The sequence below is a fragment of the Panthera onca genome, chromosome B1, assembly GCF_046562875.1.
Source record: "Panthera onca isolate mPanOnc1 chromosome B1, mPanOnc1 haplotype 2, whole genome shotgun sequence".
In the NCBI taxonomy this organism is placed as follows: domain Eukaryota; kingdom Metazoa; phylum Chordata; class Mammalia; order Carnivora; family Felidae; genus Panthera; species Panthera onca.
Window position 1 is genome coordinate 27,472,323 of NC_138342.1, and position 288,358 is coordinate 27,760,680.

Genomic DNA, 288,358 nt, shown 5'->3' on the forward strand with positions numbered 1-288,358 from the left:
TGAAATGATTACCACAATCAAGTTAATTAATACATCTGTTGCCTCACATAATTAACTCTTTTGCGTGTGTAATGAGAATTCTTATGCTCTAATCTCAGCAAATTTCAAGTATATTAAATCAGTATTATTAATTATAGTCACCACACTATACATTAGATCCTTGGTATTTATTTATCCAAAACCAAATTCAGTAAAGTTGCAAGATACAAAACCAACATACAAAAATATTGTAACAACAGACTAGCTGAAAGACAAATTAAGAAAACAGTCCCATCAACAATAACATTAAAAAGAATAAAATACTTAGGAATAAATTGAACCAAGAAAATGCATGAAGTGTGCAGTGGAAAATATAAGACACTGATGAAACAAACTGAAGACACAAATACAGGAAAGATATCCCATATTCTTGGATTGGAAAAATCAATGTTGACCTATAGTTAGTGCAATCCCTATGAAAATTCCAGTTCGAGTTTTCACAGAAATAGAAAAAATAAATAAATCCTAAAATTTGTATGGAATATGTTCTTTAGTGATACAATGCAGGTGCTCAATTTATTCTTGTTGATCACTGAAATCATAGGAGAGCCCCTACCGTACATTATGATATAAGCAAACTGCATTTTCTTTAAGTTTATTCATTTATTTTGAGAGAAAGAAAGAGAGAGCATGAGCAGGGGAGGGGCAGCGAGAGAGGGAGAAAGAGAGAATCCCAATCAGACTCTGCACTAATTCAGGGCTCCAACCCACAAACTGCAAGCTTATGACCAGAGAGCAAACCGAGTCAGATGTTTAAGCAACTGAGCTACCCAGGTGCCCCTAAGCAAGCTGAATTTAATTTACTTGGTCAAGTAAGAAAGACAACAGAGATAATTCTGTTGACGCCATTTTAGACAAAGTGAGTATATAAGTTTCATTGCTATGTTTACTGCCAGAAGTTTATTGTCAGAAGTTCTTAGCATGGACTATCGGAGGCACAGACGGGTTTTGGATTGGTTGATATTCTAAGGATTGATGGAAAATTTTCAATGGTGAAATCTCATTTTTCCTGGGACAATAAATAAACAATTAATGGCTGCAATTCACTGAAACCAGAACAATGATTGGATTCGGTTGAATGCTACAAAGCTATGATACTAAATTGGTGAGCCCAGGCCAAGTAAACATTTTCCAGAGTCCATATGTTCTACCTCGGAAAGCCAGTTTAGAGATGGAGTTTTCTACTTGCTCACTTTGTTAACCAAGTACAATACAAAATGTTAGTGATGGCAAAGAAACCATCCAGGTTAGCAAATAGTGTCAACACTATTGACCAAATTGTTTTTCTCTTTTCTTTTCTTTTCTTTTCTTTTCTTTTCTTTTCTTTTCTTTTCTCTTTTCTTTTCTTCTTTTCTTTTCTTTTCCTTTTTTTTTTTTTTCTTTTTGATCTTGGCTAATGCCCAAACTGGCTCTGTTGAGTTGAACATCAGTTTCCTGGGAAGGCAAACAGGACAAAGTTAGAGAACCCCTATGGGGCACTATGTGAACTTGGGTGTGTTAGAGGAAGTTCATGGTCCATAAAAAGGAGAAGGGATGGGGTGCTTGCAAGCTCAGCCAGTGAAGCATGTGACTCAATATCCACATCTTGAGTTCCAGCCCCAGGTTGTCCATGGAGCCTACTTAAAATAAAAATTTTCAAAAAAGGTGGGGCGTGGGGAGGGAGGTTCTAGCTTGGGACGAGCTAAACATCAGTAGCAGCTCAGAGAATAGCTGACTGAAGCCTCATGTGATACAGATGATGCAGGTGGGTACACTTCCCCCAGAAGATCTCTAGAGTTCTACCTAAGGTCGCCTGTGCACCGGAGAGTCTCTGTGATGAGAAGTACCCAGATGACCTGGATGTCGGAGGCTCACAGCTCCTGTTTTGTCTGTAAGTCGTATGGCTAATGCCACCTATCAACTGTATCTGGGAGGATATCCATATCCAGTCGGTTATGCTTCCAACTCTTGATTTCAGCTCAGGTGATGATCTCACAGTTTGTGGGTTCAAGCCACACATCAGTGCAGCGTCTGCTTGCAATTCTCTCTCTCCCTCTCTCTCCCTCTCTCCCTGCCCCTTCCTTTCTTGTTTGTGTGCTTTCTCTCTCTCTCAAAATAAATAAATAAACATTAAAAACCACAAAAACATATCCAAATCATCCTCCACACCTCATGGACCCCTACCTTCCTCCACTCAGGGTTACAGTAAGGCAGCTCCCGGCCCCAGAGGCCTGGGCAAATGGTTGGGGGTGGAGGACGGTGTCCCGTTTTTGCCCAGAAGACTCGGCAGGTGAGATAACTAACTCTGTCCCGAAGATAACCAACTCTGTGGTTTACAGCGTCAGTCTGCCTTGAATCTTAGAACATGGGATCATTTGTGATATCAGCTCAGTTACTGATAAATTTCTGACCACTTTGTACAAATTTGAATATTCTGATTGCAAGAATTATCATGCCAAATGATTTAAGAGTGTAAAGAGTTAGAAATTTAGTACTCTGAGTAATTACCCAGAGAGACATTTTTGTGTGTGTGGTTCTAAGACACAATCTAACAATATAAAATTGGGCAGCAAGAGCAGGCGTTGGAGGTTAGGGAGTAGAGGGGTGGTGTTAAGGATTCTTGATTGTCTGAAAAACTTTAATAATTTACTCCCTAGGTACAAGTCAGGGTTGTGTGTGGTAAACAAGCAAAGTTTTGATGTGTGTATAAGACATAGTAGACTAATGGGATAAAACTGTTAAATATAGATGTTATTTATTGTGACAGGTGTATTCATTCCACCTACTTATTTCTTGGGAAGGGAAAATTCCCTGAGTAGAGATGGAGAATATCTAAGAAAAATAAATATACTGATACAAAAAGCAGAGCCCAGTATATGTTCTCAACACTGCTGTCTCTTTGGCCCCCATAAACAGCTCTCTAATTATTTCTTGTAGATACATTTTGCTATTTCTTGTCCAGTTTTAACATGACTAAATGTTGGAATTAATAAAGCGGGACTGTTTCATTTACCAGAAGTGTCCAGTGGAAAGTAAATGATTCTCTGAAGTGTTTAGAGGAACGGAGACTAGATTTAGAGGAACGGAGACTAGATTTTTATCCAGAGAAATCTGGTAGTAGGTATTAACAAGAACAGCCACAAGATATAAAGTTGTAGCTACAATGTGTGATAATCTCTTGGTGTACATTTTGGGAAGAATGAAGAATAATATTACAATATTTTAAGGTCCTCTCCCTCAATAAGTTTAAGGAATTAGAATTAAGTTATCAGAAACCTAATATCATAAAATCTATTCTAATCTAAATCAGCAAGTAATACTGTAATTTCACTTTCAGCTAAATGGAAAGAAATAGGTTAAAAGGTTAAAGTGCCAGAAGAAAGAGAATATGCTAATTTATAACTCTTGGCATATAGATAGCCTTGCTGCAAAGATCTAGGGGGGAAGCTGTTTAATTTGTGCTGTCATTAGCTTCATGCAAAGGTCTTAGTTTAGCAGTCTTCTGACAGTGATTCCAAAATATTTTGTGTAAGCATCTCCAATTTGAGGTATTTAGTTCAGATGCTCTTCTAAACATTTTAAATTTATTTGTGTCTCTGTAATTTAGAAACATGAATCTTAGGATTCACTTCTTGGAATTTTATGGCTGAGATAGTTGTTCACAATACCTTATGAAATTATTTCCATTGAGTTTCAGTGGCTGACATTCTATAATTTCTCTTCCAGAGGTCTAAGACTTCAGGTTTTAGGTCATTAAAAGTCTCTTGAAAGAATGTTGAGAACAGGTTGAGAATGCTCATACTTTTTCATTTTAGTCAAGACTAAGTATACCTCATGATTCTCTCGTCCATACTCATTTGTAACCCAATAGGTTCTAAGGCCAGAAATGATATTCTAAAATGTGTAGGTTGACCAGTTACTAAGTGATGCAGCAAAATATGATAGATTTCCTTGGTTTATTGTTCACTGACTTTTTCTAAAATATGAACTTAAGGTCTTTTTTCTGTGTCATCTCTCTACATAGCAAAGATTTGATCTTTATGTCTTTAAACTTATGGCCTTAATTCTTTAAGGAAACAAAGATTCCTTACTTATGAACGAACTAATGTCTCTACAATAATATTTTCTTTGGCGCTTATTTTTAAATGTTTTATAGACATTACACTAAATAGTTAACAAAGTATTATTAGGCATTCATAATCCTATATTAATAAATATTCCACTATCTTCTGACAACTTGTTGATTTCTGCTGCTCCAAACTGGATTCTAATTATTTAACTCAGTTCAATTTCATTAAAATTTAAGGGATGTCTTTTGCACTTAGTGCTATCTTTGAGATATTTCAGATGACTTCTGCAAATTTATATCGATTTATTCTTTAACCTTAAAAAAGAGCTACTAAATACAGTTAGGTTTATTTGATATGTGTTTACTGATGAGTTGCATAGAAAGAGCTGACAACTCAGGAGAAATGCTCAGACTTTTTTAGGTTAAATTATTTATTTATTTATTTATTTATTTATTTATTTATTCATTCATTCATTTATTTTAAATTATATAGATAATATATCATTAAAATAAGTATTTCAGAAATTATATTGTTTTGTTAAGTTCTCAACAATTTGTCAAGTTACTCAGTTCTTACGATGTATACCAAACTCATGAAAAATGGTGAAATACTATTTTGTAGTTTTTCTATATTTATCAGATTCCTGGTGACGTTTGGTATGATGATTTTAGACATCAGTATAGTGTTATCGGCCATGAATATTATAGGAGATGAAAAACTTTCCTTAACCTTCTTCGGGTCCCTGGCTGGTCTAGAAAGTAAACTGGCAAGGGCAGATTAGCAGGACAAACATACACAAATTTTGTTAAATTTTTTCTGTACATGAGAGATCACAAGAGAATGAAAACTGAAGGAAGTGTCCAGGTCAGGAATATTTTATACCTTTTAGACAAAGAAACTATGAATTTGTAAAGAATTTGCGAGACAGAAAAGTCTGGGCTTGCCTTGGAAATGGTGAAGAAGGTAGCTAGGAAGATTCGGGTTAGATTAACTAGGTCAGTTTTTACAGATGTCTCACCTCCAGATTTCCTGTCTCTGTGATAGGAATGTCTTTCTTCCTCCCAGTGGGACATGGTGGGTACTTTTTATGTGGGAGATTTAGCTCCTGCTTCTTCAGTTTACTCAAATTCCTGATGTTCAAGATATTCAGGATGCCAAAGAGCCATATTTTGAGGCAGCATGTCCTAAACCTCTTCAGAATGTTAATAAATATTAACTTGGCTTTAACTTTACTTATAATTTGAAACCAGTATCTTCTTGGCAAGTGGTTCGCAACTCATCAGACTTACCTAAAGAAGTTTTAGACAATAAAGATAATTCTGGTATTTGATAATCTTGATGTATTTTAAAACATATGATTGCTATATTCATGGCATAGAATGACTTTTGATTGATTTTTATATGTCTAATTCCATTATTGTTTCATCTAAAAATTATGCTTGCCCAGTTTAAAAATCAGATGTAGCACTCACTATTTTATTTGGTAATAGTCTCAATCATTATGCTCATACACATTTTGTCTAAAACTTGTTGTGTGTGTGTGAGTATTTAGAATAATTTTATCATCTTGTTAGCATGACACAGAAATTACAACTATTTTTGTTACTGATCTTTCATCATTCTTATTATGATTTTGAAGAGTGCCAGAATATGCCATCCCAAAGTAAGCTGCTTTGGCATGTGGATGATTTTTAGCTAAAGGCCATTGAGAACCAGCCGACAGAGGAAAAGCTCCAAAAACAGGGTATTAGTTGTGTGCTTGTAAAGGAAATTTCCTTTTGTAAAAGGTGTCTCCAGATCCCACACCAGGGAGAAGAGGAATTTTATCAATGGAGAAGTCATTGACTTAAATCTGTATTACAAACCTAACTAACATAACTAAACAAGCTTTGTTTATCATATTATTCCTGGTCTTCTTCTCATAACCTACTTCCTCCTGCCCAGAAGCCCCAAACTCCTTTTCCGTTGTGTTAGCCTGAAATGTTACATAAACCAAGTTCTAACCACCCCTTTGAGTTATTAATCTGGGTACTCCAATGGGTAAGTGTGATACATATGCTAATAAACTTCTGTTTGTTTTTCTCTTGTTATTCTGACTTTGATCATGCCAGTTTAGACAGTCCCAGCCAGAAATCTAGATGGGCAGTAGCAAAAATAATTCTTCCCCCTATAATCTCTTGTCAGAATTTCAAATTTAGTAATAACTACTAGTAAATTCACCAGTCATTTTAAGTCTCATTTACAAGTATTTCATTCTGATTTCTGTCTGAAGTTTCTTACATCAGCTACCTGCCAGAGATTGTGCATTGCCCAGAGAAGCATTGTCCCAGAGCCCCGTGGAAAAAGACTTCTCTGGGTTCTTCAAAATATTTATACTTCAAAAAGTAGACTCTTCATTTTAGGCTTTTGATGATGTACCAGTGGATTGAGTCAGAGTTCTTTCTAGTCTTCCAGGTGGCCGTATGAGACTATTGACCCAAGATCTAGCATGTTAAGAACGAATTATATGTACTGGGGATGTAACGTACAAACGATTATTATATTTAACACTGCTGTATACTACATTTCTAAATGGCCAAGATAGTAAATAGTAAGAGTTTTCATCACAAGGAAAAACATTTTGTAACTATATAAGGAGATGGATGTTAACTAACAATACATTTTAAATATAAGAAAATAGGGGCATCTGGTGGCTCAGTCAGTTAAGTGCCCAAGTCTTGATTTTGTCTCAGGTCACGATCTCATTGTTAGTGAGATAGAGTCCCGGGTTGGGTCTGTGCTGACAGTGCGGAGCCTGCTTTGGATTCTCTCTCCCTCTCTTTCTGCCTCTCCCCTGCTCTCTCATTCTCTCTCTCACTCTCTCTCAAAATAAATAAATCAACTTTCAACAAATAAAAACAAGAAAATGAATGATTTAGGACTGGTTGAACTGGCAAGGGAAATGTTATTTATTTGAAATATCATTGATGCTGTTTTAATAGCCTACTTTCTGTGTATTAGGAAGCCCTTTCTTCTTAAGGTAACCATTGCTTACATAGAATAGCAGAATATGGGACTGTAGGGGAGGAAAATCATCCTCTATCATTCTAGGTTCTTTTGGGTGGTCTATTAATCAAACTGACACAGGACAAATAACTGGAAAAAAAATAATTTTGTATGCACAAGAGCCCCTCAAAAAAATGTGAGACCCAAGAACAAGTTGTCAGTTGATGCGTATATATCATCCTGAGCTAAGGAATGGGATAGGGGCCTAAGGCTTCAGAGGGGAATGAGTAATTCACAAGACCATAGGAAGAGCATGTGTTTGGTAATTAGATGTTTACCCTCCCATACAGATAGAGCTTTCAGATAAAAATTAATCTCTAGTAAGAGCTCTTTTGGGGGGCTAGGCCCCTTATCCAAATTCTTTAAGGTAGTTAAGGGAGAGGTAAAAGTTTCTGGAGTCTGCTGGGTCTTAATCACCCCTTGGCTCAAAGTAATCAACATGCCAAATGGCATATTTTGGGTCATGTATCTTGTTCCCCCTCACCACCCCAAAATATGTTGCTTTGATATGTTAATTATTTTGAGCTGTAGGCACTTGAAAAACAAAAGCATGGAGAGACATTCTCTGAACTCTTCTTATCTGCCTAAAAACGGATCCTTCAAGAAGAACTCAATTGTCATAAATTCCCTGGACTTCCATCAACCAGGGAAGATCGATGCTTATTCCAAGAGAGGAGATTAGAAGACACCCAGAGAAACTCTGTGTCAGACTACTGTTAAAAAATAAACTGAGGCACATAAAAATTCTTTCTTTTTTTTATTTTTTACATTTATTTATTTTTTAAGAGACATAGCACAAGTTGGGGAGGGGCAGAGAGAAGGAGACCCAGAATCTGAAGCAGGCTCCAGGCTCCGAGCTGTCAGCACAGAGCCCAACGCAGGGCTCGAACTCACGAGCCATAAGATCATGACCTGAGCCGAAGTCAGACGCTTAACCAACTGAGCCACCCAGGCGCCCCAAGGCACGTTAAAATTCTTAAGAGTTTATATGAGCAAACATCAGTTTGAATCAAGCAACACCAAACTGAAAGTGGTTAGGAATGCTCCAGCAACAAGAATTAAGGGAAAGGCTTTTATAGGCCAAATGTAGAGCAAAGCAAGGAAAATATTTGGCTAGAGTTAAGCAGTTGCCTTATTCGGAAAAGTCTAGTTGGCTATTTGTGACTGGTCATTCTTAGATTTTGATTTTTTAATCTTGGGACATTTACAGCAATTTACTCTGGCTTAAGTTTTGGTCTTCTTATGGAGACTGCCGAGGCATTAGAGCCACCTCCGTCTAATAGTATCCTTGCTTAATTACTTTACTATCATACCTCTCATCTATTCTTCTAAGGAACCATTCATTTTTTCTAAAAATCATTTATTATGCTCTGAGTAGACCACATGCTCCCTCCCCTTTCCATATAAGATGGTATTTAAATCTGAATTATAAACCACCTCAAGGTTTATAGTCATTTTCCCCTGGGTGTCACCCATGTATACATGAGAGATACATGTTAAAACATTTCTGCTTGTTTTTCTCTTGTTAATTGTTTTTTTTAAAAGGGGTCTCAACTGAGAGTTCAGAAAGGTAGAAGGAAAACTATTTTCTTCTCCTACACCCAGTAGAGTCTGCTTTGAAAACAGAAGTGAAATATTTGAAAAATAATATCTGATTCCTTGACAACCTCCATCCTCTCCCAAGAATTCAAAAAATTGTATTGAATTTTCTTCCTTTATATGGCAGTTAAGTTATTTTCATAAATCCATTTAGACTCTGTCCTTCTGTTTACTAAGGTATAATTGTTCGCTGTGGAATAACTGGGAACATGGTTATATAACTAGGCCTTTCCTGGAATGTTGAATTTGAAAATGAGGCACATTCAATCATTTCTGTTCAGCCACTTTAAAGGAACTAAGTGTGATTTTATGGAGTCGATATTTAAAAAAATATACCCAGGAAAATTGACCTGGTACATGGGTTGCAGGGTCATTGTAAGGGAGGTCATCTCTGGAAGGTGAGGCACATTAGAATCTTTTGGGGAACTTAGAGCAAGGAAATCATTCAAAGTTATAGGCACTATAGGTCAAATCTCATGGAGAGAATTTTTCAGGATTGGCTTTCTGGGCTGAGGATAGCAAACAATTGGGACTCTTAAAAATCTAATCTGTGGGGCGCCTGGGTGGCTCAGTCGGTTGAGCGTCCGACTTCGCTCAGGTCATGATCTCACGGTCCGTGGGTTCAAGCCCCACATCGGGCTCTGGGCTGACAGCTCAGAGCCTGGAGCCTGTTTCGGATTCTGTGTCTCCCTCTTTCTCTGACCCTCCCCTATTCATGCTCTCTCTCTCTCTCTCTGTCTCAAAAATAAATAAATGTTAAAAAAAAAATTAAAAAAAAAAATAAAATAAAAATCTAATCTGAGGTTCCTTTAAAACCATCCCACAAAGCAAATTTAAGACAGCCTAAGTGGTAAACTAAGACTTAGGTGGCACTTATATGGTCTATAATAATCTTTCTTTGAGATTGTTTTTGAATTAAGTAGGAGGATCTATAGGAACAATTTGTGCTTCAATAAATTTATGCATTATCTAGAACATTCCATTCATGTTTCTTTGATTGAGTCTTTCATTGACCCTGAGTTGTTTTACAACCCCTATATGGCAGATAAAATATAGAAATGTAAATTATAGTCTGTAGACATGCAAATGAATTCTGTCTGATAGAGGCTCTAGTGATTTCTCTTAACGCTGTGGGAAAAGCCAGTTTTGCTTCTATTTGCACATTCATTTCAATATTCCTGATCTGTAAACTTGGCAATATTTAGATTCTCCTTTGAACTGGATATAACATCTTACCAGTTTCCTTATTAATGAGTTAAAAAACATATTTAACTTCTGTTCATTTTATATCTGTATGAGTGTTACGGTTTTGCTTTTTTTTTTTTTTTAATTTAATGCTTAACATACTATAAATATTTCTTCTGATTTCAGACCTCTGCAGTCTGAAAATGTATTTTCTTTCATACACTTCTCGGTGTTCCATAATTATTTCGGGGGTTTTATCAACTCTACCTGCTCATCCACTCTCCTTCTGTGTGTATATGGGATAAGAAGTTTCATGGGGGTACAAATTGATGAACGGCAGAGTAAAAGCCACTATTTCATCTTAATATGTCTTCTTCCTTTTTGATTCTTTCTATTTTTCTCCTTTTTACGTATTCTTCCCAGATTTGCCACCTTTTGGATGGATTTTACTTTTTAAATAGTAAAAACAAAAAATGATTCTGCTTTACCTTTATGAGTGTTGTTATTTCATAGTTTTCTTTCACAAAAATGAAAAAAGGAATGAGGAGGGGGTGTGAATACAAGTTAAGCACTTTGTTCTTATTTTAAAAAGAAATTCAAACATGACAAGGCCTTTCTATGTGTAAAGCACAGGCTTAATTTAATCAATAATCCTGTGAGCCAGGAATGTTGTTATTTTCATTTTACATGTAATGCGAATGATGTGTAAAGGCTGAGTGACATTCCTAAATTTGCACAACTATTAATTAGATAGTAAATAGAATTGAAATGGTAGTGGGAGGGCCAGATGAAATGCTTTTATTGGTTCAGACTATTAATTATTTTCTATTTTCACAACTCTCCCCTTATATCATAATAGTTTTAGAGAAAGAATATGATAATCTCTTTCACAGTATGGCTAAATGACTGAGAAGTCCTGAAATTTGTCTTTCTAAATACTGTTTCTGTGTACATGGCATTATGGCTAAGTTGAGATGGAAGTTATAAAACATTCCATGTGAGTTCTTAAACTTAACTTATTTTTTTCCAACAGTGCTAGTGCGCACCGTCAAATAGTCAGAGGCTGGCCTCCCAAATATCATCAACACAACCTGTTGATAAAACACAGCTAAGTTATTATGGTAAGGCTGACTGCCGCCTTGCAAATCTCTGGCAGTACCTTAAGGTAAGGTAAGCTAAGTTAAGGTCGGGATTCGTTGGGAATTGGAAGTTTGGTTATGGCAGAACTTTCAATGCGAGAACTTGAGTGGGATTGGGTGATCATCACAATGCAGTAGTTTAGGATTTGCGGAAACAGCAAGGCAAAGATTTTGAGCTGAGGGATTTAAAGAATCTTAGGACAGAAACTATTGATATTTGCCAATAACAAATTGATGGATCTTTCAGGTAGTTCCTATAATGAGCAATCAAATATTTTTCTGGACAGCAGAGCCCTAGAAAAATGAAGTCATGTTGCTGACGACAGAAGAATAGCCAAGTCGTGTGAATGTAGAAAGAAAGGTGTGGTTTCAGTTTTCAATGTGCAGTCTGAGTATGGGGGTAAATGGGAGAAAATGGGTTTTGGTTCAGAAAACTAACATTCACATGCAAAAAAAAAAATCAAGTTATTCTGAAACTTTATAATTTTTTTTAAGCACAGTTGCCTTTCAATCTCTGTGCGAGACTGCCATACGAAGCGGAGTACGTATCATCTTCAGATTACAGTGGTTAAGGAGGGAACAGGCAAGGAAAGCAAGGATGGGAAATCATTTCCTTAGTCGAATGAAAGGCTCATCAGAATATTAGAAAAACAGTTGAGATAAGAAGCACAGAACACTTGACAACAAAACAAAAAAAACCCCAAAAATTCTCATCACCAAGGGCGTCCTGAAAACACTTGTATTTTATGCAAATAGATCTCTTGAAAATGTTCTGTCGTTGACACAACTTGTACCATATTATCAACACAGCTGCCACTGCAACATTTCTACCTCTTCAGTTTTCTCTAGAGCTCTCATAAAAGAAGTATGTTCATAAAAGTTGTCATAGTAAAACAACAAAAGGATAAGATTAAAGAGTAGGGAAAAATCAGATTATCTTTCGTTGTTAAAATGTTCAATGTTAACGAGGTTATGTGTTAGAGCTCTGGGTGTCTCCGTGTCTGTATGCAGTGTTGAATTTAGCTAAGTATCCTATGTTCTAGGAAACGTTTGTTTGTTTTTTTGTGTGTTTTTTTTGTGTTTTTTTTTTTTTTTGTTCCCCAGTATTTCCCTATTGTCTTCCAAGGAAAAAAGCAAACAGGAAAGGACTACCCTGTTCTCATCGTTAGTCCTCTCCATTACCTTTCCTTTTCTTAACTCCCATGACCATTGCCAATGCTTTCCTTGTTTATCTGCCTGTAAAGAATCCAAGGCCCTCTTCCTTTTCTTTGAGATATTCCTCATTAATAAACGTCCTCTATATTGTGATAAATGATTATTGAAAAAAAAATAATGTATGTAATTGTCTGGTACTAAGTATGTGTATCTGTAAATATATTTGTAGTTATAAATAGCTGCATCATATTGGACTTGAAAGAATGATAAATTAGGTAAAGTTTCCGTATGATATCCACAGTGCCTGTTTTGGCCTTTGTGTTGCCAACTCCTTCATTCACAAATAGTCTGTAAATCAACATGAAAGGACACATTAAGAAAAAAAAAAATGAAGATTCTATTGTGTATAGACTTTGGGCTCATTTTATTCATATACATAGAACAGTTATACACAAGTATGGGCTTTGGCATTTGAGACCTTAAATCTCTGAAACCTCAATTTTTTATTATGACTTTGAACAAATCACTAAGTCTTACTCATCTGTAAAAATGGGAATAAAATAGATTTCACAGAAATATTTTTTTAAATTATCGAAGTTGTATATAAAGTTCCTAGTAGAAAGTAGATGTTAGTATTCTTCCCTTCTCATTGTCAGCGGTGTTTTACCCTATCAATTTATGAAGAAATAAATCTAATAAGTTCATTTATATTGAGATATAAATAAATGGTAAAGCCTAAAGTTTTATCTCTGTTATAGCTATTTGATTTTAGACATTACCAGAACTATAATCCAGGGAAAACACACATAGGGATTATCGGATGCAGATAATATATTTCTCAATGGGGATTCTCAGAAGTTAAAAGTTAAAATTCTTAAAGTCACTCCTGAAATCAAAACATCAGGCAGTCATTTTTTCTGCCTCTCTACAGGATAACCTAGAGTGTAATTTGAATGTGTGGATACAGTTATCTAAACTTACTATATATTTCTGTCTTTATTATAGGTTAGTTAATTTGGTTTTTGGTTCACTAGGTCAAATACATGACTTAATATTTGTTTGGAAATGATAATATATAAACATCTCATATGTGGGCACATATGTGGGAAAATAGAAACCTGATCTTAGGATTTTGAAGTCCTATATGCAAATATCCATATCACACCTTCAGATTTTACTACTTGCTTTCCCTAGGATTATTGTTAAAGGACACGGGCTTTTGATAATCATTGTCATGAATGTAATTTTTTTATATATTCCAAACATGCTTTGTTTTCATAATAACCAAGCATATAAGATTAACCTATTCTATGCTAAATAAAGTACTCTGGGATTACTTGAGAAATGATGTTTAAATTTCTGCAGAAGTTGAAAATGTTGAGATTTTGAGATGTATGCCTTTAAAAAAAAAAGTAAAGGGAAACATTAGAACACCCAGTAGTATATTAGGGTGAGCATACTAAAAGCATTTCAGAAATTCAAAAAGGGAAAACAAACAAAAAAACAAGGTAAGTTAATGTAATTGCATTATTGGCTCTGAGACCAGAATATTTGGCACTATATTGAATTCCTATTAGTCAATTAATAAATGTCAACTAATAAATATTTTAATGAATAAATGAATGAATGAGTGTATGAATGAATGGTTACACATACACACACACACACACACACACACACACACACACACACTTGGTAAAACACTGGTGTTGGGACATTAATTTGATTTTGACCACTATGTAGTTTCAGTTAAAGTACAAAAATCAGAAAATAATTATACGTAGAAGGGGACTGATTAGCAATACACCAGAAACCACAATTACAATGGACTGTAGGGCTGAGGGAAAAAACATCCACAACAGAGCTATTGAGTGAGAAAATGAATGGGTGCAAAAAAACATCATTTTAAAATTATATGTATACATATATTTTAAGAAGTCAATATTTCCATAAAAATCTTTATTAAAACTGGTGATATTCTTTCATCTACCTTCTCCACCTTAAAACCTGTTTTTATTTCTCATTGGTAACCACTTTCAAATTGTGACAAAATTTATTTTGGTAATCACCTCCGTGTTTATAAATAAAAAAGCTAATCATGCTATTTTTAAATATTTTAGATATTATCAAATGACTTCTCAAAATAAATGATTAATATTTTGATCACTTATAACCATACCTCCTCTTTTCTTTTTCTTTCCCTCACATACACTTACCGATACACTCAGATACATGCTTTTCTCCCAACTGCTAATATATTTTAAATTTTATATGTCTCAATATTGCTGTTTATGTTTCCAGAATTATATAAATATTATTTGGAATGGAACCATGTAACATGTTATACTTATCCTTTCTTAATATAAATATTTTCTCTGAAGTTGATAATTGTTTAATGTTGCCAATTGTTTATTTTTTAATGTTTATTTACTTTTGAGAGAGAGAGAGAGAGAGAGAAGGAGAGAGCATGAGTGGGGGAGGGACAGGGCGACAGGGAGACCCAGAATCCAAAGCAGGCTCCAGACTCTGAGCTATCAGCACAGATCCCAATGCCGGGCTAAAACTCATAAACCAGGAGATCATGACCTGAGCTGAAGTTGCACCCTCAACCGACTTAGCCACCCAGGAGCCCCACCACTTGTTTAATTTTTATAAGCCTATCAACATCTACATCCAAACTTTTTTTAAGAGTTAAAATCTCAGCATAGTCTAACAGACCAAGTAGACCATCAATATTCTATTCTTCTTAAAGACAACAGGGGGCGCCTGGGTGGCTCAGTCAGTAAGCGTCCTTACTTCAGCTCAGGTCGTGATCCAAGGGTTTGCAGTTCGAGCCCCACATAGGGTCTGTGATGACAGCTCAGAGCCGGGAGCTTGCTTGGGATTCTCTGTCTCCCTCTCGCTCTGCCGCTCCCGCTCTCACGCTCTCGCTCTCTCTCTGTCTTTCAAAAATAAATAAATGTTAAAAAAAACAAAAACAGAAACACTTTAAAGACAACAGAACTCTTTCTTCTGTTTCCTGCTTATTTTTGAAAAGGTAGCCTCGGACCTGATGAAACATCATCTTCCTGGAATCTCACTTCTCTCTGTCATGGTGATTCCCTTTGTTTCTCTCCTTTTCCTAGATTCTAATATTTAGATTTCTTGGCTTTGCTAACTCTTTTTGATGGAAAAACTATTCCAGTAGTTTCTTGAAGAACACCACATGGAAAATAAATTATTTTGCATGTGTGAAAGTGATACCTTTATCCTCATTTTGTTTTTGTATAGAATTCTTGATTGGACTTGGTTTTTCTCAGAATATCAAAAGCCTTGCTAATTTTTTTCTAGGTTTCAGGTTACCATTTGACAGTCCAATGCCATTCAGGACTAAATACGACTTTTTAAAAATCCATGGATACTTTTAACTCATATTAGTCTTGACATTTATGACATCTCTAAATAAAATGACTTCCTGGATCTTTTCCTTACATTGTGGTAGGCACACTGCCCATCGGTCCTTTGTGTGTATGTGTGTGTCTGAGTGTGTCTTTATTATATTTCTTGCCATTTTTACTGCCACCAATTTTTAGAATTCCTCTTATTTACATGTTACAGTGCCTAGACTATGACTATAGTTCATTATCATTTCCTTGTCATGGCATCTGTCTGATTTTTAATGTTTGCCCTTTGGATAACCACTTCAACTCTAACTTCCAATGCTTCTGTTGAGTCGTTAATTTATGTAAAGAGTTGTAAGTTGTACGAATGACTATTTTTATTGTATTTTGCTCTTATTTCATGATTACAGTATCTTTTTCTAGATTTCATGTGCATTAATTCTTGCTTTTATTTGAGTGCCTTCATCACTCTCTACCCTGTTTCTTTTAAGTTCTTTTTTCTTTGTATTGATCTTCATTTCATATACTAGTGACTTTTTCTGGTGACCTTTGTATACTTGGGAAGCTTTGTATTAATTTTTTTTTTACTCCTGTGGGTATTTTCTCCATAAATAAATCTTCTAAACTCATGTCTAGGCTCTTAAAAACTGAGAACAAGCTGGGGGTTGATGAAGGGTGGGAGGGCAGGGAGGGTGGGTGATGGGTATTGAGAAGGGCACCTTTTGGGATGAGCACTGGGTGTTGTATGGAAACCAATTTGACAATAAATTTCATATACTGAAAAAAAATAAACTCATGTTTAGGATCACAAGTCAGTCTGCTGTATTTATGGAAGGTATGTTGTCAGCTTGTAGTTAATTTGTGTTTTCTCTATGGTCTTGACCTCAACTGTGTCTGAAAATCTCAGTCCAAGGTTTATTTGAAACTATAATTAGACCTTTCCAAGGAGTAAAGCTTTAGTCATAGGTCTGGGTGGATGAGGGAGTATGAGATTTCATCACTTCAATTTTCAATCTTAACTCTTATTTTTATATTAATTTTTAAATGTTTATTTATGTTTGAGAGAGAGACAGAGACAGAGTGTAAGTGGGGGATGGGCAGAGAGAGAGAGGGAGACACAGAATCTGAAGCGGGCTGCAGGCTCCCGGCTCTGAGATTTCAGCGCCGAGCCCATTGTAGGGATTGAACTCAATAACTGCAAGATCATGACCTGAGCCAAAGTCAGTGCTTAACCAGCTGAGCCACCCATGTACCCCCTTAACTCTTGTTTTTAGCAACACATGTATCCATTCTTATTGTCATAAGTTTTTTAGCTTTAACTGTGTTTTTCGGTCCTAATTGCAAACAGTTTTCTCTTACTGCCAGCTTAAAGTTTGTATTTTCTGTCTTAGTTTCTGTGGTCTACTAAGCCAGTTTAAATTTATCTGCTTTTTTATGTTTTTAAATAGTTTAAAGTATACTTTCATGTTCTCTGTGTTCATGAAGGATTTATTAGTTTAGTACAATTGTAGTTGGATTTCTGGTGGACATCACAGTAAATTGTTGTTTGATTAACCACAATTAATTGATACTGAAGCAGTACTTAGAAAAATTGTATGGTGCCATCAAGCAAACCACACTGAATCTTTCATTTTGTGTATGAGTAGATTTCCTGTAATATGATGAATAATGGCCACACCATGATATCAGGTCCTCATCCATGGAACCAGTATACATTATTACTTTATAAGGCAAAAGGATTTTTGCAGCTATAATTAAGTATCTTGAAATGGGGGAGATTATACTGGATACTTGACTTTTTCTTGAATGCCACACAGCGACATTTTAAGAGAGGCAAAGGGAGATTTTATATAGGTAAAAAGGAGAAGATAAAAGCACAGAGAATAAAAATAATGGGAAATCAGAAGCAGGAATTGAAGCGACGTGACCAAGGAATACCGACAGCCACTAGCGGCTAAAAAAGGCAAAGAACATCATCTCCCTTAGAGCCTTTGGTGGTGGTGTGGTCCCACCAACACCTTGATTTTAGCCTGGTGAAATTGATTTTGGACTTCTAGTCTCAAGAACTGTGGAGAGAATATATTTCTATAGTTTACCAACAAATTTGTGGTTTTTGTAACAGCAGCTACAGAAAACTAGTAAATACCCATGTATGTAGACTTTGTCCCTCCTCAAAGTTATGTTTAAATAGATATAGGGAAAAAATAGGGACAACTTCCTATTGTACCCTATTATTCATTTTACAGTAGTAAAACAAAACCATATTTCTGTGTGACAAGAACTGCAAGCCATAAACTTTCTCTAAATGAATAGATTTGATTGAAATGAAAATGAACATTTCATCAAGAACTTACAGAGAGCTTTAAGATTCATTTGGGAGTAAAAATGGAAAGACTAGCTCAAAACATCTTGAATAAGATTAGTCTATAAAATAGCTCTAAGGATAGGGATTATGTTTTACCACAATATCTTCCCTGTAACATTCTATAAATACATATTTTAGAGTGAATAAAAAATAAGAAATGGGATTGGCAAAATTCTAAGATGACACCCACAACTCTAGCCCCTGATATACACATCCTGTGTATTTCCTTCTACTTGAGTGTAGATGGGTCATGAATATGATATGATTTCACTCCCATGATTTGGTTATTTATCAGTTGACTTTGAGTTACCCAAAAGGGAGATTACCTTGGATAGGCCTGAACTAATTAGGTGTGCCCTTAAAAAGGGAGCTTCTGAGCCCTTCTTCAAGACAGAGTTCTGAAGCCAGAGATTCTCCTGCTAATTCGAAAAAAATAAATAAATAAACTGTCGCATTGTAGACTGGGCCATGTGGTTAGGACCTGAGAGTAACCTCTAAGACTTGAGAGCCACCTGACCTTCAGCAATCAAAAAAATGGTGACTTGAGTCCCATAAGTTCGCATAACTAAGTTCTTGTGAATAATATAAACAAGCTTTGAAATGAATTCTTCCCTACTCCAGTCCCCAGATGGGAATGCAGCCTAGACACGAGTTGGTTTCAGCCTTATGGAACCCTCAGCTGAAGACTCATGTAAGCCATGCTAAATCACATACCCACAGAACCATTAGATAATAAGTTACGCTGCTAAGTTTGTGGTAATTTGGGACATAGAAATAGAAAACTAATATTAGAAGGAATTTGCCCTAATTGGTGTTAAATATGCCATCACAGTTCAAGAATTAAAATAGTTGGTTTTTTTTTTTCCTGTTGCACGTGAGTCAATTGATAGATTGATGGCTGTGATTAGATATCCTAGACACAGGCACAATTTTTAATTTCCAAATTTTATTTATAAGCAATGTACATATTAGCTAGATCAGAAAGAACATTTAGTGAATAAATGGCATTAGAACTTCTAAGTACTTTTTGATATGTAAAAAAGTAGCTAATTACATCATATATTCTAAAATACATTATAGACTGATTAATAATTTAAGTGAAAGAGACGAACTGATGAAATTGGTGGGAAACAAAGTTGAAGATTTTTTTTCTGATTTCAGAAAAGGGAAACATTTCTCATGCGTAATAGCCAATGTAGAACTCTCAAGGGGCATATATGTAATGGTGACACCATATCTGTTTGGGATCAAAGCTTTGGCAAACTGACATGCTTAAATTAGTTTAATTCAAAGGTTGTAAACTTAAAGACTGAAAGACAAAGGGGAAATTATGAAAATACACTTAAGATATATATTGAGAACAGTACAAACTGTGCATGCCTAATGAAGGCACGCGACAGTAGCCCTTTGTGTGCATGTATCGTTATTGGCCTCAGCTCTAGCCCTATCTAAGCTGACTGCTGCACCATTGCATTATATCATCATTAATATATGCATAATGGTGCTCCATTCCAAGGCCATTGAATAGTAGGCCAGAGATTGATCTCTAACTTAGTGGTTTGACAATTATGTGGTTTGCCTGGCTCAGGTATAAAAGTTGCAACAGTTAAATTATTATTATTTTTTAAATTGACCTGAGGGCCACAGAGACTTTGGTCTCTTATACAAGCATTGAACTGAAGGGCATAGGTCTGCCTTTGCTTGGCCTCCTGCCTCATGAGTAAAGTAGTAGGGAAGAAAAGAGAAGGAAGGTCATAAAGAAAAGAGAAGAGAAAGAAGAACAGAAAAGGGAAAGAAGAGAGAATAGTTACAAGAGAAAAGAGGGAGGAAGAGAATATAGATCAGAGATTGAACATGCAGGATCTGAGAGCTGCAGAGCACTGGAGCCATGAGGAGATGCAGAGAAGAAAGGAAGCCATTCCAGGATACGGAGATGAAAATGTCCAGACTGTATTTGGGGAATAAGGAAAGAAACGTGTGAAGCACAGAAGGGAAACCATAGATTGTTACACAACAAAACAGTTGAGAATGCCCCTACCTGTAGGCATCTGTACTGGGAAGTTCTATTCAATAGTTATTTTTCTAGGCAACAAAATAAGAAAGAACGTAAAATAGGAGGAATGCTGCTTGCCTCTATTTGATAACCTGTGTGCATAAGCCAGTTCCAAAGACTTCCCAGGAAACCAATATGAGGCTGTTCTTTTTTTTCTTTTCTTTTTTAATTTTAGTGCTCTCCTGTGCCTAAGGAAGAGACAAAGAGACTATAATGGCCATTTGCTCTCATCAGAGTTTTCCATCAAATCCCTGGAATCTTTTAGGTCCTGTAGAACATTTTTATTCATTCATTCACTCATTCATTCATTCATTCATTCATTCAACTTCTGTGTTGTCAGGTTTATTTGAACACTAACTCACAGAATTTGATGCATTTTTCACAGTTTTTAGATTTTAAGCCAATGCTATTGGGATAAGACTCCAGTAGTAGGTATGTCAGGGATATTAATTATAATTTTAAGATGCTTTTTTAATGTATACATGATATCTAACCTTGTAAATGTCTTGATCCTTACTTGGCATCAGTCTAAGCGGCCCTGATTACTTTTAGACTGAAAGACTTTTAAGAATCCCAATCTGGTCACTAGGGTTACTCATTAGTATTGAGGGGGAAATAGATGAATATAGAAGTAGATAGAAAACTATTTAGGTTTCTAAACTCCAGAATATTATTAACATGGAACAGTTCCATACCTAGATTACCTCTTCCTAGCTAAGCAGTATGAAAGACTAGAAAGTAAAGAGATGAGGTAGAACTGGCTTCATATTTTTGAGACTATGAATCAAGTTTTTTCTGTCTCAGATTCTGCTTCCTATAATAAAGATCCTTTTATTTGTCTCCTTCCCTGCATTATGGTACCTATATTTTCCAAATGTACCTGAAAGACTGATTATTTTCTTTTTCTCCTTTTTTTTTGCCTGAGAAATGCTCTGCTATTTTTTTAAGGATAAGCTACTCTCATGGCCATTGGCAATCAATGTAAAAGTAGTAAAATTCTATCAAATGCCAGCACTCAATTAACAATGAAGTTTCCGCAAACTCTATTTGCACCCACATTCTCTTTTATATACAAGCCTCAAGTTGTGATTCATTCCTTAACCCCACATATACAATTGAAAACCAGTAAAAGGCAAGGATAGAAGACAGAAATGATCAGTTTGAATGTAAAAATAAATATTTTTACCTATAGGAAGCCCTCCTATTTCTTGCTTGAGGGAATTGAATACACCATAACATAATGTAATCTTTAAAAGCATAATGGCACAGAGACAACTGTGAATACAGTGCACAAATTCTGACATTGACAAATTGTCCAAGAGTCGATGGAATATAAATGGGACTGACAAACTTTCCAATCTCATTGACGTTTAGGTACTTTAAAAATCAAACTGCTCAAGTCTTTTTAATGCTAGTACTTGTACAAGACTTTTAAAGCCCATTAAAAAAAAAAAAAGAAGCCTAAAAACACAATATTGCATTGTGTAGTTCTATAAAGTTACCAGGATAGAGTCCTAATATAAATCCAACCTTATAAAACTCACTATTCTCAGAGAGAACAGAAATGTTGATTTAGTAAGAAAAATAACGACTACATCTCCTCCTGCATGAAGAAAAAAGCAGCCATCAGTCAAAACCTTTTTCATATTTCTGCAACAACCCCTACAAATTTATTTGTAAACATTGCTACTTTTTTTTTTTTTTTTTTTGCTTCTATTTCTTTCCCTGTTTCTTCTGGAATGCTGTAATCTCTTCCTCTGCCTGATTCTGTCTGCCTTCTCTAGTACCTTGCCTGATTATCCATTATCTGATTAATTATCAAATCTTGCTCTTCTTCCTTCTACAATGGCTCCTTTTAATGAAAAATTAAACTTTTTAAATTATTCTTTCCGATGTGTCCTCCTCAAAAAGTATTTTGTCTTCACTCCAGTTTTATTTTTTTTCTAAATTTTGCTCATTCTATTATAACTTCCATACTTTTTCCAGCACCCCATTTCTAACATCACAGGAAATGTCATTTTTTTTTTTTTTTTGCAAAATATGCCTTTAGAATACAGCAATGTCTAAGGATTTTGCTAAGGGCTATGAGTACTGAGTATTTATGAGACTAGGAAGGATTTTGCTAAGGACTATGAGTATTGAGTATTTATGAGACTATGAAGTACTTAGAAAATAATATATGTAATATTATATATACATATATAATATTAAGTTATCTATCATATCTTAAGAAAATATAGTGTACAATTTTTCAAGTTTCCCCAATAGAAAAAAATGTGTGTATGTAGCAATAAATTAATAGTGCCTGCCTCGTAAAAATGTATTTTTTTTTTTTTAGTGAGAAGAAATTTTAAGTTTAAATAAATAAAAAAGATATGTTTCTGGAAAAGAAAGCTAAAAGTTCTCCATAATAAAATGTGTAGCTCTAATACATATAAAATCAATATTCTAACAGATCTGTTTCTGAACTTATCAAAAACTTTTGAAATTTTATTTTTAAAAGAAAAAAAGCATAGTATAAAAGGAAGTTCAGGAATGTAATTAGAGGAGAAGAGCCCTACTTCATATTACAAAATTTAGGCCATATTTTAGAGTTAAAAGAATACAAACAATATGATAATCAGTAAAAGATAAGTCGATCAAAAGACTGGAATTGTAAAACCAGAAATATATTTTATTTAAGAAAAAAATGAGGCTTATATTAATTAAAAATTATCTATCCTGGAAAAGTGATGGACTAATACATTCCTAATGATTCAGTTGTCTTTTGTTGGTGTGCATGGGAGGTCTAATAAAACATGTATACACCCACAGCAAAGTTCTCAATAACTTCTCCTAGACATTTATTTTGATGCTTATAAGGGACCTCAGAATCAACATGTCAAAATTCATCATCTCTCTCCATAAAGTAACTTTTTCTCTGATATTTCCTGTCTAGGTATTATCACTGTAATCATTCAAGTCACCCAAACCAGAAACTATTTTTATGATTGACCAGTAGTTTTTCTGTGCAGATATGTTTTACTCTTAAAATTACTTATATATCTACCAATGAAATTCTGCACATGTAATATAATTAAAATGATCAAATGACCAACGTTTTGTTGAGTGACAGCAAAGGAAATCTTTTCTGGTTTTACTTACAGATGCTTACGACATTCCCTGTCAGCTGTATACTACTTAGTCGATTCAAAACTGTCCACAGAAATTCATGAAGATGCTGAGATGTTTCTCTGGTCCATTCCACCTGATAATATTAGAGTTAATGGTATAGCTCTGCTTTATTCCCTATCGAAGGATTTTCTCTAATCTGCTTACATTCAATATATTTTAAAAAGTGTTTCAAAAACTTCAGTGCATACGAAAAGAGACATTAACATCATTTGTGAACAGTTTTTGTATATGTATACTTTATTTCTTTCAGCAAGGCTAGCACATGAGATATTTCAGTATTATCACTACATCTCACATAGGTCACATACCTGGAGTTTCAGAAATTCTTTATTGAAAGTAAAAAGGACTATTAAATGCCTAACTGTATGTTAGACTAACATATTTCATGTCATTTAAATTTCTCAACAATGCTACAAAGTAAAAGTTATTTTTTTTCATTATTTAAAAAAATAATGTATTTGGTGTAATTTAGCTAGAATTTGAATTAGGCTTCAAATTAAATTTTTTATTTTATTATAACTTGGTTTCCATTTTATAAAATTATAAAAGTAAATGAAAGAGATCACTTTGCTATGTCATTCATAATGATACTAAAAATATAACTGAGATTAAACATGTCATGTCATTCATCAAACACACATGTTAAAATATATGTAAGTTACCATCCAAACGTTAAGAAATAAGAATAAGTTACTTAGTGTAAAGAATATAAGTCAGATTATAGTAACTACGACTTCTCAAACTGACAGTTCAGTATTTGAAATGAAATCATGCTAGAAGCTTCAGCAGTTCATATTTTAGGTGATTAGTTTATATGAATATAATTAAACAGAGCAGTGCATTAATGATGAAAGCAATAAAACAGCATTATGGAGTCATCATTTTGGTATAGTAGAATTTAGTAAGCTTGAATTTGATCAGAGACATACCTTGAGAAAATGAAAGTAACACTAAGATTTGAAAGTGGGTGATGGGCATTGAGTAGGGCACCTATTGAGATGAGCACTGGGTGTTGTATCGAAACCAATTTTACAATAAATTTCATATTAAGGAAAAAAGATTTTGTAATTAGATTGTAACTGTTTGGTTACAATACTGAGACTATAATTTTGGGAAGAGAGATAGTTATATCATTAAAGTTTTATGAGTTTTTCTTTCCCCGAGAGGATGAATTGGAAAGAGAAGAAATGTAGAATTAAATAAATAATAAAGAGATAAGTTGGTAGTAGAAAAGGAAATTTTGTCTTAGGCAGTACTTGCATTTTTCTATCTTTTAATTTCACACAGTGAACAATGTTAGATGAGGATTTACAGACATAAAACATAAAGAGAATCCAAATCATAAACTTCACTGGATATCATTCACTGTCCTGTGGTTCTTCTTGCTGTAAATACAACCAGGGTCTTAGTTATCTCTGCAGCGTTTGTAAACGGAAGCCATTCTCTTTTCCACATCTTATATACCTCTAGCATGTGTAAATGAGTAAGGATCTTCTCGGTTCCCTACTGCCCTTTCCATTCAATGTCTTCTTTCCCCTCTTTTAAAATCTCCAGGATTTTTGAGATGTGTGTAGTCAGGTTTCATACTCTTTTAGCTTTGTCTTAATATCATCTAAGGATCCAATAGTGCTCCTTCATTATTTGATCATTTTAAAAATTAGATCACTGTCATCTTCACTCTTCCTGTTATCATTCTTGTCAAAGTCAAGGCACAGTAGATGCTCCTTCCAACACTCCGTCTTCTTACATTCTTGACCATGCCACATTTGGAGATAATTTTTTTTCTCCACTCTACCCACTTACACACAGAGCTATCGTCATTCTGTCATCACCAATACAGGCTCTACTCCCTCATTTATGTATAATGCTTCCACTTTCTGATCTTGATCTACTGTAAATTGAGATCATTTTATGTCATACTTTGCTGCACCCACTCACACAGTATATGTCTCTCCTTATTTTGGTCTTAATTTCTCAGCAATATTTTCTGGTTTTCAGTATATGATGCTTCTTTCCTATTTTATCAGCTTTATCTCCAAGTGTTTAATAATTTTGATGCTACTTTAAATGGTATTGTTATGTTAATTTCTATTTTAGTTTGTTTGTTGCTAGTATATAGAAATGCAGTTGATTTGGTATATGGATTTTACATTCTACTGTTCTGTTAAACTCATTTTTAGTTATAGTAATATTTTACTTATTTTTTTTTTATTTTTCATTTCTTCCAAGTTTTTATTTAAATTCCAGTTAGTGATCACACAGTATAATATTAGTTCCAGGTGTAGAATTTAGTGATTCAACATTTACATACAACACCTGGTGCTCATCACAAGTGCACTCCATAATCCCCATCACCTATTTAACCCACTCCTCCACTCGTCTCCCCTCTGGTAACCCTCAGTTTGTTCTCTGTACTTAAGAGTTTGTTTCTTGGTTTGTTTCTCTTTTTCTCCCTCCATGTTCATTTCTTTTGTTTCTTAAATTCCATATATGAATGATATCATATAGTATTTGTCCTTCTGTGACTGACTTATTTCACTTAGCATAATACTCTCTAGCTCCATCCACATTGTTGCAAATAGCAAAATTTCATTCTTTATTATGGCTGAGTAATATCCCATTGTATATATATACACCGCTTCTTTACTCGTCATTTGATGGGCCTTTGGGCTCTTTCTATAACTTAGCTACTGTTGCTAATACTGCTATAAACGTCAGGGTGCATATATCCCCTCAAATTAGTATTTTTGTATCCTTTGGGTAAATACTTAATACTGCAATTTCTGGGTTGTAGGATAGTTCTAATTTTAACTTTTTGAGGAATTGCCATACTGTTTTCCAGAGTGGCTATACCAGTTTGCATTCCTTCCATCATTGTAAGATAGCTCCCCTTTCTCCACATTCTTGCCAACACCTATTGTTTCCTATGTTGTTATTTGTAACCATTCTGATAGATGTGAGGTGATATCTCATTGTAGTTTTGACTTGTATTTCCCTGATGTTGAGTGATGTTGAGCATCTTTTCATGTGTCTGTTGGCCATACGTGTGTCTTCTTTGGAAAAATGTCTATTAATGTCTTCTGCCCATTTTTTAACTGGGTTATTTTTTGGGGGTGTTGAATTTGGTAAGTTCTTTATATATTTTGGATTCTAACCCTTTATCAGATATGTCATTTTCAAATATATTTTCCTATTCCATAGGTTGCCATTTAGTTTGTTGATTGTTTCTGTTGCTATGCAGAAGCTTTTTATTTTGATATAGTTCTAATAGTTTATTTTTCCTTTTGTTTCCCATGCCTCACAGGGGACATAACTAGTAAGAAGTTGCTAGGCTGAGGTCAAAAAGGTTGATGCCTGTGTTCTCCTCTAGAAATTAAGTGGTTTCCTATCTCACATTTAGGTCTTTCACCCATTTTGAGTTTATTTTTGTGAATGGTGTAAGAAAGTGGTCCAGTTTCATTCTTTTGCATGTCAATGTCCAATTTTCCCAGCACTATTTGTTGAACTGACAATCTTTGTTCTCACTGGAAGTTCTTACCTACTTTGTTGAAGATTAATTGACCATATAGTGGGTTCATCTCTCGGTTTTCTATTCTGTTCCACTGATTTATGTGTCTATTATTGTTCCAGTACTATATTGTCTTGATGACTACAGCTTTGTAATATAACTTGAAGTCTTGAATTGTGATGCCTCCAGGTTTACTTTTCTTTTTCAAGAATGCTTTGGCTATTTGGGGTCGTTTGTGGTTCCATACAAATTTTAGGATTGTGTGTTCTAGCTCTGTGAAAAGTGTTGTTGGTATTCTGATAAGGATTGCAATAAATGTATAGATTGCTTCGGGTAATATAGACATTTTAACAATATTTCATCTCCCAACCCATGAGCATGGAATGTTTTTCCATTTCTTTGTGTTTATCTTCAGTTTCTTACATCAGTGTTTTATAGTTTTCAGAGTCCAGTTCTTGTAATTTTAAATACATTGTATCATATTTTCTACATAGAAAATCATGCTGTTTTTAAATAAAGACATATTTACTTCTTTCTATTCAATTCTGTAAAGCTTTTTTTCATTTTCTTGCCTTACTTAACTGCTTAGACATCTAGGACATTGTTAAATAGAAGTATAGAAAATGGACAAACTTGTCTTTTTCTAACATGAGTTAAACATTCATTATTTTAAAATTATCTGTGAGGATAATGATAGATTTTTCACAGAAGTATTATGTTGCGGATATTTGCGTTGATATTCTCTGAGAATATTTTATTTTTTAATATGTAATGGATATTGGATTTTATCAAATTTTTTCTCTATCTACTAGAATTATCTCATATTTTTTATTATTTATTTTGCTACTATAACAAATTATGCTTTTTTTTTCAAATTTTAAGACATCTTACAAAGTATTTGGTCACTATTTCTTCACTATTTTTTTCCCAACACTGTCTTCTATCCTTTGGGGACTCTAATTATACAGGTTAGGCTGCTTGAAGTTGTTTCAGGGTTCACTAAAGCTCTGCATTTTTTACAATGGTTTTTGTCTGTGATTTTCTTCTGTGATTTTGTACTGGATGATTTCTTCATGTTCTGTAATATCTAATCTGCTAATCCTATACCAGTGGATTTTTTTGTTTTCTTCCTTTAATCTCAATCATTGTGGTCTTCATCTCTAGGAGGCTTGCTTATTTATTTATTTATTTATTTATTTATTTATTTATTTATTTTTTTTAATATGAAATTTATTGTCAAATTAGTTTTCATACAACACCCAGTGTTCATCCCAACAGGTTCCCTCCTCAATGCCCATCACTCACCCTCCCCACCCTCCCACCCCCCATCAACTCTCAGTTTATTCTCAGTTTTTAAGAGTCTCTTATGGTTTGGTTCTCTCCCTCTCTCCCTTTTTTTTTTCCTTGACCTCCCCCATGGTCTTCTTTTAAGTTTCTCAGGATCCACATAAGAGGGAAAACATATGGTATCTGTCTTTCTCTGTATGGCTTATTTCACTTAGCATAATACTCTCCAGTTCCATCCACGTTACTACAAAAGGCCATATTTCATTCTTTCTTATTGCCACGTAGTTTTCCATTGTGTATATAAATCACAACTTCTTTATCCATTCATCAGTTGATGGACATTTAGGCTCTTTTCCATAATTTGGCTGTTGTTGAAAGTGCTCCTATAAACATTGGGGTACAAGTACCCCTATGCATCAGTACTCCTGTCTCCCTTGGGTCAATTCCTACCAGCGCTATTGCTGGGTCATAGGGTAGTTCTATTTTTAATTTTTTTAGGAACCTCCACACGATTTTCCAGAGTGGCTGCACCAGTTTGCATTCACACCAAAAGTGCAAGAGGGTTCACATTTCTCTAGGAGGCTAATGTAAATGATTCTTTTTGTCTTTCTCTCCGGAATGCAGTTGTAAGTGGTTTTGTTTGTTTTTATGTCCCTGCATGCTAATTCCAACATCTATATCAGTTCTATTGTTTCTGATTGATTCATCTCTTCATTATGTATCCTCTTTTCTTGTTTCTTTGCTGGTTTGATGATTTGCTATTGGATACTAGACTTGTAAATTTTATTTTCTTGAGTGATGAATACTTTTACACTCATACAAACATTTTGAACTTTGTTTAGGATATAGTTAAGTTATTTGGAAACAGTTTGACCCTTTCAGGTCTTGTTTTATGAATCATTTCCAGTCTGACTGGTAGGAACAGCCATGATTTTCACTTCTGTCTGAGTACTGAGCATCAGTACCTCAATTTCTTTTGATAATTCTTTTCTCTGTCTTGAGTAGTTTGTTCACATGTATACATCGGTCATTATTCACCTGCCACTTGAAATACACTCATTAAAGTTCTCCAGAGTTTACTCTTTGTGCATCTCTTTTCTTTGTAGTACTCTGTCCTGCGAATTCTTGGTCTTCCCAGACTCTTGGGTTCATATCCTCTGGGCTCTACCAGGGTTTCCCCTTCCTAAGCAGGCCCTGCAGCCTCTCTCAAAGGAGACATTTGTAGCAATGGCAAGGCTCACTTAATTTGTTTTTCATCTCAGAAGGATCACTATCCTTTGTTGTCTGATATTTAGAGCTCACTATCTTGCAAACCTTTTTCTTTTGTTGTTGGCCTGTTTTTTTTGGTTGTTTCTGGCAGAAGGGTCAATGTAATCCTTGCCGTTGCATCTTGGCCAGAAGTGAAGGTCTCCAGGTTGGCCTATTTTGTCCGTATACCACCAAATACACCATACTTTCTCAATCTACACCTACGCACTTAGTTTCTTTACATGGCAGTGGAAAAAAATATATGAGTAGAAAATATATGAATAAGCCATTTTATTTAATCCAATTTTTTTTTAATTTTTTAATGTTTATTTTTGATAGAGAAAGAGAGACAGAGCGGAGCGAGGGAAGGGCAGAGAGAGGGAGAAACAGAACTTCAAGCAGGCTCCCAGCTGTTCAGCACAGAGCCTGACGCGGGGCTCGAACTCACGGACCACGAGATCATGACCTGAGCCCAAGTCCACCGCTCAACCGCCTGAGCCACCCAGGCACCCCTTAATTCAATTCTTTTTAGCACACTTTCTTCAACTATTCTCTTTCTCCTTTATATGATGAATTTTGTCCTCTACTGAAAAGGTGAGTAAACTTTTTTCCTGTAAAGGGCCAGATATTAAATATTTTAGTCTTTGCAGTCTTACGGTCTCTGTTATGACTATTTAGTTTTGCTATTCAGCACAAAAGCAGGTATATATGGTATGTGAATGAATGGACATAATGATAATACATTTTATTTACAAAATACCAATGGTAGTCTTGATTTGGCCCATGGGTCACAGTTTTCTTTTTTTTTTTTAATTTTTAATTTTTTTTAACTTTTTTTTTTTTTATTTATTTTTGAGACAGAGAGAGACAGAGCATGAACGGGGGAGGGGCAGAGAGAGAGGGAGACACAGAATCGGAAGCAGGCTCCAGGCTCTGAGCCATCAGCCCAGAGCCTGACGCGGGGCTCGAACTCACGGACTGCGAGATCGTGACCTGAGCTGAAGTCGGCCGCTTAACCGACTGAGCCAAGGGTCACAGTTTTCTAATACCTGCTCTGCCAGATCATTTCCATCTTAAGGGAATTAATCATCTTCATCTTAAAGTGGCAGCATCCATAATTCTTCTTGTTTTGTTTTCATCTTCTGGTTTTCCTATAATACATTGCATATAATCTTTGGTCTTTAAAATTTGTATGAAGTAGCTTTAATCAAAATCACCAGCAACGTACAGTTAACTTCATTTTATGCTATTCGTATACCACAACCTTTTTCTTGAACCATTTTATGTTCCTGGTTTTCACCACATTATCCTCATTTTCTTCCTATCCAGTTGCCTTTTTGTTACCAATTTCATTTTGTGGACACTTTCTTTCTCACAGATCTCTTAGTACCAGGACAGTCCCGGGGTAACTTTTTCTTCTATATTATCTCTGACTTACCAGGCTTTATTTGATTTTCTAACTTTAAAAACTATGTGATCAGTCGTCCTAAATTTAAAGCTTTAATTATTAGCATATCCTAGAGTTCAATGTTATATTATCTTTCCTATTTGACCTTTTGTATTTAAAAGACATTTTGGGGCGCCTGGGTGGCTCAGTCGGTTAAGCGGCCGACTTCGGCTCAGGTCATGATCTCGCGGTCCGTGCGTCGGGCTCTGTGCTGACAGCTCAGAGCCTGGAACCTGTTTCAGATTCTGTGTCTCCCTCTCTCTGACCTTCCCCTGTTCATGCTCTGTCTCTCTCTGTCTGAAAAATAAATAAACGTTAAAAAAAAAGACATTTCATAACTAAACTTATCATAACCAAAACATATGTTTTGGTATATCCCCCTAAATATATCAATCCTAAATATTTTCCCATATCTGAAAATTGTACCAATGTTAGCAGAATTGTCCAAACCTACTGTAGGAGTCATTAAAGATTACATTTTCTTCCACATCTAGCAACCAATCTACTTGTAAATCTTACTGACTCCACCCTTAACTATATTCTGTATTTGACTAACTTTTAAAACTCCTCTTTTACTGCTGAAACTCTTGTCCAAGTAATTAACATATCTCATATGGAGTACAACAATACAATCCTCTCTCACCTCCCCACTACCCATTGCCACAACAATCAACCAGATTTTTTTAAAACATAAATTATATTATGTGCTTCCCGCACTCTAAACACACCAATTTCAATCTTTCAACCACACTTAAATGAACACCTAACCTTCTTCCCGAGGCCCAAAGAACGGTATGATTCAGTTTCTGACAATGTCTTCAACCTCATTTATTACCACTATCCACTTGTTCACTATTGTGCAAACATTTGCACTAGTTTTCAAATTCCAGGAACATTCTAGCTTTGGAGGTTTATACTTGCTGGTTCCAGTGTCTGTCACTTCCACCAGGTTCAAGTCTTCATTCAGGCAAATTGGGGCCCCTTCCTGAGAAAGGTTAAATAATGATTAAATTTGCCATACACTTACCATGTTCTTAGGAAACCTAGGAATTTATTTTTTTTTCTTACCAATTATTTTCCCACCAATTTAGTCAAAACTCGACTAACTTTACATAATGTGCATCAGTTTTTCTTGTCCCCGTTCTTTGAAGAGGCCATAGTTTCTTCCGTAGTCACGGTCTATGCTATTACGATTCTCTATGTTCTTCATAAACTTTGCCAGAAATATCTATGCACTTGATTTTGAGCTTGTTTAACTTTTCCACCACTGGTGACCCACCTCTAGAATCTCAGCTCCTTAAAAGTAAGAATTGAGTCAATCTTGCTCCCTGACTAGAGTCTGCAAATTATCTATTACATTAGACATTCAATAAATATTTGCTTAATAATTGACAAATGCCAATCAAGTTTTTAACAGCATAAGCATTTTAGTACAATGTTAAAAATAAAATTGTACGTAATACCCAATAGGGAAAATATAATCAAGTGCTAGAAAATATATATAATATTTATTATATACAGAGGAACCTCTATAAAGACGGCATAATTTTGTAAAAAGATATGAGAAAATAAGACAATAGATGGCTTCTAACTATGTGTTTAAAAGAAAATCTAGGGAAAATGAGATATGGATAGTGATGGTGTCATTTTAAATGATTTTCAGAAGTGCCTGGGTGGCTCAGTAGGTTAAGCATATGACTTTGGCTTAGGCCATGATCTCAGCTTAGGCTGAGCATGAGCCCGTCTTCAGACTCTGGGCTGACAATGTGGAGTCGCATGTGATTCTCTCATTCTCCCTCTCTCTCTGTGCCTCGCTCACTCATGCCCTCTCTCAAAGAAAAAAAGAATCCATAAATCAGCTAATAAGCACTTATTGTGCTGTATATGGATGAAGAGGCAGAGTTTAAAAGGATTAAAGATGAGGAGGCAAAGAAAAACACAAAGGGTACGTTATGGCAAGAGAAAATTGAGTAGTAGGAAAACAGATGCCACAGTTGTTGTGTAGGAAAGCACACTTAAAAAAACAAACAAACACAAATCACTCTAAAATAGTTTACACACATTCCTGCAACATTGATGAATGTTAGTGTTTGTACTAATATGACAGTGTCTATGGGATTTTAAATGGTTATGTTTGTTCTTCTCCTAAAAGATGGTTCTTATTATGGAAATGAATATTAATCTAAATTTTCTTCTCCCTCTATGTCAAGGAATAAAGAAGAAAAACAACTGTCACACAATCTTCAAAAAAAAAAAATCAGAAACAAATGATAGATATGGTACCTTTCCAGTAGGACTCTGTCAATAATTCATTTTCCACACACCTCTGGGTGCTACAGTAGCTTTTAATAGACTCTCTAGTGCATACTCTGTAGTGTGTTTTGCACTAAAACACTGACACGGAGGAATAATGCTGAGGGCAAAAATAGGACAACTGAGCCCTTGGTGAATGATTCAAAGAATGATGGAATCATTTTTCTTTCTAGGATGGAAACGAGTTTTGTTTGTACTGTTCCACATTTTTATTATAAGTAAGCCTTGTGTTTTCTGTGGGAAAGTTTGTCTTATTCTGACAAATACCCATTAAAGTATAGAGGGAAATAGAGGAGATGATGTAGTAATATTGTAGAGGAAAAAATGCAATGAAAATGACTTATGTTCCGTCAGTAGGTGTCTGATCCCTGAAAGTGTCATTCAAACCATTTGGTCCTGCTGAAAACCCATGATCTTCATAAATCTTTCCTGGTATAAAGTACTATTTAACTTCTTTTGCCATGCTTAACAGAGTTATTAAATTACTTCACATCACTTCTTAGTCCTTAGAGATGAGAATTATGTGGTGGTAGTGGATTTTATACAAATGCTTTTATTGTTTTCTAGGTCAGGTCAGGATAATTTTTGTTTCTGTTTCCTGTTCCAATGCCCCTGCTTTTCTTCCTTTTTTTTTTCTGGGGCCGGGGGGGTGTGGTATGCATTGTTCTCTTTCACATATTGGTATTTTACTCTTTATAATCTCATGTTCTGAATGACTGTCAAATACCACAAAGTATCAGTAACTATTAAAGTTTTATAAGCCAATTCTGGGATGGAGAAAATGACAATGTGAGTTGCAAAAGGGAAGAAAGTAAATATAGAAAAGAGAGGTAGACAAAACATGGCAGGATTGCATGATGGAAATTTATACGGAGGCAATGGGAAATAGGACATTCACAGATATTGACAAGGGGAAAAAAAGAGACAAATAAAATAATGAAAATCTTAAAAAGGAGGGTCCAGAATCAGGAAAAATAAGACTTATGTAAAGTAACTTGAGTTCTGAAATGAAGTGGGAATTTTAAAAATTCCCAGGTAAGTGGTGTAAGATGATGAAGAGTTCATGAGAAACTGAGAAATTATTTTCCCTTTCACAAGAAGGATGCAAAGGCTGCTCTTTGGTTTATTTGAGGGGGAAAAAAAGCAATGGCAAGATGAAAACAATGGCAAGAAAACAGTTGTCCATTTTCTGGAGAAAGTTGGATATATTAGGTTGAAGAATTTTCAGAATATGTTTCTGTCAAACAATAAAATGTTACGGAGTCTTTTCAGTCAAATGGTCAAGAATAACTCTATAATCACTTTTTTATTCATTTGTTTATTCATTCAGTGATCCTGTACTATTTATATTAGGTGCTGTACAAAGCATGAAGATAAAAAGATGACTATATCCCTCAGCAATTAAGTGACGAGGGCACATGAGATCTGGGAGGAATCAGCGTCAGTGGCGAAAAGAAGGATGCGTAGGAATACGTATTGAAGATAGAGAAGACATACTTCCCTGATGGATTGGATATGTGACATAAATTAAAGGAACCATGGACGGCATCAAGGATTTTGATATAGTAGACGTCAAAAGATATAGTAGTCTTCAACTAAAGTCAGGAATTTAGTCTTTGACATGTTAATTTTGAGATATGTTTTAGATTCGTATACATTATGTTGAGTAGACAGTGGAAAATAAAAGTCTAGACTTGGAAAGAAATAAGTAGTTTTCAGACAGAAAGTTGTGAGAGTTTGACCTATACAGAGTATTTAAATATTTGAAAATAGATGAGATCAACAAGGAGGTGAAAATATAGAGAAGAGAACCAAAGACTAACCTCTGTGGCATTCCAAAATTGAGAAGGGGCGATGCACGTAAAATAGACCGAGGAGAGGAAGAACCAGAACAGTAGAAAGAAAAATGAAATGCCATAAGATTGTATTGATTTGGAAGCCCAGTAAAGGACTTTTACAAAGTGAGGGAGTGAGTGGTCAACTGATGTCAGATCCTGACTAGTTAAATGAGATAAAGACTAATAATTGACACATCAAGGAGACATACATTGAGGGGTAGAGAGCAGTGAAATAATGGTGACCAAAATAAATTGAAGATCCCAACAGGTTGTTGAGTTTGGAGGACCGAAAGGACTGAAGTAGACAGGTAGGGATAAGTGATTAGGAAGTAGGATAGATGAACATTAAAGATGACTATAGTAATGTGTTATATGATCTAAGACTTGCTTGTAATAGCCAAATGTTACATTTTCTGGGGTTTTGTAAGCTGGATACAAAAACCTCCAGAACCTTAAAATCATCCATGGTTGGATAGTTCACGTGGTAAAAATAAAAGCTCTATGGGGTACCTGGGTAGCTCAGTCGGTTAAGTGTCCGACTTCAGCTCAGATCATGATCTCGTGGTCTGTGAGTTCGAACCCTGCATCAGGCCCTGTGCTGACAGGTTGGAGCGTGGAGCCTGCTTCGGATTCTATGTCTCCCTCTCTCTCTGCCCCTCCGTCGCTCATGCTCTGTCTCTCTCACTCTCAAAAATGAATAAATGTTAAAAAAAATTTAAAAAAAAGGCTCTACAAACTCAGCCTTTTTTTTTTCTCCCCCAGAGTCAATTTACTGACATATCATGTATATTACATATATTTATCACTGTGGTGCCTAGGGTATAACTTTTAGAATGAGTGCTAAAGTAGGTTGAAAATGAACTAATAAGAGGAAATTAGTTCAAATAATTGAGAATGCAAAGTATTAGAAGAATCATCTATGTTTTTTTCTGCATATGTAAATTGAAATAATAAAAACTTGAGACTGACATAGTGCTAGAGAAAGTAGCCATAAGTCACAAGCTAAAAACAACTAGAAATGATAGGGTGTGACTAGTCAGTTGCCAGATAATAGCACTGAGGAACAGATGATATTTGATACAAAGCCAGGAGTGTTGGGGATAATAAAAGGAGAATGGTCTAAAAGTGGCAACAGGGGGCGCCTGGGTAGCTCAGTCGGTTGAGCGGCCGACTTCGGCTCAGGTCATGATCTCACGGTCCGTGAGTTCAAGCCCTGCGTTGGGCTCTGTGCTAACAGCTCGGAGCCTGGAGCCTGTTTCGGATTCTGTGTCTCCCTCTCTCTGACCCTCCCCCGTTCATGCTCTGTCTCTCTCTCAAAAATAAATAAACCTTAAAAAAAATTTTAAAAAAAATAATAAAAAATAAAATAAAAGTGGCAACAGTAGAAAGGCATCCACATGTCCCATCTACAGGCCCCATGGTAGAACTGTGGGACAAGAAAAAAGAAAGAATTACCCTCATTGAGAAGATTCTGTGGGAAGTAGAGCTTGTGGAAGGAAGCCAGATTTTTATTAGAACATAAATGTGAAGGGAAAGGTCAGAGGAAAGGAAGCAAGATATTAGAGATGGCTCTGATAATGTCTTATAAATTTCAAGAGTTTCATGAAAGATTTTAAAGAATTAGAAAGGGGGAATTATAGGGACAGGCATTAAAAACATGAGGGATGTGTCAATTGATCTGGAGGATTCTTCTGCGGATCAGTTTCAAGAGGAATAAAAGACTTCATCAGATTAATTGTAGCGAATTCAAGACAAGCAGGGATGTGAAGTTGTGTTGAATGGCAAGGAGTGGCAGGCTTTGATTCTTTCTTTTCATCCTTGATGAGCAGATTGCAAAGTTTAGGAGGCATATTTTTAGGCCTGGTGTGCTGGTCCTCTCTGACTTTTGGGAGAGTTGAGACTTCTGGAGACCAGTGTTTTATACTGCACATCCCTCCCTTCATCACTGATGATGAGGGAAGAAAGGCCTAAGGGAGAGGTATGACCTCTAGTCCCAGAGCCCAAACTCACATCTTGACTAAATATTTCCTGTAATAGGGAAATAAGAATTGGTTTTTTAACTTCTGAAGATTTCATTTTACTCTTCATAAGTGTATAGCTGTCCAGTTAGAGACCACAGATAGCCACTGATCATGAACGTAACATTAGTGCATAATTTAAACTATCTACTTATTCTCCTTCGTGCATGAAATCTTTTTTTTTTCCAAGAGAGTAAGTGCATTGCCTCTCTTTATTCTTTCTTTCTTTGCATCTTTCTTTTTCTTTCTTTCTTTCTTTCTTTCTTTCTTTCTTTCATCCTTTCTTTCCATCCCATTTTCTGCCTTGCCTTGCCTTTTTTTCCCTTTCCTTTCCTTTCCTTTCCTTTCCTTTCCTTTCCTTTCCTTCCTTTTCCTTTCCCTTCCTTTCCCTTCCTTTCCCTTCCTTTCCTTTCTTCCCCTCCCATCCCTCTCCTTTCCTTCCTTTCTTCTCTGTGAAGGTAAAGTAAGGAAACATATATTGGACCTGGAATTATGATTTCATTACTCACCTCAATGCAAATGTCCAATATCCTTAGGGTACAAAGCCATTGAGAACCATGTGTAAAGAGCTTAAGATTCTTCTAGAAAGAAAAGGACCTGATACCCCAAGTGCTATCTGAGTTTCAAGTCAAGGAGACCGGATGGCATGGCTGGATGTTGCTCTATTCTAAATATCATGGTGGGGAGAGAAAATGAAATGACTCCAAGAGGAGGAGCGTTGTGTGTTGATGATGTGGTTCCATAAGTAGGGCATGAAGGTTCTTGGTAAGGGCTGATAGCATCAGAGTTTACTGCTAATCTGTGGAATGTCTGTAGGGCCCAGACATCATTTTACACTGCAATATGGTGCACATATTACACTGTGATATGGTGCGTGATCATTTTACACTGTGATATAGTCTAATAACTTTGGAGCCTGTGTCACAGTACTTGGAGGTAGCAGTACATTGAACTGAACTTGGTATGGTTGCTGAGCACCCCTAAGACTGTGCAAGAGAAGAACACGTGCACAGTCCATGGAAGAGAAGTCCTATCCCTCTTGCTGGGACATATTCCTCCTCTAGATGACAGACTTTCCCTGTGAGTCTGGGTTTCCTGGAAAACTGAAGAATGATTTTGACAACAGGACAACAGTAAGAGGGTATTTTTTGGACCCTCGTGACCAACTAAAAACGAGTTATTAAAAGAGATGTTCTATGCTAAGTTCTATGCTGATTTCATGGGCCAGTTCAAATTTGAGTGAAGTTCTTAAAAATTCATGAATTTATTATTTTAAAATCTTTGCTTAATTGCTTGTGCTTTTTATTACTTTGCTTGGAGAGTGCCCATTGTTTATTCAACTTTGGGTCTTTAGTATATAATCCAATGGCGAACACCTACAAGGTCATTGATTAACATTTGTTTAATGTGTTCAAAGGTTATAACTGTCTTGATTGTCATTCTCACACTCAGCCTCTGGTCCAGAATATGGCAGTATTATCTAGAACTGGCCCTAAGTTATTTAAAGAAGCAACTACATGCTGAGTCAGAATTAACTTTCCCAAGGAATTAGTTCATAATTGAACTCACAAATTAATAAATGAGTATTTTTAAGTGTATTCAAATACAAATAAACACTTTAATTTTGTTATAACCTGCACCTTGGTGCTCTTAACTTGAAAGCAATGAGTAAGTAGGAAGATTTATGCCCAGCAGGTTGGCTAAGATACATGTTTTGAGAAACTGCATGAATATGTTGCTTCTGAAGATCAACTTCTAGTATTAGTTTAATTGTTAAGTGGATGATATAAGCTTGTGATAAAGTAATAGGATTTATGAACATCCAAAATGAATGAAGTATCTCTTAAAACTTAACAAACAAACAAACAAAAACCCAGTTAAATAATGAGCAAAAATTAAAGTCACCAAGGAAGATATACAGATGGCAAATAAACATATGAAGAGATGTTCTACATCATATGTCCTCGGGGAACTGCATAGTAAAAAAAAAAAACAATGAGATTCCATTTTGCACCTATTAGAATGCATAAAATCCCAAACCCTGGCAATACTAAATACTAGCAAGAATGTGAATGAATAAGAAGTCTCATTCATTGCTGGCGTCAACACCAAAACCTTCACACAAATGTTTACTGCAGCTTTATTTATAGTTGCCAAAAATCAGAAGCAAAAGATGCCCTTAAAAAGGTGAATGCTTAAACTGTGGTACCTACATCCAGTGGAGTGCTATTCAGAACAAAAGAAAAAAAGAAACAAACCGTCAAGTTACCAGAAGGAAACTTCAATTCATGTTGCTAATTGTTAAGAAGCCAATCTGAAAAGATAACATACTGTATGATTTCAACTGTACAATATTTTTAAAAAGGAAAAACTGAAGACAGTAGAATATCTGTGGTTTCCAGGGGCTCAGCGATGTTGGGAAGGCAGAAGGCTAGCTGGGGCACAGGGAATTTTTAGGCTGGTGAAACTATTCTGTATAATACTGTAATGGCAGACACATGCCATTGCACATTGGTAAAAACCTGTTGAATGCATAACACAAAGTGAACTCTAATTAAACTGTAGACTTTAGTTAATAATAATGTATCAGTATTGCTTCTTTAATTGTTGTAATTGTACCACATGTATGTAAAATGTTACCAATAGTGGTAACTGTCTGGGAGTTCTCATACTATTTAACAAAACTGAATGAAGTCACTTTTTGATGTTTAGAAATTAGTGTTTTAGGGGCGCCTGAGTGGTTCAGTCTGTTGGGCGTCTGACTTCAGCTCAGGTCATGATCTGACAGCTGGTGGGTTCAAGCCCCATGTCGGGCTCTGTGCTGACAGCTCAAAGCCTGGAGCCCGCTTCAGATTCTGTGTCTCCTTCTCTGTCCCTTACCTGCTCATGCTCTGTCTCTCTCTCTCAAAAATAAATAAAGATTTTAAAAAATTAAATATAAAAAAAAGAAATTAGTGTTTTAATTATTTTAGGGAATGGATAATTACTATTCTTATTACAACATGCGCACACACACACACACACACACACACACACACACACAGAAGCCTATGTTGGTTTCATTGAGCTCGTTGCGTAAGTTCTAAAACGGATGAGTTTTAGAGTTTACAAAACATAATGGAGAATGAATGTGCTCTGGATAACAGTGAAGATTCTGGCATACAAGAATTATGGAAAGCATATTTTTCTGTCCAGAGGTTTACTGTATCCCAAAAAACTCAAGAATGATTCTCTCACTTAGTATGATTAAAATATTTACCCTGGAGCTGCTGTTGAGTGTGCTGTTCTGGGACTACATAGTAGGACTGACCTAATTACTTCTTTATAAGAAGCAGAAACCATATCTACCCGAATTGTTTCATAACTGTGAAACACAAAGGTAACTCTTTTCCTTAAATTACCCAGATAATTTTCATATGTTATTAGTTCAGGCTTGTTTTGCACACTTAAGATTGTATGGATGTATGGGTAAATGTGTGTATGTTAAGGACCAAGGTATTATGCTTTAATCCAGAAGACCCTCCTTGAATAATACTGATAATGGAAATGAACAGAATTTTAGAAATATAGTCCTATAAATGGAGATAACTGAGAAAAGAGGAAGAAAGACATAGATAATCTGTAATATATAGAATGTAGAATATGTATAATGTGTAACATAATATGTAGTACATAGTATTCTATAGATTATAGATATAACAAATATAAGATATAAATTACATAGAATAATATACTTTATTTTATTTTTTATATAATATATAAGTGTGTATATATGATATGGTATATATCATATGCTTCATGTCCATAATCTCTTTCTGACATCACAGAGACATTCTTTCTAGGGCAAAGTCTAGATTTGGAATAATTGTTATTGGCCTCAGCCATCCTTCAGCCAAAGCTATGAACAGCTCATATGCAAATATTATACATAGTTCACAATTATTAGGCTTTATTTTCAACATTTTACAATTTGATGCTTTACTAAGGGATTCTGCTTTCCTTTTTTAATAGTTACAGACCTTACTATTCATTTGGTTTAAAAGAATCCATTCCCTGTGGCCAGAGAAGGACATCTTGTAGAGATCCCAACAATTCTGAGTCATTGATTTGAATATTACTAAATTTCCCAGACCTTTTTCATGTGAACTGTAAACCAGCTCTTCTCCATATTTCATTTTTGCAATTAGCTACCTCAAATGGTTTTTAAGGTATGTGAGGTCTATATTACAAATTCATGAAGCCATAAGTAAATCTTAATGCAACATTTTATTGAGCTTAATTGCCAGAATATAAAAATGTCTAACCATTATTTTTTTCTGGTAACTGACAAAAATTCCTTTCAACTTCTACTCTTATGGTGAAGAGTATAAGATCCCTTTCTTAATAGACTAAACCCTACATGCTTTGTGTATGATGATAACACATTATCAGCTTTATATGCTGTTCTCTCTGGGTCCCCTACTATTTTATACATTGTAGCACTCCAGGAAAACTTTGTTAATTTTTTAGAACTTTACTAAAATTAAAGTGCATACGTTTTACTTTAAAAATATGCTGGCATTCAAATTTTAACTTTAAACAGTGAGGAAAACTGTAGATGTAGTTATATAAACTTGTAATTGCAATTATATATGCAAGGAGAACCATCTATTTATGTAGTCAGAACCCTACTATAAAAAAATCATTAATGTTTAACAAATATTTTTACTATCTAAAGCCTAACTGCTAGAGAAATGCTATTAATCATATTAATACTATTTATGGTAAAACATTACTCATCTTGTTTGATGAAAGTGTAGAGTTTTCGACAGTCCGCAGACTGTCATCTGATTAGGACCATCATCATTCAAATCCCACAGACATAGGCATCCATGTTTCAAGAACATACAGCTCCCACTGACTGACACGTTCTTTATAACTTTAACAGAAATGTAAGAGAAAAGACAGTATCTTGGGTGTCTTTGACAAAAAGGCAATCATTTTAGAGATAGATCAGCAACATTTCCTCCAAAACAATGCATTCTTGTCTAAGTTAAGAAAAAAAAGTCATTTGGGCTTGTCCTACTTTATAAATTGTTCCCCTGGGAAAAAGGAATAGCAAAGATGTTCCCCGAATTCACTGGAGTAGAAGTCATGGAGAAATTAAAAAGAGCACATGAATTGCTTTCTAAATATTATCTGGAGAAATAACCATGTTAATTTAAGGGGAAAGTTTGAGATATTAGAAGTGAGCTTAAATTCAGTTCAACCTATAAGCTTGCTTTTGTTGACAAGCCAAAATAAAAAGTTCAATTTTTTTTCTAAAATACTTCAATATGGAGAAAGATTTTTTTTTCCGGTTTATTGAGGTATAATTGATAAAATTATAGGATATTTAAAGTGTATATAGCGGGGTTCCTGGGTGGCTCAGTTGGTTGAGTATCCAACTCTTAATTTCAGCTCAGGTCATGATCCCATTCTAGGGTCACGGGATCAAGACCCACATCAGGTTGTGCACTGAGCATGGGGCCTGCTTAAGATGCTCTCTCTCTCTCTCTCTCTCTCCCTCTCCCTCTGCCCCCACCCCCACTTGTGGGCATGCTTTCTCCCTCCCTCTCTCTCTGTCTCTAAAAAAATTAAAATAATCAAAAAATAAAGTGTACATAGTGATGATCTGGTATATGCCTACATTGTGAAAGGATTTCTTCCATCTAGTTAATTAATATATCCATCATCTCACATATTTATCTTTTTTTTTTTTTGGTAAGAACATTCAAGTTTTACTTTTCTAACAAATTTTAAATATACAACACAGTGTTATCAACTATAGTCATCATGTTATACATTAGACCCTCAGACTATTCATCTTAGAGGTGAAAATGTGTACAGTGACATTTAATATTTATACTTTCTACAGAATTGAAGCAGAGACTTAGTAGGCCCAGAACAATTTCTGTAAGTCAGTGTTTAAAATTCACCGATTCTAGACTGCCTTGATTTGCTTTAATTTGGTGCATACCTTGTAAGGACCAGTGTGTCCCTGACAATGTCTTACGCGCTATATGTTTGAACATAAAAAAGGAAGGCATAGACTCCATTACTAGATGGAGACACAAGTAACTGGTTACTAATGCTATAGGCCATGAGTCTACTTTTAGCTTATGCTGATTGATATAATGCTCATTTTAATAGCTTATCACTAAATATGAATAAAATATTTCTAATGTACAAATATATTCCTTCCAAAAAATCTGACTTGAATATTCATGTTAAATATGTATATGTCATTCATACAAATTTTTATAGAAGATTCTCTATCATCTTCACCATGATTTGATCTCATCAAACTTTTATCTGTTTTTGCCTCTAAAATTATATATATATAATTTATATATAAAAATATATATATTTATATTTATATTATATATATTTATTATATATTATTAAATATATATATATTTAAATCAAACATGCAAATAAACAGCATGAGAGTAGTACCTCTTAGGTGTAATTTTAGGATGAACATTCCCCACTTGGCACTCGCTTCAGAGATTATACTTCTATTATAACTTCTAAAATAAGAACATGACAATGTAGTGAATAGCAATTCCTCCTTGAATATCACACATCCTGCATAAAAGCCGTCTTTAACTCTCCAAGCAATTGTTTTGAAAGAAAAACTCGGCGGTTGTGTGGCACTGATAAAATTAATCAGCCAATTAAGAGAAGTCCTACCTCTTCACAAACTGTGCATCATGTGAGCAAATCAAATCGTGAGCTCCTCAAGATGCTGGCGTTTAAATTTTTATATTCCAAGTTGTCATGATGAAAGATCTTAATTCTCAAAGGCCAAGTTTCTTGGGTGCAGGATGTGGAAAATATTTTCTCAGAACCTAATAGGAACACACTAGCTTTAATGTTATAAAAAATGGTTTGGGAGTATCATACTTGAACAAATGTTTCCAGGCCAGTATATTTATTGAAAGTCAAGGATAGCAAATTATTTGTGTCTTGAACAGCATCACTAAAAAGATACAATCCCTGCTTTCAAAAAACATTGCAGCTAAGTCAAGTCAGTGTACAAACTATAAAATTGTTATGCCAGGTTTCAAACCCACACAGCTTAATCCAGGAGTCCACACTCTTTACCGCCGTTGATAGTAATCACTACTCCAGAAGTGAGTTATGCCAAATAATTCACCCACTGTACATTGTCCTTCTGAAATACTCACATCGCAGACATTCCGGGAATTTGCTGCAAACAGTACTGAATCTAATTAACTCCTGCTTAATTTGCATTTCGAATTCTATTTGCCTGGACATAGGAGTATTTTGAAGTTGAAATAATACAGTAAGAGTGTAGAGGTTGAAGAAACAAATGGTCTTGGCGAAGAGAGCAAATAATAATATGTTGAGAAACGAAAGCCATAATCTTGTCAGAACATTTTGCAATCATTCAATAATTTCACTGGAGCGTAAGAGGCATTCAAAATTCCACGATGACACAGATATGTTGGTGAGGTTTTCTAATACTGGGATTCTGAGTCTCAGGGACACTGAAATGTTCTCCACTCAAAGTACCTATGAAACTACCACTAGCTGGTGGCCAGGCAGGTCAACTGTCAGCAGCCTTAGCAACATAAAAATAAGCCCAGCTTGAGGCAAAGAATACAGAAATTTTTAGATTTTGTTTGCTACTAATAAAGTTGTCAATGTACTATCTTGAACTGGTTTTCTTTTTTAGCTTCTTATAACAATAGGTTGTTTTCTCGAGAAAATTATCAATACTCAACACTAATTTTACTTTGACCACGGGATTCACACGTAGTAAGTACTCATTTATTTGTGCATGTGTTAATGATTTATTCCCTTAAAAATAGATGCTTCTTAGTGATGTCCATGGGTGTGTTTGGCTGATATATCTGAATGAATTTAAATTATAGAAAAAGACCCCAAATAGTTATGGTCAACCATCCCAAACCATTCTGGGGTTATTTCTCAAGTGTTCTAGATTTCTGGGTAGGACTTTAGGGAGGTGCCTGCATTGTGATAAGTCCTATATTGTTCCATATTCAATGCTGCATACTCTTTTATAAAATTTATTTTTATTGAGATATAATTGGCATATAACATTGTGTAGTTGTAAGGTATATAAGGTATTGACTTGATACATTTACATACTGCAATATGATTATCACCATAGCATTACCTAACCGTTCTATCACCTCCCATAATTATTGTTTTCTTTTTTTGGTAGGAAAAATTAAGATGTAGTTTCTCAGCACCTTGATGATCATAATACCGTATTGTTGTCTGTAATCACTGTTGTGCATTAGATCTTCTAAACATCTCTCTAATTCTCCTAGCCTCCAGTCTTTGGTAACCACTATTCTATTCTGCTTTAATGAGTTCACCTTTTTTAGATTCCATATATAAATGATACCATACAGTATTTTTCTTTCTGTCTGACTTAAATCAGTTTCTAATGTTTTCAATCTTTACTTTTTCCAGTATATTAGCCACTATACAAAGAGGGATATAATTATTATATTATATATTATGTTACATAATTCTGTTTTATATATTTTTTATAAAAATATATTATATAGTTACATATATAATATAAAAATTAGTTCACCCTGAAGTACTAAATTGTTCATTTACAGTTCCACTTTATGTACATTTCGGAAAGTTTTTTAACAGTCAAGCCTCTTCTGAGAACGCTCTAAATATAGAGTTTTCATTGAGTACTCTGAGGAAAACTCTCTGATGTATCTAATTGAGTGCCAAGTGGGCATGAACTGGGTCTAATTGTTCTTTATAGCATTTTATGCATTGTTGATGGTCAAAGCATCTTTCAATGATGACAGCGGTAACAATGTCCCCTGGTCTCCTGATAGAATGTTCCCTCTCTTGTTATGTTCTCTCTGCTGGGTGCATTACAAGACCCAGTGTCACAGTCCAAATTGCTGGAATGATGGCTCTTTGTTTTCATGCTTTGGCATTGTCCTTCCACTTTGTTTATTGGTATGTTGGCATTTCTTCCACACAGAAGACATGGGAATTGGCTTGTCTCTATGTTGTCCTTAACGTCTGAAAAATACCTCACAGCAAATTCATCCAAAAGTTCTTAATTTCTGCTATGCTGATCAGGAAATTCATACTTTGAAGTAAAAAACAAAACAAAACAAAACAAACAAACAAACAGTAAGTTTTCCTGTTCTCAAAGGAGGAAAAGAAAAGTCACCAAATGAAACCTGGAGGTTTTATTCAGCTCCAATGTCTTGAGATGTTATTCAATTTCTATGTCTAGTGTTATAAATCATAGAGACATTTATCTTTCCATTCCAACAGATCAGCAGAAAGCTGAAGGGAGGCTTTTACATTATTGCAAATTCCCAATAGTTTCACCATAATAAACCTTTGTCCGCTGAAAATCTCTATTGCTTTCTTCCACAATTTAACACGGTTGCATTATCTAATTCATGCAGTGGCTCTTCAGATGGGGCATTGGCACTGATTATTTTCTTTTATTACTTAAGAGTGATATAATAGCTAGATTTCCTAGAAAGTACATTCTTAGTTCAAAATTAAAATATTTTATTTTTCATTTTAGGTATTACAAATATATATCTTTGGAAAAATCATAATAAAATTATAACATATATGTCACAAGTAACACATGTCCACCCTCTGGCAATGTTCTAGTATTAAGCTATAAGTCGTTTAATACTTACATACTGGTGTCATGCAATTCAGACTTCTATTCACATTAGAACAAAAACTTGGACTCCATTAACCTAACGTGCACTGTCACAAGCCTTATCTGTGCATTAAGAAAAGGGAGACCTTGTGTCATTCTGTGTAGATGGTTGACTAATGCATTTCATAACACAGAGAGCATTGTTGGAGTTACTGGTATTTAGCTCATTCCCAAGGCTCACAAACACAAATCTTATTCTCATTCAGTCTTCTTTTTTTTTTTTTTTTTAATTTTTTTTTTCAACGTTTTTAATTTATTTTTGGGACAGAGAGAGACAGAGCATGAACGGGGGAGGGGCAGAGAGAGAGGGAGACACAGAATCAGAAACAGGCTCCAGGCTCCGAGCCATCAGCCCAGAGCCTGACGCGGGGCTCGAACTCACGGACCGCGAGATCGTGACCTGGCTGAAGTCGGACGCTTAACCGACTGCGCCACCCAGGCGCCCCTCTCATTCAGTCTTCTAACATCTCTTTAGGTAGTGGGAAAAATTAATATGTAAAGGATCCATTTAATGAAGTGAAAATGTTTTTGCTAGCAGGTACTTAAACTCCCAACTCCGTTGCAATCCTCTGGTGGCATAACACGAAGAAAGTAGAAGAGCAATTCAATTAATTGCAATGAGAATAACTAATATTTATGGAGAATGTTGTGTTCCAGACACTGTGCTCAGGCATTTTGCATCTCATTTAATCTTTACAGCCACTGCGTGAACTGTGGCTGCCACCATTTTACAGATATGGAAACTGAGCATAGAGAGATTGGTTGACTTGGACAAGGTCATTTTGCCAATAGATAATAAATGCACAATTCTAATCAGGTAGTCATACTCAATGGCCCAAGCAGAGAATACATAGAAATGGTTTAAGTGATTTCCAATACCTCAAAAATCATTTCCTATGATTTTCTGCAATGGGTCCATACCAGTAATGGAGTCCTTTGTATCTTACCTCTCTGATGTCAGATTAAGTTCCAGGTAACCCCCTCAGGGTTATAGCAAGCCACAAGGCATTTACTCCATTAGAGCATAATCCATTCTCATTCTACTGCTATAGGCAAGCCTCCTTTAATTACACTCCACAGACCCTGTGATTGTTACAAATTGTAGGTTTGTGGCAACCTTGCATCCAACACATCTATCAGGGCCATTTTTTCAACAGCACTTGCTCACTTCATGTCTCTGTGTCACATTTTGATAATTCTCACAATATTTCAAGCTTTTCCATTATATTATATTTGCTATGGTAATCTATGATCAGTGGTTATGACATGATGAAAGCTCCTATGATGGTTAGCATTTTTTAGCTATAAGGTATTTTTTATTAAGGTAGGTATATATACATTTTTAGATATAATTCTTTTGTACACTTAATAAGCTACAGTATAGTGTAACCATAACTTTTTTTATGCACTAGGAAACTAAAAAATTCATTTGACTTATTTCATGGTGATATTTGGTTTATTGTAGGAGTCTGGAAGGAAAGTTGCAATATCTCTGAGGTATGCCTATACAGAAACATGATAAGATTGTTTCTTTTTGTTATTATTCCGGTTAAAAACATCAGTATTAAAACTGCATAGCAAAATATCTATACATTTATTTTAAATTTCAAGGTTGTTTGTTTGTTTATTGATTTATTGAGAGACAGCAGGGGAGAGGCAGAGAGGAAGAGAGCGAGAGTCCCAAGCAGGCTGCATGTTGTCCTAGCAGAGCCCGGCACGGGGCTCGAACCCACGAACTATGAGATGGTGACCTGAGCCGAAATCAGGAGTTGGATGCTTAACTGACTGAGCCGCCCAGGTGCCCCTATATATTTTTAAGAATATTTGTCTAATGTAGAATTTCAGAAATTGGATGGCAGGTAAAAAGTGTAAACAAAATATTGCTAAATAATTTCACATTTCTCTGCATAAAGTTTGTTAACTATGCTTTCACGAATAGCCGTTGAGTATGCCTGATTCCCTCATTCATCATTAACATTTCTTTAAGATATTCACATTTTCTAGGCGAAAAATTGCATGATATTTTAAATTGTCATTGCCTTTATTTATTGGTTAAATTGAATATTTTCCCACTCATCTGTTATTCGTTTTTTTTCAGTAATTAGTAATAATTTAGTGGGCTCTATAGTCTACTAACACCCACCGATCCCTTCAATTTCATGTACAATTCAGATAATTTTCACAAACCTTTTAGTTTTACTTCAGCCTCCATCTTCATTGTAACATCTTGGTCTGAATGTTTTTGCTTTTTTTTTTTTGTCTGCATCACCTAAATTGACATAATCACATAATTATATACCCATTTTTATTGGTATTTAACTTGCTATTCAAATAGACTGCTTTTGCATATTACTTTTTTTTTTCTTTTCATGATGACTGATGGACACCTAATAAGCACTTTTTTAATGAATTAAATGTATTTGATACATATATTTAAATTGATGTGTGCTGTTGGGTAGAATATTGAAAGAAATATTTACCCTCTTGAGAATAAACTAGCATTTTGTGCTTATTATTGTGGTTGTGGTTTTAGTGTCAGTTCACCTCATTCTATCTTCCTAAAATGTAGTTCTCTATTACACACCTATGACATATCTTTGCCTAGTTTCTTCTTTGATTTAGAATCCAAGTAGTCAGTTTCCAGAGTTCTCAGTCTTCATAAGTGAGCTTTCTGCCTTCCTAAACTGTATCGATATATGATAACAGTATATGAAACCTAGTCTTAAGAACCTGAAGCAACCAACCTACCAAGTGCATGTAAGATAGAACAGGAATTCAAAGCCAAGTCTACCGAACTCCATGCTATGCTGAACTTTATTGCGTACTTTTAAAAGTATTTTGTCAACTTCAATTGAGGGTGATTCCATTGAAAACTGAGGTTAACTAAAATCAGAGCTTAATGGGTTCAGTTGTAACAAATTATAACCGTAACTGAGAGGGTAAATCATTTAGTTTTTTTTTTTTTTTTTTATGGACACACTCACCTCTGTAATGATCATCACCCTCAAAGCCCATGGTGTTCATTGACCAGTGGAGCACAAGGGACAGTTGTTCATGATCTGTGCAGAGAACTTCAAGCACGTGAGAAATGACACTGAATCTAGCTTTTCTTTTTATTGTTTTTTTTTAATTTTTTTTTAACGTTTATTTATTTTTGAGACAGAGAGAGACAGAGCATAAACGGGGGAGGGTCAGAGAGAAGGAGACACAGAATCTGAAACAGGCTCCAGGCTCCAAGCTGTCAGCACAAAGCCCGACACGGGGCTCGAACTCACAGACCGCGAGATCATGACCTGAGCCGAAGTTGGCCGCTCAACCGACTGAGCCACCCAGGCGCCCCTCTTTTTATTGTTTTTAACAGCTGCACAACTAATAAATAATGATTCTTCTTTGTAAAACTTGCAAAAAAAGAGAATTACACTGAGTAAGAAATCATAGCCATTGTTGTATTAGTCACATTCTGAGGTACTAGAGTTTAGGATTTCAACATATAAGTTTTGGAGGGACACGGTTCAGGTGATAACAGTCCTCTATCTCTGTTAAACCCATTCCTTTCCATAAGAAAACCACTCCCAACAGTTTGATTTCAAATTCAGGCAGTCCTATTCCAAAGCCAGAGTACATGGCCACTATAAAGCCTATCCTCTAAGTCAAATATACACAGACACATACAACATACATATACATTGAGAAAGTTCGTCATGTTTGTTAAACAATTCATACTAGTTTAAAAAATAAGAACATAAGAACTCTATGATCTGGTATATATAGATTTATTTTTTGTAGTCAAAATTCATGGAAGATTATTATATACTCATATTATGGCATATTGTTAATATATTAATATTATATATTAAAATACACAAAGCAAATTTGTTCATTGTTGGCCATGTAGTTTCTATCTTCAATTGTATTTTGCAATTGTTCCTTTGACTGAGTTCGAAAAAAATGTGTCCATGTCTTCTAGTACTTTGTATTTTGAAATTCATATTCCTACAATTTTCTTTCTCATATACTAAGATTCCAGATTATCTAGGATGAAGATTCTTGCCAACTATAAATTATTGTCAATAATTATACAAGGTAATAAAAAATATAAAATACATACTTAATTGAATGATATTTGTTGTATTATGTTTTGTCTGATTGGACTATATCTATATTTAATAGCCTTTTTGCCACTCACTTTGTATATTTTGCCCAATTCTCATTTTGAGATAACCACCTTTTAGGTGGGATTCTTAAAAGCACTATATAGTTTGAACCCCTGGACCTATCCTCCCTCAAAATATCTCGGCATATGAATTTTACATTAGGACATTAGGCCACCCACCCAACAGTGACAACTTAAATATTTCTTATGTTTGTTTTTATGTTTTATCTTTAATATTTGTCATGATTTTCTTATTTTTCTTTTACTGTCTTGAAGAGGATTAACTTTGGTTTATCAGATTTAATTTGGTTTATCCTTATTCCCCCTAGATGATTAGAAGTTACATAATCTATTTCTTCTTAGTAGTTTCCCTTAATTTGCTAATTAAATATATTTTAAATAAAAAACAATGTGTTTTTATATTAGCTTTTATATTGATAAAAATCTGACCTCACTATTCCTTCAAAAATGAGATTTTTTAATACATTTCTACTCTTCCTACTCCTCGCCATAGTTTTAAGCTACTGTTTTATATATTATTAGAAATTTTTCTACATAATTTCTAACTAATTTATATAAGTTCACAAAAATTGAAAAATTTGCATGCAGAGATACTATTTCCTGGTTATACCTAAGCTTATAAATTTTTCTAATATTCCACTTTTTATTTATATTAATTTTTCAATTTTACTGGGTTTTTCTCCAGTGGCTATTATTGACTAGAAGTGGAGAATTTTCAAGAAGTCAGGTGAATGCATCCAAAAGATATACAATTCTATCAGACATTTTGGAGAATCAGAGACAAAGAAAGAAAGAAAGAAAGAAAAGAAAGAAAGGAGAACTCATAGGCAAAGAAGTGAAAGAGTTTGCATTCGTGGAACTAGCGGGACTACAAAATGAAGGAGAGTTTGGGAACATGATCCAGGCAGAAGTGCAACTGTGCATGCCTCACTCTCACTTCCTTTGGCAGCAAGACTTCCTTCCATCCTATTAAAAAAAGTTGTACTGGGGCGCCTGGGTGGCGCAGTCGGTTAAGCGTCCGACTTCAGCCAGGTCACGATCTCACGGTCCGTGAGTTCGAGCCCCGCGTCAGGCTCTGGGCTGATGGCTCAGAGCCTGGAGCCTGTTTCCGATTCTGTGTCTCCCTCTCTCTCTGTCCCTCCCCCGTTCATGCTCTGTCTCTCTCTGTCCCAAAAATAAATAAACGTTGAAAAAAAAAAAAAATTAAAAAAAAGTTGTACTAAGAACAAGCACAGATGCGTGAAGTACATAGTCATTGGAGCAACAGGTGTTATCCTGACCACACTGTAGACAAATTAGGTAAACTCTGTAAGGCTGAGACCCACAACATCAGTGCAATTTAAAAATCACTTCTCCAGTGATCCCGGATTGCAGCAAGTTTGAGAACTATTGAAAACGAGCACATCAGAAGGTTTGGGGGTGAACTTCACAAGTTCCTTTTGGAGAAGGCAGGGCTTATATGACAAAGGGAAAATGGTCCTGAGTCATGTCCAAGAGGATTAACTTAATCCTGCCATGCTCTGGAAAGCATGTGACTACTGCTCACCTACTGAAACTCCAGTTGAAGCGGGTCAAGTATTGTGGGCAGCGATGATGTGGTTACTTATGCAAAGTGCCTTCCTTTCTCTGATCATCATCGTCATCTCTTGAAATATAAAAACATGCTCTGGTAATAGAGGTTCATTTTCTGAGGATACGCTCTATTTTGGCATGGCTTCACGGAAAGCCTAGAAGCTTGCTTTTAGATTCTTTTTGCAATTCAAAATATCAGCAAGTAATCTAGGTGGGGTAGTAAAAATGTGAGCCAGGAGAGCACTCAAATCAATAATTTGTTTCTAGTAAGGTTTACAGGTGATAAATCTTTTGCATTTCCGTATTCATAGTTTGGACTCACACTTCTTTTTCTTCTTCTTTTTCAAGATTTTATTGAAATTCCAGTTAGTTAACATACAGCATAGTATTAGTTTCAGGTGTAGAACTTAATGATTCATCGTTTATGTAAAACACTAGGTGTTCATCACAACAAGTGCCCTCCTTAATCCCCATCACCCATTTAACCGATCCCCCCACCTACCTCCCCTCCAGTAACCCTCAGTTTGTTCTGTATAGTTAGGAGTCTGTCTCTTGGTTTGCCTCTCTCTCCCCGCCCCATATGCTCATTTGTTTTGTTTCTTAAATTCCACATATGAGTGAAATTATATGGCATTTGTCTTTGACCGACTTATTTCACTTAGCATAATCCTCTCTAGCTTCATCCACATCGTTGCAAATGGCGAGATTTCTTTCTTTGTTATGACTGAGCAATACACCATTGCATGTGATAGACACCACTTGTTCTTTACATCAGTCAATGGACATTTGGGTTCTTTCCATAATTTGGCTGCTGTTGATAATGCTGCTTTAAACATCAGGCTGCATTATCCCTTCAAATTAGTAATTTTGTATCCTTTGAGTAAATACCTAGTAGTACAATTTCTGGGCCTTAGGGAGGTTCTATTTTTAACTCTTTGAAGAACCTCTGTACTGTTTTCCAGAGTAGCTGCACCAGTTTGCATTCCCACCAACAGTGTAAGAGGGTTACTTTTTCTCTACATCCTTGCCAACACCTCTTGTTTCCTGTGTTGTTAATTTTAGCCATTCTGATTGGTGTGAGGCGATATCTCATTGCAGTTTTGATTTGTATTTCCCTGATGATGAGTGATGTTAAGCATCTTTTCATGTTTTTATTAGTCAATAATGAAACAGCAGAAAGAGAAATCAAGGAATCCATCCCATTTAGAATTGCACCAAAAATCATCAGACACCTAGGAATAAACCTAACCAAAGTGGCAAAACATCTGCACTCTTGACTTACTTTTCTTTTACAGTACTTTAAATATTGTACCAATTGCATACATGAAAATACAAGGATATTTTTGTTATTCTTTTAATTTAAAACCATTTCAAAATTATAGAACGTTAAATGTACTGTAGGAAGGAGTTTTGCTTTTTTTCTTCCTGGACCATCTACGTTGCCTATGTGAAACCCTAGTACCCCCAAATACGTTAGTGTAGTATTCTATAGATACGAACATTCTCTATGCAACATAGACATTCAAATAAGGAACTTAACATCAAGTCAACTCTGTCTTAACAAAATACCAAATACTGAGTACTTAAACAACAGACATCATTTATTTTCTCATAATTCTAGAGTCTGGAAGACCAATATAGGGTGCCATCATGGTCAGGATTTGATGAGAGCTGTCTTTCTGGATTACAGAAGGCCACCTTCTCATTATGTCCTCACATAGTGGGGAGAAAAAGAGAGTAACACAGACAGAGAGATGTCTCTGTTGCCTCTTCTTATGAAAGCATTAATCCCATAATGAGGGGCTCTTCATGACTTCATCTAAACCTAATTATCTCCCAAAAGTCCCATCTCTGAATACTATAATGTTGGTGGTTAAGACTTCACATGGTGAATTCATATGGTGAATTCACATGGTGAATTTTCAGGGGCACAATTTTGTCCAAGCAACAACTAACATCAAGCTTTCATAGTCCATTCAAATTTTAACAGTACATTCTAGTCAATAATATCCTTAAAAACAAAATAATGCATCTCAGTATCAAGCATTTCATTTAGTTGGCAAGTGTGTTTAGTCTCCTTCAATCAGAAACAGTTCCTCAGTCTTTGACTTTCATGATCTTGATATTTTTTTGAACATTAGAAGTGAGTTATTCTGTAGAGTATCCTTCAATTTGAATTATCTTATGTTTCCTCATGATTCATTTCAGGTTAGACATTTTAGAAAGGAATATCGTGGAAGTTGTACTTTTTCTTTCCACTGCATTTTCTCAGGCATCCTGACAGACATTGAATCCTCTCCTGCATACATGCACTTTATCAGCGATGGAGGTGATGCTCACCAGCTTTGCCATTGAAAGTGTACACATTTTCCCTTTTTAATTAACAATTATTTTGTCAGAGATGCTTTTAAATTAGAGACGCATGCCCTTCTTCAACAACTTCTGGTCTATTTATTTAAATACAAAAATCAGTTTCCTATTTTATTGAGTTAAAACTTATTGAATTATTTATTTTTAATTTTTTAAATGTTTTTTTATTTATTTTTGAGAGAGAGACAGAGAGAGAGAGAGAGAGAGACAGAGAGAGAGAGAGAGAGAGAGAGAGAGAGAGAGAGAGGCAAAGTACAAGCAGGGAAGGGGAATAGGGAGACAGGGAGACACAGAATCCAAAGAGGGCTCCAGGCTCTGAGCTGTCAGCACAGAGCCCTATGTGGGGCTGGAACCCACGAACCGTGAAGTCATGACCTGATCTGAAGTCAGACGCTTAACAGACTGATTTGGCCAGTATTTGGGCTTTTAAGATGGACTCTTTTTTTCTTTTGACGTATTCTTATCATTCCTTGGTATGTTCTTAACCTCTGGTATTATAGGATATTCTATATCTGGGATTAGCCATTTCCAAGGAACTCTGGTTTCTTATGGTGGAGCATAATATTTACAAACCACGACTCAGTTGTACTCATTGCCATCAAGGCATCGCTGCTTTCAGGACCTCTCAGCACACCAAGCTCAGGAATATGTGCATGCACATGTGTATAAATACAAACACCACATTATTATAGTTCTATGTTTTTACATATTTATAACTCCCTTCTTCATCAGTAAGAAACCTATTTTCCATTATCCTTAATACATTCACTTACTTATGACCACTCTCCCTACACGGAACTAACGTTCCATTACCACATTTGCTCCCTCCCTTGGGCGGCTGCTGTCCTCACCCTACTTAGGCTTTAATATCCTCCGCCCAGCCACTGCCATAGCCTTTAACATAGATGCCTTTGTCATCTCATTCAAACTTGGTATTCTGCAAAATCTCCCCCACCCCCCGCTCCCGCTCACACACACAGACAGCCTTATCACCCTGACAAGTTCTGAAACTCTACACTGGATTGCTCATTAGAGTGGCTGCCTTCCCTACTCATCTGACTTGAGTGTTACACTAGGTCTCTCCCCCTGTTTGGGAGCCCTCTTAAGCCCACTTCGGATCCAACACACGTAAAGATAGCCTCATCTTGTGGGTGCCCGCTGAAACTCCCAATCCATTTGTCAGGCTATGTCCAACCGCAACATGGATGGGTACCTTCTTCAGTCCATCCAGGTTCTGACACCTTGTGCTCAGCTTTCAGCATCCCTGTGTGGACGCCATTCTTACTTCTCCCAGGCTCTGACGATCCTCAACAGGTGATCCTTCTCTGCGGACATCCTACATCAGGCTGTCTCATTTGAAGGGTCTTTATATTAGGCATCAACACCTCCCACTGAGCTCTCCCCGCATGGTTAACGTCCTCACATTATCCAGGCTCCCAGGCCATGCTTCCAGATCTCGCTCTCCTGGAGACATCACTGTCACTCAGCGTTGGGTCCAACACCTCACACTGTGGCTTTTCCACACAGACTCCCTCCTCACCTTGCTTGAGCACCACTTCAGGTACCTGCCCAAGACACTTTCCCATTTTTAAAGTGGGTTATTTGACTTTCTCTTTATGATTCATAGGAGTTACTTACAATTTCTGGGTATGGGTCTTTTGTAAGATAGGTGTACTGCAAGTATTCCTCTGTTGTGTGGCTTGCCTTTTTCTTGTCTAAATGGTATTTTTTGAACAAATGCAAATTTATAATTTCATGAAATTTAATTTATCAAGATGTTTCTTATTTTCTGAATTGTCTAAGAAGCATTTGCCTAGCCCACATATGTTAGTTTCCTAGAGCTACAGTAACAAATTACCGCAGACTGGGTGGTTTAAAGCAACAAATTTATGCTCTCCCAGTTCTGAAGGCTCAGAGACTTCATTGTTTACATTTTCCAAGTTTTTGGTAGCTGTCAGCATTTCTTACCACACTCCCCTCTCTGTCTCCAGGGTCACATTACCTCTTCCCCTTTTGTATATGTCAAATCTCCCTGTCTCACTCTTATAAGGACATTTGTCATTGGATTTGGGGCTCACGGAAATAATACAGGATTATCACTTCATTTCAAGATCCTTAACTTAATCGCATCTGCAAAAACTCTTTTTCAACTAAGGTTACATTCACGGGTTCCAGGGCTTAGAATGTAAAGGTATCGTTTGAGGGACCACCATTCAACCCTTTACACAGGCTACTAAAGATATACTTTCAAATTGTAAGTGACTTGTACAGTCATTACACCAATGGAATTAGAGGAATAACCATATGAAAAAGTTGTTAGTCATAAGGAAATACAAATTTGAACTAGAAGACCCGCCTCTACATAATGATTTGAATAAAGAAAACAAAAGACAATACTACAGATTTTAATTTTGATGAAATGTAATCACATTCTCAGAGGTCTATAAAATTGCCTAAGAAATCTTTGCCTAACCCAGGTTATGTGGATATTGCCTCATATTTCTCCTAGAAGATTTATAGTTTCAACTTTGATATTTAGGTCTATATATAGTACATCTCAAATTAATTTTTGTGTACTGTGTGAAGTAGGGTTCAAGGTTATTTTTTCCAAACAAATACCCATTTGTTCCAAAACCATTTATTATTTTTTATTTTATTTTGTTTTATTTTTATTTTATTATTATTTTTTAATATATGAAATTTATTGTCAAATTGGTTTCCATACAACACCCAGTGCTCATCCCAACAGGTACCCTCCTCAATACACATCACCCACCCTCCTCTCCCTCCCACCCCTCATCAGCCCTCAGTTTGTTTTCAGTTTTTAAGAGTCTCTTATGCTTTGGCTCTCTCCCACTCTAACCTCTTTTTTTTTTTTTTTTTTTTCCCTTCCCCTCCTCCATGGGTTCCTGTTAAGTTTCTCAGGATCCACATAAGAGTGAACACATATGGTATCTGTCTTTCTCTGTATGGCTTATTTCACTTAGCATAACACTCTCCAGTTTCTTACTTGACACATCCCCAAAGGCAAGGGAATTAAAAGCAAAAATGAACTATTGGGACCTCATGAAGATAAAAAGCTTCTGCACAGCAAAGGAAACAATCAACAAAACTAAAAGGCAACCGATGGAATGGGAAAAGATATTTGCAAATGACATATCGGACAAAGGGCTAGTATCCAAAATCTATTAAGAGCTCACCAAACCCCACACCCGAAAAACAAATAATCCAGTGAAGAAATGGGCAGAAGACATGAACAGACACTTCTCTAAAGAAGACACCCGAATTGCCAACAGGCACATGAAAAGATGCTCAATGTCGCTCCTCATCAGGGAAATACAAATCAAAACCACACTCAGATATCACCTCACACCAGTCAGAGTGGCCAAAATGAACAAATCAGGAGACTATAGATTCTGGAGAGGATGTGGAGAAACGGGAACCCTCTTGCACTGTTGGTGGGAATGCAAACTGGTGCAGCCACTCTGGAAAACAGTGTGGAGGTTCCTCAAAAAATTAAAAATAGACCTACTCTATGACCCAGCAGTAGCACTGCTAGGAATTTACTCAAGGGATACAGGAGTACTGATGCATAGGGGCACTTGTACCCCAATGTTTATAGCAGCACTCTCAACAATAGCCAAATTATGGAAAGAGCCTAAATGTCCATCAACTGATGAATGGATAAAGAAATTTTGGTTTATATACACAATGGAGTACTATGTGGCAATGAGAAAGAATGAAATATGGCCCTTTGTAGCAAAACCATTTATTAAATAGTATTTCCTTTTCCAATAAAATTGTGCTAGAAGCTTTGTTTAAAATTATGTTACTATATGAGCATGGGTCTATTTGTAGAATATTTGTTCTAGTATATTGATACACTTTCTTTCCTTCTACAAATACTTTAATCAATGTAGCTTTGCAGTTGTAACATTTCAGTAAGTGCTGAAACCAGATAATGTAAGTTTTTAAATTTTCTTTTTTATTAAAATTTCTTCAAGATATTTTATATTCTGTGTTCCCTAATAAATTTTATGATTAGATCATCATTTTAAAAAAGTCTCTATTTGGGGCGCCTGGGTGGCGCAGTTGGTTAAGCGTCCGACTTCAGCTAGGTCACGATCTCGCGGTCGGTGAGTTCGAGCCCTGCGTCAGGCTCTGGGCTGATGGCTCGGAGCCTGGAGCCTGTTTCTGATTCTGTGTCTCCCTCTCTCTCTGCCCCTCCCCCGTTCATGCTCTGTCTCTCTCTGTCCCAAAAATAAATAAAAAACAACAACAACAACAAAAAAAAAACGTTGAAAAAAAAAGTCTCTATTTAAGGGGAAATGATATATTAACATAAATATGTTTTCCAATTTATTTAGAATTTAACTTTTCTCAGTGTTTCAAATATTTTCAGGGCAGAGATGCACTTGTCATTCATTTTATTTATTTTTAAAGTGTGAAGTTTTGATTTCACTCTAAATTTTACTTTTTAGGTTTTCATTTCCATCTGTTTGTTTTCAATATATAGAAATAGTTAAATCTCACAACCTTGTTGAAATCACTTATTTGTAGTAGTTTATACATAGATTCCCTTGGCTATTTTATACATGCAATTGTGCCTTTTTAAAACAATGACAATTTTATGTAACTGTTCTTTTCTTTTATTTTGCTATCTTATTACAGTGGTTAGAAACTCCAACACCGTGTTTCAATAAAATTGAGAGAGTGGACATCTTTGTATTTTTCCTAATTTTTGGTAAAACACCCATTTATTTATCTTTAACACTAAAAGTTTCTTTAAATTTGTGCCCTTTACATATTAAAGAAGTTATTTTCTGGGCACCTGGGTGGCTCAGTTGCTCAACTTCTGACTTGGGCTCAGGTCGTGATCTCTGCTCTCAGCAAAGAGCAGGCTTTGGATCCTTGGTCCTTCTGTCTCTGCCCCTCCCCTGCTCATGCACACACTCTCTCTCCCTCAAAAATAAACATTTAAAAATGTGGATGGAACTGGAGGGTATTATGCTAAGTGAAATAAGCCAGGCAGAGAAAGACAGATACCATATGTTTTCACTCATATGTGGTTCTTGAGAAACTTAGAAGACCATGGGGGAGGGGAAGGGGAAAAAAAAAAAAGTTACAGAAAGGGAGGAAGGCAAACCGTAAGAGACTTTTAAGGACAGAGAACAAACTAAGGGTAGATGGGGGGCATGAAGGAGAGGGGAAAGTGCGTGACGGGCAAGGAGGAGGGCACTTGTTGGGATGAGCACTGGGTGTTATATGGAAACCAATTTGGCAAAAAATTATATTTTAAAAAAGTCCTAAAAAGAACTTATTTTTTCAGAATGTTTATCATTCACAAATATTGATTTTGTAACATTTTTTCTGCCTCTGTTGAGATGTTTTGTTTTCCCCCTTTATCCTGGTGAATTGCAGTGATTGAGTTTTACATGTTAAATCAACCTTGAATTAACTGGGATAAAGCCCACTTGGTCATGACACAATATTCTTTTTTATATGTTCCTGGATATAATTTACTATAACTTTGCATTTGCTTTTATGAAGTATTGTGATACTAATATTCATTTCATGTTTTCACCTCTCAGTTTTTGGTGTCAAAATTATGTTTGCCTCATAAAACAAGTTGAGAAACGTCTCTCTTTCCCTCTTCTCAAAAATAATTTTCATGAGTATGTACAGAAATTTGTATTAGTTCTCTCTTAAATGCTTGATATAATTCCCCATTGAAGTCATCTGGTTCTGGATCATTTTGATGAGAAATTTTTAATAAAAATTTATTCTAATAGAATATAGTATTTTTCATATTTTCCATTTCTTCCTGTGTTTGATTTCAAAGTTATATTTTTGTCAATCTCTTCTAAATTACCAAAATGTGTTATAAAAATTAATCAGAATATATTCCCATTATTCTTAATATTTTAAGATCTGCAATGCTGTCCATTAAAAAATTCCCAATATTGATATTTTATGTTTTTCTCTGTGCTTATTTAACTATGAGATTCTCAATTTTATTAATCTTTGCAAAGTTCAAGATTTCTTCCATATTTTTGTTTTCTATTTCATTGATTTCTGCCTGTACATGAATCATTTCCTTTAACCGACTTTCTTTGAATTAATTTGCTCTCCTTTTCCAATCTTCTTGAACTTATAGCTTGCATCTTAAATTTTCTACCCTTTTTATGTTTCTGATCTATTCCTTGCTCCAAACACTGCTTTAGCAGCATCAAACAAATTTGTATGGTGGTGTTTTCCCATTATCTATCATTTAAATTTAAAAAAATCTTTTTTTGTTTTTGTTTTTGTTTTGATTTGTTTTGTTTTTGTTTTTGTTTTCTTATTTGACCCATAGATGTCATAGTGTTTTGACTTACTTCCAAATATTTTTTTGTTTTATATTTATTATTTACTTCTAATTTGATTCCAAATGGTAAAAACATATTTTGTGATTTCAATTCTTTAACATTTATTAAGATAGCATTATTGATTTTAGTGTTGATTTTGGCACTTTGATTTTAATGTTATGTATTTGTCCTACTTTGAAAAAGTTGGTATTTTTCAGTCTTCTGTATTCTTACTGCTTTTTGTATAAAGTTCCTGTTAATTATTGAGAGAAATGTATTTTCATCTTTAACTATGACTGGGATTTGTACACTTTATTTTTTTCTCTAAATGTTTAATTTACGTATTCTGTGACTACATTAACTGCATACAGATTTAGAAGTGTATCTCCTTAATAAAATGATTCTTCTATTACTTTAAAAATGTTTCTCTTTCTCTATTTAATATTCTTCATTTCTTCACTTAAAATCAAGTCTGATAATAAACATATTTTTATTAATATTTTTTGCATAGTATATCTTTTTTCCTCAAATATTTACTTTAACTCTCTTTCTTTTCTTATATCTAAACTAAGTCTTTTTTAAACAATATATAGTGGGATCTTGCCTTATTTATGTAATCTAACCATCTCTATCTTTTAAGTTTTGTGTTTATTTAGATGAAGTGACATTAATAATAAGTTTTTTTTTTAATTTGAGCAGTTTAGTTATTCCCATTAATTCTTTGATAGTTTGCTATTCCTTTTCTGCATTCTACTGCATTATTAAAATATAACTGTGTTTTGTTTTGTCATTTCTACTGGCTTTGGAGCCATATGGTAAAATTATGTTTTAGTGGATGTTTTAGATTCAAATATGCATCATTAATAGGGTGTTTGGGTGGCTCAGTTAGTTAAGCATCAGACTTTTGATTTTGGCTCAGGTCATGAGATCAAGCCCTGTATCCGGCCCTGTGCTGACAGCACAGAGCCGGCTTGGGATTCTTTCTTTACCTCTCTCTCTGCCCTCCCCCCACTCGTGTGTGCTCTCATGCACACACACTCTCTCTCAAAATAAATAAATACATTAAAAAAATTTCAAAAACAAATGAAAAAAATATGCACCCTTAACATATCACATCTCACCTTAATATACAAGCTGCTCATGAACAGTATAAGAATCTTGCAATAATGTGATTGTATTTATATAGCTTCTACTCTTTGCACTATTGTGCTCATCTATTTTACATTTACAATTTTTTGAATCCTACAGTACATTTTAATTAGTTTGTTTTAAGTAGTCAATGGTCTTTAAATAAATGTGATCTTACACATTTGTTCACAATTTTCTCAAGGTTTTGTTTTTTTTTTTTTTTTTTTTTTTTTTTTTTTTTGACTTTGTGGTGGTAACTTTCTTCCTGCATGCACATACAATATTATTTTAGTTCAGTAAGAACTTTCTTTTATTTCTTGTGGTACAAGTGTGTTGGCAGTGTTTCAGAGTTTCAGATCTTGTTTCTTAGCTAATGCTTTCATATTGCATTCATATTTGAAGGTATTTTCATTGGGTGTAGAATTCAGAATTGACTTTTGTTTGATTGTTTTTAATCTTCACCCTCCACGTTTAATTCTATTACCTGCTGGTTTTTGTTTCCAAAGAAAATCTATTTTTATTATTATGATTTCCCTAAATATAATGTCACTTTTCTAAATATGATTATAAATGTTTCTATTTACCTTGAGTTTTCTCAGTATGACTCTAATATGCCTAGAAGGTGTGTGTGTGTGTGTGTGTGTGTGTGTGTGTGTGTTTCTTAAGCATTCTTAGGATTTATTGTAATTTTTGAGTCTGTGCTTAGAAAAATTACATTGGTTGAGTAAATTTTTTTTAACTTTTTTATGTTTTATTTTATTTTTGAGACAGAGAGGGACAAAGCATTAGCAGGGAAGGGGTAGAGAGAGAGATAGACAAAATCTGAAGCAGGTTTCAGGCTCTGAGCTGTCAGCACATAGCCCAATGCGGGGCTTGAACTCACGAACTGTGAGATCATGACCTGAGCCAAAGTTGGAAGCTTAACTGATTGAGCCACCCAGGCACCCCTAGTTGAGTAAAATTTTTATTCATCATCTTCTTATGTATATTGTTTTGCTCTTTGCCCCTCCTCTCCTTCTTTCATTCTAATTATGCAAATGTCACAGTTCCATGCGTTCTACAATATCTACAATGCTTTACTTATTTGTTCTTTTTTCTTGTGTGCACTGGTTTGTATAATTTCTGGTGGTCTGTAATCACATTTATTAATAATTCTGTAGTTTCAGTTTGCTATTAAAGTCAAAACGATTTTTTTTCTTTTTTTCTTAAGAAAGAAAGTTCTGAATTTCAGACACTTAAATTCTAGCACTTTGTTTTTCTAGATATTACTATGCTGGAATCCTCCATGTTTTTGCCACATTCCTCTAAACTCGTTAGCATTTACAGAATAATTACGTTAAAACCTAGGACGGCTAACGTTAACACCCGTGTTACTCATGCATTTACTTCTAGCGGCTACTTTTATTCTTCTGATTGTAGATCACACTTCCCTGCTTCTTCGTATGTGTGATAAATTATGATGTTTGACGAACATCCTGAAAGACGTTTCGAGTAGCACTACATTATGTTAACTGGATGATATTATTTTTCTCTATAGCATGGTGTCCTGTTCTGGAATGAAATCTAAGTGTTTTGTTCTTATCAAGTCTTGATTTAGGCTTCGTCGAGCTGGATCGATCTCCGTTTTCCATTATTCCTACAACAGACCTCAATGCTAGGCATAGTTCATACTGCAAATACAAGACTTTCCTGAATTGTCAAATTAAGACAAAAAAACAGCACTTTCACTGTGAGTCTCCTTTCTTTCTGGCTAAGATTCAATATCTGAGCATTGCATGATCTCTGAAACTTCTGTTCATCTGACAGGCCCCAGGCAGCTGTGCTCTGCTGTGCTTCCTGGATTCTTGCCCTGCTCGTTCCAAGCTTAGGAATTGGCCGACCTCTGAGGAAAACCTCTGTGTAACATAAAAACTCAAGTTTTCCTAGAACTTATTTTTTTTTTCTTTGTTGCTATTGTGCTGGAGGGAGACTGAAAGTTATTTACATTTCATAACACGATGAATTACATTTGTCTAAGATATTATACCATAATGTTTCAACAATAAAAAAATAATCTTAATTTCAGGCAATAATATAGAAAGTTTCTGAGAACGTACTAGAGGTAAAAAGGTGTGTGAAATTGAGGAAAAATAATGGAGTGTGTATTCATTGATCTTCAAAATGAAAACTTACTAAAGGTAAGCATCATTATCATTTTATTTCAAGAACACATTTTAATCCAACGTGATAGTTTTAATATTGGAATAAATAGAGTCTTTGATTATGTCTTCAGAATATTTATGATAACATTACTTCAATTTCATCTAAAAATTATATCTCTTGATACTAATTACTAACTAAGCAAAGACTAATCTCATGAGAATCCGTATAATTAAAACTGGGTCATTGGTTTTTTGAAAAGTCCGTGGAGTTGCTCTGTGACAATGCAAGGGAAAGAATTGTTGAATATAATAAACCATCAGGTAGGAAGCTTAGGTATATATCTCACTCTCAGAAAGGCATATGTCCTACATTCTCTAGTTTAAAGTAAACAAAGCAAGGGGTGCCTGGGAGGCTCAGTCAGCTAAGTGCCCGACTCTTGGTTTCAGTTGAGGTCACAGATCTCACAGTTTCAAGCCCCATGTCAGGTTCTGCACTGGCAGTGTGGAGCCTGCTTAGTATTCTTTCTCTCTTCTTCTCTCTCTGTCCCTCCCCCACTCATGCTCTCTCTCAAAATAAATAAATAAACTTAAAAAATTATAAAAAAATAAAATATATGAAGTGAAATTTGCCTGTACAGACTTATTTTACCCCCATAAGAGAAAGAGTCCTCACTTGAAGAGCGAAAAGAAGAGTGAAAAGAGCATAAGGGGTACAAATGTGTCCTGAAACATACAGTATATTGACATTTGTCTTTGTCCTTCTGAATTTTCTTCTCTTCTTTATGCAGCAAGAAAGTGCATTCTACTTAAAAAATAATTACGAAGTACGAACTGAAAAGCTTTATATAAATACGTTATAAATATATCTTTTGATTCATGTTTGTGCCATTGTCTCACTATTTTCTGTTATCTGGCTAGGTTTAAAAAAAAAAAATCTTTGTTTCCTAATTTAGGAAGAATCTCTACTTTCCAAAGTAGATTATCTTGAAGGAGTTTGCATACAGGTGCCTATAAAACCTACAACGTGATGTAAACTCAAACCATTTCAACTTCAATATCATATAATTTAGTATAATTTTTGGTGCCCCAAAGCACTGCCTAAATCTTAATAAAGAAAAAAGTCTTTATGACTCGTTTCAATTGAATGCTTCTAAGCAGGCGAAAATGAGAAATCATTACATGCATTGGTGGAAGCACACTTTTAAGCTGCAGTTTTGTTTAATTCCTGTCACCTTACTCATGACAGCTATAACAAATAAAGAAACTGAGGATGAATTCATAGGGATAATTAAGCAGTGTTGATCTTAGGACAGTTGTCTTTTCAATGAAACATTGATTGCATTGTTCATAACAAAACTATCTCTGCATGACAGAACTAATTAGTGACCATCTGAACTTACTTAGCCAAATGAAAAAAGCAATTAAAAACACCGTCATCACTGGATCAACCATTGAACAGCTGGTTATATTGATAAGCAATCCAGCAAGTTAAAGCTACTTTAGAACACAATGGAACATAATCTGCTTTCTGAGCAGTAATTAGAGAGCAGTAAGAGAATATGAGATTACTGTTGAGAAACTGTAATTGTGATGCAAACAACTTTAAAAATACATTTTCTTCCTGAATCGGCCTAAGAATAATAGGTGGAAATTTTCGCATTTTTAAATGACCTTCTATTCCCATGGGAATTGTAGATCATATTATAGGATTTATCAACAGTTCACCATCTCTCTTAAGAGAGAATACATCTCTCTTAAGAGAGAATCTTAAGAGAAGATACATTTGTATGACATTGCAGTTTGATTTACCAAAGGGACATAAGAATCACTGTGACACTTAAATAATTGAAACAGCAATTATATGCCATTGGGTTACAAATACCTGGAGGGCAGGATTAGGTGTATCTATTGTAATACATAAAACACAAAATGTCTGAAACTGTGTGTGTGTGTGTGTGTGTGTGTGTGTTTACGCGTACGCGCGTGTATGGTTTTAATGTTGGTGTTCTCATCAAATTTGTTTTAAAATGTCCACAGGTATCAGAAATCTTTTTCCAATTTTTAGGAAAGTGAGAAATAAGATCACATTCTTTTCAATCATATTTGGTGCACATTCCACATAAAAAAATCCAATTAAATTGAGTTAAAGGAAAAAATATATATAATATTTCAAATCAGCCAACCTGTAGGCAGTTAACTATACTTGTTTGAAAACGTACATGCAACTCTTACGTTGCTTGAGTCCTTTTCTGTTCTTAAAACCATGTAACTAAAATAAAAATTTATACCGGAAGAGATGATACTACAATGTTCAAGAATAAATTTTTTGGAAATAGATAAAACAGACATATATCCCCATCCTGTATATACCATTAGCCAGCTGTGTTACTTCACTTTTTAATGCTTAGGTTACACACATGAAAAGTGAATGGGAGGGGATATTAACAACTTTGGAACATTGTTTAAATAAGTAAAAAATACCTAGGTACATATAGGTAAATATACATATATTTATACATATATATGTATAATATATATAATATATATTATCCTGAATCATGGCATATATATACATATATGTGTATTTTATATATGCTATTTATATTTATTATTCAGCTATGTGTGTATATACATAGCTGAATAATGGCCATCTAAACATACAAATCTATCAAATTCTAATCCCTGGAACCTGCAAATGTTATTTTATGAAAATAAACTTTCTTTTAAAACATGATAAAGTTAAGGATCTTGAGATGAAATTATTCTGGATTATTCAGGTGTGTACTAAACACATTTACAAGTTTCCTTATAAGACAGAGGCAGAGGGAGATTAACACACAGAATGATTAACACACAGATTAACACACAGGGGAGGGCAATGTGACTTTGAAGGCAGAGATCTGAGTGAGTAGCTGACAGCTACCAGAAGTTGGAAGGAAAAAGGGATATATTCCCCAGCTCCTCCAGGATCTCCGGAAGGTATGTGGCCCTGCCTATAACTTGATTTTATTTCAGTGATACTGAGTTTGGATTTCTAACCTCCACAAGTATAATATAATGATTTCTGGAGTGCCTGGGTGGCTCAGTAGGTTAAGCATCCTACTTAGCCTCAGGTCGTGATCTCATGGTTCGTGGGTTCGAGCCCCGCATTGGGCTCTGTGCTGACAGCTCAGAGCCTAGAACCTGCTTTGGATTCTGTGTCTCCCTCTCTCTCTGCTCCTCCCCTGTTCATTCTCTGTCTCTCAAAAATGAATGAACATTAACAAATATTTTAAATAATAATTTTTGTTGTCTTAAACCACCCAGTTTGTGGTAATTTGTTATAGCAGCCACAGGAAAACTTTTATAAAAATATATAGATTTATAAATTTATATAGATATAAATATAGTTATAATATTAGTATCTGAGTATTCTGACTGGCCCAATAAATCTAAACTATAATTATTTCCAAATGATTCCTTTTCCCACTTATTTAAGTACTAATTCCATTTGCTTTTCGACGTTTTTCATTATTCTTTCTTTTTTCTCCAATTTTATCTATTCTGTGTTAGTGTTTTATTTACACCATGGTAAATATATTGAAAACAAAGCAAGTCTTATTTGTTAGCCAGCTGCAAGGTAAAAATGAGGAAGATGGAAAAGGCCTTAGTCTTCAAAATAGTACTTTTTTGAATCAGTAGTGCAAGAACATAATATTCTTCTTCTCTACTTCCTTACTATGTGCCAAAAATTTCCCCACTAATAGATACACTTAATATAAGCACGTTATGTGTATAAACTTATTTCACTCATTGATTAAATATGGCAGGTGACTTTGTCTTTCCATGTCAAAGATGAAGGAAAAAACATGGAAGTAATTTGTTCAAGGTCAAAAGGCTAGTAAGTGGTGCAGTTGACATTCTTAAAGCTACTTTGCTTGAAGATAAAGGCGAAAGAACTTGTTTATTTAGTCAACAAATATATATTGAGAAATTACTATGTGCTAGGACTATTACATAGTGTAACAGAGCAATTACACAGCTAGAGCTATGGTAGACAATAGGAATATAGTTAAAGCTACAGACAGAATCCCCGCTCTTATGGGGTTTTTCTCTATTAGTTAGACCAAGAGTTGGCAAGATTTTCTGTAGAAAATATGTTCTTTCGGTAGAAATATTTTGGATTTTGTAGGCTTTGTGGCTGCTGTCACAGTTACTCATCTCTGCCATTAGAATGCAAAGGCAGCCAGAGGTCATACATGCATGAGTGTATGTCCTGTTCCAAAAAAAAATTTATTTGCAAAAACAAGGGGAGAGCCAATTTGGGTCTGTGGGCCATAGTTTTTCACTCCTAGTATAGATAGATAATAAACCAGATAAATAACTTCTAATAACTTATAAATTGTGCTAGAGCATGTTATGAAAAAAAAAAGTAATAAAACAGAGAAAGGAGATAGGGAGTTAGGAGTGGGCGAGTTTATAAGACCTCTCTATGAAAGTGGCAATTGAGTAAAGCCCTGAATAAAAGAGAGGATGTAAGCTATGTGTGTATGGAGGAGATAGAAGGAAGAGCTCTGACAAAGGGCCTGAGGTAGGATCATGGTGGACCCGACAACAATAGTGAGAAGATGAGTATATCAATGAGGTGGTGGGGGCGGGGGGCGGGGGGAAGTCAGAGAGATAATAGGAAGCCCCATCACAAATAGCCAGGTGCTTCATAGGCAATGTCTGACTCTGAGTCATGCGGGAAGCATGGTGGAGTAGGGCAGTGATAATAAAATCTAATTTAATACGATGACTAGCTATTGGTCCAGGAAGTTATTTGGGACTGGCTTTGTTAGAGGCAGAGAGTCTGGTAAAATCTCTTTAAACTTATTAAATAAATTGTGTTTTTAATGCAATTCTTTTGGGTTAAATGTTTATACGTATCACCAGTGAAATGAATTAAACATAATTGTATAAAGTACTCCTGTGTGCCAGAACCTTTGTCGTTATAGACCAATAGGACACCATTTTTCTCTGTATCTTTTTTAGGCTACTAAGTAATTGATCCTCTACCTTTCTTAGTACAAGTAAGTTCTCTTTTCGGGGGTTTGCTTAAAACAAAAAATGACAATTGCCGTGACTTGCCACTTGAACATTAGATTTACTCTCCAACAATGAGATACTAAGACAACAGAAAGTGTTAGAAGAGTATCTCACCCTCCCAGACTTCGCCATCATCTCTTTGCCAAGAACTGTACATCTGTTGAAGGTCTGGTATGTATCAATCAGACAGGAGAAAATAAGAGTCCAGAAGTTGGTGTTCTGATGGCGAGGTGACAAAGACTTACAGTAACTGACTCTTGGCAACTTTAACAATTTCTTCATTTGAGTAGATTTTATGGTTTTAGCTGAACCGCAAGACCCTCATGTCAAAAAGGATCAGCCTTTGTGGGCTGCATGAACATACAGTAAGAGCTCTTTCAGTTTCTGGCAAGCCAGGAGAGGTTAGTGAGTTCAACTTTTGGCTGAACTTCAGACAGATCTTTTACATCACTGATTGACCTGCTAACCTGATATAGAGCATGGTGTCGTGTGGCCAAGGGACAGAGCATTTAGGGAAGAAACACATGCTTGTGCTTTAATCTATTTTGCAAGACATTTTCCCAGCATATCTTTGGATTGAAAACCAGGGTCATTTCCCTTACAAATTGAGGGTGATTGTGTCAAAATGGAAATTAGATGTAAATGCTAAGGTTTTGTAGGGATTTGAAGTTGGTTCTTCTGGATGGCTTCAATCTCCACCCACTTATTGTTTAATAATAATATTTTCTTTTACTGTGATATCCTGAGAAATCACATTGGTATTTAGTTTTTCCTTTGGTATTTGGGTTTTATTATAAATGCTACCATTAAGTCATTGTTTTCCTATTAGTATGCTTTCTTAACTATAAAAATGTATTGTTTTGATCCTAAGTTTTCATTTAAAATATTAAACTTATTAAGTATAACAATGGAGTTCTAGTTAAAGATGGGGATATACAAAGATTCTGAACTCACCTTTTCCTACAGACACAGAGTCTACTGATACATATGGAATAATTTTCTTTTTTTTTTTTTAACTTTTATTTATTTTTGAGACAGAGAGAGACAGAGCATGAACGGGGGAGGGTCAGAGAGAGGGAGACACAGAATCTGAAACAGGCTCCAGGCTCTGAGCGGTCAGCACAGAGCCCGACGCGGGGCCTGAACTCACGGACCGCGAGATCATGACCTGAGCCGAAGTCGGCCGCTTAACCGACTGAGCCACCCAGGCGCCCCAAGGAATAATTTCCTTTTAAGGAAACTTAAAGGGTGATTGAGGGAGGACTATACATCAGGCAAATGAGAAGAAACCCACACAGAAGCAGGTAAGAGAGGCTAGGACACAGTCTTGCCCTAAACGCCACCCCCCACATGGCATCCCACAACTGGAAAGGAACTTGAAATCCAGAGCTCCTCCCTGAAGAGTGAAAAGTTGAATCCCCCATTGGGCATCTCAACTTTTGAGACATATGCTTGAGAGATGAGCACCCAAAATATCTAAATTTGCAAACCGAGGAAGCTAGCGTCCTGAGACCCATAAGACTATGACAGTTTGAGAAACTGCTTTAAATGGTCTCATGCTTGGACTCATCCACCCCAGGGCCTATTTCAGAGGCAACCAATTGTGCCCAGGTTGGAAGTGAAGGAACCTCACCTCCATATATTGAAGCACTGAGCTGAAGGACAGACATCTATCTTAACCCACACACCAAGGAGACTACTGGAACATTCTCCAGGGACAGAAACTTGTGTCTGCCAAGCTCTCCTTTTGCTGTGCTCTCCAGAACCAGTATCTCCCATATTTTTGCAGGTGACGTCTCAGGGATGCCTCCTGATCACCTGGCTAGAAGGCCGGGGACTTGTGTTTCTGGTCCCCAGAGACTGTCATAATTGGTGTCACCCAGAAAAGAGCCCATTTTCCTATATGGCAACCACCGCCACAGGACACCTCTACATTGCTTGGCTCTGATGGCCAGCGAGGCTTACACTTGTGAGTCCCACAGGACTGTAACGAGGGAGAAAGAGTTCTTAAACAGTATCCACCCAGGATCCAGAAACAGTCAACAGACCCAGGAGCTCAGTCTTTCTGTAAAGAGTTCCATTAGCTAATCATCATGGCTGCAGCCTGAGGGACAGGCTTCTAACTAAACACACAACTTGAGGCAGAATGTAATCCTTTCCAGAGACCTCAGAGGATATGTGTTATCTTCATGCTCACTCTCTGCCATGTTCTAGAACGTGGTGTTATTGGAGGAAAGATGGAAATATTTCTTTTGGTAGAGATAAAACTTTAACTTAGTTAACTAACCCCTTCCCTTCTTACCAGGAAAGAAAAAGCCAAAAGGTTTGGGGACAAAGATTTGGGTGGCTCTAAAAGAGGAGTAAAAATGGAAGATCTTTTGTGAGACCAACAGAACTAAAGGAAGCAAAAACCATTCATAGGCAAAAAGCACATGAAAATAATTTGAAAAATTCAAAAATGATATGTAGCAACAAGAATTAATTTTAATGTTTTCTGGCCTTAGAATGTTTCGTGAAATTTGATACTTTTATGTACTTATAAGTTGTTAATTTTATTCTTTAAATTTTTTTTTATGTTTATTTATTTTTAAGAGCCGGAGAGAGACAGACTGTGAGCAGGGGAGGGGTAGAGAGAGAGGGAGACACAGAATTTGAAGCAGGCTCCGAGCTGTCAGCACATTGCCGGATGTGGGGCTCGAACTCACGCAACGTGCAGTCATGACCTGAGCCAAAGTCGGACGCACAACATACTGAGCCACCCAGGTGCCCCAATGTTACTTTTATCCCTGATAGTTTGACAGTAGATTTTAGGGCCTGGAGTGACAAGGATACTGACTCATACTTCTCAGTATATTTAACAGGGTCAACCAGAATGGGGATATTTTTAAGTTTTTCTAAATTTTGTATTTGTTTTTGTTTTAAAGTAGAGTTGTAATTAATATGTACTGGGCAATTATTAAAACTTTTGCTTGATATTGTTTATTTTTTCACTCAGATGTATATTTATTTAAAAACTTAATTTTCATGATGTATCTTTTTTCTCTTCCTTTGTTTCAACTAGGACACAGCTACTGTTTCATAGGTAATATGTAGTAGAATTAACTTTTTAGCTTTCAGTTACCCGTATACGACTTTAAGTCACATTAATCAGTTTCTTGATATATCTGGTAAAATGTGGATATATTTTACATTGCTGGTGCTCAGTACAAGGTTACTGAATTGAATGGTACTTGTTATAATATGTTCAATAGGTACTTCAGCTGTGGAAAAATTTGACATTATATTCATTCTGAATAAAATGAAAAAATTGGCAATTTTATTCAATTCAACATTATTTATTGACTATTTACTCTCTTTGGGACTGCACTAGGCATTGTTGGGAATGTTTAACACAGCACGATAGATTTGTGCTTTTTGTCCTGAAGGAATTTGCTATATTCAGGAAAATTATTTGGGTCAAAGCTTTCTTGTCAGTTTCCTACACTGACAGCCATTTACATAAATAAGAACACTCACTGACTTCTTTGAATGATTCCTCCTTTCATTCTGAAACACTTTTACCTAAGCCTACTTCACCGACCCCAAACCTTGCCCATTCTAGATATTACCTTTCATGTCATTCTCTGAAGGAAGCGCTTCTATTCTCTGGTACCTCGGTTAGTGTCTCTCCCTACTCCTTGTGATTTCCATAATTAGTTCTTTGTATTTGTTTAATGTTTGTCTTACATACTAGAGTATATGTTATCAGAAGGCAAGAGCCATTTTCATGTACCTCCATATATCCCCAGTGTCTAGTGAATGTCTGACTCAATGATAATTGATAATCATAATTTGTTGAGGCAAATAGCTAATACTATTTTTGTGAACCCTTTGAGAATTTTGAAATTTAAAGTACCCTTTTACTAGATTCACCAATTATGAATGTTTTGCCACATTTGCTTTCTTTCTCTCTCCTCATCTTTTCTTTTCATATGTATTTTAAGCATATATCTCCAATGAACAAAAACTTCATTCTGCCATATCTTAACAGTATGATCTCCACAAGGAATTTAACACTGATAAAATAACATTGCTTTGTCTTTCCTAAATCCATATTCAAATTTTCCCCAGTTGTTCCTATAATCCTCCTTTTTGTGTAACCCATAGTCCAGTAAGTACCGTAGACACTTTTAAATTGTCAAGCTATACTTATTATAATTATTATTACTTAATCTAATAATTTTACTTTGTTTTTGAAACAATGCTCACTGAAAGCTTATTTTTTACTTTTATTTTATTTTTTTTTTTTTAATTTTTTTTTCAACGTTTTTTATTTATTTTTGGGACAGAGAGAGACAGAGCATGAACAGGGGAGGGGCAGAGAGAGAGGGAGACACAGAATCTGAAACAGGCTCCAGGCTCCGAGCCATCAGCCCAGAGCCTGACGCGGGGCTCGAACTCACAGACCGCGAGATCGTGACCTGGCTGAAGTCGGACGCTTAACCGACTGCGCCACCCAGGCGCCCCAATTTACTTTTAAAAATATAGCTTACTTAAAAGGTTTGAACTATTGTAGATTCTCTAGTACAGAAATTACCAAATGAATGAGTGGCCTGAGGGCAAAATTTACATATGTCTTTATTTATTCTATAAAAGTAGGAATATTTTAAATCTAGGCTTTTAAAAAGTCATTACTAGTGGTACAGCACATTGATATTAAAATATGATTTCAACAAACAGGACTCTCCATGCTGAACATTTACATAGCTCTGAAGAACAGATTAGAAAATTTTCCAGTCTTTAATTTCCTCCTTGAATTGCCTTCTTCATGAATCTAAGTTTACCCTCAGGCCCTTACAGGAAATGAAAAAAACAAAAAACAAAAAACAAAACAAAAAAAAAAACCCTGCCAGGAAAACATACAATATAAACAAGTATCACTTTTTTTTTAAATTTTTTTATTTTCAATACCATGGGACTTTCTAAGAGAAATCAATGTAGAGGAGAGATATAGCAGGGACTGTCCAAAGAACTTAGGTTATTTTAACTCAGTATCATCTTTTTAAAAGCTACAAGAATAAACCTTGCTGTATTGAAGAGCTGTCTGTGAAAAGTGAGAATAGATATTTCAATCTGGGCCCATTTCACATTCACTGTGGACAGCTGGATATTATTGAACAGGCTTTGCCCTTTACTAGTAAATCCTGTGGCTAATCTTATTAAGAACCAGTGGAAAGGGAAGTTATATAGAAATCAGAAGTCTGCTACACGGTGAAAGAATTCAAAGAGGTTTTCTTTTTTGTTAAAATGCCTTTTCTGCGTTTGTTTATGTAAGTTATCTCATCGAATTAATTATCTTTTCAACATTTTCAAATGGAACCGGATGGATTACGCACCGCAGTTCCTCATATGAACTATATTCAAAGAATTAGTTTGGTCAAACACGGGACGGTTTGCCTTCAACATGCTTTAGATGATATTAAATAACTTTGATGATTCTCTGAAGGACACAGACCTTCCTTCAACTGACTTATCTTTCCTCTTAATTAACTGATAGGACAGGAATGAGAGCTGACTCTATAGATTCTCAATAAGTCCCAGAGTCGTCTAAAATATTACATCTAAATGACATGACCATGTGGTTTTGTCACCAACGAGCTTTGCCATATTACTAACTGTTGGAATGTAACAGGTTGTGGACTGTATTGTGTTTATGACTCTACCACTGGTCATCCTGGTGACTGGGACCTGTTAATCCTTTACCTTTCCAAGGCTTGATGATGCTTGATGATGTTAGTGAGAGACTAGGATAATTCACAAAACCTAAAGTTATATTAAATCACTGTTTTGCTCATGACTCTTCAAAGTTCCCCCATTTCACTCAGAATAAAATCAGTGTTCTTAAAACAGTTCTCAGGGCCCTTTGGGATCTGTATTTACTTGTCAAAACTAATCTCCATCTAGCCCCCTCTATCTACTGTCACCTCTGTGTTTTGCCTCCCATACTTCTCCTAAGCTTTTCCTTAGGCACCATATTCTCTCTGAAGCCTACTTATACAGGCATGCTTCTTTATTTTTTTTTTTTAATTTTTTTTTTCAACTTTTTTTTTTTATTTGTTTGTTTGTTTGTTTTTTTTTAATTTATTTTTGGGACAGAGAGAGAGACACAGCATGAACGGGGGAGGGGCAGAGAGAGAGGGAGACACAGAATCGGAAACAGGCTCCAGGCTCCGAGCCATCAGCCCAGAGCCTGACGCGGGGCTCGAACTCACGGACCGCGAGATCGTGACCTGGCTGAAGTCGGACGCTTAACTGACTGCGCCACCCAGGCGCCCCGAGGCATACTTCTTTAAACCTAAAGTTACTGCCTTCTGTTCCTTTTTTTTCTCAAACTATGTATTATGCCCACGATATAAAACAGAGAGTAAAGTAAGACAAAGGTGATGACTTAGTTAATTGATGTAATGATCGTTTCTATTCTATTTTTTTATTAAATTTTATTAAATGTTTATTTTTTTGAGAGAGAGAGAGAGAGAGAGACTGAGACAGAGTGCGAGTGGGGGAGGGGCAAGGAGAGGACACAGACTCTGAAGCAGGCTCCAGGCTCTGAGCTGTCGGCACAGAGCTCGATGTGGCTTTTCAACTCATAAACATGAGACCATGATCTAAGCCGAAGTCGGAAGCCCAACTGACTGAGCCACCCATGAGCTCCCTCTATTCTCTTATTTTTAATGCATCATAAACAATGAAGAAAGTAGGAAAAGCAGCAATTTGATCATCAAAAGGATTTAAGTAATATCAACTGACCAGGGGTAGACTGCCAAACTGTGTATGGTACAGAAAAAGTACTTACTGTGCATATAAAAGTATGTAAAAAGTACATTATCAATAAATTCATTTAGGGTTTATCATTAGAAAGGTAGTTGAGTTTATGTAATGTGTTTTCAAAATTCATCTGCATATCAGTTAAATTCCACATGGAGCAAACATTTCTCGGTAAACATTTCTCAGTTTGATGTCTTTGTTTTTCAGATTTTTTTTTTCAGTCAGTTAAGCATCTGACTCTTGATCTTGGTTCAGGTCACTATCTCTCTCTTCTCTCTCACTTTCTTTTTGTCTCAATAGAGAGGGAGGCAGGGGATTCAAAGTGGCCTCTGCAAAGCAGCCTCTGTGCTCTCAGAGCAGAGCCCAATGTGGGGCTTGAACCCACCAACTGTACCCACCAACCCTGAGATCAATACCTCAGCCAAGATCAAGAGTAGGTAGCTTAACCAACAGAGCCACCAGGCACTCCTGGATGTGATGTCATTAAAAACAAAGTCTCACTCGGCATTTGGATGAACTATTCTCCCTAACTTACTTATTCATATCTGAAGGCTGCAGTAATTCCTTTGGCAAACTGCTTTAGGGAACAAATGGCTTATAGATAAATTATTTAAATGACAGCTATAAAAATGAAGCTGAGATATCAGAAAATGAATTTTGTTGGTATTGCAGATTAGCCCTTGGGAATGGTAAAAAAAGGGGGGGGGGTAGTATAATTGTAGATATTATTATTTAAAATATTAAAATTAAAATCAGAAGCATGGTCTAACCTAAATTTTTTCCCCTAAAATGTGCGATACAGTGTGCTCCAAACAAGGACCTATACAAAATTATTAAGGTTTTCAGTGTTGGGAGTCTACTTTCTGATACTATTCTTTGGTGGAGAAGTGAAGTAGGGTGAATTTATAAAACCATAAATGCTACTGACTCTAATGGAAGTGGTAAAGGATGAAAGAGTTCAACTACACTTAGTGGCCAAACTCAGAAATTCTGGACAAATGGAACAGCTTGTGAATATATTTTAGGACTCATAAAAAGAAATGCAACTTTATTCATTTCTTAATCTCTACAATATTTGTGAATAAAAGGTATATAAATGTCGATTCAGGTAAGCATTTAGTGGACTGTGTGTGTGTGTGTGTGTGTGTGTGTGTGTATGGAATTTTGAATTGGAGGAAGAAGATTCAGTAGTGAGGTAGGACTAAGGTTTTATAAAAAATCTGTGTTTTGAATCACAAATACCTGAAGTTGTGCTCACAAATAAAGTGAAGCCTAAAAATACGTAAGTAGCTCAGGGAGCATTATAATTTGCTGAATGACTAAAGAAGAAAAAGACTTCCCAGAATATTTTAAATATATTGAATTATTTATATTCATGTTTCTACTGTGAGTGCTCCCTACTTTATTTAGTATGAAAATTGTCATGGATGTGCTGTCTTTTGTGACCATAAAATAAACATATAAGTAAGTTATTTAGTTTTAAATAAAAACCTTGGTGATTTGTTATACTTACAGTAGTATATCTGTGTCTACTCACACAGTTTCCCTGAGATGTTTCTTTGAGTGCCTTGCATATTTAGTTTGTCTTTTTTTTTTTTTTGTCACAACCTTCTTGTTAACTTGTAATCTGCCAAAAAGTCCTGACCACAAGCATTGAATAGCAAAGACCAGCCTCCACTTCTTAACAAGAAATTATAAAAAGTTCGAAGCCAATGGTAAATACAAGAAATTACCTACATCACTCTATTTCGATGTTATTTTTTTTTTTTTTTGATAGGTTCTCTATTCGCATTTTCTTGTTTTGCCTTTCAGGGTCCTTCTGAACTTCTTCAAATTGACCTTCCTAGTCAGGGTCAATCTGTCCTCTTACAACAAAAGTGCCCCAAGCACATCTTTTTCCTGGATGTTTAAGTTTGATTAAAGAGAATAATACTTACCCTACGTTTAATCTCAATCTCCATCCTTATTTCCTTTCTCCAAGCAGATTTCTTTGAAGATAATTCATGAAAACTTGAATCTTCCAATGACAAGGTTAGAATATTTTCTCATGGCTTAAAACAGGTCAGGTGTCTCATAATATGTAGTTCAGCAGCACTCCAAATTATGCCATTTATAGGTCAGAAAGAGGCCAGTCCAAGTTGAACGTCCATCTAATCTAGCCGGGTCGAGCTGAGACTATGATGGTACCTGCAGGTTCTTCCTACAGTCTTGTATTTCAACCCACTCCTGGGAACAGCTGTCCACATGAGAAAGCATTGCATCCACAAACATGCGGAATTGTTTACAGCCGTAGGAAAGACTACATGCACAGGGAGCAAAGACACTTTTCCTTTTCCATTACTTCCCTTTGTTCCCAGAGGTGCGGCTACCACTCAAGTAAAAAATTAACAGCGTGATCGAGCTCTAACTGAGCTTCTTCATCTAAATTTCCACCAAGGATTTTCAAACAAAAAGGGGATGTTTACTTCTGTGGAAAAAATGAGCTTATTTAGAATTTCCCCCCCCCCCCAAAAGAGATCTTCCCCCAAGCAAAGGAAATACTCTTACAGGACTGAATGAGGAAAAAAAAAGGGGGGGGGGTGTAGATTTGATGTTTGTTAAAGTTTCAGAAATCTTAGGACGTACCTGTGTATACTTATGTTCATGACGTTACTACTAAGATTTCAAAATTATATCTTTTCCAAATACTTATTCTCCTATTTTTTATGGACTTTCATACTGTTTATTTGACTCATAATTTATACTTATGTTGGAGTGATCATCTCTAGTTCTGTATACATGTGTGTGTATCAGTGAAGAAAAGTTTGCATTTGTAAGAAATGTGGAAAAACACCTCAAATTTCCGTCACTGAGAGAGATTAAAATTTCAGTGTATATATCTACACTTTTTTTTCCCCAGAAAACACAAGTCTGTTTCCATAAGCCTATATATGCAGTGGTTACATTAGGTAGTTTTGTAACCTGGTTCTGTTCACATAACAAGTAGTGAACAATTTTAATAATGTATCAAATAATTTACTATCAATATAACCTAGATGTGATTTTGAATATGGAACACGATTCTGTGTGTTGTTCACTATGGGTGGTTATAATGAATTTCTCCTACACATAAAGCTTTATGTAAATCCTCATAATTTTTACTGGTTAAGTTATTAAAAGAGGATTGACTGACTGGATTCAAGGGGGCCCACGAATCTCAAGTTTCAGCTTCCTTAAACACTCTATACAGAAAACAGCTCCATCAACAGCACGAGGCAATACCTATTTCTCCATAATTAGGATTTCATGTGAGACTTCCATGCTTTTACATTAGTGGTAATATGTTACCATAATTAGAAAAAAAAAGCTATCACGTTTCAGCTCAAATGCTAAGTCTTAAGTCAGTTTTATGCGAAACTGGTCAATTCAAGGAAGACAGCTGGTTGAGTGAAGCCGTTTCCACCTTTTCCTCAACATTCTTTTCTCAGTCCTCTCCTGCCCCTGCATGCACACACACTCATATGTGAAAGAAATATGCTCTTTCTACTAAATATTTCACTTGAAATCGATTGTACTAGTAATGTGAAAACTTACCTCTGACACAGTTGCGAAACTCCCTGATAATTTAACTAGGAAGAGTGAGTTAACTTATTCTGTTGTATTTATTTTCTATTTCTGTGTAAAATGTGATTTTAGGCATTTTTACACTTGTGAAATGCTATCTAGTTTATCCAATTGTTTATTCTTTACTGTATTTGGAATCTAGCTTTTAAGTCTAGCTTTATAGTTTTAAAACGAATATACAAACAGATGAAATGCCCTCGGTAACACCAAAAACAACAAAAATGACCTAACCCAGAATTCTTTAGAGATTTAAATATATGTGCCTGGTATCATTAGTTTTATGATTTTGTGTGTGTGTGTGTGTGTGTGTGTGTGTGTGTGTGTGTGTTTAGATGGTGGTTAAAATCCTTACAGGTCCAAAAGCAATCCTTTAACAAGCTTGTGAAGAGGTCACAAAGTAATAGAACAAAAATAACCCTGAATATTAAAATTAGAAAAGAAACTTAGATATTTGCCAGTCCTGCCTTTTTTATTTTAAAATGAAGAAAAAAAAGATATTAAGAAGTGAATTATATTAACCTATACAACCCAGAGAGAAATTTGTCTTTAAATCAAATCCTTCTGACTTGGGTCTAAATATCTCTATTGTAGGTCACCTGGAATCTAATGTACTAATTAAGCACATATAATATTAAATAAGCATGTATAATATTAAATTATAAACCAATATTTATCTCCAAGGGAACTCAACAGATTAATCTAGATGGCATTTTAAAAATTTTGTTTCAGGGATGCCTGGGTGGCTCAGTCGGTAAATCGTCCGACTTCAGCTCAGGTCATGATCTCACAGTTTGTGAGTTCAAGCCCTGCGTCGGGCTTTGCTGACAGCTCAGAGCCTGGAGCCTGCTTCAGATTCTGTGTCTCCCTCTCTATCTGCCCCTCCCCCACTCACACTCTGTCTCTCTCTATCAAAAAATGAATAAACGTTAAAACATTTAAAAAAATAAAAAAATAAAAGTTTTGTTTCAAAAAGCAAAAATTAAATAATCTCAAAAATATTTTCATGTAAGTCTTTCAAGGACTTTCTTTTGGCTTGAAAAATATAATACCATTCTCATGTTTTTAAAATCCTATCACACATTGAAATTTTGCTACAAAATTTAAGATAAAGATAGTATTTCATTGCCTAGAGAATTGTATCACTTACTAAAGTTTCAATTGATCATATGCTAATACATAATACATTTTAATGCTGTAAGGAAAACTGCTTTATTCTAAATATTTTCAGCTGAGTCTGTCTTAACATTTCTCTTCAGATGCCTAATGAGTAGGACATTTGTTATTAGGAAATAAGGAATCTAGGAAAGATTTGTGAGAATGAAAAGGACATACTCAGAATTATTCTGCATTTCTGCTTCTGCGAGGATCTGTTTTTATTCTGAGCATCCTAAGGCAACTATTTTTTTTTTCCTCTTTCTCTGCCTGGTAACAAATAGGCAAAACCCAAATGGGAATAAGAATATTGAATCCTGGATATAAATCCTGCCTGTGCTCATAATCAAATGAGTGTCTTTGGAAAAGTCATTTACCAAATCAGGACTTGAGTCTCATGTAGCTATAAGATACAGCTGTGGTCAGGATATTACATAGTAAATCGATTAATAGTTTTAAATTATTAACATTTTAATGTACCTTTATCTTTTTGAGAATGAGTCGTTTGACCCACTTGGCCAGAGTCCTTCGCCTTCTTGGAAAGTGTGGCAGACTAAGATTTATTACAGAAGGAATTAAAATAAAAGTGTAACACCCAATTTTGACATATAATTCATGCAATAAGATGATATATGTGAGAATTATGAAATGCTGGAAAATAAAAATTGTCCAAATTAACTTAGTACTCTTATCTCTTCCAAACTGTAAGACTCTTGCCCAGAGATGATACCTTTTACATCCATGACATCCAGGCCTTGAGGCTGTGTTATTATATAGAATAAACATTTTAGCATGGGAAAATTAAGAAGAAAAAAAAAAAAACATAAATTTTTTCCTCCCCTTGAGAAATGATAGAAAGATAAAAGGGAGAAGAGTTAAAAAATTAGAAGAAATTATCCATTTTTTCTCTCAAGGCTTTGGTTTCATAAGCAACAGATATATATATATCTATATCTATATATATAGATATATAGATATAGATATAGATATAGATATATAGATATATATAGAAATATAGAGATATAGAGATATAGATATATATATATAGATAGATATATAGATATATAGAGAGATATAGAGATATATATATATATAGATAGATATATAGATATATAGATATATAGATATAGATAGATATAGAGATATATAGATATATATAATTACATGTTGGAGGTACAGGAAGGGCAGAGAGGTAACAATATCTCTCTTTTTTAAGGCAGTAGAACAGTTAACTCTTGGGTCATCCCTAAATGAAGCTGAAATGTAGCAAAAATGACTGGTAAAATTATCTGGATCTTAGGTGAATTTCCCCAAGTTGCCCTCAGTTTTCATGAGGCACAGATGCTGAATACCAGGAAGTTACCTTTTATGGGGCACATTTTGTCAGAGAATATCATCTTGCAAAGTTAGAAGAGAAATGCCCAACATGAATGGATGGTGCAACTGAGAAGATACTTCCCAGCTTGAGTCAGTGGAGACTAAAATGAGGCAAAATCAGCCAGAGAGAGCAATTGGGCTTTGTCTCAGCCATGAGCCATGTCTACTGCAGCTATTACGGACGGTGCATGAAAGAAATCAATATTGGTTAAGTCACAGAACACAATATAAATCCCCTCTGTCACTTTCCCCCAATTAAGAATGAAGAGAATGGGAAAGAGGGGAAAGTGCCTTTTTTAAAATCCACACTAGGTTTAGCAAGAAATGAGACACCCACGAGGCACCTGGGTGGCTCCATCGGTTGAGTGTCCAACTTCAGCCCAAGTCATGATCCCACGGCTCGTGAATTGGAGCCCTGTGTCAGGCTCTGTGCTAACAGCTTAGAGCCTGGAGCCTGCTTCAGATTTTGTGTCTCCCTCTCTCTCTGCCCCTCCCCGCCTTCTCAAAAATAAACAAACATAAAAAAAATGAGGCACTCACTGCTTATCTGAACCTAGATTATAGGTTCCACTATGTTCCACTATGTTCCACTATGTTTTAGATATTTGTAAGAACTGGTGCTACTCTGGGCAGATGAGATGATCTGTAAGTGTTTGGTCAACTTTAAATTTCTATAAAATATTTCATTCAAATTTGGTAGGGATGGCGTGAAATGTTGGGCATAACTCTTGTCCTTATCAAGTTTACAAATTATTTAGGAAAAAGAAAAATAGCATGATAAAAATACCATGCAAAGTTAAACATCTATATACACAATTATCAAAGAAATTTAAAAGGTACTAAAGTATAGTTATTTAATATGAAACACACAAAAATGGGTATTAACATTTTGGTATAATTTATTAACATTTCAAGTTACTATATAAGGCATTTGGGGAGACTAGCCTTAAGATACACCTTGGTACATTCATTCATTTAAGCAACCAAATACTATATACTAGAAAATCTGTTATGGGGTACCTTGGTGGCTCAATCAGTTAAGTGCTGACTCTTGATTTCAGCTCAGGTAATAATCTCATGGTTGTGAGTTTGAGCCCCCCATTGGGCGCTGTGCTGATGGTGTGGACCTGCTTGGGATTCTTCCCCTCCCCCTCTCTCTTTGCCTGTGCTCTCTCTCTCTTTCTCAAAATAAATAAATAAACTTAAAAAAAGAGAGAGAGAGAAGTCTGTTATGCCATAAGAATACAGAAGTAAAAAAAAATAAAAAGAAAGTCTAGTCAAGAACCTTATTTTTCTAAGTTTAAGAGAGAATAAATATAATAAATAAGCCAAATACAAAATAAGTAAGATTAGTGTGTTTGGGGAGTGTTTGTTATAGAAAAAATGTCACAGAAAACTACTTAGTGATAAATAAATGTGGAAGTTTGGGAGACTAGTAATGAATATGAGGACAAAGGAGAGTTTCTGAAGGGGAAAAGGGTGGGGAATTAAACTGCAAATGTTGGTAGTGGCCAGACTTTGTGGTGTTGTTGATTATTGTGCACTGCAGTTTGGATTTTGTAATAGGTAGTGTGGAACCACTGAGAAGTTCCAATCACGGAATGACATTCATAAAGCCTTTCTTTAGGGAAAAAAATCTAGCAGGACTAGTGTAGAAGAGGTAGAAGCCTGTAGAGATTACTGAAGCCACAAGAAACAAATGAAATAACACAGCAAAGCAAGGCTTAGGTAACGATCTTTGGCTGCTTAGCATTATTGGGAAGCCACTTAAAAAAAGTTGCTTCAGAAGATGAACTTATTCTAACTCACCCCAAGGAATGTTTGGAGTTTGGGCAGAAGAGTGAAAATAAAGAAAATAAGTAACCTAGTTGGTCCCCTATTTATTCATTCATTTCATTCACTCATTCATTTATGAATTTACTAAAAAAAAATATTTTTTGAGAACCTAAAATGTACCAGCGATATAATGCATGATAAAGACCCATGATTAATAAGACATGATACTTTTTACAGAGGTATGAAATTCATAGTGTCCATTTAGTGGTATAAAGAAAAGGGCAGAAATATGTATAGAAGCAAAACAGTCAGGGAGAAGATGTGATTCACTGTGTCTCCAGGAGGAAAAGACCGGCAAGAACTTTATCCCCTAAGAATTCATGATTAAACTGAAACTTTAAAAATAGTAAAAAAAAAAAAAAAAAAGTAGCAAAAGTGGGGGTGGGGGGGAAAAAAAAGAACCTCTGGGGAAAAGGAATCAGATAGATAAAGAACCAAGTGGTTAGGAGAGGGCATTACCGGTGAAGAGAACTATAAAGTCAAAGGCTTGTATCTTAGATGTGAGAGGATAATGTGTTAGAGAAGGACCGTTGTTGAGACAACGGAAAAAAAGCTTTTCTTTTCTTTTTTCTTTGTTTTTTTGAAAGTTTGTTTATTTATGCTAAGAGAGAAATAGAGAGTGAGTGGGGTGGGTGGGGCAGAGAGAGAAGGAGAGAGAGAGAGAATCCCCAGCAGGCTCTGCACCATCAGCGCAGAGCTCAGTACAGGACTTGAACACACGAATCATGAGATCGTGACCTGAGCTGAAATCAAGAGTCAAATGCTTAACCAACTGAGCCACCCAGGCACCCTGAAAATAATGAAGAATGACTACCCCCTAAAAAACACAAACATTGAAGTAAACATTTCAAAATGTCTTCCTAAGTGAGGGAGGCTTTCAATCTACACTTGAAATACTAAGACAGGATCATGGAAGTGGAATCAGGCCTGAAGATTTAAATATGGGAGTCAGACATGCAGGGACCCAACAGAAGGAAGAAGAATTTTCTGTATGATTAGAATTAAGTGTTTTTAAATTATTTCATTTCTTCCACTGTCAAAAGGACTACAGTATATTAAGTGAAAATCCTAACTAGACTTGACAATGAGGTAAATGAATTGTGTTTCATTTTTTTTTTTATTGTTATATCTTATCTTCCTTTTTTAACTTAAACATAGAGGTTTTTTTCTAATTCTATAGTCAGGTCAGCTGAAATTATAAAACTGTGTTTTACCTTATAAATGTATCCCTTTTAAATTCAATATTATAGAATATCCCATAATCTGAAGCACCCAGGATGAATTTTTTCCTAGATATTTTTGGCTCTAACATATATTTTGAAATTTGCTTTTTATTTTTGACAGTAATTCTGCTCACCTTGAATGAAATTACGATTTCATAAAAATAGAAATACACTACTAAAGGATTTCCCTTATAGATGTTTATACTAGAAGGAAACAGGCAGTTTATAGTTTCAATTCCTCATATTATAAACATAAGATTGTCCAGAAAGCATTCTGTGGGTTAGAGCTGTTCAAAGATAGAATTGGGCTTCTTGGGGTGGCCATGAGTCACTCTGAATGGAGGGACAGAATGGATTTAAAACGTATGATGACATTTAAGAGTGCAGAACTCGATGTGAAGTGATCTGCTCAACATTACTAAAGCGATTTGGACCCAGGTCTTTTAACTGTCTGAACTGTCTTTACCTCTTAAATCTTTTATATTCATCAAGGTTGTAAAGCAGGTTTTCATCATATATATATATTTTTTTCAAGCAGAAGTGAATACTGGCTCCTGAATAACCAAAATAATTATCTTTCTTATCCAGGAATTATATGTAGTTTGAGATAAGGCACAATCATTGACTTTAGCATTGCATTTGTTTTCATGCCGAAAACTGTTTTGGGTCTAGGATTCAAAGTGCTTCAGTTAAAACAAAAAAAAAAACAATCTGAATCTAGATCATACTCTTGTACCAGAATGACTGTAGTTATTCTTTTAGAACTTTACACCTTGAAGCAGACATTTGTTGAAGCTGACCTGTTCAGAGATGTCCTTGGGCAGACTTAAACCCCCTGAGGTTAATGTAATAGGAATGGATCTGCCTGGGGACTGCTTAAAGTGTCACCTTCAGCTGTTCTTTTTTATTGGTCAACTGCTAGCCTGAGAGCAGAATAAATTGTGGAGCAGATGCTTAGAATCTTTTACTTACTCTAGTGTAATGAGCAGTGCAGAATTGAAGCATGCTTGGTCAGTGCATAACTGTGGAAATGATCTTGAAATATAATTTTCAAAATTTGCTTATAGCATCTTTCTTTTTTTTTTTTTTCTATTCATTCAGTCAACATATACTCATATGTACCTTCCAGGACCTAGAGATACACTGGTGAATCGTGCCATGACCACAGGGGTAAATATCAAAAAACACAGAAACAAAAAAATTAATGGTAAATGATCAGAAGGGTGTAAAATAAAGAGATGTGACACAGAATGTCTGAGGTCTGTGTTCGCTGGATTAGCAGTGAAGGACTTACTGATAACTGGATTGAGACCAGAAAGATGAGAAGAAAGCAGCTATGCAAAGATGTAGAGGAGAAGTCTGGGAGGGTTCCAAGAAGTATGTATATAGAGTTCAGAGGCTCTGAACAAAAACTTGTTTGGTCATTTTTAGAGACAGAAAGAAGTCTAGCTGAGCCTTAGTTTAGAGAGTTGGAAACTAGTTCATGGAGGACCTTCTGAAACATGATGGATAATTCCAGTTTTATTCATATGATAAGAGAGTCGCTGAGTTTTTGTTTTTGTTTTTGTTTTTAATTGGGGAAGAGAAAGATGATTTATAGAGGTTAGCCGAAGTTCGCTTGTGTGAGTGCAAGAGTGAAGTACAGAGACTTTTGCAGTAAGTAGTTCAGGTGAGAGATGATGGCCACTTGGACGTGGTTGCAACATTGAAGTGAGAGCAAGGGAACTGATTCAGGATATATTTTAGACACTGAGCCATCAGGACTTAAATGTTGGATAGGGAATGTAAGAGTAAAGCAGAGTGACTCCTAGACTTTTGACCTAAATAACCAGGCGGTGCCAATATGAAAATAAAGTAGGCTTGGGGCATGGGGGGAAAGAAGGGGAAGACTGAACAAAGGAAAGGTTGAGATGCTGTTAGATGTCTGTGTAGGTATAAGTTTACTATTAGCTACACTACCCTGGAACTCAGGGGGCAGTCCAAGCTCAGTCATCTGAAAGTCATCAAAGAGTAAAGGGCACTCCAATAAATACATGTGTGTCAGTGAAGTAAGGGCAAGATTAAGAAGAACCTGGGCTATTGCAATGTCTCACAGAACCTGAGAACATAGTATTCAAAAAAAGATGGATGAGGCAGCTGGGTGGCTCAGGTCATGACCTCGCGGTTCGTGAGTTCATGCCCCGCGTCGGGCTCTGTGCCGACAGCTCGGAGCCTGGAGCCTGTTTCAGATTCTGTGTCTCCCTCTCTCTCTGACTCTCCCCCGTTCATGCTCTGTCTCTCTCTGTCTAAAAAAAATAAATAAACGTTAAAAAAATTAAAAAAAAAAAGATGGAGTGGTCAGTTATTGATATAAAGTTGATGATTTGAGTAAGAAAGAAAATTTCCCATGCTTTGGCAAGATGTAGTGTTTGGTGACTCAGTAACTCTAATCAATAATTCCACTGCACCATTTGGACTGACAAACTTCACTTTAATCCTTTTATTACTATTAAGAAGGCAGTAAAAGTAATGTAATCTATAGCAGTACTGAACAACAACAACAACAACAGCAGCAACAACAAAATCCCCCCTGAAGTGGCATAAACAAGATGGCGTAAAAGGATGGGTGTTTCTGCATTCCTATGTCCACAATCACAGATGCCAGTTTATTCTCTCTCAATGACTTTAGATTACTGGGCAAAACCAGCAATCTCACAAGTACAACTAATTGAGGAGCCTCTTCATCAACAACAGACATTATATTCAATTTGATGCATATGAGTAAACTTTTGAAAACTGAAATTCAACATAGCAACTGGCTTTTCTGAATTCAGCTTGCCGTCGAAAGAAGGGAAACAAACAAAAATAATAATAAACGGAGACAATGTGGTGTTTAGGCATTTGACTTTTTTCTATATTCATGTTCTATTATTTATTATATCCGATGGTAATTGTAAATTACAAAAGAATAAGCATCCTTTCTTATTAAGGTAAGATAATATAAATGTAGGAGAGTAGACTCAAATTAGCCCATTCTGAACATTATTTAGCATACCATCCGATGCAGAATAAACCTCATTAAACAAATACAAGTATTTATAATCTGAAAAGACACGGTACCTATCTAATCCTGCATTAAATTATAATCAAAGTGGGGTGCCTAGATGGCTCAGTCGGTTAAACATTCGATTTCGGCTCTGGTTATGATCTCATGGTTCCGTTCATAAGTTCGAGCACATTGCCCTCTCTGCTGTCAGCACAGAGCCTGCTTCAGATCCTCTGTCTCCCTCTTCCTCTCCTCGCCAGCTTGCACTCTCTTTTTCCCAAAAATAAATTATTTTTTTTAATAAATAAATTATAACTAAAGAGAGATTAGTTAAAAGAGATTAACTTCTCTTGGTACATGCTGATCAAATATCCTCATGGTTAATTACCACTTGTAAGGGATCCTGGAGACCAGACTAAATAGATGTCTTGCCATTTTGTTTAAAATGTTTAATTTAGTCGGTTTGCATTAAGGTACTGAATTTTGCTTCCTTCTCTAGGCTTTGTAATTTCTTTGAAGATTCAATGATGAATTTATCACATAGCTCCTGCCACTAAAAAGTAAATTTGTGAAGCAGATGCAGGTGGGGCAATTGTGCTTTGTTCATGGGTGAGGGTCAGGCTGACAGGGAAAACAAAAGCAAGGTGACCAGAAACTCCTGCTGAAATTTTGCCTTTTGGTATGATCCTTAGTAAGTCACCCAACCTCACTAGGAATCACTGTCTGAAGTGGTGAAGTCAACAGGGAAAGGTTTCTATCTCTCAGAGGCAGGGTGTGAAATAATAATTGAGGTTTTTGAATAGAAATAGGAAGAGCCTGTTCCTTTACAAGGAAAAAAGGAGACTGTGAGTTTGGAATACTAATCTAGCCTATGGAAATCAAACTCTTTATTTTCTTCTCAAACATTTTTAGCTCTGTCCTCCTACAATTAACATAGGAGGCATAAGTTCCCTACAAAAATATTTTAAAAATCAGTTTTAGTTTCAGTGTTAGAATAGAAAAATAAAAAAAACCCTTCAGACTCAGTGGCTTTCTAACATTTTGTGTTGCACAGTGCCCTTTCTAAAATAAAATTTCTACCTTAATATTTAATTAAAATAAGTGTTGTTTTATTAGCTTTGGGAACTTGGGCAAGAGCCCCATTGACTTGGCCTCTGTTTTCATCTGCCAGTAGCCACAGATACATTTTTGGATATGAATATGAACATAATCAATTAGAGAATTCATAAAGAAAGTATGTTTTGGGGCATCAGGGCGGCTCAGTCGGCTGAGGGTCTGACTTTGGCTCAGGTCATGATCTCAAGGCTTGTGAGTTCGAGCCCCACGTCAGGCTCTGTGCTGACAGCTCAGAGACTGGAGCCTGTTTCGGATTCTGTGTCTCCCTCTCTCTGACCCTCCCCTGCTCACACTCTGTCTGCCTGTCTTTCTCTCTCTCAAAATAAATACACATTAAAAAAATGTAAAGAAAAGTATGTTTTGAAGTATAGAGTTAATAAATATGTAAGCTGTTTACCATTATTGCACCCAGACACTTCCCTCCACAATCCATCTTAAGTAGGATTAGTTTTGGACCAATTTGCAAAGATTACATTTGCTTGTTGGCTGTCCATCTCTGATTTGTATTTCTCATCTTAAAACAAAAAACAAAAACAAAAAACAAAAAACAAGCAAACAAAACCTTCTAAAATATTCAATGGTTGCTCTATTTTTCTTTTTTTTTTCCTTTTTTGTTTTTTAATGTTTATTCTTGAGAGAGACAGAGAGACAGAGCACAAGTGGGGGAGGGGCAGAAAGAGAGGTAAAGACAGAATCTGAAACAGGCTCCAGGCTCTGAGCTGTCAGCACAGAGCCCGACATGAAACTCCAACTCACCAATCATGAGATCATGACCTGAGCTGAAGTCAGACACTTCACCTTGGGAGACATCTAGGCGCCCTTATGTTTCTTAATCTTTCTGGTCACCATTATTGGGTTTTCTCGCTTCCAGAGGGAATCTCCCATAGTCTAGACATGTAATTCTAACCACTTTACCTGACTTATCTGATTGTTTACCCATTTACTCATGGTCTTTCAAATGGTGCATTCATTCATTTCTCCAGTAATGTTCTGATTATTTACAAAGAATGAAGAAATGACTCTAACATAAACATAATAAAATGTTTCTTCTCTCAAGAAGAATATAGCTTAAGGAAGCCAACAAAGTCAGCAAGAAATTTCAATACGGTATGTTTGAAGTATTTCATTACTTAAAATCAGATACAGTAGATCACAAAGCAATCCATTGAGAGTCATTGTTTATTGATGACCATAATATGATTCAGTGCAATATGAACGAGGATGCATTTTAAATATCAAGGCCTTTGCAGTGTCAAGTGGTAATGAAATAATTAATCATATGTAAAGTTTCAGTGCACAAGCCTGTTAGGTCAGGTGGTCAAAAACTGTGATATAAAACAAGTAAGTACAATGAAGATGACTCATTTCTATTATTTCCTTTTCCTTTTAAAAGAAAATCCTCCCACCAGTGCCATCAGTGTTCTTCGGAGAAGCAGCACACACAAACCCCTTGATTTCTGCTTTAGATCCAGCCATAAGACTGAAGTAGAATTATTGGAAGGAAAACAGAAGCACTATTTTTTTCTCCATACTTGTTCTTTAACAAGTGCTTTAACACAAAGGAGTAAGTGGGGCATTTTCATCATTATGCCTATGAGAGAGCAGAGGCACAGGTGATATTTGGTACCCTGAAAATCTTATATTTTATTGTTGACCAGTCACTGTGTTCTTAGATGTGACGATCAGGATTTTGAATAGCAGTCCTTATGCTAAGTGGTCATTGTGCAAGTTAAGGAAACAAAAAAGAATTTGATTATTGTAAAGACAAAACATAAAAATCCTCCAGAGTAGAAAACCTAAAAAATCTTGAAAATAACAGCTGCCATTACAAAACAAAAGATTATTTTCTGTAAATCTCACAGTGTGAAGATTTTTGATCACACAGAATCTTTTCAGTAGGAACTGAACATACCAATCATGACCATATTTATCATCTACTCAGAAAGAGAGCAGGAAAAACATGGGCATGGGCAGATAAAAAAAAAATTTTAGAGTGTCTAGGAAGCATAATGGGCCTAATATTGTTCATATTTTAGAGTTTAAAGCAATCATCTTGTCAACATTCCCTTTATGTAATTCATATCACATGATCTGTAGATTATTTGTAATGATATATATGGAATAATTTAGGAAAAGAGTAGACCAGAGACCCCTACTATGGAATATGCTTTGAAGAGAATTATATTTTTATAGTTAATGCATTTTCTAACTTATGTTTTAAGGAATGTAGTATATTTATTATATACAATTAAAATTAAAGGCATACTAGTATTTACATGAAACAAATTACGTAAGGTAATTTATAGGCAACTATCTTTACACTTTATATTTTTAAACTTTTATACTTTATGCTGTTACATATTTATTCTTACTTCAGTGTACTCTGGGCTTTCATTTTGAAGATTAATGTTTATGACTTTATAGTTTGTTGCATTTTATGAATTGGTTCATATTCTAAATCATAGTAAAGATGCCTGGTTTCTGAGCCTTGAAGGCTTGTTCCAGTTTATAGAACAAAGCTGTTTTCATGCCTCTAGAACACTGTATTACTTTGCATTTTTATGCAATGTTTAGAATTTTACCCAAAACTTTCAGAGAATTATTTCAAAGTGTTTCACTACCTGGCCATTCCTCATATAACGTAACTAGCCAAATGCAAGTTTGGATTTGGGTTTCCAAAATGAGAGAACTATTGCTGAACATACTAAAAATAGTAATTTATGTTGTTTAGAAGAGCAAATAAAAGGAGGAAAAAGTTTTTTCACGTACGAAAATAAACTAATATTATTTTGTATTTCCACCAAACTTTATTGAAATTTTTAACTTATTTAATACTGTGTAAATAATTATTTTCTGCTTGCCTCACTTAACATTGCTGAATATCCTCATTACATTATTTCAACATCTATGTCTAATCATTTTCCCAATGAGAAAAATCCCAGTACATGGAGAAAAAATGGTAAAATTATTTCCCGCCATTGAGCATTTAATATGCCTTTGATTTTTTAAATTGTTTTACAAATTATGTTAAAAACCATATTTTATCAATAAATCCTTTTTATACCAATAGAAAGAATTTTTAGAATTCCTATATGTATTAGTCTCGGTTCTCTAGTAAAAAATAATGATAATCTGCTGTATAACTTATGTGCTAATGTTTTAGTTGAAGGTGTTATTCTTGGGCAGCAAATGAGGGAAATTGGAAATGATGATGAGGGAAAGTGTAGGTATACACAGGGTGATATGTTACTTCACATGAAAATATAGCTAGTGTCTTGATTATATGGAATATTCTAAATAGACCGTATGCAACTGGTGGGCCTTAAAAGAGTCCATCAGAAGGAGGGAGACAGAGGAATTTTTCTACCAATTCTTTCTTTCTTCTGTCTCTCATTGGCTAATGCTTGTACCATGAAGTGTCAATTTCCCCCCATGTCCAGGATATATTAGCTACTCTTCTGAGAGAATCCTAGGAATCTAGTTCCCGTGCCCTCTGGTGTACTATTTTATTTGAATCCAGAAATGGGGCAGGCCAGATCATTCCTGGGACTTGTTGAATAGGAGCTGAGCAATGAAAGTGCTGGGCTTGGACCATGGTAAGCATCATAGTAGGCATTCAAGGTATTTGGTACTCACATTCAGCGCGGTTAGTATAACTGAAGGTGCTAGGAAATGAAGTGGTGACCAGGAAGGACCAACAGCCTATGTGGGAAATGATCCTTACCAAATCTAAGGGGCAAAACTCCTTGGTCCCGATACGCTAATACATCTGATAAAAGGTATGAAATTTACTTGGCTTTTCACACAAACCGACACACTACTTTTTTTAAAAATGTATACTCTTCTGCACATGTATAAGCAATAAATAAATGTATTCAATATTTTTATTAATCCATCCATTTTTTCTAAATCAAACAAAAATGTTCCTAAATGGCATTGTTTGATTAAATCTGTCTTTTTATTAATAGAGCAATTTAAAATTATTCATGTGTATTCATCTGAACTTTCAGCGGATCCATATCTATACAAATGTTTCCCCAAATTATTTAAAGATGCTTTTAACATCAATCGAAAATATATGAAATTAAAACCAAAGGGTGGAGGAAACTCATATACACACAGATCTGTGTAAATCAACTTTCTTCCCTTTGAACCAAGTTTCCCTAGAGTTTTACATAAATATTGCATGCAATACCAACAAGTAGCTTTTGCAGATTAAATACCTACGGCTATACTTTTTTTAACATCTACAATAACAATATGCAAGAAAAACATTACAACCAATGCACTCCAATGGAAACATGAACAAATGGAAAGACCAACCATATGCTTAGATTGAAGGACTCAATAATGATGGGCACTTTGTTTAATTGTAATCTTCAAATTTAACATGATTCAAAATCCGGAGATTTTAAAGTTAACAAGATTTATAAAAACCACAAATGACCAGAGACTGTACTGTTGCATAGTAAACATCCATCAAATGTCAGTGGCTTCCAACAACAATCATTGATTTTATACTCATGGGTGTGTAAGTTAGTCTTAGTTTGGTTGCTCTTGGCTGGCCTTAGGGGCTCGGCTTGATTCAGACCAGGAACAGATCCAAGTTATCTTTATCCTAGCCCCAGGCCAAAAGAACCATGGCTGCTTAAGGTATATTTTCACATCAAAAGCTCAAGAGGGGTCTCTTAAGATCTTGAGTCTGAACTTGTTCTCTCTCTCACTTGCATGTACATCTTATTGATTAATTAAATCAAGGGACTCAGGGAAGGCTAGAGATAAGATAATTTACTCACAGTGAATACTGACAAAGGCAGAGGGGGAAAAAACTCTGAGAAAATGGTACATTCTGCCACAAATAATTTCTCCACGATGTATGTTCCACTTACCTTGTGAGTCTTAATCACCTCTTATATTTTTCTGTATTTCTTAAGTTTGGGGAGCTATTTCTTGCCCCAATACCATTGCACATATTTGCTTGCTTGCACCAGTTCCATTTTCTCTACCTCCTGGTAGTTTTTTCAAGGTTGCACTTAAAATCACTTTCTTAATACCACCTTTCCTAATGGCCAATATTCTTATAGGATCCTGTTATCTTATTTTATAGTGCATGCCATGACGGACTTTAAATAATTTAGCAGTTACTTGTTTAATGTTGTCACTATTGCTAAACCAAGGTTTCATGAAAGCAGGACGGATTCTTCTTATCTTCTTCACCACTGTATCCCTAAAATTCAGCTTAAAATCTATCATAGAGTACTCAACATGCATGTACTGAAACAATGTATGAAATAACATACTATTTTTTATTTTGGGAATTGTCTTTTCAGATACATTTTTCAACTTTCATTGGTCATTCTTGTTCTTATCCATCATTATGCACTCTTTTCCACATCTAGTGTATTATCCCTTTCTCCATTATATATATATATATTTTTTTTTTCCACCCACCATGACTTGTTGCTTTCTTTTATTTATGTTGCTTTGCTTTTGATAATTGAGATTTTCTGTAAAACGTTTTGAAAATATACGATACATAAATTGTAAATACAAAAAAAAGAAAACAAAAGATAAAAATTCTGTGATAGGAAGTATGTACTAGAGGATAGCCAGATATCAGAGAATATCTCATAATTCAACGAGGCAAGAATAGAGAAGGAATAATTAAAAATAAAGAGACTGATTAACTGGAAATGAATTCCAAATGGCTATGGTCTGGGGAATATTAAATGTGATATGTTTGCAGAAGGTTGATGCTACTGGGCCATAATACAAATCAAAAGCAGATCTAATAATCAAACAGAAGTGGAGGAAACTGGCAGGAAGAAAAATTTTGATTGTGTGAGTTCTGTCATTCTTTATGGCCTGTTAACTCTTTAAGAATTTTCTTTTTCCTTTCTCTGTTGCTGCAAATATTTGTTTGGGAAAATGTACATTGTTTCTCACCTTTCTCAGTTAAGAACCCAGTCAAACTTCCTCTGTGTGGAACAATGTAGGACTTTATGCCAGCATTTCAGCCTGTCTAAGAACATGAAAGGACATGTAGCCCTTAGATAGGATAAACGTCAAAAGCCTGTCTTCCTACCACTGTTATTACATTTCATTTTGTTCCTTGGTTATTGCTATAGGGGTCAAGATTTAGGAGAGAGTAGGGGATAATATTGGAGTTTATTCAACCTTTGGGAAAATATGTGTTTTTGAATGAAATTGGAATTGGAATTCTAATTTCTAAAGAGTAGTCAATATCACATGGCCAATAAATTCTCCTGGTGACTAATGAATCCCATCAGTTTCCTTTTACAAAATTAGTCTAGACAAGAAGAAGACCTGCATATTTTCGGGATGAACATAAATTGCCTTCCTCAATGTGTTGCATATAATGCAAGGCATTTGTCTGTATTGCAAATAAGCACCTCTGTGAATCTGGACACAACCATTAATTTTTATGACATTATAATTTTTATCTATTTGAAATCTTAAAAGAACCATACCTTTTTCCCCCTTTTCATCTACTATTGTATGAGGACATCTAAAGTTACAAATCTGGGGCACCTGGGTGGCTCAGTCAGTTGAGCATCCAACTTCGGCTCAGATCATGATCTCACGGTTTGTGGGTTTGAGACCCACGTTGAGCCCCCATCAGACTCTATGCTGACAACTTACTCATAGCCTGGAGCCTGCTTCAGGTTCTGTGTCTCCTTCTGTCTCTGCACCCACCCACTTGTGCTCTGTTTCTCTGTCTCTCAAAAATAAATAAATGTAAAAAATTTTTTTTAAGTTACAAATCTGGTTTTTACATCTTCCTTTAAAATATTTCATTGGTTACTTGTCCCTTTAAAAATAATAATATTAATAAGTGATGATCTATAAAGTCTTTCATGATCTGGAGAGCCTCCTACCTGCCCATCTTGTCTTGCTATGAGCTTTGGTCATAAGCATTTGTAGTTTCGACATGCTTTCATAAAAATGAACTAAAGTAGTTGTGGGCTCCCCTGTTACGACACATCCTATGGCTCCCACCTCTGTTCCATCGGAGTGAACATAGAGGTGGTTCTATTGAAAAAATACAGTGCCTTTCCCTCCTCCACTAAGCACATAGTCTCACCAATTTGACAATCAGCAGAACTGGTAAACCGGCTCACAGAGAGGAGCAATAAAAAAGCTCTAATTTGTAGCTTTTGCTCATTTCCATAGTATAAATACTCCCACCATAGCTGATTTCAGGTACTAACATGACAGCATTGAACTGAGAATGGGTAAAGCATGTGCACAATCAGCTTTCACAAACCAGTATAAGCTGATCCAACACATCACAAAGACAAATCCAGCCAAGTCCTTTATTTATATTTACTTTAGTTACTATAAAAGGTATGAGATAATTTTAGCCATTTTTTACCCCCCCCCCCATTCTGATTTCTGTTAAATTAATTTTACCTACTCTCTGATCCTGCTAGGGCTTGAATATCCTAATTTGTGACCCGCTCTCCCAGCCTTTCCAGCTCCCTAAACCTCTTTACTTTGTCTTTTGAGAAAGCACAGTCATCATCAGAAAAATGTCTATGTCCTCACCCTCAGGTATGGATGATCATTTCACCTTTTGCTCCAACCAAAACCTGGTGAGAAAACAAATGTTTCCCCTGCAGCCCTCTGCATTGCGTCTCATTTTTCCTGTGGGCCAGAAGAAATGATAAAAGTCGCTCTTTCTCTTCATAGACATTTCAAAATTTTTATCACTTCTTTTTTTAAAATATCCTAGCATTTCCAGAATATGACCACTTCTCTTCCCTATACCCTAGTCAATTAATTGTTCCCAAGGTCTTTCCATATCAACACTATCTGAAAAAAATTTCCATAATAATAGACATGTTCTATTTCTTCAAGGTTCTTTGTGGACATTAGCCACATATGGGTGTTGAGGATTTCAAATAGGATGTGTTTGAGAAATTTGAATTTTAGTTTTATTCAGTTTTAAATTTTCATTTAAGTAGCCACATGTGGCTACATATTAAACAACACAGACTGACCTAGGTACAGTTGTATAAAGGAGGATACAATTTCATGTATCCTGTTCTCTGACAACACCTTTGTTCTTTTATTTTCATTTTTTAAGTTAATATTTATTTATTTATATTGTGAGAAAGAGAGAGTGTGTGCACAAATACATGTGAGCAGGGGAGGGGCCGAGAAAGAGGGAGAGGGAGAGAGAATCCCAACCAAGCAGGCTCTGCGCTGTCAGCACAGAGCAGGGTTTATACCCATGAACCCTGAGATCACGACCTGAGCCAAAATCAAGAGTCAGATGCTTAACCCACTGAGCCGCCCAGGCGCCCCACCTTCATTCTTTTCAATTTATTCTCTCTTCTGTCACAATGTTAACATTTCACAATACCAACATGTTGATCCAAAGATTTTTGTTTGTTTGTTTGCTTTCTTTGATTCACCTTTGATTCACCACATGTTCTCTTTTCTCTTCTATCTCAGCTTAGACTTGATGATCTGTTAACTCCGTTGAATATATCCTAGATTTCTTTACACTAATCTTGATTTATCATACTTGCCTGATAATCTTCACTACATCCACTTTTCCATAAGTCTTTGTATATTGCAGCACAGCAAAATACAATTGTCAAAATACAGGTAGACAAGCTGCAGTACTCTGCAGCCCTTAGTCCATTCTCTTTGTTATTTTCCTGGATGACTTCTTATGTAGTCACTTCTTTTCCTACCTCAGACTTGTGGTACCTAGTCCCTCCCTCTTAGTTTGCCTCTCATTTTATTGAGTAGATAGAAACAATCAACAGAATTTGCCTGTCTGTCAGTCTAATTGTTTTTCTCCATATATGTTGCCTTTCTTATTGCCTTATGTGTCATATTGCCTTTGTCACATATGAGTTCTCTCAAGTTCTTCATGCCCCACAACTGTCCAGCCCCCCAAAGCTAACATCATCACACTCAGTCTTTTCTATGTCAAGAAATCACGTTGGATGTCTTTAACTTTTCGACATCAAATATTCAATCCAAGTTCAAATCCTTTTGGCCCCATGACAAAATATATCCAGCAAAATGTAGAATCTAGCCACTTATTCCTTATTGCCCTTGTTAATGCCCTTGATCATGCCTTCATAACGTGGAGCATGGCAACAGCCTCCCGTTTACCCATTCAGCCTCTGCCACTGTCCAACATAGAGTCTATTCTTACAGAACTGCAAGAATATTTATCGTTAAAATATTACAGATTCACAGGTGGTAGGTAGGTATATAGGTAGGTAGATATTCAGAGAAGATGATTTCTCTGCTGACTGCAGCCCCTTTGCCCTCACTGACTTTGTTTCTCAGAGGAAAGAAAGCCACCACCACCACCCCCACCACCACCACCACCAACAACAAAAAACACACGTAGTCTTTTCCAATCCCTAAGGCTCTGTTCCCTACCCTTTCTCTGAATTTACCGCTATTAATCAGTTTACTTCAGCTATATGGTTGTTTTGTCTTGTTTTGCTGTTTCTTCAAATACCAAACAGGCTTTCTTGCTCTTACTGCCTTCACATTGGCTTTGTTTTTGTTTGAGAAGCAGTTATATTGTTGGGTGGACTGGGGAAGACGACTGGGCCCTGAGGCCTCTGCCTGGCCACTTCCCCAGGGACAGGGCCTGAGGGTCTTAGTCTCCTCAAAAGAAAAGAATTCCAGGACATGCCAACAGTGCTTGAGCAGGGCAAGGGAAGAGTTTATTCAAGAGAGTGAGAGTATACTCCTGAGATGTGAGAGCCCATAAGCTCACAGGAGAGCTGCACCCAGAGTTTGGGTCTCTCTCTTTTACTGAGAGTTGTTAACTAAGCAGTGGGCTATTCATTATTTGGGGAGGGGATTTCATTGGGAGCAAGGTTTTGAGACTTTTCTTCCTTATTTGGTCAGAGTCTCTGGGTCTGTCTTTGTCTTGGGTCTGTCTGGTTTGATCCAGCTTTTTGTGCTCTATTTTTGTGGAATGCTGTCAGGGCGTAACTTTGATTCCGCCTTTGCTGGTCTCGAGATATCCTGGGAAAGCCTAACCAACTGCCTACTCTAACATTTGCATGCCTGGTTCTTTCTTTCTTTGCATTGCTTTCAAATTTTACCTTATTGTTAAGGCTCTTTCTGATCACCTGAGGATACAAAATATCAACATCCACTGTACCTTATCAACCTTACTGTCCCTCTTACCTTGCTTTACACATCTCAGTGGAACTTCTCGCCTTACGTCAATTCATGTATTCCTCTTGCTTGCTTGTTTATTCTTAGCTCTGTTAGACTGGGGTATTTATCTTCTTATTCATTGGTGTGAGATGAGCAACTAGATTTGGCCTTGGAAGCTTGTAGATGCAAGGTAAATATTTATTGAATGAATGAATGAATGAATGAATGAAAGCCAAGACTTCTCTGGCAATTACAGTCTCCATTGGGTGTCAATCTATATACACCAGAAGAAGCTGTTGATATATTTCTTAATCAAGCTCACCATGATTTACTAGTTTCTTTTTAATGTTCTATCCTTACCTACTGCCGCCTTGGAGAATCTTAATATGTCATTTATTCACCATCAGGAGTCCATCTTTTAACACTTCTGTATGTTTTTACATGATGTTGTTACTCCTGGAATTCATAGGATTCTTCTCAACCCCCTGGTGATTGCATGCTCATGTTTCAGTACTGTCTCCATTATCCTTCCTCTGTGTAGCCTTTACTAGGTTCCTTGTTAGTCATTCCTCTCCCTGTGTAGAATTAGCATATTGTTATTGTGATAATTTTGTGATACGATGATAGATTTTGTTATGCGTTAAATTGTGCCCCCGCCATTCATTGGCTGAAATCCTAACCCCCAGTATGTTGCAATATGACTTTATTTGGAAGTAGAGTCATTGTAGATGTAATTAGATAAGTTGAGATGAGATAGATAAATCCTGCTAACACTGTGATCATAGACTTCTAACCTCCAGACCATGAAATAATATATTTATGTTGTTTAAGCCCTCCAGCTTCTGGTACATTGTTACACCAGCCCCAGCAAACTAATAAGTTTGTTTTCCCTTTCAGATGAGAGATTTCTGAGGCACCTGGGTGGCTCACTTGGTTAAGCAGCCAACTTCAGGTCATGATCTCATGGTTGGTGAGTTCGAGCCCCGTGTTGGACTCTGTGCTGACAGCTTGTAGCTGCTTCGGATTCTGTGTCTCCCTCTCTCTCTCTGTTCCTCCCCAGCTCACACTCTGTCTTTCTCTCAAAAAATAAATAAATATTGAAAAAATAACCTGAGAGATTCCCCTTTTGTCTCATTTATCTTTGTGTAATTCCTTCCTCTAACTCCACCAAGCCTCAAATCAGACAAGTTTTAAAGGAATGAACAAATAAGTAAAAGAATGCGTAAATGAATGATACCAAGATGGAAAAAAAAATCCCAATTAATTACTGTGATGAGTTGTAAGGTAAGTGTAAGAAGTGTTGGCAGATTTTGTTTCCAAAAATTATCTTAAACAGGGTGAAAAGAGGCGGCAGTTATTTTCCTGAATAAGTAAACAGACATTTAAATTTCTGTGGACTTTTTCAATCCTACAAATTCTCATCTCTATTTTGATTGTGTGTACATGAATCACTTTTTTCATAGTTGCTTTAGCATAACGTTTTTACATAATCTTCTTTAAAATAATTCATTCCTTGGTCATTACCTCCAATCCAATTGTCTGTCTCCAATTTCCAATGTAAACCTCTCTGGCAGGGGCGCTTGGGTGTCTCAGTCCGTAAAACAGCCAACTCTTGGTTTTGGTTCAGGTCATGATCTCACGTTCATAGGATCAAACCCCATGTAGAGCTCACCCTGGATGTAGACCCTGCTTGGGATTCTCTCACTTTCCCTCTCCCTGCCCCTTCCCTCCTCAAAAGAATACACTTTAAACTTCTGTGACAAATGCCCTGGAACTAATATCTAGTCACATTGACTATTTTTTTTTAATTGTCCCTATGTAGTGTATATTAATGCTCATTTGCCAAGACACTTCGACTGTAGGGTAATGTCTTTCGTATGTTTTTCTTTCTATCTCTGATTTTAGGAAGGACTAAAGATTTGCTCTAATTTCACTCTAACTTCAAGAAGACGTGGAAGAATTTTTAAAGGGATCAAGGACAAAATTTTATTCAGAAATTAATTTATACCAGTGCTGCTCTGAGAAACTTCTAAGGAGAAGTAACGACATTAAATGGAACTGCTCTGTGTTGGATTTTTCTTAGCCCACATTAGATAACTTTTTAGGCTGCTGCTCTTTGTAGGAATGTGTGCAAACTTATTTGCAGGGGAAACATCCTAGTCATCAGGGAGTTGTAAAAAAAAGAATTAGGCTACACTAAGGTAAATCATCAAACAAGCTGATTGCTTGAGACTGTCTTTAGACTAGGGCAATGGAATGCTCATGCCTTACAAATCCTGTTTCACTCAGTAAGACGCTATGTAGGGATGTGAAGTCAGATCCCTTGCTGATCATAACAAGTATATTTGCCTGGAAATCTGGCAGACATCTACTTGGAATCCTTAGCAACTGTGGGAAACTGATACTGTGTATGGGCTGTGGGGATCATGGCCATTTTCATTTACTTCACATAAAAGGGACATTGCTAACAGATGGTACCAGATTTAAAACATTAAGATGGGTTCACTGCATTCCCCTCCTGCTTCTGATAGGTCCTGCTTAGTTTATTTTATAAAATCTAACCCATGAACTGTATAGCGATCAGTGTTAGCATTGATTTCTTTTCATTTTTATCATGGGTTTCTAAATTAGGAAGTGCACTCATGATTACAACAGGTACATAGAATAGGTAGGTGTGATGTTTGTAAACAACGATCTTTTGTTGAATTTATATTTTAAGGGAATAAAAACTATACCACTACATTTTAAGAAATGCCTTTCTTTATTATAGCTTTTTATCACTTGAGAATTATGTTTTGTATAGAAAACTATGATCTAAGTCAACTGAAAGGCCATGATGAAAAGATATATTAAGTGAGAGAAAATTATTAGTTTTTTCCTGTTCATATGCTTATTATGTCACAAGAATAGCATAGAAATGACTGAGTTCCCTCCTTTTTAGTGCATTCTACATCAATACACAGTATTAATGATTTTTTAAACCAATATTTACGTATATGTACTTATTGTAAGATAGTTCTGAAATTTAGCTAGAGAATAAACACCATTCTAAGATATTGAACAGGAGTCTATAATATATAATAATATAAAACTACAATATTATATATAAGAGAAAAACAATATTGGGACAAATTACCCAATTCACAGGCAACGGTTATTTTCAAAAGTTATTTTTTAAAAGGCAGCCTATTGTTTGCTGACATGTAATGCTAAAAATTACAGATAGCATCTGTATAAAGAAGCCAGTCTCCAGGTTCCGCTAAGCTAAATATATCTTGGTTTCTTAAAAAAAAAAAAAAAAAAAAGAAATTAACATACAAAATTGATTTCATAGAAAACAAAACAAAACAAAACCTCCACACAAATAAGATATACTTGTCACACGGGATGGTCTATTTATAGCAATCGTAGTGCAAGATTACATAGCTACCAGAGCGAACAGTTATTTACTTGGCCCCCATTTCCTAATGAAACAGGCTCCCCAACTTGTAACCAGGCAACATGCCATCCTAACAGATGGTTGTGAGTATCTGCAGCCAAGACACCATGAATGAACATCAGATGTGTTTGCTGAGGGCAGGAGTCCCAGTCAAAAATACCCAAACAGCTGTCTTTTCTATGGTTATGAACCCAGGGTTGAAGGTACATGCCACTCTTACTCCTTATCTTGTGAGATTAATTTGCCTCAAACCTCTAAGTTGTCTTCTTCTCTTCATAGGAAACAACTCATAAGAAATCTTCCTTAGGCAGTGGATTACAGGTGTATGTATTTAATTGTATTCAAAGTGGTGTTTGACTTGTCAATATGTTAATGTCAATTATCATGTTAGATGCATGCCCAAAGGAAATAGCACATAAACACTCAAATCTGATATTGGTTGAGAGAAATGGGAATCATTGTCATCATTATTATTTATGGTCTTAAATATGTGCCTGACCATAAAGGACCTCTACTATTAGAAGGACTGCTGAGGAGTAAATGTCTCTATACTCTGCATTGCCAGAGAAGAAAATGAATTTCTTCTCATCTTGATCTATTTACCCTCAGGTTTTAGGAAATGCAACACAATCTGAGAATGGTAATCATGATCTTATTCCTTCGAAATTATAAAATCCTGATCAACACATGTGACACAGCAATAAAAATGTTCCTTAGGAAAGTAGAAAAAGAACTTTCTTGTTAAGAAAGGTAACAAGAGGAAGAATTATAGTCAATGAATGACAATATATTCAAGTCCATTTTATTTAAAAGTGCTACTTAAGGTCATTTTATGAATTAGTCTTTATTGATCAGATTAATAAAGAATATAAATATTGGTTATCTGGAATTAGAGAATAGTTTTCATCACTTTTCATTAGACCATAAACACTATAGCCTTTTTGGATATTGATCCAGTCACATGCGCGCGCACACACACACACACACACACACACACACACATAGATGACAGAGAAACAGAGTGAGAGAGTGAGAAAGTGAGAGTGAGAGGAAGAGAGCAGATCCACAGATGGATGTTCTCCAGTCATTTGACAGTTATTATCCGAAGAGTAATGGGGAAGGTCATTCTTAGATGTTTATATTTCTGTTCTTTTTATTTATTAGCTTTTGTAAAATGTATGCATTGGTATTGTAATCCTGAAATTTGTTTTCAGTAGAATTAAAAAATTCCATGAACTGTGCAAAATTATGAAAATATATTAATGTTCTAAACACATCATAAATCTTAGCTAAGTTTTAATTCAGTGCTCCTCAAACTTCAGCTTGTAAAATAATAATTATGGAGTCTAATAAAACACAGATTCCATAGCTACACTTCCAGGGTTTTTAATCAGTGTATCTAGGGAGTAAACCGTGAGCATACATATTAATGAATACTCCAGATGATTCTGATGCTAGTGTTCTCTAATAACATGCTTTAACAAATACTGTATTGATGAATGAAAAAAAGAGTCTACAAAACTCTACAGTAGAGTTTTGTTTTTATTATAATTCACTACATACTCATCACTATTTTTTTAAATTTTTTAATGTTTATTTTTTTTTGAGAGAGAGAGATAGAGCGTGAGCAGAGGAAGGGCAGAGAGAGAGGGAGGCACAGAATCCGAAGCAGGCTCTAGGTTCCCAGCCGTCAGCACAGAGCCCAATGCAGGACTCAAACTCACGAACCATGAGATCAAGACCTGAGCCAAAGGCGTACACTTAACCGACTGAGCCTCCCAGGCACCCCCATACTCATCACTTTTAAAGGAAACTTCACTCTGCACCGTGACTATATCCCCTTAATCAGAACTCTCTAAATTATGACACAGAGGGTCTGGGAACATTTGCAGTGTATTTCTAGCATCCATGTTATACTTGCATTAAACATTAATCACAATCACATAACTATTTTTGTGCAGATTTGCCTCTGTCTTTCTCATAAAGTGTGAGCTTTATTAAAGCATGTATGACACCTCACATATTCACTGATGTGTCCCAAATGTCTCATAGGTTTAGCACATGAGTGACAAAAAAATACTTGTTGGATGTGGTCCGCCACTTGAAAGTATGAATAAATAAATGAATGAACTGCTATTAATCTCATGTTGTTTCATTTTATACATGCATTTTGTTCCCTTAAATAGACACAGAATTTTGAAATCATCTGTTTCTTTGTAAACTAAAATAAACACAAATTAAAAAAAAAAGTTTGCTTTTGAGATTACAAAGAATATAACAGTATCAAATGTTCTGTTGGAGCTTTTGGTTTATTTACTCTTACTGAAAAGATAATTTGTCAGTCAGTAGAATGATGCAGACACAGCATAGAGTGGTTTTAAATGGTAGAATTTTGAATTAGACTTCCAGGGTTTGGATTCTGGTCTCAACAACTTTTAGTTTGGTGACATTAAGAAAATTTCTTACATCTTCTGTCTCCATTTTTTAATTTGCAAAATGTGAATGATAATAACAGTTATATCTGTAGACTCTGCAAAAATTAAATGAACTATTTATAACCATGCTTGATAAGTATTAACCACTAAGTAAATGATAGCTAAATAAATTCTGGGTGATGTTAATGCATGCTCTTCTGTATTTATTACTGTAGTGGTCTAGAAAGTACAATGATTTCATCAATTGGGAGTCTATTGAGTCGTTAATAAACCATTGTATAATAGGAAGATTGTCATCTGATCAATGCAACCCATGATTTTAGCCAGTTAAGCTGTTAGTTCAATGGTTGACTTTTTTTTTTTTTAGATTCATTTATACCTTATCTTCTCATTCTTCCAGTAAGTAATTTTGAGCATTTGTGTCCTAGGCAAATCCCTAACCTCATGGATTTTAAGGCTATTGTATAGGGAGGAAAATATAAGAAGAAACAAATGCATAATAACATGATGTAGAAGATGATACTAATGAATATTAGCAGATGATATGTTATTTCTGTAAAAATCCTTTCCCCAAATTCTTTTTTTTCATATGAAATTTATTGTCACATTGGTTTCCATACAATGCCCAGTGCTCATCCCAAAAGGTGCCCTCCTCAATACACATCACCCACCCTCCCCTCCCTCCCACCCCCCATCAACCCTCAGTGTGTTCTCAGTTTTTAACAGTCTCTTATGCTTTGGCTCTCTCCCTCTCTAGCGTCTTTTTTTTTTTTCTTCCCCTCCCCCGTGGACTTCTGTTAAGTTTTCAGGATCCACATAGGAGTGAAAACATATGATATCTGTCTTTCTCTGTATGACTTATTTCACTTAGCATAACACTCTCCAATTCCGTCCACGTTACTACAAAAGGCCCTATTTCATTCTTTCTCATTGCCATGTAGTACTCCATTGTATATATAAACCACAACTTCTTTATCCATTCATCAGTTGATGGACATTTAGGCTCTTTCCATAATTTGGCTATTATTGAGAGTGCTGCTATAAACATTGGGGTACAAGTGCCCCTATGCATCAGTACTCCTGTCTCCCTTGGGTAAATTCCTAGCAGTGCTATTGCTGGGTCATAGGGTAGGTCTATTTTTTATTTTTGGAGGAACCTCCACACTGTTTTCCAGAGTGGCTGCACCAGTTTGCATTTCCACCAACAGTGCAAGAAGGTTCCCGTTTCTCCACATCCTCTCCAGCATCTATAGTCTCCTGATTTGTTTATTTTAGCAGGAAAAAACCTCTCTGACCTCTGCCACAGTAATTTCTTACTTGATACTTCCTGAAAGGCAAGGGAATTAAAAGCAAAAATGAACTATTGGGACCTCATGAAGATAAAAAGCTTCCGCACAGCAAAGGAAACAATCAACAAAACTAAAAGGCAACCAACGGAATGGGAAAAGATATTTGCAAATGACATACCGGACAAAGGGCTAGTATCCAAAATCTATAAAGAACTTACCAAACTCCACACCTGAAAAACAAATAATACAGTGAAGAAATGGGCAGAAAACATGAATAGACACTTCTCTAAAGAAGCCATTCCTCAAATTCTAAACATATGTTTCAAATGTTTATATAAGAATATTTTTATATGTATCAGCCATTTGTAATCATATTTCTTTTTCTGTACCTATAGTTCACATAAGCCTAAGGCATTAACCAAGAATGTCATGTTTTTGGTAATTACCAAAAAATAGAAGAAAAATGCTATACTTATGAATAGAACACTGACTGGAACGCCAAGTCCTGGCCCAATCCTCACTATTATAATAGAGACAGGAAGGATTATTTGAAAACTTGATAAGGGTATGCTGCTTCCAATTATGGACAAAACAAGCTCATTATTATCATGATTCCCAGATTGACTCTTGAAGTTCTTCTGTAATCTCACACCTTCAGCATGGAATCTTCCAACAGAACTCCTACATCTCCTCACCTGACTTTGTTAGGTGCTAAGACCCACTGTTTTCACTTGCACCAGAAATGGGTCAGAAGCCACGTGTTTATTGCAGGGAAGGAGGAGGGAGAAGTAGATGAGACAATAGTATTTTACACATAACCATTTCTCATGCAGTAAGAACTTACCATAGATTCATCTGTGTATTTTGACATAGTCATTGAGTTCCCATAGCGCCACGACAAAGTAAAGAAGAGAGGAGAAAAGAAACAAGATAAAGATAGTAAGGTGATTATTATTTTTTTAAATTCTGATCAGAACAGCAGAAATTTATATTTCTGATATTGTTTCAATTGTCCCAATTATAAAACTAAAGTAGAGAAAAACTTTTCTTTCATTTTTAGTCTTTAGTCTTTATCTCCTTTAATGATTTTTCAGTTCAGATATTCATAATTTGGGAAGCACCTTTGGAAGTATGGCTATTCAAATGTAAATAAGAGACATGTATGGTTTACAAATTGGAATTATAACATACTACTTTAATACTGTTTGGGTCCATCTTTTTTCAGCCTGTTTCCTTGAAATACTTGAAGGTGCATCTACCTGTACAAAGACAAGAAAAGAATTAAAGTGAACTCAGAGTGAGTGAGTATGAAGTTACTTACTCCATAATCTTTGTTCTTAATACAAATTATGTTTTGTTCATTCTGGTTCAGTTACTCTGATTAGTTTTGTATATTTCTGGTTTTTATTTTGTTTTAGTGTTGGGTAATTTCAGGCTAAACAGTCAATTCTCAGTTTGAAACTTTTAGGATATATTATAAGTGTTTCTCAGTGATTCTGTCTTCAGTTACCTAAAGACTAATCCATGCATACTTTCATTCTGGACAGAATTCTTCAAGTGTTTTTATATAAACTCTAGCTTGTCTTATTAATTACACAAATATGCGAAGTACTAACATTTCCCGAGTTGTGATTCCTAAGTGGAAATCTCTTGGATGTGATCCTTACATTAGTATCAGGAAAAGTTTTCTAGAATATGGTGTCTCTTTGAATGTTGTCAGAAGACTCTACTTTGATTCTTTTCTCTCTATAAGGGGATTCATCAGGCATGCCTTCACTGTTATAAGCAATCCTGGCTCACGTGGGCTTTGCTTCCTATTGGCTCTATGGGCAACTGGATCATGTTGGCTCTACTGGCAGTGGGGATAAATTGCCATTCATCCATGTTGATTCTTGCTCAATGAAAATTGTGACAATTTAAGGCTAGATAACCAAAGAATTGACAAAAAAAAGCTTGTGAATGAAAACAAAGGCTTCATTAACAATGAGTTGACTAGTTATTACTTGGCAACTTCAAATGTGTCTTCTTCTCCAACATTGGAATCAGATGGTTGTCATCATAAGACATGTGTTTTTATTTTTTTATCTCAACTAAGTATTTGTTTAAATATTTTAATGTTTTTTTTTTAATTTATTTTTGAGACAGAGAGAGACAGAGTGCAAGTGGGGGAGGGGCAGAGAGAGAGGGAGACACAGAATCCGAAACAGGCTACAGGCTCTGAGCTTTCAGCACAGAGCCTGACGCGGGACTCAAACCCACGAACCGTGAGATCATGACCTGAGCCGAAGTCGGACACTTAACCGAATGAGCCACCCAGGCACCCCACAACTAAGTATTTTTTTAAATAGCATCTTTCATTCATTGACTATACCATGTTCTGTTCTGTATACATATATATATACTCATATGTGTATGTGTGCGTATGTGTATATATACATACATACACACACACACACATACATATGTATGTGTGTATGTATGTGTGTGTGTGTGTATATATATATATATATATATATATGTGTGTACAGAACCTGGTATACACATATGTTTGTATAAATATATTTATACACACACACACACACACACACACATTTGTGTGTTAGCTTATATTACCTTTAGTCCATCCTATGAATTTGATACTATTATTATCTGTACTCTCTGGGTAAGGATTCTGAGCGCAGCCTGAGAACTCATAGCCAGGAACTGCTGAAAATAAGTTTCAGATCCATGTGCCAGTACTGATATGCTATGTTACAAACCAATATGCAGCACACAAAGTCCTTATATATTAAAGGACTTCTTCCTATAAAACATTTTAATGATTTTCATAAGCAACATGACTAATAAAAATTGATGGCTTTTCTTGACAGTAGTTTCTAAGAAGTATGAGAGCACAACTCCCTAGTTAACTAATCACAAGGCAGTATATATATATATATATATATATATATATATATATATATATAACTATAGCAACAGAATAAAAGATCAGTTGAACCCTTTATAATTGGGTAGGAGGAAGGGGAGATTTGCACATTTAAGATGTAATTTAGAGAAGCAGAATTTATGGTATTACATGAGGAGTAATATTTAAATGTTAAATATTTTAAGACCTCAAATTTATATTTAATTCAGATGGAGAAATGACTATCAAGATTCATTTTACTACCAAAATGGCAGCTCCTTATTTCATTATTAAACTAGTAATAATACTACACTTAACCCTTTTATTCTCTCAACAAATATTATTGAATTCCTACTCATACCAATCACTATTCAGAATTTTGATGTTTCAACTAGAACAGGACAAAAAATAGTCCTGTATCAATGGATTTTCATTTTATTTTGGAGCAGGCAGAGAATGGACAATTAAAAAAGAAAAAAAGAAAAAAAATAGTGGGGATATTATAGTAAAAGCAACTTATATTGAGTTCTTATTATATGGCAGGCATTTTTCCATATTATTTACATGCATTTGATTTTCACAAGCGCAATATCAGGTAAGAAATGTTATAATTCATATTTTTCAAGTTTGGCAACTCAGGCACATATCCATAAAACAGTTGGTGAGGTTAGCCAGGCAATTTGTTTCTTTTATATTTTTTAATTGGTAGACTTAATTTTTTTTAGTTTTTAATTTGTAGAAAACTTAGCAGATAATACAGAGAATTCCTATACACCCCTTCTCTCATTCACTCACAGTTTTCCACATTTTAACAGCTTATGTTAGTATGGTGCATTTGTTATAATTGATGAACCAGTATTGATATACTGTTAGTAACTAATTAATTTATTATTAACTAAAGTCCATAGTTAACCTTAAGACTCAATTTTATGTTGTATAGTTTTATGAGTTTTGACAAATATATGATGTTGCATATATACTATTACAATAGCACAGAATAATTTCAGTGTCCTAAATATCCCTGGGCTCCACGTATTTATCCTTCTCCCCTTCTTTCTGGCAAGCACTGATCTTCTTACTGTTTCTGTAGTTTAACCTGTTCCAGAATGTTATATAATTGGAATTTTACAGTGTCTTGTTCAGGCTGTTATAACAAAAATACCATAAACTGGGTGACTTAAACAACAAATATTTATTTGTCACAGTTCTGGAGGCTGAGAAGTCCAAGATCAAGGCATTGGAAGAGTCAGTGTCTGATGAGAGCTCCCTGCTTAGTTTGAGGGTGAACATCTTTTCCTTATGTCCTCACATGGCAGATGGGGTCAGAGGAGTTTTCTCCATTAAAGAACCAATTCCATTAAAGAGGGCTCCCCACTCAGGACATAATCACCTCCCAAAGGCCCCACCTCCAAATACCATCACAATGAGGATAAGGTTTTTACATATGAAATTTGTAAGGACACATTCATTCTATAACATACATCCGTGGTAGACTAGCTTCTTTCAGTAAATGACATGCATGTAAGGTCCATGTATGTCTTTTAATGGCTTGATAGCTAATTTCCTTTTATTGCTGAATAATAATCAATTACATGGATATACCACAGTGTGTTTATTCACCCTCTGAAGGACATCTTGTTTGATTCCACTTTTTGTCAATTATGAATAGACTGCTATAAACATTCATATGCAGGTTTTTTCCAACTACCAATAGGTGTGATTGCTGGATGGTATAATTATTAGGCTGGTTAGTTATTTAAGAAGTGCTGAATTATTTTCCAAAGTGGCTGTACCATTTTGCCCTCCCACCGTCAATAAATGAGACTTTCTGTTGCTTTACCTCTTAGCCACTATTTGGTGTTTTTTTTTTTTTGTTTGTTTTGTTTTTTTTTTTTTTTTTTTTTTTTTTTTTAGTTTCAGTCTTTTTAGGAGATATATAGTAGGATCTTATTGTTTTAATTTGCAATCCCCTAATGGCATTTGATGAAGAACATCTTTTCATATGCTTATTTGCCATTTGTATCCTCTTGGTGAGGTGTCTGTTCAGCTCTTCTGCCTACTTTTTACTTGGTTGTTTATTTTCTAATTTGTTCCTTGTGGCCAAAATATTAACCATTAGGTTATATGGCCTTTTAGAGTATGGTGTAGACAATGAAACAGGGAAGGGAATAGATATAAATTGGAGGATGAAGACTCTGCTTTATATTTTACCTAAGAATAATATACATAGGAAAGGAAGGCCTTTCTGAAGAGGTAACTTTTGAGCAAGATTTGAATAATGATAAAATCCAGACCTGAAAATATTGGGGAGTAGAGGGAAGTTTTTCATTAATCATTCTGAGTTAACAGTTTCCTAAGTTGTGAAATAAAGATACCTTGGTTAAGATATACTCTCTGTTTGTTTATATCCATTGGATCGACAGAATCAAAGAATAATTATCTCTAAATTGATCATCTAAACATGTCGGCTATTTGTACATCTTTCTTCTAAACTAGCACATGGACTTTGAATACCTGGCATCATCATAGATGTATCATTAGTGGAACAGACAGAAATGGCTTATATTATTGTGCCTTCTTATTTTCAAATGAGTGTTTTTCTGATAAAAATTCACTGGAAAACTAGATACTATTAAAAATGTACACACACACACCAAGACTTTTGCCATTAAGGCTTAATTTCCAAAAGGATCACATCATGTATATTGTTTAACATTTTAGTTGTAAGCCACCAAAGTGACACTGGCCAAATTAAGCAGAAAAGAAGTGAATTAAGTGATGGTTAATAGATAGATCATAGACATTTCAGAAGGGCCAAAAAAAACTGGATACAGATGTTATATAGTCTGGAATATTTCCTCCAAATTCTGTCACCTCACGAGTTCTGAGAACTAGATCATACTGCCAGCACTCTGGTAACACTGGATATGGAATATGGCAACACAACCCTTACCACTGCTGCCCTGGGAACTGGCTCTTGTTGCTGGACTTGTTTTTTGTTTGTTTGTTTGTTTGGTTGGTTGGTTGGTTTTGTTTTTCTTTTCCATACGTCTTTTGCTTTGCATCCCAATCTTCAAACAAGGGAAGCATAGATCTGAGGTCATGTGTCTACACTCTGGCTGAAGGGAAGCTCAGCAAATGAGTCAATTATTTGGCATTTTGAACATCATTAACCTGTTATAAATGCATATAAGGTAGAGTATTCTCCAAATTTGAAAGGAGTTCAAGTGTGAGTGTCCCCCAAAAAATAATGGCTCTCTATATAGTATGCTATATTTCAGAATACTACTCCTTTGATTTTCTAATACTGTTGTGTTATCTTAGAATTTTTAGTATGATAGGTGAGGAAAAAAATGTCCACAATTTCTTCATAGCATGTGTATGCCCTTTTATAATACAGCATTCTAGCTCTTCCATCAAGAGTTGATTTATCTATCAGTGTGAGTCTCACTTGCTTTGGACAATAGGAACTTAGAAACATGGCAAACAGAGGTCTGAAAAATGCCTGTGCATTAGGACGTACTCTGATAATATTGGGAACGCTGTAGCCAACATGTGAACAAACTTGGAAAGTCAGCTGGGTAATGAGTAACACACATCCCAGTCATCCCAGATAATGGCAGACACATTAGTGAGACTAGAAGGCATCGTAGGAAGCAGCTGAAGATAAATCCAAATTACCCAACCATAGAAATGAAGAATAAATAGAGTGTTTGTTGTTTTAATCTACTGAATTTTAGTGTGGCTTCTTTTCAGTAAATGGTACCTAATACATTTAGTGTTTACTCCTTTACCTATATCACAGAGTTGTTTAACTCTCTCTAAATAGATCCTCATCTAGTAGTTTGCAAGTAAATGACCAAAAATTAACTGTTTCTTTTAAGTGTACATGACACATTGGACAAGGTTTAGAAAGCTTATGGAAGACACTGTATTTATTTCTTCAATATCAGATGTCATCTACATTTTTTTCTGAGGTTTTTGTTTGTTTGTTTGTTTAACAAAATAGCATCTTGGCATACTTAACACTTTTCAACATAGATGATGGCCTGGAAAACTTTTATTTCTGTTTTGCCATTTACATGTCAATTGGTTTCAAAAGTCAAATTCCATTATACTGAAGGGAAAATAAGTGCTAACTGTGGATCAGAAACAAGTTGATTATTCCTATCTAGGGAAATGGAAAAAATGACATGGACTGTAAATGCTGGACGGATTAGTGATTCAAAGCTTTCACAAGATTTCATGACTATAGGGATTGCAGCGGATATAGCTCTGTGGGCAATGTATCATATACTTTCACCAGGGAATACCGGACAACTCATTTACTATCAGTAAAAAATACTTAAACTCTAGTGAACATGATATTTTTTATATTGGTCACTGGTCATTGAATATCCCAGTGAATTAGTTTCTGAACTGAATTTATATGCAATTTACAAATGACTTGTTCAACTCTATTACTGCTATGGAAAGCTAGAAAGTATCTTTTCCAAAGGATTTTCCTCCAAATGGTACATATTGAGTGACATCTACTGTTCACTATGCCAGATTTCCAATCAGTTGTTTCTAATATATCTATAAAAGTGATTTCCTTAAAGCGAAAAATATAGAAACTTGTTCCTAAGTTTGCTGTGTTACAGTTCTAGAAACTAATTTTGGATAACAGGAAGATTTTTGTGACTTTTGTTTCTATCATCTTATTGATCTTATATCCTCATATTTGATTGTATTCATGTTTCAATCAAGTTGTTTTGTATAATTTAAATTAAATGGATTATAAAATATTGTTTAGTGTTTAAAAGCTATTAACACACATCGATACGCATAACAAAGTATGCATTTCTTAATAGCACATTCAATAAAACCTTTTTTAAAATTTTTTTAACGTTTATTTATTTTTGAGGGAGACAGAAAGAACGTGAGTGGAGGAGGGGCACAAAGAGAGGGAAACACAGAATCCAAAGCAGGCTCCAGGCTCTGAACTGTCAGTGCAGAGCCCAATGCAGGGCTCAAACTCACAAACCGTGAGATCATGACCTGATCCAAAGTCAGACATTTAACTGACTAAGCTGCCCAGGTACCGCAGAGTCTTTAAAGATAGTGTGTATAGACTCATGTCTACTTATGCAAATTCAGAAAAAAAAGTCTATGTATTAAACATATGAAATCAAGAAGACATTTAAATTGTTACCAGGAAGAAATACTATGAAAGTATGATTTGAAATATTTCACTAGCTGACATTTATTTCAACTTCTATGTATACAGTAGTAGACAATAAATGGAATCTAAACTGAGAGACAAACTAAATTAGATTTTTCCAAGAAATGGAGTGGTGAAGAAGTGAGTATTAATGGCCACAATATCGAAGAGAAAGATGACAGTAAATAATCATTATATTTATAAATCATAACATTTATAGCTAAAATATTAACTGATTATTTTATCCACTTAGAATAGTATGCATTTTATCATATTTAGTCTTCAGATACATGTTCGTGAAGATTCAGTGCTTAATATAAGTTTCTTGGGTTGGACTTTTAATCTAGTCTTGAATTCCACTTCTAATTTCAATTCTACTGCTCTGTGACCTTAAGTGATTTATTAAATGGACACTAACCAAATGGCCCTTCTTGCACATGAAGGCATAAATTGTATCCTCCTTTAGGCTTTCCAATTTAATTTGGCCTCTAAAATTTTGTTCTTTTACAAATTGTCCTTGACTTTTATTTTAATTGAAAGGTTTAGTTGTTGACACTACTTCATATGAATATATTATGACTCTCAAAACATGAAAAACAATTTAAATTCTGAAATTTACAAACCGTGACCTATATCATGCGCTAAGTGGATTCATGACCAGTGATCCCATCAGGTATTTTTATTTCTCTTTGTACAGATGACAACATTGACATCCGGAATTATCAAGGTGCTTATCAAGTACAGGACCTGACACTGCAATTCTTGTTTTTTGATGTTATTTTATTTCCCTAAGGTTGTATAGCCTCCTGCCGAATAGGATTTACCTGTATATTACCGTAAATTTTCTCATTCCAGTTGACTACTAAACTTAATACCTGAAATAGGGGTCATTACATCAACAAATGAAGAAGCCATATAAGAATTATACTTCTGGGAGAGAGGGAAGATGGCGGCGTAGGAGGACGCTGGGCTCACCACGCGTCCTGCTGATCACTTACATTCCACCTACACCTGCCTAAATAACCCAGAAAACCGCCAGAGGATTAGCAGAACGGAGTCTCCGGAGCCAAGTGCAGACGAGAGGCCCACGGAAGAGGGTAGGAAGGGCCGCGAGGTGGTGCGCGCTCCACGGAATGGCGGGAGGGAGCTGGGGCGGAGGGGCAGCCTGCCGGCCAAGCAGAGCCCCCGAGTCTGCCTGGCAAAAGCGGAGGGGCCTGACGGACTGTGTTCCGACAGCAATCGCGACTTAGCGTCTGGGAGGTCATAAGTTAACAGCTCTGCTCAGAAAGCGGGAAGGCTGGAGGACAAAGGGAGGGAGAGCTGCTGAGCCCCAAGAGGACAGCTCAGTTTGGTGGGGAACAAAGGCGCTCGCCAGCGCCATCTCCTCCGCCCATCCCCCAGCCAAAATCCCAAAGGGAACCAGTTCCTGCCAGGGAACTTGCTCGCTCCACGCAAACACCAAACTCTGTGCTTCTGCGGAGCCAAACCTCCGGCAGCGGATCTGACTCCTTCCCGCTGCCACAGGGCCCCTCCTGAAGTGGATCACCTAAGGAGAAGGGAGCTAAGCCTGCCCCTCCTGCCCCCGTGCACCTTGCCTACCCACCCCAGCTAATACGCCAGATCCCCAACACGACAAGCCTGGCAGTGTGCAAGTAGCCCAGACGGGCCACGCCACCCCACAGTGAATCCCGCCCCTAGGAGAGGGGAAGAGAAGGCACACACCAGTCTGACTGTGGCCCCAGCAGTGGGCTGGGGGCAGACATCAGATCGGACTGTGGCCCCGCCCACCAACTCCAGTTATACACCACAGCACAGGGGAAGTGCCCTGCAGGTCCCCACCACTCCAGGGACTATCCAAAATGACCAAACGGAAGAATTCCCTCAGAAGAATCTCCAGGAAATAACAACAGCTAATGAACTGATCAAAAAGGATTTAAATAATATAACAGAAAGTGAATTTAGAATAATAGTCATAAAATTAATCGCTGGGCTTGAAAACAGTATAGAGGACAGCAGAGAATCTCTTGCTACAGAGATCAAGGGACTAAGGAACAGTCACGAGGAGCTGGAAAACGCTTTAAACGAAATGCAAAACAAAATGGAAACGATGACAGCTCGGATTGAAGACGCAGAGGAGAGAATAGGTGAACTAGAAGATAAAGTTATGGAAAAAGAGGAAGCTGAGAGAAAGAGATAAACAAATCCAGGAGTATGAGGGGAAAATTAGAGAACTAAGTGATACACTAAAAAGAAATAATATACGCATAATTGGTATCCCAGAGGAGGAAGAGAGAGGGAAAGGTGCTGAAGGGGTACTTGAAGAAATTATAGCTGAGAACTTCCCTGAACTGGGGAAGGAAAAAGGCATTGAAATCCAAGAGGCACAGAGAACTCCCTTCAGACGTAACTTGAATCGATCTTCTGCACGACATATCATACTGAAACTGGCAAAATACAAGGATAAAGAGAAAATTCTGAAAGCAGCAAGGGATAAATGTGCCCTCACATATAAAGGGAGACCTATAAGACTCGTGACTGATCTCTCTTTTGAAACTTGGCAGGCCAGAAAGGATTGGCACGAGATCTTCAGTGTGCTAAACAGAAAAAATATGCAGCCGAGAATCCTTTATCCAGCAAGTCTGTCATTTAGAATAGAAGGAGAGATAAAGGTCTTCCCAAACAAACAAAAACTGAAGGAATTTGTCACCACTAAACCAGCCCTACAAGAGATCCTAAGGGGGATCCTGTGAGACAAAATACCAGAGACATCACTACAAGCATAAAACATACAGACATCACAATGACTCTAAACCCGTATCTTTCTATAATAACACTGAATGTAAATGGATTAAATGTGCCAACCAAAAGACATAGGGTATCATAATGGATAAAAAAACAAGACCCATCTATTTGCTGTGTACAAGAGACTCATTTTAGATCTGAGGACACCTTTAGATTGAGAGTGAGGGGATGGAGAACTATTTATCATGCTCCTGGAAGCCAAAAGAAAGCTGGAGTAGCCATACTTATATCAGACAAACTAGACTTTAAATTAAAGGCTATAACAAGAGATGAAGAAGGGCATTATATAATAATTACAGGGTCTATCCATCAGGAAGAGCTAACAATTATAAATGTCTATGCGCCGAATACCGGAGCCCCCAAATATATAAAACGATTACTCATAAACATAAGCAACCTTATTGATAAGAATGTGGTCATTGCAGGGGACTTTAACACTCCACTTACAGAAATGGATAGATCATCTAGACACACAGTCAATAAAGAAACAAGGGCCTTGAATGATACACTGGATCAGATGAACTTGACAGATATATTTAAAACTCTGCATCCCAAAGCAACAGAATATACTTTCTTCTCGAGTGCACATGGAACATTCTCCAAGATAGATCATATACTGGGTCACAAAACAGCCCTTCATAAGTTTACAAGAATTGAAATAATAGCCAAATAATTAAAAATGAATAAATAGCCAAAGTAATTTTGAAGAAGAAGACCAAAGCAGGAGGCATCACAATCCCAGACTTTAGCCTCTACTACCAAGCTGTAATCATCAAGACAGCATGGTATTGGCACAAAAACAGACACATAGACCAATGGAATAGAATAGCAACCCCAGAACTAGACCCACAAACGTATGGCCAACTCATCTTTGACAAAGCAGGAAAGAACATCCAACGGAAAAAAGACAGTCTCTTTAACAAATGGTGCTGGGAGAACTGGACAGCAACATGCAGAAGGTTGAAACTAGACCACTTTCTCACACCATTCACAAAAATAAACTCAAAATGGATAAAGGACCTGAATGTGAGACAAGAAACCATCAAAACCTTAGTAGAAAGCAGGAAAAGACCTCTCTGACCTCAGCCACAGCAATCTCTTACTCAACACATCCCCAAAGGCAAGGGAATTAAAAGCAAAAGTGAATTACTGGGACCTTATGAAGATAAAAAGCTTCTGCACAGCAAAGAAAACAACCAACAAAACTAAAAGGCAACCAACGGAATGGGAAAAGATATTTGCAAATGACATATCAGACAAAGGGCTAGTATCCAAAATCTATAAAGAGCTCATCAAACTCCACACACGAAAAACAAATAACCCAGTGAAGAAATGGGCAGAAAACATGAATAGACACTTCTCTAAAGAAGACATCCGGATGGCCAACAGGCGCATGAAAAGATGTTCAACGTCGCTCTTTATCAGGGAAATACAAATCAAAACCACACTCAGATATCACCTCATGACAGAGTGGCCAAAATGAACAAATCAGGAGTCTATAGATGCTGGAGAGGATGTGGAGAAACGGGAACCCTCTTGCACTGTTGGTGGGAATGCAAATTGGTGCAGCCGCTCTGGAAAGCAGTGTGGAGGTTCCTCAGAAAATTAAAAATAGACCTACCCTATGACCCAGCAATAGCACTGCTAGGAATGTATCCAAGGGATACAGGAGTACTGATGCTTAGGGGCACTTGTACCCCAATGTTTATAGCAGCACTCTCAACAATAGCCAAATTGTGGAAAGAGCCTAAATGTCCATCAACTGATGAATGGATAAAGAAATTGTGGTTTATATACACAATGGAATAGTATGTGGCAATGAGAAAGAATGAAATATGGCCTTTTGTAGCAACGTCGATGGAACTGGAGAGTGTGATGCTAAGTGAAATAAGCCATACAAAGACAGATACCATATGGTTTCACTCTTATGTGGATCCTGAGAAACTTAACAGAAACCCAAGGGGGAGGGGAAGGAAAAAAAAAAAAAAAAGAGGTTAGAGTGGGAGAGAGCCAAAGCATAAGAGACTGTTAAAAACTGAGAACAAACTGAGGGTTGATGGGGGATGGGAGGGAGGGGTGGGTAGGTGATGGGTATTGAGGAGGGCACCTTTTGGGATGAGCACTGGGTGTTGTATGGAAACCAATTTGACAATAAATTTCATATATTAAAAAAAAAAGTCAAAAAAAAAAAAGAATTATACTTCTATGGTTTTTGGTCAATCATAATTCAGCAATTTGATACCTAAACTCTTCTCCAAACATAATGGGCTTTTCCAGTCATAAAATGGCTCCTGGAAAAGAATGGGTAGTTTTAAAATAAGATAGCATTAAAACAAAACAAAACAAAACAAAACAGGACAAAAAAAAAGTTGTTGCGTTTAACTAATACACAATATAGTCAAAGGTGATTGCCTGTGAAACCAAACAAGATTCTCATTAAATAAATAAGTAAATAAATAAATAAATAAATAAATACATAAAATGTAACAAATGTATTTAGTGTGATGCAAAATCTTAGTTTTAAAATCTTGGAAACACTAAATATATCATAAGACAATAAACACATTATTTATATTTAGTGACTATTATGCATTGCAAATATGTAATAATAGATAATATGAAAGAGTTCTTCAAAATAAATAAACATGGAGGAAAATGTACATGTTTCACTATTTATGTAGAATAGTTTTCGATGCTTTTTTATAGCTAACTAGTAGATATTTTAGCATCTTGTCTAAGGTGCCTCAGATCTTAGTCCAAAAATACTTGTGCTTTTTAATTTTTTAATTTTGTTTTTTTGCTTTTCATGCCACCAAAACTTTAGGATGGTTATACTTTCCTGGGAACTTACTGATAGCCATCACCAGGACTATAATGTATAAATATACTCAATTTTCTTACTAACAGGAAATTGACTTTTATTTATTTTTAAAGTTTATTTATTTGAGAGAGAGACAGAGCAGAAGCAGGGGAAGGCAGAGAGAGAGAGGGAGTCATAGAATCCGAAGGAGGTTCCAGGCTCTGTGCAGATAGCTCAGAGCCTGACGTGGGGCTCAAACTCACAAATTATGAGATCATAACCTGAGCTGAAGTTGGATGTCAACCAACTGAGCCACCCAGGTGGTCTGGGAAATTAACTTTTAAATAAACCCCAAGCAACTGCAAGCCACCATTGACCCAATATTAAAACGGACTGTGGGATTAGACTTACCTAAAACATGCTCAAACTGTGATGGCAACATAGAACAAAATTCTATAGTGTCTCCTGGGACTTCCCAAAATGCTAGAAATTATTGCTTTAAGATAGCAATATAGTTTTTAGTTAAATCAGAAAATGAATTCACAGGCATATCTCATTTCTCAAAACTCTGTATGCCTGTCTTATGCTATATAGAAGAAGCACAATAGACCATGTGTCCCTTAGGAATTTTGACATAAAAGTTAATTATTTTCATATCAAGAATTATTTAATTTACCATCAAGAGGGGAAATATTTAGATTTGAAGCTGAATTACAATTCAGCATCACACAACAGCACTGTGACTAACTTTTCCAGGTAAGCACACCTGAGTCTGGATAGTATTGATAGGTACTTATAACTATGTGCCAAAGACCCAAGAATGATAAGAATTTACCACTCAGACTCCCAAAAGTAATTTCCAAGATTCATATCAAGTGCATGATTGCTAGAAAGTAATCTCTCTGACACTTTACATTTCTGAAATGATATAGATAAATTCAGTCCACTAAAATTCCACTTGAGCCTAGTTAATTTCCTATGATTTGGTTACATTAGCCAAAGGATTTTGTTTGGGTTTGGGGGTTATGCTTGAATAAGACTCAAGTTAATCATTTAGGTACTTAAATGTTCTTAACTCAAGGATTTCCCCTGACAGTCATTTTAAGAACAGCTTTATATTATTCAATTCATCTATTCCACAAGAAATGAATGCAAGGAAATTTCATTCTGCTCAGATTTTTCTGTCTTGTCACCAAAATACATTCCTCAGGGCCATTACAAAGACCTATATGCTGCATGGATTTAAGCACCTATATTTCTCGGCTAAAGGTCAAAGGGTGTTAATTACAGCTCCATAATTGTCCTCAACCTTCATTAAAAGACACCATATTATACTGATGGAAAGCTCTGCCTAATCGGGCTTTGCTAAAATTACTCAGGTAGGTTATCAGGATGAAAGAACAGGGAAGCCGGAAGTATGCCTGAGGGAAAATGCGCCCCAATGTTATCTGTCTTCCTAACTCTAAAACCTGGGTTGCACTGGCAGATCTTTGTTAAGAGAAAGTTCAGATTTACTATTAGGTTTTATTTGGAAACATTAGAGTTTGATGGTTTCAATTCTTGAAGATAAATGAATGCAGAATCTGTTGCAAGAGGATTTCAGGAAGGATGTTCCATTTTTTTTTTCAAATAGAGCTTTAAACTTTCTATCAGATATTTGAAGTGACTAATGCCATTCAGAGTTAATGTTGACGCTTTTGTGGTATTACTTTTGTGGTATCCCTCAAAAACATATTTGTGAAATATAGCAGAGTACTTATATTATAAAACAGGTTTTGCATTATCAATTTGTAACTACACCTATCAGTATAGTTACATAACCCGTGTTGACTTAACACAGTTGAGCCCCTTTGAAAATATCATGAAACAAAAAAGAAAGCACTAAAGTTTCAAGTACCTTATATCTGACGTGTGTATGTGTGTTCACATTTGCATACGCACACATTTGGCAATCAAAGGAAGATTCTGGTTAAAAGTATATATTTTTAAGAGTGTGTGCATGTGTAGTACACATGATTAAATTACTGTATAAATTAATATTCATTCAATTTAAGTAAAAAAAAAAAAAAGCTCATTGTTGTACCACAAACACCACTAAACTAATTCCAAAGAGACTGTAAAAATATATTAAAACACAATTCTTTTAAGTTGATTACTTTTGAACATACATATACATATTTTATAAAAGCAGGCAGAATACGATGCATTATTTTGGTGAAATAAAATTTCATGGAACCGCAGAGAAATGAGCAGTTAATTTTTGCTAGGAAGTCATAAACTTTTAGGTAATTCTTCTTGAAGGAGATAATATTTGAGTCAAATCTTAAAAAAAATGAGTAAAAAAATCTCACTGATGGCATTTGCAACAACATTTCTTTCTTCGTTAAAAGAACAAGATGGGCATGGGAAGATATTTGAAAGTGGCCATGTGTAATTAGATGTATGTGAACATCCATTCCAAACCACCAGGGCCATGGTGATTCTCAATACACAGGTGGTAGAGAAAAGCACAACCAAGAGTGGAACAGAATGGAGATGACATTTCGATAGCAACAAGAGAACAGGCATGCAGTAACTCAAGTGTAAGTTTTTACCATGAGGATTATTAAGACATATGGAAATATTTCATGCTAGGGAGTAGCGTGATCCCATTTTACTTTCCAAATAATCACTCAGGCTGGATTATGGGGTGTGTGAGAGGGAGGTGACGGTGAAGACTGAAAGATGCCCTTGTGTGCTGTTGCTGTATTCATTTGAAGATCAAAGGTAACTTGACCTAAGGTAGTGGCAGTGGACTGATGATAGTAGAAAATTAGAAAGATAGGACTGAGAAATTGATTAAGTGTGTTATCAAAATATAGGAAAGGTATCATTCTGAATTATCACATTTTATTATTTGTTACTATTTTATTTCTTGCATGGACAGATTTTCCTTTCCCTTTTCCTCCACCACATGACTATCCTACATTTCTAAAGTAGAAATCTCATTATATATAGTATATATAATATAAATTATAGTATAAATTATAATATAATATAATATATAATAAACTGAGAATTAAAGAAAAACAAAAGAAAGACAGTAAGATTGGATTCTTGGTACTTTGACCATGGGAACAGATTTTTAAAACGGTGTTCCTACCCTATTAAAATCATGTGCCATATTGGCAGTGAGAGTTGTGTAAATGGTGGTGGAAAGTAAGATTGTTAATGACTTTAATTCCAAAGATGTTTTTTCACCAGTTTATGTGAATAGTCACATGTCAGAAATTATCTTACAGGTTTGCCTTTACCTTACAATGTGGTGTTAATCCAGCATCACCATATTCATCAACCTGTCCTTACCAGTGAGCAGTTTAAAATACATGCCGTGTCTGAAATTATTACTTTTTTAAAGTCCCATGGACATTGCCTGTGAAATTCATAGGAAAATATTCTTTGTCACAAAGTTGAATGTGCAAGGATAAGTTTGATATGGTGTCAATGTATCAAAATAACACATTTCATGCTGTGTGATAAAATTTTCACCACTGTCAACCTCAGAGAAAAATAATATTTTAACAGGTTTACAAGAAAGCAAAACATGCTTCATTATCGCTTTGAATATTTCATGAGATCAAAGATGCATGTTTTTTTCCAAGGAAAAATCTGTTTCATTACCGAGACAAACTTGCTTAGGTTTAAAAAGGTCAACATTTTTGAGATAAATGTTATAATTTCACTTAAGAAATAAGAATTTCTAAATCTTTCCAAAGTTAAACCCACATTCTAATAGTTTATATCGAATTACATTTGCAGATATTCCATTTTGAATAAATATTTTGAATGAAAAAAATGCACATTTTTAAAAATATATACAAAAGAGTAACTAATGTGAGGAAAGAAGTCAATTTTATCATCTCAGGTGATGTAATGTGTTGAAGCCATTTATTAATGATGTATCTCCCATCCAGGACCTCCCTTTCACTTAACTCTATGATTTTAAACACACTATTTGACTTTCCTAGGTCCTAGGCTAGTACTGCTATAACTGAATACCACAGACTACTGTTTCACACTATAGAAATGTATCAGTTCGGGATGCTGGATGGCCAAGATAAAAGTGTCAGCAGGCCTCTCTCCTTGGCTCACAGATGGTCATCTTGTTACGTCTTTCCATGGGCTTTCTTCTGTGTGTGCATGTGCCTGGTGTCCCTCATTGGATCCTCTTCTCCTAAGGACACCAGTCAGATTGGATTAGGACCCAGCCTAAGGACCTTATTTTCACTTAATTACCTCTTTAGAGGTCCCATCTCCAAATACAGTCACATTCTAAGACCTGGGGATTAAGATTTCAATACGAATTTTGTAAATAATATCTGTAATGTTTTATTCATTTTCGAGAGATAGAGAGAAAGAGAGAGAGAGCACGCAAATAGGGGAGGGGCAGAGAGAGAGGGAGAGGGAGGATCTCAAGCATCCACTGCGCTTCTCTTCTGTCAGCAGAGAGCCTGATGTGCTCGAACTCATGAACTGTGAGATCATGACCTGAGCCAAAGTCGGACGTTTAACCAACCAAGTCACCCAGGTGCCCCAATATATGAATTCTGAGGGAGAAACTATTCAGTTCATAACACGCCTGGTTTCTTCAGAATAAAAAGAAGCAGAAATATCTTCTTAAAAATTACACTAATATAAGCACTAAACAGAACTACATTTAACTAATCAATCCAACTTGACAACTGGCAAAATTAGATCAGACTTTAACATAACCACAAATATAATTTTCTGAGACAGTATTGAAAAAATGAAAATTTTCTGTTTTCATTTGTATTGTTCAAAAACCATTAGTTGATTAACTACAAATATATCTAAAATCATTCAAAGCAGCAAATTATTATACTGAAACAAATTTTCAACATCAAATGAGAACCAAATTAATAAGACCAATATTCTCGGTCTTTCTAGCACATGTCTCCATTTGTCCTTCAGTTTTTCAACACTCGGCCAATTTCTCACCATCTCTGTAAACCCATCTCTGTAAATCCCCATTTTGTTAGCAATGTATATACTACTTTGGAGGATTACAGCTATCTTAGCATCTGGAAAAAAAATGAAATTTTAGTAGCAGACAAGTATTTTTTAAATAACTGATATGTTATAAAACAGATAGAGAAACATATTTCCTTGGTATATTGGAGAAAATCTCTAGCTGTTTGCCAGTATAATATGAAATGGTGATTTAATAGAAGCGTTCATGGCCAATATTGCTATTACTCATTGAAATCATTTAGGACAAACTGATCAATGCATGAATAATAACAACAAAAAAAGAAGATACACCTATGTAAAAAATTCTGGTAATTCCCTTATTTGAACAGATAATATTTGTTTTTTGTTTTTTGTTTTGTTTTTTTGTTTTGTTTTTTGTTTTGTTTTTTTGTTTTGTTTTTTGTTTTTGTTTTGTTTTGTTTTTTTAATCTAGACTGCTGGGAGAAGCAAAGGAGGTATACATTATAATTATTTAAAATGGAATAAATGAAGTATTTTTCCTGTAGACTATAAAAATGTAAAGTATCTTATGGGCAATATGTAGGATATTCCTAACATTACCTAAATGATATTTCAGATATAGATAGACAGTAGATAGACACAGGGACATAGAGATAAATATTCTAAGTATATATCTATATACATATATACATTTTCTGGAGAAACACAAAATGTATCCTGAGGATATGTAGAGATAGTTTACATTGTTTGTGAATGTTGGCTACTATTATAAAGATTTCAGTTTCTCCCCAAATAAATGTAATGATCAATACAATGACAATCAAATGTGAATTATTTTTAAAGTTCTAATGGAAAGTTAATAGGTACGAAAAGTAAGATACTCTAGAGGAGAAAAGCCATCAAAAGGACTTTCCTTAACATAAATTAAGACTCCTCTTAAGCTTCCAATGACTAAGCAATCGTGGTCTTGTTTCCAGAATAGAGAGCATGATTTACATACCAAAATGGGAGTCTAGAGTATAAGTAATTTAATATATGATGAAGAAAACTAAACAAATAATCTAAGGGAATGGAATATTTAATAAATATTAAATTTTAAAATAAAATTTTATTTTTTAAAAATTTTTTTTAATGTTTATTTATTTTTGAGACAGAGGGAGACAGAACATGAGTTGGGGAGGGGCATAGAGAGAGGGAGACACAGAATCTGAAACAGGCTCCGGGCTCTGAGCTGTCAGCACAGAGCCCAATGCGGGGCTCGAACCCACGAACCGTGAGATCATGACCTGAGCCGAAGTCGGACGCTTAAGCGACTAAGCCACCCAGGCACCCCTAAAATAAAATTTTAAAAAGATTCATATCTCATGCTATGTACCCAAAATAAATTCCATCATGAAATATAAAAGCAGCAAATGTAAAAAACAAAAAACAAAAAACAAAAAAAACTACTCATTAGATTACAGAAGGAAAAAGACTTTAATAGCAAAAATGCAAAGGGCAAGCTACTATAGGGAAACATACATTTTCTCATTCCCACATTCCCATTCTTTAATAAGGCATTTTGATTTGATCACCAAAACATATTCCTTATCTATCGATTTCTCTTCATCTGCCCTGCCACCACCCAAAATTCATAGTTAAACTACTAGAGCAGTCTCCTAAACTATCCTGTTTGTCCAGAGGCTTACCCCGCTTTGTCTCTCAGCTGCCAAGTTATACTCTGAAACGTGAATATTTTCTAACGATTATTGAACGTTTATTATATAGGCCATGTACTCTTTTGCTTATTTGGCTATAATAATACACAAATCTTCATATTACTCCTAAAAAATACTGTGCTATCATGTACATGTACTATTAAGGTCCTTGAGTTTAGATGAGGAAACTAAAATTTATTAATTTTTTAAACATGCATTAAACTTAACAAGGTCCCACAGTTGAGAGTAGCAAGACGAGATTTACACCCAAGCAGTTACAGCCAGAGCTGACACGCTAAACTCCACACTGCAGTCTTGGAAGACAGCCTTGGTATTTATCTAGAAGCTTCTTCCCATCATGTGTCAAACCTCCGTCCCGGCTCATTTACATGACTCCCATCACTTTCTCACAAGACTTCAGTCATACTCCTGGCACTGAATTCTTCACACTTCTCATGATGATTCTCACCTAAACCTTTTGCTTTTGGCCTGACTTCTGCCTGGTTCTTCTCAGTGTCAATCAAAAACTCCTCAGACATAAATCACCAACTTGATTAACCCCTACCATAAAGTAACCCCTACCTTCAACACACATACATTCCAGGGGCGTCCTTCACAGCCTTCATAACTTTTCTTTACATTTTTACATTTACTTTTTCTTAACATTTTCTTTTTTTATTTGTTAACTTCTTTACTGTATGTGTTCCCACATTAGAATGTAACCTCTGTGAGGTCAGTCTCCTTGCCTTTTCTGAGCACTGATCTATCAACAATGAGTTAATTAATCAATTTGTGGCATGGTATAATTTCTTAACACATATTAAATTAACTGGGATAATAATTAATGCCACATTACTTAAAGACGCAAAACTTCTAGAAGTTAAAAAAATGCCACTAGAATTCTACTTTTCAGTCAATTCTTCTATAGACCTAAAACATTTCATAAGCAAAGCTTATTAATTAAAATTTAAAATGACAAAAAAAGCAAAAAAAAAAATGAGAAAAGGATTTTCAACATTATGCTACAGAGTTATAATTTATAAACGTGAAAATTAGAAATTTATTCATATGGAAAAAACACCAAGGCCCCAACTTTTAAAATGTGCAAGAGACATTGATATTCATGTATTTGCAATAGTAAATGTTGAGAATGTGTATGAAATAATTTAAATTGCAAATTCTTTCCCTTTGGGAATTTATATTATCCTGGGTGAGATGGACCAGAAACAAAGAAATAAAGTCATGTCAACACATAAATAAATACATCTATAAGTTTAGATAGTAAGAACTGATAGGAAGAAAACTATAAGGATACCCAAGGCATAGACAGTATTCACTGAAATCGCTGATATTATTTATTAAACATTTATATAAAAGCATGTATCTAAGCTTTTTACAACAAATATTTCATTAAATCCACACAAAACACATGAGAATATTCCTCGTATCGTAAAGGTTTTTAAAAAAATACACAGGAAGAAACTAGCAATAAAAAGGTTACAATGCTTGCTCAAGGCACATATCCTATCAAAACACGGACTCTGGATTCCAAGATTTTGAAGCCCACATATTTAAAAAAATTTTTCTTATGTTTATTTATTTTAGAGAGAGAGAGAGTGCTAGCAGGAGAAGGGCAAGAGACAGAGGAGACACAGAATCTGTAGCAGGTTCCAGGTTCTGGGCTGTCAAGGCAGAGTCTGGTGTGAGGCTTGAACCCACCAACCGTGAGATCGTGACCTGAGCCAAAGTTGGGTATTTTAACCGACTGAGCCACCCAGGCTCCCCTGAAGCCCACACTTTTACTAAGTAGTTACTTTCTCAATAAATATTTTGTACCAGTAATTAATGAATGACTGAATAAGTTACTGAATGTTTTCTATTTAGCCAAATTCACCAAATTATATTCAAAATTACTAAATTGTATTCATTTGCTTTATTCATAAGTATAGGAAAATCATATCCCGATGACCTTGTTTGGCCTTACTCCTCAAAGTATGAGAATTCACATTTTGTCTCTCAGAAGTAGCAGCTGACAGATAAGATATTTATTTTCACTTATATAATTGCCCTTTTTAAAAATCTTATGATAAAATTTTAATGTCCTCTCTGTAAAATTATCATAGAAAGTATCAAATTAAGCATTTTTATTGGAATGTTATATTTATAATTCATAGTTGAAGAGAGAATTACCTGGACTACTGAGTTCTTTCAGCGTTTTATTGATTTATTCATTAGTTTATTCTGTCAGTCTCTCATTAAGAAAATAATTGTGGAATTGAGGCTTATGGGAAGAAAAATAGTGTAATTCTATTTTAGATTCCCTTGCCTTCCCAGTCAAAAAGTTCCACATTATGTTCAAGAGAAACGAAAAGGAAAGGAAGATAGCAGGTATACAAATAGTGCTACAGAGAAGGATGACAGCCATTTTTTGCCCCTTTCCGTGAACATTTAGCTTTTTCTCCCTTGACCTTTTCCTCCACTAAATCCATAAACATCCATTTGTGGGAACAAAATTCTAGAAAAACTTGGATTGCATCTCTTGGTGTCGATTTTCTAAACAGATGTTATTTATTTCATTGAATGACTAAAATACATTGTTAAAATAATAGGATATTATTATTCCATCTTAAATATAAGCCAAACAAAGAAATATGAATTATGTATCTGTATTATGTTCCTGTTTTTAGATCTCAAATATTATAGATGAAATAATTTCAACATTTTTTCCACAATTAAAATTTAAAAAAATGTATCTGTGCATGGATACTTTTATATAAATATGAATAATATTCACACTCACATTGGCATGGGAAGTTTTATTTTGTCACATCATAATTATATTTATAATTAAAATGTTTATTATCCTACATTTTGTAAAAAAAAAAAAAAAAACTGCTAATACATCAGATATACCTGGAATAAAAAACAAAACAAAACACATTGTTTCCATTCTGCTGTGTGGGTAACTGATAAGAAGCTGTTGATAATACAGAGAAGTAATGTGATGGTTTTATGTACTTAGGGGTTGTGAGGCTGAATTTATTAAAGGGATCAAAGATACCTATTTTCAGTTATTTTTCTATGTTAACAAATAAATGCTGTTCCAATATGTTGTTTATCAGCTAAATATTCAGTATGTTAAAATGGAACCTAATGGCTATTACTGACCTTTGTATCTTATTTTAGAAAACTGTATTACAGATAGTGAATTCAGTTTTCAATAAGTGCTTTTCCTTTCTTTTCTTTTTCTTTTTTTTTTTTGTAAGAAATGTGTGTTAATATTGAGCTATAAATACAGATGACAAATTAGCCAGACGTTTTCTTCCCCTTAAGTTCAAGCACTGTCGTTTATTATCCCCAATACCTTTCTTATCCTACCTATGACCCAGTAGTTGAGGGGGATTCATGAATATTTATCTGAGTATAATGAGGGTCAGGTTAAAGCAAGGTAATGAACCAGTCCTTCTTTGTCCTCACTCCTCTTTGTAGGAGTGGATCATTTCTTAACGTGGTACTTTACACAATAGGTAGAGAGCCAGGCTGCCTTCTGCCTCCCACTCGCGATCCCATCAAAGTGCAAAGGCAGAGTGCACCCCTAACAGAATCAGTTCTGCTTGAAAGTGGCTTCCACTGAATCTGAACAAACACAAACAGATCGAATCGTAGATGTGCGTGCTGAAAACATTTTTCTTATTCATAAAGTGATGTTTAGGATGCCTCAGAGATCACTCTTCTTGGAGAACTTTGTGTGAACAAGTGTATTTTGTTTGTTTGTTTGTTTGTTTTTTGTTCCTATGAATTTGCCTTTGCAACATAACTGTTGCCCTTAAATGGCAAAATTCATGTCACCAGAGAAAAGAGCTGATTCTATCCAGATTCTTCTTTTAGGACTCAGTTCAACTATCCCTAGAAAGTCCCTGGAAATTAGGTATTTCAGTTTGAACCAGTAATTCTATACAGTAGGTCACACATCAAGGACTTTTGCCACAAGCTTCAAAATCTAGTCTATAGCAGCACATAGGTACCCAAATGGCCAAGTACACCAATGAATCAACTAGCTGCTTATCATTCCTTCAAAAAGTGACTCAACATAGGTTCATTTTTAGAATGGAAGCAGAGCAGCTATTGAAACACATTTTCTGACCTAATAATGGATAATATTAATATTCAGACGAGATAAATGAAATGAATTGATCTTCATTTATATTATTCAATTTAACTTAAAAATCAGATTCAGGGGCACCTGGGTAGCTCAGTCAGTTAAGCTTTCAATTTCAGTTCAGGCCATGATGGCATAGCTTGTGAGTTCGAGCCCCATGTCAGGCTTTGTGCTCACAGCTCTGAGCCTGGAGCCTGCTTCTTCTGATTCTGTGTCTCCCTCTCTCTCTCTGCCCCTTCCCTGCTTGTGCTCTGTCTTTCAAAAAATAAAAATAAAAATAATAAATACACGTTTAAAAAAATAAATAAAAATAAAAATAGAATCAACTTAAATAGATACTGCTTTCAGTATTATTCCAAAATGGTGATTTTTTTTTTTATTGGAGAATGTTGTCTTCTTCAGTTGAAATTATATCTTATAAAAAGTCCAAAATTTTTATTTCCTGTACTTTATAATTCCTTCCCAATACACAGATAGTTTTTCTAACACTGGAATATTTCTAATACTGGAATGTTTACTGTCTAAGTAAAAATGAAAACCATGAATTACGTATCATTAAAAAGATATTTTGGAAGGCATAGATTAATATATGTTTAGTTTTTTCCAACCGTTAACAATTTTGTTAGTTTTTATAACGATGATTTTCCATGAGATTTTTAAGAAACAGGATTTTTATGATATAGCTAAAATGGCAGTTACCCTACTATTAACATTTGGCTTATTGAAGTACAATAATGTCTTCTTAATTTTGCTCTCATTCACTTTATAATACTTTAAAGGTCTAGATTTTTGTTGTCATAGTTATGGACCTTAATGCAGTAATTCATTTAACAAAGTAAATCTGATAGGGCTGTGTTTCCCTAGCCATTTAAATTTTAAATTCATTTAAACCTGTACTTCTTTCTGTAAACATTGGGGTACAAGTGCCCCTATGCATCAGCACTCCTGTATCCCTCGGGTAAATTCCTAGCAGTGCTATTGCTGGGTCATAGGGTAGATCTATGGAACTGGAAAGTGTTATGCTAAGTGAAATAAGTCATACTGAGAAAGACAGATACCATATGTTTTCACTTTTATGTGGATCCTGTGAAACTTAACAGAAGACCATGGGGGAGGGGAAGGAAAAAGAATCTAGAGAGGGAGAGAGCCAAACCATAAGAGACTCTTAAAAACCGAGACTAAACTGAGGGTTGATGGCAGGTGGGAGGGAGGGGAGGGTGGGTGATGGGTATTGAGGAGGGCACCTGTTGGGATGAGCACTGGGTGTTGTATGGAAAACAATTTGACAATAAATTTCGTATTAAAAAAATTAAAAACAAAAAAACCCACAAGAACCTGTACTTCTTTCCTGTGTGCTTTTGTTATAAACTTTCAGTACTTTAGAAATATGTTATGAAAAAAAAGTATTTGGGGTCAGAAGTTCAACAATATTCCTTTAAAAATGTTTTTCATGTTTATTATTTATTTTTGAAAGGGAGAAGTTGGGGGGGCGGAGGGAGAGTACGAGCAGGAGAAGGTTAGAGAGAGAGGGAAACAGAATCCAAAGCAAGCTCCAGGCTCCGAGCTGTCAACACAGAGCTCGATGTGGGGCTCTAACTCACAAACTGTGAAATCATGACGTGAGCTGAAGTTGGATGCCCAACTGGCTGAGGCAACCAGATGCCCGAACAATATTCCTTTAGAATGTACTTTGCCATAGAAAGATAAAATACAATTACTTTAATTGGTGGAAATTTCAACGGTCTTTTAGTTCATTGAGTCAGACCCCATTTTATTAGTTTATCGTTTGGAAAAGAATAGGTACCTGATTTGCCTGCAGATGTCTTACTACATTTTTGCATACTTGTGGACAGTCTATTAATTGAGGGTTTCTATGATAAGGATCTAAAATTTTACATGAAAGAAGCGCATGTTATGAAGTTAAAAGAGCAACACTTAGGCATAAAGATTCCTACATTTAAGCAAATTATCTGACATCTCATGATGCTTCCCTAAAATGGTAATTGGAAAGAAATCCATTGATTTTCTACAAATGAGACTTCCCACACCTTGTATAGGAAACTGGTCCACCAACTTTTCTGACACATTGAGGTGTTCTGGTTATGTAGACGGGGACGATTTCCAGGATATTTGGACTAGAGCACAGATAATGCTGACAGTAAATAAAAGGGACATGAAGCAAAAAAATCAAACTGAAATCTTCTGCATCTAGACTTCATGTCTTATGCAAAATGGTCTTTTAAGAATTAAGGACCCCTACTACTTATCCTATATTATCTGTCCAAGAGCTAGAACTTTTCTTTTTTTTTTTTTTTTAATTTTTTTTTTCAACGGTTTTTTATTTATTTTTGGGACAGAGAGAGACAGAGCATGAACAGGGGAGGGGCAGAGAGAGAGGGAGACACAGAATCGGAATCAGGCTCCAGGCTCTGAGCCATCAGCCCAGAGCCCGACGCGGGGCTCGAACTCACGGACCGTGAGATCGTGACCTGGCTGAAGTCGGACGCTCAACCGACTGCGCCACCCAGGCGCCCCTAGAACTTTTCATTTTTAACAATGACAATATTTGCAGCTTAGGGGCAGATTAGAGTTATCTCAGTGAACTAGCCCTTAATACTTTAACATAAAATGATCATTGGTTTTGGTGTTTGACAACATTTTCTATTATTCTCGTTTTCATTATCTGTGATTTTAAAATTATAGGCTTTTGTGTGTGTGTTTGTCATCTCTACAACTAAATTATAAACTCTTTGGGGATAGCAGTCATCTATTATTTATTTTTATTGCCCCTAAAATAGTAATAATAATAATAATACTGCTGTTTTTATTAAAGTGTAAGCATTCCATTAATATTTAGTGACTAGATGAATGAATAAATGAATAGCATTTATGAGCAGAAGATGTAAATGTTGTAAGTAGAATATTTAGTCAACGAATGCAAGTACGATCACAATGGTCAGTCCTGACCAGGTATTAAGTGGACCGATATGGAATAAATATAGGAGAAAAAAAGAAGAAGCAATACAGACCAAGAAGGAAGAGAGATGATTACAGCAATCGGGCAGGAAGGACAGCAGTGGCAGAAGTAATGGTCAGAACTGGTAACAGTTGTAGTGAAAGCAACATGACAGGGAAAGTGGCAGGCAGCAGGCAAGAGGAAGAACAATAGTCTATAAAAAAGGTGGTAAGAAAGAGCAGCACCTTGGGTGATACACGGATTCAAGAAAAATTAATATAAGAAGAACATTCAATACATCCTAGTAACCAAGGCCTCAAGGCCCTTATAGAACACATAAAAAAAGATGGCAAACCAAACTGATAATAAAAGGGAATTAAAAAGGAGGGGGAGGGGCGCGGAGGATACCGCTGAAGAACAAAAAGCCACTAGGCATTTGCAGCTGTTGAATGCAAGAATTTTGAGGACTTAAAGGATCACATCCCCCGTATCTGAAAACTAGGTTGAAAATAATGGATTGCTGAGACAGCATATTAATACGCTTCTGTCTTCTTTAATTTTTTTTTCCTTTCCTTCTTTTCTAACCAGTGACTCAAAGGGGGAAATATGCAATTCCTAACTTTAGATAAAAACAGCTTTCCTCTTTTCCCTTTTCCGTCCTCCTCTCTCCACTTCCCCCACCTGTGTATCTTATTAAAAGATAGTCCATAGATTTTTAAATTATATACTTTGGAGATGAATATAGAAGAGTATTGGCAAATGTGACTGTTAATAAACATTTTGTAAACCTTCCTTTCCTGAGGCATAATAACTATGTGCCATTAAAACTGAAGAATGTATTCTCAAGGGCAAACTGCAAGTAATTAATTTAATTTTTCTTAATTGGAAAATTGAATTAAATGTAACTACTGATCCCAAGGGTAAAGAAAGTTGAAGCAGCCTAATGTAGCCATCAAAATATTGGAGTACCCAACACATAAGCACTTTACTATAAAGATGCTTTTTTTTTCTTGTTCCTCATAGTTTACAGTTGTAAAGTTATATTCTAAATTATGTTTTAATATTTTTATTCTGTGTAGCACACAGAATAATATCCTGCCATTCCCGCCCCCACCCCCCTACCCCAATTCCTAGCCCTCATCCTGGTAACAGCGAATGTGACCTTACATGGCAAGGTGGAATTAAAGTTTCAGATGAAATTAGGTTGTTAATCAACACACCTTAAAATAAGCAGATTAACCAGGTGTGTCCAGTGTAATCAAAAGATTCTTAATAGCGGAGGAGTGCAGCAGAAAAGGACAGAAATGAACAAGAATTGACAGACGATTGACTTTGGAGATGAACAGGGTCAGGAGTCAAGGAATACAGGCAGCCTCTAAATGGTGGATAAGGCAAGGACATAGATTCTCCTTTAGAGCCTCCAAAGGAATACAGCCTTGTCAGTGCCCTGATTTTAGCCAATGAGACCTGTTTTGGACTTCTGACCTCCACAGTTGTAAGATAATAAATGTTGTTATTTTAAGTCACTGCAAATTGTTGCAGCACTTTGTTAAAATACCGTAGGAACCCAACGCATCCTGTATGGTTATTATGAAACTCATACATTGTCAAGTCAAATAATATTTAGATTTTAAAAAGTTTTTTTAACATTTATTTATCTTTAAGAGAGAGAGAGGCTGACAGACAAACCCAAGCAGGGAGGAGCAGAGAGAAAGAGACGGGCTCTGAAGGAAGCTCTGGGCTCTGAGCTGTCAGCACAGAGTCTGACACAGGGCTCGAAACCATGAACTATGAGATCATGACCTGTGCTGAAGTCAGACACTTAACCAACTGAGCCACCCAGGTGCCCCAATAATATTTTGATTTTTGAGGGAACCAACCAGGACTATAAAAAATATCTGAAGGAGCTCAGGTTGAAATAATCATTTGCTCTGATTACTGTTGTTGAAACTAGCTGCTATGACACACATTATTATTTTAACTGTATTTGGGTTTTCATGACCTTTTGGTTGCCATGCAAACTCAAATTAAAAGTCTCAAGTTACTAATTGATTTCAACACGAGTTACTCAATCATGTTAGCAAGAGAGCAGTATCTTTGAATATGAGCTAGGAAAAGATAAAAATTAATCTTTTCCTGACATATATTCCCACTTTATTAGGAAAGTCTTCTTTGAAGAATCAAATAGTTGTCAGATGAATATACAATAAAGACTCAAGAATGGTTATTTCAAAATATAGTCAAGGTTTACTGTTAGCTCATTAGATCTCTTGTAATGAAAATCAGACCCTTATAAGGCTAGGAAAAAAGTCATCTATCTTGTATCATGTCTTATTTTCCTTTGCATTATATCAAAATTTCATCTTTGATATATTATAAAAGCATGATATTTGCCAGGACTGTATGTGCAAAGTCATATTATTTAGCATTATGCTTTCCCTGAGGGCTTTTTTTTTTTTTGCTCTCATTTTCTCTCTCCATCAATTGCAATATTCGCTGAATAGTTCTTCGTGCCTCAAGTTGCTCTGTGCCTGCACACTTGCTATTCCTCCTGCCTGAAACATTTTTTTTTTTCCTTTTCGGATAACAAAGTGATTTACATTCATTAAAACACAGCGCAAAGGTACTTCTCTCTGTAAAACCTTCACTACCTTCCCATGCCACTAAGGTTGCCCCTTACAATGCAAATTTTAAAATACCGTGATAGTATTTTTTTACTTGGCATTACCATTGCTGCTTTATAAGTGTCCCTCTGCCTCGGGAGGTGGATTGTTTAAGAGCAAGGACACAGCACAGCGCCTGGGACACTTTATCAATGTTTATTGAACAAATTAAGTACCTGATTAAATTCTAGGCATATGTCTTTCAGTCTAAGATCCTGACTTTGTTCTGGTGTGGTGAGAGGTACTGACAGTGTGATTGATACAAAATCACTCAATGTCCTTAGCCATTCCAAACCAGTGAGTGGATAAAACAAAACAAAACAAAACAAAACAAAACAAAACAAAAACTGGAAAATGCTTGGTGACAAATTAATGTATTTATTAAAGAATTTTAAGTACCTAGTATTTACGTCATGTGTTGAGTACCCACTTAATGCAGTCAGTACGTTAGAAGCATAAGGACCATATCACTTTGAATGCAGGAATTCATTCTTTACAGAGGCTTTAAATTCCTCTATCTATATACTTATGATCTGTTTTGTTTTTAAGCCTAATCACTAATCCTGTTTATATTTATTTGTAATTTAAGGATATTTTCTTTATTTCTCTGTGCTGAATAAATGCAAATTAATCATAATACTTAAAGATGCAATAAAGCCTAGTCTTCTGAGCCTGACAGCCTGACTTAAATCCCAGTTCTTACACCATGTTGGTAACTGAGCAAATCAGTAAACTTGTAATTCATTTTCCTGATACTGGATGGTTCACTTTTCATACTAGCTAGGTTGTAAATGTTTAGAGGGGTCAAAAGAAAAAGGGGATATGCTAGATGGAGCCTTGTTGAAGGAATTACTAACACTGATATTTCTCCCATTCATGGGTTCACTCGTTTTGTATGTGTTTAATATGGTCTAAGCACTGACTAGCAGTTGTAATTTAAACACCAGTCTGTAAAAATGTTAATACTGGTAACAATAGGATTATAGTTGTTTTTCAAACTCTTTTCACATCTGTGATTATAATTTATTTATGGAACAATCATGGATACTGATATTGCACAAATAGTAGTAATACTCATCTTTTAGTTGAGTACTGACTATATTAAAGACACTGGACTAAGACCTTCACATGTCTTCTTTTATTTAATAATTACACTTTGGCTACTTATTTTACTATTTTATTTTATTATTTTAATTTAATTTAATTTAATTTAATTTTATTTTATTTTATTTTATTTTATTTTATTTTATTCTTTAAAGTTTATTTATTTATTTTTTTGATAATGACCTGAGCCCAAATCAAGAGTCAGAGGCTTAACCAACTGAGCCACCCAGGCTCTCCTTGGATATTTATTTTAATTCCCGTTTCAAAATTGTAAAAAGTGGTGCTTAGTGACAGTAAACAATACACACCCTTAAATGGCAGAGGCAAGTATAATTTCCCTGATGGTTGGACTATAGAGCCGGTAACTAACAACTGAAATAATTCACTTGTAAAATAAGTTTCAATTAGGCTAAAAGAGGTTGCACAATTGTTTTTTTTTTATTATTTTATTTTATTTTTTTAAATTTACATCCAAATTAGTTAGCATATAGTGCAACAATGATTTCAGGAGTAGATTTCTTAATGCCCCTTACCCATTTAGCCCATCCCCGCTCCCACAACCCCTCCAATAACCCTGTTTGTTCTCCATATTAAAGAGTCTCTTCTGGTTTGTCCCCCTCCCTGTTTTTATATTATTTTTGTTTCCCTTCCCTTATGTTCACCTGTTTAGTCTCTTAAAGTCTTCATATGAGCGAAGTCATATGATACTTGTCTTTCTCTGATTGACTAATTTCATTTAGCATAATACCCTCCAGTTTCATCCACGTAGTTGCAAATGGCAAGATTTCATTCTTTTTGATTGTCGAGTACACACACTCCATTGTGTGTATGTGTGTGTGTGTATGTGTATATATATATATATACACATACATATATATGTATACATGTATGTATATACACATACATATATATGTACATATATATACACATACACACACCATATCTATCTATCTATCTATCTATATATATATAATACACACATATATATATATGGTGTGTATACACATTGTGTGTGTGTGTGTGTGTGTGTGTGTGTGTGTGTATATATATATATATGTATATATATATATATATATATATACCATATCTTCTTTATCCATTCATCCATCGATGGACATTTGGGCTCTTTCCATACTTTGGCTATTGTTGATAGTGCTGCTATAAACATTGGGGTGCATGTGTCCCTTCGAAACAACACACCTGTATCCCTTAGATAAATACCTAGTAGTGCAATTGTGCACTGTAGGGTAGTTCTATTTTTAGTTTTTTGAGGAACCTCCATACTGTTTTCCAGAGTGGCTGCACCAGCTTGCATTCCCACCAGCAGTGCAAAAGAGATCCTCTTTCTCCACATCCTTGCCAACATCTTTTGTTGCCTGAATTGTTAATGTTAGCCATTCTGAGGTGTGAGGTGGTATCTCATGGTGGTATTGATTTGTATTTCCCTGATGATGAATGAAGTTGAGCATTTTTTCATGTGTCAGTTGGCCATCTGGATGTCTTCCTTGGAGAAGTGTCTATTCATGTCTTTTGCCCATTTCTTCACTGGATTATTCATTATTTGGGTGTTGAGTTTGATAAGTTCTTTATAGATTTTGGATACTAACCCTTTATCTGATATGTCGTTTGCAAATATCTTCTCCCATTCTGTCAGTTGCCTTTTAGTGTTGCTGATTATTTCCTTTGCTGTGCAGAAGCTTTTTATTTTGATGAGGTCCCAGTAGTTCATTTTTGCTTTTGTTTCCCTTGCCTCCAGAGACATGTTGAGTAAGAAGTTGCTGTGGGCAAAATCAAAGAGGCTTTTGCCTGCTTTCTCCTCGAGGATTTTGATGGCTTCCTGTCTTACATTTAGTTCTTTCATCCATTTTGAGTTTATTTTTTTATGTGGTGTAAGAAAGTGGCCCATGTTCATTCTGCATGTCGCTGTTCAGTTTTCCCAGCACCACTGGATGAATAAACTGTCTATTCCATTGGGTATTCTTTCCTGCTTTGTCAAACATTACTTGGCCATACGTTTGTGGGTTCATTTCTGAGTTCTCTATTCTGTTCCATTGATCTGAGTGTCTGTTCTTATGCCAGTACCATACGGTCTTGATGATTACAGCTTTATAGTATAGCTTGAAGTCTGGGATTGTGATGCCTCCTGCTTTGGTTTTCTTTTTCAAGATTACTTTGGCTATTCAGGGTCTTTTCTGGTTCCAGACAAATTCTAGGATTATTTTTTCTAGCTCTGTGAAGAATGCTGGTGTTATTTTGATAGGGGTTGCATTGAATATGTACATTGCTTTGGGCAATATCGACATTTTAACAATATGTGTTCGTGCTGTCCAGGAGCATGGCATCTTTTTCCATTTTTTTGTGACTTCTTCAATTTTTTTCATAAGATTTCTATAGTTTTCAGTGTATAGATTTTTCAATTTTTAACCTCTTTGGTTAGATTTATTCCTAGGTATTTTATGTTTTTGGGTGCAATTGTAAATGGGATCAGTTCCTTGATTTCTCTTTCTGTTGCTTCATTGTTGATGTAAGGAATGCAACCGGTTTCTGTGCGTTGAGTTTATATCCTGCAGTTTTGCTGAATTCATGAATCAGTTCTAGCATTTTTTTGGTGGAATCTTTAGGGTTTTCATATACAGTATCATGTCGTCTGTGAAGAGTGAAAGTTTGACCTCGTCCTGGCCGATTTGGATACTTTTTATTTCTTTGTGTTGTCTGATTGCAGAGGCTAAGACTTCCAATACTATGTTGAATAACAGTGGTGAGTGGACATCCCTGTCTTGTTCCTGACGTTAGGGGGACAGCTCTCAGTTTTTCCCCATTGAGGATGATGTTACCGTTGGGTTGTTCGTATATGGCTTTTATGATCTCGAGGGATGCTCCTTCTATCCCTACTTTCTTGAGGGTTTTTATCAAGAAAAGATGCTGTATTTTGTCAAATGCTTTCTCTGCATCTATTGAGAGGATAATACGGTTCTTGTCCTTTCTTTTATTGATGTGATGAATCACGTTAATTGTTTTGCGGATATTGAATCAGCCCTGCATCCCAGATATAAATCCCACTTGGTCATGGTGAATAATTTTTTTAATGTATCGTTGGATCCGGTTGGCTAATATCTTGTTGAGGATTTGTGCATCCATGTTCATCAGGGAAATTGGTCTATAGTTCTCCATTTTAGTGGGGTATCTCTCTGGTTTTGGAATCAAGGTAATGCTAGCTTCATAGAATGATGTTCGGAGTTTTCCTTCCATTTATATTTTTTGGAACAGCTTCAAGAGAATAAGTGTTAACTCTTCCTTAAATGTTTCGTAGAATTCCCCTGGAAAGCCATCTGCCCTGGACTCGCTTTTTGGCAGATTTTTGATTACTAATTCGATTTCCTTACTGGTATGGTCTGTTCAAATTTTCTATTTCTTCCCGTTTCAATTTTGATAGTGTATATGTTTCTAGGAATTTGTCCATTTCTTCCAGATTGCCCATTTTATTGACATATAATTGCTCATAATATTCTCTTAGTATTGTTTTTATTTTTGCTGTGTTGGTTGTGATCTCTCCCCTTTCATTCTTGATTTTATTTATTTGGGTCCTTTCCTTTTTCTTTTTCCTCAAACTGGCTAGTGATTTATCAATTTTGTTAATTCTTTCAAAGAACCAGCTTCTGGTTTTATTGATCTGTTCTACTGGTTTTGTTTGTTTGTTTGTTTGTTTCGATAGCATTAATTTCTGCTCTCAGCTTTATTATTTCCTGTCTTCTGTTGGTTTGGGGTTTTATTTGTTGTTCTTTTTCCAGCTCTTTAAAGCATAAAGTTAGGTTGTATATCTGAGATATTTCTTCCTTCTTTAGGAAGGACTGGATTGCTATATACTTTCCTCTTATGAATGACTTTGCTGGGTCCCAGAGGTTTTGGGTTGTGGTGTTATCATTTTCATTGGCTTCCATATACTTTTTAATTTCCTCTTTAACTGCTTGTTTAGCCCATTCATTCTTTAGTAGGATGTTCTTCAGTCCCCAAGTATTTGTTACCTTTCCAATTTTTTTCTTGTGGTTGATTTCGAGTTTCATAGTGTTGTGGTCTTAAACTATGCACGGTATGATCTCGATCTTTTTGTCCTTGCTGAGGGCTGATTTGTGTCCCAGTATGTGGTCTATTCTGTTCCATGTGCACTGGAGAAGAATGTATGTTCCACTGCTGTAGGATGAAATGTTCTAAATATACCTGTTAAGTCCATCTGGTCCAGTGTCTCATTCAAAGCCATTGTTTCTTTGTTGATTTTTTGATTAGATGATCTGTCCATTGCTCTGAGTGGGGTGTTGAAGTCTCCTGCTATTATGGTATTACTATCAATGAGTTTCTTTATGTTTGTGATTAGCTGATTTATAAATTTGATTGTTCCTACATTTGGTGTATAAATGTGTACAGTTGTTAGGTCTTCTTGGTGGATAGACCCCTTGATTATGATATAATGCCCTTCTGCATCTCTTGACACAGTCTTTATTTTAAAGTCTAGATTGTCTGATAAAAGTATGGCTACTCCGGCTTTCTTTTGTTGACCATTAGCCTGATAGATGGTTCTCCATCCCCTTATTTTCAATTTGAAGGTGTCTTTAGGTCTAAAGTGAATCTCTTCTAAACAGCATGTAAATGGGTCTTGTTTTCTTATCCATTCTGTTACCCTATGTCTTTTGATTGGAGCATTGAGTCCATTCACGTTTAGAGTGAGTACTGAAAGATATGAATTTATTGCCATTATGTTGCTTGTAGAGTTGGAGTTTCTGGTGGTGTTCTCTGGTCCTTTCTAATCTTTGTTGCTTTGGGTATTTATTTATTTATTTATTTATTTATATTTCCATCCTTTTCCCCTCAAAGAGTCCCCCTTAATATTTCTTACAGGGCTGGTTTAGTGGTCACAAACTCCTTTAATTTTTGTTTGTATGGGAAACATTTTCTCTCTCCTTCTATTCTGAATGACAGCCTTGCTGTAGAAAGAATTCTTGGCAACAGCTATGTTAGTAAATATAACCCAATCAGGGTCATGGCACCAAACTAATACATGTTCTTGCCTCTTGGAATAAAAGTAAAGCTTGGAGTAAAGCTTGGAAGTTGTAAAAGATGGATACTAACTTCGTTAGAATCATGTTTTTGTTGTTGTTTTGGTTTAGTTTGGTTTTTGTTCTTAATTCCAATGTTATGTTTCATCACAAGGAGGTTCTGATTGATACTAAATGGCAAACTCAAAGAACAATACTCTTTTCCTTCAAAACCAACATATGTTTAATAATTTTGAGAAAAATATACACAGTACAGAGACCGAAATACATAATACTTTCAGTGATATGAATTTCGTAAAATTATAATCTTTTAAAGCTGAATGATATTTTTCAATACTTGACTTACATATAGGTAAAAGAGTCTTAAATTCCTGGAATTATCCTGTTAGGTTCAGGCAAAAGCATTACTTAGAAGAAATAATTAATAGCATTATGCAATTAAAAAAAACGTCATTTATCTGAAAGTCTTGAAAGATGAGCCCCACACCTTGCCAAATCCAAACAAGTATGAAATCATTGGTCTTTATTTCTTGATTTTTAGTCCCTATATTTGAGGCTTCATAAAGTCCTTCTAAATTCGTATTTTGAGAATTTTTGTCAATGTGTTTACCACTCTAATCCCTGCTAGTACTTTCTTGATCCAGATTCTTATCAGATCCCAGCTTGATGACTATAATAGTTTCCTAATAATTCTGTCTCTTTCTTCAATAATGATTTAAGATACAAATCTACCCATGTTGCCCAATCCATATAAATATCCGATGTCTGCACACCATCCACAGAAGAATTTTGAGCTTTTAGCATGGCATGAAAGACTCTCCCTACCCTTAATAATGCCTACCCGGCCGGTTGCAACCCCAATTCTTTGTCTTGCATAGGACACTCTAGAAATATTAATCAGCTTTCTGTTCCATCTTCCTGGAAGCAAATAGTTTACAGTTTTCTTCCTTTGGATAACTTCTATTCATTAAGTTTGATTGAACATCTTCGAATTCGAAAATAATTACACATTTTGCTACATGTGTTGCTTATGACCTGATAGAGTAAGAATTATAATTTTACAGATAAAAAATCAGTCATAGAAATGCCGAGTTATGTTTCTGAAGTTATAGTAATAGCAACGGAAAGATTGATTTCAAATCCCATCTTTTGTATACTATATTTCATTGTCTTAAAAATTTTAATGAGACTGGAAATCTTACCTATCATATTTCACTGGAAGCATAGTTTGGACTTCATTTCTTTCTATTCATCACAGAAGAAATGACCCAAATGTCTACCTGATCATAACATTGATAGAAATAAAAGGGGACGCATTTTTTATGCTATTTGCCATGACACTGTAAAGAAATAGGTTTGAACCCAAAAGCAGATGAATTTTTTCCTAATTTTTTTATAATAAATATATATAATATTGTAAGTATGTGAATATATATAAATATTGCTTTTATATCTTATATCTTTATATGATGTATAAAAAATCTTCATATTTAATTATATAATACATATATATGCCATGTTTTCTCCCTTATAATTATATATTTAGCAACTGTATATATGCAATTGGGAAAATATATATTCAAACATTTTGTAAAACCAATAGAAACCCAATAGAAGGCTAATTCTTTCATTGTCGTCATTGTATATCTAATGTTTCAGTTCTATACTTTTCCTTCCTTGTTTACATTCACACTTGTCATCTCAAATATAATGTACCAAAAATATATGTGAGATTTGCTTCTTTTGCCTCCAAAAGCTAAATTATTATCCTTGTTCTCTCCTTCCCAGCCTTTCCCTTGCTCTCTCTCTTTTTCTTTTATTTTGAAAATGTGGGCCAATAGTTTTCTCATTATTTTTTAAAGCTATTTACCAGCTAGGTCAGCTATCAGCATTATTTGCTATTTAAATAAGTTCTGATTCCAAGTATATACAAAGAAAAGAGCCTAAGCCCCAGATCAGAATGAAATGAATATGGTCAGTAAAGACCGTGTTTTAGTGCTTTCCATTTTTACTCTTCATTGCTGCTTTTATGATATAACAGAAGTCTCTCCAAATGAAAATACATTAAGAGTCTAGAAGATTGAAATATCCAGTTCATTTTTATTTTATTTCACTATCTTAAAGGAAGAAAATACTGTGCTCTGCTTTCCGTTGATGTGTGTAGGCTATTTTGGCATCTTTCAAGTCCCAAAAGGAAATCCTTTTCTGTAGTTGTTTGTCACTAAAATCGTCTCATGTGTTTGAAGCTGCCAGCACTTTCCCTTCTCGTCAGCTGCCACACTCCACCACTTGCCCAATTACCTATTCCTTCTTGTAGGCAACAACCATCTCTGCAAACATGATTTCTAGAAGCTATTGTCAGGACTCCACGAATGTCCCCATTTGTTGAGTGAGGATGGAACCATTGTGGTCCGTCACAATAGACGCGGGTAACCTCAGTTGTTTGAGGACTTTCATGAAGCTAACACAGTCCTTTAAAATTTAAAAAAATTAAGTCACCAGCCTTAATTCTTTAATTCAAAAAGTGCCACCACAACATTTAACCATTTGAACCTAGAATGTTAGGTTGGCATAGGAAATAATGTCAAAAAATGAGACAGAAAAAATTCTCTTAGAGGATTAAAAAGGAAAACAAATAGTTTGTGTTAGTTGTGCTACAGGCTCGTTTCTGAACACTTTCTCATTTTTTTTTTCATTTTAGCAAGTTTGAAATAGCACAAAAGTTGTAAGCATTCGCTGAATCTTTTTTTCTCCTTTTCCATAAGCCTTTAAATAATTATGTTATTAAATACAAGAGGCCTGTCAGCATGTGTTTTGTTTTTAAATTATTTAGAAATGCCTCCACCCTGACCTAATAACACCAAGAAACCCAGTTTTATTATGAAAAGAGTTGCTACCCTCCATTTCTAGGGCTAATGCAAATTAGCCTATTGAAAAATATTTCTTTACCTACAAATGTTATTCTGTGAAATAACCCGATATAAATATCAAAACAATAACGGGTTAGTATTATGAGTACAAATTTATTGTCAGGAACAGTGGCTCCCTAAGTGTATTTAAGAAAATAGCTCTTTATATATAAATCTAAGGGACAAATCTCAAAGCATAAGACAAGAGAACTTTCATATAATGTCTTGAAAAATCCACTTTAAAGCAAGTTCGGTCTATAATATGAAGGATATAGCTTGTGAAGGCCAATTCTTGCCATTACATGGGGAGAAGGAGAGAAAAGGGTAGGGGGTGTGAGAGGGAAGAGTTTTTCTTATATCAAGGTTCAATATTAATTTTATTATAGTAATTAAGGTCTGATTTTTAATAGGTCTTTAATAGAATCAATTGACTAGAAGGCAGCTTCAGAGGTCTGTTGGTCCCTGCTGACATTTTCCTGAGGGTCAGATTTAAAGGTATTATAGAGTAAGGAAGGACAAAATGGTGCTTATGTCAAATCATATTCGAAATGAAATTGCAAAGTCTATATACACTCTCCCATCTTTTCTAAATCATCTTTGGTGTTACAAAAAAAAGGCTAAAATTTCTTTCTGTCTCCATCTTTTTCACCTCTTTCCATGTTAGCTATATCTTAACACTGTTTTTTTTTTTTTTTTTAATGATACATAACACTTGAATGACACTTTGGAAAATATTTTATTGTTATTTATCTACATGTTAAAAGTGTCCCATTTGCAGTCTATCTAATTTACTTTTAAATTAATTTTTTCTGTTCTTTCTATTTGGTTGATATTAAGAAATATATAAAGTTTAGATGTTCTCCAATATGTTAATGTGTTACTGATACATAAAACACATTATCTCTTCCACCCATACCATTGTTGAAATCATTAGTTGTTAGGTAACAAATTTATTTTAAACGTATTATATACTTTAATGCTTGACATGTATCTGCTTTTAATGTCTCTTTACTGTGAATGAATAGTAATATATGCAAATTAGATGTTTATTTATAACATTATATCCTTACTTACTTTATTGGATTGATTAGTTTATTGGATTGATTGTTTATTGGATTGATTGATTTATTGATTGATTGGATTAGTTTATTGGATTGATAGTTATTGATTACTTTATTGGATTGATTATTTAGTTATATTGACGCTATCAGAGTCATCAAATGCTTGAGAGGTGAATTTGTAGAAAGTATAAAATCAATACAGTATATAGTACACTTCTCTATTTATTTTCAAGATAAAGAAAATCAGCCCAGAAATAAAGTACGCCATCTTACAATGCCTCAGCTCTTTAGCAAGTCGGAAACCACCATGTAGCTGATGAGGGATGTCTGAAATGCCAATCAAGGGGTTGTTGCCAAATCCTCCCACATGTTGAAATCCTGATGTCAGTAACATTAGAAAGTTGTTCATTCACTTGAGGTGACAGGTACAGATTGTGACAAGCCTCATGTGGGAATGGGACTCCAGAGTGGAACGAGGACTGCAGAACTAATGGAGGAAAATGTCATTTGCCAATCTCCCTACTCACAACTTATTTCACTTTGGACTACAGTTCATGGTACCATATGGGAAAAGAAAACAGCCATATGTGAGATTTTATCTTGCGTCTTATATTTAAATTCTTAAGACATGATGCTTATATTCAGTAATTAGAGGATTAAGAACTCTTTAAATGTTTCAATTAATTATAGTTTGTTTTTTTCACTGAGAGAAAGTCAATTTTAGTTACTTGTGTTAAAATTAAACCAGGAAAATTTGAGAAGAGAAATTTTATCTTAAATTCAAAGACTTTTTTTGACTATCTGAATATATCACTACTCCGGCAGTGATAGAGTCATCTCTGTATCATTAATTTTATATTTCAATAAGACAATATATACTGAACTTCAGAGGTCGTTACACTTAAACGTACACTATCTTATATGATTAGTAGTTGAAGAACCTTAAGCTGAAAAGTAAGGTATATAGAACCTGTATCTTCTGTTTACCTTATGTTTTGTTCTCCAACTCTAATATAAGAACTTTCTAAGGCTTTAAAGCATCATTTCCATAAAGTAGAATTTTCACAAAATAATAATCAGTAAACATAAGTGACACAACTACAACAAATGTCTCAATAATAAAAGCTCAACTTTGCGTTGTGCCAGATATAAGGGTTCAGATTTTAACCATTACATTAGTGCTGGCTCTTTGTGTGCTATTGGGTAAAGCAATTATAATCTAGAGATTAAGCACACTTAAAAACACACACACACTCAAAAACTGCTAGCAAGAAATTTAAAATACTGATAGAACTAGTTTTATGCTCTACGAATGGAGAACAAATCTTTCATATCTCCAAGGAAACTTTGCCAAATGATAATAACAATAAATAAAAATAGTGATCATGGAACACAGAGAAATGTTCAGTGACTCTAAAATCATAAATTGTACTTGTAGTATATTTTAAATTCAATACATTTAGAAATTAATAGCACAATAAAATTAAAAATCCTCAAATATAATACATTTTTAGGTCTTAAAATGTACTGGTTCAAGTAAGAAATTAAATAAAACAGAATTCGAAACACATATAAAATCTGAATATGTAGATGTTCCTCAATAAAAAAATCTGCAACCTAAAATATGTTCATTCAAAAAAGCAAGAAGATTAATTAGTTAGCATTTATCTCTGAATACAAAAAAAATATTGTGTTTAAATTAACAAAACAGGGAGAAGATAATACAAAATAAATATAAAAACAAGTATTTTAGTTATAAAAATGGTAGTATAATCATTTAAAATGATAAGGGGGAAAGTCATGTATTCTAGAAATTATAAAAAGAGAATGGAAACAAGTGATAGAACAGACATGAAAAACATTTTGAAACAAGAAACATATATAATTTTAAAAAAGGCTAATTTGAAAATCTGATAAAAGGGATAATATTCTCTGATAAAAATCAAATGTTTTCATGATTATTGAATCATAAGCATGAAAAATATCTGAATTTATAACAATTTTTAAAAAACACATCATTTTCCTTGTGCTGAAAAAGATGTTTTGAAAAGGCAGTTATTGAAAAACTATTTTGCAGATGACCCATGAAAGTTGTTTATATCAATAATAGCACTTCGTGAAGTGTTATATGTTGGCTATTAAATTTAGTAATCGTCTTTCATGTAATTACCATTTAGAAAATATAATAGCAGTAAAGAATCCAACTTAGGTCACAACCTAAAACAGTAAAAGAATAAGAGGCAGAGACAATTATAAAAAAGAAATATAACACCCATATAAAAAAAAAAAACGAAAATTTTATTTTGGAAAAAATAATGGAGAGATTGTGAATATTAATGCAAAACAAATATTCTCAAACTAAATTTTTTGACTATGCAAGCCAGGCCCAAATATTGTTGAACATGTGAAAACAACTGAAAATTTGGGGAAAAAATAAGCTTGCAAAAGGAATTTCCTATACAGATAATAATGAATATTATGCAGTCTCATTTCTTAGAATAGTAAGATTCTGTTACAAAAGTAAAAAAAAAATTAAATTAACAGGCTGGGATCTAACAATTAAAGTTAATATTACAAAACATAAATCTGTGCATAAAAACACATCAAATAATGACTAGAGGATTGTTATTATTTAAAATCTAAATTAGATCTCCACTTTATACAATAAAGTAAACATTCAAAATGTTAGTGATTTTTTTCTTTATCATAATTTTTCATATATTTATCCTAGAGTAAGTGTGCATGAGAAATAAAATTATATGGAAGTAATTTTTATTTTTAGTCACTTCCTTAAAGTAAGTTTTTAATTTACTCTTCATAAATATGTACCTCATAAATGTATTACTTACCCATGGATGATTTAGCAATATCATCAGCACAATACAGTTCCAAACAAAAATTAAACGTCAACACACTCTTTGTAGTGCTAACAGTTCTCCAAAAGCTACAAAACATGAGAATCTATCATTTTCCTTGGATAATAGCATGTTTTGACTTTATATTCACTGATACTCTGTTAATGAGACATGTGTCAAATGCTGATTTCTCTGCTACTTCTGTAGCATCTGTCATTAAAATATTAATAAAGATAATTTTTGACTTGGAAAATTGGTAAGTAGGTGAATTTTCTCATGTTAATGCACAAGAATATCTCCCTTCTTCCCTCTCTTCTTTTTACTCCTTCCATCCTTCCTTTTTAAATTTCTTTCTCTCCTTTGCTCTGGTCCTTTCTGTTTCTCTATTTCTTTGTTCTCTCATCCTGCCAATAGATTATGCATCCTCCCATTATAGAAGTTTTTATGCTAGAATTAGTAGACTCCATGCTAGCAGAACACAGTTTTACATTAATTTTAGTTACGGCCTTGTTATAATTTTTTTCCATGCATTGCTTTAAGTACGTAGTGTTAGCAAACTGAACCGCTACATATTTAGAGGTAGTGGCGGATGGGAAGGAGGAGGAAATCCAAAGAGGGTGTAAGGAAAGCAATCTAATTCTGAAACAAGGATTCCACAACAAGTATGTGTTTACTTATTTATTTATACTTCTGGTTTGTGATCTCCACTTCTCACCATAAGCTTTCTTCCCCAACTGGGGGAAACATGAAACATCTTATTTAATATTATAGAGTAGATTGCAATCCCTAGGTAAATTTAAAAAAAAATCTATTATGGCAAATTACTAAATTAGATAGGCACTGATTTCTATAAGACCATGGATTAATTTTATGTATTATCTTATGTACATAAGATCATGGAAACCACTAAAACTGACTAACAGGGACTGAAGTAACGTTACAGTTGAGAATCAGAATGAGAAAATATGATGAAAGGAAAGGGGCGATAATTAGGTGAAAGAACACCTTTACTCCCAAGAGAGAGTGTGAGTCACCTCACACAGGAAGATAATGATAATCTGAAAGCTATTTTAAATGAATATTCTATAAAATGAATTCCTGTCTCTAAGAGTGCAAATTAGTGTATATCACTCTTCAAAATTTCCTCAGCTAAGGGTTAATCAATTGTGATATATTCAAAAAAGGTTATTAGTGTGATAACATACATTTTTAGACTTCTAAATAAGATCAGAACCAATTTGGTAGAATTAAGTGAACTGGTAGAATAAATCAATATTCAGAAGAAGTCTTTTTATTTAAATTGTTTAGACTGAGTTGCTGGTGGGCTGGTGGGTTAATTTTACTTTAAGTCAAGATTGAGTGATGGGCAGAAAATTGATCTGACGGAACAAGCATACATATTAATTGGACTACTGAAGTATGTTGCAATGGAAAATAAAAATGTGCTTGTACATATACCCTACATATATACACACATATAAATATCCATATGTACAGATAAGAGGAAATTCTGTTAAACTTACTTCAAGGAGACATATGATTTTGAATCACACACTTTTAAAATTGTCTTTGAACCCTAATTTTTATATGTTCAATAGGTAAAATGAATAACATTCTTACAATGCATGTCTCTTCTCCTCCCCCCCCCCACCCCCGCAATAGTATAATAAAAACAGAATAGCAAATTGACTGACCTAAGATGAAAAGTTGCAATTAGGAAAGAGCGAACTAGGAAAGGAAAACTAGGGGCAAACCAGTAATAAAAGATGCATTGTTCCCATTAAAAACATGTGGTAGATCTTCCCTGATTAAGACAAAAAACAGATACAGTTGTGGCAATGGGCAGGTTTTGAAAGCCATCTTACCTGTAAATACAGTTTCATTAAGAAATGTCTGAAAAAGAGACTTAAGGGGTAGTAAAGACTGATAAGCACAAATCCTTCACCATATCCAAGCTTTATATATTTACCAATGTGCTGCCTATAGTTTTACATCCATTGAAATCTTATCGTTTTTTTTAAATAAATGATTTTATAAAGTGGTCTTTTAACATCAATCAAAATAGTCTTTAGTGGACTTCAATCAGTAGAAGTTATCTGCCTTACATAACTTATTTGTTAAGGGTGAAATATTAACAGAAGTCTTACTGATGGAATATTAGTAGTTACTTCTGAGAAAGAGGGAAAAAAAGAACAGCTCCTGACCTCAAGAAACTGGCCCTACACTTATAGCTAAGCCATGTTATTGTCTCATTAGGCATAAACAATCTTGCAGAATACCGTCAGACAATGTTACTCTGAGATTATGAAAAAATAAGACAAAGCAAGTCTACTTCTTTAATTTTTCTAGGTACACACAAAAACAAGATCACTGTGCCATCAGCAAAATAGCAAATACCAACCCTTGGTCAAAATAAACGACTGCTACTTCTTTACCAGCTACAGTTTTATTCTACTCCAGGTCTGTCACACTATAGATGAAATTCATTAAGATCCTCAATTATTGAGTTGTTCCTGTTTTTTTAAAAAGCATACAATCTGGAGCAAACTTCTACTTCTTTACACTCCCTCCAAATCACCTCGTGAACACTCAAATCCGGTACAAGGTGTTTTGCTAACATCCTCTTTTGGAGACATACCATCGTTCCCTGTGCTGTGTATTTATGCATTCTTCATGGTCTTTGGCTATAAAACATGGACACTTTAATAGAAATTACATATTCTGTAGTTAAAAGTTTGTTATTAGGTGAGAAACAGAGTAAAATGTAAGTTAATATTAATCGGCATTAATGCTCATAATGGCATATGAATTCCTTTATGTATTCATTCAGTGAACATCTTTTTTTTTTTAAGTTCAGCCTTTACCATCTACCAGGATTTTAAGGAACTCAAGTGTGTGTGTGTGTGTGTGTGTGTGTGTGTGTGTGTGTACTTTCTCCTAACGCTGGACAAATGAGACTTATTCCCATTCTATTGTGGTTAATATTCTAATAGTAAAGATAAACAAACCCACAAAACTTGACTACTTACTTCTCTGTTCATACCATGGATGGTGTTTGGATACCAGTACTTGCAAGATCCCCCAAGTCTCAATTTCAAGAATAGTTTCAAACCCCTAGAAATTCTTATTCTGGATTATTCCACCTAGTCTCCTGACCTGTGCAAGTTTCACACCCCATCAGGACATCAGGACTCACAATCCATTTATGCTTACCGTTTTCTAGTCTGTCATTAGCTTCATTGGTTACTTCTGCCTTCACACAGCTTAAATTCCTATGTCTATCATTTTCATTTTGCATTTTATTCTCTTTAATTTCATTGTATTCATTTGGCGGGGCAGGGACTTGGATGAAACAGTTCTTCTGCTCTCTTTGCTAGTGGCTAAAGGTATCTGGGGAAAAAAAAAGAAAACAAACATGGATCCATTTTCCAATTAAATCAATGATCAATAGCGGTAAGTAGACCCTGAATGTTTTTCTTCATCCTGTAACATTCCATGTTCTGTCACTCTCCCTCTCTTCTACATATTCATTCACATCTTCGAATCTCCCCTCAAACCTCAATACAATTTCCTTCATTTTTACTATGAGTTGATGTCTTTGTTCCTCATTCACTGAAAGAATAAGTAAGACGACAAATTCCAAAAGCTGCCATCAGCACACCTGATCATGTATCTGGATCTGTGTGCGTATACTCTGAGTTGCCTATTACTATGGATGCATGCAGTGTGAAACACTCCACTGGTTCATTAGCTATCATCCTACTTTCTCCTAAAGCAATTACTTTAGCAGATCCACCTTTCATATCCTGCTTCATCAACTTTTCGCTCTGTACTGGATCAATCCCTTCAACATTCAACCACTCTTTTGTTTACCCAACCTTAGAAACAAAAACCAAAACATGTCTAGATCCTACTCCTTACTCCAGCTGCCTCTTCATTTCTCTACTGTAAAACTCCTTGACACATCCTTCTTCACTAGAGGCCTCCAATTCTGCTCACCTCCATTCTAGTTTGAACATAATCCAGTCAAGTTTTCTCTCTAACGGCTTCATTATGTCTTCTCTTTTCATTATTTTCATGTTACTACGTCGAATGGATATGGCTTTTTAATAAACTTTCTCTACTGGGCATTCAGGGCATCAAATTGACCTCTTTTCTTCTAATCTCAAGGACTGTTCTCCCAGGACCAAACTCTAAGTGCCGTTGTGCCCTACGTCTTACTACTGAGAACTTTTTCCTATTTTCAATCACTCCCATACTGTTCAATCCCTACAGCTTTAAATTCTTTACATACCCTTATTTACAGATCATTTTTTTTTCTCTAGGACAGACCTTTCTCCAGAATCACAAATTAACTCATTCCATTGTTTATTCAATGTCTTTCCTTGATTATATAATAGTTATCTCAAACTTATAAACTTAGTAACATTATAAAAAACAATTACCTCAAAAAAGTACATAGCAAATATGCTAGCCAAGGGCAAAAAAAAAATCTGCAATGGTTGATAGAGACAAAAATGTTAATATCAATATGACCTTCATATAAGTGGAAGCAGAAGAAATTCTATGTACCTGGTTTTACTAACTGCCTATTTTCACTCTTTTGTTTTTTCTTGACATTGTGGCTACCAGATTTCCTGCTTCATCAGTAACAAGTTAGACTCCATGTGGAGCACAAGTGGATGGGTCTGTATGCCTTGAGTGGTGAACTGTAACAGACCCTATGCATTTTCCACCCCATATCCCATAAGCTTATCTGTGTCCACATGTAGTTATAAATGAAGTAAGTTTTCAGCATATGTCACTTGTCTCTTTGAAGAAGCTGGACCTCTCTTATTTTCTGCCAGATAGCATTTTCTAATAAAGTGTTAACTTGTACAGCTGCAGTCACATGAAATCCTTAAATACAGAGGGCTTCCCTTCACCAACCATGGGTGGAAATCATTTGATCGTGCTGTAGCCTTTTCTCCATTTAATGAAATGAATCTGAGAGATACCTCACATAGTTGTTCAGAGCTGCTAATAGATTTAGTCTTGGTTAATTGATTGTCAATGTACATTTTATTGTCTTCTCTTTTTTTTTTTTTTTCCTCTTTCTTTACCCTTTTGTTTTTCCTTCTTTTGTTTCCTGTGGTCATCTTCCAAATAAACTACATATATTCAAGTTCTTGATTCAAATCCTGCTATGGAGAAAAACCTAAACTAGGATAGGGATTCAGTTAAAGTCTGGAAAAAAAAAAGACATACTTAACAGTTATGTGAAGGACAGCAAGGAATCTGTAAGTTGAAGAACAAGGAGTGATATATTCTAGATAAAATAAAAAATAGAGTAAATTATTGAGCCATTAAAAAATAAATTATAGAGTTGTTTAAAAACAGAATATCTCAAGGACTGACAGAAAATCAGTGTGACGTTATTGTAGTGATTGAAGGAGTGAATGACAGATGATTTTAGAGAATTAGGCAGAGACCATAGTAACTGTTTTGGGTTTTGAATTAAGTTAAACAGAAAATCATTGCAGACTTGTAAGCACAGGATGTAGATAAGAAAGTACACTCTACCTGTTTTGCTGCAATAGACCAGGAGTAGTTAGAACGGTGGTTTATCTAAGGGAAACAACCAGGGTCTTAAAGAGCCTAAAAGGATACAAAAAGCCATTTTAAAGAATTAGTAACACTTCATTTTGGAGTTAATGTAGGTGTTGAAGAAGAAAATGGTATTCTAGAAGATAAGAAGAAAATCAGATACGTCTCAGTACAAGAATAATGGGAGTATATATTGGCCAGTCTCTGGGAAATTATATTTAACAATATATTTAACATTAAAATACACCAAACCTTTGACCCAATATGAATAATGAATAATTTACCTATATATAACTTATAAATTTATATATTTATATATTTCACAAAAATACATTTATGTTATATATATATTATATTTATACATAAGAAGTACAACTTAAATACACATATATAAATATATTGCTTGCTAACTTATGAAAGGATGCATGTAAAGGTTTTAAAGAGCATAAGAATAAAAACAACCAAAATGTTCAAACTTTTATAGATTACGGTGCATTGAAAAACTGGGATGTTTTGGGGGCTCCTGAATGGCTCAGTAGGTGAAGCGTCTGACTCTTGATTTCAGCTCCAGAGATGGAGCCCCACGTCAGGCTCTGTGCTGACTGTGAGGAACTTGCTTGGGATTTTCTCTCTCCCTCTCTCTCTCTGCCCCTTCCCCACTCATGCAAACACACACACACACACACACACACACACACACACACACACGCACACACGCTTTCTCTATCTCTCTCTCTCTCCCTCTCAAAATAAATAAACTTAAAAATAAAATTATAAAAGGGATATTATTCAGTCATTACAAAGAAAATGAAAACTGATATACACCGATTTGTAAGACTTCCAAAACATATTATCTGAAAGCAGCAAGGGGCAGAGGGTTTATGTGGCTTACTGCCATTTATATATCCTTAAAACATAAAATTTAAATTTGGTGTATTATTCATTGATTCCACAAATCTTTACTGAATGTCTCTATTTATGAGAAGAATTCTAGAATTAAGAGACAGAGCAGTGAAAAATATACCAAGTGAGAGTCTACTATTTTACAATTAATGTTAACTTTATCAGTATCAAGAGGATTGAGTCTTGATTCCCCTTCTCTTTTAACTTTAAAGTGACTTAGAAGATGATCAGGTCCACAGATTTTGACTCTATATCCCATCTTTATGTTTGTTTGTTTGTTTGTTTGTTTTTTAACCTATGGGGTTTTGTTGACTTTTCTGCCTTCACTGTTTTAGGTCCCTTTAATTTGCAGTTTGTATCAGCCATGATGGCCCTTGATGATACCCTTTGGCAATATTCACATGACACATTTGGGCACATTTTAATTCTGTTGTCAAAAAGTCTCCAGGGGCGCCTGGGTGGCTCAGTCGGTTGAGCGTCCGACTTTGGCTCAGGTCATGATCTCACAGTCTGTGAGTTCGAGCCCCATATCGAACTCTGTGCTGATGGCTCAGAGCTTGGAGCCTGCTTCCGATTCTGTGTCTCCCTCTCTCTCTGCCCCTTCCCTGCTCATGCTCTGTCTCTCTCTGTCTCAAAAATAAATAAAAACATTAAGAAAAAAAAATTTAAAAAAAAGTCTCCAAATAAAGTCATGGAAAAATGGAAGTTTAAAAAAAAAAAAATATATATATATATATATATTTCACAACACACAATGATTATGTTAAATATTGATAGGAACAGGAGAGAAGTAGATATGGAGGTATTCTTATTCTTGAGTCTGAAGGTGACCTCACAAACACTGAGAATTCAGATACTGTATCTCTAGTGAGTTACACTAAAATAGATGTTGGCTATTCAATATAAATTGTCTCCTATTTCATACAGGTAGATTAGAGTATTGCTTTCATGGAAAAAAAGACAGTAGCGAATCTCCAAACACAAGTACATTTAAATGAGGACAGACAGGAAAGGATACATTTTTCAGGAAATTCTTGTGTGTGTGTTTTTTAATACAAAGTTGCACAAGCTGAATTTCAACAATATTTTGTAAATCTGGTTTATTTAGTATTTAGATGAAATTAATTTAAAAGCTAGAACATTATTGAAATAAAATAATTCCTATGCTTATAATCATTTATAATATTTTAGAATCTTGAAAGTTTTCACTTCACAGGACCTAAGGGATCCTGCATACATATCGTTACCCCCTCACCTGACTCAGAAAGAAATCTGAGTTATTACATTTCAACCAAATATTTTCAGTGAAGTGCAGGATTTTCTCCTCTTTAATATTAAAGTCTTGATATGTCTGCTCTTATTTTTTTCCTCCCATATTTTCCATGAATAATTTCAATAAATAACTGTTTACTTATTTTTAAGTCCTTTGCTTAGAATCAATATCACATTGCAATTTACTAGTATATAGAAAAACAATAAAAAGAAGAAATGAGTATCTTTCCGTGTATCTGTTAGCCATCTATATGTCTTCTTTGAAAAAATGTCTATTTGTGCCTTCTGCCCATTTTTAAATTGTATTATTCATTTTGGGGGTGTGAATTAAGAGTACACTTGTGATGAGCACAAGGTGTTGTATGGAAATTTTGAATCACTAAATTCTACACCTGAAACTAGTATTACACTGCATGTTAACTAACTGGAATTTAAATAAAAACTTTTAAAATAATAAAGAAGAAAAATAAAGAAGACATGAAATGCTATTTTCACAACAATTTTAAAAAGAGACTGCATCCAGGGGCACCTGGGTCAGTTAGGCTTCCGACTGTGGCTCAGGTCATGATTTCATTGTTCATGAGTTCAAGTCCCGCATTGGGCTCTGTGCTGACAGCTCAGAGCCTGGAGCCTGCTTTGGATTCTGTGTCACCCTCTGTCTCTGCCCCTCCCCTGCTCGTGCTCTGTCTCTGTCTCCCAAAAGTGAATAAATGTTAAAAAAAAAAAAAAATTAAAGAGACTGCATGTAATAAGAATTTAGGGAAACAGACATGTTTTCTTCATTGTAACTGGATGTGTGGATTGCTAAAGTGCTTTAGAAAATAAACAAGAAATTTCTATGAAAATTTAAAATACACATAACCTTGCACTACAATCTCTTTCATATAGAAATAAATTCACTAAGAAACAAGAATACATGCACAATTATTTTGATTACAGCATAGATTGTAATACCATGAAATTTTAAAGAACTTGAATACCAATAGGAATTGTTGAATGAAGAGAAGTTTATTCATACTCCAGTATATGTTCATTAAATAAAAAGAGTGAGTCAGATCCACATCATTGATCTTAAGGGAAGATCACGATATGAAAAATTATATAATGATAGTATTGAGGATGTATGTGGAATGATCCAAATGTTTTGGGAATAAACAATAATACAGTGTCTCAATGATTCAAAATCACTTTTTCCCCCAATTTTGTTCCATAGGCATGATTCCATAGGTATGATTAATGAGAAAGCATACATTAAAATTTAATGATATTTTTGCTGGTATTAAACTATAAAGGAAATCTTCTATATAATCATTATCTTCTTAAATCCTGTGACATATGGCATATGTCATTAATAACTAACATTTATTGAATAGTCACATGCAAAAATCCATTTGTAGGACATTCATGCAAAGGTACATATAGAAATAAAAACAGATCAGTAGTTGCCAAAGGTTTTGGGTAGGGAGGAAGGTTAGCTACTAACGGACATAAGGGGTATTTTGGGGGGTGACAAAACTATTTTATTTTTTTAAAAAAATTTTAATTTTTATTTATTATTGAGAGACAGAGAGAGACAGAGCATTAGCAGGGGAGGAGCAGAGAGAGAGGGAGACACAGAATCCGAAGCAGACTCCAGGCTCTGAGCTGTCAGCACAGAGCCCGACGCAGGGCTCAAAACCACCAACTGTGAGATCATGACCTGAGGCGAAGTCAGATGCTTAACCAACTGAGCCACCCAGGCGCCCGAACAAAACTATTTTATATCTTGACTGTGGGGGTGGTTCCCACCCATATACATTTTTCAAGATTTATAAAACACTACACTAATAAGGGTTAATCTTATTACATGTAAATACCTTAATTTGAAAATATCAATGGCCTTCAGTAATAAACAGAAGGCCAAGTGACCTGTCTGGTTTCTCAATAATAATTATATATTTACTTACGAAGAAACCTAGAACATGCTTGCATATGATCTGAGGTTTCTATAAGCACAAAAAAATGTATATAAATTCTACATCCAGCTCTTACTATCAATTACTTTTTAGAAGCAGAAGGTGGAGAATGAAGAATTTGTAGAGTAAACTCGTAAAATTGTGTATGTGTGTTTGAGAGAGAGAGAGAGAGAGAGGAAGGAGAGAGAGAGAGAGGTGTGTGTGTGTGTGTGTGTGTGTGTGTGTGTGTGTGTGTATTTATTCTTTTTATTGAATGCTTGTTAAACATTTGTAATATTTGATGATACATTTAATTCTCCAGTTGAATTCACATCTCAGTGATGACTGAGATTTCTCTCCGCTCTTTCACTGTGATTTCTAGCTCATTGAATGGTGCCTGGCACATAGAATATTCTCAGTGGAATGACAAATTAACATAAAATATTAAGCCTTTAGTTCATGTGAGATATGATATACTGCCCATTTGTAGAGATTTTACCTCTAACAAATAATACTTTATGTCTGGTTCTTTCTAGCTAGATAGAATCAAAAGTGTAATATAGGCTGATTTTGAATATTGTTGGTTAGGAAGAAAAATGTACTGTATCACAGCCATTACTTTTCACACTGGCTCACCACTTACTAGATAAGTGCCTCTAGAAATATCATCTAAGTACTTTATGTCTCATTTTTTTCTTTTTTCTTTGCACGTAGGTTTATCTGTTAAAAGTAAACACTTGACTGTTACAAAGATAATTTTATATTTTATGTCATTTTCATTTTGTCAAAGTAGAGCTAAATTTAATATCTCATTTTATTTATATGGAAAATGTGGATAATGTATATATTTTAGAGATGATTTGTATATACTTTACATATAATTCCTCAGGAAAACTGAGGAAAATATATACATTTAAAGATTCTATCCATTTTCTTTATTCCATGATTTTTTTTTTTCTTTCTACTTGCCTTTCTTCCTTTATCCCTTCCTTTCCTTCCTTCCTTTCTCTTTCATTCAGATGAGTTCCAAGTATAGTGTTCATTACTGGGCATATTTTATTGAACAAATTAAACAAAGTCTTCACCCTTACAGAGTTTAAGAGCAAGTAGATTTATTCAGTTATCTATTCAACAAATATTGAGTTAATGCCTACTGTATGCTATTCATAACACTGGCTGTTAGAAGTTTGCCTGCAACAAACAAGAATGAGTGACACCACCTCTGCCCTTTCCAGGTTTACATGTCCGTGTGGCCAGGAATAGAGCACTTTGAGTAAACAAACAACAAAACACATCCATGTAGATTTCCAAACTGTGATGAATGGTTAAGGAGGCAAAATGCAGGGAACTATGAGGTATTAAATACTAAGTCATAATTTAATGTTGAGGGACTTTCGATCATATTAGCCCATATGACAACTTTCTTTTTTTACTAATGAAGTAATAGTGGTATTTTTAGTATATATACTCCTTCAGTGAAAAGAAAGGATTCATTTAATTTTCATCCTAAAACTGTCTAGCAAAGCATAACTAGGGTAACACTAGGGCAGTTAACAAATGGCATAGAGATAACAAGAATATTATATATCAACAAGTTCCATCATGCTTTTTATTTTTCTGACTGTAATATCATTTAAATTACCCAACCACATCAGAGTTATTATAAGACAGATGTTGTATTCCATTTTTATCATCCCTGGTGTTATGTGATGTTAAGAAAATACATACGTGCATTTTCAGAAACTGAAATGAGAAAATTCAATCGGAAATTACCTCGAGAGTTATAATTATACCATATTCTAGATCATTACACGATACTTTCTTACCTAGGTTACTAAGGATAACTGAAACTAAGTACTTTTTTTTCTATTTCAATTAATCAAGGCTTGTTTTTATCTGACCATTGTTGAAGAAAACCAGTACAGGACAGTAGTGAATCAGTAAAAACAGATTTGATTCAGAAACTATTGCAGTAGGGAAAAAGAGACCTTGGAATCGAACTGGGCTGAATTCTAAACACAACAACCAATGGGGATTTATAGCTAAGGAGAAAGTCTGTGGAGAGGGATCAATGGATGGAAAGTTACAAAGAGGGAGACATCAAGGGTAGGGGAAATGGTTGCTAAACTGACCTAGCAGGCTTCTAGATAAAGGCAGGCCAGGGTCATCTGATAGCACATGGAGTATGAGACTTTTCAGCAGACATTGAGGGTTATTAGAGATCAAGGGTGGGGGTTCTCTCTAAACTGACTTAACAATATTCTTGCTGATACTGAGTGGTGTAGGCTGAATTAGGAAAGCCCCATTTTTCTGAGTAGGGGAAACCCTTCCTTCCTATCTCTTTTCTGTCTTTTGTGTCTCCTTTACGTCACACTCATTCAGGACACTTCAAATTCATGATTTTTTCCCCCACGACAAGCAATTCTATGTGACATCAGCCGGGTGCCCTCTGATTTAACTTAATTCTCATAGGTTAAGGGCCAGCCCTATAGGACTCTTCCCATCCCATTGCCAGTTGCAAATAGTAGGTCCCAAGTTATCCACAACTTCTGTCTGATTTGATTACAAATTGGAGGTTCCCCTCCTCAGGTTTGATTAATTTGCTAGAACAACTCACAGACCTCAGGGAAACCCTTAAGTTTACCAGCTTATCAAACGGCATGATAAAGGATACAGATGAACAGCCAGATGAAGGCACTCTTAGGGGAAGGGCTGAAGGGTCAGGATACGGGAGTTTCCACCCCTGTGGGATTGGAATGTCCTCCAGATGTCAATGTGTTTGCCAACCTGCAAGCTCTCCCAACTCTATACTACAGTATTATTTTTGGAGGCTTTGCCCCATAGACATGATAGATCATTAATTCCATTTGCAGTCCTCTCCCTTCTCAAGAGAATGGCGAGGGCGAGTGGGATGAAAATTTCAAGCTTCTAATCATGGTTTTTTTATTCCGGTGACCAGCCCTCATCCAGGACCTCGTGGAGGAGCTCATAGAGGAGTCCACCCAAATTTGCCTCGTTAGAACAAAAGACACTCCTGTCACCCCAGAAACTACAAAGGTTTCAGGAGCCCTGTGTCGGGAAGTAGGGGTGGAGACCAGTATATGTATTTTCTCTCATCTCGTGCAGGCTCCCCAGAGCTGGCCACTGAAGTCCAAGGTTGAGGCCTCGGTGAGCAGAGTGCTTAGAGAAGGTTGACTAAGTTTAGTCAGCGAGAGCACCTTTGTCACTGTACTTCATTCCTAGTCAAATGCTTCCTAGGATAGGGTTGGGAAACATCACATTTACACATAAAAATGTTAAACATGATCACATAATCCCTTTATTTCAACTCGGTAATAATTGTTCAGGGTAAGGAGGGAATGCTCTGTGATGAGTTAAACGCACACTATTGTCTCTACATCTTCTAACCATTTCTTCAAAAGACCTTGTTAATGGGAAAGGTTTTACAAAAAGAGCACAGATTGGCAGAGTTTTCAGAAATCAGAGCTACAGAGGAATGTTTGAGAGAATTAACATGCTAGGGCACCTGGGTGGCTCAGTAGGTTAAGTGTCCCACGATTTGGGCTCAGGTCATGATCTTGTGGTTTGTGAGGTTGAGCCCCGTGTCTGGATCTGTGCTGACAGCGTGGAGCCTACTTGGGATTCTCTATCTCCCTCTCTCTCTGCCTGTCTCTCTCTCTCTCTCTTTCTCTGTCTCTGAAAATAAATAAATAAACTGAAACAAACAAACACAAAAAAATTAACATGTTGACTGCAAAATAGAAGACAGTTTTCACCAGTTCATAATAAAATCTTGTTTACTATTTCCTGATTTAGCATGAGAAGGAAAATGAATTACTAGTACCCAGTGTGAACCCAAAAGGCCTTACTTATAGGGAATGAAGAAACAGAGTCAGGAATATAAAATGCCTTTATGTAATCACCACAGACATCCTGTGAAGGTCCACATTTGGTGTTGCCATTTATACACAGGGAAGTAGATTTCACACAGAGCAGTAAGAGTGTTCTGACCCCATCCTTTTCTTATATCTTAATTGTTGTTATTAATCTGATTACTGTGGCCCACATATGTAACTAGTAGCTACTTTGTTTTTTTTCAAAGAAAAGAATCCAGCCAAACTCCTGCAGATTTATTTATTTTTTCTATATAGTTACCATTGTCTTGACTGAGATTTTAAAAATTTAAAAGTGATTTTTCTCCCTGAAGGTTCTGTTTTCAATTAAGTCCTTTATATCATATAATAGTTTTATCTCATTGTGCATGCAACAGATTTTCCCTGAGTATTCTCTTCCACTGATTACTTGATTTAAAATTTCTGGGTGTCTCAGTCGGTTGATCGTCCCACTTCGACTCAGGCCATGATCTCGTGGTTCCGGAGTTTGAGCCCCGTGTCGGGCTCACTGTTGTCATTCCAGAGCCTGCTTCAGATCTTTTGTCTTCCTTTCTTTCTGTCTCCTTCCCCACTTGCTCTCTCTTTCTCTCTCAAAAATAAATGAATCTTTATAAAATTTCTGACTTTTTGGTAGATCTCAAAAGAAAGAGTCACAGGGCCAGGTGTAAAAATATGATCAATGACATTATAGCAATTAAGAACTATAGTTGCAAATGATCTGTTCTTTGCTTAAAACTAAATTCAATTTATGAAAAAGGAGATCATATTTTTTATTCTAATAAAAAAGTATACTTCCAAGATAATCGATAGGCACAAAATAGAAATTTAATTTCAAAAGGTATCAATTTCAGATGGCATCCATTTGTGATAGAGAAAAATTAAGGGTATTGTCATATTTTGTTTGTTTAGAGGAGAGGCACTATTTCCAAACTGCTAACTCAAATATCTTATTTATAATTCAAAGGAAAAAGTTATAATCTCACAGATGTGAATAATTTATCAAATATTGTGTTTGGAAGTCTCGCTGCATATTAAAACAACAGAAAATGTATATTAGACAAATTATCCTGATACCTCAGAAGTAAAATTTATAAAATGAAATGGATAATAAGACACTATTGTTTTGGAAAAGAGCTTCATAGCACAGCCATCCTGAAGTCTTGTTACGGGATTAATTAGAAATAATGAGCTTTGTGTGGAAACTTTTATTGCATCTCAAAGGGATTGTAAATAATAGAAATCTGAAGAGCTAATAAGAAATGACAAATGTTTTATATTACACAGAGAAGCACAAAAAAAGAATAGTGGTTTTTTTTTTCGCAATTATGTACCAGTACCGAAAGGAAAAAGAAGGTATTGTCACAAATTCTCTTTCAATTACAATAATATAAAACCCAAGATTTTAGCTAGTTGATTGCTGTCATGTCCTGGTGGAAAGAGAAATTGTTTAACACAAAGCAACGTGGTCTTTCCACAAAATGACAACAAAAATTCTTGCTGAAATACCAGGCCACCTCTTATTAACTCACTGTTACAAGTGTGATTCTTAAAGACAGAGAAGTAATTTCACAAATACAGCAATGCCAAGAGGTCATGTTTTGAAGTTTCCAATTATAGGAGACGGCTGTTAGAATAATCAAAGGTGAGGGAAAATAATGGAGTCTATTTTTGTGAAAGTAAATTTTCAATGAAAGATACGTGTTCTTTTTGCTTATAGGACATAAAAGCAGTCCCTTTCGCCCACATTCTGCAGTAATCAGCCGATTACGCCTGTAGAAGCATGCCAATTTCCTCCTCCCCAAACTAATCTCTGCTCTCCAATCATATACCAATTTCCTGTCACAAAGATGATTCGGAAAAGCTGAGTATAAAACACAATTTGAAATAATAAATCTTTGTTATTTACTATTCACCTTCACAATAACAAAGATGATATCACAGAATAGACGGAAAAAAAATGCTTGGGATAACAACTTCTCAAATAAATGCTTGATGACAAACATTAGAGGGAAACAAAAGTTACATTGTCAAAGATAACTTAGGGAAGCTGGTTTAATTAAGCTAAGAAAAATTTCTTTAGGACTACTCAGATTCTTTGATTTGCAATATTATTATAAAATTACAAAAGAATAGTGGACAGTATATTCTAATCTTTTGATAGTCTAATTTAAGCAGATGATAAAAATGTAAAAACAAACAAAAAGCCTCTTATATGTCCCCAAAGAATACCTCAAAGAATATTCTATATTTATCATTATTTCACCCACCCCAAAACTCTTGAAAAGATATTTAAATGGAATGTCTAGCCACATCATCCTAGAATATTCATTAAAATACATATTTCCTGATTTAACACATATCTATAGATCATGTATAATATATGACGCCCCAAGTAGATTTGCTCACCGGGATTATACCAGTGCCTCAGAAAATGTATCCTCTGCTTTTAAGAAGCAAACATTCTAGTGAGGAGAAACAGACATTAAACAAGAAAACAATATATAAACGAGATAATCTCAGATCGTGAAAGAAATGAAAAAGATGATTGCTCAATGGAAATTGAAGTTTCGGGGGGAGAAGGTTTCTGCTAAATGCATTGTTTGGGAGAGACCTCCCCGAGGAGTGAAGGATGAAAAACACTTTGGTCTCAGGGTTCAGGGTCCATTCCAGGGACATTGGAAATTTGCGTCCACTGACATGTGCAAGTATCACACTTTTGCAATGCCAACATCGAGTTCATTATTCAAGTTTTTGGCAGAATCTGGCTGCCAGCAGAGACAAGCTGAAGAACTGTGTGTGTTTAACACAGCCCGGGGAATATAAACTGCTAGTTGTTTGTGCTCTGTGAATCCAATCATACTAATGCTGAAGTCCAAGTTCCCTCCTTGTAGAATGCACTCTTTCTTTCTTCAATCAGTTAACTCCACGTTCATTTAAAACTCACCCATAAATAAAACACTGATGAAATTTCACTTATGTTCTCATGACCTTAAAGTCACACAGCAGAATTGATTTGTCCCATTCATTTAATTCATGGGAACCAGGTTTTTCCCAACATGTGGACTCCTGCCTACTGCATGGAAACACGCTGGAGACTTTTTGAAAACCGCAGATCATATGTGGTTATTCTGGAGCTAATTTTTCAGATTTTCTGGGGGTGGGGCATGAAGAACTGGCATGTGAAGAGGCTCCCCTAGGGGTATTTACGTACCCTCAATTTGAGAACCTTTTTCTAAAACTCCATGTGTCTGCCACTCGATTTACTGCCACAAGTGAACCGTGGTTTTAGGTAGAGATGTTTAGACCATTTGGTTAACTTTCTGCCAGACACGATTATCAGGAAGCAAAATGTAAAGTACTTATCTCTTCATTTCAGTATGATTTTACTTCTAGTCGGTATTTACTTATAAATTTTATTAAAATAATAATGCCAGTTGAATAATGATACCGCTATGGTCTGAATGTTTCTGTCCCTCTAAAATTCATATGTTGAAATCCTATGTCCCAAAAAAGGATTATATTCATAGATTCTTATTAAACCAGGAGGTGGAGCATTCATAAATGAGAGTAGTATCTTATAAAAAAGACTCCACAGAGACTCCTCGCTCATTCCATCATGCGAGAACACAGCAATTAGGTCTGGCTATGAAACAGAAAGACGGCTCTCACCAGAACCCAATCAGGCTGGCACCTTGATCATGAATGCCTCAGACTACAGAGTTGGGTGAAATAAATTTCTCTTGTATGTCAGCTACCCGATCTGTGGCATTTTGTTACAGCCTGAATGGACTAGAACAGAAGCATAGAACCATGTATAAGGAAATGCAACATGTAAACATTGTCAGTCTTCTAGTGAAACTCTGCTTTTTTTTCATACCAAAGAGAACTTCCAGACATTGTTCCATGCTCCAGGCCCCACTTTTCTACATTTGAAAAAAAGTCAATGAAGCTACCCAGTGTGGTGTTGTTTACTGCCAGGCCTGACACTCGGTCCACCTCAAACATCCTATCTCTCAGGGACCAACAGTAGCTGTAGACCAGCCTCTCTACGTAGAACTACTCAAATCAGTAGGTAGTACCCATCACACTCCTTTGGCTTTGGACACATTCGCGTTCATTAACACTGAATTGAAGCATCCCATGTTAGAAGTTTTACTCCACTTTCAGTGGAAGATTTCTGGAAATGTCCAGAAAATATTTGTTTTCTATTAAACGGTTCAGCTCAAAATTAAAAAAAAAAAAAAAAAAAAAAAAAAAGATTTTTTTTTTTTGGCAGATAGCTAATTTGAGTTCGTAATCCTTCATGGTTCAATAACTTGTAGAAATGCGTAAAAGGATTTTAAAAGGAAATAACGACTTTATATGAAATATAACGTCATTTAATTGTTGACTCATAATTAAGAACACGTGAGGCTTAGCTTGCTTTATTTCCAGTGGTGCTTATTACTCCCTGTTCATACATTCACAACAGTTTTGTGTTCTTTTTAATAATAGAACAGGGAGAACGTTATTTACCCGGTTACTGTAGTAAAACAAAACAAGAAACTCACAGTATTAAATGCATGGTTTATTCAAGAAGACATTAATCAGCACTGCTAGAAAAAAAAATTGAATGACATCTTCAAAATAGTTTACAAGTTGACCTTTATTAATTGATTTCTTGACATCTTTAACACATATAAAATTTAGGTTTAAAAATCCTGATTCTGCCATCTATTTGCTATTTGGTCTTAAACAAGTTGTATCTGAGATGAGCTATCTCAATTCTTTTAAAAAGGAGTAAAGTCGTTAACTTAGAGTGTCCTTGGGTTACTCAAGACATAACAAAATTACTAACTCAGGTTTTGGCACAGAGTAAGTGCTTTATCAGGTGCCAGTACATGTATGCTATATATAACATATACTCAATTTGTATATATACACATAGATAATCATTCTTTCAGCCAGCCTTTCACTGAAGAAAGGTTTTATTGAATATTCTAGGAATGATACTAGCCACTGAAGGTATGGTGAAAAGGACATAATATTTGTCCTCAAGAAGTCTGACTGAAAATCTCTAAAACAATGGAACTGATAATCTTAGTATTTTTTTGTAAAAAGTGGAACAACTTAATTTACTAAAATAAAAATCCTCATAAGTGGCAAAACCAGTATATTATTGTCCTTGAAACATGTCAGTACCATCTAGAGGAGTTACTATTGTAGCCAACATAAATACTACTATAAAAAGGTAAGTTAGTAACTAAGTAAATAATTCAATTCAATCAATCGATTTTAAAAAGGAATAAATCCAGGTTTGCAAAAACCAAATAGAAAATCAGCTTTGAGGCATCCATTGCAGATTTTTGTTTCCTTGAGACAGTAATCCATGGCCCAGTTTTTCTGGAATTTACTGCTTTTTTAAGTCTAATTAATAGTTTTTATGCCAGGAATCTGGAGTATCCTTGGCAGTCAATTGTATGGATATTTGAAGCTATAATTGTGCTGTCTTAAATGTTCCCAGTACTGATTTAAAAAACGACTACCCCCTGGGGCCCCTGGGTGGCTCAGTCGATTGGGTGTCCGACTTTGGCTCAGGTCATGATCTCACAGCTCGTGGGTTCAAGCCCCGAGTCGGGCTCCGTGCTGAAAGCTCAGAGCCCGCAGCCTGCTTCAGATTCTGTCTCCTGCTCTCTCTGTCCCTCCCCCGTTTGTCCTCTCTCTGTCTCTAAAATAAATAAACATTCAAAAATAATAATTTAAAAAAAGACTACCACCTGTCCAACACGTGCATACAAACATGCACACGTACATAAAAAAGCAAAATAGTAAAACACTGTAGAAACACACTTCAATATCTTAGGGTTTCCTGGTATTCATTTCTTGTGCTAGGTTGTCTCATTTTTGTCAAAGCTTAAATAAAAAAAGCCAAGGTATTATAACGAAAATACCTACCTAGCATTTAGAAGTTCCCTCTATCACTACCTCCTTGTGAATGTAATATAGTGTGTTTCTTGTTGATGTTGCTGATTAGTAATTAAAGAAATCTGAACTAATGCTCAGAAACCCGAAGGGATGAAACTGAATGGCTGCACATTAGTTTAGGCAGTGGTTTGAGGATGTAATTTATTTATGAACTAATGAATTAATTCATGAGAATCTGGATGTGGTTAGGGGATTAAGCTTCTTTGCTCTGTAATCTTTGGTTAGAAAATGTATAGTTTAGACATTTTAGCCAGCTCGTGATTCAGAAGGCCATTAGTTGAAAGCCAGGTTGGTTTCCTTGTTTAACTCACAGTTACCTCGTAGCTGAAAGTGAGGACGACATTCTACCTGTCAAAACTGATATGCTTTTGAGGACAAATATATTTCATAGAAAATATTTTAAGCTTATTCCAGACAACCTGCCTATGTATTTTCAGCTCAAGCATTGTCTTTGTTAGGTAAGCAGTAATGTGAAGATGAATCTATAAAAACAGAGTAAACTCCTGAAAAATACGTTACAAAAAATGCTGTAAATCCTCAATTTTTCGGAAACTAAGAACTACATATAGAGATTACCCCAGAATATAGTCATTCATTGGGGACCGCTGCTGCTGAAGTACTTCTTTTGAAGATGTTCACAAAATAAACTTTATTTCTTTTACGAAAGACACTGATTAAGATCAGAAATATTTAAAATCTCAAAAATACTTACACCTTGAAGAGTTGTTCTTACAGTCCTGTATATTTTTAAAAGAGAAAGAGTAAAGCAGTCAAGTGGAGGCTGAGATATTATGAGGATATATATATATATATATATATATATATATATATTTTTTTTTTTTTTTTTTTTACACATAGTTTAATTTAGCACATGGCTTGAGTTTCTACTTCTTTCCCAGTCTTATATCCATAATCATTGCTGGGGAAGTGCGTCATTGGTTGGCAACAGTCAGAGAAAGCGGTTAGAAGACAGAAATGACATCCCTGTGCCCTTAAGGGCGTTAAATGAGTTTTCGCCATTTCAAAGCGACAATGTAGCTGACATTGTTAAATATGAAAAAGTCCCAAAGCAATAATAGAAATAAATCCAAGAAATCAATCATATGTATTGAAATGTAAAGTTCTGGTCTTTAAATATATATATATATATATATATATATATATATATATATATATATATATATTTTTTTTTTTTTTTTTTTTTAGTAAACTTCATGCCATACTCGGGGGCTCTAAGTCACAACTCTGAGACCAAGAGTCCCATGCTCTACTAGCTGAGCTGGCCTGGCACCCCATAAGGTTCTAGGCTTTTATCTTCTAAAGCCCACTAGTACAGTACCCAAGAACGAACAAACGGGAGTAGATTAATCCAGACAACATTCTCTTCTTTCTAATGAAGAGAGAGCTCTTGTAACTTCCACAGAATTTTGGCTGTACCTTTTTAGTGACCCCTTTGTCAGTTTTGTTAGTGTGAATTGTTTGCATTACATGTTTCATATGCCTAATGAGTCAGAAAGTACCTTGAGGGATGGCATTAGTTCTGTATCTCACCCTCAGTCCTCTGCACGTTATAACTGTTAAATGATTGTTTTTTTTTTTCTGATCAAATGAATAAAGAAAGGAACAGATCAAAGGTGCCTGGGTGGCTCAGTCAGTTAAGCGTCTGACATCAGCTCAGATCATGATTCCACAGCTCATGGGTTCGAACCCCATGTCAGAGCCTGGAGTCCTGCTTATGGTTCTGTGTCTCCCTCTTTCTCTGCCCCTCTCCCCGCTTGCACTCTGTCTCTCTCCTCTTCAAAAATAAATAAACATTATTTTTTTTTAAAGAATGAAACAGCAGATTAACAAATTAAGGGCAGCTGAGCTACATAACCAACTTTCATTAAGCTGGTAATGGGATCTGATATAGACAAGATAAAATAGATTTGTTTTAGTGGAGAGATTTGGCAAGTGGCTGGTGGGGGCATTTCAGCTGTAGGGTTTTGAGCTGGTGAAAGGCAGAATAAGAGCTCTTGTGGCCTAGGGAGCCTATGGAGGAAGTGATCCTTGGAAAGAATAGGGGAAAGAGAAACCAATGAAATCGCTTCACCTATTTTATAGCTTTTCTTGAAGTCGACTCTGAAAATGGATTTCAAAAATGGTAAAATTCTCTGATAGTTTTATTTATAATTATAATAATAAGATTGTAAGTGATATTTACTGTCTGTCTACTAAATAGCACTGAGCACACATACTTAAGAACATACACTTAAAACAGTTTTTTTTTTTTTTGCTTGTGTTAGAATGAATAGGGATATATGATTTTTCCATTATTAATGAGTTTCTTCTAGGATATGGTGTATGTATGGTCTCACGATAGAGAAGCCCTATAGTACAGTGGAACAAATGTGGGCTCTAGATTTAGAATGCCTTGGCTTCATTGTGATTAGCTGAATGGCCAGACAACACACAGTATAGGGCTTTCTGATTAAGGCAACAGAAGTAGAACGGTAGGCGTTGGACTTAGGCCAAGCAAGTGGGATCAGATTCCCCAAAGACACACAGATGAGTGGAAGAAGGGTGGATGCTTGCCCAAAATGTTAAGAAAGACTAAGGGAAAAACAAATTTTGGGTAGGCCCAAGAATGCATAATACATCTGTCTGGATTCTCAGCGGGGACAGGACACTAATCATAACAGAAACTAATCACTAACTCATCCACTGGAAATTCCCTACCTTCTGCCTCTCCACTCTCAGCTTACCACAAAATAAAGCAGAATATTACAAGTGGGAGAAGCTTATAGACTGAGTGGTAGAATATTGGGAAAAAGAAAAAACAATATTGCATGGAATGACCAGCAGGTATTAAAGCTAGTATTTAAAACTGCGGTTATTACAACATTTACCAAAGCAATGAGCCGAGATATCAAAATGTGATAAATCAGACGCAAGTTAACGAGTTAATTCGCAAGTTCGGATTAAAACTAAAAAATGAGGACACAATTGCAAAGCAGCAAGATATACCAGTTGAAAGCACAGGCTTAGGAAACAGACTGCCTGGTATTCAGATACTATGTCTTCCTTTGATGAATTATATCACTTCTCTGTACCTACATTTTTTTTTTTTTTTTTTTTTTTACTCTGTAAAACAAGGATACTATGAACTGCATGTGCTGATTGTGAGGATTAATTGGGATAATTCGGGTGAAGTGTCTGGTCCAAAATAAATGACCAATTTAATATTTTTTGTAACATCATATAAAATAATTTCCCCTTGATCTGGCCTAGGAAATGCTTCTGTTTGGAAATTGTTTATTTATGCCTGTTTCTCCTTAATATCAGAGCTATAAAATGATATACTCAGTTATAACAACTAACGAACTTATGTTGTAATGAACAAAGTGCCATTTATATTCCAGATGTGAGACTTCATGAATGCTAATGAAGTCGATGTGACATTATTTGACTGGAACAGATATTTAAGTTTGATATAAATCTATGGCTCCAGATAATATTTGGGTATTAAAATAGATACATAAAATCATGTTCTACCACATTACAACATTAAACAAACCCTGTTGTACTTGTTAATTAAAGCCTTGAAAATGTTAACACCAGACAGTTTAAGTGTCAGCAAGCTATGAACATGGCTAATTAAAATTTAAGAGGAATATTTGCATGATGGTTTTCATGGGAAACATGTTTATATTTAACTTATGAGCAGGACCAATGATTCAACTAGAATGCCCTGGTGTGGGCTTAACAATTGTTTAGAGTTGACTTCTGTTCTCAATGGTTGGTGTCTTTATGCACTCTGTTTATGACTATGTGTTTTGAATTCAAACAGGATGTCTAAAATTCCTGATCATTTTTATAACAAATATATCTGACGCAGGTGTTAACAGTGTGACCGATTTTCCTTTTTTATTCCAATTTCTAATAGTAGACACTTCCCTAAAGAATGCACTCATTGAGGACATTTATACATTAACATGGGATTTCTTTTCTGCTAAAGCATATGGTAATATTGAATGGTACCATAAGTCATTTTGCTTTCACATTTAAATTTTCTTTTTCAGTGTTTGGGAAGTTAAACTGAGGTTAAACACTTTGATTTATATCAAAAGATGAAAATTCTTATTTTATATTAGATTTCACTAGATTAAAATGATGTAGCATGTTAACAGCTACAAAAATATTTTGAAAAATAGCACTGCTTAAAACCATACTAGGTATTGTACAAATTTTATTCCCCTAATAAGTAGAACAAAATCTCAGTCACCTTCTTATTTGTTGTCAGTGTGCAAAAAAATTATATTCTTTAGTTTTTGTTTCATACATAGGTTTGAGTATAATAAGATTTACACTTGTCAAACATTCCATGCTAGCATAACAGGACTTCATATATATATCTTATATATACTTCATATATATACCTTATATATACTTCACATATGTATATATATCTTATATATACTTCATGTATATATATATATATATATATCTTATATATACTTCATATATAAGATGTATACTTCATGTATATATATATCTTATATATACTTCATATATATGTATCTTATATATACTTCATATATATATCTATCTTATATATATTTCATATATATATCTTATATATACTTCATATATGTACCTTATATATACTTCTTCATATATATCTATCTTATATATACTTCACATATATATCTTATATATACTTCATATATATGTCTTATATATACTTCATATATATATCTTATATATACTTCATATATATACCTTATATATACTTCATATATGTATATATATCTTATATATACTTCATGTATATATATATATCTTATATATACTTCATATATAAGATGTATACTTCATGTATATATATATATCTTATATATACTTCATATATATGTATCTTATATATACTTCATATATATATATCTTATATATACTTCATGTATATATATCTCTTATATATACTTCATGTATATATATATATATATTATATATACTTCATGTATATATATGTCTTATATATACTTCATGTACATATATATCATATATACTTCATATATATATTATATATACTTCATATATGTATCTTATTTATACTTTATATATCATATATATACATAGTTTCATTTTAATTTTAAATCCAGTATAGTTAACATACAGTGTTATATTAGTTTCAGGAGTACAATACAGTGATTCAACAATTCCATATATCACCCAGTGCTCATCACAACTGCACTCCTTAATACCAGTCACCTATTTCACCCATTTCTGCCCTGCCCCCCCATCGACTTCCCCTACGGTAGCCATCAGCTTGTTCTCTATAGTTAAGAGTCGTTTCTTGGTTTCTCTCTCTCTCTTTTATTCCTTTGCTCATTTATTTTGTTTCTTAAAATCCACATATGAATGAGATTGTATCACATTTGTCTTTCTCTGACTGGCCTGTTTCCCTTAGCATCATACTCTAGCTTCATCCATGTCATTGCAAATAGCATGACTTCATTCTCTCTTGTGGCTGAATAGTATTCCACTACATACACATGTGCACACACCCGCTACATCTTCTTAATACATTCATTTATTGATGGACATGTAGACGACTTCCATAATTTGGCTATTATAAATAATGTTGCTATACACAAAAGGATACATATGTATCCCTTTGAATTAGTGTCTTTGTATTTTTTGGGTAAATACCCGGTAGTGTCATTTCTGGATCAGAGGGTAGTTCTAGTGTTTACCTCTTTGAGGAACCTCCATACTGTTTTCCAGAGTGGCTGCCCTAGTCTGCATTCCCACCAACAGTGCAAGAGGGTTTATTTTTCTGCACCTCCTCACCAACACTTGTTGTTTCCTGTATTTTTAAATTATTTTTTTTGTTTGTATTATTTTAGAGAGATAGAGCACAAACAGGGCAGAGGGGCAAAGGGAGAAAGAGAGACAGAGACAGAAAGACAGAGAATATCAGGAAAAACCCACACTCAGCATGGGACCCAGCATGGGGCTCGAACCCACAACCCTAGGATCATGACCTGGGCCAAAGCAAGAGTTGGAGTCTGAACCGATTGAGTCACCCAGGGGCGCCTGCGCCTCTTGTGTTTTTGATTTTAGCCGTTCTGACAGGTGCGAGATGCTAACTCATTGTAGTTTTGATTTGCATTTTCTTTTTTTTTTTTCCTTTTTTTTTTAAATGTTATTTATTTTGAGAGAGACAGAGACAGCATGCGGGAGAAGGGGCAGAGAGAGAGGTAGAGAGAGAATCCCAAGCAGCTCTGCTGCCAACACTGAGCCCGATGCAGGGCTCAAACCCACGAAGCCGAGAGATCAAGACCTGAGCCGAAACCAAGAATTGGACACCCAATCAACTTAGCCACCTAGGTGCCCCAATTTGCATTTTCTTGATGATGAATGGTACTGAGCATCTTTTCGTGTCTCTGTTGGCCATCTGAGTGTCTTCTTTGGAAAAATGTCCTTTCAGGTCTTCAGCCTGTTTTTTAGTTGGATTATTTGCTTTTTGGATGTTGAGTTGTATCAATTCTTTATATATTTTAGACACTAACCCTCAATTGGATATGTCATTTGCAAATATCTTTTCCCATTCTGTACATTGCCTTTTAGTTTTGTTGTTTCATTTGCTGTGCAGAAGTTTTTATTTTGATGTAGTTCCAATAGTTTATTTTTGTGTTTATTTTCCTTGCCTCAGGTGAAACACTTTTCTCCCATATTTTTAAATAGAGTTCATTTCCAAATTTCTTTTTTTTGCACATTACTTTTATTGTGAAAAATATACTTAAAGATGTGAAAGTTAGTTGTCCTGAAATATGCAATAAGAAATAAAATAATAAGATACGATCATGATGCATCAGCAAAAATCCCAATAAAATTCTAATAACATTAATGAAATTCATAACAGTCTTGGACACTTAATGTGAATAAAAATTATAATTTATAATAATCAAATTGAAATTGATAATAGTTTCAGATACTTAATGTGTGTCAAACCTCATCCTAAGCATGTAACATATTTAATCCGCAAATAGCCTTATGATACAGATAATCGATCTGCTTCCCATTTATAGTGGAGGACACTAGTGTTCAGAAAAGATACGCTGTCTGAGATCACTCTCAGGTAGACTCATTGCCTGGTCGACTCTCGTTTGGTATTTAATTGAGTATGACATTCTTATCTTGATGTTGTGAGCTTGTTTATTTAATTCAAAATAAATATATGAATTTTTTTGTTAAATCCAGTGAAGAAGTATGGTATTCCTAATTTATAGTTTACCTATCAAACGTGCAAATATATTTAGAGAGTTGGTAAGATCAATCTTAACCTGAAGTATATATTAAGTTGAAATTGTCAAGAAGAAGAAGGGGAAACAATCATTTCTAAAACTTTGAAGTAGCACATTAAATTTAATTTCTAAATGAACTTCTATTCCAGATCCTCTTTTTATAAAATTTTTAAATTGTTAATTAATTAATTAATTAATTAATTAATTTTTGAGACAAAGAGAGAGTGGACACACACACAGGGGAGAGGCAAAGGGGGAGAGAGAGAGAGAGAGAGAGAGAGAGAGAGAGAGAGAATCCTAAGCAGGCTTCACAACCAGCATGGATCCTAACAAGGGGCTTGATCTCACAACTGTGAGATCATGACCTGAGTCGAAATCAAGAGTCAGACACTTAACTGACTAAGCCACCCTGGAGCCCCATATTACAGATCTTATCAAAATGGATTTGAGACACCAAATTTTGATGTCATAAAACAATTATACAGAATAGAGTTCCATTTAACTCCTTGAGATAATCATTGCTTACATTATTTAAACTAGAGAAGGTATTTCATTGTGATACAAATATTGCTTTTTGATTTGATATCAACTTTTCCATGATGTAATGCAAAATAAAATATTTATGCAAAAAAGACAAGTGGGGTCACTTTGTATCAGCTTAGCTTTATATTACCAATGGTTTGTTGATATCACATTTTTTTGGCGTTGAAGGAACAATAGATTCATCCATACTGCTACTGATATATTTTTAATTAAAAAAATTAGTCAAAATATTTTAAAATCATCTTGCTGATTAAGTTGCATGCTATTCTGAGAATAGCTAGGTCAGGAGATAATTGAAATTCATTTAAGAATATGAGATGTCATTTTATTACTGGAAAAATGTAGAAGGTAGACATTGATTTTTTAAAATTGGAATGCTACAATTAAGAGAAAAAACTTAAACTTGAGGAAAGCATAACTTTATCAATCATTTATGTATTTGTCCAGTTATCTGACATATTTTTTAATTAGTTACTCATGCTGGTATTCTGGCATTTCTTACAGTTATCCATGGTAGGTGATCTTTTTGCTCATACAGAGTCTTGAATCAAGTCTGAATATTTTTTTGAGGTCATAAACCTCCCAGGCCTTCTCTCAATCTCCTCCTAGCTCTAAAACTTGCATAGGCTTACTCCAGCATTTTCTTCTTATAGTCTCTCATGCTGTCTTGTGTGAATATATTATATCTAAGAGAGACTTCAAATATTTATTAAAAGAGAAGTGGGGACTGTTGTCAAAATTCCTGACCATGGAAAGCTTGTTGGGATAGCACTTTTCTGTAAAGAAGAAACTTCTTCATAGACATATTTGAATTCAGTCTTAATCTATTAGAGGACCATACTAATGGGCATAAATGGTCAATCTAAAACACCTAAAATTTCTCTTATCTGAATTAAGCCCCTTAATTAAAATTTTTTTAAAAGAAAAATATCCCCAAAGCTATTATATATTTTTGTGAATATATTTTGTCACTGTTTTTATTATCTGAAAGTTTTCCTTTCAATCCTCAGGATAAACAAAGAAGCTGACTTGATGTGACATCTTCAGAAAATCTCTTTTTATTGTATATCACAGATTCAATTATTTATGTAAATCATATGTGGAAAGTAGTAAATGGTGAATGACTATCTTGGCAATAAATCAGAAATGCAACTCAACCTGATTTAAGAAAAAATAACTAGAGTTTTATGGGAAAACTATGGGAAAGGCAGGGGCAAACTAGGTCTCAGGAAAAAAAAAATAGCAGCAGTGTTTAAATATCTTAATAACATGTTCCCTTCCAGCCTTTTCTGCACAGTTGGAAATAAGGCCACTTACCATTACTAGGAACACATTTGCTATCATGGAGTAGCATATTAAGAATCCTAGTGAAGGGTATCAGTTGGCCTAGTGTGGATTAGAAGGCCATCCTGGAATTAATCAATGATCTAGCTATTCAGTGGGCCGGGGTATGTATTTAACTCATCTTCATTAGATCCTAGCCAAACCTCTGAATCCAGAGAGCCAGAGTATGGAAGAAGAGGACAAAGTCCAATTATATCACAGTAGTAGATGAGAACTGGTCACGTTTTATAGAAGAAACAATGCCAATAAGGAGAAACTCTCTTAACCACCTAACACTGAAAGTAGGTACTTATGAGAAATCTATTTTCCATTAGACTGTAAATCCTGGTTCATGGCTTAATAATGATGCCTTTGAAACATCAACATCTACTAGAGCACCTGGCACATATATATGCTTGGTAAAAGAGCTGCCTTTAATAGAGTATTACGCTTATAAAACTGTTCGTAGTGATGGTTTAAATTCTATTTGATATTGGGCACACTAGTTATACTATGCTATTTATTTATTGGTTCTGGATAGTGCAGATTATTTGATTTATGTTACATTTCAGTATTTTCTTTGTTATCAATCATCCCAATGAAACTCAGCTTTTCTTATTTTTCAGGATATGAATCAGTGATAAATTTATATTTCAGTTTAATTCAGTGAAAGTCTAATGTTTTCTGTGTCTCTAAGATTTGTCTTTTTGTTTTAATCATATTAAAATAACAACAGTCATTTTTTACACAAGCTTTTTTCTCAGCCTGTAGCCATTCAACAGACTTTGTAAACAGATACCTTCCTTCCAAGAGGGATTTTGCCTCCAAAAATATTTTCAGGCACATTAAAAGACGATGATTTTTAGCAGTGGGGAAATGTCACCAACACACATGTGTTGTTAACATTTAATAATAATTAAATGTTCACTAGTATAGGTTATATCATGAAGTGATTAACAACTTTCAGCAAGGAGGAGTAGTTAGATTTTTGCCTTGTTAGTTTCTTCTTCTAATCCCTGAAGACAGGATTAGCATTATGTCTCCAAATAGCTTTGTAATTGTAGCATTCTTCTTTTCCAAGGCCTGGATATCTTTAAAAGCTACAGATGCTATTTTGCTTCCACATTCTTGACATTTTAGTACTTTATCGAGTGATACATAGAACAAATCTGAGTTATATCATGTATTTTTAAGAGCTTTTATGTTCGCTATTTGCCTTTGCCTTTATTTTCTATCATTGACTTTTCATATATAATTCATTACTAAAAATATTTATTGAGAAATGCCATCAGATAGTTCCATTAGCTATTATGTTAGATTATGGCTACTTCGCCTGTAGACATTTATTAGCCCTTTTCTCACTGTTTAGATGTGGAAATAGCAGGATCCGAGGTATGAATGATGCCACAACGAGAACAACATCAAAGCAGTACCTAGAATTTGTCTATTTCACTAACTATGACATGACACAAAACTAGCATAACTATAATGACTCATCTTACACAATACATAGCTCCAAGTATTAAAGATGTAGAGATGAACATTATCTAAGGCATATAAGTCAGTTTGCCTAAAAACCACAGGTAGAATCCAAGGTATGAATTTGCCTGAAAAACACAGGTAGAAGAAGGTATGAAAACATTACTAGAAGATCCTTTACATATCTTGTGTTACAGTGTAAACTCCATGAATGTCCTTTCACTACATAAAATTTTGTTAAACATTAAAAATCATTGTTCTCTTTCCAATAGGCTGATTTATATGATTTTGTGGAAAATACATAGACTTTTGTTGTTTGGAATACTGATTTTAAGTCTTTTCACTGGCTACTTTGAAATTTTAAATGGAATATATTTAGCCTAGCCAGGTCATTTTAATTTTTACAGCACTTTGAGACCATTTGTCCGTTTTAATGTAACTTTTCCTACATGCAACAAAATGAGAGGAAAGCCAAGGATTAAAAACCACACAGGAAATTATTTACTTTTTTTATCCATCTCTTAAGTTATGTATTCATTTATTTACTTTGGAAAACATGCCTTGAGAACAACCTCGCAAAAAAAGAAAAACAAGAACATTTTTATTTGAGACACATTTTTGGGGGGCAGTGTTGGTCTAGACATAGTTTGTGAAGCAAAATTTCTGGACAAGACTAGCCCTCTGCATATTATTATAGAGAGCAAAATTACCCTTCCCCTGGAACATTTGCAAGAGGCAGCTCTTAGAAAGTAAACTGTCTCTGTAGGCTATTGAAATGAAACACACTGATCTCATGCAAAGAACCATGCAGCTGGTACCATGGGAGGAAGACAGTCAGATCCTTTCTAATGGAAAAATGAAGTCAGACCAAGCTTGCCTCCCTTCTTTTGCAAAATGTAATTATGTAAACTACAAAGCTCCATTATAGACAATGTTTATAATTAGTACTATTTTCCCCTTAATTTTAAATAAAGCGTGTTAGTTGTGAATGTCATGCCAACATATTTTCTACAGATGCTATAAACAATGAACAATCAGAAATCCATTTGTGTTGTTTTGGTGATTATTATTTCAAATTGTGAAAACTCATAATAAAAATCAATGTAATGAACAAACACCATTATATGTTGATAAACATCGTACTCTTTCCATTTCTGACAAAGCCAATGAATAATAATCAGATCTTTGGCTCTAAAATGATGACATCAAATGGGATTTCCAAAACCTATTAGGTTTCCTTCATAGTTCAGTTCTAAAAAGACCACTGAAATGATTTATTGTATTCAGATCTCAGAAGTTTTTATAATGGCATTAACATGTGTGTACAATGCGAGGAGAAATAAAATATGAGCTTGGAAATGATGTGGCTTGATTTTAAGATATGGCTTGCCCTCAAGGAAACAACTTAATATTTGTGGTCTCATTGCCTGACTTTCTAAGTTTCCTTCTCCTTCCTTTGAATTTACATAAAACTATGAATTATGGAAAGTGATGATAGAATTTGTTAAGGAAAGAAGTAACTTTCAGACATGTAAGTGTAGCTTCACTTCCCAGATTCTAAACAAGAACAAAGAGTAGTTTGACTTTAGAAGCAACTGCTAGGTTTAGATAACAGTGTATTATCTCCAGTTGGCTCTATTATTTATTGCATAATCATGAGTTAGCAATTCGCTAGCTTTGCTTCCGGTTTTCTTCCAATTTTTTAAATATTTATTTAGCCAGAGACAGAGGCGGAGCGTGAGCTGGGGAAAGGCAGAGGAGACACAAAATCTTAAGTAGGCTCCCGGCTCTGAGCTGTCAACACAGAGCCTGATGTGGGCTCATGAACTGAGTTGAAGTCAGATGCTTAACCGACTGAGCCACACAGGTGCCCCAAGCTGTTCATCTATGGAATGATAGGCACTCAATACTTTCAACAATGTCTTCCTGCTACACCGTTCTATCATCTGTATAGTAATGTGGCTCTAAGTGACCCCACAAAGTGAGGCCATGACTATCTCTACATTTTTCAACTCCTCAACTCCAAACGTATTGAATTCACGTCATTTGTTGTGCCATTAATAATAGGGCTTACATGTAGAGTTATGAGAGACGACTGTATAATTATGAGATGTGGGTGCACTATTAGGCAAGTCTGAAAATATTTTAAAGAAATGACTCATAAACTCTGTAAGTCATATCTAAATCTTCCTTCGTATTAATAATGGAAATTATTCAAACATTGGTTCATCTGTTTCTATTCAAGCAATCGAGCAATATCAAATCGAAAGGCTCTGACTTAAAAATTGACAAGAATTTTATGTGTACTCAACATCTAAGAGTGTGTCAGTGGGCATAGCTACAGCTTGAGTTTATAGAATTCGTGGGTTGCCAGTCCGTAAGAAGTCAACCCCTCTGTTCTACTTCTTTCAGTTCCTTTCTGATGCCTTTGGCTTTTCATTGCTTGTTAGCACCTTTACCAGCAAGTGAGCGGGGACAGGTCGAAGAGGTAAAAATTAAATCAATCAATGTGGCTTCTTGTGTTAGCTGAACTGGTAAGAAAGGGCTTGAAACTGTTTTCCAAAATGAAGTCTTTAAACGTCTATGATTTGCAACTATATCCAATTACCCATGTCTCCCTTTACTGTAGAGAATCACGACCTAACCAGTTTATGATAGGACTTCAATATGTTTACTTGGATAGAACTATAATAACATACAGTTGGTTTTCAGTTGCCACTTCATCAAAAATTCCATATAACAGCAACTCCCATATATCAAACACTTCCTAGATAACGTAGTTTCTTTCCGGTGTGCTTCACATTGAAATTTTAATTCATCTTAACTCTTCCATAATGCTTCAGTATCTATTTCCTATAACTTTAGGGTGTTTCATAATCTTTTCTTTAATAAAAATGTTTGTGCAGCGTAAAGAGCTAAATTAAAGGAGGCTGCTGCTTGCGGAGGATGACTGTCTACTGTCCTGTAAGCACATCAGTGCTGGTGTCCTAGTGGAACACCAGTGAGGAAAATATAGAGGGTGCCTGAGAGGAGAGAAGCATCATGTCTTTTTGTCTTCAATATACTGCTCATTCTACTCACCCTAATGCTTTTATTTCCCCCAAAATACCCGCCTGCAAATTGATTCACAGAAACCTTACCAACTTCTTTATCAGAAAAGCCTAGAAAAAGCTTTTTGGTTGGAATCAGGATGAGAGCCTTTATTTCACCCAGGACCAGGGCTAGCAACATAATGTGCTGGACACAGAGTGAAAAGAAAATACCAAGAAAGTCAATATTTTTTCCGATGCCCATTGGCCCAATGCACTGTGGATGGATGATCCTCAAGGATCTCAGCCCCCATACTGACACACATGTAGGACCTGGGTCAGGAATGGGAGACAAGCTCCCACAGAGTAATTTGTCAGCTATGCTGTTCTGTGATGTTATCATCCCAAGGTAGGGGTGGCTGCCTTGCCCCGCCCTGTGAGCCCACGAAGCATGCATCTGACATGATCCCCTATTCCTAGACTTCCAACAAGGGCAGACAGTGATGGTGGAATACGGGCAGATTGGTGGAATACAGGACTCCCCCATTATATTGATGCAACCCAGTTGCAGCTCTGGGCAGACAGCAGCTACAGTTGCAAAGCAGGTGTAGAGAGAAGGATTCTGAGTGGGAGCCAGGGTGCAGTAAATTTGGGAATAGACAAGAACTTGCCCTAGGAATTTTGGAGATGGTAGGAAGCAGGGTCACGCGTGGCTCTAAGCTCTTAGTGAAAGGTCCATTGTGTTATTGAACATCGCTTACAAAATACAAGTCAGAAGAAAAAATTATTAAGACTTCCAACACAATGAAAGCAGAACATTAAACATGAAGGCCCTTCTGCACATGAGAACCTGCATAAGTATACATCCATAAATCTGGCCCATGAGAACACTGAGATGAAGAAAATCCAAGTAATGAACTCAAGACCAGATAGCTGGTAAGAGTCAGAGTCTGTTTTTGACTCTAAAACCCATATATTTCCACTCTACTACCCTGGTTATCTGACATAAAACTGAATATGCTGCCTATTCCATCAGTATTTTCCATTATCATAAGGTATTTGTTTAATGTATGCTTTCTGTCAGAAGGAGCATGACTAGAATCACTTTATTCCCATTAGAAGAGAATATTGGTGAGAATACTTTTGATTCCATCAACACCTTGCATTAGCTTAGGAATAACAGAAAAAAAACTGTTGCAGGAGCAAAGGAGGCATATTTCAGAAAACAAATAGATCTGAAAAATGGATTTGCACTGGACATAAGGAGCCAATGAATTTTCTCTGCCCTTCTGCTCCTTTCTGCAAGCTTGCTTTATCTTTGTCTCTTTCTACATGAGAATTTCTGTTACTTCCTGTCTCAAACTACACATGGAATTTGTTTAATACACACTTCCTGAGTTTTAATATGACTGGCCACTACCCAAGAGAGAATGATCTACTATTTTTATTCTCAATTTTAAATGCCCAAGATAGGAACTGATTAGCATTTCTTAGGTCATAATCACCCCCACCTCATCACCCAAGAGTAGCTGTGCATGAATATTAATACTTTAAGGAAATGATTCCATGGACCTGCCCAAAACATATGAGTGAAGAGAACAGTTCCTAGAAATGAGAGAGTGACGGGAAACTTTTAGGTTCTTCTATGGATGGCAAGTCTCTGTGTCATAAGATCTTATTAGATGTATTAGGAAATTTTGTGTTTACATCATTCATTCCTCAAATACAACTGGATGGTAAAGAGATTTTTGAAACAACACAATAAATTTGCTCTCTCTCAACTTTATACAAGAGTCTGGATGACTTTAACTAAGCTTCACATCAGACCATATTTGTACAAAGAGAAAAACTTTTGTCATTTTTCTTTTGCTCTATATTTGTGGCCTGACAGGACTCCCCTCCCTCTCATTGATATACTTTATTGAAAGAGTGAAAATGCTAAAATGTAAAATGTAATGCAGACCAATCCATAGCTGACAGTGCCATTTTAGTTCCTGCTGGGCTTTCCAGTTTGTAAGAAATTGACAGAAATCAAGAGAACTGTTTAAACAGTGTGTATATCCTACACACCAACTGGGACCATTGGGTACTCAAGAAACCTCTAAGAACAGTGTCAAATGTTTCATAGTAAACAGTACCTACAGCCAGAATGTTATACTGTCCAAGAAGAGCTACCTACAAAAATGTGCTCCTGGGGTCTATGTATATGAAAAACATGGCTTCTGTGAACCTTAATTTCATCTGCTTATATAGAATTTTGGATTGTATACACTTCTCTAGTATATGTTCTTAGACTTTGCAATAAAAACTAGGTGCTTTGTGATGGAATTTTGGAGTATAGTGGTGATGTTTTGCCAAAAATGATGTGTCTTCAAAGTTTTGTATCATGCATTTATATTTTTCAACCGTAAGTAAACTTAATTCACCTTCTCTACTTGTAATTGTCCCTGAAAGTCAAACCCTTCATTACTTTTGTGTAATATTTGCATTCATAGTCTTGATTTTGGAAAATACTTTGTTTCTCTATAGAATTATTTAAAGCACCACAAGTCCTTATTGATTTATTCATAATTCTTTATTAACTAAGTTATTACATACCTTTGGAAATGAGATGAAGGCTGTCAGGCAAATAGAATGCACTGAGGCTTACTAAAACTTGTTAGCTCAGGAAACACCCAGAATCTCAGATCCAATAGATAAAATTTCCATAGATACTACACTTTTATTTCTATTTTACAACAGGAACATTTTTTTAATGTAAACATTTTACAGTCTTCATTGGATAAAAAAATTTTAATATATTTTTAAGATAAGCCATTTACAAAGATACAGTGATTAAATGACCAAAAATAAAACACTGTCTGATTTGTTATTGGATAGACTTAGGCTCAAATTTCCGTTCTCGTATTTCCTAATCCTCTGCTGCTGAATAAGTCACTTGTTTTCTGTTTTTTTCATTAGTAAAATGGGGGAAAGCTGGTTATATCTTCCATGTGTGATGATCAAATTAGAGCTCATATGAGTGTTGCTATTCAGTCTGTCTACACTTGTATGCACCCAGGTTGTATACAGACAACTTCTTTTCTCATTTGTTGAGGTCAATGCTGAACCAATCGTGACGTACTTTGAATATGTATACGTGCCTAGAACCATAACCTGGAACACACCAAATATTCAACACAGCCTAAATACAGTGATTAAACATAGCAGGGGTTATTTTATTCCACATATGTAGCGAGAATCTTTGAAGAATCTGTGAGGTAAATTCCTAATCAGGAGAGAGCTATACGCATCAAGATGCAGGGTTTTAACGAGCAATTCTCATATTAATTTATATATTACCAGTGACTTGTCCCAGAGTGGTATTTACTGAATATTTTTACTTTTTTGGGCACCATTTCTGACATCATTTAGATAATGCTTAGGCAGTGATTGTGATGACTGACTGGTGAAACATTCACCCAATTTTCAGTCGGAAAGTTGCAAACGGTCATTGTGAGATGAATACTTTCAAACTACGAATCCCCGTATTTGTCGCCATCCCATTATATATTAACTTAAAACAAAATGAAGGAATAGTATAATTGCCTTGTCTTCTATTGGCTGGAAAAATGACTGAGAAGAGCAATATTTTAGTTTAGAACTGCTGACCCTGAAATTCATGAGTTCTGAATTATGGTGAAATAATGCCATTATTTCAAACTCGTTCAGTCCCCCTTCTGGGTCAAATCCTGTATTACGTCCTGGACATGTAATTTTTAATCCAATTTTCAAGAAATCTAGGACATAGATGAAGTTAACTTTCCCACTTCACATTTATATAACAAACTTATCTTGTCAAAATATGCCATGCTTGGCCAGGGGTCGACAATTATTCCAGAAGAAATGAAATTTCAATCTAGGTATGCTCTACACGAAAAACTGCACTATTTTATGCTATGTGTTACTATCTCCTAGTATAATGCATATGGTATTGCTTTTAACATTAAACTTACAAAAAGTAAATAAATTGACGATATCTTTTATTTTTATATATATAAAAAAAGGCAGGTTAACATCTTTGTATCAATTTCTCAATTCCGGAAAACAAATTTTGGATCTTCTGGTAAAAATGTAAACTGAGTTCACGCTCTCGTTCCTCTCCTTCTGAGACTCCGATAAGATGAGTGTGAAAATATATAGGGTCAAAATAACAAACAAGAAGAGAACAGAGACCATTAGAAGGAAGAAAGCAGGAGACAGTAACAAATTTCTCTTAGTACGACAGTGAATGGAAAGTTTTTATTAATGGAACTTGGGAAGTTTCATCTCTAGTCAAAGCAGTTCTATTTGCCCTTCCAGTTGTGAGGCCAAAAACCTGTGTCTTTGATTCTCTTCTTTATTTGACACCATACATTCAGTATCTCATCAAATCCTATTGTGCCTAATTTTAATCATATCCCAAATTCCACCTTTTCTTTTCATTTTTCTTACCGCCACCACTACCCAAGCTACCATCTTCTCTTGCTTAAGGGATTGCAATCTTCTCCAAGCCGATCTTCAAGATTTCCACCACCCTTGCTCCCTGGAGTCGGCCCATTGACAACACAGCAATCTGAATAATCCTGTCAAACGTTTACGACATCGTAACATTTCTCAGAACCTTTCTCCGCTTCCTCCTTTCCCTTAAAGTAAAAGGCAATATATCCTCCCTCTGGCCTCCAGCCCCCTTCAAAATAAAGTCTCTGATTCCTTCTGCTACAGAGTCTTCTACCTTGGAGCCCCCCAAAATTGTTTCAGTATCAACCACAAGGTCCTGGTTTGCAAATACAGTAAAATTCTCCTACCACACAGAATCTCTCACTTTCTCTTCTCCCCGAGCCAACAGTTCTGTCTCCCTCACTGCCATTATCAATTTCTTAGTGAGTTCTTCACTGAACAAGCTATCCCAGATTCTGTATTTCACGCTTCCTTTCCTTGGTTTACATCGTTCCATAAAACTCAACACACTTTAATATGTTCTGTGTCACTTTTTTTCTTTTTTTGGTTTTTTATCCTGTCATTCCCATTTCCATGAGAATGCAAGTTCTATAATAGCAATCACTTTGTCTGATATATCCAATGCCCTAGCCCATCATATTAAGCTTATGTTAATTTTTCAGTAAATATTTCCTGATTTAACAGACTAGTATGCAATCGTGTGTGTGTGTGTGTGTGTGTGTGTGTGTGTGTGTGTAGTGAACACGGTAGTTGGAGCAGTTGAGAAGATGTGTGGATGGCTGGCAAAATCTGAAAGATTAAAAAAAAGGTCCATCCCAGGACATAGTACAGGTATGAATTTTTTAAACTTCAAGGTCAAAGAGAAAAATCTGAACCATTTGCAGCAATAGAAAACAACTATCAAACAAAGCACGGATAATAACTCAGTTTTGCATCAATTTCCTACTAACAACTGATCTTGTAACATATGGATATAACCACTAAAAGATTAAAGGATTGGAAATGATTAAAATGCCCTTGCTGAAGAGGGGGAAAATGGGAAACAAATTGAGAATCTACATTTAAAAGTACCACTTTGGCTACTGATTGTGTAATTGCAATTTTTGGCAGAATATTTACGTTCTCTACATCTTAATTTCATTATTTCTGAGTCTCAATGATTCTATCCTTTCTATGGTTCGATTTTTTTTCTACACAACTGCTTTCTTTATTCATTATGTAGGAAATTATTTCTGGCTTGATAATTTTTACATTATTCTTTGAAAATAAGCCATATATTTAAAATGTTATTACAGAATTAAAAACCCCAACTTTCCAATTTTTTTACAGAAAAGCATTAGAGTAGTTAGCATTGCCACTTGCTAATCTTCTTATCAACCCCCAAATTTTTCTTGTAGTTTTGGGCTAATTCTTAAAGAATCAATTCATTTCCTTTTCACAGAGAATGTAGTGTAACTGTTAGTCATTCCACATTGCCGTCTTGGCATTCTTTCTTTATTTTTTTTAAATTTTATTTATGTATTTTGAAAGCGGGAGAGAAAGCACAAGCAGGGGCGGGGCAGACAGAGAAGGAGAAAGAATCCCAAGCAGGCTCTGCACTGTCAGCACAGAGCCCAACACGAGGCTCGATCTCAGGAACTGTGAGATCATGACCTGAGCCAAAATCAAGAGTTGTATGCTTTACCTACTGAGCCACCCAGGCCCCCCACCTTTTTGACATTTCTGATGTACATATTCCATTAATATTTTCTGTCTATTGTGTTTAAAACTAGTCTTATTCTTTTTCTACCCAAGCTTGGTCCTCCTTATCCTAGTCCATCACTCATCTGAGTGATGAACCATAGAAAAAACTCAAAACCTCTACATTTACTTTTTGACTTTTTGCTGTCCTTTCTAACAGATTGTTTTCTTTATTGGGTGTGTATTTACTATCTACCATGGGCTAAAAATATAGAAGTGAAACACAGAATTTCTGAACACTAGAAATTGCCAATTTATTCTGATACGAATATGCAAACAATTGCAATACAATAAACTGGGTCTTGAATAAATAGTAAATCAGTTTACAATGAAGTAGTGTATGAACATAAAAGAAAGAAGACTTGTTTCTATCCCTATGAGAATATTACATTATCCCATTTAATATTATCTCATTTAATCTCCCAGGTAACATCAGAGTAGACTTTTTACAGTATTCTTACCTCAACAATTTTTGCCATTGAAACTTTAGAGATTTCACTTTGAGAAGACCGTCAAATAAAATATATATTAGACATTTAAGACACCTATGTTCTGGCTCTTTTTTGCTAAGTCTGTCCCATTATATCCCAAGTAAAAACTATACATGAGATTTATTGAAATAGTTGCCCTTTTCCAGTCTTTGTGCTTTCCTTTATGCATGCTTTTGCTCACTCTATTTTATTAACTGTAAGTAGATCTGTCTTTCAAGAAGTTACTAAAATCAACCAGCTTCTGAAGTCCCTCCTGCTTATAACAATAAGTAACCATCTGTTGTTTCTCTTAACTTTCATGGTGGTTTATATGCATAATTCCCAATGTGCCTCACACATTAGTTTTTGGCATATTTGATTACATACTTTTTTTCCCTACAAAATAGTATGCTTGCTGAGAGTAAGTATTATTCTCCACCTCTCCTGGAATATATATTTTTGTGTTTAGAGACACTTGCTCAAAATCCCCTTTACAAGCCTAAATCGCAGTTACTGCTAACTGTAATTTCATTATTCCTCCTCATATTATTCTTAGAAAGTGTAAATAACAAATTATGATTTTTAAACTATTGTTCTGAATTGAATGAAACTACAAGTTGGCTGCAACTTTCTGGAAAAAAGATATATTTCACATTATTGCCACAACTGAAACAAGTAATGCTTACAAAAAAAAATCTTTTTCCAAATATTTCACCCCTTGGCTGTTTGTTTGTTTTTTTTTTTTTTTTTTTTCACTTGTTGGAAACAGAGAAACCTGCTCATTGTCCCTGTTTTACTCCAGTGAGGCAACAAGATTACATTTGGGCCTCACTATGGCCAGTCATTCCTGCCATGACAAGAGGACGATGCAATTTTCGCACTCAGTGCCCAATTAGTACATGAACTTTAGGTCCATTCCTGCCTAAAGAGAGAATCCAGATAGTTCTGTTAGAAAAAGGACTAAACATGTCTCCCAAGAGGAGACTGGAGCCACATAAGTAAAAAGAATTACCGAATGTAATTTAAGTATTACTTGAAGTAGATTAAAGGGGGCAGTAGAATAATACCTTGTACTACTAAGCCTTCTTGTCATTTTCCCCCTAATTTTATACAATCAAAATTTAAGCCTATCTCTGTGATGAAAGTCACACGTGTTTTTTTTTTTTTTTTTTTTTTTTTCAATTACCTGATCCAAGCACCCAGCATAGCACTCTGTATATCCAGGGCTATCAGTAACTGCTTACTGATGGCAATTAATTTGACAATTAAAAAGAATAAAAAATACATTTAGTTTTATTTATTTTTTTGTGTATCATATTTGGGTTGATAAAATGCTATTGGTTTTATGCAAAAGACCACGCTGATTTCTTTCTCCCTCTTCTTTCATTCATTTTAATGTTTTTCTAAATCAAGAAAAATAGAGCGTTTAAGTCACAGAATCTAAGAAAAGACGTGGGACATGTATACACTGAAATTCGAGCTCTTTAGAAAGAAAAAAAAAAGAAATCATGAATTGATTCTGTGGCTTTGTCTACACACGCCCTAGGTCTAAAAGAGCTCTCCCTCTCTCCTTCAACCTCTGTCTCATAAATACGTCTGTGTGTGGGGACGCATCAAACAGAAAGACACAGAGTGACCCTGAGACAAGCCAGGAGGAAAGACACAGAGGGAGACCCAGAAGAAATAGCACAAGATATACATCAGAGATGAAGAAAGTGTCAGGGGACACTGAAAAGAAAGTCTAAATTAAATAGGTGTTGCTTTCCTTGCACTGGACTGCGTGCTTGGGTTGTAGTCCTCAGAGGCTCTCATCCTTGCTTTGTCTGCTTTTGAAATGCTAATTTTATCTTTAGAGCGCTCCATCCATTTAGAACCTGAAGGACATTAAGACATTCATTTTCAAATTTCACAGTTCATTTTCAAATAAAAGTTGTCCCCCCCAGAACAACTGGGTGGCTCAGTCAGTTGAGCATCTGACTCTTGATTTCAGTTCAAGTCATGATCCCAGGGTGATAGGAATGAGCCCCTGCACTGGGCTCCATTCTGAGCATGGAACCTGCTTAAAATTCTCAATCTCTCTCTCTCTCTCTCTCTCCCTCTCTGCCCCCTCCCTTGCTTGCACACACACTCTCTCCCTAAAATAAAATTTAAAAAAATATATAATAAAAGTTTATTTACTATGGAAATAAGGAATTTTCACACAGGTGAGCAACACGACAGATTTTTTTAATCTACTTTGAACCCACATATATGTTGGTCAATTCACCAGCTGTGCCAGTCCCTTTGAAATGCAAAGCTGTCTGATTGCCTTATTTTGTTGAAAGGTTAGGACAGTCTCATTCTATAATGCTTGAAAGCTACACTGAAACTAAAATTAATTTCTTTATTATGAGTTATTTTCCCAAATCAAGACCAGTTATTTTCATCTAGAAGGAATAATGGATAGTTATGATCCAAGAATAACTGTGTAAATTAAAACCCTGCAAGAGTAAGCCTTGTGTTTTACTATCAAATAGAAATTGCACGTTGCTTATGTTTTTAAATTTTCCGGACAATAAATAAAATGTCCACAGGAATCTGGATGAGGTATATGTGTTTATTCATGTGTGCTTTCGTGCACACTCGCACCATGTGGTGGGGCTTTATTTTCTGAGATGCACTGCTCTGTATTTACCTCAGTCCAATAGAAATTCTTTTCTTCCCTCTCATGGATTCATTCATTTATTTATTCAAATGACACATACTTATTGAAAGCAAACCATGTACGGGGGAGAGGGCATGATGCTAGCATCTCAAAATCTAGCAAGAAAGACATTTGGAAAATAAGTAATCATAACACAGTGTGATGCTTTCTATCCTGTTGTGCCAAGGCCTTTTTGGAGAACAAGTGGAAAGAAATTAGTGACTTTGATGGTGTGAGTCTGGGAAGATATCCTAGAAAAGGTAGCAGCCAAAATAGGTGATAAAAAGTAAATAAGATTTTACCTGCAGGAAGTAAGAGAAAAGAAGTTAACAGGAAAATTATTTCAGTAAGTAAAAGTACCTATATTTTCCTTTGGAAAATCACCATTCTCCATTTTGTACTTGGTCTGACATTCTGTAAATGTGTGGTAAGGTCCTGGGACTAGCAAGGATGGGAACATGGCCCAAAACAGGCCAACCCAAATCGAGTTCCCTGGAACTTGAATACAATTCAGAACAATTCAAGACAAAAAGGTAGAAACTGTTTCATTCTGAAAATAATTCTTTGATAACATCTTCCATTAGTTTGTACTAATTGAATTCTCAGAAAGCTTCTGGTTTATGTTGTTTATAACGTCAGCCTCTATTTAGTTATGATTCAGCGAGGTACTCAATACCTTTCCCTCTCACTCAGATATGAAAAAAGAAATAAATAGAAATAAAAAAAATAAAGGAAAACTAATATCAGAAATAAGAATCCTTTCCAAAAAAAAAAAAAAAAAATCACAAGGTGACTGGACAGCTCAGTTGGTTATGCATCCAATTCTTGATTTCGACTCAGGTCACGATTTCATGGTTCATGAGATTTGAGTTGACAGTGGGGAGCCTGCTTGGGATTCTCTCTCTCCCTCTCTCTCTCTCTGCCTCTCACTTTCTCTCTCAAAATAAATAAATAAACTTAAAGAAAGAATCAGCAGGTTGGATAGAGCTGAGGAAATAATCAATGAATTTGAAGCTAGATAAATAAAAATTATTCAAACAGAAACATAAAGAGAAAAAAGACTGAAAAATGTACACTTATATAAGATATAAATAAATATCAAATGGTATAACATATATGTAATTGTAAGTCTCTGATTGAGAAAGAGAAAAAACAAATTAAAGAAATATTTAAAAAGATAATGATCAGAGATTTTCAAAAATTAATGAAATTCAACAGACATTACCAAGAATCTCAGCAAACCCAAGGAGGATAAAAACTAGGTAAAAAAATAAAAGACCAATCAAATATAAGAACATCTAGGGACATATTCATAGGGATGAAAAGAGACAGTTTTGAAGACATTCAAAGAGAGAAAAAGGGAACATTTTATACTGGAGAACAAAAATCAGAACGACAGCATGTTTCTTTTTAGAACATGTACAAGACAGAAGATAGTGCAGCCATTTCTTTCTATGGAAAAGAAAAAGAAGTTTAACCCCAACATTCTATGCCCGGTGAATTTTTTTTTTTCAAAAATAAGAGTAAAATAAGAGCACCTGGATAGCTCAGTCGGTTGAGAGTCTGACTTCGGCTCAGGTCATGATCTCGCAGTTAACGAGTTCGAGCCCTAGCCTGGAGCCTGCTTCAGATTCTGTGTCTCCCTCTCTCATGCTCTGCTCTGCCTCTCTCATGCTCATGCTCTGTCTCTCTCTGTCTCAAAAATAAATACACATTACAAAAATCTAGTTAAAAAAAGAGTAAAAACATTACATAAGTAATTAAAGCTGATAGGATCTACTGCCACCAGATATGCACTACAAGAAATGGTAAAGAAAGTTCTTCAGGAAGAACAATACGACACCAGATGAAAATTTGTATCTGTATAAATAAACAATTTAAGAAACTGTGAGAAAAGACTAAATATAAATCTCATTGTTTCTGTTATCTAAAGCAAAATTCTAACAATGTGTTAGGTTTGTTTGGCATACAAAAATAAAAGCAAGTGACATCAATAACATAAACAATGGGTGAGAATAAAAAGCCTTCCACTATAGATTAAATGGCATATAATATATGAAGGTAGACTATGATAAGTATAAATGGTAAAGAACAAATGGAACCAAAGTAAAGCAATTAATATGTGAGCAATTAACAAGCAAAATTTTAAAAATTAAAAACACAAAACATTTACATTAGGACTCAAAGAATTACTTAAATCAAACAAATGTGCACAAGATCTATATGAAAAACTAAAATTCTCTGATGAGAGAAATCAAAGAAGTAAATAAATGGGGAGGTATTCCATATTCATTGATAAGAAGACTTAATGTGATCAAGATGTCATTTCTTCCCAAATCAATCTATAAATTGAATGCAACCCCAATCAAAATCCCTGCAAGTTATTGCTGGATATCCAAAAACTGCTTTTAGTTTATATGGAGAGACAAAAGGCCTAGAAGAGTAAACACAACGTTGAAGGAGAAAAATAGATTGGGAGGGCTGATTCTACCTAACTTCATTACTTACTCTAAAGCTACTGTAATCAAGATGGTGTGGTTTGTACAATAATAGACAAATATAAAGGTGGACTAGAGTAGGGAGCTCAGAAATAGAGCCATACAAACACAGTCACCTGATCTTTGGTAAAGAAGCAAAGGCAATACAATGGAGCAAAGATAATCTTTACAATAAATGATGCTGAAACAATGGCACACCCATAAAAAAAAAAAAAAAAGAAAGAAAGAAAGAAAGAAAGAAAGAAAGAAAGAATGTAGACACAGACCCTTCAGAAAAATTAACTAAAAATCGATCGAAGACCTAAATGTAAATACCAAACTCTAAAACTTCTAGAAGATAACATAGAAGAAAGCTTAGATAAGCAAGTTTATGGCAATGAATTTTTTGATACAACACCAAGGCATGATCCAAGGAATAATCCAACAGTGGAACTTCATTAAAATGAAAACTTCAAGGAAAATGACATCATTAAGAGGTGACAAAGGTTGTCCCTGACTTTAGTCCTCCTCATGAGAAGACCAGCTAGCAACTCTCCATACATGAGGTATCATTGTAGAAATTCTGGTACATGACAGTGAGGCTGAATCAGCCCCCTCAATCACAGATACTGAGAAGTACACCATTACAAGGGTAAGTGGAGTGCCTAACCTTTGACCCGGTTGACAGAAAACCTCACCAGCTTGACAGAAAACCACACCAAGAGATCTCACTTGGACCTACAGTTGCTCCAGTGGGATCAAGAGAGTCTATGGTTGACATCTAGGCCTCCCAGTATTGAGGGTCACTTTCCAGGAAGCTTATTCAGATCTCACTTCCTGAGGACAGAGCAGAGAATCTGCGAGGCTTGACCACTAGAGATCAGATTTTGAAGAAGAAAGGGGGTGGAGCTTATATCAACCAGTAGTAGGATATTGGCAGACTGAATTCCTTCTCACAACGGTGCCTAAATAGAAATTCCAGCCAGTGGCTGCAGAACCAGGATGGTGGCCCCGGTTGTCCAGGACACTAGATGCCTGAACTACCTGATCCAGGACCTCAAACAATGAGCCTTGCCAGCCTAGAAATCTGTTCTGCCACCTTACTTGGACAAGGAAGCTAATTCATAGACCCACATACTGCTGATTGTAGTCCCTGGAGTGCACAACCTAGCAACCTGGCTGGACCACCTTGGAAGCTGCATAAACCGGCAGCACTTGAGTGAGAGCCCAGCTAACGGCTCTGCCCAGGTACAGAGCCAAGCTGAATAGGGAGTTTGGTGCCCAGTTCTAACTGATTTGGATCCTCAAACAACTAACCATGCTGGCTTAATGGCCTGTTCTATTGCCCTGTCCGGAAAGTGAAATTAACTCATAGCTCTGCCTACTGCTGAGTATAACAGCAGTCTTGCCTGACCGGGAAGCCTGACCAGAAATTCCAGGCACCTATGGAGCCCATTCTGTGTCTACACGTCTGCAGGGAAGCTAGCCAGAAGTTCTATCCAACTGGTCTCAGCCAGTGGCACCCCCCACATACACACAACAAACCTCAGAGCTCAGACAGTGCTCTTGCCCAAAAATAGACTCTGATAGCAAGCCTCACCAACACAAAGATGTTGCCATCTGACCTGTTCACAACCCCAAGCTGAGCTGAATTGTGAAGGGCTATCTCTGCCAAAACAAACCTGTGAAGTCTGGAAGAGGAGATCATTTAATCCACAGACCCCAACGTAAGGAATGAAGGATCACAAAAAATCAGATAAACATGACACCACAAAAGGCAACTCATGAGATTCCAATAACTGACTCTAAAGAAATGGACATCTGTGAACTGACAATGAATTCAGAAGGAAAACTGAAAATTGATGCATATTTGGAAATTAAGAAACATAATCCTAACCAACCAATGGATCAATGAAAAACTTAAAGGGAAATAAAAAATATATATATATCTTGAGACAAACTTAAATGGAAACAAAGCATACCTTACTCATATAACACAAAATCAAACAAACAACCAAATTAAAAAAAAATGGGCAAAGAACCTGAATAGATGTTTTCCCAAAGATGTTCAAAGGGCCAACAGGTAGATGAAAATGTCCTCAATCATTAGGGAAATGCAAATCAGAATCACTATGAGATATCATCTCACACCTATTATAATGATTGTCATCAAAGGTGAGAGATAAATACTGGATAAAATATGGAGAAAAGGGAATATTGGTGAGAATGTAAATTGATATAACCACCTTGGAAAACAGTATGGAAATTCCCTGAAAAATTAAAGATGGCAGTACTATATAATGAAATAATTCCTCTTCTGAGTATATATCTAAAGGAAATGAAATCACTCTCTCAAAGAGATATCTGCACTCCTTTGTTCACTGCAACATTATTTACAATCGCCAAGATACAGTGACAACCTAAATGACCATTCATGGATGAATAGATTTAAAAAAAATGTATTACACAAACACAGGGAAATATTATTCAGCCATAAAAAAGAAGGAAACACTGTTATTTGTGATAACATGGTTGTACTTTAAGGGCATTAAGCTGATAAGTGAAATATGTCAGACAGAGAAAGACAAACTATAGACATGTGGAGTTTAAAAGAAACGTGTGTTTTAGACATGTGGAATTTAAAAGAAACGGATCCTAGAAACAGAGATTAGATTTTTGGTTGCAATAGGTTGGGGGGGGGGGGGGAATTGGGCAAAGGTGGCGAAAAGGTACAAATTTCCAGTTATAAAATAAATAGTAAGCATATAATGGCAACATGATGACTATGGTTAGCAATACTGTATTACGTATTGGCAAGTTGCTAAAAGATCTGATCTTAAAAGTTCTCTTCACAAGGAAAATATGTAATTATGAGAGGTGATGGATGTTAGCTAAATTTATTATGGGTACATGGAAATTGAGACCACTATGAAATATAAAGATTATTCATAACAATGCTATGAATAATAGCTGGAAATGGAAATAGGTCAAATAGCTAGCTGGAAAATAGGCAAACAAAATGTGGTACAAAATGGAACATAGTACTTATACACAAAATAACATGGACGAGTTTCAAAAAAAATTACACTGAGTAAAAGAAGGCTGTCGGGAGAAGGCATACTACATGGTTTCCATGAAGTCCTAGAATATTCAAAAATATTCTGTGACTTGATAAGTATATGAGTTGAACAAGTGTATGTATTTACTAAGACTCTTCAAACTATATAATTCAGTCCTAGATTTCAATATAATTAAATTATACATCAAAAAATAGGGTTCACTATGAGGAAAAATGGCATATAATGAGACTATAGTAAACAGTCACATGCAATATAATTTTGAATGAATTTCTTAAATAACATGAAAATATGTTTATGTATGCACACATAATCATATATATATGAGCATTAATTAAGAGGAAGCTATAAAACACAATGAACTTCAATGAATTCTATCATATTATTTTCATTTTTTATTTTTTTAATGTTTTTTTGAAGGAGAGAGAGACAGAGTGTGAGTGGGGGAGGGGGAGGGAGAGAGAGAGAAAGACACAGAATCTGAAGCAGGCTCCAGGCTCCGAGCTGTCAGCACAGAGCCCGACGCAGGGTTCGAACTCACAAACCACGAGATCATGACCTGAGCTGAAGTTGGACGCTCAACCGACTGAGCCACCCAGGCGCCCCATTCATGTTTTGATATTAGTGGTTGTTTTCTGCTTTCAGGATATTATTGTTACTTTTTATGGTGGTATGCTGAATACAAATGACAAATCTACTGGTAGAATTTTCTGTTGCAATAACATTTTCCTTAACTCTGTAGTTCCATATTAAATTTAGATAATATACACAGGTGTCTTATAATTACTTTTGTATTTAAAAAAAAATAGAACTGAATCTGGAATTGGTTTTGCAGGTTATGCAAGAAGCAGGTCAGTCAACTAATTTTTGCCTTTAGTAATCTTTCTGTAAGTCTGTGACAGATCTGTCTTTGTCGGTAGTCAGTGCAATTAGCAATATTTTTGAAATAAACAGCAGCTCACCCCTGGCCTGATCCGTCTACACTACTTACCTTTTGTACTCAGCTTGCCACCTTTTATACATGTGCATTAGCTCAGAATAATTTTACTTAATATTTCTGATATATAAATACACTTGTTTTTGATCGGAACACAAAGGGACATAAAACTCAAGCTGATGCAAATATTAACAACTTTAAATATCTTTTCATGCTCTCATTAAACATTAAGCAAGAGTAACAATATAAAATGTATTACTGAAAGTACTATTTCACCATATATTCTCAAAAAGCAGAAGAGAAACTATGCTCACTTAGGATCGAGAAGTCCAAAGAAATAAAACAATTTGCCCAAGTTAAACAGCTTAGCAAGTGACAAATTTAAAATTCAAACTCATGCTGTTTGACTCCAGGGACCATATGTTCTTCATTTACACAATATCATCTTTATAACTGCTTATGTTTTAAAAATATTTAAAATCAATGTAAGCATAATGTTCTATTTTCCAAAGCAATAAAATTAAAGTATAGATAGCACCTCGTATAAACTTTAACAGTAAAAGCGGAGGCACCTGGGTGGCTCAGTAGGGTAAGCATCTGACTTTGGCTCAGGTCATGATCTCGTGGTTCATGAGTTCCAGCTCCACATGGGGCTCTGTGCTGACAGCTCAGAGCCTGGAGCCTGCTTCGGATTCTGTGTCTCCCTCTCTGTCTGTCTCCCCCCTGCTTGCAGTCTGTCTCTCTGTCTCTGTCTCTGTCTCTCTCTCTCTCAAAAATAAATAAACATTTTGAAATAACAGTAAAAGCAAATAATATCAAATAGATAATCTAGGTATCTAGGTAAGATGTTAAGCAGCTCATAATTAAAAAAAATAAAAAGAGTGGGTCTTTCATCTGTAGTCATGCCCTGGCATAAATTTTGTACGACTCTTTCATAGATTTTATTTGTTTAGTAGATCAAAAATGAAAGTAGAGAAGATTGGCAAAATTTCATTAAAAATTAAGGATAAAAATGTACCCTGGTAGGATGGCATCTTCTAGATGTAGAGGAGACAAAACACTTCGGTGGCAGCATTTTCTGAGGTCAGGTAAATATGGGAACTCATGCCTCTGGACAAAGCCACAATTTCAAGTCAAAACAGGTAGATACAGTTAATGTGTTTGTTTTTTTCTTTATTCCACTCAAGTTTTCATGCAATCTTCTCATCTTTTCATCTTGACAGCTTTTCCAAATTACCTGATAAAAGTTGATATGGTCACTCTCTAGTCCACTGCATGAACAAAGTATCTACTTTAACCATTCTTACAGTCAGTTTTGCAAAACTCTGGCTTATTAGAAAAGAAAAGAATTAGGACAAAGATGAGGCCAACTGAATAAGACAATGACTGACCTATATTTACATCATTTTCCACAATGAAATTCCAAAAACCATATGTAATATAAACATAAGTACCTAACATTATCGTTCACTATTTGTTTGCAAAATACGGAAACCAAATTCTTTATGTATTTTACAGAAAAAGAAACATGCTCACTTCCTGGTTGTGAGAAAGAAAACTATTTTACTTTTCCAAGGACAAGAAGACAGATTTGTAGATGTAAATCAAGCAATGTGAATGTAGCCGGAAATGTTATTAGAATATTAATCTCTATTTTAACTTTGGAAATATCAGAAAGATATATATATATATATTTTTTTTCTCTGACTTCCATCTAGTTAGGGCTTTTAGCGGTTCAAGCAGATCTGAGACTTCCCTTATCTCCAAATCATACACAAGATTTGATTTTTTAAAGAGCTGAATGTATGGTGTACATGATCATGGACAATGGTTGGCTTTTGATGTGGGATATGAGGAGGCAGGAGTGTCTGGAACTAAGGATGGTGAGAAGACAGATGCTTGCAATTCTGTATCAGGATGTGGACCCGCTGATTCATATTCTCAGCAAAGGGCCGGATGCACAACTATGGCTAGAAAGCAGCTCTACAAGCCTATTTTCAGGGGATGCAGCAGTCTTGGACAAGACTTGGCAATCAGTATAGGTCAAAGATAGTAAGACTCAACAGTATAGAAATCTAAAATCCCTGGACATTCAGATAGCCTGAGGAGTGACTGGGGAAGAAGCCACAACAACGAACCTTTTGTTTTTTTTTGTAAGCATTTTTCTCAAGGCAATGGGAGCACAGACTTAGATTCAGTTTGTTTGGGGAAAATGGAATGATGTGATAAAAATATAATTATTGGGGCGCCTGGATGGCGCAGTCGGTTAAGCATCCGACTTCAGCCAGGTCACGATCTCGCGGTCCGTGAGTTCGAGCCCCGCGTCGGGCTCTGGGCTGATGGCTCGGAGCCTGGAGCCTGTTTCCGATTCTGTGTCTCCCTCTCTCTCTGCCCCTCCCCTGTTCATGCTCTGTCTCTCTCTGTCCCAAAAATAAAAATAAATAAAAAAAAAAAAAAAAAAAAAAAATATAATTATTTGTCATTACAGGAAGTGAAATATAGTAGCTCAGTGGTTGTAAGGACAACCTCACTCACTAAAAAGGAGAGAAAGAATCGCAGGGTAATATAAAATCTGAAGTTCTTCACATTTTCCATTCTTCTTGTCCCACTTAAAGAACTGTTGTTCTGGATGATGTCAATCACCCCACACCCGGTACACACACACACACACACACACACACACGCACGCACGCACACACACCCTTCATTGACAGTAATGCCAAAAAGCAAATGCTCAGATTAGATATATTCAGATGGCTAAAGAATTGGGATGGAGAGATTTCCATTTATGTTTTTAAAAATGCAATACATGAATTAAAGCATTTTCACTTGGCCCTGATAATTTAAAGGTGTGATTACACTCTTTAATTTTAGTCATCACAACACATAATTTTTCATATCTGGCAGATGAGCTTCACAATCATAACTCTACTTGGACAAAACCTGTATGATATGTATCTATTTATAGGTTACGATAATAGATATAAAATATAAATTCTTGGTTATGCTATTAATTTCAGGTATTTTCCTTGAATATGAAGGTATGACAAACATATTCTGGCATGTTTATAAGGAAGCACTAAATCAACAAATTAAGATCATAATCTTCGTTAAGAATTTATAACCTTAATTGGTCTTTCAAAGCTGTGGTTAGTCAGATACATTGTCAAAATGGGCTAATCCATGAGATTCACCCTAAAGGTAGAACCATGCTGACTTGCCCCTGCTATGTCACCAATGTTAGTTGACCTTTCCAGCCATGTCAATATATATTTTTGCATACTGTTATACAAACGAACCAAAGATGGTCTCTATATTTTTAACCCCTAGGCATTTATTTCTTCACTGAGGGCTGAGATCTATTTGTATAAAGAACTACTGGTACCAGACTCATTTTTTTTTTTTTACAAATGAAATGATTTAAAATACACCCCAAACAAGAAGATTTATAGTCACTTAGACCTTGACTGCTTTGCCTATCCAATGAAACCTTACTGAAGATCTGACAGAAATAAATTAGCTAAACCTCAGGCCATAAATATTAAAGATCCCAACCTCCTGCTGCCACTCAGAGATCTCTGACCAGAGACTCCCCACCGTGCTGCTAAATGACATCACCTAGAGTTGTAAGGCCCCTCTTTGGTCTCCCTTTCCCCCTGGGAGTTCCCGGGCTCAACAACTCCAGATGCCATAGTCTCTGCACAGACTCCCGCTGTGAGGGACTGTCCCCTGCAGACAAAAGCAGGGCCCAATAAATATCATCATCTCATGCTCAGCTCATGTTTTTTCTTGAGAGGCCCCCACATCCCTCAAACTCCATATATATATATATATATATATATATATATATATATATATATATACACTTAGGTTAAAAGGAAAGGAAATATACTGTGATTAAACTAAATGATATTTCAGATATGGCTTTTGACCTATTTATACCAATATATACCAATTTAAAAATAACCTATTAATTCAGTGAAAGCTGAAATTATTCTGCCACTAATGTGAACACAAAATCGGTTTCACTTATACATGTGTTTATTTTTTTAAATTATCGCCATGTTTTTGTATGAATGTAAATGGAAACAATCAAAATTTTCTAGACAATAAGTGTGAGCAGTTAAAACAGAAATTTAAAAAAAAGAGGGGAAATTATAAGAGTTAATGATTACTTGCCTACAGAATAATTAAATCATCAGCTTGTTCCCAGCAACACGGATTTGCTTTCTTCCCAGCAAACACCAATTCAAATTTCAAAATTATTCTCAGAATTTAATGTTACTCCTTTAGTCTGTGAAATACCTTCTTTCTCAAAACATTGTCAATTTTTTTCTTCATTATACTATTGCATTATATGCACATTTTTTTACATTTTATTGTATAGTATATTGTAATTTGTTTCTTCAAATGTATTTTCTCTGTTAGACCATGTCTAAACCATGAAGGAGCCATGTCTTACCCATTTGATTTGTTTTTCTAATACTTTGTACAATTCATATTACAGTAAGCTCTAAATAATTGTTGCATGTATATGTGAACATAAAATATTATTTTTACTGATATATATGTACATATAAATATATATTCTATATATTATATATAAAATGTATGTGTACATATCTTAATATTTAATATATAGTTTATATATGTATGTATAAGTGTGTGTGTATACTCAGAATAAGAGCTCAGGGGTTATAACGTCCTTTAAATAGTATCAGTCCTAACATGTGTGGGCTTGTCATTGAAGTACTGACACGTCGCATTCATGTAAGCCGATATCATTTCTAATATAAATCTCTTTCATTATGATCTTTTAAAATCTGGTTTTAGTTTAACTATAGTGCGGAAGCTAAATCTGGCTGAAAAGAAAACCAGACGCGATATTTCACACATAATTGAAAAGATCCAGAAAACGGTGAATTGTTTCCAATGGTATTTCTAATTTTTAAAATATAAAACTCAAGATTGTGCCAGAAGTTCATTTATGTCAAAAATAACAGATTATATATAATCCAAGTTAATTGGTGTTTTCACTGTTTCTCCTACACTAAAATATATGAGACTTGAAAAACCCCTATAGTGTGTAAAAGGAGATGTTGTACCTACGATGTACCAGCTTAGCCTTATCTTCCTTTCCCTAGTGCATTGTCCCAGATGCCACATGGTAGGTTTAAAATCCATTTTGGATTGTGTATGAACAAGTAACATCATAATACATAATACAAAAGTACTGAAGGACACCTAGATATCAGAAGATAGGCCAGCATTTGGCTGGTCAAGTAGACATCAAGCTTAAAAGCTGAGAATTGACTAACAATTGCATTCGTGTAGAACGTGAAGGATAGTATAAACATCTCATTTGCTAGGAAACAGTGTTGGATTGGACTAGACTCATTTAAGTAAATATTAAGTTGAAAGAGATGTAAGGGGAAATCTTATAATTTTAAATTTTTCACTTTCCCATTGCTGACCTTGCTCCAGTAGTCATTTCTGTACTGACAGTCAAAAAGAAAAGAAAAAAGAAAGAAAAAAGAAAAAAAGAAAGACAAGAGAAACTCAAGAACCCTGGCACTGACATCTTGAGCTGGTGCATCTGCTCAGAATTTTCAAATCCAAATTTCTAGTTACATGATAGAAAAATAAAATATCCTCTGTGATTAGCCATTATTACATTGGTTTATTATTACCTGTAACAATGAAATTCCTGAGGTATTATATGTGTATGAGTGTGTGGGTGACTTATATGTAATATGTTACATGTATGTATGTAGACATGTCTATATAGGACTATTAGAGCATGAAAAATACCAAAATATGTATTTCCTGTTGGTGGTATAGATTGGTTTGGGATGATAAAAGGATAATATCAAATGGAAAGAACTTCACAGTGGATGTGATATATGATGCAGATATTTAAGAAGATTATAACTGAGTACTAGTGGGAGGGGAGGATAAGGAAACCTTAGCAAGTACATTGAGCAGTGGAGAACATGACAAGGATTTAAGATAGATTTTCCAATGGCTGAAAAAAATGAATAACCAATGGAATGGGCCATTGGGGTGCCACCATGTATACTGGAAACAAAAGAGAAACAGTTTAAAAGTTAACTTGGTGTTCGACATTTCTAAGACCCAAAGGAGGATGCTATCTTCCTGTGGTTTTACAAGCCCATCTACTTACCTACCATCTACCCTCAGGATAAATTCCTGAAAATTGCCAATATTCGTGTAAGTAATAAGGCTCGTCAGAACTTATACTGAATCTAAGTGGGGCATTTCTTTGTTTAATTAAATATTATTCTGACTTGAAAAAAAAGATAAAGAAAAAAAGGAAAGAAGAAAGGAAAGAAGGAAACAAAAAAGAGAGGAATAAAGGAAGGAAAGCTATAAGGTTGTAATTTGGCTGAAAACATTTAAAGATAATTTAGTTATTATGATTTGGAATAATGATACTTTCAGCTTGAATGTTCAATTTAGCCTTAATAAATTCAGGTACTCCACAACCCCCACCCCAGTGCAGTTCTACGAGTTTAAAATCATAAAAGCCAGGGATACTATGAAATGCATTGACTTTCACCTTTATTTACAATTCTATGAATAGCCTGCAAAATTGACAAGTAAATAGGGATAAAGTTGCCTCCTACAAGAAAATGCACAGAGAAAATGGAAAAGCCAATAGAAAACCGAAAACGTCTTTTATAACATCTCAGTCACTCTGCAGGGCTACTTAGCCTCAGAACATTTGCTAATTCACATAAATTATCTTTGAAATATCCCAACCATTGAAATAAAAGGAAAATAGCTACTAGCTTTATTTACATGGCATGACTTGGGTTTCTTTGAGCATGCAAAATAACAACAGAAAAAAATGTTGATAGCATGATATATCTGATAGCAAAATCTCTTACTAGAATCCCCATCTCTGCACTCAATTCTGAGTGGGTTTGCATCTTTGTATACAAAAGTCATTTATGCACAAAGTTTTGAGTAAGTGAGATGCAAAGTCTATGAATTTTTAATGTCACTAAGTTGGATACCAATAGCTGTATAGAAGCTTGGGTACATTGAGGTGAGAAATAATGCAAAGTTTACACATTATATTGTGCGGACATTTTCTGCTCGTCATTTTTGAAGACGAAAATGATACCTAAGTTGTGTTTGGAAATAAGATCATTCAGGGCACTTCCCACAGTTTGCTCTACTTCTGTATGCTTCATATTTGGTCCTAGGTAGGTGGCTGCTCTTTTGGTGAGTATGGCAGAATTCTATAATTGAAGTCATGTTAAACTTGGAAAATATTTCTATAACCAGTAAGCTTCTCTATGTATCATGACTGCTGAACAAAGTAAGCACTTTGGACTATTTTTAATAACTAATACCTTTGGCACATCATGAAATGCTATGCATCTCCTTGTGTTCCTTCCATCACCCCCAGGACTGAAGAGTTCATTTTTTTAGATATTAGTAGTTGAGTCTCTGCATGGTGCACATTCTTCCCGGGCATCTTAGACGGCATTTTACTTTACTTTATTTGGAGAAACATTTAATGTTAATGGTAAGGAAGGAATGATTCAATTCTTCAGAACTTAATTGTTCGTCTTGATCTAAGATGATATTTAGTGAGCTTATAGATGGTAACAATGCAACTATACAAGGTACCTATGTGATATACCTCTTAGATACGCAGGCAGTTAATGCTGTAGTGTGGAAAGAACAGTGAGCTGTGACTCATGAGGTCCTATTGCTAATTATAAAAGGTTTTCAAACCAACAGAGCCTTTCTTTCCATATCTGTAGATAGGTACTGTAACACTGGGTAGAATTTACAGGTTTACTATAAATAATATTTTGGATAATATATGCAAAGATTTCTGATATTTAAAAGGACTTTAAAATTTCCAACAACAATCATTATTAATGTTTTCATTTATATTCATACTCATTAAATATTTGGACATTAGTTTGACATTGGTCATTGTTTCTCTCATATAACCCTCAATATGTTTTAATAACATCTGTAATCTTAATCATTAATTGTCGATTAATCAATGTGCTTTATGCTAAGGATCATGATTTAGCAATGTCTAAATCAGCATAGTAAAGTTGATGGAAACCTTTTTTGGCTGTAGATTTTTGTTGCTGTTGTTACCATTGTTACTGAAAGCCAAACGGTATCTTCAGGGTGGTCCATGAACTAAAATATGATCTGCTGTCATTTTTATGAATGTAGGATAAGAATTATATGCAATCATATGCATACATCGTGCAGTGAGGCTAAAATTCTGTTAAGAAGATACTATTGAGTTTTTCCTTTCTTGAAGGGATAAAAAAATTGACTTAATTCATGCCATGCATTTATTGATCATATACTATGTAATGCGTTCTGCTGTATACTTGGAAAATTGTAAGCCCTATGAGGACTACTATGCTAACTTGTATGTATGAAAAGTAAGTCCTCTCTCATCTCATTTGCTCTTGTTATCTTTTCTATGAATGTCATAATGTTTTATTTTGGCATTCTTATTTATAAAATGCTGATACCAGTGAACAGATTTGAGACTTTGACTACTTCTAACCAGCAAGTTAGCGACAGATGCTGGCAGAAGATGCAGAACTTCTGGGTACAGAGACCATAATGTTATTACACACCGCGCCACAGCTGCGTGAATACCATGGTTGCACTGGTTCCCTTTACTCCACGAGTCTGTGACTGTAAAACGGAAGTGCCCACGTGACACTGCGCACGTAGTGGTTTTGCCTCACAACTAATAAACTCTAAGTGGACAGACTCTGAATCTTTCATATTGCGCTGCTTAGCAAACCGATCTTTAGTCCGAAGGGAGACACTATTTCTACATTCCAAGGTTCTTTCCCATGCTAATATCCTTGGGGGGGGGGGGGGAGGAAGGAGGCGGGAAGCCCAGAACAAAGGGCAATCAGAGTCTCTGTTCACAAAACATGAAAGCACAGCAGAGACCACAGAGAATGATCTCCCAAGACATCATAACCTGAATTACAAAATAACAAGCAGGATATTACCTGAATCTGAGCTATGTACTATTTGCTGCTATAAAAGGCAACCCTAGAATTCTCTTAAATTACTCTGTCCAAAATTCATTTGAGCTGGGCTTCCACCTTAACACGTTTTATTTTATTTTATTTTATTTTTTAATGTTTATTCATTTTCGAGAGAAAGAGACAGAACGTGAGTGGGGGAAGGGGCAGAGAGAGAGAGGGAGACACAGATCCCAAGCAGGCTCCAGGCTCTGAGCCGTCAGCACGGAGCCCCACGCGGGGCTCGAACTCACAAACTGTGAGCTCATGACCTGGGCTGAAGTCGGACACTCAACCGACTGGGCCACCCAGGCGCCCTAACTTAACACATGTTTTAATGTCACCTACACAGGGAAGAGTGGACATAGCAAGTCACTATCTGGATCTTAGCACTTCTGGTTGGAAATAACATATATTACTTTCACACATATCTCATTTGCCACAAGTTATGCAGTTGCCTTTCACTTCCCAAGAGGTAGGAAGGTGGCCAGCGCTAATGCCAAATCTACAGGCCCACGCAAGGAAGAGAAAATTCTTATATTTGTAATTAGAGCCCATCATGATCACCAGTTACTTCCAATTCTATGCCGTAGATGGCATTGCTGCTTTCATACATTGTCAATAGAAGAGGAGGAATATAAAGGCAATTCCTGTTTGGGAACAGAGAATCTCTTCTTTGAGAATGAGAAAATCCTGACTTCGTTGCCAATTACTTTCTCTTCCCTTAGTGCCACGGGACCAAAACTGCCTGCCATACAGTAATGTAAAAATACTGCAAAAGAGCCAGCTCTCCAGAATAAATATATCACAGTAAATGTCCTTCTATTATCATTCAGCCATGAGTGCATATTCCAATTTGCTTTTACTCTGCTGCTCTGCTCACTTTGCAGCCTACCTTCTTTCCATCCACTTTGGAGAAGTCTTTGGAAAATAGCATTTGAAATTATAGCACCATCCTGAGTTCCAGGCATTGACTTAAATCAATTTCCAAGGACATTAGATAAGCAGAGGTCTTGCCTTTGTTTTGCTATTACAATATAACGAAATATTTGAACTACTGTTTCTTAAAAATGTAGACAGACAAATAGCATAAAAATGAAGACTTGGAAAACACAGGGATCATTACCAATCTCATGAAATTGCTCAGGTACCACATTTTATAAAGTTGAAAACATTTCAAAATTGCTATATACCTACTGTAAAGAAAGCAGAAGTTAGAACTACACGTGACAGAATAAAATAACCTTGAGGTATTAAGTACACAAATGAAGAAAATGGATTTTTGTTTGATCAAAATGTAGGATTTTACATATTAAAACTGTGTCATTATTACTTTATTTGAATTTTAGGAATGTTCTGGCTTACATACAACATAAAATCATTACACAAATTATGCAGTATATTTTGCAGTAAGAAATAGTTCTCTTTTAATTCTTGACTGTTGGAATAATAATAATACAATTACAATATGAATATATTTTAAACAAGGAAACAATAGTGGAAAATGAAAACACATTACATTCTCATTGAATGTACCAAGGAATCATAATCTCCAGAGAAATTAGGGATATCTATAAGCATAATAAAATCATCAAAGAATAACCAAATCAAGCACTGGTACTCATATTGTCTGTCCTGGGCCTCTTCTTACTTATCATCTCTTCTTGCCGATCTTCCTTGTCTCATACAATTTTCAGTTCCATATTTCTCTCTCCTTTCCTTCCTTCCTTCCTTCCTTCCTTCCTTCCTGCCTTCCTGCCTTCTTGCCTCCTTTCTTCCCTTCCCTTCCCTTCCCTTCCCTTCCCTTCCCTTCCCTTCCCTTCCCTTCTCTTCCCTTCCCTTCCCTTCCTACTTTCCTTCCTTTTTTTCCTTCCATTTCTTTTTCATGATCTTTTCTCCATCTACTATCACAGCACTTCTGCCATATTAGTTTTTTATTACTGCTCTAAGAAACCACCACAGATTTAGTAGCTTAATTCTAGAGGTCAGAAGTGAAACAAATTTCATGGACCTAAAATCAAGGTGTTAGTAGGACTGCATCCCTTCTAGGGCTCTACATGAAAATGTGTTTCCTTACCTTTTCTGGCTTCTAGAGATTACCTACATCCTTGGCTTCTGGCTGCCTGCCAGTAATTACTTCATTCCAACCGTTTCTAGTCATCACATCTCCTTCTTTGATTCTAATTCTCCTGTTTGTTCACTTGTAAGAACCCCTGTGATTCCATTGTGCTTACCTGGATAATACAGAATAATCTTTGTGTTTCAGTATCCTTAACTAATCACATCTGCATAGTTCCTTTTTCCATATTCATAGATTTTGAGAATTAAGGCATAGATATGTTTGGTGGGCCATTATTCTGCCTGTCATATCTGACAAAGTGCCTGTGTTTATCTGGGTTCTCCAGAAAAATGGAATCAACGGGATGTGCGTGTGTGTGTGTGCATGTGTATGTGTGTGTGTGTGTGTATTGATTTTACAAAATTGGCTCATGCAATCATTGAGGCTTGGTGAGCCCCAATTCTGCAGGATAGGCTTTCAGGCTGCAGACCCAGGCAAGAGTTACAGTTCAAGCCTAAGGTCAGTCTGCTGACAGAATGCCTTCTTGCTCAAGGAGAGGTCAGTCTTCCTCCTACTAAGGCCTTCAACTGATTGGAAGAGACCTACCCACATTATGGAGGATAATTTGCTTACTCAATGTCCACCAGTTATAATGTAAATTTCATCCAAAAACACCTTCACAGAAACATCTAGAATAATGTTTGACCAACTCTCTGGAAATATGGTTCAGCCAAAGTGACACATAAAATGTACTGCTCTAGTACCTTTCCCCAGTGATTAGTTCTGCATATCCCCAAGATATCCCATGTGTATACTCAAAGCAAGTCTCTTAGGTTATTACATGCAGGCTTACCACCATTATCATCTCCTTCTATGCCAGTCTATGGGAGAAGTAGGCTGGCAGCCTGCCATTCTCATAGATAAACCATTGCTTTGGAATGGCATGATCTCTCATTGGGTCTCACTATTATTGATGGAACAAAGTTTGTGAGACAGTCCCAAGTTGTGGTATTTTCCTGAGTACTTCCGGCACGGAATCCACATTGTGTTATTTACACAAGAAGGGATGAACCTTTATTCTGCCATTTACAGACATGTATCAAAGTAGTTGATGTCACAATATCTTACAGAGTGTTAATTGAAAAACAGCCATTTCATTTTTTTACTCTGCCTCTCTTTCCCTAATAGGACTCAGATAGAAGTCCATGGGTGGTTAGGCTCAAAGACAACTATGAGTGATGAACATCATGCTGTACTCAGAATTGCTTCTTTTGGCTGATAATGAAAGCTTTTTTACTAAGCCAAGCTTGACTGCCTGACTTTTCCTTTATGATGAGCTCTCTCCCAGGATGCTTCTCAGGGGATTTTTACAATAGAGTTCTGGAACAGGCTGCTAGACATATAGAGACATGTCTGAATCTCACATATGGACACAGTGTTGACTAAAGCTATGACATCTCCCTCCTCTCAGCTCCTCCCAGGCTTCCAAAACTTGATTTTGTCCTCTAAAAGACCTTTTTAAAATGTGCCATAAACGGTTTTTTAAATCTTAGCTTTTTTACGAAAAATAAGAATAGTGATTCTGGCGTTAACTGCTTGATAATACAGTAGAGTAAATATAGAGGCAGAGATGTGATGTACATACATTCTTATAATTGAAAAACAAAAGTAAGTAGGCATTGGGCTTTCTTGTCATCTAAAGTAGGTCAGGAACAAAAACAAGGATCTGTTAATTTAACAATTTTATGATGATGTAGAATTCTCTTTTAATTTCACAGTGTTTATTATATGGCTGTCATTTCTGTGTCTCCATTATACCCAATATCTACTTTCTAAGAAGGAAATAAAAAGGAGGATGAGGGGATGGAGACAGTTGTTATTTTGAGGAAAGAAAAAAACTCAAAGAAGTAAAGTGAGTTTAGAAAACTGAAAAAGAAAAAAAAAAACACTTTGGTTTCCATGGTCTTAAGAAAACAGAGTAGGCAAATGTTTTGGATGAAGAAATGGTGACTTTAACACCGCGAGACCTATGTGAGGTTGCCTGACGTTTTTCTTTGTGAAAGTACCTCTTCGGGAAGCACTGTATGCCATCAATAATTATTTATCAGTTGGAAGAGTTTCAAAATTATTGTCTGCAAGCTTTTAGTAGTAAAACAATGAAATGTTTCTTATATATTCCTAGGCATTTCTGAATATAAGCTCTTTTCTAGTTTTCTATTTTATAAAACACTGCAGAATAGAAAGCAGTGATCTAAAAAGCCTGTCTTAATATGTATGCCCATGCCTCTCACTTAATGATTTCACATTATTGATAAATTGCCTCATTGATAAACTGCTCCATTTTTATTAATCTTGAATTGGGCAAATAAGAAGATGTAATTGCTGCAAGCACTTTCATTTGCCATAGTTTTCTCAAAGGCTCATCTTCCTATATCCTCAGAAATACCTAATTAGCTCTTATTTAATTTGAGCACATGCAGAATATAAATGGAATAAATTACTCCTCATTGAAACTCAAATATTTCAAATTATTCATTTGACAAAATATGAAGAGGTTTTAAAAGTTGTTTTATATAAGCACTAGAAAGTATGAATCTAGGACCCACAATCTGTAAATCAGATTACCAACATTCAGCAGCTGATTCACTGCAAGCCTCCTTTATGTGACAAGTTACAGTGTTGTGTAGGTGCCGAAACAAACCTTACTGTACTTAGATTACCAAAGAAGGTAGAATTTACTTGCTGAATTGCCTGATTTTTATGTAATGACAGAAAATTTGATGTGGGTGCAAGAAAACAATCTGTTATATATTATAATGGATAAACAAAGTGAAAATATACCATCGTACATATCTACCTATATCAGAGAGGTAGACTTGTAAAGCAAATAAAATCATGATCTCAAGAATAAAACAACTTGGGTTCAAAATGTGCCTTGCCATCTGCTGAATAAATTACTTCATTTGTCAGATGTTCAATCCTGATGGTAAAATGTAGATAATAATAGCATTCTCTCGATGGCATTTGTATTAAGCTACCAAGCCTGTCATAGCAGAATACGGCAGACTGGGTGACTTAACTATGGGAGTTTATTTTTTCTCAATTCTGGAGGCTGGAAGTCCAAGATCAAGGTGCCAGCTGGTCTGGTTTCTGGTAAAAACTTTCTCCTGGATTGCAGTTGGCCACCTTCTTACTGTGCTATCACACTACCTTTCCTCTGGGTGCATGGACTTCTGTTGTCTCTTTCGCTTCTTGTATGGACACTAGCCTATTGGATTAAGGCCCCATCCTTATGACCTCATTAAGTCTTAATTACCTCCTTAAAGTCCCTCCAAATATAGTCAAATAAGAGTTGGAACTTCAATTAGTGCATTTTAAGGAGACATGTTCATATCAAAACAGTGTTGTTGTCATGATGAAATGATACGCATGGACAGTGTTTATTGCACAGTAAAAACTCAAACGTTTCTTTTTTTAAATTTTTTTAATGTTTTTATTAATTTATTTTTGAGACAGAGAGAGACAGAGCATGAGAAGGGGAGGGACAGAGAGAGAGGGAGACACAGAATCTGAAGCAGGCTCCAGGCTCTGAGCTGACAGCACAGGGCCTGACGTGGGGCTCAAACTCATGGAGCGTGAGATCATGACCTGAGCTGAAGTCGGACGCTGAACCGACTGAGCCACCCAGATGCCCCAAAACTCAAACGTTTCTAACTGTCATATTTTATTGTCATCACCTAGGACGAAATCTTGATCTATCAAATCTGGATGCATTAGCAGGTAGATTATCCAGGCAGCTGAAGTAGCCATTGTACCTCTCACCTTCTCACCTCTTGTGGTTCTCTTCAGTTATTAAGGTTTATTTCCAAGAGCGTGAGCAACATTTCAGTCTGTTCTCAGAGATGATGTGATGGTCTCTTCTCTCTGGTTCCCATGCTCAGAATATTCAAATCAATTCACCACCATTTCCCAAATCTCAAGCTTTTGCAGACATGAAGAATAACATTACAAAAACAAAACAAAAAAGGAAAAGAAGCAAAGGTTTGGGTTACACTGGCTATGGCACACACACACACACACACACACACACACACACAACATACAAACACAAACTCACTGGTTACTGCTGACAGTCTACAGATGACATATGCAAACCTTTGAAAAGCCAAATTTGCATTATTGTGAAATTTTAAGGATTATATCTATTGTTTTACAGTTTTTAAAGCTACTTGGCCCTACATCCCACCCCCGTTTTTTGTTTTTTGTTTTTTGGTTTTTTTACTCCTGGACTATTTTTATTGTCCATTAACCATACCAATTAGATGACATTCATGATTTTAAATCACTTTATGCAAATGTTGCCTACACATGTAAGTTTATTAATAAACAATATGTGTTTCATTTTCAGTTACATTAATATTTTACACCTAAAATTGCAGTTGTAGCAGGTTGACTAAAAAGACTCTCTGGTTAGAATTTAAATGAAAGAACAAAGAATGCCATTTAGCATGTTGTCTTTAGAAGGCTTCAGAAAAGATTATATTTTTAGATTAGATATGGAAAATGTGGAAACCAAGTTCTATGTCTAGAACAACATCTAATAATCACTGGTATATTTTCCTTCAAAACTGCCAATAAATGGTTTCTGTTTACTCATAAGAAGAAAGCAAATTTTATACCATGCCCATGTGAATAAAATAATAATACTTACATAAAAATTAACATGATACACTTAAGAGAATTCTGAAATAACACTTTGGATAAGGACAATAATATTTTCATCAATTCTAAAAATCACTTTATGCAAATGTTGCATTTATGCATTTAAGTCTTAAAAATTTGATCTGGTGTAAGTCCTCCAAATAACTATTTAATTCTGGTGAATTATTATCAATTTAGAAATGCAACATATTGATAATTTCACCCTGCACTTTTATAGTTCTTCAAAGTTTTGAAGTATTTTTGCCTGATCACTCATTATTGTAGTAGAGAATGATTGAACATCTACATAAAGATAAAACTATTAAAAAAAAAAAGTCACTGGCCTTCGAGGAGTTTACGGTTGTACATTTCAGCTCAAAGGTATTATTTGTTGACCTAATTCAGACCAACCCTCGAATCCCGAGTTTCTTAGATCCCTTTAACACTGTTCTTCCCTGTGTCTGTATGTATCTTAGTACAAAATGTGGTGAAAGGTAGAAACAAATAATTATAAAAGCAATTTGGTAAGCTCTTATACTTCCAAGTCCTTTTATAATAACATTTCTTTTTTTTTTAATTTTTTAAATGTTTATTTATTTTTGAGAGAGACAGAGACAGAATGCTAGTGGGTTAGGGGCAGAAAGAGAGAGAGACACAGAATCCAAAGCAGGCTCCAGGCTCTGAGCTGTCAGCACAGAGCCCGACGTGAGGCTCGAACTCACAAGCCGTGAGATCTTGAGCTGAAGTCGGACGCTCAACCGACTGAGCCACCCAGGCGCCCCAATAATATTTCTTAATTGGCACATATTTGATATTCAGCTTCCATGAAAAACATAAATTGGCATCAGTATATTAGTCAGTGTTCTTCAGAGAAACAGAACCTATAGGAGATATGTATATTTTTCTCTCATAGACTCATCTTTTTATATCTTCAGAAATATCTTATTAGCTTTTATTTAATATGGCCACATGCAGAATATAAATGGAGAAGGAGAAAGAGAGAGAGAGAGAGAGAATGCTTTATGCTTTATTTTAGGAATTGGTTCACGCAGTTATGGCAGCCAAGAAGTCGCACAGTCTGCCACTTGTAAGCTGGAAAATCGGGAAAGCTGGTGGTATAATTCACTGTGAGTTCAAAGACCTGAGGACCAGTGGGCCGATCATGTAAGCCTCGGTATAGGAAGGCCTGAGAATCAGTTGCTCTGCTGTCTGAGAGCAGAGGAAAATGGATTCCCAGCTCAAGAAGAGAGAAAATTCACTATTCCCTTGCCTTTTTGTTCCATTCAAGCCCCCAGTGGATTGGTTGATGCCCACCTACATTAGCGCAGGTAAATCCTCTTCCTCAGTCAATTTAGTCAAATGCTAACCTCTTCCAGAAACACCTTCACAAACATACCATAGAAATACTGTTTTACCGGCCATCTGGGCATCCCTTAGGCCAATCAAGCTGGCACCTCAATTAATTTTCACACCCAGCTATTTCAAAATTTTAGTGCTGAGTAGAACTTAGACATCTTTTAGCCAGCAAATAATAATAATAATAAATATATGTAATTGTGTTCTTCTTATGTGTTAGTGCTTTAAGTGCTTTACATGTTTTCTTAACATGCTAGGAGCATATTAATAGGCATATTAAGTGTGGAACTTAATCTCCACATTAAGTATGGAGCTTGGATCTGCAGTGAATGAGTGGGTCTCCACAATGGAAAGTCTTGATCATGGTGTTTTACTGGCTGCTATGTTATAGTTATGTACATATTATAGGCAAAAAGCTCTTCTAGACAGTACAATAGATGCAAAAGGAACAAGCTATAGTTTCTCTTCACAAGATACAGCTTGGAAGCACTTAAGTATAGTATCAGGTAAAATGACTGAGCACTGATCAAGGCTCAAAGTTCTTTGGTGACATAGAAGCAAATTGCTGACTGGATGATAGGAAATGTTTTCATGAGGAAGTTTATGTATTAACTAGTTCTTGAAAATGTATTGGATTTAATGGTTGACTTGATCATGCCTTCCAATTTATCACTCTATTCTCTCTAATAGAAGTGTATATCCACATCCTTTAATATGTGTCTTGGCAATATCTCCCTCTATAGTCGAGAGTAAATGCAATATATCAGCCTACCCAGTGACGTTGGGCTTGGCTACATGTTTTACTTTGGCCAGTGGAATGCTAGTTAATACTGTATAAATCAGTGTGATTATTTCAGCCTCTTAGGCTTCTGCTGTCACCATGAGAAAAGCCTACTCAATTGGTTACTCATCCCAAAATAAGAAAAGTGGGCCTGTCCTGAACCCAACCTGGAGTCTGGTACCAAATCCAGCTGAAATACAAATATGTTTCTTGTGGTAAGCTACTGAGACTTTGAAGTTGATGTTTTGCAGCAAAAGGTAAGTAACACATATTTTAACAGATAAAGTGGTAAGAGAGAGAAAGGGATCTTAGGCTAGAGAGTATAGAGAATCCCCCAAAGATTCACAGAATAAACGTTGAGCGCAATACCAAAGGACTGAGACAAAATTTTCACGGAAAATATAAGGTTTGGTGAAGTTGCATTAGTCTATCAAGTGAGAGCTCCATCAAGGTACAGTATTGTTGACTTTGCTAGTCTTTATCTCTAGTATGTACAGCAGTATCTGTAACAAAATAAACATTTGAAAAAAATATTTGTCGATATATTGGATGACCTGGATGCAATTAAGAATTTTTTTTTCTAACTGAAATTTGGAGGTTATCAATGTTTCTCATAAATCATGTTAGGGTAGTATTTTGTTTTTAAAACAAGGGGACGGACATAAAGGGGAGTTCAGTGCCCTAAAATACTTTTATTTTCATGTGGAAAGACCTCCAATAGAATGACATTTCCTGGACTAATTCATTTCTAACCAGGAACGATGGATTAGAGTGGCAAGAATTTGAAGGTAAATGAACTGATTGGCACTCTCCTTTGGCACCCGTGTGATTTTGAGAGAGCAGCTGTCCTTGCCATAGTGTGTTTATTTCATTGTCTAAAATGGAAGTAAGCATGAGAAACAAGCAGGACCAATCGGAATTTTTTGCAAAGCTTATTAAACCCATTTTGAATGAGACTCTTACTCCTTGAGATCCTTGTTGGTCATTTGATATGTTCCTAGTGCTGCTAGTAACATCTTTACGGGCACCTGAGGAAAGTTTGCCTATGAATTATGTCAATGAAGAGAAAAGCCTAAATGGGAAATGTAAAGGAAGAATCTTGGTGATTGCTTTAGGCATCTGGATTCAGGCCACCTAGTGTTTTCTGTTATATTAATTTATGCACTTTATAAAATTATGGTTTTTCATGCCTGGAGTTGGATTTCAACTGGTTTGCATTTGATTTTTTATAACTTATAGTTGGAATAGTTGTGATTAATATACAGCATGAGAAATGTAGTGCAAATGGGAGGTAGGAGGATGAAAGAATTAGTAGGGTCGAGGTAGAAGAGTCAGTGGTAATTTATTAGATACAAGGGAAGAGAAACATGCAAGTTTCTCATTCATGACTGGAGCTTCAGTTATGGGGAGGACAATGACATGATCAAATTGCAATAAGAAACAAAAGAATGGGAGTGGCTTTATGTTGTTTTATGTAGTCTGTGATGGGTTTGAGGAATTATTTGGACAGTTATGGCATGATGGTCAGAAGAGATTGAAATTTGTGACTATAGTTTCAAATGAGAGGTTTACTATGGCAATATTTATTTGCACGTAATCAGCACAGTTATAGCGGAAGTCATGAAAGATGATTACTTAGGAAAAGCTTATCCCAGGAAGAGTCCATAACTGAACTGGGGAAGCGTTTGTATTTAGGGATGGGTAGAGAAAGAAAAGGATTTGATGGAGACAGAGTAGGGATTTTGGAGAGATACAAAAAAAGAAACATTGGGAAGGGACTTAGCATTTATTGAGGACTGAAAATAACATTTTCAAGCATTTTCCACATTATCTCATTTCATCCTCAAAACCCTGTGAGAAAGACATTACTATCATCATTTTACCGTTGAGTGAACTAAAACTTGGCAAGGTTAAGAAAATTGGCCAAGATCTTGAAGCCAGGAAGGGCAAAGCTGGGATTCAAACACAAGTCTATCTGACTCCAAACCCCGTGCTCTTTCTGCTACCTCCTGCTGCTTCCTTCACCAAAGCAGCTCACTGTAATCAGAGCCAACAAAAAATTAACTGCCAATATGGGTGCAAGGCCAAATGCTGGGGAAAGCATTAATAGGATACAGACTAATTTGAGATCAATTCGTGGTCCTATTATTTTGCAGATGGGGAAAGGGAAGTTAAATTATGTTCCCATAATCGTGCAGTTGGCTAGCATCGGAGCCAGAAAGAGAACTCAGGTTTCCTGATGGCTACTGCAGTGCTTCTGTCCAGCAGCACATTCTGCCTCCGGGATGTACTGTGAATCACAATATATTTGATAATGATGATAGCCTTAAAGGTCTTAGACTACTGGGCATATCTGCATCATGTCCACTCTTAGTTGATCTTGATTTTTATTGCAATTTTCTTTCATTCAATGAAGAATATTACATACAGTGAGGAACTAAGAATAGACAGTACAAGCAAAACATGAATTTCACTGGCAAGTTTAAGCAGAATCTTGGCTTTGATATTCCAAATTCTGCTCACCTGACCAATAGTAAGACTTGTAAACTGATAATAAGTGAAATAAGCTTTTCCCCAGGATTATATGCTATTAGTGTTCAATTTGACCATAGATATGCCACAAATATAATCACCCTTTCAATACTGATAACTCTGAAGGCAATAAAAAGAAGTAATTGTATAAATGAAGATGTATAATGGTGGTACAGAGAGATGGGCAGATACTTCTTTACAGAGTGAGAGGTCATAGAGGCCAGTCTAAGGTCTGTGTGATTAGAAGGAGACAGGCATGAGAATATTCCCAGGCAGATGGGATAGCAGAGAGAAAAACTCCAAGGTGGAATGCTATTTCATATTTGAGGAATAGGATAATTGGCAGGAAATATGATACTTTTCTGGAAGAAAATTTTGGGGAGAAATTGCTTGAGCTTTGGTTTGCTAGCTTGTTTCTTTCTTTCTTTCTTTCTTTCTTTCTTTCTTTCTTTCTTTCTTCCTTTTTTTTCAGAAAGGGAGCTTGTGTTATTCTTAGAGACCAGATTAAATGCATTCGTATCCTTTTTCCACCTTTATAAAGAAGATGGAAATGACTGTTCAGCTTTTTCCAGGTGGCATTTTTCCAAGAATAGGATTGTAAGTCCATCATTGCCTATGGTCCTCTGACTTTTCAGCCCATGCTCACATGACCACTATCCACATAGTAAGAAAATAAATTACCGCTGTAAGGATAATTAAGTCATAACATAAAATTTAATTGGTTCCCTTTATTGGCAGATTAGACAGTGAGAAATTCTAGAAATATTCCCTTCCAATTGTTAAGACAATATGCTTAAATCGGTGGGTCTCAAGTTTAATGTAAGCTATGCCCATTATACAAAACAATTACCATGTATCCAAAACAAGCAATTCAATAAGTCAGAGAGGGATCCGAGTATATTTTTAAAAGCTTTCTAGATGACTCTGGTACATCTCAGTGGTTGGTGTTTCCTAGTTTATGATAGATACAAAATGTATCCGTGGTACCCTCCCTTAATTAAGTTCACTGTATCGCTTATCTCTTGTACAACAGTGTTGTGTAACAAATGCTCCAAATCTGACTGGCTGAAAGCGATAAGCCCTTATTTAGCTCAGGAGTCTGAGTGTGGGTTATTTAGTTTGGGCTTATCTGGGTAGTTCTTCTGATCCTAGCTGGGCTCACTCACATGTCTGGCAGTCAGCTGATAGTCTTCTAAGGCAATGGGAGTGACTGTGCCCTATTTCCCTCATTCTCCAGTAGGCTAGTCTGGGCAAGGAGTGAAGGCAGAAAAGAAGGAAGACAAACAGAAACATGAAAGTACTTTTTCAAACCTCTGCATTGCATTTGCTGACATCTCATTGGCCAAATCAAGTCATTCTGGCCAAGCCAGAATGTGAGGTCACTGTGAGACTACGAAACATTGGAGGGATGAGAAAAGAATTGGGACATTAATACGATTAATCTATCCAATCCTCCACATCCACAACTCCACCAGACCCAGAGCATATTTATTTTTAGGCTTTCTCTGCTACTCCAGCTCCTATCCTGAATTTTAACCCTATAGCTAGACAGATATAATGAGTTCTGTTAGCTAGGCAATTAACTAAACGTCATCTTATTTCTGAGCAAAGCAGATGTAGCCTAGAAAGTTTATTGTTGTTGTTTAAAGAGTGGTTTAAAGTGAATGACAGAAACTATTCTTCAATAACCTTTTCTCACTTCTCATGTTTCTGGATTCTCAGTCCAGGCTCATCGCCCTTTCCTTCTACCTCCCAATTCATCTGAAATCTGAATTGACACTCTACTCCTCTGCGTATACAGAAATAACCTGTTATTCTAGCCCTATTGATTTAATTCAAAATTCAGGCTCTATCATAAAGAGTTGGTGCAACATCTTAATATTTAAAGTACACAAGCGTTCATTGATTTAGAAACCGTGTGAATGCTGAGCACATAAATCTCCTTTTTATTTGGAGGGATCCTCACACTGGATGAGAACTGGAGTGATACTGAAAAAGGCTGAGCAAATATATTACTCTTAGGCAGGCTTTCATCATTGAGAGATTGCTAATACACAGGAAGAGTTTAGGTGGCTCCATGGACTGCAGGAGTTTTGTTTTTACCAGGGCTATTGGCTTTCCTGCTATTGGTAGGGATATTAGGGTCCAGTGTAGTAGTAAAAGTATATGATGTATAGCTGCCTTTCCTGATTTCCATGCCAAGCCACTTTGGGTTTTGGCCTCTTTCTGAGCTCAGTTCTGATGTTTTGTGGTCAATTCTGTGATCAGGTTGAAGCTAAGAACATGGATTAAAATACTGTTTATCTCATCTGAGAGCTTAGAACACCTTCAAAGTTTCAAAACCCTTGCCTTACAAGTTTTTTTCCCCCCATTGAGTTCATCACATCTTCCATAATTCCGTAAATAGAGATTCTAGAGCCTCAAGATAATTATTTTTACTGCAATCGGAATGCCCTGGGTAAAAAGTGAGAGCCATGTACATTTTCTTAAGGTAATACCTTGCATACTAAAAGTTAAGAGACCCATATGATGAGCTATTATAAATGATTTGTTTCTAAGAAAGATGATCTAACATCTCTCTACAAAGACATGTTGATGTCATTGGGGAAGGAAAATGGGAGCAGGATGAGTCGCTGTGACTTGTCATTTCCCAGAATTTATCTGAGGAGTATAGCTGATACACAAAATTCACCTTAATTTTTTAATAGGAAAACTATTTTCACATTCTTAGAATGTTATGCAAGTCATTATCCCTAACGACTTAACCAGCTGCTGTGTTCAACTATATTTCTCTGTATGAAAACTTAATGATTAATGTGACTGGTGCAATGACACAAGCACCACTTATCTACTTTTAAGTTAAAGGACTGAATTCTCTATTCTAATGCATTGGGATTACAACATTTTCACATTAGCTTGCACAGCACATTGTTTCTATCCCGAGGATTTTCTTTAGAGATATCTGATTAACTGCATTATCCTCACAAAGCTTAAGCGATTTTTTTTTATTAGCTGTTTTTTGTAACAGCACCCAGGAGTGTTCGAAATTATTTTTAAGGTTAAAAATGAGTGTGTTTACATACCTTTTCATTGGAGACCTAATTAGCTAGGTAATTTAAATAGCAGAAGTTGAGAGTTTTATAAAATACAAGAGGAATGGCTACCTTATAAACGTTTCCACAACAAAAACACCCTTGAAATGGTGCTGCTTTTATGAATAAACCATTTCAGGAGATGTAGAATTTAAAAAAAGGAATTTTGATACATTTTCTGTAGGATTAGGCAAAACTAACTTTGATGTGGGGTGAAAAGTAACAGCCGATGACCTTTAGGACATTATTTATTCTGTAATTCAATAGTTTGAATCATTTCACTTGGCACTTACTAAAGGATTTCTTTAACTCTATTCATCTTATGCATAACAGGCCTGAACTTATTCAAGCTAATTTCTCCTTGAGGGTGAAGGAGAATAAAGGAGGTAAGCTTTCAGGGTCATAAAGACACAGCATCGGGCCCCAGGCATCCTCTACTCAATGCCCTTAACATCAACAGGGAAACAGTGGTTGATACTATGGTTGTTCACATCCTGAAAGTATAGTAATTAATCTGACTTGGACAATTTTCAGGTGGTCTTTCCTATTTCAGTGAGAAATTCCAAACACCTAATTCATGCTCACGTTTTAGGGTCTTAACGCATTCATTCAATAGGCATAGTCAGGTTGAAGCTAAATCTTCAAATACATCGGGAACGAGGACTTCTCATGTAAAGATAAGAATAAGTAGGTTCTAAAATTATAATACTTCATGATATTTTGCATTTATGATTTATGGGCTCCAAAAAAAAACATTCTTTATCTAATGAAACAATTAGAAACAACAACAAAAATATATACAGGAGTCAGGCACATAGATATCAAAATATTATCTCTACTATTGATGAAGGTATGAAGAGATTGTAGCTTGGGGCAGCCAAATGGGTTTATTTATTTTCCTCTCATTTAACTTCTCCTTCCAAACTTCACAAAGACAGAGCCTGTCATGCCAAACTTTGCACACTTTGGAGAGATAGACCCAAACTGTATCTTCCCTGCTGGTTGCCAGGTCATAAAGTGTGGGCACAGAAGTTGCTGACCGCTATGCACAAACAGTAAATCAGTTTCCTCTCCCTGGGGAAAGATTCACAGCTAGTAAGAGCCTGGATTGTTACTCTAATGGAAGTTTCTTCACGTGGAGACATGAAGACAAAGGTATAGCTAACACCCCTGACAACTGCTAAGGATTTGGTATGCAGTGGCATATGGAATCTTTTTTTTTTTTTTTTTTTTGCCTTTCTGTATTAATAATTTTGTATTAATATTTTTTTTAGTTTTAATAGTTTTATATTAATAAAACAAGCCTGAAAGAAGGAAAAGAATTGCTTGAAACAAAAATGGTAGCTAGATATAACGTAAAGAATTATTTAAATAATCATCAGGTTTCTAGCACCACTGTGCTAAATTATATTACACAACAGATACAGAAGGCCAAATTTAAGGGCAAGAGAGTTCTTGCTACCTCAGTGCCCTTTTCATCTTCAGCTTCTGAGAAGATAGGCTGGAAAGTGATTCTTATAATGTAAATTATAGACATGACTTTTTATGGTGTCAGCTGAGGCCATCATCTCATTTTACATAAAACACCAAACAGCTATTGGAAGTTAATGAACTTTCTTTATTAGCGTATCAGGAACATTTAAACCAGTGATCTAGAGAAAAAGAGCTCTTCATATCTGATCATAAATTCTGGAGTTCCCCATCACCTTGATTAATACTATCTTCAAGATTTGGAAGACTAATATTCAAATATAGGCACATATTAGTGGGGTATGTGTGTGTGTGTGTGTGTGTGTGTGTGTGCGTGTGTGACATGTTTCATTATTATTTTTGGATGGGAGCCATATAATGTTATGCACTATTCTTATTAACACAAGTTCTTTGTGATCTTATATACTATACAATATTTACAAAAATTATATTGTCCCACATACTATATATCACTAAAAATATAAATATAGTAGGATAGATATAACTATATATTCAAGTTATATAAAATTATTTTATAAATATATACCTACTTTAAGGTAGAATATTTTAAAAGTCAGCATATTAATTTAATCACCACCCATATCAAGATATACTACATTACCAACATCCAGAAATCTCTTAAGCTCCATCCCAATTATTATCCAAAATAAATATTATTTTGAATTCCATTTCCATAGATTATCTTATCTATCTTTGAATGTTATGTAAATGGAATCAGAAGTATATAATATTTTGTTTCTTTTTCTGAATAATTTATCTGTAAAATTTATCCACTTTGTTGTGTCTAACAATTAATTATTTTCTATATATTATTCCATTGTGTCAATATTACACAATACTTTTATTTCTTCTACTGTTGATGGACATACTATACTTGAGTTATTTCCAGTTTATTATTATTATTATTATTATTATTATTATTATTGTTATTATGATGATGATGATGATGATGTTCTTTCAATCAGCTTCTTGCCCATGTGGTAAATATATGTACTAATTTTCATTGCACATATACATATGTGTTCACTTTTCCTTAGGAGTTATATCGTTAAGTCCTAGGGATCTTAGGTTCCATGCTAATAAATCATGTCAAAGAGGAAGCCAAAGTAGTCTTGCCACATGCAGTGTATGAGAGTTCTAGTCACTCTACCCTCTTGTTAGTGCCTGTTATTAGGTTGTTTTGTTTGTTTGTTTTTCATTTTAGTCATTGGGTGGGCACACTGAGGAATTTTGTGCTCATTGAGGTTTTAGCTTACTTTTCTATGATGACAAAAGAGGTAAATCCTCTTTTGTTAATTGCCTATTCAATTTATGGGTCAAATTTCACTTAACTGCCTTTTGAAAATTGTTTATATATGAATAATTTGTTGGATATATGTTTGAAACTATCATCCTACATGGTAGCCTACTGTTTATTCTTTTAATGGTATCTTTAATGAAGCACAAGTAACCAGGTCTTGCTTTATGATTAATTCCTTTTGTTTTTTTAAAGTTTATTTACTTATTTTGAGAGAGAGAGAGAGAGAGAGAGAGAGAGAGAGAGAATCCCAAGCAGGCTCTGTACTGGCAGCACAGAGTCTGACATGGGGAATATAATTTTGGGATTATATAGAGTGAGGTAGATTATTTTTTATCATAATATACAAATATAAAACCAAACATAAAAATACAATCTATATCAATATTTTAGTGATCTGTTTCTATACATCAGGTGACCTTATGTGTATGGGTTTTCTTAATTATCTAATCTCTTTCTTTCATGTATGTGTCTACCTTGTTCCATTCTAATTTAATTATTTTGGTTTTATAATAATTCTTGAAATGTGTTTGTGTAAGCTCTCCAACTTTGTTCTTATTTAAAACTATCTTTGCAATTTTGGATTTTCAAACATATTTTAAAATCAGCTTCTCAATTGTACACATGTGTGTGCATGCACACATACACACACACACACACTTTATTGGTTTCGACTAAATTTACATTGGCTCTACAAATCAATATACAGAAAAAATGCTATCTTTACAATATTGGTAGAGTTTAACCATTTCATCATGCTATATAGTACATGATGAAATGTTTTACATTTTTAGTAGTACATATTGACTTAAAGATTTCTGTTTAGTAGAGCTGCACCAACTATTTTCTGTTGCTGTTCACATGCTTCTTTTTTTTTTTTTTCTTTATTTCAATCTTGCGGAGTCCTTGTATTTTAGGCTCTTATTGTTCTCAGGTATGAAGAGTTTTTTTAATTCATCCTGGAAAATTTATAGAAGAATAAGTGTTAAAACTTAGTATTGCAGAGATTTCCACTTTTACCTATAAAAGACTAGTTGTTATTCAACTAATACATTTGACAAAAATGTTTAAAACTCGGGATTATAATTATAATTACAAGAAGGCACTGACTGTATCCATGAGCTTTTCCAGTACACAATATGAATTAATAAATATATGAAGGAAGAAAAGGTGATATTTAATAATTTAAAACCAAAAACATTAATAGAAACAGACCCAGTACTGACATAAAAGATGGAAATCTCAGACCAGAAGTTTCACAGAGCTATTTTTTTTAATGTTTATTTATTTTTGAGAGAGAGATACAAAGTGAGAGATGGGAAGGGCAGAGAGAGAGAGAGAGAGAGAGAGAGAGAGAGATTGACAGAATCTGAAGCAGGCTCCAGGCTCTGAGCTATTAGCACAGAGCCCAACACAAGGCTTGAACTCACTGATTATGACATCATGACCTGAACCGAAGTCAGACACTTAACCAACTGAGCCACCCAGGTATCCCTTCACAGAGCTATTTTAAAGGTTGTCAAAAATGTTGTGATAGGTAGAATTTACAGATGACTACCAAGATTCCTAGATACTGGTGTATAATCCTGTATAATCCCATCTCACTGAGCGTGGGTGAGATCTGTGAATATAAGGAACATTAATTTCATGGCTAGGTTATTTTATGGTAAAGTAGAAGGAATTTTTCATGTGAAGTTAAGATCCTTACACAGTTTGAATTACTCAAAAAGGAGATTATTCTGTGTGGCATAATCTAATAAAATAGGCCCTTTAAAAGATGGCTAAAGTATTTCATGAAGAAGAAAACATCCATGTCATAAACTGCCTATGGAAACAAGGGTTATGGAACTATGGGCAATCTCCAGCATTGATTGGGACCTCCAGCTGAGATTCAGTAAGAATTCAGGGTACTTTATCATCAATCTCAAGGGCATGAGTTTTGCCAAGCTGAATGTGCTTAAAAGCAATAAAATATAATTCTTTTAGATATAATATATAATACTTTTAAATATAATAATTTTCAATAAAATATAATACTTTTAAAACTTATATAAAAAGATAACTCCCTGTGTACATTTGTGAAACTCCTTGTATAGCCTTGTGAAACCCTGAACAGAGGATCTGGCAAGCAATGCCCAAATTCCTGACACGTGGAAACTGTGTGTTTTGGGTATGTGTGACTTTGGCATTGTTATTTTTAACAGCTTTTATTTTTAGAGAAGTTTTATGTTCATGCAAAGTTGAGAAATTTCCCACATAGTCTCTACCTCTGTGTATGAATAACCTTTCCCATTACCATTAACCCCTTCCTGAGTGGAACATTTGTTAAAATTGATAAACATTGTTCACATACGTTGACACATCATTATCACCCAAATTCCATAGTTTGCATTCCAGTTCATTCTTGGTGTTGTATATTCCATAAGTTTGGACAAATGTATAATGATATGTGCCTACCATTATAGTATCATACAGGGCATTTTCACTAGCCTGAAAATCCTCTGTGTTTTGCTTATTTATCCCTCTCTCTCCCTTAATCCCCTGGCAACCACTGATATTTTTACTATCTCCAGTTTTCTTTTTCTGTGTTGTTTTAAGCTATTAAATTTGTGGTAATTTGTCACATTGTAATAAAAAATTAATACAGATTTAGATGAAAAGGTGGATATAATGAGAGAATACTTGGAAAATATCAGAAAAAATTGCAATTATAAAGAAGAACAAAAATGTATTCTAGAACTAAAGACATGATATTTGAAAAATTAAAATTTTACTGGATGCTATATCAACAAAATATCAGAGTACTATATTCGAAAAAAGGGAAGTATACCCTTTAAGATGAAGAAAGGAGAAAAACAAGAGACAAAAATGATTAAAAAAGAATCACTGTCCTGGTGGAATATCAACCAATCTAATGTAAATGTAATTAGAACCAGAACAAATGAAGAGAACCATTCGAGTAGAAAAAGAAAGAAGAAAGAAAGAAAGAAAGAAAGAAAGAAAGAAAGAAAGAGAAAAGTTTTGCCCAAAATTCACTATAAAATTTTTAATTAAACACTTTTAATAAATTTCAGTTCATTTATTTATTCTAAGATAGGGAGAGGGGGAGATGGGCAGAGAGAGAGGGAGAAAGAAAATCCCAAGTAGGCTCCACACTGTCAGTGCAGAGCCCAATGCAGAGCTCTAAATCACCAACCACGAGATCATGACTTGAGCCGAAATCAAGAGTTGGATGCTTAACTAACTGAGCCACTGAGGTATCTCTGAAATTTTTTTTAAAAATGAAAAATTTTAAATAATCTCAAACACTCATAAAACTTCAAGCAAGTCACACACACACACACACACACACACACATCATAGGTATGGATACCTTAGTTGAATTGTTGAAATTAAAAAAATAAAATAAAAAATAACCAAAGAAAAACAATGTAGAAAAAAATCTTAAAAACAGCCATTACAAAGAGGACACATTTGAAAACTTATGCCCACACAGAAACCTGCACATGGATGTTTATAGCAGCTTTGTTCATAATAGCCAAAACTTGGAAGCAAGCAAGATGTACTTCAGCAGTTGAATGGGTAAATAAACTGTGGTACATGCAGACAATGAAGTATTTTTCAGTGCTAAAAGCTAGGAGCTATCAAGCCATGAAAAGACATGGAGAAACCTTAAATGTGTATTACTAAGTGAAAGACGCCAATTTGAAAAAGCTAAATTCTGTACAATTCCAAATATATGACATTCTGGAAAAGGCAAACTATGGAGACAATAAAAAGATCAGTGGTGGCCAGGTGTTAGGGTAAGAGGATGGATAGAAGGAGCACAGAGGATTTTTAGAGCAGTGAAAACACTCTATACGATATCATAACAGTGAATACATGTCCTTATATATTTATTTGAACCGTAGAATATACACCAAGAGTGAAGCATAATGTTAACTATGAAATTTGGGTAATTATGATGTCAGTGTAGATTCAACAGTTGTAATAAGTGTACCACCCTGGTGGGGGATACTGATAATGAAGGTGCCTATGTACGTGTGGGACCAGGGAGTATATGGGAAATCTCCATAACTTCCTCTCAATTTCGCCATGAACCTAAAAAATGTCCTAAAATAGTCTTCATAAACAAAACAAAATAAAAACAAATAAACAAACAAAAGTGTCCTTTCTCTTTTTGTAGGTAAAAACATTTGTTGGGTGTGGGACAAGTCTAGCAAAGAGTGAAGACAAGATGGTAACTTGGACTAGGGTTATGTTATTGAGATTGGTAGAATTTGTTGGACTGAAGCATTCTAGAGGTGGAATTGAAAGACTTGATTATTCTTGAGATACTCTATGTAGTATCTGTGAAGAAGAAAAAAATGAAAGAGAATTTGCTTTGGAACTTCTCTCTGTGTGGATCTGTGGGAGCTGAGGCTGAACATGTGAAGAGATGATTGCAGGTATCCCAGTGGAAGGCAAGGTCATAAACCAGAACAGCCATCCTGTCTCCAGTAGTACTTATGTTTATCTATCTATTGACAGCCTGCATCCTATTTTCATGTAATTCACTCACGTGTATATATCATATCTTTCCAATGGGTTTATAAGCTCCTTGAGGTTAGGGACCTCGGCTTATGTTTCTTTCATATGAGAAAAACACAGAACAAAGCATTATTAAATTCTCAGTGAATACTGGTTGAATTGAACCACTCACCAAAGTACTGACTGGAAGTGTAATAAACTTCAACTCTAAAGCTTTCAATTATTTACTTATATATTAGGGTCAAAGTTTTAAAGTGTTTACAAATCCTATTTCTTTGTTATGATAATTAAAATTCTCTAATTGTGGATCAAAAGCAACTCAGTAGTGAATTTTAAAATATGTACTTTAAATTGTGATTGAATTTCAAAAGTCAAGATCACATTTATATTTCATAATTATTGAAACAGTGATGACAAGATTTGCTTATAAAATATATTTTTAAACATTGAAAGTCTTAATTACCCCAAAATATAAGGCCTGAAATCCTTCCTTAATACTTTTAGAATAAAGGCTGAATCAGAGGGGTTTTTTCCTAAGTACATGACTTAATTACATTGTATTTTGCAAATTCTATAGGATGTTACAAGTTCATACACAAAATGGTCTAAAACACTGTTTTATAATGAAATATGTAGTAGTTGATGAAGGATTAACCATTTTTGCATCTGCTTACATTGTATCCATTTTGTTTGTAATTAAGCCAGATATAATAAGAACATCGGGTTCAGAGCTGTTAACATTGTTTCATAAACATACACTCATAAGTTTCTGCTAGATTAATATAAACACATCACGTGGTCATATTAAAAGAGTAGAGGGATGTTCTACATTGACCTCTGAAAAGCAAATGAGCTAAAATGAAGAAAAATGTATAGGTAATTACTGGAGTAAAGTAAGTCAAACACTTGGAATGCCAAAAACAATTTATTTTTGTAACAGAATTTTCTGGAAAAGTTAGACCTTCTGTTATCTCATTAAAAGTTATTTAACAAAAGTTAAAATGCAAATCATTAAATTCAAAACATAAAAAATAAACATTTATTGATATTTTCAATGTGGGTATATTTTATTGAAATTATTATATCCTAAAATTTTCATATACACTTATTGTATAATTGGGTGGGTAACTTAGTAAAGTTAATGATTTTACCTGTTCCGTCTCCTGGAATGCCAGATAAGGGTCACTTTGGGGTCTACTGTATTGCCATTTTTTATCTCTCTTATTTTATTTTGCCCTTAAGCAAAGAAAGGAGGAATTTTATGAACTAAAGTTATAATATCAGGTACCAATATAGTAAGTTTCTTTTCTTTATTTCTAATGTTTGTATATTTCAGTATTGCCTCTGAGGATTCTTCTTTATTTAGATTATGTCCCAAATGTTCCCAGGTATTTCACCCCAAAAGCTCCTTTAAAAAGTTACTTTCTATTTGAGAAGAATCAATGTTAGTATGTATATATTTATTTTCCAGGAAAAAATACTACTAATTGAATTATAAAGGCAGATCATTAGATAGTACGTTGAGATGGGAAAGAACCAGGGAACATAGTTCTCTATTTAATACCTGTTATATAATATATATAAAATATTAAAAATGTCTCATTTAAATTGTCTTTCCAACTTTTGTATTTCCTATCTTTGTGATTTTAAGATGGTTACTAGGGCCTCTCAAATATCATCCATCACCCTAAAATCAGACTACGGACTTACAGAAACTGAAGGACAAATATTTTGAACAAGGACACTAATTACCTACGAAGTCAATATTTGAATAATAATTTAGTGTTAATCCAAGCTCTGTATGCACTTCTGTAAAAAGGAATGTTACTAAATTTGATTGAATGGCAAGTACATGTCAAGTTCTTTATAAAACCCTTGTGGGTTAGGGTTATTACCTCAATGCCATAGGTAAGAAATATGGGGTCATGCAGTTTTTGCCAGTAGTAGAGTCACATTTCAAAAAATATATGGAGACAAAATTTGAAACAAAATTGTCCTGAAAGTTTTCCTCTTTGTTTTTTTCTTTGATATATGAAATTTATTGTCAAATTGGTTTCCATACAACACCCAGTGCTCATCCCAAAAGGTACCCTCCTCAGTACCCATCATCCACCCTCCCCTCCCTCCCACCCCCCATCAACCCTCAGTTTGTTCTCAGTTTTTAAGAGTCTCTTATGCTTTGGCTCTCTCCCACTCTAACCTCTTTTTTTTTTCTCCTTCCCCTCCCCCATGGGTTTCTGTTAAGTTTCTCAGGATCCACATAAGAGTGAAAACATATGGTATCTGTCTTTCTCTGTATGGCTTATTTCACTTAGCATCACACTCTCCAGTTCCATCCACGTTGCTACAAAGGGCCATATTTCATTCTTTCTCATTGCCACGTAGTACTCCATTGTGTATATAAACCACAATTTCTCTATCCATTCATCAGTTGATGGACATTTAGGTTTTTTCCACAATTTGGCTATTGTTGAGAGTGCTGCTATAAACATTGGGGTACAAGTGTCCCTATGCATCGGTACTCCTGTATCCCTTGGTAAATTCCTAGAAGTGCTACTGCTGGGTCATAGGGTAGGTCTATTTTTAATTTTCTGAGGAATCTCCACACTGTTTTCCAGAGTGGCTGCACCAGTTTGCATTCCCACCAACAGTGCAAGAGGGTTCCCGTTTCTCCACATCCTCTCCAGCATCTATAGTCTCCTGATTTGTTCATTTTGGCCACTCTGACTGGCGTGAGGTGATATCTGAGTGTGGTGTTGACTTGTATTTCCCTGATGAGGAGCAATGTTGAGCATCTTTTCATGTGCCTATTGGCCATCCAGATGTCTTCTTTAGAGAAGTGTCTATTCATGTTTTCTGCCTATCTCTTCACTGGATTATTTGTTTTTTGGGTGTGGAGTTTGGTGAGCTCTTTATAGATTTTGGATACTAGCCCTTTGTCCGATATGTCATCTGCAAATATCTTTTCCCATTCTGTTGGTTGCCTTTTAGTTTTTTTGATTGTTCCCTTTGCTGTGCAGAAGCTTTTTATCTTCCTGAGGTCCCAATAGTTCATTTTTTATTTTAATTCCCTTGTCTTTGGGGATGTGTCATGTAAGAAATTCCTGCGGCTGAGGTGAGAGAGGGTCTTTTCCTACTTTCGCCTCTAGTGTTTTGATGGTTTCCTGTCTCACATTCAGGTCCTTTATCCATTTTGAGTTTATTTTTGTGAATGGTGTAAGAAAGTGAGCTAGTTTCATTCTTCTGCATGTTGCTGTCCAGTTCTCCCAGCACCATTTGTTAAAGAGACTGTCTTTTTTCCATTGGATATTCTTTCCTGCTTTGTCAAAGATTAGTTGGCCATACTTTTGTGGTTCTAGATCTGGGGTTTCTATTCTATTTCGTTGGTCTATGTGTCTGTTTTTGTGCCAGTACCATACTGTCTTGATTACAGCTTTGTAGTAGAGGCTAAAGTCTGGGATTGCGATGCCTCCTGCTTTGGTCTTCTTCAAAATTACTTTGGCTATTCAGGGCCTTTTGTGGTTCCATATGAATTTTAGGATTGCTTGTTCTAGTTTTGAGAAGAATGCTGGTGCAATTTTGGTTGGGCTTGCATTGGATGTGCAGATAGCTTTGGGTACTATTGACATTTTAACAATATTTATTCTTCCAATCCATGAGCACGGAATGTTTTTCCATTTCTTTATATCTTCTTCAATTTCCTCCATAAGATTTCTATAGTTTTCAGCATACAGATCTTGTACATCTTTGGTTAGACTTATTCCTATGTATTTTATGCTTCTTGGTGCAATTGTGAATGGGATCACTTTCTTTATTTGTCTTTCTGTTGCTTCATTATTAGTATATAAGAATGCAACTGATCTCTGTACATTGATTTTGTATCCTGCAACTTTGCTGAATTCATGTATCAGTTCTAGCAGACTTTTGGTGGAGTCTATCGGATTTTCCATATATAATATCATGTCATCTGCAAAAAGTGAAAGCTTGACTTCATCTTTGCCAATTTTGATGCCTTTGATTTCCTTTTGTTGTCTGATTGCTGATGATAGCACTTCCAACACTATGTTAAACAACAGCAGTGAGAGTGGACATCCCTGTTGTGTTCCTGATCTCAGGGGGAAAGCTCTCAGTTTTTCCCCATTGAGGATGATATGTGCGCTTTTCATAAATGGTTTTTATGATGTTTAAGTATGTTCCTTCTATCCCGACTTTCTCGAGGGTTTTTATTAAGAAAGGATGCTGAATTTTGTCAAATACTTTTTCTGCATCGATTGACAGGATCATATGTTTATCTTTTCTTTTATTAATGTGATGTATCATGTTGATTGATTTGCAAATGTTGAAACAGCCCTGCATCCCAGGAATGAATCCCACTTGATCATGGTGAATAAGTCTTTTATAAGCTGTTGAATTCGATTTGCTAGTATCTTATTGAGAATTTTTGCATCCATATTCATCAGGTGTATTGGCCTGTAGTTCTCTTTTTTTACTGGGTGTCTGTCTGGTTTAGGAATCAAAATACTGGCTTCATAGAATGAGTCTGGAAGTTTTCCTTCCCTTTCTATTTTTTGGAATAGCTTGAGAAGGATAGGTATTATCTCTGCTTTAAATATCTGGTAGAATTCCCCAGGGAAGCCATCTGGTCCTGGACTCTTATTTGTTGGGAGATTTTTGATAAGTGATTCAATTTCTTTGCTGGTTATGGGTCTGTTCAAGCTTTCTATGTCCTCCTGTTTGAGTTTTGGAAGTGTGTGGGTGTTTAGGAATTTGTCCATTTCTTCCAGTTTGTCCAGTTTGTTGGCATATAATTTTTCATAGTATTCCCTGATAATTACTTGTATTTCTGAGGGATTGGTTGTAATAATTCCATTTTCATTCATGATTTTATCTATTTGGGTAAACTCCCTTTTCTTTTTCAGAGCCTGGCTAGAGGTTTATCGATTTTGTTTATTTTTTCAAAAAACCAACTCTTGGTTTTGTTGATCTGCTCTACAGTTTTTTTAGATTCTATATTGTATATTTCTGCTCTGATCTTTATTATTTCTCTTCTTCTGCTGGGTTTGGGGTGTCTTTGCTGTTCTGCATCTATTTCCTTTAGGTGTGCTGTTAGATTTTGTATTTGGGATTTTTCTTGTTTCTTGAGATAGGCCTGGATTGCAATGTATTTTCCTCTCAGGACTGACTTCGCTGTGTCCCAAGGCATTTGGATTGTTGTATTTTCATTTTAATTTGTTTCCATATATTTTTTAATTTCTTCTCTAATTGCCTGGTTGACCTATTCATTCTTTAGTAGGGTGTTCTTTAACCTCCATGCTTTTGGAGTTTTTCCAGACTTTTTCCTGTGGTTGATTTCAAGCTTCATAGCATTGTCGTCCGAAAATATGCATGGTATGATCTCAATTGTTGTATACTTATGAAGGGCTGTTTTGTGACCCAGTATGAGATCTATCTTGGAGAATGTTCCACTTGCACTCGAGAAGAAAGTATATTCTGTTGCTTTGGGATGCAGAGTTCTAAATATGTCTGTCAAGTCCATCTGATCCCATGTATCATTCACGGCCCTTGTTTCTTTATTGACCGTGTGTCTAGATGATCTATCCATTGTTGTGAGTGGGGTATTAAAGTCCCCTGCAATTACCACATTCTTGTCAATAAGGTTGCTTATGTTGATGAATTCCTTCAGTTTTTGTTTTTTTGGGAAGACTTTTATCTCTCCTTCTATTCTAAATGACAGATTTGCTGGATAGAGGATTCTCGGCTGCATATTTTTTCTGTTCATCACATTGAAGATTTCCTGCCATTCCTTTCTGGCCTGCCAAGTTTCAGTAGAGAGATCCATCACAAGTCTTATCAGTCTCCCTTTATATGTTAGAGCACGTTTATCCCTAGCTGCTTTCAGAATTCTCTCTTTATTCTTGTATTTTGCCAGTTTCACTATGATATGTCGTGCAGAAGATCGATTCAAGTTACGTCTGAAGGGAGTTCTCTGTGCCTCTTGGATTTCAATGCCTTTTTCCTTCCCCAGATCAGGGAAGTTCTCAGCTATTATTTCTTCAAGTACACCTTCAGCACCTTTCCCTCGCTCTTCCTCCTCTGGAATACCAATTATGAGTATATTATTTCTCTTTAGTGTATCACTTAGGTCTCTAATTTTCCCCTCATACTTCTGGATTTTTTTATCTCTTTTTTTCTCAGCTTCTTCTTTTTTCATAATTTTATCTTCTGGTTCATCTATTCTCTCCTCTGCCTCTTCAATCTGAGCTGTGGTTGTCTCCATTTTATTTTGCAGCTCATTGATAGCATTTTTTAGCTCCTCCTGGCTGTTCCTTAGTCCCTTGATCTCTGTAGCAATAGATTCTCTGCTGTCCTTTATACTGTTTTCAAGCCCAGCGATTAATTTTATGACTATTATTCTAAATTCACTTTCTGTTATATTGTTTAAATCATTTTTGGTCAGTTTGTTAGCTGTTGTTATTTCCTGGATGTTTTTCTGAGGGGAATTCTTCCGTTTCTTCATTTTGGATAGTCCCTGGAGTGGTGCAGGACTGCAGGGCACTTCCCCTGTGCTGTCTTGAATAACTTGCGTTGGTGCGCGGGGCGCAGTCAGACCTGATGTCTGCCCCCAGCCCACCGCTTGGGCCACAGTCAGACTGGTGTGTGCCTTCTCTTCCCCTCTCCTAGGGGAGGGATTCACTGTGGGTGGCGTGGCCTGTCTGGGCTACTTGCACACTGCCAGGCTTGTGGTGCTGGGGATCTGGCGTATTAGCTGGGGTGGATTGGCAAGGTGCACAGGGCGGCAGGAGGGGTAGTCTCCGCTTGCTTTTCCTTCGGAGATCCGCTTCAGGAGGGGCCCTGCGGCACCGGGAGGGAGTCAGAGCCGCCACAGGAGGGATGGATCCGCAGAAGCACAGCGTTTTGTGCGGTGCAATCAAGTTCCCTGGCCGGAACGGGTTCCTTTTGGGATTTTGGCTGGGGGTGGACGAGGGAGATGGCGCTGGTGAGTGCCTTTGTTCCCCGCCAAGCCGCGCTCTGTCGTCTGGGGCTCAACAACTCTCCCTCCCGTTGTCCTCCAGCCTTCCTGCTTTCCGAGCAGAGCTGTTAACTTATGACCTCCCAGATGCTAAGTCCCTCTTGCTGTCGGAACACACTCCGTCCGGCCCCTCCATTTTTGCAAGCCAGACTCGGGGCCTCTGCTTGGCCGGCAGGCTGCCCCTCCGCCCAGGCTCCCTCCTGCCAGCCCATGTAGTGCGCACTACCTCTCTGCCCTTCCTACCCTCTTCTTTGGGCCTCTCTGTGCTGGGCTCCAGAGACTCCATTCTGCTCGTCTTCTGGTGATTATTTGAGTTGTTTACACACGGGTGGGTGGAATCTAAGTGATCAGCAGGATGCGGTGAGCCCAGCGTCCTCCTATGCCGTCATCTTCCCAGCTAAACTCCGAAAGTTTTACTCTTTGTAACACGTTGCTCCATACAAGAAAAAAGATTGTGATCGTTTTTTCTCTAAGCTGTTGGTTTTCAGTTTGGTTGTGGGAGATGTAGGAAAGAGGGAGGGGTGAGTAACTGCAGTCTCTCTGTCATTCATTTATAGGCATATAGTGAAAATTTTATTTCTCCTCTTACCAATTCAGATGGCTTGTATTTTTTTGGTTGTTGTCTGATTGCTGAGTCTAGGCCTTCCAGTACTGTGTTAAATAAAAGTGGTGAGAATGGAAATCCATCCCTGTCTTGTTTCTGACCGTAGAGGAAAAAGTCTCAGTTTTTCCCCATCAAGGAAGATGTTAGCTATGGTTTTTCACAGATGGCCTTTATAATGTTGACGGATGTTTCCTTTAAAGCTACTTTTTTTGAGGGTTTTTATCGTGAATTGATGTTGTACTTGGTCAAATGCTCTTTTCTCTGTCTGTTGAAATGATCTTATGGTGCTTATCCTTTCTCTTATTGATGTGATGTATCACCTTGATTGATTTGAGAATACTGAACCACCATTGCAACCAGGAATAAATCCCACTTGATCAAGATGAGTGATTTTTTTAATATATTGTTGAATTCAGTTTGCTAGTGTTTTAATGAGGATTTTTGTATCTATGTTCATCAGGGATATTGGTCTTTAGTTGTTTTGTTTGTTTGTTTTGTTTTGTTTTTCACTTTTATAGTGTTTTTATCCACTTTTGGTGTCAAGATAATGCTAGTCTCTTAGAATAAATTTGGAAGTTGTTTTTTTTATTTTATTTTTTGGAATAGTTTGAGAAGAAAAGATATTAGCTCTTCTTTAAATGATAGAATTTGCCTGTGAAACCCTCTGGTCCTGGACTTTGTTGGGAGTTTTTCTTTTTCTTTTTTTGTTTTTTTTAATTGCTGATTCAATTCTTTGCTGGCTATCAGTCTGTTCAAATATTCTATTTCTTCCTGTTTAAGTCTTGGCAGTTGGTATATTTCTAGGAATATCCATTTCTTCTAGTTTGCTTAACTTATTGGCATATATTTTTTATGATATTCTGTTATAATTTTTTGTATTTCTGTGGTATTGGTTATTTCTCCTCTCTCATTTGTAATTGTATTTATTTGGGTCCTTTATCTTTTTTTTTCCTTGATGAGTTTGGCTAGAGTTTTATCAATTTCATAGATTTTTTTTTCAAAGAACCAAGTCCTGGTTTCATTGATCTTTTATATTGTGGTTTTTCTTGTTGTTGTTTTGTTTTTGTTTTGTTTTATAGTTCCTATATCATTTATTTCTACACTAATTTTTATTATATCCTTGAGGTTTCGTTCTTATTTTTCTACCTCCTTTAACTAGAAGGGGCTAGGATTATGTTGTTTACTTGAGTATTTGAGATTTTTCTAGCCTGTTGACGTAGGCCTGTATAAATGTCGCTTTTATAACCACTTTTGCTGCATTCCAAAGGTTTTGGACCATTGTGTTTTCATTTTCATTTGTTTCTATGTACTTTTTCATTTTTTAAAATTGTATTTCCTGTTTAACCCAATCATGGTTTAGTAGCATGTTACCTAACCCCTATGTATTTGGGATCTTTCCAGTTTTATTGTTTGTTTGTTTGTTTGTTTGTTTGTTTTTGTAGTTGACTTCTCTTTTGATAGTGGTCTTGTCAGAAAAGATGTTCACTATGAGTTCGATCTTCTTAAATTTGTTGAGGCTTGTTTTGTGGGCTAATTTGTAATCTAGTCTGGAGAATGTTCTGTGGCACTTGGAAAGAGTGTGTATTCTGCCATGTTAAGATAGAATGCTCTTAATATATCTGTTAAATCCATCTGTTCCAGTGTGTCATTCAAAGTCATTGTTTCCTTGTTGATTTTCTGTTGAGATGATCTGTCCCTTGATTTAAGTGGAGTATTAAGGTCCCCTGGTGTTATTGCATTAATATCAATTAGTTCCTTTATTTTTGTTATTAACTTTTTTATACATTTGTGTTGGTCTACGCTGGGTGCATAAATATTTACAATTGTTACATCTTCTTGGATTGTCCCCTTTATTATTACATAGTGTCCTTTCTTGTTTCCTGTTACAATTTTTCTTTTAAAGTCTATTTGTCTGATATAAGTACTGCTACTGTGGCTTTCTTTTGACATCAGTTTGCATGATAGATGTTTCTCCATTCCCTTACTTTCAATCTGCAGTGTCTTTCAGTCTAACATGAGTCTCTTGTAGGCAGCATAGATGGGTCTTGTTTTTTTTAAATCTATTCTATCATCCTATGTCTTTTGATTGGAGCGTTTAGTTCTTGCTGGTAGTTTTGATATAAAAATAATCATTAGCTAACATTATTTGGGCAGCTATTGAAGACAGAGTGCTAAACTAAATTATCTAACATAGGCGTGTAGATTGACAAACTAGTGCTATTCCATTAACGAAAAAGAAAAAGTTATATAAGTAAGTCCTTGTTCTAGCTAATTATATTCACTGAATAATTATCAACTCAAAATAGAGGATACACCTCATATCTGAGATTTGGCTCCAATAAGTGAAATGATTTATGGATAGATTTTCTTAAGTTTAAAGACAGTTTGCTACACAGTTGTTTATCTACCTCTTTCTCCATATCTGTTGAGAATTTTGGAAGCTTATTTTGGAAATATACACCAGAAAGCATTAACCTGATAAGGTATAAAGATAGGCATTAAGGAGAGTACCAATACTAAGTGAAGTTATCAACTCCTTCTTAATTGAAAACAGAGTTGGCTGTACCAGAGTTGTCCAAATTGATCAATGTAACCACCTCTTGCCTGACTGGCTCTCAGAAGATAGTCTTGCTTTCGGAGAGGAAGTGTAAGATGTTGTTCCACAGTGAAGCTGTTTTCCTAGCAGAAACAATGCTATCCCCATATGGAGAGGGGTGATTAATTCATCAATGGAAGGCACTTGGTTGTCAAGATTGATAAATTAGGAAGAATGAGACCTGATGAAATGAGGATGAGGTACTGGCCTAAAAGAAACTGAAGGAAAAAAAAAATACATCCGGTGTAGATTTGCTATTTGAATAAAATACCCCAGAGACACTAGAAAGTGTCTACATGTAGAAAGTTTTAGAGTCACACAATTTTCTAGCTGGAAAATATCAACAAAACCCTATAGCTTTTCTCTCATTTTACATACGAAGACACTAGGTTTAAAGCAACAGAGGCTGGCTTTGGAACCCAAATCGGATATACTTCCTCCTATTTCTGAGTATCATTGACAATGGCACAATGGCAATCTCATGTGTAAGTTTTAAAGTAGTATATAAATAATAAGTGTGAGTAATAACTGTTTTGGAAAGCTTGTTATTTCCAATAATCTTTTCCTTTTATTAACAACATAGGACCTATGTGTAACTTACACCTCAATTAGTTACTGTCTAATGCTATTCTGTACCTTTCCTGGTATAGTTCCTCACTTTTCCAGGCACTATGAATTGCTTCAGACTTTGATAACATGAAAAAAAAGGCGGGGGTGGGGGTGGGGTGGGGAGGAACTCAGATAAACTTTATTTATTTATAGTGTGTTTGTTTGTTTGTTTGTTTATTTTTAGAGAGAGACAGAGAGAAAGCAAGTAGGGGAGGAGAAAAGAGAGGGAGAAACAGAATCCCAAGCAGGCTACATGCTGTCAGCACAGAGCCTGATGTGGAGCTTGAACCCACAAACCATGAGATCATGACCTGACCCGAAATCAAGAGTCAGATGTTTAGCTGACTAAGCCACCCATGTGCCCCCAGATAAATTCTAAATTCATATTATGAAAAAGTATGAGGAAAACTCAAATGACTTGTGTTCTTAACTAAAATGAACATAGATAATGTTCTTGTTTCTAAGATGACAGAGGCAGTATTGTACTGGAACTGGAACAACAGGAAAACATTAGAAAACAATATATATTGTCTGTGTCTCGGGGAGAATAAGGTTTTAAGCAGAAGAGCATTTAATTATGCTTATCTATCAACTACTTTTAGAAGTTTTTATACAATGTCTACACAATACGACATGCCATGGATATATATCAGGCAGATAAATAGTCTCAACATTCATTATGAACACAGTTAAAATTTATTACGAAATTTCTTTATCAGACACTATGATAAACCATAAAAGTTCAAAGGTGAATGCATGTATGGAAGGGTACAGAGTCATAAATGATTATAGTTTAATATGATGAGCTCTACAGTTCAAATGTATAATAATTCCTAGGGCACAATGTACTGAAGGAAGGACAGTATTCCAGTACAACCTTGCTTTTTTCCTCCATATTTAATTTTAAAAATTATTTCTAATTTCCACATATATTTCTAACTTTTATTTTCATATTTTCTGTGTAATTATCTTTTAAATATCTCTTATAAACAACATATTGGTAACTCATTATTTTTGTGAATGCGGAAGTTTCTATCCTTTTATTAATTAATGTGTTAATTAATTAATGTGTTTGAACTAATTACATTCAACATAGTTATCATTAGTTAGGACTTGTTTCTATAATAACATTTCATATTTTTTCACTTACTTTGCTTTATTTTTTCTCTATTTTCCTTGCAGGTTTCAATTGTATACATTTTTGTACCTCAAGTTATATACGTCAAGTTTCCTGCTGCTGAATAAAAAGTCATATGTTTTGTAATTCTTTAGTTTCCAGGTTAAGATTAAGGCCTATATCTGATCTATTTTTATACCTGCTGATTTATAAAATTTACCAAAACCTACAAATTCCTAACTGAAGACAAGAACCTGTACATGGTTTTACATTATTTTTATTTTTTCTCTTTCTCCAACACCACCCAATTTAATATGAGGTTTTGTGGATATATATGTTTTTCTCTACATTTTGGGGGGGTTATTTGATTATGTTCAGTTTATATGTCCTCCAGCATCATCTACATTATTCTTCCAATTTGTAATATTCTTCCAAAATTCCTTTCAAGTATACTTTTAGTCAAAATATATGAGAACTTAAGGAAAAAAAAAGGATTTCAGCATCTAAGATTTGTAGAGGTATTCAAAAAATGTGGCAATTAAGTTTTTTGTTTTTGTTTACATTTTTGAGAGAGTGTGAATGAGGGAGGGGCAGAGAGTGAGAGGGAGACAGAGGATCTGAAGCAGACTCTGAGCTGACAGCAGAGAGCCTGATGCGGTGCTTGAACTCATGAACCGTGAGATCATGACCTGAGCTGAAATTGGATGCTCAACTGACTGAACCACCCAGGTGCCTCAGGTTTTGTTTTTCTCTTTTTAATTAATAAATTGGAGATTATAATGGATTTAGAGCAGAGAAAAAGGTTTCAAAGGAGCACAGATATTTGAGAAATAAGAACTGTTTTAGGTAATCAAGAAAAGGTTTTGGTGTGCCCAGCTTCTTTCATGGAAGGAACTTGTAGGGTCTGAAGTTAGAAAAGCATCCAAGGGCAGATGTGATGAGCAATGGAGGTTTTCTATGAGGAAACTTTGAAGGAGATTCCCGAAAATCATATCTTAACTTCCTAGCCATTTGATTCCAACTGTCTCCTTCTTTGTGCTTTTCCAGTGTACTCAATATCACAGTTAATCTCTTTCCCTGGCAGTGTCCATGGCTTTGGCAATGGTGGTAGCTACCCCTTTTCCTTCACCTTCTCCTTCATCTTCTTCTTATTCCTCCTTCTGCTCTCCTCCTCCTTCTTTAACAAATTTATAAGGTATTTTCCAAATAACTGGTACTTTATGTCTCAAAACTCTTTGAAGCTAATTAAAACCAAACAAGTGTCCTACTGAGTTAACAAATTTCATATCTTATTATGAGTTTCAATCATTGTTCTGCCCACCCTGTGAGTGAAACGCAAAATGTGTGGCAAGTAATCTTGGGAATGATTGTGACTGAGATATGTAAAATGTAATGTTTCTGTCTTCTAAAAATTTGACCTCTTCTAAATTTTTTCTGACCATTTTATTTTCTAAAATTTTCTTGAGTGCCATTATTAATTTGGATGACAACAGTAATAATAAATATATCCATTTATTAATGTATAATAGGAGCCAAATAGTGTTAGTTTTCTGTTGTCATGTAACAAAATATTATAAACTTAATGGCTTTAAAACAACACTTATTGATTAACTTATAGTTCTTCAGGTCCAAAGTCCAGGCACTAGTGACTAGATTCTGTGTTCATTGCCTTAAGAGGTGAGATCCAGATATTGGCAAGGTTGCCTGTCTTTCTGGAGCTTAGAGTCCTCTTTCAAGTTCACATCATTGTGAAATGCAGTTCCTTGCAGTTGGAGGACTGAGAGTACAGGTCACTCACTGGCTTGAGAACAGAGCCCATTCTCAGCAGTTAGACACAAATGAAACTTGCTACCCGGTCCCTTCTGTAGTCCCTCTTACACCTTGAATATCTTTGAATTCTTGAAGGGCTGTCTTGATTTAAAGGTCCTACTTGACGTGGTCAGGCCCACCCTGATACTCTCCTTCTTATTAACTAAGAAGATTGAGTTGAATCCTAGGTACATGAATTTAAGTGCAAGAATGAATGTATTATGTGCCTCAAATTCTTTTCCCTGCGATTTAACATAATCAGGGTAGTGATATATCAATATCAACAATTCCCCCACACTAAAAGGCTGAAAATCACACAAGGTAGGTGGGGGTCATAGGGACCATCTCAGAATTATCTCTACCAGATTATTTTTATTGAAATCTCAAAATAACTTGATTGTCCCAGATTTATAGATGAGTAAAGCCAGTCCTTAAGAAGATGTGAAACTTGGCCTAGGTCATAGTCTGGATACAACTGAGCTAAATACTATCTGAACCCTAATGCTATGAGATAATTGTCCTGCTAACACCTGCTTAGAAATAAAGTAACTTCTCATAGGGCAAAAATTAAATTATAACATTTTAATGAAAACTATAGATAAATGTTGAAGCTGCTATTTTACATTGCTATGCTGATGTATTTGGAGAATCTACATTAATATGAAACTAGCTCCAATAGCTTAAAAAATGTGGTTAACATCTTCAAGATGTGTGTGTGTGCACACGTGCACACACACGTACTAACAGAAGTGTGTGTGTGTGCATGCACATACAGAAGAAGTGTTGGTTAAGTTGTATCACTGTTAGAGATTACTTTCTTAAATCAGTTTTATAAGTAATTCTTGTTTCTTGTTTATTTTAAATGCCTCTTCTACAAAGTGCATTAAAACAAATGAATTGAAACTAATTTTTTTAAATAGAAACAATTGATCCACACATGTTGAAGGTAGAATTCTAAGATGTTCTTCAATATTTCTCACCTTTTGTATATATATAATCCCTGAGATGCCTTATATAATCCCTGAGATGAAGAGTATGATGGATTTTACTCCTATGATTTTGTGATATTATGCTGCACAGTTGACCTTAAGATATGGAGCTTGTGATGGTGAATGTTTTGTGTCAACTTGAATAGGCCCAGGAGTCCCACATTATTTCTGGATGTGTCTGTGAGGGTGTTTTCCGTTGAAATTAACATCTGAATCAATGGAGTCCTTAAAGTAGATTACCCTCACCAATGTGGGTGGACATCAATAAATCTTGGTTAGAACAAAAAGGCAGAGGAAGGAAGAATTCACCCCTTTTTTTGCTTCCTCTTTGCCAGTTTTAGCTGGCATCAATCTTCTCCTTTGAGCTGGATTTATACCATCAGCTCTCTTTGTTCTCAGGCCTTTATATTCCAACTAGAATTATACTACTAGCTTCCTGAATCTACAGCTCACAGATGGCAGATTGTGGAGCTGTTCAGCCTCCATAATCTCATGAGTCAATTTTTTCTTTATAGAAAAAAACTATTATTAGTTCTCAATATGTATATATATCTCCTATTTGGTTCCATTTCTTTGGAGAACTCTGACTAATTACAGAGTTTAACTGGTGAGCCTGACTTAATCGCACAAGACTTTTAGAAGCAGAAATATCTGGTCACAGGAGAGGAAGTCAGAGAGATTTGAAGTATATAGGAAGGTTCTCTGTGGTTGAGATATTTGAGGCCATGTCACAATGGCTGGAGAACAATCTTTAGTAGTTAAGAGTGATCCCTGGCCGGTGTCCAGCAAAACAACAGTATCTCCTATCACAACATGGAAATTCCTTCCACCAGCTACCAGAAGGGGCTTGGAAGTGGATCTCTGTCTAGATCAGCTTCTGGTTGAGGATACAGTGAACTGATACCTTGATTTCAGCTGGCTAAGACCCTAAACAGAGGGTCCAGATTGAATATGGTAAACTCCTGACTACAGATACAATGAGATAAATTCGTATTCTTTTAAACTGATGAATTTGTGGTAATTTGTTACTCAGCAATGGAAAACTAATACAACACATGAAAGAGGATTCTTAGTATTATAGATTTTTAAAATATTTTAGTGAATTTCAAACCCTCATTGGGTTCTTAAAGAAAAACACATAGGCATGCTCAGACACGGACACTTTTTTCTTAACAACCAAACTAGATTATCTTTTCAGGATGCTTCAAGGGGATATATATTCAAAATCCATCTGTTCAATAGCTGTGAGGTGAGATTTCCAGCTGACACATTTGATTGCTCTCTTGTAGACTACCCAAGGTTTCAAAAGAAGAATTGCCACGGTGAGCTGGTTACTTGGAATTAGAGACTGGGTTTGGTTTATTTGATGCCCAAATCATAATGAAGATTGGATTCTCTTTAAGATTTTCAATTAAAATAAAAGGATTAATAAAATGTTAGTAATAGTAAAATAAAGGAAAGGGGAAAAGTTAACAAAGGCATTAGAAAATGGCATTCTGTTATCACGTGTGGGAATCACGTTGGTATTAGGTGGTGAACTACTGATGTCACAGTGATACCTGTAACATAGAATTAATCTGAAACCAATACTTGTGTCTCATATATATGGAATTACTTGTATTTTCAAAGCTTTTAGATGCCCTCAAAGTTGTTTTTCTGTGTAACAGGTATTATACATTGTTTAACATATGGCTTTTACAAAGAAGAGTTGGTTTCTAAACTTAGAATTGTTTTTCCAGAGAAAAGCCTGTTCCAAAGAGATATTTTTTCCCTCCTAAACAGAGGACACATTAAATAATAGCATTGTCTCTGATACATACATGGTGAACGTTCCCCCCTCTTTTAAAATAGTTATTATGAAGTATCGTCATTTTGCTGTATATGAAGATGCTGATGAGCGCAGGTGTGTAGAAGCTATATGGTCATACACTTTAATTCATCTTTTTCATTAAGGATACATTACATTTTCGATAAAGCTTCAATGAAGTTACTTTTTTATGCTTACATTATCAGTATTTCCAAAACAATTCCCAGACTATTTTCTATTTTGTAGTAAACAGGTAATGAAATTTACATCAATAAGCACTTTAGTCTTAACACATGCCACTTGGGATTAGGGAGGAATATGGTACGAATTAGCATCCTCTCTTTAGATGAAAAGATTCATTCATTAAAGGAGAAATTCATATGCTGAGACATCATAATCTATTGGAAGCACTGAAACAAAAAACTGATCATTTATGTTTTCATAGCATTGTAATGCTCAGGGAGCAGGGTCTTGGAGTCAGAAAGTAGGTTTTAACAAAATCATTTATTACTAGTGAAAAATACTGATTAAACTATTTCCTACTTCCTGGAAACTACTGGCACTTAGAAAGCATATACTAATAGAAATTCAAAGGACCAAAGAAACACTAAGATTGGAGCACAATATTCTCTGGCATACACAGTATTCTTAGATAACATAGTCTTCGTTGTTACTATTTTCCGCCCATTTTTTAGCATGCAGTGACATCTTGATTTCAGTTTAGTAAATATCCCTTACATGCCCCTAATCCTTTCAACGTCCATTTTAAATATCTCACAAGTGAGTGCGTGTTCAGAACAAGATATGAGTTAGAATAACTGCTACACTCTTAGCTTCTGATCATATTAGAGTGTCCAGGAAAGGACTAGATGGAATTTTCCTGCATTACCTGCCAGTTTTGCTCATACCTCTTACTCTTTTTGCAGAGGAGATAAAAGTTTGTATCCCTCATTCAGTGAGCAAGAACCTAAAAGAGAATGATAGGAAATAAATAGAAGGTAGAAAGAAATAGAAAGTGGGAGACATAAATCCATGCACATATCAAATAAATTCTGGATGCTTAAAATAAAAAAAAAAAAGCAAAGAAAAGGGTAAGTGTTTGAACACAGGGGACTAGACTTGGCAGTTTTACTTTCCATCCTACTTCTCTAGATACTACTTGAATTTGAATAAGATTTGAAATTTGAAATATTATAGTTAATTTGGGACTGAATATAGATTATTGATGTATTTGTAAGGGCACTCAGTAAATTTTTAAATTTAAGTTTGTCCTCATGAACTGGAACAACTTAGTTTATGGCCCTACAAAACTGAGCATGATTTGGAAAACATAAGATGCACTATTACTCATTGTACTATCAGTCTTGATGGTGTTCGCATCTGTAAAAGTATAAATAAATCGACATTTTTATCTCTTTAATCTGCTTTGGAAATCCCCTTAGAACTGACTTTTAGAACTTTAAGTGTGAGTGCTTTATATAGATAACAAACTATAAGTTTGAGTCAAAATACAGGTTGGGCTTTAGAGTGGCAATACCATATGCCCCCATATGACATTTATTTTATTTAACTGGCCAGGAAATCAGGGTAGGCAATGAAGCCTAAATCATAGCAAATGACAAATACCCAAACTGCACCTTGCGAAACATCACAGTAAAAATACGATCTTATTTTGCCTTGAGCAGTGGAGTCTGGCCTTCATACAATTGGTTTTCTTTCATATATTAGTTTCTAGCTTCAAATGTTGTCTCTGTTATGTTGGTGTTTTTGGTGGGTATAATTTTTGCTAGGAATGGGAGAGGGTGTAATCTTGTTGTATTTCAGCATATAACCTCTTCTCCTGCATATATTTTCTTGTAGGTCTCATATAGCTCAGTATTTGGTGGATGGTGGAACTGTTGTTCCCTTGCTGCCGATCCAGAAGGTTGAAGCTTCCAGAAAAATTATGCTCCATTTTCTTTAAATTTTTTTTCATGTCTATTTATTTTTGAGAGAGAGAGAGTGTGTGTGGGCGGGGGAGGGGGCAGACAGAGAGGGAGACACAGAATCTGAAGCAGGCTCCAGGCTCTGAGCTGTCAGCACAGAGCCAGATGCAGGGCTCGAACTCACGGACTGTGAGATCATGACCTGAGCCGAAGTTGGATTCTTAACTGCCTGAGCCGCTCAGGTGCCCCTATGCTCCATTTTTTTAAGGGAGCAGAAATTATGTGGAGTTCTTTTGCATGAGATATTTATCTATTTTTCCCAATTATTTATTCAATAATTTATATTAGGATGGATATTTATTTTATACTTTGGGTTATAATTCAACATTTTTTTTTCCCTCTAATTGGTCTAGCTTTGGCCATTGGGAGCTTTTCTAGTTGTATCCTTTGTTATGCGTATTAATTAAGGTGGTGGTTGTATTTGGAACACTGCCTTACCTTCTGGCACCATAAGGTACTACAAATTCATCTTTTACATTCCCGACCCCATTCCTAAAACTAGCCATTTCTCTAAGGGCCTCTGGTTCCTTTAATTTGAGAATAATAGTAGAAACCCAGATTTGGGTATTAAGTTTGCTGCTACTAGAAGTGTCATTGCTTCTAGGATCTCTCAGGGACAGAGCTTGGAAAACATGTTTAATATTTTAAACTGCATTTAATACTGTGAAGCAAATGTCAACTTTTGTGTATTTGGCTCAGACTCGGTGAGAATTGCATCTCAAGGAAGTGGGCAGTGCACTGAAGCACGGTTACCTCCAGCAGCCCTGGCAAAGTTAATCCTAGCACGATCTGTAGGTACAATCAACGGTGTGGTGCTTCAAGGGCAAGGTGATGACAGAAGAATACCCGGAATTCACCTCACCCATAGACACGCCCACAGTATACTTAATTATGGATCAGAACTCAGGGCTGACTGAACAGCTTCTATGCAACAAAAGAGAAAGCACATAGAGAACAACCTGCATGAAGTGTATGCAGAGATGTTCTACCTACTACTATCATAGGGTTCTTATCAGCCACATTATGGGCTAAAAAAAAAAAAAAAAATTGAATGCTTGAATCTAACGAAAAGCCATCCAAAGATGATTTACTTCTATTATGTTTAATGATGACCCTCGTATTAATGGGTATATGAAACCATCATGCTTACTAAGGTAATTAAAGGGCAAGTATATGGGATATTTTTAATATTTTTTTATTGAAGGGGCAAAAGATCTATACCATTAACCATAAAATTAGGTAATATTTTAAAGATATATTGTCCCCTATAGTAAGTTTTTAAAAATTATCCTTAGTACATTTTATATTATTTATAATGTTCTATAAGACAGTGGAACCTGAATGTGATCTATGAATACAAAAAAAAATATTTAAATAAATGAGGAATTCTGCTTTGGGTCAAGATGGATTAAGGAGAACCAACTGAAACAGTTTTACTCAATCTCAAAGAAGATAAATACATAAAACACTAGTTTATAAGATATAGGATATAATCCTCAGAGATGTTGCAAAAATTAAGATTTAATTTAATTTAATTAAAAAAAATATTAACCCTATGACTGCCTTAACTGGCTATCTTGAGAATCTTTAGGAGGTAGTGCATGGAAAAGGAAATCAGTAGAAGCCTGGAAGATTCAGTCATTTGAGAAGATGAAGCTGAGAGTCCAGGACAAAGAGGATTAAGTTTTCAGAACAGAATACTCGGGAGAAGAGAACTACCCAGAGAACTGAAGAGATTCACAGAGAATCCACCATGAGTATACAATTGAGTACGAATTAGTCCATGCACCTGAAAAATACTGCCACACCTTCTGTCACTAAGTTCTTTACAATGCAAGAGAATAAGTATACACGAGAAAAGTAAACTATTTTCAGAGAAAAATCTGGTTGCATTTAAGACCACAGAGCCTGAGGGAGAGAGTATTGACCAAGATGACCTTAATGTTTCCCTCAGCTTGACTAGAGTTTAGACAGGCTTCTTTCTGACTGTTGGCTCATGACCTCTCTTTTCGTAGAGCATTGACTTTAGAAAACCTACAATTCTAAATTCTTTCTCTGCCTATTTGAGATATGAATCTTTTTAAAAGTCACCTGGAGTTGTACAATCTAGGATGTCTTCTCAAGAACCTGAGAACTATCCTTTTGAGCAGAAACCAGAGAAGAAAGCACCCCTATTTCTCAGCCCCTGTGGGAGAGCAGGAACCTACCTTCCATAGGTGCAAATTAGCAAACACTTATGATCTAATCACAGAGAAAAACATTTACAAATTCAGGAAAAACTCAGTATGTTCAACATATCTCCTTGATCACTCTCCCTAGTAATATTCTCTAGTAACTTTTCCACTGGCTCATTCCAGGCCTTCAAAACCTTTCTACCTTCTATTTCTATTTCTAATAGATTTTTTTTTCTATTGCAAATTTTGTTTTGATAGTGTTTTATCTGAGTATTTTCTGGATGTGCACTGCATTTTTGTTTGCAAGCATATAATGGGCTTCCAGAATTGCATGGTGGAATGTTGGAATGTTTCGTAAAGTTAGGAAGTAGACAGTAGATTGACCAGGGAAAGGAAGTATGAAGAAGCATAAAGCTTTGAGTATAGTGGAAGATACAAAGCTCAAGTGCTTAGATTTTGTGATGTGAGTCAAAATAACAGCACATGGGTCCTGGTAGAATTAGTCTAAGCTTTACAATAAAACAGTTTCCAGCAGAGTGTGGTGAATGGGAAGACAAACTCCTCCCCAGAAGGAACCTGTTTTGGCTTCCTTGTTTACGTTGTTTTAGAAAATGACCACATCAGCTTTGTCTGTTGACCGTGAGGAAAAATTCCTCCTGCTTGTTCAAGGACCAGTTTATAATATATTTATAAAGATGTAAAGCCTGAATTGTTTGTTGTTGTTGTTGTTGTTGTTGTTGTTGTTTGTCATTTGTTTTTACAGTCATGATCCCCATTCTAATTTGGCCCATTATCTAATTCTGTATGTCTAGTTTTCTTATCTATAGTCTGGACATAACTTGAGAAGAGATTGTTGTCAGGGTTGAATGAATTATTAGATGTAGAGTGCTTAGAACAGTATGTAATTTGGTGTTTAATAATGATCTCTTATGGTTAGCATTATTTTTTAATTTTTTATTTAATGTTTATTTATTTTGAGAGAGAGAGAGAGAGGCAGTGTGAGCGGGGGAGGGGCAGAGAGAGAGGGAGGCACAGAATCTGAAGCAGGCTCCAGGCTCCGAGCTGTCAGCACAGAGCCCGACGTGGGGCTCAAACTCATGAGCTGTGAGATCATGACCTGAGCCAAGTAGGACGCTCAAATGACTGAGCCACCCAGGGGCCCCAGTTATTAGCATTATTAATGACAGTCAAGGAAAATCAGCAGCTATGGGAGAGAAATTTTTTACGGTAGTTTTTTTTTTCTTGTTAATTCAGATAACAATAGTATATGGACTTGGTTCCTGCCCCCACCTCATTCCTTACATCCAAACAAGAAGCAGCCTGTTTCACTTATACATTGAATAAAAATATTTACTTCATGTGCAGTACACAGAAAAAAAATGTCTGTGCTTTTTCCTTTTCTCAGTGAGGTATACTGAAACCCTGGATAATTCTGAAGCATGAAACATTCAGGATGGCTGTTTACATTCAAATAACAAAAAAAAAAAGCTGGTAAATAAATCTTGATGAATTATGATACTGGAAGATAGACTATATCTACAAAAATGAGGTTTCATTTTTGTTTTTTTCCCTTAAATAAAATACAGTAAGTCATAAGTTTGTTGCAAGGTAATGCAGTCTCTCTAGTTCATCTGTGATTCATATAGCATTTTACATTAAATCAAAAACAGACAGAAACAGGGATTTTTTTTTGATGTGTTGTTATTCTGTGTAATAAAAAACCTAGCAAAAAAATAATCCAACCAAAAATATAGCTTTAATTTTGATTCACTATAAACTCATATTATTTCTGGAAATCTCTATGATCAAGAAAAAATATGTTATTTGAATTATTAAAGTTAAGTTGCTCTGGGTCTATGATCCATTTTTATATGTCAAAAAATAATCAATTGTTTAAACATGAACAACCTAGTATCTCCCATAGTGTCAGTAAATATATTTATTATTGAGATCATAAGAAAACTGTTTGTATAAATTCAGCACCATTGTATAAGCTATATAAACTTACTAGTCTCTGAGGTAAGGTTGCAAAACAAAAAATGAACAAAATGATATTTCTAAAAACCTTATGGGCTTTTTTGCCTTGCTGCACCATTTAAAATGGTTGCATTTAAATGCTCAGTACATTCCAAGATCACTACAATCCTCTCAGCTACAATTAACTTCTCACTTTGCCTTCTGACATCTTTCTTTTATGCCTTTTATATTTCTTAACTTTTCAAAAAAAATTTCAAGGAAGAATCAGTACAAACTATAAATTACCTTGTTCTCATTCAACTAAAGGAATCAGCAGGTAATGATCATTTCAATCCAACAAAAAAGATATGTGATTTGTATGCGTGTGTGATGGCATGCCATTGTACCTCTATTTAGGGCATGTAACATGGATCATTTCATTTGAAATATTCTGTAAAAGTACTTTACGTAATCATTATAATAAAATAAAGCTTTAGAAATGTGTCTAAATAGACATATTGCCCTTTACAATTGAAGCTTCATATTATTCAAGCTTCAAATTAATATCTTTACTCTCAGATTTAAGGCCAAAAGATGCAAAAACAAGATGTAGAAGGGGGATAAAGCAACATTTTCTGCTTTTAAATATTTTTGGAGTTTTTCTTTTTGCCTTTTTTTTTTATGTTGTTGGTTGTTTAGGATTTATTTTTGTTGTTGTTGTTGTTTAATTTTCTTATACAATTCTCAATTGCTATAGCTGGGGAACTTTATTCTTTTTTTTCCAGTTGATTGTTAATTCTCAACATTGGCAGTTTTCTTAGTCTTAATCGTAGTTGTTTGTCCAAAGCACATTCTCATTTCTAACCCTGTCGTCCATCATAAGTGTTTGTTTTAAATAGATCATTCCACACTAAATATACTGCTGTCAAAGTAGAAAGCCATTTATATGTGCCATCATTTAAATGCCATGAAATATTGATTTTTACATTGGTTATACCATTATGGAAACTTTTGATATTCAGCTTTGAATCACAATAGTATTACCAATTAGTCACATAAACTTTTTATGTCATTTGAAGAAAATCAGACTATTATGATTTTTGAAAACATAGTTAACAAGAGACAGAGGATAAACCAAGTCAGTTCTTGAAATCTGCATTTATTTCTTACTCCAGGAGGCAGACTAAGAAGAACATCCAATATTTACATAATACTTGGAATCTGCTCGAATATTCACATCTTTGTATACCATTTCCACTATATTGTTTTGTTTACAAATCAGGCATTTCCCGTGACTTGGATTATTACAGAATTCTTGATTGCAAGGGATTTTGTTCTAGGTGACTCTCTTGCAACCAAGTAATTCCCAGGAATTCAAATGTTTCAGATTAACTACCATGGGAAACACTGACTCTCATTTTACTGTCTTCAGGCAAGGGAAACACACCTACCAAAAGTTTCCATTTAACCCTCATGCCATTACATTGTGGATTCTACTGGTCTCCCGGAGAGAGGACACCTTGGTCATATTATCTGTTTTGGGAAGAGCTTAGCTTGCTACCCCTTTGGGAGTGTTTGCATTCCGAGAAAACTTTTGTCTGAACCTGCCTCTTCCATGTGCTCTCTGTGGCTTCTGCTTCCACTTGGGTGCAAGGGATGCACTGCTTAACTTTATTCAGTGGGACTAATTCATTTCCTTATGTGCTAAATTGCTTTATTCCTCTCACCTTGATCTTGGTAATGCCCACCTAACAATAAGGATTCAAAGCCTGCTGTAAGTATGGGTGCTCCCATGATCTTTACTACAGTACCTTTGTTCCCAAATTCTTGCACCAAAACTTCTAATTCACTTCTTCTCCTTCCCCTTCCCCATCTCCTTCTCTGTCTCCATTTCCTTCTCCTTCTCTGTCTCCTTCTCCTTCTCCTTCTCCTTCTCCTTCTCCTTCTCCTTCTCCTTCTCCTTCTCCTCCTCCTCCTCCTTCTCCTTCTCCATCTCCTTCTCCTTCTTCCTCTTTCTCTCCTCCTCCTCCTCCTCCTCCTCCTTCCTCTTCTTCTTCTTCTTCTTCTTCTTCTTCTTCTTCTTCTAAAGCTTACTATTGTCAAATTAACTAACATAGCTAACATAAAGTGTAGTCTTGGTTTCAGAAGTAGATGCCCGTGATTCATCACTTACATACAACATCCAGTGCTCATTCCAACAGTGCCCTCCTCAATGCCCAGCACCTACCTTTTCCCTCCTGTGACCACCTCCCCGCCCTCCTCCATCAACCCTCAGTTTGTTCTATGTATTTAAGAGACTCTTATGGTTTGCCTCCCTCTCTGTTTATATCTTATTTTCCCTCCCTTCCCTTATGGTCTTCTGTTAAGTTTCTCAAATTCCACATATGAGTGAAATCCTATGATATCTGTCTTTCTCTGATTGACTTGTTTCACTCAGCATAATACCCTCCAGTTCCATCCACCTTGTTGCAAATGGCAAATTTTCATTCTTTTTCATTGCTGAGTAGTATTCCATTGTAAATATATACCACAGCTTCTTTATTTATTCATCCATTGATGGACATTTGGGCTCTTTCCATAATTTGTCTATTGCTGATAATGCTGTTACAGACATTGGGGTACCTGTGCCCCTGTGAATCAGCACTCCTGTATCCTTTGGATAAATTTGTAATAGTGCTATTGATGGGTCTTAGGGTAATTCTATTTTTAACTTTTTCAGGAACTTCCATACTGTTTCCTAGAGTGGCTGCACCAGTTTACTTTCCCATCAAGAGTGCAAGAGGGTTTCCCTTTCTCCACATCCTTGCCAATATCTGTTGTTTCCTGAGTTGTTAATTTTAGCCACTCTGGCCACTATGAGGTGGTATCTCAATGTGGTTGTGATTTGTATTTCCCTGATGATGAGCAATGTTGAGCATCTTTTCATGTTTGTCATCTGGATGTCTTCTTTGGAAAATTGTCTATTCATGTCATCTGCCCATTTCTTCACTGGATTATTTGTTTTTTGGATGTTCAGTTTGGTAAATTCTCTATAGATTTTTTATACTAGCCCTTTATTCAATATGTCATTTGCAAATGTCTTCTCCCATTCCTCGGTTGACTTTTAGTTTTTTCGATTGTTTTGTTTCCTGTGCAGGAGCTTTTTATCTGGATTGGGTGCTAATAGTTCATTTTTGCTTTTATTTCCCTTGCCTCTACCAGATTTATAAAGCCAAGAGATAGTGTCAATCTCTTCCATTTATGTCACAGACAAGAACATCATCTGCTATTAGAAAAACAAAAACAGAAAAAATAAACAACTATTTGGGGTACCTGGGTGGTTCAATCTATTGAGCATCCAACTCTTGATTTCAACTCAGGTCATGATCTCATGCTTGGGATTCTCTCTCTCCCTTTCTTTATGCTCCTCCCCTGCTCACATTCTCTCTCTCTTTCTCTCCATCAAAATAAATAAATAAATACTTAAAGGAAACCAACAATTTGGTTACTTAACATTCTAGTTGACCATTTAATTTCTAATACCTGGGAATTAAAGATGGTCCTGGAAATATTTAGCTTTTTATTCAGAAAATATTCAAAGTATTTAGAAATATTTGGCTGTTTATATTCTCACATATATTTTACAAATATCCAATAATTCCATTAGGTGAGGTACATTTAACCCATCTGTTTCAGAATTTAGACAAACTGTCTAAAGGAAATTTCCATTAACCTGGGGAAATACTACATTGTTACTTAAGAAACTCTTAAATATTTCAACACTGATTTTAACCAAAATTACTTATACTACTTTAAAAAAATAAGTGTCTAAGGCCAAATGTCATATACATAAGATGAAATATCACACAGAATTCTTACAGTAGTTCACTAACTTAGAATTGTTCTCTTCTTTAGCATTCTCAGAGAGTGTTAACAGAAGCTAGAATTTTTTTAACTCTTCCATAATTTCCATATCTTCATCTTTTGCATGTCTCTCTTTTTCTCTTGTAGAATTCCTTTATTGCCAACAACTTTCAGGTTTGTCCCTATTCTTCACAAAGGCAGTCTTTTGTTGGTTCATTTCACCAGCCACTCTTTTGTATCCTCCACAGTCAAGGATAGTTGGCTATAAGCCTAGGAAGGAGTATTCCAACACCTACTGGAGGTTCTGACATTTAGGTTTGTATATTACCTTCCTAGTGAAAGTGACCTTTATCTTCCTGGTATACCTGTTTTCATGTCCCACTACCTCAGTCTTCACATTGGCTGATTTCTGCAGAGGGATCTCCTTTAACTCTGGATTTTTGGTTTCTACTTCTTCCTTCCAGCCATTGTTAAAACCAGACTTTTTATAAGGATCTTTCTCTCCTGAACTATACATATTTCGAAGGTTTTATTTTTTTTTCTCCGTGAGAGTAACACTATCTTAATTTCGCCATTTGGATTAATTACCCAATGACCACGTGGGATATTACAACTCACCTCTTCCATTTTTTTTTCAATGAAGTGCTATTAAATAACCAAATAAATACCTACTTGAGATTTTAGAAATTGATGAGCTCTTCCAGGAATTCCTTCCCAGCTGCCATGCTTGATACTACTTTTCAGTCTAACTGAATCTTCTCTTTACCAGAGACCTCACAGACAGTTGCACACACTTTCTGTTACTTGGTAAAATACTGACTCCTTATCTACATTCCCATTCTGCAGTGAGCACAGCCCTTTAAGGTGAGTGTAAGGAGAGAAGGGCAATGCAAATATCAGCTGCCTAGTTTGCTCTGAACGACAACACAAAGCACCAGGAGAAGAGTGTCCATTTCTTTCCTATTTTGGGTCCTTGAATTCTAGCTTTCTTCCCATCCATCAGTGCTTATTAAATTAACCAAAGCAACATGGGTATTTACAAATACATGATTTATTACTTAGCACTGACCTAGAACACAGAGGTGAGCTGTGTATCTGGCAAGAGGGTAGAGAGGTGGAGGGATTGGGAAGGCAGGAGTTCTCTCTCTTTCTATAATATATTAGTTATGTTCTGCCTACATGAACTTTAGCAGGAAAATCCTCCCAAATTTCTCCATGAACTCTTTCCAAGGAAAAAACAACCAGCCTAGTATGGGTCTTACTTACTACTTACTTCATTTATCTGTGTTTTTATCACCATGATATTACTAGCATAAGGTGGTGGTTCTGTTGCCCAGGCCACTGATATGTTTAACTCCATTTGTTATAGTCCCTACTGAGTTTTTGGCTGTCCTCACTATTTTTTGTTTGTGTTATTTATTTTTTTTCAAAGAATGAAACCCATTCCTTATTTTTACGTACTTTCTTTGCTAATTTTCTCTTTACCTCTTCACCACAGTGTTGTATTCACAACCATTCAGGTCTGATAAACCATGTAGTTTCTCTAACATACACTAATTTATTTACTTTTGATTATACTTGCTCTTTGATGCCTTTTGTCTCCTTCCCTACCATAGTTATTTCCTTCAATGATTAGTTGTCACTCATAAAAAAAAACAACACAAATTATTCACATTTAAGGAATGAATAAAAGAAGAAGAACAAGAAATGTGGAATGTGAAGGGGTAATCAGTTTTAGAAGGCAAATCAATAAGGCAATGGATCTCAGACAAGGGAAAGGGTTAAGAAAGCACACTGATCAAGTTTGGAAATAATAGAGACAATTAAATAGTGTGCTTGAAGACAGAAGAAAATTGTAACAGAACAACTTGAATGTTAAATCCAATATGATATATTCTTCTAATGGCCTGTGTGAGAATACCTCTGAATATATAAGAAATCAACTGAACCACGTTGAATTTACAAGTGATTAATTGTACATGTTATATTACGTTCCCTTTGCTTGTCCTACAATAATAAAAGTTACATCTTTTTATCCTGATGTTGTCTGTTAAATAGATTATATATGAGTAAATTTTCTTCCTGAATTTTATGGAAGCAAAACTTTGAGTAGTTTTGTTTGGTTTCTTGATATATGTTTTAAATATTTGTTGTGCAGCTTTTGTGTGTGTGTGCTTCTTTAGTTTGTATCATCATAAAAGTGAAGTTTGTATCATCATAAAAGTGGAAGAAAGTAGAGATATTCAAAATTAGATAACCAAAATACGCCAGAAAACACTTAAATTTTGAAAACACTTAAATTTTGAGTACAGATGCATTAAGTATTGTGCATTCTTCTGCATTCTTCTGTGTGATTCTTCCACTAAATATGTTATATATGTGCTTTTTATGGATGTTACTAATTATGAATATGTTTTTCTAACATTAAACATGTTATATCATAATTTTAGTCGCTTCCGGATATTTTATGTTATGGGTATATGAGAATGCCTTTAGAAATTCCAATATAGGATATCTTTACAATCATGAAATAAGTTGGAAGTTATCAATCTATTTTAAAACTAATTCAATAAATAAATTTAAACAATTACCTAGGATACCTATGCCTTAGGAAAAATTATTATAGACTAATCAGTTCCCATCCTCATTTTTAAAAAAAAATCCCTGAATACATATCTGTTAATTTAGATACAGTTGCATTTATTCTCTTTCATCTATTCTAAGAACACTCCTTCGATTAATCAATGAAGGAATTACAAAGACATCAATGCAGGAATTACTGTCTCACTCATTCAATCAAAACAGGGAGGAAATGTATTGTATTTATTCAATTGAAATAAATGGCAGAGAAGGGGAAGATAAGTGAATTGGTCTATTACAAAGTCTTTAGAATAAGAAATTCACATTTAATTGCATATGTATTTTACTTTTAGTGTGCCAGAGAAACACAGAATTGAAATTTATATCTCAGAAAGTCTATAGGAATAGGAATTGAGTCATTTACTAAATTATTAAATGGCACTCTAAGTCATTAGTTTAAAATTATATTGAATTAATCTATGCTATCGCAGGATTCTTTCCACATTAATATTCATTACAAACTCTCCCACACAGGTTCTGAAGGCTATAAAGTGATTAAGAAAGACGTCATAAGGGGACACTCTGTTTTCTTAAAATTTACTCTATAAACAGGGCAGAATTATAGGTGAGGCAGGAAAAAGACTTCAATACTTCATATACCCACATTATAGTGATTTCTTGTCTATACTTTCTCTGCGACATGAGGCAGTAGGAACATAAGCCCTAAGTGCACCTGTATCAATGAGATAGAATGGTCTCCATTTTATTCCTTATCTTGTTTTATTTATTTATTTAAACTACCTTTCATGGTTATTTGGTTTGTAGAGAAGGACTTACCTTGACTTGATAGAAAAAGGTCAGATTTCTAGCTGCTCTATTGATATCTTTGTATAAAAAAGGATGTTGACTACTCATTATCAGAATTTTCTTCTTGAATCAGGAAGAGCCATAGAGCTTTTTTGAATGTTCTATAGATATCCATTTTCAAAATACCCCAAGCTGAGCTCATTACTATTCTCAAAATGTACACTTTTCTTTTATTTCCCATGTTGATGAATGATACTATCATTCAATTAAAACCCTCAAGTCTTCCTAGATACCTTTAGATTACCTCACTAGATTTTAACTGGATTTCCTATCTGATTACATTCAAATCCAGTTTACTATTATTGCATCATATTTCCAAAATTCAAATCCATTCATAATATTCCCTTGTTTGAAAATATTGGTGATGTCCCAATATTCAGAAGTTACTGAATTAAAATTCGTTGACAAATAAGCATCTTCATCGTATGATCTTTGCTTAAAGTTTCTCTCTACTCTTCATACCTACTTGTTAAAATTATGTTTAGCTTCTAGTAACAAAAACTCAAAAAATATATTTTTTAAACAAATTGTCAGTTTAGTTCTCACAAAAATTAAATCTAACTATCCGAATCTCATTCACCAGCATGGAAAAGAGGGCAAATGTTATGCTCCTTCTTTAAGGATTATTCCAGATGACATGAAACTGATCACCACTTGTATATTTTGGGCCAAAACTTGGTTATGTGGCCCTACCTAGATTTAAAGAAGAATTCGTTATTCTTGTGATTGAGAGTCAGAGAGCATTAATAGGGGAATAGATAAAGAGAATTAGTATTTAGTAGGCCAGTAGAGATTTTGCTACATCACTTCTAACCAAGATATGTGGAATGATTTGCCCTCTGAACATGCCATGTTTCATGGAAATTCATGTAGTCTGTCTAGAATACCTTATTCCTTCTCCATGCAGCTAAATTCTATGCATTCTTCAGATTCAACTGGAGTTTCTCCAAGAAAATTTCTGTGATACTATCAGTCTTATTTACTAGGTTAGTACTTTATTTACATCTATATTATCATCACTTCTCACTCTACATTATGAAAATATTCAAGTACACATTTATGAATTTGTGTTACTATTTGCTTGTTTAACTAAATTTTATATTCTTACACACTTAAACTCAAAATTAAGACCTCACTGCAATTCTACGAACATATGAGATACTAGAACAACTAATGAGGAAAGAATTTTTCTCCCTCATGTGAATCTGAGAGAAGACAATAATCAAATTCTGGGAAGTGTTATTTTACATACATGATCTTTCCAGTCTCGTCAGTTCTTATAAGATGCCTTGTTAAAAACAAAAACAAAAATGAAAACGAAACAAAAACATTTTAATCTAAGTCTCATTCTCTTCTATGTGAAATAGCTAAATTCTTTTGTGTTTCATTTTGGTTTTTGGTTCCATCATTGTTATATGAAATTAAAATCTTCTAATGCCTTTCTCTAAATTAAAATGTATTGAAAACATAAACACCTCTTGTGAAAGAGTGTTTACAGACATTGGACATTTTATATGATTGCTTTATTTAGTTTCTCAAGCCTTGCTGGAAAGAAATACTTGATTATGTGTGATTGCATAGTATATCTTCCTGGAGAAAAAGCTATTATGCTGCCATTGATGGTCATCCATAAAATGCAGGATCTGAGCTGACCCTAAGAATGAGACTCATTGGGTTATATGTGTGTGTGTGTGTGTGTGTGTGTGTAGGTGTATATGTATAGCGTATATGTATAGAATATAGATCTATAGCAAAAGGCAAAGTGCTTCTAAAAGAGAAATGGGAGTTGGGCAGAAGTAACCTTAGTAATAGGGAACAGGAATGTGACCCTGCCCCAAATCTGATGCATTTAGATGGCACCGAAATGAAGTATGAACCAAATAGTTATGTAAGAAGGAGAGAAAAGACAGTATGAGCAAAGTAAATAGTAAAGTAAAAATGCATTACCATAAAAAACACAGTTCTACTAAAAACAAAACAAAATAAAACAAAACACAGTTCAACATGGCACTCAGTTTTTATTTTATTTTTTAATTTACCTATTTAATTTCAAGTTAGTTAATATACAGTATAGTATTATTGGTTTCAGGAGTAGAACCCAGCGACTTATCACTTACATAAAATACCTGGTGCTCATCCCAACAACTGCCCTCCCTACTAGTCCATCATCCGTTTAGCACATCCCCCCACCCACCTTCCCTCCAGCAACTCTCAGTTTGTTCTCTGTATTTAAGAGCCTCTTATGGTTTGACTCCCTCTCTGTTTGTATCTTATTTTTCCTTCCCTTCCCCTATGTTCATCTGTTTTACTTCTTAAATTCCACATATGAGTGAAATCATATGATATCTGTCATTCTCTGGTTGAGTTACTTGGCTTAGCATGATACACTCTAGTTCCATCCACCTTGTTGAAAATGACAAGATTTTATTCTTTTGATTGCCAAGTAATATTCTATTGTGTATATATATACCACATCTTCCTTATCCATTCATCAGTCAATGGACATTTGGGTTCTTTCCATAATTTGGCTATTGTTGATAGTGCTGCTATAAACATTGGGGTCCATATACCCCTATGAATCAGCACTCCTGTATCCTTTGGATAAATTTATAATAGTGCTATTGCTCGGTCATAGGGTAATTCTATTTTTAAGTTTTTGAGGAATCAACACACTGTTTTCCAGAGTGGCTGCACTAATTTGCATTCCTACCAACAGTGCAAGAGGGTTTCCCTTTCTCCACATCCTTGCCAACATCTGCTGTTTCTTGAGTTGTTGATTTTAGCCACTCTGACCAGTGGGAGGTGATGTCTCAATGCGGTTTTGTTTTGTATTTCTCTGATGATGAGTGATGTTGAGCATCTCATCATGTATCTATTAGCCATCTGGATATCTTCTTTAGAAAAGTTTCTATTCATATCTTCTGCCCATTTCTTCACTGGATTATGTGTTTTCTGGGTGTTGAGTTTGGTAAGTTCTTTATACATTTTGGGTACTAACCCTTTATCCAGTATGTCATTTGCAAATTCCTTCTCCCATTCTATCAGATGCGCTTCAGTTTTGTTGATTGTTTCCTTTGCTGTGCAGAAGATTTTTTATCTTGATAAAGTCCCAGTAGTTCATTTTTGCTTTTGTTTCCCTTGCCTCCAGAGATGTGTCTAGTAAGAAGTTGCTGTGGCTGAGTTCAGAGAGGTTGTTGCATTTTTTATCCTGTAGGATTTTGAGGGTTTTCTGTCTCACATTTAGGTCTTTCATCCATGTTGAATTTATTTTTGTGTCTGGTGTAAGAAAGCAGTCAGGTTCATTTTTCTGCATGTCGCTGTCCAGTTTTCCCAGCACCACTTGCTGAAGAGGCTGTCTTTTTTCCACTGGATATTCATTCCTGCTTTGTTGAAGATTAGTTGGCCATACATTTGTGTGTCCATTATTGGGTTTCCTATTCTGTTTATTGATCTATGTGTCTGTTTTTGTGCCAGTGCCATACCGTCTTGATGATAACAGCTTTGTGATACATCTTGAAGTCTGAAATTGTGATGCCTCCAGCTTTGATTTTCTTTCTCAAGATTGCTTTGGCTATTCAGGGTCCTTTCTGGTTCCATATCAATTTTAGAATTGTTTGTTCTAGCTCTGTGAAGAATGCTGGAGGTATTTTTTTATTTTTTTTTAATTAAAAAAATTTTAATTTATTTTTGAGAGACAGAGAGAGACAGAGCACAAGTGGGGGAGAGGCAGAGAGAGAGGGAGACACAGAATCTGAAACAGGCTTCAGGTTCTGAGCTGACAGCACAGAGCTGGATGTAGGGCTTGAAGTCACAAACTGCGAGATCATGACCTGGGCTGAAGTCAGATGCTTAACCGACTGAGCCATCCCGCCACCCCGAAGTTATTTTTAAATATTTATTTCTTAAATATTTAATATTTAATATAGAAATGTATATGTAATATTTATTTATTTTGAAGTGGGAGGCTGAGAGAGGGGAAGACAGAGAATCTCAAGCAGGCTTCATGCTGTCAGCTCATAGCCCAATGCGGGGCTCAAACTCACAAACTGAGATCATGATCTGAGCCAAAATCAAGAGTCAGGTGGATGCTTAACCAACTGAGCCACCCGGGTGCCCCAGTGGTGTCATTTTGATAGATATTGCATTGAATGTGTAAGATTGTTTTGGGTAGTATAGACTACATGTCTCTCAGTTTTAAAAAGATTGTTAATGATTATATTTTGAGTATTAACTGTTTGCATGCGATATTCAAATATTTAACACATGAACAATGAATCACAACTAAATCCTTGATAAAAATTTCCTGTACTTAACATCATTCAAGAAATTCATTTTTTTATAATTGGAGGTGTGAGTTTCCCTAAATCTAAAGTTGTCCCCATTGGTCATTACCACCTTTCTTTTCCATTCTTACTCATCTTAAGAGTATCTGAGATGTCTAATGTATAATAGCTTCTTTTCTGGACATCTTAAGCTTTTTTTTTTTTTTCTTTTTTTCATTTTGACTAAATGAAACTAGAGTTAGGAGTTACTGATATAAAATAATATCATGGGGCGCCTGGGTGGCGCAGTCGGTTAAGCGTCCGACTTCAGCCAGGTCACGATCTCACGGTCCGTGAGTTCGAGCCCCGCGTCAGGCTCTGGGCGGATGGCTCGGAGCCTGGAGCCTGTTTCCGATTCTGTGTCTCCCTCTCTCTCTGCCCCTCCCCCGTTCATGCTATGTCTCTCTCTGTCCCAAAAATAAATAAAAAACGTTGAAAAAAAAAATTAAAAAAAAAAAATAAAATAAAATAATATCATAAGTAAATGGAAAAATAGCCTTTAGACATTTCTATTGTTGTTCAGGCCAAAAGAAATATCATGAAAATACCTGATTGAATATAATGAAAGTAATTCTAACTTTGACAGGTAAGTAGTATATCCACCAAATCTTAGATTTCAGCAATTAAGATTTGGTAAAAAAGTAAAAGGTAAGAGGCCACTTTTAAGGTTAACTTAAAACTGAATTTCGTGGGTGGAAAAATAATGTGTATTCACATGCCAATATAAAATATGTCAGAGAGAATGGTCCCATAAAATTAGAGATTAAGCCACTTTTACAGTACTTCATAAGCTTCTTTTATCTAAGACAGGCCTGGATGACATGTTGATAATAATCATTTTGATTAATTCTTGAAGGTTCCCTAAGACTTGGGAGTGGGTTGAAGGTTATGGACCTTGGGTCTAAGAGGCTGTGTACTGGGCTGTCTATGCTCACTTAGGGTCTCCCACTTAATATGCATGCATTTGTAAGCAATTTTTAAACTTTTAATATTTTAATTAGAACAACTCACGCCAAAGTTATTGCATGTAACTGACAATATTTATACATATTTCCCAAATTTTTGCATGATTTAGATTTCCCTTAATTACTAAAAATAGTTGCTTTTCTAAGTTGTATATTCTCTCTCTCCCACTCCCTGCCCCTCAAATCATTGTGTATAATGTTGTTTCGAGCAATTTTTTGAGCAAAAATCCAAATTTTACCAGAATTTATTCTAACCTTATAATGATTTGAGAGGTAAATTCCATGAAATATTGATCCCAATGCTTCTAATTTGACAACTTTCTAGTAACATATTAAACAGTCTAGAATTACTGTGTAGGAAAGTATCATAATGTGACTCCAAGATTTCCAAAATATCAGGACAAACCAAGCTGACTTCTGAAATTCAAATGAATACAAATGAATACATCTGAGATAAGACATTTGCCAAAGTGCTCACTATGTTTTCTTTATACACTGCCCATGCCTTTGTGAGTAGCTGTTTATTAAAACAGTCTCAAATTATCTTAATTTGTTATATCACTTGTTATCAACAGTCACCCTCATTGATTGAGTAATTAATGTCAAAAGTGGCCCTATGAAACAAACAATAAAAATGGGAGTCGGGTTAGGTTTCCTTATATATTCAAGAAGTTCTGAGATAATCTTATTTCTGGGGAAATGTGACATGTACTCCATGGCATACAAGTTCATCACAATTATTCAAATAATTCCTGGTATAATATAGAATGAAATATAGACAGAGGGCAAAATGGTAAGAATTTAAATGGCTGTGACAGGTGTCATAATAATGATACATACAAACATTAATAGGCACTTGACTTCTTCTGAAATTCCCTGAGAGCTTATACAGAAAACCAAAAAAACCCTGAAAATTTATGAAGATACAAATTGTAACCTGTATCAAGAACCAGAAGATCTCCACAGCTATGAAGGAATTTCTGTTCCCTTATGATCACTAGGCAAGTAGAACCAAGGACTAAGCCAGTACAATCTAATTGCAAGGTCAGTCCTCAGCCGCAGCAATTTCTCACTTGACACATCCCCAAAGGCAAGGGAATTAAAAGCAAAAATGAACTATTGGGACCTCATAAAGATAAAAAGCTTCTGCACAGCAAAGGAAACAATCAACAAAAGTAAAAGGCAATCAACGGAATGGGAAAAGATATTTGCAAATGACATATCGGACAAAGGACTAGTATCCAAAATCTATAAAGAGCTCACCAAACTCCACACCCAAAAAACAAATAACCCAGTGAAGAAATGGGCAGAAAACATGAATAGACACTTCTCTAAAGAAGACATCCGGATGGCCAACAGGCTCATGAAAAGATGCTCAACATCGCTCCTCATCAGGGAAATACAAATCAACACCACACTCAGATATCACCTCATGCCAGTCAGAGTGGCCAAAAGGAACAAATCAGAAGACTATAGATGCTGGAGAGGATGTGGAGAAACGGGAACCCTCTTGCACTGTTGGTGGGAATGCAAACTGGTGCAGCCACTCTGGAAAACAGTGTGGAGGTTCCTCAAAAAATTAAAAATAGACCTACCCTATGACCCAGGAGTAGCACTTCTAGGAATTTACCCAAGGGTTACAGGAGTACTGATGCACAGGGACACTTGTACCCCAATGTTTATAGCAGCACTCTCAACAATAGCCAAATTGTGGGAAAAGCCTAAATGTCCATTAACTGATGAATGGATAGAGAAATTGTGGCTTATATACACAATGGAGTACTACGTGGCAATGAGAAAGAATGAAATATGGCCTTTTGTAGCAACATGGATGGAACTGGAGAGTGTGATGCTAAGTGAAATAAGCCATACAGAGAAAGACAGACACCATATGTTTTCACTCTTATGTGGATCCTGAGAAACTTAACAGAAACCCATGGGGGAAGGGAAGGAAAAAAAAAAAAAGAGGTTAGAGAGGGAGAGAGCCAAAGCATAAGAGACTTTTAAAAACTGAGAACAAACTGAGGGTTGATGGGGGGGTGGGAGGGAGGGGAGGGTGGGTGATGGGTATTGAAGAGGACATCTTTTGGGATGAGCACTGGGTGTTGTATGGAAACCAATTTGATAATAAATTTCATATATTAAAAAAATAAAGTAAAAAAAATAATTGCAAGGTCAGTAAAGTTGCAGTTTCTATTAAAGGCTAAATTCTGCCAAATCTCTTATGCTAAAATAGGGGTTTGCAAACTATGGCTCTCAAACTACCACATCGTTCTATAAATAAAGTGTTATCAGAACAGTCACCACATTGGTTAACATGATACAGTAACAGTTGACAGGGTTGAGTTGTTTTTACAGAAACAGAGTGGGTCACAATACATAAAATAGGTCTTACCTTTCCCTTTAAAGAAAATGTTTGTGAACCCCAGTACCATGAGAATGGCATTTGTGGAGAAGGAGTAGGGCTCTGAGACATGGGATGGATTCTTTCAGGCAATTATAGGTAAATCTGAAAAATACTGATCTCCAAAATCTATTAGCTACTTTTACCTGTGAAGGCAACACCAGGCCCACTTTTCAGGAAAACATCCCTTTTCAACATAAGAAAATTAAGATAGAGAATCAGGAAGAAACATTGTATTTAGCTTGTAATAGAGAATGTAATGCCTGGAGAATGAAACTGCATATTAATATTTGAAAGTTACTGGAAAAGCTGTGGCTCAGCCCAAGCATTAGTGAAAGCAAGGAAGGATAATTCAACTGATGTGGATTAAAATGACATTAGAGATGAAAAAAAAGTAAAGAGTCAGAACTGCAGCTCTTGATATATACCTACTAGAGTCTAATGCCTCAATAAATAATAAAGAACTGGAAACTTTCATTGTATGCTTGCATGCCGTCCCTAAAGGCAGTTCCTAAGTTATTATATTTTATGCTTAGAACAGGTATTTGTCTCCAGAAACAGGCTCATCATCATTAATTTACTCTCAGAGGGTGACAGAGTATATCAGGTACAAGAGCAAGAATTTCTTTCTGGGTTTCCCTGACTCAACAAGTTATTGCTTTATTTATGTTCACTGCTGCCCAGTTAGCATAATTATCAATATCAATCTTTGGACCCAATTGACTACTTGGTTACTTTAATTGTCTGTGAAAGTAATTGAAATAAGAGTGCAATGAATGACGCATTGATATTTCAATATGACCTTAGTCATCTCAAATTAGTCCAGGAGGGCAAAATAGCACCTAGGTCCTAGGTTGCTTTTAACGTTCCTAAACAGATGCTAGGAGGCATGTATCTGGCTACATTACCTAGAATATATTAGATTCTGAACATTTTAAATCATGGGCTATTTGTAAGCACGTCTTTATGCAGAACCAATTGTGCCAGTTATGGGAGCCTCACGGGGTGGGGTGGGGGGGGCGGAACATGTTGGTATTTTAAGAAAAAAAGTGTGTTTAAAATACAGAGACAATGTTGAATTACTATACCTATATGAACACCATATGGATGACTTGTATGCAACAACTGTTATATTTTTAGCATGGGAATCACAAAATAGCCACTTTGAAAATGTGTGAATGAAGATATTCACTTTTAGTCTGTAGCAGTTTATGCCCGGTAAGTCATTTTTGCTGCATATATATGTTAAATAACTACTGTATGCTAGCTCTTCTTAGCTACTTTATTGCAATGTTATATTTTCATTAATTTATTATACACAATATGCACACATTTTTCTTGAATTATAACTGGTTACATCATGCTGAATCATTATTCAGAATAGTGTATTATTCATTGTATTTACTTACCTACGTTGAAGTGCTTCTATGTCTCACTGCGTATCTTAGCTGGTAACAAAGGTTATTTAAGGGGAACCTAATTTACTGGCTATGATTTGGTTGAACAAAGAACAGTGCAGTACAGTCTTTTGACTTTTCACGTAGACTATGAGAAACCATGATCAGCACACTGGTCCTCTACAAAATGTGAAATGGAGAAAAATGAACATAATGTCGGCGTCGTTGCTAATCTATTTTCAATTGTCCTCAGAAGTCCAAGTCTATTGCGGTTCCATACAAATTTTAGGATTGCTCATTCTAGCTTCGAGAAGAATGCTGGTGCAATTTTGATAGGGATTGCACTGAATGAGTAGATAGCTTTGGGTATTATTGACATTTTAACAATATTTATTACTCCAATCCATGGACATGGAATGTTTTTCCATTTCTTTGTACCTTCTTCAATTTCCTTCATAAGCTTTCTGTAGTTTTCAGCATACGGATCTTTTACATCTTTGGTTAGGTTTATTCCTAGGTATTTTATGATTCTTTGTGTAATTGTGAATGGGATCAGTTTCTTTATTTGTCTTTCCTTTGCTTCATTATTAGTGTATAAGAATGCAACTGATTTCTGTACATTAATTTTGTATCCTGCGACTTTGCTGACTTCATGTATCAGTTCTAGCAGACTTTTGGTGGAGTCTATTGGGATTTCCATGTATAATATCAGGTCATCTGCAAAAAGTGAAAGCTTGACTTCATCTTTGCAAACTTTGATACCTTTGATTTTCTTTTTTTGTCTGATTGCTGATGCTAGCACTTCCAACACTATGTTAAATAACAGCAGTGAGAGTGGACATCCCTGTTGTGTTCCTGATCTCAGGGGGAAAGCTCTCAGTTTTTCCCCATTGAGGATGATATTAGCTGTGGGATTTTCATAAATGGTTTTTATGATGTTTAAGTATGTTCCTTCTATCCCGACTTTCTTGAGGGTTTTTATTTGTATGGAACCACAAAAGACCCCGAATAGCCAAAGTAATTTTGAAGAAGAAGACCAAAGCGGGAGGCATCACAATCCCAGACTTTAGCCTCTACTACAAAGCTGTCATCATCAAGACAGCATGGTATTGGCACAAAAACAGACACATAGACCAATGGAATGGAATAGAAGCCCCAGAACTAGACCCACAAAAGTATGGCCAACTAACCTTTGACAAAGCAGGAAAGGATATCCAATGGAAAAAAGACAGTCTCTTTAACAAATGGTGCTGGGAGAACTGGACAGCAACATGCAGAAGAATGAAAGTAGGCCACTTTCTTACACCATTCACAAAAATAAACTGAAAATGGATGAAGGACCTGAATGTGAGACAGGAAACCATCAAAACACTAGAGGAGAAAGCAGGAAAAAACCTCTATGACCTCAGCCACAGCAATTTCTTACTTGACACATCTCCAAAGGCAAGGGAATTAAAAGCAAAAGTGAACTATTGGGACCTCATCAAGATAAAAAGCTTCTGCACTGCAAAGGAAACAATCAACAAAACTAAAAAGCAACCAATGGAATGGAAAATATATTTGCAAATGACATATCAGACAAAGGGCTAGTATCCAAAATCTATAAAGAACTCACCAAACTCCACACCCAAAAAACAAATAATCCAGTGAAGAAATGGGCAGAAACCGTGAATAGACGCTTCTCTAAAGAAGACATCCAGATGGCCAACAAGCACATGAAAAGATGCACAATGTCATTCTTCATCAGGGAAATACAAATCAAAACCACACTCAGATATCACCTCATGCCAGTCAGAGTGGCTAAAATGAACAAATCAGGAGACTATAGATGCTGGAGAGGATGTGGAGAAATGGGAACCCTCTTGCACTGTTGGTGGGAATGCAAACTGGTGCAGCCACTCTGGAAAACAGTGTGGAGGTTCCTCAAAAAATTAACAATAGACCTACCTTATGACCCAGCAACAGCACTGCTAGGAATTTACCCAAGGGATACAGGAGTGCTGATGCATTGGGACATTGTACCCCAATGTTTATAGCAGCACTCTCAACAATAGCCAAATTATGGAAAGAGCCTAAATGTCCATCAACTGACGAATGGATAAAGAAATTGTGGTTTATATACACAATGGAATACTTCTTGGCAATGAGAAAGAATGAAATATGGCCTTTGTAGCAACATGGATGGCAACGGTGAGTGTTATGGTAAGTTAAGTAAGTCATGCAGGGAAAGACAGATACCATATGTTTTCACTCTTATGTGGATCCTGAGAAACTTAACAGAAGTCCATGGGGGAGGGGAAGAAAAAAAAAAGAGGTTAGAGAGGGAGAAAGCCAAACCGTAAAAGACTCATAAAAACTGAGAATAAACTGAGGGTTGATGGGGGATGGGAAGGAGGAGATGGTGGGTGATAGGCACTGAGGAGGGCACCTGTTGGAAGGAGCACTGAGTGTTGTATGGAAACCAATTTGACAATAAATTTCATTTTAAAAAATAAAGAAGTCCAAGTCTAATACCGGAAATTTTCATTTATGGAAAAAGTCACAGAAATTGAGATGGAATTTGAAAAGAGTAATGAAATGATAAATACTTTGAATGCCATGGATGATTTCCTCCTCTAGGAATACTGAATATGGAAGGAAAGGAGGAAGAAGGACTTAATTTTGGTATTCAAAGTTTTGTAGAGAATATTAAAAAAGGAGCAGTGTTTGTTCACTGAATTTTCCTTTCATGTAATTTTCAACAAAGACACATGAAATTTCAGAAGTCATAAATTTTTAAACCCCTCAAAGAAACAATTGCTTCATGCTTTAAAATTTATTAAACAATTTTAATCCTATTTTCCTGAAAACAAGCCTTCCATGTAATAACTGAGATAGATGTTTGTAGGACACAGTTACATTTTTCTTTCCTTGTAAAGATTTAGGATGGGTATGGGAGAAAAATAATTTCACCTTAATATCTGGATTAAACCTGGGATAAAGGATCTCCCTGAAAACAATTTTTATAAAAAGGGAAAAGATAGAGGAGAACCACACATGACTCAGTAAGGAATCAAGTTGTTTTCATTAAAAACAAATTTCAGGAGACTTCTGAATCTCCGGGCCAGTGCCAACCTATCCACATCTCTGTACAAGTTACAAAAATGCCTTTGTTCTGGAATAAAATACTGTATCATCCACATAAGTACAACAGAGACTTGATATGTGTCCCTGCTAACCCTTTGCAAAACTGCAGAATGTTGCTGAGTTATACCAGTTCCAGGACCTCTTGTTTGTTTGTTTGTTTTTCTCTTAATCCAAGCATTTCATTCATTTGTAAACATTTATGTTTATGGTATAATTGTCCTTTATGTTTAAATTAAAATTTCTTAAAGAAAGGAACTATGTATGTCTTGGGTTGCAGTTAAAAGGTAAAAGAAGGTAGTGTTTAATTACATAGTAATTTATTGTCAGTTTTTAAAAGCTTCCAGCAATGCAAATAAACTAACCTATTGTAAGCTATTTCAGGAACTGAAAACAAATGTCCTTCATGGGCATCAAATCACACCATCCTTAGCCCACATAACAACAGTTTCTTCATATTTGGTAACTAATTCCAATGTCCAATGGTCAATATTCTTGATAAAAATACGATACTCATTAAATAAAATAAGAAAGCATAAATGTTTCTAAATTGGTTTTTGAATTTTGGTGTATGCTAGTTTCATTGTCAAGTTATGTGATAAATTCATATTTGAAAAATGTGTGTATCATAATGCAATATTCGAAAAGCAAAGGTTTTTAATCAGTTTGACTTCATGTAAGCAGTGATATGTGGCTTACTTTGCAAAAAAAAAATCCTCAATTAAAGCTGCAATAAAGCATTTAATCAATTTCAATGAATTCAATTTCCCAAACTCTCTTTTACAAACTTATTAAATTCATTTTCCAGTCTCTTCCATGCATCAGGCATTCAGTTTGGCTTTTGATGTTAGGGTTTCAAAAAGTGAGTAAAAGTTAACCTCTGACCTTACGAAACTCACAATTGGCTCTTGACAACATAATTTTTACCAAAATGAGTTCTTGAGATGAGTAAAAATGATCTTTGCCCTAATGCTTCCCTACAATATATTGGTTACTCAGAGGGTGTACCTATCTAACTCCAAAGCTAGCTTCAGAGGTACCCAGAGCTAAATTAGAGGTCTGTTTAGATAGTTCTTCTGTTTGTTGAATTGTTACTGCTATAATGCATGTGCTCATTTTTTTCCCCTATTAGTTATAGTAGTAGTTTTAAAAAGCAAATATGAGTACTTTGGTTACAAGAAAGCATTAAAAAAGAAGACAAAAAAAGAATAAATAGGAAACGAGAACAAAACCTAAAAGCCTTTCTAACACTATTGATAAGAATAACAATGCAATATACCTGGTTGAAGCCATTCTTATTAATTGAAAAAAAAATGTTTATCAAGTTCAAGCAGATACATTTCTTGTCTTGAGTTTTGTACCATCAAATCAGATCAAATAGTGCTTATAGAAGTTTACAGTTCAAAAATCATGGGGCTGTACATTATGTAAGTTATTTGGGGGGTGGGGGGGCGGTTAAAGTGATGAAAAGACCAGTGAAATACTTTTATAAATCAAAAAATGTACATCTCCTTTTAAAAACTGGAAGGGTATATAGACCAAGAAAATATGATGATGCTGATGAAGGAGTAATGAAGAATTCAAGCAGGAACTTTTTACTTTCTGCCTTTGGTTCCATGTGATGTACCTATGAATAGCAGCATTTATAAGCCCTAAGATATTTCAGTGTGTTAACTTCAAAGAAATCTTAAACCTGGTGTTTATCCAAAACCCAAAAAGCAACAATCAAAATCACCTTTTTAAAATTCCTAGATCTTGGGTATGCCTGACTGAATCAGTCAATGGAGCATGTGACTCTCGATCTCAGGGTTGTAGGTTCAAGCCCCACATTGGGTGTAGAGATTACTTTAAAATAAAATATTTAAAATTTCTAGATCTCAGTATCAATTTCATGATTTTGTTTCCAGCGATTGGGTGATTTTTGTGAAATCTAGCCCTGGGGCTGTCATCTGTTTTGGACCCTCTAAAACTCATAACTCCAAAGGGATACCTTATCCTGATGCTGAATTACCCTTGAGTAGAAGTTTATAGAATCTGCCTTTGTTATGTGATTCTACCTGTCTTTTCATATTCTCTTTCTGTAACCTTAGAGAAACCCATGTCAATACTTTTTATCTAAATTTCTTTATAAAGGGTCAGTGAGCAAAACTTCAGGTATTATAATTTCTGAAAGTATGAATATTGTTTGGGTTTTTGATTCATAAACAATAACTTATCATAAATTGTTTGATCTTGTCCAGTATATTTTGTCATTCTACATAGAAAACTCCTAGTTCTACAATAGACCTTTAAATCATGGAAGTTTCCAGAAGTATGGAATGTGTCATTTTTGTAGATTAAAATATTTGATAAAACAGAAGTAAGAATGAATTTCCTACCTGGCCTCCTAAAGAAGCAGGGAAACTCTTATCTTCAAAACCACATTTTGGATGATATAATTAAAAATTCTAGTCTCATTTATGGAACTCTCAGAAGGAGAACTTTCTGATATCACATTTAGTAATGACCTAAGAAAAAATAGGCAATTGTAGAAATACCAGAATAAATATCTTCCCCAAAATTGTATTGAAACTTTATTGTACATCCTTTGGGGATCTGTTCTATAATTTGTCAAATTTTAAATAACTGTTTTATTTTATTTTAGTCAGTCCTCTCAGGTTTGCTGCATGTAAAAGTTATTCTTTATTGCATGATAATTTTCTCAAAATCTTCCCATCAAAAGATGGTTTTAAACTATCCTAGTCAGTATAATCAGATTTTCTACATTTTCTTCTAATGCTCTGTTGACCTATTAGAATCTACCAAAACTGTTTTACCCTAATTTTTAATTGAAAATACAGTGAGTGTTTGAGAATCATTTCTTCCTAGTTGAAATAGAGGAAGAATTATCACATTCATATTCTTGAATGTGACTTCTACTTGTAGAAATGACAAAATAATAGCTACGTTGTTTCTGTTGCCACATTTCATTGCAAGCTTGTATACAATTTGCCTTCTACTATCACCCCCTGAGTCTCTTTGGCACTGAACACAAGGTTTACCTGCCCCTTGTATGTGCCAGTTTATTTTTTCCTAGACGTTTCATGTGGTTTGCATTTTTACAACCTGACTCTTGAATTTGTACAAACGTTTTCATATCTCTAACCTGTTTTAGTGTGGCTGTATTATTTTTGCTCTTTTCTCTTTGTTGACCTTATTTAGAATAGCCTGAAAAATAATGTTTATATCGTGATCTAGCTATTTTCCCAAAGTTCTAACAATAGATTCAATATTTTTTGACTTGTATGATACAAAATAAAATTTTAAGTCAGCGTCTAGAATAACCCAACTACAGTGTAACTTTACACCTTCAAAATAAGGACTTGATTTTAAAGTCATGGCTATGTAATTATTGTGAATGTAACAGCCTTAAACATTTTTTTCAGTATTTTTGAACATTATATAGTGAAACAGCAAGCTATACATTGGAGCTTATAACCTTTTCTTACTAAATAAAGACATTCTATTCTTGAGTTTGGGAAAATGATCATTGCCAAGTTAGACAGAATACTCTGTGAAATGTATAAATTAGACCGTTCAGATTATTTTTTTTATAATTGTTATTACTATAATCCCATACAGATGATATATTTGATAACAACTTAAACATCAAAAGATGTTCATAATTTGAACCAAGTTTTAAAGTCCCATCACATTTTGAAGCAGATTTTAAAAGTTTATCACTGCTTCACAGCAAGATTTCTTGGTAGCTTCATTAAGATATTCTGTATTTAGAAATGTTGTTTATGTATGTGCTATTTAGCCATACCCCTGGTCTTATTTTGCTAAAGACATTTTTGGCGAATGAAGAAATTCATTTGAAGAACGACTTTATTCAGGTTCTGTGGGAAAATTAGAATGTTCAAAACCCTTTAACTGTTCATTTTCTCAGAGACAATTAAGTCAAAACCATATGATGATGATAATTAAAATGTTTTGATTCACTCTTGCAAATCGTTTCCTGAACTACTGGGTTCCAAACTGCAGACTTTGAAAGTATGTGCATCCAGAGAATTTCCTAATGTCACAGTCTTCCTGTATTTCCCATTTTCTCTCCCTGGTCTTGATTTTATTAGACCTCTCTAAAGTGTGTGCCTCCTATAAACATGTTTAGACTTGCCCAGTTTCCCATTAAAATAAAACTAGAGCAGAAAGGCATGTACAGGAAGGATGTTACATTTCTCATTAGGCCTGCTGGTCTATTCTCTTCAGGCCCACCTGCAAGCCCCTTTAGGAGCTGGACTTATTGAGCAGTGTGTTTTCCATGGCTGTCCTTACTTGCTTGGTTCACCATCTAAAGTCTTGTAGGTGAATGAACAGCTTGTGTTATATGTTACTTCCTTTAGATAGCGTTCATTCTCCAAACTTCTTCAAATTCTTTAATAAATCCTGATGAAAACAAAGAGAGAGATTTTTACTTCATTTTGACTCTGCTTTAAAAAAAAACATATTTCCATGCTTATCATAGCAGGTACACATTTTCAAAATAATTTTTCATTAGAACACACAGGTGCATTAAACTCAAAGTTAAAAAAAGAAAAGTATTTTAAACCTTTTAATTAAATCCTAGGTTCTACCACTTCTCATTGAATCCTCAGATTTCATTATTTTTCCTCTACTCTCAGCTTTCTTGGAACATTTCTTGAATTGCATTTGTTTCTGCCAGATTTATAAAATAAAACTATTTGTTTGCTTTTGACTCTGCATGTTCACCTGTGAGATTTCTAATAGTTTTTTTTTCCATTTCTAAACTTTGTTATGCAACATAAACATATTTATATTTTAATTAATGGAGAGTGAAGTTTTCTAACCACACAGGAAAAAATAACACATTCTTTTGAAGTACATCTCAGAGTTCAATCCTAAGATATTGTTTCCTGGAAGTAATGTTAACACTGATTTTAGGAAAAGAAGATGTGGAAACCATTTTACTCTATAAACACTTCCTTTGGAAGTGGCCTCTAATATCTGAGAGGGACCTTAAAGAGGACGGCATTTCTAATCTTATGGTATAAATAATCCCACGGTATTTCTGTCAGGAATAGAAAATAATTATGTTAGCATAAGTAACCTTATTCTTTTTAAAGACTTATAAAATTATCTATTCATGGAATCACCCATTTTCCTTTGCCTAAGTGCTTTGAGTCCAAGGTTAAGAGGATACTGCATTAATTCAATAAGCTTTTATTGAGTGTTTCTTTCATGTCAAGCAGAACACTGCTTGGTTCTATAGATGGAAGTCACTTAAGACTATCTTTGGAAGACTTTATTTCTTCCTCTTGCCTTCCTTCTCACCCTCCCACCTTGCTTCCTTTCCCTCCTTTCCTTCTTTCCTGTCATCTCTCCTTCCTTTTCCTTCCTTCCCTCCTTCCTTTTCTTCCTTTTCTTCTCTCCTCCCTTCTCCTCTTCTTACCTCTCTTTTTCTTTCCTTCCTTACCTTCTTCCTTTCCTTCCTTTCCTTTCTTCCTTCCCTCTCTTTCCCTCCCTTCTTACTGTTCCTTCCTTTCTTTCCTTCCTTTACTTATGTCCCTTCCTTCCTTCCTTCCTCCCTTCCTTCTTTCCTTCCTTCCTCCCTTCCTTCCTTCTCTCTCTCTCTCTTTTAAATTCTCTATATGCAAACTCTGAGAACCCCATTTATCTATATGATCATTTCCTACCTTAAGGTTTAAATTAGTAGAACTGATCCTGCAGTAAGATTTTGAGAAAGTTAGCAGTCTGTTCATAGTCTGCTTATAAATGACTCCTACATTTTAACAGTGACTTTTGGAGAGATAACGTTGCCATCTTATTATTCCTGGAGCATGGAGTAAGCTTGTCATACCTTGAGAAAAGTAAAGTTGATGCAGATGATACTAGAGCATAGATATGTGTGAGGATGGAAGACTTTGTGGATTTCTTCTAATAACTGCAAAAGGCCAGACCCCAATTTATGGATTTCTCATCTTGCATTTTAAGCAGCCATTTTCCTAATCAGAATATTAAATAGAACAATTTTTCCAAGCTTAACACTTATTTTATATTTAGCTGAAGAAATGCAAAAAAAAAAAGTCCTAAAGACTCTATAAGCTCAATATATCTAAAACCGATTTCATTACCACATGCATTGTGATGCAAACATGACACATTCCAAATGAAACTTACTTTCAAATTTAAAAAAAAAAATACAAAATTTAAACTCAATTTCTTGTCTTGGTTAATTCCGTCAACTCAGTATTGCCATTTAGAATCTATGGGCAAATGCTTTCTTGTTATTGAAATCCATCTCTGGGGCACCTGGGTGTCTCATTTGGTTAAGCCTCCGACTTCAGCTCAGGTCATGATCTCACTGTCTGTGGGTCTGAGCCCCGCATCAGGTTCTGTGCCGATCACTGGAGGCTGGAGACTGCCTCCGGTTCTGTGTTTCCCTCTCTCTCTCCCCTCCTCTGCTTTCACACTCTGTTTCTCTCTCTCTCTCAAAAACAAATAAACAGTAAGAAAAAGAAAAAAGAAAAAAACAAATCCATCTCTACCCCACTTTTCAGGCCATTAATTATACCCCCAAAATATCTCTGTATTCCAACTTCTTGCCATTCTCATTACCTTGAGTTTAGGTCAAGACTTCATTTTTCCCCTCCACCCACGCACCCTTCTCAGTCTCTCTTCTCTCTTGCCCATATTCCATTTTGTCTCTGTAGTTAATCTTCATTAACTAGAAGTTCAGGATCAAAGTGTCAGTCCATTTGGTTTCTTCTGTGGCTCTCTCCTTAGCTTGCAGAGGACTGTCTTCTATGTGTGTTCTCACATGGCTGCCCCTCAGTCTACATGTTGCCCATGTTCCAGTTTCCTCTTCTTATAAGGACACCAGTCATACTGGATTAGAGCCCACCCACATGACCTCATTCTACTTTAATTTCCTTTTTAAAGTCTCTATCTTCAGCTATAGTTACATTCTCACATGCTGGGAGCTAGGACTTCCACATATGAACTGGGGGGAGATACCACTCAGCCAATAGCAATGGCAAATTCTTTTCCCAAGTACGTGAGGCCTTTCTAATCTGGCCCTACTATATCTGTATTTCTCATCCTCTGACAGTCCACTCTACTCTATTTACCTACATCTGTTCAAAGTGAAATTCTTTCTGTCCGAAGTGCTCTTATTACTGTCTACCTGAAAAACATCTATTCTTTCCTCAAATACCTTTTCAAATGTTACCTCCCATGTAATAATGTAATTCACTACACAGTAATATATGTGTTTATACAGATAATAATAAAGTGTGGAGTCAAAGGTCTTTAACGTATGCAGAGCTGGCCTCGTTTCTGTATTTATTTTATACCCCTTTCTTCCTCTCCTCTATTAACCCACTTTTTTTATACTGTCTTGTTACATGTATCCTTCTAAATTGAGTTAAATATATATATATATATGTGTGTGTGTGTGTGTGTATATGTGTGTGTATATATATATGTGTATATATATATATATATATATATATATAGGCGAGCAAGATGGGATATAAAGTTATTGCTAAATATTAAATACCTCCACTGACATTGTGCATATTGCCACACTTGCAGTGATGACTGATTCCTACTCTCAAGGAGTTTATGCTTGCAATAAAACAGTCTTACACACCTGTATTACTGAATCTGCCGTGTTGTATTTTAATTTAGCTATCCACCTTTATGTCTCTTTGGCTGGACAGTAATCACAAGCATCAGGAACTTTTATTTTCCATCTGTTCATCCCCAGGACCCAGCATAATGCCTGGAATAATAGTTAATCTGTTTAAAAGAGCACAGGAGACATGGTGAAAATAAGACATAATTTCCTCTTCCTCAGAAAAGACAAATAATGGACACATTTACGTGACTAATCTTTATGGATCAGAATAAGAACATGTTATTAATCTAGCATCTTTTAAACATATAGAATCTCAGCTCCTTTGATCAGCAGCTATTTTATGTCTGATAACAAGTGTGCTCTGCCTTTTTCAAGTATTGAAATCTTTCCTTCATCTCTGTCAAGCTGAACAAAAAGAAAGACCTCAAATGCAGGCTATTCTACCACAGATAGTCTCATTCAAAAGGTCACTCTACCCCTTGTATACAATAAGTAATTGGATCTAGATTTTCAGTAAATGGTCAGTACTTAATCACTGTCATTTGGTCTTACAATATGTCAATTTATCTAGCTCATTCCATTTCACTTGGACAAGAGATAGTATGATTATCCAAGAGCATGCCTTCTGCCATATTTCAGTAATGCTATAGCCAACAAGGATGACAAATTCATTTTCACGTTCAGTCCTCTAGGTGCTAATTTAACCCTTCTCTTCTTACTTGATACATTTTCCCTGAACACTCTCGTCTACTCTCCTGACATCAACTATATCCTATACACAGATTATTCCCAAGCCTAAATCTCCTGCTAAGACCATCCAATTCAAATTCTAGTCTACAGAATGAACTTCTCCCTGGTCATTTCTCCCTGGATGTCCAACAGTTCATATCAGCATCTCTAACACCAAGATCATATTCTTTGGCCCCAGCAATGGGCTCATCTTCCTCGTCACCTACTTCAACAAATGTTACCATGTTCTCAAACTTAAACCTCCTTCAGACTTCACTATGTATTTTCCCTGTTAATTGCCCCATAAAACACATAATCTATTCTACCAGGTATACATCCTCATATCCCTAGACTCTGTCAATTTTACTGTATTTTCACTTCCACTACCTACTTCAAGCACCACCCTCTCTCATCAACATTACAGTAATAGTGAATTAATTGTTCTTTTTCTATTAAGTCCTATTCACCTCCAAATCATTCTTTTTGGAACCTGTGGGATATCACCCCAAAGCCAAAGCCAAACATTTAGTTCTGCTTGAACCCTTGTGATGGTCCTTCTTGCTTTAAAAATAGTGTACGTTGCTTTGCATAATCAAACTCTTACCTAACTAACTTCTATTTATAGGCATCCCTTGTTATAGGAAGTGAGTTTTAAACAGTGCATTGTAAGTGAAATGCCTCTTAACATTCTTACTGTGTGCTTCCATGCAATGTGGACTCGCCTGTGTTTGCAATGGATTTTAATTTCCTATTTGTCATTACGTCAGGAGCTGCTTCTGTTTGTTGAACATTACATTTTAAACTTTAGTACAGACCTTCTTATAAATTATGCAGTAGATACTTAATATTTATCGTGGGGGTATCAAATGAGTAAGGACAATATGCTCAGTACTTCTGGTTTAGAACAAAATTAGGTAACTCTAGTAGACCTTGTTGTATTTCAACCAACAGCTACCCAACCTCTGTCTTTGAATGAAGAGAAAAGACATTTTCAAAAATATTGCATACCTCCATCCCCAAATCTAATCAAATGTGAAAATCCTATTCATTTTCAATAGATTTTTTTTTTTTTTGCTTTTCCTTATAGCTATATTTCACCATGTGACTCTGTTTTGGCTAATGAGAATTTTGCCTTTGGAATACAATAAATGTTTTCTTCTCTTCTCTAATAAATGGGACACATGTAAGAAAAGAGCTTGCTGCTGCTGTCATTTTCCTCTTACTCTCGACCAGATAGGAGGGATAATGCTCAAAGATGTGATATCCATGTTATAAGTCTGAAGTGACACTTAGGAGGATAAGAACAACCATATTAAAATTATAAGGAAGGAAAAGATCTTTCCCCAAAGATCTTCTGCCTTTGCAGAAATCGTTGAGCTATCAGCACAAAGTATTAACCTTGCACTTCCTACCAAGTAAACTATAAATAACCTCAATGGTATAACCCACTGTCCATAGGGTATTTTGTTATTTTATTTTATAAGGGATATTCTAATCCTCAGTTTGCTTTAATATTGAACCTACTAGAGTTTCTGGTTCATAGGTAATTCTAAATAAAACCTGTTGAATAAAAAGCATAAGGATTGATACATTTTACTGTTCTGCATATGATCTCTGAACACTCACACTTTTTCCGGAGTGAAAAGGATGCAATGCAAAATAATGTAACATTCATTGAAAACCTCAAATATAATGATATAGACACATGATCACAGTCTAATAATTTTACTGACACTTCAGGAGTTACATATTAGCCAAGTAAATAAAAAGAATTCAACCTAATTTTGTCCACGAATGGTTTTTAAATTGGTGTTTCTGGGGGAGAATGAGGGGTGGAATCTCCTATTTCACCATCTTACTGAAGTCACTCCATGTAATATTTAAGAAAACATTTAAGAATCAGTAGCTATTTAGAAAATAAAAACGTATCAGTACAAGTTTCTCCACTGTCTTTTCATAGGAACCAATACTCTTTGTGTTTTTATATTATTTTTCTTTTTGATTTAAAAATTTATTTTTCATAATGATAGATGCTAATAATTTGGGGGAGTCTTTTTACTTTTTGTTTGTTTGTTTGTTTGTTTGTTTTAATGCCAGTCCTTTGTGTTCCTTGATAGTGATGATGATGACCACAGTGACTATACCTGTGGCCAGCCCTCATTGAGTATGTAATATACTCAGCCAGCGTTCTTATTGCTTTAGAAATCTTAACACTTTACTACTTAAAGAATTCTACAGAGTAGCCAAGCCTATTTAAAGATGAGTAAATGGAGACAAAAACAAGATAACTAACTTGTCCAAAGTCACAGCAAGAACACCAAAGATACAGGATTCAAATTTGCACCTTCAGAGAATATGCTTTTGCTGCTGCACAAGCTTCCTCTTAGGTGTAGGAGCTCCTTGAAAAAGATGAATTATAATAACAAAATAAGAATGATCTTTCCAATCTCCAAGTTTAAAAACAACTTATGTAAGAAAATAAAAAAAAATAAAATCTGAAGTCCTTCTGAACTTACACAGCATCCTGGTTCCATTATGTGAGCAAATCAGGTGACCTCAGCCCTGGAGCTCCAGTCATTTCAAGTGACACAGGAATAATACAACATATCCATTCTGCAAGATTATTGATTACTCATAAAAATTATTGATAATGGGCCTACTGTGCCTATGAAAATTATAATAATTTTTTTTATTTTTCTATATTTTTGTATTTTCTAAATTTTTGTAAATGACCATATATTGCTTAATTGTAAAAATCATAGATAAATATTATTAAACTACACATAGTATTTGACATGTAATACAAACTTGAAAATTAGCTATTAGTTAAAATATAAATAAAGGCTCCGGGGATTTGCATTTTCTGAGTTAATTCTTTCATTATTAGCCAACTTATATCATTGACTAACCAGAATCACATATTTACATATACAATATTATTAGCTGGATATAAAAAGTTTAAACTGGATACATGATGTCCTATCCCTCACAGCTATTCCCGCTACCCCATCACCACATATAAGACAGAAGAGGAGTAACTTTTAAAATGAATATTAGCTTGGCCATGTTCTTCCAGACTTCTTTCCCATATTGAAGAACAATTTTATCTAGGTACTTTCTCATTTATTATTTTCAGTTTTGCTGAAAACTATAACCTCTGGACACTTGCCACAAGTTAAGCTGCAAATTAGGTTAGTAATTAAAAAGGCTAATTCCAAACTGCCCAGCCAAGAGCAGGCTATCATATTATGCATTATAGTTAAAGAGCATACATGCGGCTCAAGATAAATAGAGTCAATTTTAAATCTTTATCTTCTTGAAAGTAAGATTATCACTTAAAATATTTTAATATAAATTAAACTATGGTAAGATCATTGTTTTTAAGGAAATAAAATGCCTTATCTCCCAAATATAATAACTATACATATATATAGCTATGTGTACATATAAGTAGGTGTATAATTTAAACAAATATAGTAATGGAATCTGTATACAAATATACGTTTTGATATGTTAGTTCATATGTTAATCTATTATGAAATAAGGCAAATATGTATTTAGTATAGAAGTGTATCAGCTAAAATGCTTTGGGTTGTAACCAGCCTGAACCCCAAAATTCAGTCTATAATTTGCAAAAAGATTAAAAACACATTTTTAAATGCATCCCTTAAAGAAGACTTTATGATGGTAATTACAAATTATTTAAATGTGAAGAAAATGAAATGATGTCTAGTAAGTTGCTGGTAACGTTATGCAGAGACCCAATGCAAAGGCAAAACATACAAGTTTTGTGTATTGATTTGGTCCACTTCAATAAATTTCTTCGCCTGCACTTAAAATTCTACAGCACATCTTTGAACATGACTTTCACAGTAATATGATTTTGTTCTTCAATGAACATTATACATTGTTTAATTTAAAAGATAAAGGGAAAGCATTATTCTATAAAAGACGAAATGAAGGGATTTCAATGCAAATGTCAAGTTGCCTTTGTCTAGGATATGAAGGGCTTGTAGCTCTGGATTTTCTTTTCTTTTCACAGATCCATTAATTAAAGATAATGCTTAATCTCTTACCAAAGTCACATCTGACTTTTTGAACATCAGTGGCACCTACAAGCCATACTTAACATTAAATGGAAAGATAGGATCCTTGATTGCAAGGTCTTGGAAAGGAGGCTGGCTGTCTGCAAACCCAGAAGTGACTTTACAAATACAGCTGTAGCAGGCTGAACACATTCCAGAGTTTGATAACCATAGAATTAATTGGGGAAATGCTATGAATCGAAGTGGGTATCTTTGCCCTTTTGTTTTAGGAAGCTTTTATAACCTCCAGGTAATAGACAATATTTCATCCATTTGTTTTTTTCTTCAGATGACATTATTAAACCAGATGTTTTCAATATCCGGATGTTTGTTGCAAGCATAGAAAACTTGAGGTATTTAGCCAACATTTCACTTTCAGAAGTTTTAGGAAAAACAGTCATGCGATGTTTTGTCCATTTTCTTAATATGCTGCTGTTTTTCCTGTCATGTTTTACTAGAAATACCAATGCACACATTTTGATATAAAGAAGAAATAAATATTTGAAATAAGCATTGAAATCTTTAGCTCAAAATGTTATTGTTGCAGTACATTAACTTGTTTATATAATTCACACTGATACCTTACACAATTATATCCGTCTTTGTTCTCCCTTTTAGAGCAGTGAATGTATTTTGCCACAGCACTATCTTGTATAAAATAGCTATCCCTTTTTGAGAGACTGTATGCCCTAAACATGGTTAATCACCTTAATCTCCCTGGCTCATTTAATCTCCTTCCCTGCCCTCCCTTCCCCTCCCCTCCCCTAGTCTCCTCTTTTCTTTCCTACCCTCCCATACCTTTCCTCTCAGGGTCTCAACAGAAGTTCAGTCTGATTAAATAATTTGCAAAGGACCACACAATTATAAAATGGAAAGTAAAGATGAAAACCCAGACATGTGAAATTATTGAGCCGACATGGTAGTTTTTTCCTCTAATCAACGCAATTCACTTCACTCTCCTTATGTACTTGTCGTACAGTTTGAGCAAGACTGATACATGCAACTTCTAGGAGTGAGCTCTGATAGCTTAGTGTTACAGGGCGCTGAGTCTGGAAAACTTGGCAGGGATCTACGTACTATCTGACAAACTGGGCTTACTTTTTTTTCAGTGTTGGGGTACTTTGAAGGAAAGCTCTGGTCAGACTCTTACCTCAGTGACAAGAGTCTTGTAGTGCCATTTGGGATGGATATGAGGCTGATCATACCAAATGTTGGAGTACTAGGACTTAAGTTATGGCGGAAGTGTAGTCCGAAAATGATACTAGTTTAATAAAACATAAGGAATATGGAAAACCGGTTAAAGAAACATTTAGGAGAAAGTACAACAGGCATTGGTGATGAGAGGTAGAGACATTGATAATTAATAATGTTGATTATTCATAATCAATTATAATTTTGCAATTATTGATAGATATGCCCTCAATTCTTCCAAATTCTTTACTCACAGTCTTTGAGCATGAAACAAATCCTCATATGCCCTACAGAAATACTGCAAATGGCATTTATCTCTAGCATAGAGAAAAATGTCAAAATTCAAAAGAGATATGTGTTTCTTAATTCACAACGCTTTAGCCATGCTTAATACATAGGTGGTCTTTAGCAATGCTTAATATATAAATGGTCTCCCTACCTTAATCCAAGAGAAAGAATAGAACTTTCTGTGTCAAAGAGAATTAGGTATATTTTCATAGTGTCTATGAAGTTTCACACATAAAGGGATGGTTTTTCAGAATAAGGGAAGAGAAACACAGGAGCATTGAATCATAAGATGCCCTCTGAAGCCTAGGTAAACCATATGAAATAACTTTATTTTTGTATCTAATAAAGTAGAGTGATCTCTACTCAGTACAAAAATACTGAGGTATTTTTGCATGAGGCAGGTTATTGAAGGAGTCCTAAATTTATTTGGAGTTGTTTGTTCACAGGTGATACCACTGTTAAAAGATAAATGAAAATAAAACGAAAAATGACAGTAATGTCTTAGCTTCAGTAATGAATGATTTCAAGTTGTTTATAATAATAAAAAGTCAAAACTTTAGATTTGAAATCTCTTAATGACCCTGTGGTTTGCTATATACCTGTATGCCTGGAATAATGTATTTTATATCATGTAAGATGTATCAAATATATACTATAGGTTATTTTCATAAGCCATCTAGCCATTTTCATGAAGTTCTGAGTTAAAAAAAAAAAACATTGTTTACCCCACCTTTATATTATATTACTTAATGGACAAACTTGAACATATGGATCCATGTTAACTGATAAATTATCATGCTCAGAATCATAAAACTAAGTATGTAATATTTCTCACAGACACACAAAAATAATAATAAATTGCTTATTTCTGTTTGGGTGTGTTGATCATAGGTATGGTTTATATCTACACAATCTACAGTTATATTTTGGTAGATGTCAATGAATATGTCCATAAAATATCTAACATCTGATCATCTTGACTGTAACAGTAAAACTAGATTCATTTTAAATTGCTATACCAAAATCACATCAAAAGCAACTGATTTATTCATTTGACAACTATATCCTCTGTTGCAGACCATGAGTCTGGAGTTCTGTCTTGTCCAGCAAGAGAGAAGATGCAGAATTGAATACAAGATAAGCTCACTATAGATGTGGAAGATGGCGGCGTAGGAGGACGCGGGGCTCACAGCGCGTCCTGCCGATCACTTAGATCCCACCTGCACCTGCCTAAAGAACCCAGAAAACCGCCAGAGGATTAGCAGAAGGGAGTCTCCGGAGTCAAGCGCAGACTAGAGGCCCACGGAAGAGGGTAGGAAGGGCGGCGAGGCGGTGCGCGCTCCACGGACTGGCGGGAGGGAGCCGGGGCGGAGGGGCGGCTCGCCGGCCAAGCAGAGCCCCCGAGTCTGGCTGGCAAAAGCGGAGGGGCCGGACGGACTGTGTTCCGACAGCAAGCGCGACTTAGCGTCTGGGAGGTCATAAGTTAACAGCTCTGCTCGGAAAGCGGGAAGGCTGGAGGACAAAGGGAGGGAGAGCTGCTGAGCCCCCGGACGGCAGAGCTCAGCTTGGCGGGGAACAAAGGCGCCAGCGCCATCTCCCCCGCCCATCCCCCAGCCAAAATCCCAAAGGGAACCAGTTCCTGCCAGGGAACTTGCTCGCTCCACGCAAACACCCAACTCTGTGCTTCTGCGGAGCCAAACCTCCGGCAGCGGATCTGACTCCCTCCCGCTGCCACAGGGCTCCTCCTGAAGTGGATCACCTAAGGAGAAGCGAGCTAAGCCTGCCCCTCCAGCCCCCGTGCACCTTGCCTACCCACCCCAGCTAATACGCCAGATCCCCAGCACCACAAGCCTGGCAGTGTGCAAGTAGCCCAGACGGGACACGCCACCCCACAGTGAATCCCGCCCCTAGGAGAGGGGAAGAGAAGGCACACACCAGTCTGACTGTGGCCCCAGCAGTGGGCTGGGGGCAGACATCGGGTCGGACTGTGGCCCCGCCCACTAACTCCAGTTATACACCACAGCACAGGGGAAGTGCACTGCAGGTCCTCACCACGCCAGGGATTCTCCAAAATGACCAAACGGAAGAATTCCCCTCAGAAGAATCTCCAGGAAATAACAACAGCTAATGAACTGATCAAAAAGGATTTAAATAATATAACAGAAAGTGAATTTAGAATAATAGTCATAAAATTAATCGCTGGGCTTGAAAACAGTATACAGGACAGCAGAGAATCTCTTGCCACAAAGATCGAGGGACTAAGGAAC